At 35.3% G+C, this 288358-nt stretch overlaps 2 protein-coding genes across 2 annotated transcripts; one reads left to right on the top strand and one right to left on the bottom strand.

The window, feature by feature from the left end:
• Nucleotides 1–51329: 51329 nt before the first annotated feature.
• On the bottom strand, nt 51330–70203 carry TMEM167A (transmembrane protein 167A; the record flags this gene model as incomplete). Its single annotated transcript, XM_084232927.1, has 4 exons — nt 51330–51400; nt 56645–56679; nt 59626–59735; nt 70000–70203. The coding sequence occupies 4 exons, from the start codon at nt 70201–70203 to the stop codon at nt 51330–51332; spliced, it is 420 nt and encodes a 139-aa protein (XP_084089053.1).
• A 21390-nt stretch (nt 70204–91593) lies between these two features.
• Nucleotides 91594–268834, top strand: XRCC4 (X-ray repair cross complementing 4; the record flags this gene model as incomplete). The annotated part of the gene is made up of 7 exons (XM_084234298.1): nt 91594–91732; nt 98813–98988; nt 135470–135636; nt 142065–142217; nt 143718–143824; nt 185373–185520; nt 268726–268834. The coding sequence occupies 7 exons, from the start codon at nt 91594–91596 to the stop codon at nt 268832–268834; spliced, it is 999 nt and encodes a 332-aa protein (XP_084090424.1).
• Between the last annotated feature and the right edge of the window lie 19524 nt (nt 268835–288358).

Genomic DNA, 288358 nt, shown 5'->3' with positions numbered 1-288358 from the left:
ATAACACTCATTAACATATACTCACCAAACGAAAGAGCACCAAAATATATCAGACAACTGTTGTCCTCTCTGAAAACAGACATCAGAGAAAACACATACGTAGTGGGAGACTTCAACACACCACTATCAACAATGGATAGATCAACAAGACAAAAAATAAGTAAAGAAACCAAAGCTCTAAATAAGGAACTTGAGCATTTGGGCTTAACAGACATCTATAGAACACTAAACCCCCAAAAAACGGAGTACACATTTTTCTCAAGCGCACACGGATCATTCTCCAGGATCGATCACATACTGGGGCACAAGACAAACATCAACAGATACACCAAGAATGAAATCATACCAACCATCTTTTCTGACCACGAAGGCATCAAACTAGAAATAAATCATAAAAAGAAGGCAAGGAACTATCCTACCTCATGGAGATTAAAAGCCACACTACTGGAAGACCACTGGACTAATGAGGAGATCAAAAATTAAATTAAAATTAAAAATTTTAAAAAAAAATTAAAAAAATTAAAAAAAATTCTTTGAATTGAATGACAAGGAGGACACCAATATCCTAAATGTATGGGATGCAGCAAAAGCAGTAATAAGAGGAAAATATATAGCAATAGAAGCTCACATCAAAAAACAAGAAAGAACTCAAAGAAACAACCTAATCTCGAAGCTCAAAGATCTAGAAAAAGAACAACAAAAAAAACCCCAAAACCAGTAGAAGAAAAGAAATAATAAAAGCCAAAGCAGAAATAAATGAAATTGAAACTAAAAAAACAATCCAAAAGATCAATGAAACCAAGAGCTGGTTCTTTGAAAAAATCAATAAAATAGACAAACCCCTAGCCAGGCTCACAAAGGAAAAAAGGGAGAAAGCACAAATACACAGGATCATAAATGAAAGAGGAGAAATCACAACGGACACAGCAGAAATCAAAAGAATAATCAGTAACTACTATGAACAGTTATATGGAAACAAGTTCAACAATCTAGAGGAGATGGACAAATTCCTATAACTCTACAATCACCCAAAGCTAGATAAAGAAGAAATAGAACACCTAAACAGACCAATTACAAGCAGCGAAATTGAAATGGTAATCAAAAACCTCCCCAGAAACAAAAGCCCAGGACCTGATGGATTTACAAATGAATTCTACCAAAGATTCAGAGACAAATTAGTGCCTATCCTTCACAAACTCTTCCAAAAAATTGAGAAGGAAGGGACAATACCAAACACGTTCTATGAAGCCAATATAACACTAATACCAAAACCGAATAAGGACAACACAAAAAAGGAAAACTATAGGCCAATCTCCCTAATGAACACTGATGCAAAAATCCTCAATAAAATTTTAGCTATCAGAATCCAACAATGTATCCATAAGATAATTCACCACGACCAAGTTGGATTCATTCCAGGGGCACAAGGATGGTTTAACATCCGAAAATCAATCAACGTTATCCAACACATCAACAAAAAGAAATATAAAAACCATATGATAATATCAATAGATGCTGAGAAAGCTTTCGACAAAGTGCAACACCCATTCATGATAAAAGCCCTTGAAATTCTTGGGATACAAGGAACATACCTCAACATCATAAAGGCCATCTATGCCAAGCCAAGAGCCAGTATCATTCTCAATGGTGAAAAGCTGAAAGCAATTCCATTAAGATCTGGAACAAGACAAGGATGTCCACTCTCACCACTGCTTTTCAATATAATACTGGAAGTCCTAGCCAGAGCAATAAGACAAGGGAAAGACATCCAAGTAATCCAAATAGGAAAAGAAGAAGTCAAACTATCACTATTTGCAGATGATATGATAATATACATAGAGAACCCCAAAATCTCCACAGAAAAACTAATTCAACTCATCAATCAATTCAGTAAAGTGGCAGGATACAAAATCAACACGCAAAAGTCAGTAGCCTTCCTATACACAAACAATAAATCTGAAGAAGAAGAAATTAAAAAAACCATCCCTTTTATTATTGAAACAAAAAAAATCAAATATTTGGGAATAAATCTAACAAAAGAGGTAAAGGACCTATACAAAGAAAACTATAAAACACTGTTAAAAGAAATAGAAGAAGACACAAAGAAATGGAAAGACATCCCCTGCTCATGGATTGGAAGAATAAACATTATTAAAATGGCCATCCTACCAAAAGCAATATACAGATTCAATGCTATTCCAATCAAAATTTCAATGTCATTCTTCAAAGAAATAGAACAATTATTGATGAAATTCATATGGAATCACCAAAAACCCCGAATAGCCAAAGCTCTACTGAAAAAAAAAGAAGGAAATGGAGGCATCACACTCCCAGACTTCAAATTATACTACAAAGCCATAATCATCAAAACTCAATGGTATTGGAACAAGAACAGACATACAGACCAATGGAATCAAATAGAAAATCCAGAAATAAACCCACAGATTTATGGTCAACTAATCTTTGACAAAGGAGCAAAGACTATGCATTGGAGCAAAGAAAGTTTGTTCAATAAATGGTGCTGGGAAAACTGGGTCGCTACATGCAAAAGAATGAAGCTTGACCACTACCTCACACCATACACAAAAATCAACTCAAAATGGATTAAAGAACTAGACATAAGACCTGAAACCATAAAATACATAGAAGGAAATATAGGCGAAACACTACGGGATTTGCACATCAAAGACATCTTTTCAGACACATCACCCAAAGCAGTGATAGTGAAGGCAAAGATAAACAGCTGGGACTACATCAAATTAAAGAGCTTCTGCACAGCAAAAGAGACAATAACAAAAACAAAGAGAAACCCCACCAACTGGGAGAACATTTTTGCACCCAACACTAATGATAAAGGACTGATCACAAAAATCTGCAAAGAGCTGATGAGACTCAGCAACAACAAAGAAAATAATCTAGTCAAAAAATGGGCAGAAGAGCTAAAAAGAAGGAAAAGAGGAAATGCAAATGGCCAACAGACATATGAAAAAATGTTCAACATCACTTGTAATCAGGGAAATGCAAATCAAAACTACCATGAGATACCATCTCACACCAGTGAGAATGACACATATTAAAAAAACTAGCAACAACAAATGTTGGCGAGGGTGTGGAGAAAAACGAACTCTTCTGCACTGTTGGTGGGAGTGCAAACTGGTCCAACCACTATGGAGAGCTGTGTGGAGATTTCTGGACCTACTAAACATAGAGCTTCCATATGATCCAGCAATTCCACTCCTAGGTATTTACCCAAAGGACACAGAAACATCAATTCCAAAGAGCACCTGCACCCCTATGTTTATAGCAGCACTGTTTACAATAGCTAAGCTTTGGAAACAACCCAAATGCCCAAAAATAGATGACTGGATCAAGAAGATGTGGTACATATATACCATGGAATATTACTCAGCATTCAAAAAAGATAAACACATGCAATTTGCAGCAACATGGATGGCATTGGAAGGGATCATGCTCAGCAAAATAACCCAAAAAGAAAAAGAAAAATACCGGATGGTCTCACTCATAGCAGGAATCTAGAAAACTTAAATAAGGGACCAGGAAAATGAATATAAGAAAGTGAAAATCAAAATCAACAAAAAACTATGAACCAGAGACACTTTTTGGGGGGCGGGGGCGGGAGGGGAAGGATTGGGGTCAGAATGGGGCGTTTGCAATTGTATGGGGGAATATAAAAATAAAATTTATTATTTAAAAAAAAAAAAGAATCTTAGTTCCTATAGCTAGGTTAATGGCTATGTTAATCCCTTCTACCCCCACCTCCTGTTCTTGGCATTGTTTGAGCCAGGTTTCTAATCTTGTGGCCCCTCCTTTCCAGCTTTTTCTATGCTTATCATCCATCAATAAGTGTTAAATAGCAAAAATAAAGCATATTAAGGGGATATAAATTATTGGATGAATAGACTGCCTCATTGATAAGATGACAATTGTGTGAAGACATACAAGATCTATGGTCATGGGGCGGGGGGGGAAGACCCTCATAGTGATAACAGCAAGTGTCAGGCACCCTGATAGCAAAATTCTTAGAAACTCCTAGTGTCCCTGAGCAATATGACTGCAGCAGAATAAAATAAGGGAGAATAAAGGGAAATAAGAGGGTGGTTAGAAAAGCCAATACAGTTATTCAATGGAGCAGGGAGGATGCCCCCAAGGTGCATTTGGAAGTGAGTAGTGGGTAATTTCTTGGTTGTCAGAAAGACTCCAGGACCTTGCTGGCATTTAGAGGGAACACAGACATCAGAGATCTTACAATCTGCAGGACATTTTTGGACAGTGAAAACTGTTTTGCCCAAAATACCAACATAATCCCCATTAACAGAACCTTTGGAGACATTATATAAACTCTGGATTATATTCTGAATGAGATGAGAAGTTATTAAAGGCCTCAAAGCAGGACAGTGAATGTTGTAACTTATTAAGGCTTACTTTTGCTGTTGTGATGGACGTTATGGACATCAAGGCAGAAGCACAGAGATCAGTTTGAAGCTGTCACAATAATTCATGCAAGAGATGATGATGACTGGACCAGGGTGGTAGGAAGAGATGAGAACTGACTGGTACAAAATAAATACTTAAGATAAAGTCAATATGCACTATTGATGCATTAGCAGTTAAGTGTGAGAGAAAGAGAGGAGTTGAAGATTGACCAGAGATTTTAGGCCTGATCAGTACCTATCATTTGAAAGAATAGAATTGTCATTTGCGGTTGTAATGGAAAACAATTTTGATGGAGAGCAGCAAGATTAGGAAGAAAGACCACATTAGGTAGTCAATTAGGTTGATACAGGAAATCAATATGTAAAAATATGTATTGTATGTGTATATAATTAGGGAGAAAGATAAGAGTTTGACAGAAGAAAATGCATAGCTAGAAAATGCATAGCTAGAAACAGTAAAATATAGAAAGAAATCTAAGAGTCCAAAATGTTAAACATCAGCTATGTCTAGTTTTTCAGTTCATGATGATTTTTACTTCCTATTAAATGTTTTAATTTTGTGAAATGGAAAAATTTTGAATATCTATAAAACTACTTGATAAATCTCTTGCAACAAAGCTCTGATTTGATTGTTCTTCCTAGACTCTCCTCCTACTCTTCTTCTTCAACCGCTTTCTTGTCCTCTAGCAGTGGACTCCCCACTATGGATGCCACTTTCGGGATTTTTAAATCTCAGCCCTACTCCACTGTGGTCATTATAACCAGTTTTGCACGACATTTCCAGACCCCCAGGATTTTCATTCCAAGGAGAAATGGTAGAATTGTTAGCAGCTGGATCCTCTTTGAAAGAGCAAGCCACACTTATTTACTGGAGCTTTTGGGGGATTGTGGGAGGAGAGAACAATTGTCACTCGGGTCCCCTTTCCTGGCAGCCCCTCAAAGGTTACCAAGTGAGAACAGCAGTGCCCAGCTGGCCTGAAAATCCAAAGAGAGAGTGAAATTTAAAACTTGAATTGCCTCTCTCTTCTCATTATGTATTATTTGTCAATCATGGATAAAAAGTGGTTTTGCCCTCCAGCTGCTAGCCCTGGGGTGCATATATCACTCAGTGGTGCCACTTTTTTTTGTGGAACATTGCAAGAAAAATCAATGATTGCACCTTGAAAGGTGGGCTTTTTTCCTTTTTCTTTTTTCATTTTTAACCTAATGGCTTAAACTAAGAGGGTAAATCACTTGGGGGGAGGAGGGACCATGAACTTTGTTCTTATGATGATAGACATCATAGATGTTGAAATAATGCATATTACAAGTTCTTTTAACACATGGAAAGAAAGGTTTTTCTCTTTCCTATTGGACCAAAATGTCTGAAATTTACTGGACTGTTACAGCCCAGTGGGGAAGGGATATTGTATTCCTTTGTGCTGGAATATTGTATTTGTGCAATAAAATGTGCATTATGATTCTGTATGAAATGCAGACCTTTAAAAATAGATTCCTTTTGATGCCCACTTTTCAAACTTACATTACTTTTTTTCAAAACACATTGCTCTCATCATTTGTACATTTTATTCATGTGGCGTAGGAAATGTTCTTTTTTTTAAAAAAGATTTATTTATTTATGCATACAAGAACTGGGGTACATGACAGAGGTGTGGGAGGTGAGAGGATTCACCAGAGGGATGGGAACAGAACAGGCAGATCTACTGAAATACACTGCTAAGGGGAGAAGCATGGCAGACAGGAGAGGTCTGCTGCGCCACGTGGGTATTCCCTTGGCTGGGATCGAACTTGAGCTGCAGTGGCTGCCGATAACTTGATAGTGCCATCTTTAACCCCTGCACCACCAGGGAGGCCCGGCATAAGAAATGTTCTTGCCTTTTCTTTGGAACTTAGTGACTTTTTGAAGTCATTGTCAGATATTTTCTCTATTTCTGGCTCCTTTATACTTGTCCTGGGATTTCAATTCTCCTCATTTTTCTTTTCCAACTTGCGTTGAGATGGTCTTTGCTTCCTAGACATGTATATTGACTTATTTATTGCTAATCCGTGAGTGTTTATGTGGTTGGGCTGCTGGGGATTTATGTTTGTCCTCTTCTTAGTTTACCTCAGTGTCGAATGGAGAAGAAAGGTTCTAGGGCTTTAAAACTAGATCTTGCTTTGAGGGGTGAGTGTATTCACCTCTACCTCTTGTTTTGTTCTACAGTGGGCTGTGTTCTATGACTAGGTTGGCTTCATTTCACTTCCCTCCCCAGCTCCCTGTTGTTCCTTTCTTCTGAGGGTCAGTCTACGAAGTTTGAGCCTCCAGTGGAAAGGGTAATACTGAGATCTCCAGGCTCACACTCTGGAAATAACTTGCCCTTGGCCCAGAGGCAGTGCTGTGTGTCTGCGGGGGGCGCAGGTGTGCCTACTTAACCCTATGGCGCCCGCCATGACCCGCGCTGTGCTGCTCCCGCCCTGGGGCTGCTTCTCTTGGTTTGCCTTCGCAGAGAATTTGTAAGTTCACTCTGAAATCATTTTTTCCGGTTGTAGGGCTTTTTATGGAGTCCAGCTGGGTTCACCTGACTTTTCTTTGCTCTATTCTGGGAGAGGCGAGGGAGGGAGCTGTCAGTGGACACACCGCCCCAATTAAGGGGTTCCCGATTTCCCGGGTTGGAGACTGCGGAGCTCCCACTGCCCCAGGTTGGGCGCAGGCCCACACTGGTTCAGGAAAATTCCTCCAAGGAATTGCACAGTGTCCCGAGTTTCACTCTACATGGCTTGGAAAATGGACCCCTAGCCCAGACACACTTTTCCTGGCGTGCTCCTCCTCTTTGCCTCAGCAGCCGCAAACCTTAGCTCTTAAACTCCCCGGGCATATCCTGGAGCTGTATAGCTGGTTTGAAGCACCTGTATTTTTCTAGGAGCATGTATCTTGTTTTTGTTTTTTTCCCCTAGTTGTTTTCAAGGGAAGGGGTGATGGCGGCCTCTTTGTTAAACCTTGCTGTGGGTGGAGTCTCAGCTGCTTGCATTTTGGTGATGAATTAAAATACTGACAATAACTGATAAACAACAAATAACAGGGCCTTTTGAAGTAAGATAAGACAGTATTTTTTCCATCTCGTTTATATCTTATTTTCTCATAATTCCATCTAGGAATAGAAGTTGATGTTACCTGGAAGGTAAGCTTCCCTTAACCTGCTCTGATTTACATGGAAAGGTGAAGTGAGATTATATCTGTGATGGTATGTTTGGGCAGTAAGTCCAAGAGTTTGGGTCCACCTATTTCTTTAAGCTTGTAATTGACTATCCCTGGGGTAGGCATCCTTCATTAATGTCACATCTACTGTAAATAAAACCACTAAAGGAGACCCTGCAGAAGACACTGGCCAGCTTCTAACTAAAGTGTACAATGCGGTGTATGTTACATGGGTTTCCATCTAAAGGTACAAAAGACTAGGGCAGATTAGTCTGTACCTATGAATAAATGTATGTAGGCTGTCACCTTGGCTGGTTCTGATTTATGCTTAATTCCCTCCACACTCCCAAGAAGTAAATTTTGGGGAACTTCACAGTTCAACCTTCATATCCAAACCTGAAATTCCATAAATTTTGTCTAGAATTCAACTTCAAAATGAGGACACTTCTTTCCAACTACAAGTTACCAACTATTATTGATTATTTGGATCCAGAACCTATTAGGTTTAATTTTGTCTGTTTCTGAATAACTGAATGATATAACAGAATTAAACTTTGAGGACCAGCAAAATAGGATAGATTGGTTGTAGAATAGCCTAAATATCAAAGCGTGTCTCATAAAAGTGTCCTTGGCAACAAGAAAATGTTGTCCATAACACTTCTGTTTTTCTCTTTATCCCTCTCACATTTCCCAATTAACCCATCAATATGAAATGAGAAGTCAGCCAAAATGTTTCCTTTTGCTTGAATTTCTTTGAGTTCCCAGTTTTAGTCTTTCTGGATATAGTTGTTTGCTTTTATTTATTTATTTTTATTTTATTTTACTTTTTTTTTTAGGAAATAGTATTGTATATGATTTAAAGGTATAGATTAACACCTCTCCACCCACCCCCAAAGAACCCATAATTCTTTACTATAGTCCATTGGGCCCCCAACATACTCTGGTTCACAATCCCCAATACTTTCTCCCTCAATTTTTATCATTGGTTTGTTCAGGTTTTCTATTACTTCCTAATTTGACCTGAGAATGTTGTGTTCTTATAAATTTAGTGTATTTCTTCTAGGCTATTCCATTTATAGGCAGAAAGATTTTCACAGTAGTCGCTCATGGTCCTCCTATTTCTGAGATCTGTCGTAACTTCTCTTTGATTTATGAGTTTATTATTAGCATTTTTCCTTTGTGGACCTGGGTAGAAGTTTATATATTTTGTTTATCTTTTAAAAGAACCAGTTTTTGGTTTTATTGATCTTTTGAGCTGCCTTTTTCATTTCTATTTCACTTACTCTCTAATTTTTATTATTACCTGCTTCCTTCTAGTGTATTTTGATTTTACTTGTTCTTTTTTAGTTTTTTAACAAATGAAGATAGTTTATTTTATATCTTTCTGGTTTCTTGATGTAGGCCTACACTGCTATGGAATACCACTTCAGTGCTACTTTCACAGTGTCTCAAGGGTTCTGGTAGCTTGTGTCTTCAATTTTGTTAATGTCCAGGTATATTTTATTTTATTATTTTTTTAAAGATTTATTTATTTATGCATACAAGAACTGGGGTACAGGCCAGAGGTTTGGGGAGTGAGAGGATTCACCAGAGACAGAGCGGGGAACAGAACAGGCACACTGACTGAAATACACTGCTGAGGGGAGCAGCGGGTAAGTCAGGAGTGATCTGCTGCTCCATGTGGGTTGCTCCCTGACCGGGGGGATTGAACTCGTGCTGCAGTGGCTGGTGATAGCTTCATAGTGCTGCCACTTAACCCATTGCGCCACCAGGGAGGCCCTGTCTAGGTATATTTTAATTTAATCTTTGATTTTCTCCTTAACCCAATTATCATTCAGTAGTATGTTGTTTCATCTCAACATAGTTGAGGGTTTTTTATGTGTGTGTGGTCGTTTCTAGTTTGATATCATTGTGATCAGAGAAGATCTCTGATATGATTTCAGTCTTCATAAATGTATTGGAACTTCTTTTGTGACCCAACATTTAACGTATTCTTAAGAATATTCAGCGTGTACTTAAGAAGAATGTACACTCAGCCTTTTAGGGATGCAGTGCTCTGAGAATGTCTATTAAGCCCATATGGTCTAATTCCTCTTTCTCTCTCTCTCTCTCTCTTTTGATAAGAGAAAAAGCCATGTAGAAGTTTAATAGTAGCATCCGTACCTCCTGCATACAAGGGAGAGACCCTACATGACTGAGGAACTCACCCACATTTTGTTAGATGCCATTTTAAATAGCCTAGCTAAGACAAGGGATACTGATAGTTGTTTAATATATTTTGATATACCTTCATTTGGTGCATATACATTGAAGTCTGAGAAGACCTCTTGATGTATTGATCCCTTAATTATTACATAAGGTCCATCCCCTTCTTTTGTTACCTTTTTTGGCTTGAATTCTGTTACCTTTTTTGGCTTTTCTCTCCTATGAATATGACTGTCTCTGCCTTTATATTAAGGTGCCATTTGCTTGTAGGATTATTTCCAAACTTTTGCTTTCAGCTTATGTTTAACTTTGGGACTCAATGTAAACTTTTGGGCTAAAAAGGGAAAGGAGAAGTTAAAAAACGAAAGCAAAACCTAAGACATTTTAAGGCAAACCGCTAAAAATGGTCTCCCAAATTCTACCTGTCTGACCTTGTCTGAGCCTCCTTGAGCTTTAAATTCTCCTCCTGTACATTGTCAACTCAATGAGACAGTCACAAGTGATAATCTGTGTAAACTCAACCACTCTCTCATTAGCTCAGAGAAGATTATAAAAACTGATAGTAGCTCTTGAAAGTTCTTTTGCAAAGCACTCTTTCATTTCCAAAGTAGTTCCCATACTTGATAAGCTCTAAACCTTTGCAGAGGAGATTAGTATCGGGCCAGTGGAGATTTTTAATCACTTTAAAACAAGATAATGTGTTATCTGAGAGGAAATAATCCCCACTGGTAGGCTGTATTATTTATGCAATTTGACACATAGAAATTCTTTTAACAAGTTATTGGTCTATTTAATTTCATAGGCTTTTATTGCTTGACAAGTAAATATCTTTAATTCATGAGTATTCTTTTAATCAAGAACCAACAATTTTATTATTTTTTAAATAAAATTGGTAATTCAGATTCCTAATGGCAGCATATTGATATATTTCCAATTAGAATTCCATGTTTGTAGTCTCAGTCACCTAAAACTATTAACATAAACAAATTCATTCAGTTCTGTTCTTAAAATTTAATATTATCTGGAAGGGGTCTACAGAAAATCATACAGCAACTTACACTTATTCATAAAGAGGTGAAGAAAGGATGATGTTCATTTTAATGAACTTGTAAGATAAGTAATTGCTTGTTCAAAATTCTTAACATTTCCAGACAGTCCTTGTGATTTTTTATGGCATCATACTGTATTTCAAAATATGCAAAAATTTTATTTAGTTATAAAGATAGCTATTCACACCTCTTTCCATAAAATATTTTATTTATTTATTTTTTAAAAGATTTATTTATTTTTATACTAGAACTGGAGTATAGGCCAGAGGCACGGGAGGGTGAGAGGATTCACCAGAAACAAAGCGGGGAGCAGAACAGGCAGATGGACCGAAACACACTGCCTAGGGGAGCAGCAGGCAAGACAGGAGAGGTCTGCTGCGCCATGTGGGTTTCTCCCTGGCCGGCCGGGAATGGAACCCACGCTGTAGAGGCTGTGGACAGCTTCACAGTGCTGCGCTCAACCCACTGAGCCACCGGGGAGGCCCTCCATAAAATATTTTAAATAGAGTCCTCACTAGTATGTTTTCATTAAAAAGGGAAGTTTACCTTCATTTCACAACTTTACCTGGTTAATGAAAAAAAAGGTATAAATAAGATTATAAGGAAAAGACTTTATGATATTTCAGGACATCAAATACCTTTGACAACTTAACAAGCATTGTTCCTGTTGTGCCCAAGATCAGCAGACTCGGCGAGCATAGCCTCCAAGAATCCAAAGACAGCTGATGCAAATGCAAAAGGGAGTTTATTACGGGCTCGAGACCGGGCCCTCGACACGCACCGATGCAACGGCAGAGGTCGAGAGCCCCGAACAGAGGAAGCAGGGGTATCTTATAGGGTCGCAAGTGGCGCGAACTTTGCAAGAAGCTGGCAATTACTCATTGGCTACTACAAAGGCATTTTGGCGCGCGCGGTTAGTTTCAAACTGATTGGACGGTTAGAGATGCTGTCCCATTTATGGATAGCACTGCCCTCATTGGCAGCTGGGGTGGTCTGCTTTTTCGTCACCAAGTGGAGTGAGGGTTGTGACTGCTGAAACTATCTCCAGAATGCGGCTGGACAAGGACTAACATAGCAAGGTGGAGGATATACAAAATGGCGAAACCTCGGCTAAGCTTGGTTCCACAGTTCCTACTGTTACAGGGCAGGGAGAGGGGTAGCCCAAACCCTGCAAACCTGCCTATTCTAAATGGGTTCTGCCATCCACCACATCAACACAAAACATATGTGACTTTAATGGGAAGGAACTTTAATACAATTAGGAAACAAGACAGGAAAGACAAAGAATCTAGTTTCTAAATCAAGCACCCAAAGTTACCCATCCCCTAGTGGGTAAAACTCCATCCAAATGGGAATGGCCCAGAGCAAGGCCCCAAAGCCTGCCACAAGTCTAAAGCATCTTCCAGTGGGGACCCACAGAAAAGGGTCAGAAACAGACAAGCCTGGAAGGAAAAGAGCAAAATCAAATCAAGATAAAAGCTGCCATTGTCACCTCCCCACGGGTCTCACCCACATCTGTGTCACCCAGTCCATGACCAAAAGGCAAGCACAGTTTCTTCACATGTCTCTCCATTCCATGTGCCTCTTCCAGCTCTCTTCCTGGCTCTATCCTGCTTCCTTTCTCAGTCTCCTCTTCAACTTCTCCTCTCCCTGCTGAGCTCCACCCTCCATTTGGGTGGGACAGGGAACCTGGAACCTCCCCCTTTCCTGGGGACCACCCTGTTACACCACTGACTCCCCAGTTGGAAACATTTCTCAATCTGTGAAAGGAAATGAGGCATACAAGCCAAAAGTCATTTAAATCCAATTACATGCAAATTATTGGTAGTGAACTACCAATTATTTTTATTTAGTTATTATAAAGAGAGTTGGTCCCCCCAAAAATCTCTGTTAATCTAGTCTTCTAACTAATTATAATTATAGTTATAATAGCAATTAAATTCCTATAAAGACACTTTAAGTATATTAATATCATATTCTCAATTAAATTACAGTTTTATACCATTAAGCACCAAATGGTGAGAGTACTAACAAGTTCATTTTATTCAGACACTTATTTTACTTTATTTTTACTTATTTTTCTGTAGTTCTCTGGTACTTTAAGTATGATAGAACAAATTCCAATTTCTAAACATAAACTACAATAACCTGCATGTTGCATATCTGAGTTATACTCGTGCAGTGAAATAGGTTCAAAATTCTGATAAGGAAAGCATTCACTCAATATTTTATGTAATTGTTAATTTTCCATTTGGAAACACAAAGTGACATTTCAGTGATGACTTTTATTACAGGTTTCAAGTACTACATTAGTTGATACATGAAAAAAACTAAAAAAATCGACGTTTCTTCTCTACTCTCACTAACTTATAGAAATGCTATGACCAGCTCACAAAAATGCCTCTACATATTCCCTGTTTTGTGAACATCAAAACCTATGAGATACACATGAGACTTTTCCACTAACACTACCATCCTAATTTTACAGATAAAAATTTGAGATTCAGAGAGTCATATTAAGTTCTTCAAAATCATACATTCACTATGCAGAAGACCCAGAGAGCCAAAGGAGGTGGAGGAGGATTTGTTCACAAAGATTAATGAAGCATTATACTCTCAGGTCACTCCAAACCACTCATTCTCTACTTTTTATGTTTTTTTCCAAGAACCCTGACTTGCTATCCATCATCTTTATTTGTTTCTACTCTGCTCATATGGTAACATGTCCTTTGTATATCCTTAATTTATTCCAGTCAGATTTGTATTTTCAATTATCCTTGCATTCAAGTGTTCATATCCTTACACAATTCTTTTTAGTTCACGTCAATAGTCTTATGAATTTTCTTTCCTTTTGAAGTGCCCTGTACCTGAGAGAAATCCACAGAGCAGGAACACAGTTCATCCAGGTCAAAATCATATCTTAGGAAGAAATTGCTTTGTGTACCTTAATGTAATAAGTATTTATTTGATTCCTCATATGATTCTGACAATGACTGAAGAAGTCACTGCCTATTAAGGAAGAACTATAGCGAGCCAATAGATGACTACAATGTACATGGTGTGTACAAGCAACAAGTTAGTGAGCTCCCAGGAAAGCGTAGGTAACACTGGGAGAGTTAGGAAAGGCTAGTAGAGAAAGGGACAATTGAAAAGCTTCTTCAAAATGAAAAGCATTCAGTAAACAAAGAGAGTTGTCCAACTTGATACGACATTTTCAAGCATCTGTCCTATACTGGCCGAATAGAACATGTCCCACAGAGGAGAATTTTCTATTACTTGCTCAGTTTTGCTAAACCTTTCTTCTTGAAACCCAAGTTTTCACCAGTCTGACCTATCTACGAGTATGTATTAGATATATAAAGGAGCCAACCTACCCAACACTCACCCAGATATCGTCTTTCTGCATATTACTAGAACATTCTTGGGTTATACCAGTCAATACAACCCAAAGTATAACATCTTTCTATGATCCATAACAGCTTTAAATATTGCTCAATTAACTTGGCTTCATCCTCCTGGGCAAGGCCTGTAAAAGAGTGGGAAATCAGAATATTTTCCAGGGACAGAACAGTTGAATATGGCTAGAAAATAGGGAGGTTTGGTTATAGAATAGAAAAGTAAAACTAAGAACAACAATAATAAAACCTTGTAAGTATGGCATACTAGCTCTCTGTCAGGAACCATGTGAAGTATGTTTTCACATTATCTAATTTAGTCCTTACTACAATTCTGTGAGATAGATACTGTAACTATCCTTATTTTATAAATGAAGCCATTGAAATTCAGAGAGCTTAAGTAATTCCTGAAAATCATGTAACTGGTAAAGGGACCAGCCAGACTTCCACTGATTCTAGAAACATACTCTTAAAATGTATGCCCTCCAAAAATATGTCAGGTTGTCTTGTGTATCCCACTTTTATGCCTCATTAAAAACTGAACTTAATTCTGATGAGGTGAGTCATTGAATATTTTTAAGCAAGGGTGTTTCATAAATTTTGAAAAATTGTTATTCTGGGGTATAGGATGGATTGAAGACATTGTAGAGAGTTCAAAGACCATCACATGACTCCACTATGAGGTGAGAGCTTGAAATAGTATTGTGGCACTTGCAAATGAGGAGACAAGAAGTATTTGACAAGTAACTCACTGTGTAAGTGGATGAGGAAGGTGAGAGTCCAAAGTCTCTGCCATGACTGGTTATTCATAGCTGCTAACAGTATCAGAAAGAGAACATAAAAGAGAGCATGAGAGAACATACAGAGAAAGAGAACATAAGAGGAACTTAAGAAACAAGACAATGAATTGTGTTATGGTCCACCACCAGACACACTCCCATGATGATCAAACTTATCTCCAGATTGTTCTTCCAAGTCAGTTTTATAGCTGAAATTTAAAAAGTAAAATAAGAAAGAACTAAACTTCTTGGAGATCTATTAAAGAATGTTAAATACTTGAAGACTAAGAATCTGTAGACTACATGTTCTGATGAATCTGGCTTCACATTTCATACTTACTCCATTTTCTAGATTATTTATAGGCACCTCAAAGAGAATCCACTGTTATCTTCCAAATCAGCATCCAGACCTTACAGGAAGGAGCCTACGCAGTAGGTTTTTAATTGAATCTGTATCTAACCATCCAAATATCTTTTTTTTTTTTTAATTCCATGATTCATCAGACCACCAGGTAAAAGGCCCCAGGTCAGCAATCCAGTAGCTAGGGTAAACACAGAAAGGATAAAAACTGCTCTTAAAGTCTCATTTCAAAACATTTTTGTAACTTATTCTTGCTGAACAGAAAGCAAATTAGAGTGGGCCAATTTATTGAGATACCACAAGGCTGAAACAGTTGAGATTCAGCCTAATATGAAAATATGAACTGGCTTTCCATGCTAAGAAAAACAAAATTAGTGACATTTCCTCAGAGCCAAATATTTCATCACATGAACCTCTGTCTTAGTCTAGGTCATATGTCAACAAGAGGGTGGTTTATTTTTTTAAAGCATGTGTCACATGACCCAACTGCATCATCTATAGTACTTTCCTCCAGTAATCCAGACAACCAGAACACCCCTCTCCAACACAAATGTTAAGGCCAAGTCAAATTGGCAGCTGCTCTGTGTTTCTGAATAGGCTGTTGTAATTTAAACGTCTCATTCCATTTGAGTACTAAGGGAGGTGACAAAACCCAGAAGCTAGGAAGTGAGAGTGTTTGTGAGGGTAGCTGAACTATGTGACCCTTATGGTCTGCCCTCCAGTTCTGTCTCTGGAAGTCAATGAGTGTCTTTCAAAAGTGTTAGGTGCTCAGGACAAGCTTCTTGGGAGGTATATTTAAAAGGAAAAGAAAAGTTGGACTTTAAGAAGGTGAATATGATGAAAGGTTTTTCTTTACATCATCTTCCACAGAAAGTGTTTTTTTTTTTTAAACATTTATTTATACAAGCACTGGGCACAGTCAGAAGTGTGGGAGGGTGAGAGAATTCACCAGAGTCAGAGCAGGGAGCAGAGCAGGCAGAAGGACTGAAGCACACTGCTGAGGGGAGCAGCTGGTGGCAGGAGAGGTGTACGGGCCATGTGGGACCCTCCTCCGGTGGCCGGGGAGCAGCCGGGGATTGAACCAGCGCTGCAGAGGCTGCAGGCAGCTTCGCAACCCAGCGCTCAACCTCTGTGCCACAGGGGAGGCCCAAGATGATAAGATTCAATATCATTTCATGCTAAAAATCATCAACAAAGAATAGAAGGAATTAATTCAACATGATAAAAGTTGTTTATTAAAAATCCCAAAGCTAATATCATATGCTCAGTGAAGAACTGAAAATTTTTCAGGAGCAATACAAATATGCTCACTATCACCACTTCTATTCAATGTAGTACCAAAAGTCCTAGCCAGATCAATCAAACAAGGAAGAAAATAAGAAATATCGACGTTGGAAAGAGAAAAATAACTAGGCTTTGCAGATACAGAAAAATCTAAAAACCCCACCAAACAACTAGTTAAACTAATAAAATATTTGTTTATGTTGTAGGATACAAATTCAATATATTAAAAAAATAAATATTTAACTTTGAGGTAAAGGATCTGAAAATTATACTGAACACTACAAAACATCGATGAAAGAAATTGAAGAGGACACTATTAAATGGAAAGATGTCCTGTATTCATGGATTAGAATTAATATTGTTAAAATGTCCATACTATCCAAAATGATATATAGATTGAGTGGTAAAAATTCTAATGAATTTTCACAGAAATAGAAAAATATAACCCCAAAATTCAGTCCTCCCTGGTGGCAAAAGGGGTTAAGATGCAACCTCTGGAGCTATCCACAGCCACTGCAGCATGAGTTTGATCCTAGGAATCAACCCACATGGCACAGCAGACCTCTCCTGACTCACCCACTGCTCCCCTCAGCAGTGTATTTCTGTCAATGTGCCTGTTCTGTTCCCTACTCTGTCTCTGGTGAATCCTCTCACCTCCACACCTCTGGCCTGTACCCCAGTTCTTGTATGCATAAATAAATAAATCTTTAACTCCAAAATTCATATGGAACCACAGAAGATCCTAAATAGACACAACACAACCTGATTATAACACTACCTTCTATAGTAATCAAACAGTATAGAATTTGCATAAAAACATACGTTTTGACCAATAACACAGAATGGAGCTCTCATAAATAAATCATACTGAACTTTGATAGAATTGTCCAGGACACACAACATGGAATGCATAGTCTCTTCAGTAAATGGTGTTGGAAAAAATTAAATTGGATCCTTATTTCATACTGTATTTTTTAATTGAAAATTAGATTAAAGATTTAAATATGAGACGAGAAGCTGTAAAACTGATGAAAGAAAAGAATAAGGTAAATGCTACTTGACACTGACACTGACAATGGTTTTTAAAAAAATGATTCCAAAAGCACAGACTACAGAAACAAAAATAGATAAATAAACCACAAATCTTTTTAGCAGCAAAGGAAACAATCAATGGAGTAAAGAGACAACCAATGGAATTGGAGAAAATATTTTTAAACTATATATCTGATAAGGGTTTAATGTTCAAAATATACAAGGCACAAGGGACATAGACAGCTCAATAGCAAGAGTACAAATACCTGATTAAAAAATAGACAAAAAGACCATGAAGAGACATGAAAAGTTGTTCAGCATCACTAGTTGGGAAAATGAAAATCTAAACCAAAATGAAATACCACTTCACACCTGTTGGAGTGGCTATTATCATAAAAGACAAAAAATTAAAAATAGAACTACCATTTGATCCAGCAGTCCCAATCTGTGTATATATCCAAAGGAAATGAAAGCGATTTCTCAAAGAAATTATCCGTGCTCCCATGTTCATTGCAAAATGATTCACAATAGCTAAGATATAAAAACAACTTATGTATCCATTGATGGATTGATATATACTATATTTAATTTATAATATATATTATGTATTTCAGTCTTAATGAAAGGACAATTTAATATTCATTACATTAAATAGTAGTGTGTATAAAAAATTTCTAGAAATTTTCTAGTTAGTGTGGGCCTCTTATCCAAAAGTTAAGACTGTTATCAAAACTAACATTTATGAAAAGATCATGGTTCGATTAAGAAAGGATTTAAAGGTTATGTATCTGAAATGACATAAGTTCCTGAGTTATAAGGGTAAAATTATCATGGTATAAGGTCATGTGCCATATCTTAACCTTACCATGAACTCTGAATTTATGTTTCAAGTGATATATTGTACCAATTTCACTTTCAAAGGATTTAGAAGTTACTCATATTTAATCATTTATGTTATATATTGAACCAATTTCTCACCCTCTGTGAGAACTGCCTTATAAGTTTTATGAACCTGGAATTCCCCCATAGGCTATTTCTAGTGTCTAAGTGTTCTGCATTTCTCTGATCAGGGTTCTCTATTTCAAACCTTTGAAATACCACACAGCTCCTAGCCACAGGGAGAAGTTTGGATAGGAGTGCCCTTGTCAAATGTACCTAGACGCCCCTTAATAGTTCTGCTCTGTTCTTCTTTCTTTCTGACTCCCAAACTTAGGACTGCTGGAGGGTACTTCATCCCTAGCACAGTTTTGATGTGGAGCACAGCCAGCCAGTCTGAAGGACTGCTCCCAAAATGATGTTTTGAATGAAAGTTAGGAAATCTCAGACCTTCATCCAGGATGCTTATCCAAATGACTGCTGTTTTTATTTGGTGGACTCAGTCTTGGAAGTTTCCCAAGTACTCTGAGGTTGTCTTTGACCATGAGGAGAAAAGCAGGGACTGAAATCCTGCCTCCATTAATCTCAAAGACAGGAAGTTTTCCTAACTAGCAGAGATGACTCAACCACACCAATCTTCTCCTGAATCTTCTGGCCCTTGAATGACTACAGTTTTGGGGTCTTGGTTTTTATTCTTATTTTGGCTTTCTATGTTATAACTGGTTGGTTTGCCCTGGGCTTTGCCTTTCATTGCTTAGATAGAGCTCTTTCAAAAACACGGATTAAAGGGTTATTATCAAAATGGAAAGAACTCTTTAGAAACCTGTGCAGGGTATTTTGTTGCCCTCATCTAATATTCATCCATTCCACTGACTTGGTTAGTACAGTATGATTGCCAGATTTTCAGACTCTACAAAATAGAAATTATATAAATACATTTTATATTTATTCAGTGCTTTCTTGTTTCAAAAAGATTTCTCATATAGTATCTCATTTGATTCTAGGAATGATAGGTGCACATGATAAATGTTTCTCATTTCAGTACCAAAGACAACTTTCGAAAAGTGACCGGTCCAAAAATAAAGCAGCAACTTCACAAAGAAGTGTGTTCTAGGCAATGAAGACTTTTTTTCAAAGATTTATTTATTTCTACAAGAACTGGGGTAAGGTCAGAGGTGCGGGAGGGTGAGAGAATTCATCAGAGACAGAGCAGGGAGCAGAACAGGCAGATGGACCAAAGACACTGCTGAGGGGAGCCGCGGGTAAGGCAGGAGAGGTCTGCCGCTCCATGTGGGTATCTCCCTGGCCGGCAGGGACTTGAACCCGTGCTACAGAGGCTGCAGACAGCTTCACAGCACAGCGCTCATCCCACTGCACCACCGGGGATGCCTCAATGAAGATGTTTGAGTTGACAATAAAAGATCAGCTCTCAGAGATTTTGTAGAAAGATCCTTGGTTTGGATAAAAATTTAGATTAAATGACATAATGAAAAAGAGAGACTGGAGCAAATGCATATTAATTCTAAAATATTTTCTGGGAAGAAAGAACAGTTGAGAACATAGGCTGAAATCTTCTTAAAATCTTTGGCAATATAACGGAACTCCCAAATACAGGTTTAATATAGTGGTCAAGTAAATCGTCATTTTTTTGGATTTGTATCAGAAGTTCAGTAAGAGTCTGAAGTAGTATAGGCTTAAATCACTGTTCTTGAATTACCCCCAAGGATGTGTGATCTACCTTTTGCTACCAAATCAATGAGTAACTGAGGAGTTAATGGGAATAGCTGAAGAGTTAAGTACAAGTGAGAGTAAGATGCATGTGAGACTAAAGATATTGCCCAGTTATAGATAGAGGGGTGGGGGTAGGGAGAGCAGCTAGCTATAGAAAATGCTGGGGTGGCTAAAACGAAGAGAGTAGAATTACTAAACCCATATGGGGCAGGGTTAGAATGAGGTCACTGCCCTATTGAATTAGAAGCAGAAGAATCAAACCAACACCAGAACTGGTTTTCATTAGCACTTCCATAGTTGGAAAGAATACCTCCCGCCTTTACTCCAAGTGCAGCTCCAGGGCAATGTTTTATATTCACTTGGACTAGTTCAGCTTATCCTCAAGATATGATCACTCCACGACTTCTTAGAAATATTTGTTTAATGAATTTGTGGTACCGAGGTAGGTGGACCAAGGGGGACGTAAGAGCAGGGATTCAACAATTAAGTAGCCCAGCGTATAATATTATTCAGAGTGCATGAGCTCCTGTTCTTTTAAAAACAGGAGAAAAGTCATCTTAAATTTCCTTTTTATTGGAAAATTATCAAATTGCTTATTTAAGAGTTAAGTAACAACAGTTGGAAATTATCATAGCTCATTGTAAGTTGAAGGAATACTTTTACACTCTATACCAGGTATTGTGCTTATCACAAGTCTTTAGAAACATGATCTTTCAAAACCTTGCAATCTAGTGGACACATGCATGCACAACTGCAGATTGTCATTTATTTTCTGTTTGACAGTAGTCTTTCATCTTTCAGCTCTCCTTGCAATAACACATTTTCTTTTCTGTTTCATTGATGTGATTTTTTTCAGGTAATATTAAATATATTACAATATTGATATCAATATATTTATATAACATATGTATTATACATTATATAAAAATACACACTATAATACTAAAGTCTAATCACATGCCAAGTTTCATATGTAACTAACGAAAAAGAAATACTGTGAGAAGTCTTAATTTTCCTAATTTGAATACATTTTCTGTCTTATACCTGGATTGCCATTGATAGAGATACCTTAGTAATATTGTTCTAGACTGGAGATTTGAGATGCTTTTCAAATTTTGCCATGTGTATAATGTGTCACTTGGAAAATGTTCAGCATAGTGTATGCTTTGCCTTGTTTCCCAGGGAAGATTGATTATCAGTTACTAATAACACTCTATAAAACATGATGCACCTAGTACTCAAATCTTGCTTTTTTATCATTCTCCAACAAAAGGAACAATGACTCCATGGAGAAAAAGTAGATTCTAGGACTGGGCAAGAAATACACAAGATTACCCTGGAGCATCTCATAGTTCCATAAAGTAAGGAAGTTCTCAGGAACAAAACAAAATAAGAGAACAGAACAAAAAGAGCCCCAAAAGACCACAATGATGGTGGAGTGTCAGAGACACAGGAACCAACTGAAAGTTCTCCCAATGGCCTAGCCAAAGTTGAAATCATTTGAGCAACAAAGTAAATAAAATTATGTTGGATAATAACCAAAGATAAAATAAATATCCACAAATCCAAACTGATGTAAAAAAAATCATGATTGAATAAACATATGAATTAGGGAAAAAGACAAATCTCTCATGTAAAAAGAGTTCTAAATAATTTATGTAGCTATTCTACCCTTAAAGAGATGGAGTGTAATTTTCTACCCTTTTAGATTGACCTATACTTCCTTCCCAAAAGTAGGGAGAGGTCAAAACAGAGTAACTTTTAGTGTATAGAAGCACTGCCTCAGTTAGGTGATTAAGGTTAGTGTCACATTCATACATCATAAAAATAAGACATGATGAAAATGGAATTTTACCTCTGTATTCTTCCTCAAGAAAATTCATAACCCCTGTCCAATCATGAAAACATCAAACATATTCCAACTGAGAGCCAGTCTACCAAATCCCTGACCAGGACTCTAACAAACTGTCAAAGTTATTAAAACCTAGGAAAGAGTGGAACACTCATAGTCACAAGGAACTTAAGGGGACATGATAATTAAATGGAATGTGGTGTCCTGGATTGTATCCTGAAATAGAAAAAAGACATTAGGAAAAAACTAAGGAAATTTGAATAAAACATGGGCTTAATATTAATAATGCAGAATAAGCATTGGTCATTAATTGTGAGAAATATACCATACTAATCTGAGATATTAATATTTGGGGAATCTGGGTATGAGTTACATGGGAGTTATCTGTAGTATCTTCACAATTTTTCTACAAATCTAAAACTACACTGAAATTTATTAAAAGAAATTTAAACATGTGATATTGTCAGTAGTAGAAATTCAGTTATTCACCTTTCAAATACACAGGATGATCCTAGAACATCTCACAGTGCCAGAAAGTGGTTCTTGTGTCTCTGGCACACCACCATCATTGTGGTCTTTTGGGGCTCTTTTTCTTCTGTTCTTTTACTTTGTTTTGTTTTGGAGAATGTGTGAGTTTAGATTCTATTTGACACCAGTCTGGTGCCTGGTAATCACTAAACATTGGAGGAATGGAAGATTATATAGTTCAATGCATCAAAGAGGCACTTTGCTATCATGTTTTTTAAAAACATGCTCATGGTTTAGAGACACTTCAGCTCCTTCAGATCCCTTAGGCATCATGACATGTTCTAGTAAAAAGCAATGGACTCAACCTCCCTTGTCTGTACCCAACTTATTAGCCACAGGTGAGCACTTGAAATGTGACCAGACCAAATTGAGATGTGCTGTAAGTGCAAATTATGAACGGCATTTTAAAGAGTTAGTGTCAACAAAAAGGAAAACAAAACATTTCATTAAGATTTTTTAGGATTCTTTATTTTGAGAAGATATTTTGGATATAGTGGATTAAGTTGAATATATAGCTAAAATTTATTTCACTTGTTTACTTATTAAGACCAGTAGAAAATTTTAAATGACACATGTGACTCACATTACATTTCTGTTGGACAGTGCAAGATGAATGGATCCCAGGAGCCTGGAAGGGTTAATGGCTCTCAAAAGCAAAGCAGGTCCTTCCCAGAAAGTGTCAGATTGTTGTGGGTTTCTGAGTACTTACTAGATTACTAGCAAGGTGCAATTTCTCTGCAATGACTTTTTCCACCTTAAAAAAACACATATAGATGCAAGATATTCTTCATTTTTCTGCCTAATTTCCTTGGAGAGCTACCTTTTGAAAGATTTATTAGTGAAAATTAAAATGTATAAGGAGTATATGCCACTCTATAGAACACTTCTAATACCAGCTTTTTGATGGGTTTGCTTTGAGATGGATATGTAGTTTCATTCAAGTTCCATGTGGAACATTGTATTTGTTAAATTTTTTATATTAAATTATTTATATTGAGATGATACTATTTTATAACACTATATATGTTTTAGGCATATAGATTCACAGCTATTTAAATGTGTGTTACCACACCACACCCACTACCCAAGCACCCATTACCCTACACTATAGTTCACTGGTGCCTCCTCACATTTCTCTCCCCCCAACCCTAACCCCCACCCCGTTAGTCTCAGTTCTACAGTTAGAATTGAAGGATTTTTGTGGATTAGCATTTGTCTGTTTCTTTGCTCTGTTTCTTTATATTCCACATGTGAGTAAAGTCATTTAGTATTTGTCATTTCCTTCTGAAATATTTCACTTAATATAATCCCCTCCAGCTCCATTCAAGTTTTTGCTAAAGGCAAGATTTCATCTTTTTTCTTTAGTAATTGGGTAGAATTCCAGTATATGTGTGTGTGTGTATGCACCATTTTTATCCACTCATCTGTCATAGATTGTTTCCATAATTTAGCTTTTTGTAAACATTGCTACAATGAACATAGGAACATATATTCCTCTAAATTAATGTTTACATTTTTGGGGTAAATACAAAGGAAAAAAATCATATTGAGCATCATATCCAGCTCAATTTTTAATACTTTGAGAAACAGTAATAGTGTTTTCATGGGGACTGGACCACTCCACATTCCTTCCAACAGTTTACAAGGGGTCTTTATTGCTCCACAATCTCAACACTTGTTTTGGTCTTTTATATATGGACCATTCTCATAGGTGAAAGGTGGTAACTACTGTGTTTTTTTATTTGCATTTGCCTGATAGTAAATAACTATAAACATTTTTTTCATGTACCTGTTGATCATTTGTATGTCTTTATTATTACATTGAGAAGAATTAATTTATTGTAGTTTTCTCTTAGCAGACATAAAAACAATGCAGATTGTTTTAACTGACCGCCAAAACTTCTTTCATCCAGAGGGAAACACACTTCGGATAATAAATTCAATGGAAATTTTTAGTGCCCCAAATTATCTATCTATCCAGTGATATAATGATCCTCCCAAAAATTCCTTGAATAAGCTAATAGCCTTCCTGTAAAGAGTAAGCTGTTGAAATTAAGGCTAGTTATTCAAATGATTTTGCTTTGTAGTATATATAGGGTCAGTAGACTATAGATAGCTGTGACAACACTACTCTTCATTCTTTTTTAAAATTGATTAATATGTTTATTTGATTTTCTTTTTATTATTATAATTTTGTCATTACAATTTTACTCCTCCATTTGTCTACATGTTTCATTCACTTTGCACCAAACTACCCATGCCAATGTTCAATCTACTTTCCTTCTCAACTCCTCCTCCTGACTCTGTTTTCCCTCTGGTAATGAACAATTTTTTCATTATGTGCAAGATTTGTTTTTCTTCGATATTACAGGGTATGTTTTCTGGTTGTATTCTATAGATAAGTGAAGTCATCCCATATCTGTCTTTCTCTTTTTGACTTATTTCACTTAGCATAATCATCTCAAAGTCCATGTATTTTATCCCCGAAAGCACTATTACATCTTTTTAAATGGCTATTTACTATTTCATTGAATATATATTCCACAATTTCTTTATCCATTCATCTGTCTATGGTCACTTAGGTTGGTTCCATGATTTGGCAATTGTGTTGCTGTTTTCTATTTATTTAATTATATTTCTTACATCATTCACTTGTTTTCTGAATTTGCTTGTGTCTCATTGATTAACAGTTCTGACTGGTATGTTTTCTTACCTTTCTTTGTTTGCCTTTGCTATAGCAATTTTTGAATTATCTATCTATCTGAAAGGAGACAAAATGTTCCATATCTTTGTGGTTCAATTCTGGAGAGGCACTGTTTTCTTGTGATTTTTTTTTTAATATGTCCAATTTTTTTTTACATTTTTTTTTTTTAATTCGTGGCAGCAACTTAGAGAGTTGGACTACTTTTACTTTTCCCAAAAATGGCACTGTGGTTTTCTTTCTTTTTTTCGTTCATTCATTCATTCATTCATTCATCCATTTATTTATTTATTTATTCATTGCCTTTGCTGGCTTTCACAGGTTGAGACCAAGTCATTGGGGTTCAGGATGGTCTAGAAGGGTCCTGGTGCAATGTGCTGTGCAGAGGGTGAGGTTGGCTCATGTTTGTGACATGGCTTATATCTTTTCTTTCTGGGGTTCCGGATCTGAGATTTTATAGTCTGTGTACTGTCCGTGTGCTTCCTTGTGTCAGTACCAGTCCTGAGGGTGTAGAGTATTGGTACAGTCTGGAGCTCAGTCTCTAATCTCATTACCAGACATTCGTCTTCTGTGTTCCTTGCCTATGTAATGCAGCTCATACTCACATGTCCCCTCAGCCAAGGGTGTGTGTCCCCACACAGTTTAGCTGTCACTTTCCCAGGGCCCCTGGCTGTATTTCCAGCTCTAGACTGCAGTTCCCAGGCATGAAGTGTGACTCAGTTCTCTGTCTCTTCCTTCTTGCTGTCTGTTGGTCTCAATGGCCAAAGGATGTTCCAGTTTGCTGAAGTCAGGGGACTCCCTGTGTGTAGTGTGTCTCTCATTAGTTGTTAGATGATCCTCTTGGCAGCTAAGCAAGGAACCTTTCAATCACCTTCTTGTTCTGATCTTCAGTCTTCTAACTTATCTTTAATTTCTGCCATTTTGATTATAGTGTGCCTTGGTATTCATGTTTGAGGTGGTTTGTTTGTTTTTTTGTTTGTTTGTTTGTTTTTTTGTCTTTTGGAGGGAAGCTCTTTGAGCATCCTAGATCTGAGTGTCTGTTTTCTCCACAGTTTAGGGAAGTTCTCTGATATAATTTCTTAAAATAGGACTTCTCCCTTCCCCACTCCCCATCTCCTTCTGGAACTCTTACATGAATATTGTCCTTGATGCTGCCCCATGTCTTTTATGTTTTTTTCATTCTTTAATATTTTTTTTTGCTGGTCTTTGGGGATGCTTTCCACTAGCCTCTGTTCCAGCTCACTTATTCATTCTTCTTCTATTGAGTCCTTCTATTGCAATTTTTACTTCATATTGCATTGTTTATTTCTGTGATTTCTGTTTGGAACTTTCTCAGTTTTTTTTTCTGTCCTTGCTGTCATTTTGTTTGTCCATTGCTTTCTTAATTTCAGCTAGCATCTTTAAGAATGTTGCTCTGAAATCTTATCTGGTAGTTTTCTTAGTTCTGTTGCATTGGGGATTTTTCCCAGGGTTTTTACTTGATCCATTAGGGTTAATTCCTCTGCCTGGTCATTCTCTTTGGTGCTCTGTGTTTATTTTTCTATGGATTAGGCTAGAAAACTTTCCTTCCCAGTCCTGCTGTAAATGGTTTTGTGTTAGAATTGAAGGTCACAGAGTATTGGCTTAGGGTGTTGGCCTGCATTCTGTGCTTTCTGTACTGTATTTGTTGTAGCTTCATCACCAGTCAGAATGACTCGAGCTCAAGTCAACAAGGTTGGTGGCCCAAGAACCCAGCTCACAGGGTGGGGCAGAAATGTGGGATGTGAGGCATCGGTTGTAGGAGAGTGCCAAGGGAATAAGCCTTCCTGGGTGCTACAGCTTTATGAACTGAAGGCTGGGTCTGCAAGTCAAAGCTGACTCCTAGCAATGGACTCCCCGAAGTCCCAGGCTGCAACTGACCCTTCAGTTACAACCTAGTTGTGATTTCTGCAGCTTTTTTTAGTAAAACTTTTTCCCTGAGGCTCCATTATGAGCAGAGTGACTGGGGACTCTGTGCTTGGATTACTGGCTTCTGCCGTGGGAGGATGCAGTCAGCATAGCATTTGGACCACTGAGAGGCCTGCCATACCCTGAAGCAAAATGGCAGCTATTTCTTGGCATCACTGAAGCTAGCTGCAAGCAATCCTACACCCACTGGCTCCCAGCTGGCTCTGCAGATAGTGTTCTTTCTGGGAGCTGCATGTTCTCCCAGGTACAAACGGCCAGTGAGTCATGGGAAGCCTAAGAATAGGGCAAGGAAATTTGGGTATTTTTCTGGACCACTGAAGCTATTTAAAGCAGTCCCTGTGCTCTGGTTATTAGCCCCTCATCACTTCCATAGTCAGCGTTCTCTCCTGAAGATATGAGACTGCCTAGCTACAGTAGATTAGTGAGCCACTGGAGTTCCTAGGAGCCTGGGCAGGGGAGAACAGTTCCCTCCTCCAGGGCCCTGATTTCATTCCTGGGGATGTTGTGTCTCAACTTTCTTATCATTTCCAGTGGTTATTGTCTCTCTTATCCATGAATATTCAGGTCACCAAGTCTTCCACTCTCATCTAAATGCAGTTGCTTCCATGCAGCTGTTGATCTGTTATGTCCATGGAGGAAGAAAATGCTCCAGAATCTTGTTATTCTGCCATTTTGCTGCCATCTCTGAACAACATGTTTGAAAGCATGAGTATATTCTGAGGCAGCTTCCCTATTACAGCAAACCAGTCAAAAATAGAATGTTAGCGTGTCAGTTGCTTGAACTAGCGAGGCTAGCAGACAACCAGTGTGAACAATTAATAGGCGGTTTTGCTTGTTAATAAGTTTCCTTTTGAGAAATGAGTAGAGAACAGACTTCAACTGGCTGGTGGGGAAAATGTATATTATTATTTTGAGCAAAACTTTTTTTTTTTTAGATTTATTTATTTATTTATATAAGAACCAGGGTACAGGCCAGATATGCAGGAAGGTGAGAGGATTCACCAGAGACAGAGCAGGGAACATAGCAGGCAGACTGATGAAATACGCTGCTGAGGGGAGCAGCAGGTGAGACAGGATAGGTCTGTCATGCCATGTGGGACCCTCACCAGCAGGCCGGGATCGAACTGGCGCTGCAGAGGCTGTGGGTATCTTCACAGCATCGCGCTCAACCGCCTGCGCCAACAGGGGAGGCCTGAGCGAAACTTTTTTTTTTAAATAGTACTTCCTTAAGTACATTATCATGAGAAGAGAGATAAGTCATACAGAATGTTTTAATTTCACATAAGAAACAGTAGCTCTGATGATAAAATTTCTCAATTTTGCTGGTTTGTCCCTGTAAGCAAGATAAACCAATTGGCAATAATTATTGGCATCTCTTCCAAGTAGCTCTTAGAAGGAAATTCTCTAAATAAATAAATGTAAGAACCCCAGAGCAAAAGATTCAGTGTTCAGTTTGTCCCATTCTGGTAAATAGAACTGAGGATGAAATGTAGGGGTGGGACTGTATGAAAAATAATTTTTGTTATAAGAGATATGTTGTGCAATGTCATTTACATTGACATGTAGGAAATTCATTCTAAAATTGTTGGAAATAACCAGGATTAGCAATAAGACACAATAAGCATATGTCTTTTTTTAAAATTCATTTATTTATGCATATAAGACCTGGGATGTAAGCCAGAGATGCAGGAGTGGGGGGTGTGGTGAGAGGATTCACCAGAGAGAGTGTGGGGCAGAACAGGCAGATCTACTGAACTACATTGCTGAGGGGAGCAGCAAGTGAAGCAGGAGAGGTCTGCTGCACCAGGTGAGTCACCTCCCTGGCCAGGGATCGAACTTGTGCTGCAGTGGCTGGTGATAGCTTCATAGTGCTATTTTTAACCGCTGTGCCACCAGGGAGGCCCAATCAGCCCAATCAGTGTCTTAACGTGCTGGAATATTAGAGCACAGACCAAGGGGTACCTTGGGACCCCAACTTGCATGTTCTAAAGGGGTCTTGGCTGTTGGTGCACACAAAAGCAAAGCATACTTAGCATAAGAGACTTTTAAAAGGTTTAGTGTGGGTAGAGAGAGAAGAAAGGATATTTGTTTCCCAATTAAACACCCAAAGTTACCCATCCCCTTATGGGTAAATACCCAGCAAAACAGGGTTGACCACAAACTGGGCCCCTAAAGCCCGAAAGCTTGCCACAGCTCTAAGACACCTTCTGGTGGTGAACCACAGAAAGGAAAAGGGACCAGGCAAGTCCGAAATGGGACCGAAGGAGCAAAATCAAAGTTCAAATCGAGGTCTTGGTTGCCATTGTCAGCCTCCCCACGTGTCTCACCCACATGTCTATTCCAAGTGTCTCCTCCAAGTCCTGCAAGTTCCTGGGGCAAGTCCAAAGTCGATAAGCAAATGGGTCTTTCTCCCACGCATGTCTCCCCAAGTCTACCTGCATTCTGTGTTGCATTCTGTCCAGGCTTTACCTGGATGCTCAGCTCACCCCTCATTAAGTGGGCAGGGGACATGGAACCTCCCCCTTTTATGGAGATACCTATATTACTGGGAGTAGATGCGAAGACAGAGGCACAGAATGCCCAAGTTATTTGCAGTCATATAGTTCTGAGGGCACCCTGGAGTAGGTCTCAGTGACTGTAGGTTCTTTCTCAGAACCTTCCCTGCTTCCTTTTCAGATGCTGTACTCAGCAGATACCCCTGGCTAGTGTACTGGACACTTGATGCCAGGTTCAAATTAAAAAAACAAACAAACAAACAAACAAACACAAAAACAGGGCCTCCCTGGTTGGTGCAGGGGTTAAAGCCTCAGCACTATCAAGTTTTTGCCAGCCACTGTGGCTTAGTTTGATCTCCGGCCAGGGAACTTACTATACATGGGGCAGCAGATGTCTCTTGTCTCGCCTGCTGCTCCCCGCAGCAGTGTATTTCAGTCATTCTGCCTGTTCTGTTCCCCACTCTGTCTCTGGTGAATCCTCTCACTGGCCCCACCCTGTACCTCTGGCCTATACCCCAGTTCTTGTATGCATAAATAAATAAAAATAAATCTTTAAAAAAAAAACTGTTAGTGAAGCACAAGTTGTTTGAGTCTGATTCTTTGTTAAGCAGAAGGAAGAAAAGATGCTTCTCCCCTTTTACCATAGTTTCCCACTGAGAGAATCCTCCCTCAGCATCAAGAAAGTGTTGTCTGAATGGTGTTTCTTTGTCTCAGAAGCTCAATTTGTTCAACTCATATATCTATGCAAAACCCAGAAAGCTTCTAAAGCAGTCACATTATATATATGGTGGGAGTTTACATGTGTTTTTATGCACATGACAAGCAGTAAACGTGTCCATTATGTCCCAGCATCTCTGCAAGACAGACATGCTCACCACTCAGCCCTCCGCAGAGCAGCTCAGTTTGCCCCCTTTATCTCGTCTCTGAAACCCAAGTCCTGGCTTTGGAGCCAGAGGAGAGGCTCCATGTGACGTCAGGCTAGCCCTGCTGTGTGCACTGCTGGAGAAGCACATCGGTAATTATTTAGCACTCAGCAGCTGCAAGAGCAGAGGCCCCTGCCAAGTGCCAGCCTTTGATTCTCCTCTCTACCAAGCAGTAGCCAGTTCATACCCCGGGCTTCCCATCACATTTCAGGGAGAACCAAACTGGTGATGGCCCAGACAGCACAGACACTCAGCCCGTTCACAAGAAACTCCTGTGAACTAGCTGGCACAATTAACAGCATTGAATTGAGCCATTAGCAACTGAGATGATACAGAGACTGATGCATTGAAAGAACTGCAGAGCAAGTGATCAAGTATAAAATTCTAAATAAACACATTATAATAAGCAGAAGGATTAGAAGCACTTGCTTGTAGGCTGGCTACTAAATGAGACCCGATTTTAAATACATGGATAATGGAGCTCAATTGGTTTTCTAATTAAAAAATAAATAAACAATCCCCTATTTCCTGTCAGATCCCAGGGTAGTTCCCTGGAGCCGAAGGGGCATCAATCATTCCAAACAATCCGATCAATGGATTGGAGCATGTGTAGGAGGAATGGTTTGAGAAGCATTGGCTGCCTCAGCAGTGTGTGGAAAGCTCTTCGAATCACCTCTATCCAAAGTAAAATTGCCTTCATATCCACCTTAGTTTTCCACCTCAATCTCATTGAGATCGGATCTGTGGTTTCCACAGCAAGTCCTGTTCACTATGGCATTATTGTGGCATTCTGTTTCTATGGGAAATGGCAGTTCTTATTCCAACAGAGCCCTGGCTTCACTGTGTGGCGATCTGGGTTTGTGCTTGTTGTCAGCCTAAGGGGTTAAAATTCATTTTAAGTAACAGCTTGATGGATGCAATCCTTCTTTTCACTTGCCTCAGGAACAGTCTGGTAATTTGCATTTAAAGTCACAGAACGTATTTGGGGTCCAGAGAAAATTTTATTATAGCAGGCTTTCTAAATTAAAAGCATAGAAAAGAATAAGATGGTCTTTTAATAGACATTGAGGTGGATGGCACATTGCAGAAAAGTTTCTGAGAACTAACACAGGTTAATTTAATTCTGTGATTTAAGATAGTTGACAATGCCATTGCAGTCACCATGTTTTTAAAATCACATGCGCATTTTTTCAAAGAACCTTGAAGCATCCTGTGGTCTTAATCTCTAAGATATCCTAAGGGATGCTTGAGCCAATTAATAAAGAGCCCCTTCTCTTGAAGCATTTGAAAGCCAACATTTGTGATGAACAGGGAACATTGGTTAATCACATATTAAGGATGATTCCTTTGTTCCTGTATAAAAGTGGTTTCTTGCAGACATTCTTATATTTCCATACACAATATTTATCTTCACAAAGCCAAACTAATTTAAACAGCCAATGTGACCTTTAAATAGTATTCTCTTTTTTCTATCTCTTGAAAAACAATTTAAGGGGTCTTACTATATTAGTGGGATTTTCCCTTTTTTTCTAGTCTTCAAAAGAATCTTCTTTCATCTTCTTTTTCTTTCTCTCCAGCTACAAAATGTGCTCATTACGGGTCTATCTGTCAACTACAAAAGGGAGGAGACTTCTTCTGTTTCAGCAGGTATGAATCTCAATAGCTGCTTTCATCTCCAGAGAGTTCACTTCTGCTCTATTTAATAAAACCCAACACTTCAGTTATCAGAGTCATTAGGAGAGCAGGATTGCCTTCATTCATTTTGGTGTCATATATAATTATACCATTTATTTCCCCAATGGGCTCTACACTCTTTCACTACCTATTTTTTTTTTTTTTGTTCTTTCAGATTATTTCTGAAGGGAAGCACTTTGTGAAAAATAAAAACTAAGTAGCAACAAAATAAAAAAGACAAAACAAAAACCACTCTTTCCATAACCGAAGTAGTTCCATTACCATTAGCAGACAATTGGCACAAGTAAGTGCTGGGATCCCATTCATCCTGAAATAATCTCAACCCCTCTGAAAATCGTTGTCATTTTATTCATTATCTTCCCCCTCAATTAATGTGAGCCAAGTTTGCCCTATGGCTCATACAAAAGAAATTTAAGTTTGAGAACTTAAAGGGCTATCAGTTCTCTGGGGCCTGCACACATCACCCATAGAGGTTATAAAATGCATCTTCTTGAAGCAACAGTCAGAAATCCAGTATTATATCAGCTCATGAAAAATCAAATCAATTTATTATTTCTAATCAACTATCCCTTCTTTAACTAAAAAAAAATCTTATGTTTAAATTAATTTTAAGGCAAAATATCCTAAAATTATCAGTGTATGTCCATGGAGAAGTGGATTTCAATGCCAAGGCCACCATATCTTCGTCCCCCAGAGTTCAGTGGGTGAGCAGTCTGTAAGCCATTAGTTGATCCTGGTGTTAATTCTAATGATTTAAAAAGTAAAATCTTATTATTTAAGAATTTCTTAATCAGAAGAAACCTGGAAAACCCACATAATTTGGAAATTTTTAACTTGGAGTTCATAACCTCCAAAATATGTAAGTATACTTGTTGGTAGTTTTATGCATCTCTCTAGGAAGAGAGATGATCCTTAGGTTTTATCAGCTTTCTTATGAGATTTATGACCCAAGAAAATGTAAGAATTAAATCTAGTTCACTATCTAGTTCTGCAATAACTTGTTAAATAATAAGGCTATATTTATTCCTAGTGTTCTAGACTTATCTTTCAATTGGTAATCAATCTACATAGTTAGCATTTTGTGACAGTCTCCACATAGAGTTGTTGGTTCAGTGGATTTAATGATCAGAATCAGAACATTAAGACACAAAACAACATTTTCTCTAGCTTGCCTTTAGTCTCCTAGGTCAATTGCTTGCTTTATTGTAGCCATATAAGTTAACTTGATAATCTTCTTAAGAAATCATTGCTGATTCTTACTAAATCTCTTTTATAGATATAAAATATAGTCAAAAATTAAAATTAATCTTTGTGTATGCTCATAATTTTCCTGTGTATTTTCAAGGTGTGCAGGGCTACGATTTCTAGTCTTTGTGGGCTAAAACTAGAAATGTGAATTTCATTGAGGGGTAAACTGCAAACCTGTAAAGATTATGGATGACATGTGCACCATATGGAAAACATTGTTCAAAATTTAAATTGTACCTTTCAAGTATCTCTCACATCTCAACATGGTTTTGTTTTTCTAATATAAAAAGGTCAAATCACCCGTAGTAGATGTCTTTTGCCTAGTTTGACATCCTGCAGTACCACAATTCCTTTTTGGTTTTGTTTTTTCTTTTTTTTTTTAAATAGAGGCATGTTTTATTTATTTGTTTGTTTTTGTTTATACATGCACTGGGTACAGTCAGATGTGCGGGAGGGTGAGAGAATTCACCAGAGCCAGAGCCGGGAGCAGAGCAGGCAGAAGGACCAAAGTACACTGCTGAGGGGAGCAGCGGGCGGCAGGAGAGTTCTGCGCGCCATGTGGGACCCTCCTCAGGTGGTCAGGGAGCAGCTGGGGATCGAACCGGCACCTCCGAGGCCGCGGGCAGCTTCGCAACCCAGCGCTCAACCGCTGCGCCACCGGGGAGGCCCTGGTTTTGTTTTTTCTATTCCTGCTTTCTCCTGGTGTTACTTCATTCTTCACCTTACTCCTACCTCTCTCACCCACGTATTCTTCCCTTCCTGCTAACCCTTTTCAACCAGAAAAAGAAAAGAAAGCTTTTCATGTTAAAGTAGACTAAACTAAATCATCCTGACAATTATTTGACAAAAGCATGAGTAATTAATTACTGTCTTAATACTAAGGTAAACCCAAAACTTAAAATTTGAAAATTAAAGAAAGAAAAAAATCTTACTTTTTAAATGTATGTTAAAAACAACAAAGACAATGAAATGAATGTCTAGGTGGCCACAAATGGTGGCTGAGTTTCTTTTAGTTGTACTCAAGAAAATGTTCATGTCTGGTTTAGTTGAAACCAGTATTCCTGGCAAGAAGAGAATGGTGTTTTAAACACCTCCTGTTTTACATAAATGTAAACCACTGGTTTCAAAATTGATGATATTTATGTGTCACTTTCTTTTTCCAGTACTGTTATATACTTCCATTAGCCTAGCTTACAGATTTCAGGGGAATATGACTAGAAGAGGCCTGACCCTGGTTTCAAGCCATCTAGGTCCCAACCTGGAGCCACCTAACACTGGAGCCACATACTAACACTGATTAGCACCTAACTCATAAAATCTTGACTTATTTACAAAATGGGGGAGAATAATAGTTTCAACTTCATATTATTGTGAAGTTTTAATATGGCTGTGATGTAAAGTAAAATATTTGACGTATCTTAAGTTTACCATAAATATTACAACTGTTAGTACTATTGTATTATTATTAAGCTCTATACCTTGAGTTCCAGCATCAGAAAACCCTCTATAGTGCTCCCCTCATTGGCGTTGCAATTTCAGATATTTTTTTTGTCTTACTGTTATTCTATACCAGTCATTTTCAAACTTTAGCCTACATCAGGCTAATAACCTGGAAAGCTTAAAAAATGCATAGTTTGCTGGTTTCCAGTCTCATAATGTCTGATTCAAAGGTCTAGGGTAGACCCAAGATTTAGCATTTCTAAGAAGTTTCTAGATGGTAATGATGCTGCTAGTCAGGGGTCAAACTTTGAGCACCAATGTCCTACATCGAGGTTGACAAACTTTTTTTTCTTTTTTTTTTTTAAAGATTTATTTATTTATGCATACAAGAACTAGGGTGTAAGCCAGAGGTGTGGGGCAGGGGGTGGGGGGGGGTGAGATGATTCACCAGAGACAGAGTAGGGAGCAGAACAGGCAGATCTACTGAACTACCCTGCTGAGGGGAGCAGCAGGCAAGGCAGGAGAGGTCTGCTGTGCCATGTGGGTTGCTCCCTGGCCCACATAGAATTTGTGTTGCAGTGGCTGGTGATAGCTTGATAATGCTGTCTTTAACCCCTGTGCCACCAGAGAGGCCCGACAACCTTTTTCTGTAAAGCCCCAGATAGTCAATATCTAAAAGCAGGCCTGGACAATATATGGATAAATGAGTATGACTATATTTTGATCATGGCTAACTTTATGTATGTACACTGACCTTTGAATTTCATTTAATTTTCATGTCATGAAATGTTTTTTGCTATATTTTAATCATTTCGAAATATACAAATCTTTCTCAATTTATAAACCACATAACATTGGGTCATTGGTTGTTAACCTCTATTCTAGGGGACCCAAATTCTCCTCACCTGCCCAGTCTGATACATAGTTATCTACCTTCCTTTCTGGGTCAGCCTGAGCCTTGTAGTTTATTCAGTACCAAAAAATCACACCAGCAGGCTGACTGATTTACTGGTGAGCCTGGCTGCTCTCTGCTGTTGTTCCTAGAAAGTGTTGATCCAATTATCCTAGCTTACTATCTACAGTTTCAGCCTCTCTTAGAGCCTAATTTGGGATATACACAGGAATCAGTTGTTTTTCCAGCATTGATATCTCCCTTCTTCTGGCAAGTGCACATTAATTTTTGTGGGGTAGGAGGGAACTTCACTGGTAGTGGCTCTATGTTTTGGATAAGTTAGGACACTCAGAGCATCTGGTTTCCCCTGGTCATCATCATGGATTTAAAAACAAGTAAAAGAACTCATTCAAGTCAATGAAATGTAAAGGATTTCTTTCTGGATAATTATGGGAAAGGATCTTACCTGCTCTTCACCAGGAATATTCCTTTATTTGACTATGGAACTACATGGTAAGCCAGCAATTCTGGAATTGCTGCAACCATCAATCCCACGATGGAAAAAATAAGGGTGAATCAAAAGCAAAAGTATGGAGGTTAGAGCTTATAAATAAATAACCAGAGTCCTATTCATAGTTCTAAATCATACTTCTAGGTCAAGCTGCACCTGAATCTATTGGATTACTCAAGAATATTCAGTTATTTGAGTCAATAGATTCCCTTTTATAGATAAAGAGATTAAGAGTAATGCTTTCTAGCATGTAAACTAGAAATAATTTTAACAATGAGCTGGTATAATCTGGGTGTTCATGGGAGATGGTGCCACCCATGCACAGAACTTCCTGGGGACAGTGCCCACCATTGGACCCACTGAGGGAGCTCCCTTGTTGTTGCAGATGATGGCAATGTCCATGTAGCACAGAGGACAATCTGTGTTACACAGAGCAATGGTAGGCAGGTTAACGTAAGTTGCCTCTTGAGAGGCTGGTGGTCAGCCCTGGGATCAGTAACTATCGGAATTCTTGATTCCTTGAAAGCTGCCTGCATCTGCTTAGTGACGCTTCCAGGAATGAAGTGGCCAGCAATGGGAGGGGCTCCAGTGGTGGCAGCAAACTTCACTCAGCTCACTGGCCAGTGTTCCTGGATGTTGAAGTAGGTTTCTGGTTCTTGTCTCAGTGAGGAAATAATTCAATGTTGAGATCATTTAGGCAAAAAAGCAAGAGATTTATTGTCAGATAAGGAGGACAGGAAAGTTCTCTGAACAGAGAGGGGTGCCTAGTGGGTAGCTGCTGAGGGGGCAAGAAACAGGGGTTTATATGAGGATAGTGGGCAACAGTTGGGGGTTTGGACTTTGGAGTCTCAGTACTGTCTCTTGTTGAGTGGTTGGGGCTCGTGGGGTTTCCCAGATTACTTGGTCTGTTCTCCCAGAACAAGCTTTGATCTTTTGCTTTGGTATTGGGTGTGTTTTCTGAACAATTGGTTTTTACTAGGTTGGGACACATTGACCTCAATCAACTGCTCCTCATTCAGTTTAGTAAATGGACCTAGGGCACCCTATGCCTGTATCTATCTCACCACCTGTATCTGTCTCCTAACTTCTTCATTCAGTGTGAAACTGATATCCCCCTGCTTTTCAATGGCAGCAATGACATAAGCTGCCAGCATTTTGATGTTTGGTACCATTAAACTGGAGGCAGATAAAAGCTCCAGGGACTGACTGGGTGGCATTAATGATTGACACTTGATGACTTTCAAGAAGTCAGCATGGTGTGTGTGTCTTATCTAGAGAAGTCAATATAACATATGGTTACCAATAGCACAGCAACAGCTGCTTATTTACACAGTTGGGCCTGCCTGTGACTCCCTTTTGCCATACCAGTAGCGATAGAACTGGGCTATGTCTAAGTTGAGCAGAATTTTCCCATGAACGAACCTGGAACTCTCTCTAGCAATAAACTAGGTGGAGCTAATCTTGATATTGGACAGATGCATCTGAATTGAACTTTCCATGGAAAATTGGATCCTCAAAGTCTCCAGGCACTGAGCAGCTAGTGCCTCCTATTATTACCCTAAATAACTAATAGCTTATTTTCTTGGTATCTGAGACAAAAGCATTATTCCCTACATGGTCACTTTCATATCTGGAAAGTGAGCTGGCCTATAAAAAGAAGAATCACTGGGGGCAGATCCCTTTTCTACAGCATAGTCCTATGTATTGGCTGTGTCCCAGCCCAAACGTGCCCCTGTGAAGATGCGGAGGAGATATTTACTCACAGACCAGCTTACCTTTCTGCCTCCATATTCTCACCTTCACTGAGTCATGCCACTTATGTTAACTCTGGACTCTGCCTAATGCATAGCTATGCCCAAACTCACATTTAGGAAGGGTTGCAGAAGTCAAGGATCACAGAATAGATTTGCCTCCCATGGAGGTGTGGAAATAATGATTGCTAAGATTCTGAAGAGAAAAACAAGTGTTTGGCAGTTATTTCCTTCCTTTTTTTTTTTTTTTTTGCTTCTGGGATGTGTGTGTATACAGAGAACTGAACATTTTATAAGTAAGAACGTGACTTTTACTTTGCATATATTTCTTTCCAGTAAATTTTCTGAGATGTGAAGGTGAAAGCATAGCTTATTGATTTGGGAGTCTGTGGAGAGTCAGAGAAAAGGTCTTAAAAGTCTGATCATTGCCATTATACTGGAGAAAAAAATGATGTTTCTTCCTTTTTCCTTGTATATTATCCAAGTCTCCATGTTCATCCCATGATTTTTAATTTCCACATTTCAGATATTGCCAGTTTTTTACTATATACTGAAATTTTGTCAGAGGGAATAGGCACTTTCGATGCATGTTTATTAAATACTTAGCAATTGACCCTCTTCTCTATAGGACCTTTCTTCCCTACTGAAGTAGAAAGGCCCAAACACTTGTTCCACTTATCCTCTGGTGAGCTAGGGCATGCTCATAAGACCTGATCTTTACCAATATTAATTGTTACTGAAATAAATTAAAATATCAGCCGAAATTCTTCACCAACCTATGTCTATGACTTGCTTCCCTTTGACCTTAAACTTGCCATATGCCTTATATTTGCAAATAGAATGCTAGTAGATTTGGTATCACATCACAGAGGTTTGAAATATATTTCTACATTTGGCTTCCTGTCCTGAACTTCTACTATCCTCATGAGAAAAATTGCCAGGTAGTTGCCTAATCCAATAAGAATGGCAGACAAGGAGTTCAAATGGAATCCAACCTGAAGTGTGGATCAGCTAAGCCCAGCTGACCTGCAGACCAATGAGCAAAAATAAATTATTGTTGTATTAAAGCCACTGAATTTTGGAGTGGTTTTATTATGCAGCCCTAGTGGGGCAGCAGTTGAAATATAGTCATCCTTGGACCTTTAAATATATAGCCCAGGATCCATAGGAACATAACAGTGAAGAATTTATTTGGTCCACAAAGAATATGGCATCCAAGGACAAGGGATGGAGTGCCGACAAGGTCCAGTGTTTAGCAGTGATGCTAACTTGGCTGAGGGTCCAGCTGCCCAGCTTAATATGTTTATTTCCTTTCTTGATTTGCTGGCCTTCTGATTTAGTCAATGAGATAACTAATCCTTATGAGATAACTAATATCCTTTCAATTAAGGTAATTTCAGTTTCAGTTGACCTCGTTCTAGATCTGTTATTTGCAAATAAGAGTCCAGTCTGAATCAGCCTTCATTCATCAGAGGTAGAAGATTTGGAAGAGCAGAGAGTGAAATTGGCAATAGTAGAGGAAGCAGAGACATCAGTTCGTGGGTTTGCAAATCTGTGGCAGGGTATGGAGAATTTCTTTAACGTACAGCAGAATTTTCATTTTGTGTCTCAGAAATTTCAACAGTGCCTATTTTAACATAGAGCATGTGAGTAATGGGGTAGATGACTAAGTTATTTTTCAAAAGAAATGATCAAAGTATTTCAATCAGTAAATTATGTTCATCAAGGGTCCTAAAACTAATAAATTGTGCCTCACTGACATTTCTATTCCTTATCTAATTGCTAATAGTTAGATATTCTTTTAATATGCTGAGAACTCTCAGTGAAGGTAGAATAAGTCAGTGAAGTGGGAAAAAAGATTTCAATTATAGCCAAAACTCCAATATAATGGGCTTCTTCAATGAACCACCCATTAATCTGTTTCAGTAATTATCAGGATTATAGTAAAAACATTTTCAAATGCCCAAAGACATGCATAGCCATTGATGTACAGGTTTTCTTACTAAGAATAGTCAACTGCTTTATTTTTCAAAAAACCTCAAAGTATACACAATTGAATGTCAGAATAAATACTAAATTCTCCAGTATTTTAGAAGGTATATAAAGTGAATGGAGATGTTTGTCATTATTGTTTTAAACAAGAATAGCAGGAAATTTATAAGGTTGACCTCTTTGTGCCACAAATGCCTGAGAGATACATTGCATTTCTTTTAAGATAGGGAAAGATTGAATTTCATTACTCAAAAAATAAGCTTATTTATTTAGTATTAATAGTATCATCAACTCAAGGCATTTATTTCTAGAACTTGAATCATACACACTGTTGTATATGTAAGATTTTCATTGACTAGTATATACATTTAAATTTATTATCTTTTGCCTTTACACAAAGCCCTTGGCTGACTTTCTTAATGCATATATGATGGAAATAACTGAGTCTGTTTCTTGTCACTTCTAAATTTAAATGATTTGCTCTTCTTGGTGATTGAAAATGCTTGAAGTCAGGGCATCAGGGTAATTTTAGTCCATTTGTGCTTCTTCAAAGAATTACAAATCTACTTGATAGATGAAAGTTTACTAAGTGGTCACATTCTGGATTTCCAAAGGCAAATAAAGACTGGCCACCAGAGGAGACAGAGCAATTGATTCAAAGATAAAATGCAAAGACCTTCTGTGGTTTCATGGGAATGGGACAGAGGAATAAAATGAGTAAAGCAAGTTACAACAAGAGTCTGATGGTCTGAAAACATCAAGTACAAGGAAAAAAATAGAGTATGAAATTCAGAACTACATACCTGCCATTTATCATATGTTTACCATAAAAATATAGATTTAAATAATAAAAGGGAGAAATCATGTTTGGGGTTTTTTTTTGTACCTCTAGAGAAAATCATTATTAGCCTGTTGGTATGTAATTTTATAGCTCTTTTTCTATAAATGTGTGTGTGCACACACATATCCATACACATAAAGATGAGGTTTTTTTTTTAAAGATGTATTTATTTATGCATACAAGAACTGGGGTGCAGGCCAGAGGTGTGTGTGTGGGGGGTGAGAGGATTCACCAGAGACATAGTGGGGAACAGAACCGGCAGACTGTCTGAAATACACTGCTGAGAGGAGCAATGGGTGAGAGACATCTGCCGCGCCATGTGGGTCACCTCCCTGGCAGGGAATTGAAGTCATGCTGCAGACATTGAGGATAACTTCACAGTGCTGTGCTTAACCCCTTGCATCACCAGGAAGGTCCATAAAGAGGAGTTTTTACATTAAGGGATCACGCTCTGTATTTTGTAACATGACTTAATCACTCAGTACATTGTGTACATCTTTCATGTCAAAAATATACTTCGATATATATTTAATGGCTGCATAAATATTCCATTTTGCAGAATTAGAAATAAATGAATCCTGCCAAAATTTTTCATTGGTACCCCAAAGCTTCCATTATGAAAGTGGAGTTCAAGCCCCAATACACCCTGAATGAGTGAAAAACTGTGGAAACTAAGGCATTAGTAGAATAGATGACTCCTTGACATTGGGATTGTTACATCCAGGATGCTTTGCTCAGCCGGAATGTTCCATAACACACCCAGTCTTAGTTCCTGGGGGTGCTATTATACTTCTCTCAATTTCTGGGTGTCTAATTTGTTTTGCCAGGCTGGGGAACATTTTGTTCAGTGGCCTGCAGTCTTGTGTAGAACTGATTCAAATACAGTACCTCAGCAGCTCATTCCCCTACCAAATGCATGCAGATCCTTCATTGAAGACTTATGGTGGGGAGATCAGGGAGTATTTAAAATGCATTGTGCTCTACTCTAATAAAGGGTGATAAAATATGGGTGTTTTTTAAGGGTATGATTTCAGTTTTTTTTTTTTTTAAGATTTATTTATTTATACAAGCACTGGGTACAGTCAGAGGCACGGAGGGTGAGAGAGAATTCACCAGAGCCAGAGCGGGGAACAGAACAGGCAGACGGACTGAAATACACTGCTGAGGGGAGCAGTGGGTGCGGCAGAAGAGGTCTGCGCACCACGTGGGACCCTCGCTGCAGAGGCTGTGAGCAGCTTTGCAGCCCAGCGCTCAGCCGCTGAGCCACCAGGGGAGGCCCTGATTTCAGTTTTAGGTAGAGATGGGGCAGGGAGATATTTCTAAGTGACCTTGAAGTAATCAAAACCAGCCCTTCCCCCACTCCCCCAAGTGCATCTTATCCTGAACAAAAGATCTGTTCAGGCACAGCTAAGTAGGAACTCAGGGTATCAGTTTGACATAAGAACATGTGTGTTATAAATTAGCCGTAGATGACACTGATGTGATGCTGTCCTAAACATACATATCACTTCTGAAGTGAAAACATTTAAGTGTCTAATAACAGGCTATAGAGTAAATAAATTTGTATCCTCAATTATTTTTAAATGCTATGATAGCAAACATCTTAATCTTAATTTGTGTAAAAAATGTATATGATTTATTGTTAGTGGTAGGGGCAGGAGGCTACAAAACAAAAAGTACTATTTTATTTCCTTTTGTAAATATAAATTGCCTGTGTTTTATCTTTACATTGACACCTTTCTATGAATCATATATGGTAGCTATTTTGAACTGGTAGAATTGCTGAAACGGGTGTGTATGTTATGTGTGTTTGCATTTTCTAATTTTTCTGTAATCCATAGATACACATTTTGTACTGAGAAAAAATTGAAATCATTTGTAGGTACAAGAATAAAGGTGTCATGGAATTTTACCTCCCAATTTTACCTCCTGAAGGGGTTCCTTACACCTTCTCTCAAGCATGTTACCATTCTCTTAAAAGGAACAATAGAGAAAACTAGAAGCATCTCCTGCTCAGTGACTCATGCTGTGCTAGATGATTAGCAGGAAAGGGCAGTCATATTAGTATAATGACTTGGATCAATGTAAGGTCATGGAGACAAAGATAAGGTGGAAAATGACAAGCAATTATAAGTCTCAGTAATTTTCTATATTTTCTCCTCTTCTTCCAAGGTGATTTGAATATTTTCCTTTGCATGGTATCACTAATGGGTGAGTTGATTTTTGCTGATATTTATAGATGACATCAATCTAAGAATTAGGTAAAGGAAGGTGTAAGCAACACACCTTTGGTGAGTGTTTTCTACTGAAGTTGCCACTCTCACAATCACAGAATGTCACTTTTCTGTAACTTTTCAAAAAGACTCAAGTCAGCTCTCATAATTCCTGGCAAGGTGAACTCCTGGGAATGTTTTACACATCCCACTTTGAACCACAGTGGGATTTCCAAGAACACGCTTGGAAAAAACAAATGAGTCTTCACTTTCTAAGAGCTCTTTGTCCATATTTAAGCAACTACTAAGAAATATAAATGACGGCCTGTGTAGAACAACTTGTACTATGATCAATACAGGACAGTCACGAGTTTTCAGAGCTGGAAAGGCTTTTAGAGATCTAACCCTAAACTGAGACACAAGTAGATTTGCTTCAAAGTTCCATATCATAGGGATTGTGGCTCCCTCTCACCACATTCCCACTATATAAATGGAAAAGGAGACGTTTACTTTCTTAGGCAGATGTTCTGATTCCTCATTCATAGTTTCTCATAATGTTTTTTAGCATTTCTGCCATAATTCTGACTTCGGTAGAAGGAAGATGTGGGAGTAGGAAATGTAACATGAGCTCTGACTAGATTTTATGTGGACAGAATACTAAATAGTATGTAATCAATGATATCTGTCCCCTTTAAAAAAATTAGACATAAGAATCTAGCATTTATTGCAGCTTTAAAGCTCATCAGCTTTAGTTCTAAGAACCAATTTTCTAGATTCCCATGACTGATTAAAAGACATATTTGGTTGGAGTAGAAAATGCCTTATAAAGTAAATTAGAGTGGTAATATACTTACATAGAAAGAATTCTTTAGAACAATTAATGATACATGATTCAGATTGTATAAAGTATGCTGATCATACCAATGGCAGCTCACTAGTACCTTTCAGTGACCACTTATTTCCTTGGAACTCCATTGGGTGTGATACTCAGAGTGTCCAAGATCATCTATCATTTTTTTGGACTTCTTCACAGCCCCTCTGCTTCCTGGCTGAGTTATTTATGTAACATTATTCCACATGGGAAAGTCCAGCTGTTAAAGTTTTAGAATCAGGAATAGGAACACATTTTTATTAGATCTTTCATCTTGTCTGCAGTGTTTTTCTTGGTTTAAATAATGATAACAGCATGCTAGCTCCTCCACCATAACTCACTGCCATCTTTGGAGGGGAGAAAGCCCTTGTTGTACTTCTGGGGTTCCAGAATGGGACTTATATCAAAATAAACATGAAAGTGATGTGTGGGATTATAAAATCACCTGGTGAGTTTGAACTTGTACATATAGGGTGGGCACTGCAGAGGTACCAATGATAGAAATAAGTTGCAGATTGATGGGAGCAAGAGGAGATGAGAAAGAAAAGTTTAGGGTATTAGAAAGTTCTGAGTATAGAAAGAAAGTTATGCAAATTTAAACAGAGAAAACCCAGAAGCAGCAGGTTTAGAAGGAAAGATAAATAGCCTTGCTTGGGGTATGTTAAATTTGAGTTGCTGTGAGATCTGGGTGGATCTTAGAGGGCCTGATGATTATATCAACTTGGTTAGGGTGACTTTAATTTCCTAAATTTCCCTCCCTGTAAGATTCCAGTTAGAGTGGACTTGTACAAGAGTCTTGTGTGAAATTTGGAGGGCAGAGGTGAAGTAGCAACCATTTTTACCTCACACATTCTCCCAAATCTGGCGCCTAACCTTATTAGTGTGAGGCAATGATTGGGCCGACAACCACTGTCTTGAGCTTTCTTGGACTTCTAGGCCAGAATGTCTAGTTTCCCAGATGAAACACTGGCTTCTTTTTGCAGGGCATCCACAGCACCAAGAACAGAACAACAACTGATATGGATTTCAGTCCACCCTGACATTTTTAGCCTTCCCTTCCTTTTTGCTCTGTGTATTTTTAGCTCCAACATTTAACACAGAGACAGCAGCCTTAAAGAATACTATACCTGCTCTGTTGTGCAAGGTCAAAGCCTTTTGCGTGAGTCTGTTGGATTTTTCAATGGCCCAAAGCACTACATAATTCTGCCTGTTTTTCCTACCCAATATACACCATTTTTTGTCTCAGTATATTCATCATGCTAGTTTCAGATAGATTTCTTACCCACTTCAAGTCCCATCCTCTTTCCTACTTCTGAGTCTTTGGATATTCTATTCCTTCTGCCTTTTGGTTCAATTTCATTTCGTCTGCAGGTCTTAGCCTAACTGTGCACTGGTCTTCTCTGACTGCTCCATCTAAACCATTTTTTAATTTTGTCCTCTGTCTTACTAGAGGTTGTGTGTGCCTATCTGCATTTTTTTGTCTAGCTGATCTTCATTACAATCTTGTTCCATGATAGCAGGAACTATATTTACTCTGCATTCTATACCCTGACACTAGCACAGTCAGCTCTAAAAGGCTTCTTCTGGGAATGGAATATACAGAGGACCCCTTTTTGTGGAGTAGGAATGCCCCATTTCTTGAGGACATAAAGATTATCCTGAGTTCTCTTCCTATTTTTGTTCTTCATGGCAAGTCAAACTAATTTCCTAGGGATTCAAAAACCAAGTCTATGTTCAATTTCTAAGAGTTAACAGATCCAATTAGACTACTCTGAAGATGCTTATGATATAGACACCTAGTATTGGGAGTTGCCAGTGATATGAATATAATTTTTGCTTATGTGTCAATTTTATTTGATTAGCTTAGAGCCAAGTACAGCAATACATTAGCAGATCTGAATGCTTAGAATATTCAAAATTAAAATTTCACAAAACTCATTCCACTTGATCATCTTGTATTACTTCTACAATTCCCTTAAATTTCATATTAACTTCTTAAACATACTTTGCAAGTTAAAGTATTCTTATTTCCCAAGAATTAAGAGGCCCCATTTTTGAATAGTATTAAAATGTAAGCAAAGAATAAACATAATTTTTATTAAAGTCAAAATGAAGTATCATCTTGTTTTTCAGGAAGCCCAGTAAAATATTGCTGAAAGAGTATTTTCAACTATTTTCCTAACTTTTAATTTCCAAAGGCCAATTCTTTTGGTGTTGGTCTGAGCCTGTAGATCACTTTAAACATTTCAATTCTGCAAATATTTTGCTGCTGGCCTCCTTGAAATCCTTCATGCCTTAAGTGTCATTTAAGTCTAATATCCTTGCACATTATTTTCCCAGTATTTACCCTAGACACAGTACTTCATCACATTTGATACCTTACATATTTCTTCTACAAATAAAACCCAAATAGCAGTAATGTCTAAGTATCTTGCAACTCCTGAATGTTCTCATCCTCTACAAAGTATGTAATGACTTACCCCTATTTCCAATATTTGTTCTCCCCCCACAAATGTCAAGGATATTAATGCAAAACCTCTGAATTCAAAACAGATTTTGCTTTCTGTTAAATTCAGTGGTCTCAAGCTATTTTGAAATTATTTACCCTTAAAGAAATTTAGCAGTTTTCCTTTAGTCTGATTATCAATTGGTAGCTATGATGGAAAAATGGAGGCTTACAATACATCAAAGGAAACAACTGCTTTTCTTTTCATATCTGAATGTTTTTTGAGCAGAAATCAACTAAAAATGTAGTTTCATTTGGCTAAGTAAATTCTTTCTAGTAACTGGGGTAACAAAGGTTTTTTGTGTGTGTTCAGTGCTAGGAAGATAAAACAGTAGAAAGACCCCAAACAAGGCATATAAGCTTTTTCCTTTCAATAAAAGACATAAATTAGCGGAATAATATGACCCTGATGGATACTCTTACAGATTAAGACTTTGGACCAAAAATGAGGCTAGGATGTTTGGGCATTTGAGGGCTGTCAGTTGAGGACAAGATAGAAAATAATTGTCATTCAGAATTAGATGTCAACCATCTTTAGAGGAATTAATGGCTTCACATTTAAATGAAGGTACAAAGAATCAGCAACATAATAGACTGAACAGCTTTGAGATTGAAACAAGAACATGCGCAGCTCCCAAATTTCCATCAGTCATGAATTAAAATGCAGGTACATTTCTTATTCAAAAGGTGCAACTCCAATATATTTTTCAACCCCTAACAGGTCTGTTTTCACTCACTGGATAATAAAACTAGGAGACTCGAGTTCATTTTTAGTTTTATTACACATCACAGACATGTGCACTAACCAGAGAAGAATGATTTCTGAACTCTTAGAAAATCAGAATATATTTCAACTCCCTCCTTTTTTTCCAATGTTGTAGTAGTGAGATTTTGGGATCAGTTTAGGGCATAGTAAAAGAAACCACGGAAGGCAGTGTATAAATGACATAATTATGCAATTTCATTTTGGAAGTTAGTAGCTTCTTGCTGATTGAGGCTAGCAAGATTGTGAAGTATTACAATGCTGTTACTCAGGTATTTGCATTTTGAATTATCTAATGTTTTTGGAATATCAAAGAATGCGGAGAGTAGGGTCTAAGTGTCTTCTATTCATGTTTTGTTTCCTATGACCCAGTAATATCTCAAAGCCTATGAAAAGAACACAAGAGCTTGCTTATTGGAAATCTTTTCTGTGTATCTAAGAAATATAGAAAATGCAGCCACCTCGTCTTCTTGGCAGATGTGCCCTTTAACAATCATGACTGTTTTTGGAATTGATGGAAGTATGAGTTACTAAAGAGTTCCTAAAAACACCTGACTTCATAGGTTAGTCACCTCAGCCTTGTATCCTATACAGAGGAGTCTGGAGAGTATATGATGGTATTCCTGACCCAAAATAAGGTTGGCATGGACATATTCAATCTTATTTACATATAGCCCGAGAGAATTTATTTTTCTTGAAATTTTTGCCAAGCAGGAAGGAACACATATTCAGTTTTAATTTTGAGGTAGGAACTATGTAGAAATGAGAATACAAGAGCCTATAGGATCTGACCTCTGCCCACCTTTCTAGACTTATGTCTTAATACTCCCCAAATTGCACAAACTAGACACAGTCCAAGATACACTGTTATAGCTTTTGCTTATCATTTTTACTTAAATTCAGCATAAGCATTGCTTCTCTGAAAGGAAGTTCCGATTTCTGAGTTGTCACACTTTTATTTTCTTCTAAAACTCTGGCATCATCAATGATAAATGCTATCATATTATACTTAGTATAAATAACTTCACCTCTCTCACCCACTACATTTTGAACTACTGGAGAGAAGAAACTATACTTGTTTTCTGTCTTCAATGATTATAATACACAGTATGCTCTCTATAAATGTTTCTTGAAAAAAATGGTGAAACAGAAATATTCTGTTTACAAGTGCTAGATCTTTTTCACAGAACAAGATAGAGATGTGTTCATTGTGACTTTGCAAACTGGGAGAAGTTCTTCATTTAAACTTCTAAGATAAAACTACACTGATCTGCAAATTATTGAGAGTTGATTACAAATGACATGTTATTATTCCCCCCAGCATGAAAGAGCTATTTTGTATTTGAACATTAGCACATACAGGATAGTGCCTGACACAGCAGCATAGACATTAACAACACATTGGACTTGAATTTAAATTTTTTTAAGCCAGAGATAATGCAGCAGACTATGTGGCCTTTTCACCGAATGTCTTCTAAGGCTGCTGGGAAAGAAAACATATTGCTGCCATTGGCACAGTTGAGTTTGATAAGAAACTAAACATCAGCACGTACATACATACACACAATCCCAGGGGAGATGGAATCAAAGATTCTGGAGCCAGGAAGATTTCAGCAAGTATTTGAACCTAAGCAAATTGTGAACTTCAGTGACCATCATCCTATCCAGCTCTGCAGCAAGACTATATGGCAGTTAATCTGATGCTTAAACTGTCCCTTGACCCTCTTTGGCATCTTACCCCCGACCAAGACCACGAAAGGACTATGACTATTCCATGGACTTAAATCTACCTACACTACTATTTGGGTTAGAGAACAGGATTCAGTGGTAAAGCTTTGAAAAAAAAACATTAAAGAAAATGCTAATTGCTTCTTTTCATAGAATCCTGTTGTTTCCCCCTACCTCCCAAAGAGCTTGTTTCAAAAGATCAGAATGACTATGGTCAAAAATAAGCTGTTTCCCACTCTGTTGAACATTTACAAATAGCAACATTTTTTGTATGTCACCACAAATATTCCAAAGAAATTATTTCCACCTGCTTCCTTTTGAACACCAATCAAAGAAATGTCTTAGAACTGATCTATTCTTTCCTTTTCCATAATAGATTTGAGTTAGCATATAAAAAATTAGTTAACATAGCTTTTAGGAAGTCTTATTGACACGAGTTGGATAACAGATGGTCATTCAGAAACTAGACTCTAAAAGGTGACTTATGCTGCATGTATAAGCTGACAGGGGCCTTATTCAGGGAATACCCTGAAAATCCTAGATGTAATGCAAAGCCCAAGAGACAGTTCAGAGTAGGAATAATTACAACTCAAATTCCTGTCTAGAGCAAAACGTACCACTTTTAATCTGCTGTAAAAAATGTAAAATGAACAAATATATCGATAATCTAGAGCCGCTTTTATCTTTTACAAAAAAGCAGGCAATGTGTAGAAGCTTTTCTTAGATGGTTCTTAGAATTCTATCCAAGCAGTTAAAGTGGTCTTTAAAAATAGGTGGCTTTCAGTTCCTACTATGTTTCTGAAGACAGAGCTACTAACAGACTCACTTTAAATATGCCAAATAATTTTCATTTCTTAAAAAGAAAAAGGGTTTCTTCTTTATACACTCATGAATAGCTGAGAGTATCTAACACTATCTATAATGGTTACTTTTTAGTTAATATTTTAAATTTCTCTTAGCTTTGAAATTTTAAATCAATTTCAGTTGAACCTTAAGAAATGTTAACCATAACTGCTCAATTTTAATATTTATTAAGTCACATTCCCAACATTTCTTTTGACTCAACTGAAAATTACTCAAGTCCTTCCTTTATTATCAGAGTTCAAAAACTTAAGCCATGGTATATGGGTAAACAGATTTGAAAACTGTTTATCATAATCAATTAAATTTCATGCGATTCCAGTTCAGGTGGACATACAAAACATGAACTAGATTTAAAGTGCAATATTAAGAAAACATCACCAAAAAAGTTTGTTTGGGGGCCAATGAAGGTTAAGTGTTTCATTTTTAAAACCTGTCATTAAAAAGAATGAAAAACACTAAGAATGTAATCTTTTTCAGAGAACAGTTAGCTGGTCAAATTTATACTTAAGACATTTATTTATTCATACTTGACCAGAGATGATTCATAGGTTACTATGTGAATTGGTAATTCTAAATTCTTTTGTTAAACATAAACATTTTCCCAATACTACTCTTAAAGTACATCTCATTTATCTTCCTCCTTAAGAACTGTATTGGTTTACTGTAAATAGTTTAAACACCTGCAGTAAAGTAGGAAGTTTGCTAAACGTAGAGGTACTGTGGTTAATGCTCAAAATGGTGTGGCCAGAAAAAAAAAAAGCAAGCATTACATTAAATATGAATGCAATCTTTACCAACATAAATTGAAACTTTTTTCAATAAAAAAACCTAGTCCAAAAAGTCTCATTCTATAAAGATTTATCATTTCCAAATCACAGTGAAAGAAACTTGAGTTATTTACCAATTTTGTTTCTACTATGTGCTCTAAGATACCTTACCAAAAGCTGGTATCTGACACAACAGAATGACATTTGCAGAATGCAATATTGTAGTGACAGTACTGAGGTTGTTACAGACATATTAAACTCTTCTGTATTAAATGGTTACATCCTAATTATTTATATAGAACATTGGTCCAGTAACAAAAAATAGAGACCAGCAGCTGGAAATTTATCTCACTCAGTGTTCCGAGATAAAAGGGTAAACCATTCTTTCCATTATTTTCTGTTGATAAGTCCTTTTATATATTGAAATCTGATCACTATTAAATTCTGGCATTTTGCCAAGCTACTGTATGAAGAGGATGCTGAAGGCCATCACTATACAGCACACTGCTACATAAGGACTCTTCCGTTCACCTGTTGGGAAAAGAAGGGAAATGTTCATGTTGATTAAGTGGCTAACATGGATAAGATAAAGTTAATTACTTATTCTGACAGAAGAGGTACATAAGAGTCATGATAAATTTCTTGACACCTGGGCAAATGCATTTGGGGGCAGAAGGGCGAAACAAAAACTAAATGTAACATAAAAGTATAATATAGAAGGAGTTAAACTATACCATTTCATTTCTAATACAACCCTTTTCATGTATTTAAAAAACTTTCCATGTACCTACCGTTCCTGTGAAACTGTGTCAACTCAGATATTAAAAAATACAACACAGAATATAAGAGAACCAAGATAAACAGTAAACAGTCTCATTCAATGCAATTCATTTTTTTTCTGTAAAAAAGGGGAAAGTTTCACCTATTAAAAAATTCAACAAGGGGGCTCCCCAGTGGCACAGCAGTTGAGTGCTGGGCTGCAGAGCTGCCCGCAGCCTCTGTAGCACCGGTTCGATCCCCAGCCACAGGTGAGGGTCCCACATGGTGCGCAGACCTCTCCTGCTGCACCCACTGCTCCCCTCAGCAGTATACTTTGGTCCTTCTGCCTGTTCTGCTCCCAGCTCTAGTTCTGGTGAATTCTCCCACCCTCCCACGCTTCTCACTGTACCCAGTGCTTGTATAAATAAATAAATAAAAATCTTAAAAAAAAAATTCAACATATCATTTTTAGTCATTTTTTTTCCTAATGGCAGAAATTCATGAGATTTAGAGGAAAAAATAAATATCCATTAACTAAAAAAAAGAGGGTGATCAATAAAAATGCATTTAAAAAATGGACATCAAATAAAACGTTTAATTAAAAAAACAGGAAAAAAGTATTTTCATGATGGGATTTAGTATCTAATCTCTTGTAAGTGTGATTACTCTAGTTTAGAAATGTAGAACTTAATTAAAACCACCACCTTTGTGTAAGTCAATATTCACACATGTTTACTGTTTTGTTTATACTTAGAAAAATTCCGTTGCATGAAATAGAGCTAAAACTGTCTTACAGACAGACAGATCCTATGATTGTGAGTTAAATTCATCTTGTTATTTACTTGTTTCTACAGTAATTGCAAGGATGTACAATTCCACAAAGCACCAGGGTATTTATTTATATGCTCCTTGAGGGTACTTAAAAAAGGAAGAAGGCAGAAGACACATTAATGATGTGTTATTTCCAGCTATAATTCTGGGTATGTACCTGGTGTCCACTATCTGAGATGGCTTGCACTTTACCTCACCTGTGTTTTGCAATGCTGCTTAGTATCAGCTCTTTCCCAGTAACTAAGCTCATTATTTTCCATAGGAAGTTTAGTAACTACCCTGGAAAAGAAATCTTGGTCACCTAATTTATAATTAAAATTCTCAAGGTCACCTTCTTTTTTCAGAGCTTACTCATTGAGCTCAAAGTTATATCTGTAGCAAGCTTAATCTCTATTTGCTCAATGATAACATTCACAGAAGGCATTACACACATACATTGAGTGTTTTACTTAGTATTTTTCTATCCAAAGATATTTAATGGACTGCTACTTTATAGCTAAACAAAAATCTAGAAAGTGAGAGAACAGTGTTTTCATAATACCAGAAAAAAAAAGTATTTTACAACTAAAAAATACCTTGGGTCATCATTTTTAAGCAATGCTCAATTCTTTTGTGATTTAACCACCCCTCTCCCCCCAACCTGGATATCAAACAGAACAAAGCAAAAAAGCAGTTCAGGCATAAATTTCAGGTAGATTTCATAAGCAAGTCTCTCATTCTCATTGTCAAATCCAGTCTTATTAAACACCTAGAAGAAACTGATAGTGTCTTAAATATTCCATCTGCTGGAAATTAATTTTTGAGGAAGTTCTTCTCTTCCTCATCCTCCAACTTACAATGCTGTACTACTTTACATATGGGTTTCATTTTCCTGTTTTTAATTTTCTTAAAAGAGATTGCCATGTGGTAGAGCTAAACATCTTTGGTTGAATTTGAGTAAGAATGTTACTTCTTGTCTGGTCTTTGGTCTGGATAAGTGAATGTGAAACAGTTGCTATAATGTGATATGTAACACGATAAAATAATTTGGCCGGGCCGTTTCCCATTAAAATTGCATCCTTTTTTTGTGGATATATTCTTTGTCAAGATAAGAGAGGAGCATGTGTTTGAGAAAGCCGCCTATCAGCATCAATATTTTCTAAGCCACTTTGCCAAAATGAAAAGCTAATGCTTTCACATAATTGGCAAGAATGAATACTTTAACTGAACCATTTAACCTATGGCTTTCATACAGTGGAGAGAGGAAAGTGGATCTACATGAGCAAGCAAAAAAGAAAAAGCAGTTTGTAAGGATATACATAATATAGACCATACTCTACAAAATCATTAAGAAAGCTCAGTATCCTAGCTCCAGACTTTTTCATATCTTTACCAAAGAATATTATTATTTAAATGCAGTGATATTCTCTCTATTCCCTCAAATTGTTTTGTTGTTGTATAGGTTTATGTCTCTCCTGGCAGTTTACTTGAGGAATTCTTACCACTCTGTTCTTTGATATTATTTCTCTAGGGTGACTCGAATTGCAAGCAGTTTGGTCTATAAATATTTTCATTTACCACTAGCCATTCAGGGTGCTACTCTGTCTCTTCCTCTTTCTCTTTTATTTTTGAGGTGCTTAACATTTCCTGTTATTTCACGGTTTAGAGCTGTTGAGCATGACTAAAAAAGCCAGTTAAGTTTGCACTACAATTCTGTGTAAATCTAGGTGGGTTTTCTCAACTACAGCACTATTGCCATCTTGGGCTAATTTTATTATGAGGGGCTGTCTGAGCATCCGTGGATGTATAACAATGTCCCACAGATGTACCCACTCTAGCTACTAGGTTGTAACAATCAAAAATGTCTCTGGACATTGCCAAATAACCCAATTGATAACCACTTCTCTAGGCTGTATCTGTGTGTTACCAATCTAAGGTCAATATTACTTCCTACAAAAGATTCTCATGCCTATCACCATGAGAATAATGAAAGGCAACAAAGACCACTGAGGAATGACAATTAAACATGTTAAAAGCACAGTGGGTACAGAGAATGTCTGCTTCAGTAGTCAATGTATTAGAATGAGGGCCTTGCAAGAGGTACTGTGAAGCAACTTATGATCAGATTATCATTTTCTACTGGAAGAAACCAAAAGAGCAGGAATCTTATAATGTGATCTGTATGATTCGGAAAGGCCTTCTTTGGTGATAACCTCTACTTTTAATGGTTCTTGCCTATCATTAAGAGTTCAAGGGAAGAAAACTTGCTCACTTGAAATTATTTCAATGGCTAACAACACACAAATCTTAGAAGATTTTTTGAAGAATTTGAAACTCCTATAAATATTTAGTCCTTAGCCAGAGTAGGTTATACCTATGGCTCTCTTCAGCTATATTACATTAATTCTCAGGTCCTTCTTCAGAGGAATTTCTAAATATTACATGAATTATTTATATTTTTTGATTTTAATTTTATTTTTGTTATGGACCATTTCTAAAATTTCTGCATCTCTCAAAAGTGAAAGCCAAAGTAAAATGTAATACTCTCAAGGGAGCATTGTTTATCTGAGGGACATGACTCAAATTCTCCATCCTATCTGGAGAAAAAAGCAGCTGGGAATGTAAACTGGTTTATCCCATATGGAAAACAGTATGGAGACTGATCAAAATGTTAAAAAGAGATCTATCATATATGATCCAGCAATTCCGTTCCTAGGACTCATCCTGAAGAATGTAAAAACACTAACTCTAAGATATATACACTCCTATGTTCACTATAGCACTATATACCATAGTCAAGCTATGTTAACAACTAAGGGTCAAAAGACAAATGAGTGAATTAAGAAGATGTGGCCTAGATATACAAAGGTAATACCATTCACTATAAAAAAAGGATAAACTCTTGACTTTTGTAACAACATGGATGGAGCTAGAGGATTATGATAAGCACAGGAACCCAGAAAGAGAAAGACAAATACTAATTGATGTCACTTATATGTGGAATACAAAGATCAGATAAAGCCAAACCAATAACAAACCCTAGGAATCTGACTTTAGAATTGTGGTTACCTGAAGGGGAGGAAAATCAAAGTAAGGAGGGGGCCTAGTGGACTTTGGGTGCCTTGGTGATGGGTATGGTGAAGTAACATATACCTAGAGGATGTGATCCTATACCTCTAAATCATATAGTGTTGTTAACCAATGTGTTACCACAATTAAAAAAAAAAAATCCCTCATTCTATTTAAAAGGATTAGTTTGGAAATTCAGGCCTTTGTCAGACTAAGTAGACTATTAAATGTAGCACAGTTTTTGTTCATTATGAAAATCCTGCAACATTATTGAAGAAGAAAGTAGTTACATACACATTTAATGTTAGGAGAAGAATATTAAAATCAAACATTTTGGGGGGAGGGGATACCATGTAAATAATTCCAAAGAATATAAATACTCATTTTCAGTCCAAGTGGTATAAGTACTGATGCCCTGAAGTGTTTCTTCAGAACTGATACAGGTATAATCTGTAACCTATTAGATGTAATCTAAAGGTATAATCTATTACTCAAGAGTATCAGTGAATCACAGCAAAAAAAATAATTTTACAGAATTCACTTACTAGTAATTTCAAAGTCCACTATATGTAGGACACTTTACTAAATGTTTTATTCATAGAGAGTTGGGGCAAGCATCTATTACTATCTAACTACAGATACCCTTAAGATATTACTATTCTCATTAGGAAAAATTAGATTACCACATTTACCTTTTCTTTAATCAATGAGAACAAAGCTTGACTATCATCACATGGGTTCAATAGATGAAACAATGTGGTCTAACAGCAACAAACAACATTCTTTGATTTAGCATAAGGCAACAAAATGATTGTATTTAAATGGGTTGCTCAGTCTTTCATTTGATGAGAAAATCATCCTCAGTATCAAAACGGTACACATTATGCAAAATGACATGGTCTACAAGCATGCTTGTATAAAACTACATTTGTCTGTAATCTCATTTTAACCATAAATGCATAGCATTTGATATCTGAATTAAGAATTTTTTCTTGTATTTCCCATCTCTCTGCTAATGAAATATGATGAGGTATCCACTGACTCTAATTTTAAATAGCATACGGAAAAGAGCTACGTGGAACTCTACAGGTGTATAATTTATGACTAAATAAGTGGAGATTACATATAGACACTTACCAATTCTGGCACACTTCCAAAATATGCCCAACAATCTGCAAAGAACAAAAAGAGAAGAAAGTAGCTATTGAATACTGGGAAAGGTAAGTCATTCACTATTATACATACAGTTCATTATAAACTAGCATTTTAACTCTGACATTTTGCTTCAAATGTAAACTTATTTGATGTTGAGCTACCATTTATGTATGAAAGTAGGACACAATAGCGTTATCAACCATCATTGTATAAAAATTGTTACAGGCTGGAATATATATGGTGTAAGGGTAAATAAATGTGAAGAGTAAAAAAATTACACAATGGTTTACTATTGTAAGGATTCATTCAGTCAATTTAAGTGCTTTACCTTCAAAAGCGCACATATTGATTTAAATGAAGAGTAGTTTTAAGAAAATGGTAAATAAACAGTTGGTTTTAGATGAATTTTGAGAGTAAAAAATAAAACTCATATTAAAGAAACTTCCAGAATGTGGCTCTGTATTTAAGTCATAAATTCCAATTATAGCACTTATATAACTGCTGTCATTCAATAAATAGAAACAGAAAAACATGTGTCTATGTTTTCAATATAAATAAAAAAATTATACTGTAGGTACACTTTATAGGCTAACTATATATAGCATGTAAAATAATATTCTGGAAACAAGATTAGAGGGAAGATATCCATTATAATTCTATGAATGATTATGTTATGGTTTAAATACATATCATAGACATCTGACAAAAGAATAAACCAGGAGGCGTATCTGTTGATAATACTCTAATAAGGTCTACGAAAATAGGGCAGAAGACAAAGCAGCAATCTTTTTCAGCAAAGAAGCAAAGACATTAAGTTGTTATTTTCAACAGTGAAGCCATCAAGAACTCATTTTATCCAGTTGGTCTAGACATCTCCACTTAAGCATGGACAACTCACAATAATGAAAGAAATTATCAGTTTCACAAAAATGTCTTACAACATAAGATAAAAATGGCCTGTAAAAATTTTCTTCTGTAGAAAATATTCATGTGTAATCAAAATATAATAGATCTTAACATTTATATAAATAGAAACAAAGATCTAAAAGAGCGTTTCAAACAGTTGACCCTATGAGTTCATACTTTATAGCATAAGAATAGGCATACTATTTCTTTCTTTGGTCTTTTGTGTAGGAGAAATATACTACTACTCAACCTCTACTGTAAGGTTGGTAGCCCTGAGAACTCCTTTTTTTAATGTAGCATGTTATGGATGTACTTCTGCTCCCAAAGGAATTAAGAGCAGACATTTCCACATGCAATCTACTCTTTTTCACAGAAAGCCAAAAAAGTACAAATATTGTATTCTACTACTAAGTGATTATTCTATAATGAAATCCACCACTTAAATATTTTATTAGAGAGACTTTATGCATTATAGTAGACTCTTGAATAAGTTATTTTGTTACAGTACTAATGAGAACAAAACAAATCTGGCCAGTGTTGAATGAATGAAAGAACATTATTTGAGGACCTGGTTTTGTTCAACATTGTTTGGCAGTTTCCCACCTAAGAACCCACCTATGTTGTTAAGGGAGATTTACTATATATGAGAATTCCAAGAAACTGATCAAAGAGATGATTTCCTGGTTTCAACCATATGCATTAACAATAAATTAGTAACTGGGGTTTAAGAGCAAGGGAAGGAGAAAGACAAGTCATTTGAGTATAAAGCCTTCATGCACAAATAAACAACAAAGACTATAAAATTTCAACAAATGAACAAAATATTAAGTTTTGAAAGCTAAGTGAAATACGAAATAAAGGTGGAATGACAAAAAGTGATTTAAGTGGGGCAATGTCATAAAAACTGACAACTAACATCTGTTTTCAGCTTTAGTAGGTTAAAATGACTTGGGCTATAGAGACTATCTGTTTATGGGAATAAGATTACTGATTTTCAGTATTCTAAACTATCCCTTTATGCAATGTTCAAATAACTCTAGGAAATAAAAAAATGGAAAGAAATATTAACAAAAAAAAGATGATTTTGATGTCATATTTGAATAAATGCTCATTATGATGAAACTCAAAGACAATATGGAAAGGAGGAGCAGAAATTATTAGTGTCATGGTGGAATGTCTGCAGCATGGTTTCCTGTAGATTTTTATTAGTGGAAAGGGATAGTTTGACTTTGTAGCATCTGAGTTTGGTCTTTTTTCACCCCCAAACAAAAAAGGTGCTGGGGATAAATATTCCTGTGTGACTCATTCTAGTATTTTATCCTTTTATTTCTTAAAATGATTATGTGATATATAGGATAGAATCAAAAAAGGATTAAGACAATAACATAAAATTTATAAATTAGACAATTAAAGTTTATGTAATTTTTGTCTCATGATTTTTAAAATATATTCTTCTTTTGGGTTGAATAACATGTATTTCTGTATTATGAACCTAGCACTTTAAGTTCAAATTTCGGGGGAATTAGGAGTGGGTGGGCATGGAATTAAAATTAATAAGGCAGTGACATGTTTACTTTTTATTACTGTTTTAAGCAAGTTAAATAAAATTCTCTAAATATGTCTGCTTTAAGATAGACAGGGAGCCTATATAGTTGAAATGGAGAGGGAGGGTCTTTATTATTATTTTGGTGGACACAGTACTTTCAAACTATTTAATGCTTTCAAATTATGATACCCAACTTTACTAATGATACTATAAAAAGGCCAAACAGTGTCTTTGAAGAGATGAAATTGTATTTCTAACCCCAGAGAAACAATCTGTCAAGTTCTTAAGAATATACTTATTTTCCATCTAATATATTCCAGGTTGCTCTGGTATTATTTTTTAACTTAGCAAGATATTGTAAAAACAAGTTTCTGTGTTTTTAAAATCAATGGGAGAAAATAATGCAAAAAGTTATAAAACTAAGTTACACATAGGTATTAAATTATTTAATGTAATTTATATTCACTGTTTGTAAGATAATTTCGGTGATTAGACAGCATTAGTAACATACCCAGTTTTATTTCTGTCCAGGATGCTGGGTGCCAAAGATCGGATATAAGCACAGGTACATATAAGCAGCAAGATTACAGTCAGAAGACTCTGAAAATTGAAAATGGCAGACTAAAAAGAAAAAAAGAAAAATTAGTATCACAAAGAAAACTGCATACATAAAAATTGTGAGATAATTCCAAATTAAGAGTCATACTGTTTTTCTCCATCCAAAAGGCAAAGAGTATGACATGTCTGAGAACACTAAGAACCAGAGTTATAATGAGTTTGACAGTGTACTTTCCATTCTTTGGAATAAGGACTATTAAAAATCAACAAAAATTCTAAGTTCAAGAATTTGAAGGCACAAAAGTCATGAATCCAAAATTGCTGACCAAAGGTCAATATGCAATTAATACAGATGTTTCAGGTGTCCAGCCTGGACTACTGGGCAAGACATGGAGACAACTAGCTTTTCCAGTAGCTGGCTATCTAACATCAATTAAATCAATAATTCTCTTAAGTCTGTTTTATATCTGTAAAACTGAATGGTGAGTAGGGAGATAGATTAAATGTTGGCTAAACCTTTTTATTTCTGAAATTTCTTTAGAATGTTCTAAATTAAATCAATTACGTTTCATACACTGAATAATGGGCTACTAGGTTTTAGTGAAAAGCACTTGTTCACTCACTATTGATTCTTTAACAGTATTCCAAAAAAGTCAACACAGGAATCATTAGAAAGCCCTAAGTTTTTATAGTTAAACACAGGAAATGTTATGAAGTCAAATGCTAGACTTATGCAAAATTCAGCTCAAGTGTCATCTTATCCAAGCAGTTTCCATGAGCTCAATTGCTTTCTCCGTTCTATCTTATTTAGGAATTACCTTTTTATTTTCATAGCAAACTTAGACATTTATTTTAATACTCATCCCTAAAGAGTGGCCACTGTCTTACCAGACTGAATGTCTAACACCTGACTAAATGTCACACACTAGTCTAATAGTTGTTTTTCTATATAATTTCTTTATGGATAGCAAGGATGAACATTTAATTCCCTGGTTTTTAATTAAAGTGGATTTCAGCTTCATGTCTGTGAAACCAAGTGATACATGTAACCTGAAAAAAAGTCAATGATTGCACTCTAAATAAATTCTACATAGAAAACAGTATCTCACTATGATTATCTTTCACAGGTCATAGTTTGAATGTGTAGAGGAATATTAATAAGCAATGTGTTAATAGTCTCATGAAATATAAAGCACAGATTTCCTCCCAGTCAACACAGCTACACATGTATTTAGTATCTATTCTGTCTGAGGTATGAGGCGAGACATGGATTAAAAAAGTACACAGCATCACTCCTTCCCCCCAGGAGTTTGTAGCTAACAGCAATAACTGCTATGCACAGAGCTCATATTCTGTATTCTTCTTTATCCTCATACATTTGATGTAGATGTTATTAATACCCTTATTTTATACATAAGTAACTATGCCAACTGCAGTTGTATAAGAAAAGGACATGTATTTTAAAAACCATATATTAACTTAGGGTAGCATATGTAAAATGACTGAGTTGTGCTGGTAATATAGTCCCCATACAATTCCCACCTCCCTTATTTTGACCCTAATTCCCCCCTCCGCCCCCGCCCATAGTGTGTCTCTGGTTTATAGTTGCTTGTTGATTTTGATTTTTACTTTATTATAATTAGTCTTTTTTCTGGTCCCTTATTTAGGTTTTATAAATTCCTGCTATGAGTGAGACCATCCGGTATTTTTCTTTTTCTTTCTGGCTTATTTCGCTGAGCATGATCCCTTCCAGCGCCATCCATGTTGCTGCAAATTGTATGAGTTTATCTTTTTTGATTGCTGAGTAATATTCCATTGTGTATTTGTATCACATCTTCTTGATAAAGAAAAGTCAGGAAAAGTTTCAAGGGAAAGTAGGAACTGAGTTCTCTAAAAGGCACAAAGAGGTAGGTAAGGTGAAAGATAAAAGAATGATGGAAAACTATCTCCATGGAATGAGAAATTTGCATGTTCAGGGAATAACAAGCAGGCATAATATTAAACAAAGAATTTATGTAGTGAAGTGGTTGGAAAAGAAATTTGCAAAGTAGGTTTATCATTGTCATGATTTTGCAGTGTGTCCATCCTCCCTCCTCATCCCTCCCTCCCTCCCTGTCTTGTTAAGGACACATACATTTACATGATATATCTGGGATTGGTTTCTAAATAATCCAGTGTGTGGGGGTGGGGTGGGGTTGGGGTTGATGAAATACTGATGATGACAGTTCATCACCTTCTTCTTTCTACCTTTTTGAATTTGAATGTTTTTGTAATAAAAAACTTTTTAAAAGCACTTAAAAGTGTGCCTACCTTTAAAGAAGTGGAGTGTATACACACACACATATTTGTATGTGAAACCATTTATAAATGAAAACCATTTACAAGTATGTAATATATGATACATAGACCTCTGTTCCTGGGTTTTATGCTCTAAAATTTAAACAATCTTAGGTGGTAAAATCTTTTAGAAGTAATCTAACTTTGGTCATAAGACTTTTTCAAATGCATAGAAATTAGCCTACCTAAGCACTCCTCTTAATGTGTAGCATCTGTTGTGCCTTGATAGAGAATTTTAGTCTCAGGATTAAAGGAAACAGATGTTCCTGTTCAGTAGAAAAATAATTGGGATTTTCAATAGACATGTTATTAGAGGGAAGGGAGGAAGCTAAGTAAAAGCAAGCATATTCAATCATAAAATGAAGGAAAAGGGTGATAAGGGAAGTAAAATTCATGTACTGTGTTTAACTTTTCCCAGATACTGTAGATTATGAAATCTTTTTCAAGGCACTACATGGTTTTACATATGTGATCTATTTTGACTGCCTGGTGAATTGGCTCAATCTACTGGTCTCAACTCTAGAATCATTTCCGCCAGTCTTCCTTGTCCCCATTCTCCACACTAAGCAGGACCTTTGTATGTGAGTGTGGTATACAGATACCTGCCTATGAACGCACCCATTGACTATACTGTAATCATCTCAACTCTGAGGTCTTACCAATTCTGTGTGCCTGTTAAACAAAATAGTGCACAGTAGTCACTGACAAAAAATGAATAGAAACTTGAAAACGACTGGCAATAAAACATCTTAAATGCAAGATATACTTAGACTCCAAATTAACAATGCATATTACAGAAAAACTGTAGATCAGAATGGTGAATATTTTGTTAACTATTCATAAATGGAAACCTCTGCACACTGCTTTGCATTCTTATTTACTTGCCAATACCTGAAAAGTCTAGAGGGAAGATGCAGATATCCTTATGTTTATGTTAAGGGTCCAGGCCATAGGATAAAATAAGGTTTGAGGAAACTTCTTTTCAGAATCAAAATTTTCTTTCATCACCAGATGAGATTTAGGAAAATTCTATCAAGCAGTCCTGAGGTATCTGAATATGAGATAGTGAATGTTTTTCTGACCTTGCCTAACTTATAAGAAACACATTATCTTCCAAGAGGTCTGGTTGGCTAAGTAGGCAAACTAGTTGTCAGAAAATCTAGAACCTCAATTCTCAAATCTAAAGTTTAATTAACTTTCACTGAGGACACCCTGTGACAGTGTAAGGTAGTTAAAAAGAGGCTAGCTATCCAGTTTGATAAATTTAGTAACTACTGAGCATTAAATAAAGCACAGTGGAAGACCCAAGAAGTCATAAAATACAAGACAACTCATTGCTTTTGGAGGTTCTAGTGAAGACTGTTTTCTTGACTTTCCCTGCTTACTAGAGGGTACCTGCATTCCTTGGCTAGTGACCCATTACTCTGACCTTGATAGTCACCTCTTTTGTCATAGAGACCCTCCTGCTTCCCTCACCCAAGTATCTCTGGGATTCAATTGCCCCTTCTCCCTGTAAGTCAAGATAATCATTCCATTCTAAAATTCTTAAATCACATATGCAAAATCCCTTGGGCCAAGTAAGACAACACATTCACATTTTTTTTTGGGGGGGGGGTAAGGAGATATCAGGGGGAGAGCACTATCTATCACAACTACAAACACTCATTTTTATGGGAGAGATCCAATAGCATTCCTTTGTCTCAGGGCTGTCTGTGGTGGCCTATGATCAGATGGTAATCCTTTTGGTTGTGGAATGCAGCAGTCCTACCTTGACCTTTGAACATTACTTTCAGGGTTGTATTTATTCTTGTAAAAAATGGCAGGGCCTCCCTGGTGGTGCAAGGGGTTAAACACAGCACTACGAAGCTATCCCCAGCCTCTGCAGCATGAGTTCGATCCCTGACCAACCAAGGAGAAGTCCACATGGCCCAGCAGACCTCTCCTGTCTTACCCACTGCTCCCCTCTGCAATGTATTTCAGCCAGTCAGCCTATTCTGCTCCTCACTGTCTCTGGTGAATCCTCTCACCTCCCACACCTCTGGCCTGTACCCCAGTTCTTGTATGCATAAATGAATAAATCTTTAAAAAAAATTTCTCATTCTTTAAAAAAAATTTTAAAAAATGGCAATGGAGAGCTCAAACTATCTTTCTTCAAAGATCTTTTTATTATTCCTCCATGCTCTAGACTGATCACACTACACATCGCTAATCAGAGCTTTTGATGAATTTGTACTAAGTTAATTTATCCAAACCAGAAGGAAATAAACTTGATTAGTCAGTTACTTTGTATATTCTGAAGTAAACTGCGATTTGTTAGAGCTTTTGAAGTAATGAAATCAATTCAGATTTTCACCACTACAGTAAATGAAATAATTTAACAATGGACAGAGATTGGTCAATGCAAAACTCAGCGTCCAAACATAAAACAACTAGCAATGTTAACAGGTCTTTAAAATCCTGTAGTCAAGCCAATTTGAAAAGTTAGGAGTTTTTTCAGATTCAATTTTTAAGAAATTGTAATTTCTTATTTTCAGTCATTCCTGATTAAAAAACCCACTCAAAACATTAGGAATGGCGGGGGAGGGAGAAAATTCAAGCAGTATAGTTAGAAACAATGAGAAAAGCAGAAGAATTAAACATATTAATATGCTCAATAGTGAATGCTTAATGACTGGCTGCTAACTATACTGTATCTACTATGACTTGACTAAGCTTACAGCATTTTCATTAGCCCTGAGTTATCTGAGCTCTATGTAGCTTAATTATTTTAGTATTATCAAAAACAAACTGTTTAATGATTTGTTAAAGGTCTTCTTTATGCATTATACTGTCTCAGGGGTTCAAATGTTGACTAATTTTTCCAGTTTAACTGAAATTTACTTTAAAAAAAAAAACACCCTAAATATCAAAGCTGTGAAGTTTAAAACACCAAGCAGTAACAATTTTACTTGTCTCAACTCTATCTTATACAAAACTAGTCTATTTCTTTCTGGAGGTGGAAGGAAACCTAGAAATGACACTCCTGACCTAACTGTGATAAAAAATATGTAGTATTAGAAAAGTGGGTCAAGCATTTTATCATTTACAAAACTAGGTCAGGTCAGCATTTTTCCAAAACCTTCCACTTGTACATTCATATGTACCACTATTATCTCTTGAAATGGAAACCACGGATATGCAAGGATAAATGTAAGCCTGATATATGTACACACACACACCTATCCCATTATCTAAGATACGAGACTCAAGGTGATGAAAAGATTTCTACTAAAACACAGAAATATTAATCATTTCCTCTGGCATATAATTTATTTATTTTTTATTTATTTATTTTTTTTAGAGGCATGTTTTCTATTTATTATTTGTTTGTTTGTTTTTTGTTTATACATGCACTGGGTACAGTCAGAAGCGCGGGAGGGTGAGAGAATTCACCAGAGCCAGAGCAGGGAGCAGAGCAGGCAGAAGGACCGAAGTACACTGCTGAGGGGAGCAGCGGGTGGCAGGAGAGGTCTGCGCGCCATGTGGGACCCTCCCCCGGTGGCCGGGGAGCAGCCGGGGATCGAACCGGCTCCGCAGAGGCCACGGGCAGCTTCGCAACCCAGCGCTCAACCGCTGCGCCACCAGGGAGGCCCTGGCATATAATTTAAATCTTTGTTGCTTACTATAAGATAGCACTGACTTTGTACCAAACAGACCAAGTTATCTTGGTTTAATCTGAAAGAACTGCTGTTTAGATATTAAGAATATTGTCACCTGTCTCTCACCTGTCTCTCAGCACCAGTGGCGACTAAACATTTATATTGCTTAATGAGGTAATTCAAGTATATAAACTTGTTTTGGATAAATCAGCATCTCTACCTATCAGTTTAGTTTCATTTGTAAAATGAAGGGGCTGGGCTAATAACCACTCTCTCATCAATCCTGTTTCAAAAAGGTAGAGAGCCCTTCTTGACTTGCTTTCCATTACAAAGAAGAATTTTCATGGCTATGAATAAAGCTACAGTTCAGAGAAGCCCTTCACCTGTTTCCCACTGGCAACACTGGTGATTTGCAGTTATTTGCATCTTATTGTTGTGGTACCTCCAGTACATTCACTATATTTGTGCAGCTTAATTTTGGAGCTATATTATGGATACCTCTGATCTAAACAAGAAAGATGTCAGAGGTGTTACTAAGTGAAAGCAATCATAACAAATAATGGACTATAAAAAAAAAAAACAAAAAAACACTAGTTCATGTGTCCTAAGAAATGATTTGACAAGATTTAAGGGCAAAGTGCAAATCCTATCAGAAATAAAAGTACTGTAACAGGGCTTTCCCTGGTTGCGTGGCGGTTGAGCGCTGGGCTGCGAGGCTGCCTGCAGCCTCCGCAGTTCGGGTTCGTTCCCTGTCTGCCAGCGAGGGTCCCACCAAAAAAAAAAAAAAAAAAGGTACTGTAACCATGCATTTGCAAAAGACAAAAACTGATAAAATGTAAAAATGTCTGTATATATGGACTTATATGTGGCATGAACCCTAGTTGTTCATTAGGAATCACTTGAAGCTTTTAAAAACAATCAACCTCTAGAAATTTGGATTCAAATTGATAGTACATCTATTGATTCTCAAAGCTACCTGGAAGTTTTTACTTGCAGTTACAAGCCACTATATCGGCTCCCACATCAAACACCTTATTTAGCCTACTGAAATGGTTAAACTATATGGAAGGAAAAATGTCAGTCTGTATATGAATGCAGACATACCTATCCCATTTACCTAAGATACATGGGTTTATGAGGTCAAAACTACTATTATAATATTGATACTTCACTTTCTATTATAATGCCATTTGTGTTCATAGTACAAAGCAACAGTAACAACAGAATTATCATCTTAACTAACTCCCTCTACCTACAACCATTGAGGCATACAAATCTTGCGTTTATTCTTTAATCTCCTGTGGGATTATTGACATTATTTTAAAGGGTTCAAGATTTGGTAACAGAGCTGTTGTTTAAAATTTAGCTTCATTATTTATAAGCAGTGTGACTGTGGGCAAGACAAGGAATTCTTTTGCACTTGTTTCTATTATCTGGTGTACTGCCTTTGTTCCTAAACTGGTCTCCACATTTTAATCTCCCTGTATTTAAACATACCCGCCACATTGGCTTGCTAAAATATGGCTATTCTCCTTGCTTAAAAGCCTTTACCTTACCTGTAAGCAATTCAACATCATCAAAATACAGAATCCTTGGTATTGAACAAATCCCTTCAAGACTTGGCCTTAATCTTTCTAGTCTCGCATCATTCTACTCTGCTTAACTTCTACTCCTGCCACAGAACCTCCAAGCAGCTAATCAACTTCATTCCCTTTATCTAGCTAAAGAATAGAGAAAGCAGTTCCAGTTCTGGCCAATGACTCCTCTCTAATGCCTACTATTAACATAAGTCAAATGTATTCCTAGTAGTCCCCAGTCAGATTACTTCTTCCTCTGTTTCTAATGTTTTTTACTTGTCCCTGCTTCAAGTTAGGGAATATATTTCATGCCCTTTCTCTGATACTCAGTTTAACTACAATATGTTGGCAATAGCTCCATTTGATCATTAAACGACTGTATTTATTAAGTCAGTTAACACACCAAAAGAGGAAGAAATAAGTCCCTCAGGTTAATAAGCAAGGTAAGGATGGGAACTGGGAATGATTCTGACTTTCTTTGGCTAAGTCTAAAAGTTCATGTTCTTTCCACTATGTATACACTATCTTTTTTATGTCATTTTTTTTCTATCAATTTACTTAACAATCTACCCCACTGGATTGTCAGATACTTGAAGACACTTATGATGTTATACATGACTACATCCCAGACTCTCATTCATCCAAATACTAACTCTAATACTAATTCTGTGACATAAAAGATTTAAAGACCTAGCCTCTACTTGCCCACCTAGAGGGAAAATGCAGACAATGCTCTATTGCTGTTTTATTTGTGTGTGTGTGTGTGTGTGTGTGAGATAAATGTAATGCTAGAGGGATACTGAAGTTATATACATATGGACCAGGGATGCCCAAATTGAATACCTAAAGGGAGCAAAAGAAAACAGAAGAGGCAGGAAAGCAGGGACAGATAAGAATTGAACAATTCATGGATTAGGAGAAAACAATGCTGACACCTGAAGCTCACAGAGAGCAGGAATGAAAAATTAATCACCTGGCCATTGTCCTATCACACATCTGTGAGTGTCATACTATATTTGACAGCAATAAATCACTAAGATACATTTTATCCTCAGTAAGATGTCCTCTATTAACAACAGTGTGAAGATTTCTGGCATTGGGACATCAAACTAAGTTTGAGTTCTGGCTTCACTATTTACTAGGTAAGCTGCCCCAGGCATGTCAATCTCCTAGTGCCTGACACTTCCTTAGCCTGCAAACATCTATTCAGAAGTTTTAAGATTCTGATTTTTGGAACAGTCTGGCACATTACAAAAGCTAATAAATGAAAGCCACTGTTGTTACTTTTGAAAAAAAACAAAACAAAACAGCAAGACAGTTCAAATGTCACCTAAAATATAGTACAATAAATCTGATATAAAGAGGAATATACCTGTGACTTGTAATATTTGTAAACTAATTCACCTTTTTAGGAAGATATGTAATAGTCTCTCTACCCTTTTCAAACTGAAAAAGAAATCTAATTTTCTAAATTAACAGCCTACTGATGACACTCTTTAAGAACAAGTGTATCCATTCAATCATGGTACGTGTGCCAAGAAATTGGAGAGTATCCGTGGCCAGGGAAGGAATAATTTGCCACCTCCTCTATAAGTGGCACACTTCTCCAGGGAAGAGACTGTGACTTATGCCCCCCACTTATTCTCAAAATAGCTGGCACAAAGCTAGCAACACTTAATGAGATTTCCATTAAAAGTCTAAGGTTTTGTGTTGTATGGGATTCTGCAAGACTTCTGGAAACACAAGCTCAGCAAATTTTCACTGTAGAGTTGACTCTTAAGGTTTTAGGGGTCATGGTTGCTTCAGAAACAACAACAATAAGGGCCTCCCTGGTGGCGCAAGGGGTTAAGACACAACCTATGAAGCTGTCCGCAGGCTCTGCAGCACAAGTTCGATCCCCAGCTGGCCAGGGAGCAACCCACATGGCGCAGCAGACCTCTCCTGACTCACCACTACTCCCCTCAGCAGTGTATTTCGGTCAGTCTGCCTGTTCTGTTTCCCATTCTGTGTCTGGTGAATCCTCTCACACACCCCCAGCCACACCTCTGGCCTGTACCCCAGCTCTTGTATGCATAAATAAATCTTTAATTAAGAAAAAATACTATAATAAAAGGCATACAACTTTCCCCCAGAAATATGCTCATAAATGCAACATGTGGCATGTGAATTTTATAAATTCACCATCAGGGACAGGTGTACAGGCCGCTGACACTTATCACAACAAAGGTAAAGTGCTTTCAGACACAGCTTGGGGTATTTTACTATTGCTCCATGTCCTATTATTATTACGTGTCTTCTGCCTATGTTGTCTTTACCTCTTTTTCTCAGCCAGAAGATGTATCTCTTCTGAGGACTTTAGTGACATGTCAAACTTTTCTCTGAGAGAGAAGCAAACTATGAAAAGAATCTGCAATAACACAAAATAACACAAACAATCTTAATAACCTGTGGGGCGGGAAAGCCTAAGGCCAGCACCCCTCCAACAAGTATATTAAGCTCCTAGAAGAGAAACCACTTCTGCAGAGAATTCCAGGCATTCAAATCTTAAGTTTGTAAAGCAGCATCATTAAAGCTGAGAGAATGGCCAAGAGGCTGAAAGGGCCAAAGATTCAATAGGTGAAAATGAAGGAATGGAGTGTGGAATTAAAAACAACAAACATTAGGGTAAGACCCAAGGGAAGACGAAATACAATTGAAAACAAAGAAGAAACTCGAGCTCTAGTCCTCCAAAGGGTCAAAGACCAAAATCTATGCAACCGATCGATTAAGCCAAACCGGACAATTTCTACGAAACAAGTCTGGCCTCTGCGGGAGTAACCGGGCTCCACCACCCTGGGGTCTTTCCTGGGCGCTCAGCCCAGGTAGGGAACTCCCTGGCTGCGAGAGCAGGGGGCCACATGGTCCCGGGCCTGTGCCTCCCCCCGAACCCGTGAAAAAGAAGTTAGTGCCAGAGCCCCCCGGCTCGCGGGTCAGGGCCATCGCTCAACCCTCCAGCCCCACTTTGGGCTCACAGCCCCTGAACATTCCTGCCGCGACCCCACAACCCCTATTCTTACCATAGTGAGGCCGGCGAAGCCCCAGCCACATCACCCTTCCGGGCCCGGGGCGGAAGGAGCGTTCAAGCCCCGCCTTCCCTTCTTGCTCCCTCCCGCCGTCGGTTGGACCTGGCGGAGGACCGCCTCCTGAGCCGCGCGATTCGGGAGCTCCTATAGGCTCTTCTCTGTCGGAAAAGGCGGGGTTAGATGACGTCACGAAGCCCTGCGGAAGTAGATAGTGCTCTCATTGGCTACGAGACATCTTTCTCCGGGAGCGGGCCTTTTGGAGGAGACCGGAAGTGGACTCACTAAGCGGTAGGTCCGGAAGTGGGTGCTTCCCCATTTCAGTAATAGTTGCCTGTAGTTCTCTTCATTTTTTGTTTTCTTACTAATTTTATCCCTTATTATTTCCTTCTAGAATCCGCAGTGCGCGGATTTTTCCCGGCTTCTGTCCCCCTCCCGCAGCCCTGGTAGATTGTAAACTCCTGGGCCTTCCGTTTGTAGACTGTAAGGAGGCACCAGGACTTCCTGGCCTTACCCGCAGGGCCAGCCCCATCCCCCTTTATTTTGCACCTTTCTTTTGGAATGCAAGGCGCTTTTGAAATGCTCTGTAATGGTTGTGGTATTAGCAGTACACTTGGCTTGTGTGGAGTGGGCTGCTTGATCTTTTCTCTAACACCAGCTTGCTTTCTTCCACCCAATCCAGTTTTTTTGGAAACTGTCCATGGGTTTCAAGAGAGTGAAGCATACTAGGCTTTGGTGTCTGGAAAGAACTTTCTGTAGTAACGAGTGCAACCAAAATACTCTGTGTCAATGCAGTTGTCCAGTCCTCTAGAGAAGTAGTCCAATTTCGAGACAAATTACATAGCAACTTTTTCTCGTAATCAGTGTTAGTGTTTAGCTTCCTCTGATTTTAATAAACACATTGATGAGTCTGTTTCCTTTTTTTTGTCTTTTAATATTTTAGATGGAGAAGTAGGCTACTTGACTTACTCAGTTTGCATAGTTATTTGGCATTATTTATGAGTTGGCGGAGAGTTTTTCACTGTGTGAAAAACCCTTCTGCTCAAAATGAGTTAATTTTTTCTAGGGACTGGAAGATTCTTTTCAGGATGTTAGCAATTTCTTTCGATACTTTGACTCAGTGGATAGAGAGAGAAAAAAGGAAGGAAATTCATGAGATACTGATTTATGTCTTACAACGGGCCAAATTATGAGATTCTATATTTAGGTCTACTATATTTAGGTCCACATAGGGATTTGGACATTGGGATTTCTGCTGTGATTACACTGTTCACTACTGCAGGCATAGTTTGCTAAATAACCTTTTTTTTTTTTTTTTTAAAGAAATGAGCTTTTTTTTTTTTTTTTTAAAGATTTATTTATTTATACAAGCACGGGTACAGTGAAAAGTTGCGGGAGGGTGAGAGAATTCACCAGAGCCAGAGGGTAGAGCAGAACAGGCAGACTGACGAAGTACACTGCTGAGGGGAGCAGCGGGCGGCAGGAGAGGTCTGTGGGCCATGTGGGACCGTCCTCCTGTGGCCAGAGATTGAATCAGCGCTGCAGAGGCTGCGGGCAGCTTCGCAACCCAGCGCTCAACCGCTGTGCCACCAGCGAAGCCTGCTAAATAACTTTTGAATCTACTAAATTATCAAGATTTAGCCAAATGTATGGATATAGCAAGCATTTACCAAACGTTTTTCATTGGATCATGAAAGTGCAGCAGAGGAACAAAAGTGGGCTGTTTCTTCCAGTACTAAATGGACATGGGGATAAGAAATGTATAAAAATATAAGGTAGCCTCCTATCAAAAACCTGTATAATGCTTTACATTATACCTTAAAAATCTTGCCATACAATTAAATATGGCTTAGTTATGGAAATTATGTTGCGCAGCTCATCAAGCTTGGCTTCTAACATAGTAAATAGTCTGTAGACATTATTTTATTTCCTTATTTCTTTGTGAAGATGATCTTGATCATTGGGAACACTTCAGGGTGAAACTTCTGTATGAAACTACTTCAGGAAACCTATAAAGGTAGAAATCACCATTTACTATATTTATGGATTATATTAATTTTAATGAGTTCTAAAGTCCCTCTGCTTTAAAATAATGAAGAAAATATACAAATGCTTGCTTGTTCTTTTTAAGATACTAATAGATACTAATAGAAGAATACAAATGGCACAGATGAGCCTGAATATATATATATATGTTTTATTCATGTAATAGCAAAATTAATCTAACATGTGGTAAGATTTGAAGGGAGGTGTTAATTGAGTGACATGGTCATTAAGCACATAAACACTCCGCTCTTGGTTTTAACTGCAAATGATCTAATTTAAGAACATACTATCTTACATTGCTATTTCAAAAGTCTCCTTTCTAGCAGCTCTGCTATGGGTTCTCTTTTCAAACTATCTTAAATCATTTTCTTACTGCAAATAGACTGTGTCATTTGTTTCTCAAAAATTTTTTTCTCTCCTGCATTTGTAGGCTATTGTCAACTTTGGTGTCATAAGTTCCCTAGCATTGTATGTAAAAGTAGTGCATATTTTTCTGTGGAGAGAGTGCACAGGCTTCCTCAGTGTTGTATTAAATGAGTTTAACACAAGTAAATCATCTACGTATTTGCAGAAAGTACTTAATGAGCATTTTGTGCATACTTTCATTTTCACTAAATTATAAACCATTGAGGGGAGACGTTATGATGGTGGGAGATTTACCTGCATGTTTAACCCTCACCAAAAGATTTTGAATTGAATTGGTATTGCTTTTATGCTATCAGAGCACTCTCTCCTGCTTTTTTGTCTTTTCACATTGTATTTACTGTTGATAGTCTTGAAGGTTTTCTTTTATTTATGTGATATTCACAGATATTAAGAGACACTAGTTATACTTTTGCTTTCTGAACCTCAGCCAGCTTCCTTCATCTGAGTTTGAGGTTCCTTGTGTTTCAGTGTTTTTCTCTCCCTTCTCCCTGCCCATTTTTTAATTATTTTCTCTTCAAGGCGCTTTGATTATTTTGTGTGATTTGTGTGCTAGTCTTTTTGTTAGTGCCTGACAGAGGAGTGTCCACGGGTCCCCAAACTTGCATGCTCTAAAACTGGGTTATGCCTTTTGCTTCATAAATACAAAGGTAGTGAGCTCAGTGGGACAGATCTTTAATAGAATTAATATGCATAGGGAAGAAAGAGAAGACTTGATATTAATAGTTTCCTAATAAAACACCTCAATTTACCCATTCCTTTCTGTGCAAATGCCCAACCCATAAGGTCAACCTGAAATGGAGCTTCTGACGCTGTGAGTCACAAGTCCACGGAACCTTCTAGAAACTAACCATAGGAAAATTGTTCTAAAGCAGGCCCTAGATAAAGGAGATATCACATCAAGATAACAACTGCCTTTTTCATTGTCTCTCACCCTCATCTCTTCCATGTGTCTCCTTCCCAGCAGTACCATGGTGCAAGTTGGGCGGCAGAAACAAAGAACACTCTCTATCTCACCTGCTTTCCGTGTTATATATATTCACCTGGCCACTGCTCTGCCTGTAGTTCCCAGTAGCTGGTACAACGTGACCGCATATAAGTAGCAACATGGTACCTTCCTTAACTATTTCACATCCTTTCTCTACTTTCAGCTCCATGTATTGCTCTTTTCTTAATATAAATCCCCTAAGGAATTCTTTGTGCTCTCATTCCCAATTCCTATTTTGTATGCTTTCTTCAGTTTATTCCAAGAGGCCTATTGTGCCTTCCCCAAGATACTCTGATTTGTGTCAGCAGTGATTTCTAGGTGTTGATTATTTTCAATCCTTCATTGTAGTTTATCTGTTGGCAACTGCTGACATATTGTGCATTTTCTTCTTTGTGGTGTGTTTTTTCAATTAATTTCTAGTACATCTCTCTCTTCTTGGTTTTCCTTCTTCCTCATTGGTTGTTCGTCCTGCCTTCCAGATTTCTTATTGTTGAAGTGCTCCATGATTCAAACTTTGGTTTTATTTCCTCTGTATATACTTTCTTGTGATGACAGCAACTCTCAGTGACTTTACCATTTGTATATTGTAGACTCTTACTTCATATTCCTTGTCACCTATCTTCTTGAACTCTAAATTCACATGTCCATTTGTCTATGTCGACATTTCCACTAGTTTATTTAAAGATATCTCAGGCATACGTGTTCCAAATTGAACTCCTCATTCCAAGGAGCATTCTTTCTCATCTCTGTTATCCCAATCTTTCTCATGTCCGTGACAACCACTCTATGTAGCCAGTGGTTCAAAATTAAATATTTGGAGCCCTTAACTCTTTAATTTTTCTTATATTCTGTTAAATCTATCAGCAAATTCTATTACTTTCTCTGTAAAGTACACCTGGAATATATTTTCTTCCTACAATTTCTGCTGTTAGTTTACTGATGATATCTTGCTTGCATGTCTGCTATTAGCCACATAATTTCCTGCTTGGATTACAGGAGGTGTTCTGGTTGGTCTCCCTTCTTTCTCCTTGTCTCGCTATAGTCTATTCTCATAAAACTACTAGAGTGATACCTTTAAAATGCAAGCAAAAGTTATAATGTAAGATTCTAACTACAACTGGGCCTCCCTGGTGGCGCAAGGGGTTGGTTCAGCACTGCACTTTGAGGCAGTCCACAGCCTCTCCAGAACAAGTTTGATCCCTGGCCGGCCAGAGAGAAACCCACATGACGAAGCAGAGCTCTCCTGTCTCACCCACTGCACCCCTCAGCAGTGTATTTCAGTCAGTCTGCCTGTCCTGTTCCCCACTCTGTCTCTGGTGAATCCTCTCACCCCTGCTTCTCTGGCCTGTATCCCAGCTCTTGCACGCATAAGTAAATCTTTAAAAAAAAAAAAAAAAAAAGATTCTAACTGCAACTTGTTATCCTAGATTGGATCCTGGAATAAGACAAAATATATTAGTGGAAAAACAGATAAAATTCAGATAGTTCAGTAGTAATAGTAATGCAGCAATGTTGGTTTCTTCATTTTGATAAATGCACCACAGTAATTTAAGATGTTGATATTAGAGGACACTGGGTGACAGGTATAAACGAACTGTATTCTCTTTGTAACTTCTGTAAATTCATTACTGCTCCAAAATAAAGTGTTTATGTAAAAAGAATGTAACATGACTTCTTTGCTTAAAAACCTTTTATGGCTTCTCATTTGATTCACTGTAAAAGCGAACATCCTTTTATTGGCATGCAAGACTCAAAATGATCTGGTTTTCTGTTACTCTCTAACCTTATCTCTCTTTTTTTAAAAAAGATTTATTTTATTTATACAAGAACCGGGGTACAGGCCAGATGCGTGGGAGTGTGAGAAGATTCACCAGAGACAGAGAGGGGAACAGAACAGGCAGACTGATGAAATATACTGCTGAGGGGAGCAGCGGGCAAGGCAGGAGAGGTCTCCTGCATCAAGTGGGTCACCTCTCTGGCAGGCCAGGGATCGAACTCATTCTGCAGTGACTGGTGATAGCTTGATAGAGCTGTGTCCTTAACCCCTGTGCCACCAGGGAGGCCCCTTGGATATTTGAATTTGTAATCCTTGATTTGCAGTCAGTGTTAAACATTGACTTGTTTTTTGTTTCCATATATCCTGTTATTTCTTGCCTCCAAGCCTTTGCTTATGCAGATTCTTTTGCCTGGAATGACTTTCCTTATCTTTCTTCTTCTGTTCCTCAATCTTTTTCACCCATCCATTTCCCTTTTAAGATTCATATCAGATGTAACTCAAGGATGCCTTCCTTGAATTGTCAGGGGACTTATGTACTGCTTTTCAGAGGAGCTCCCACCTTTCTCTGTGCTTAATAAGCTTGTAAAAATAATTCTCTTTGGGTTTTTCTATCTTACTAGAGAACTGGGAATGCATCCTATTTACCATGGGATATCAAAGCATGGTACATAGGAAGTACTAAATGATTGTTTTAATGCATGATTGGCATGACTAAAGTCACTCAACTATGAAGCAGTAGAATTTTCAGTTCAAGCTGCATCTTCTGAGTATAAAATCAATGCTTTACTTTTGCTGTAGTTTGTTTTTAAGGAAAATAATAGAAGGATAGTCCTTTGTATGTGAGTGGGAGTTACAAATGTGCTTTATAGCCCTTGGTCATTTGCTCCTTGTCATTTGTGAGGCCACCAACACTGATGTGAAAGTGAGTTGTGCTTTTTTCTGAGACACTGGCTAATATCCTAGAACAGGGGGTTATTATAATTAGCAAACTTTTAATGTTGATAAAATTGGACAGTTTTAGAGAGAAAAACACTATTGAGGCTTTTGTTGCCCTAAAGAAGAAATCCCTGCTGGAATTCCATACTGCTCAAGAGGCAGTTGCCACTAGTGCCCATATACATACTGTTAAACTTTTACTTCAGTGCTCTTGGGAAATTCCAGGGCATTTACAAGATATTGTGAAGATTTTCTCCCAATACTATGGAAATTTTTACTTAAAGCTGAATTAACGATGATTAGTTTATTTATATGATACTTGGCACAAAAATTAGGTGACTTAATTTTGCATTTAAAACACTCTTCAATCCTAGAAAATGTGCCAGAGATCCTAACTGCCTTTTATCTTTGGCATTCTGAATTCAAACTGCCCTCTGTATTTCATTATCCTTGGTGCAATCTATATGCCAGTTGATTCTAACTGCCTAATGTTCAGGACTATCAAAATAGGAAGTAAATTTAAAAATTCTGAAAAGACTTCAGTATTAGTAATGTGGTTGAAATGATTAGACTTGGGGTTGATTTAAGTGATAAAGAGCAAGTATTTCTTGGATGACAGTCTTTGCATTTGTGCCTTGTTTCCAGAGCCTTGCTAACCCTGCAGAAGTAACCAAAATGTTGAAATAAGCAAGGAACTTCAGCTGTCGTTTGTATGAGAAGATGCAATAGCTTGTTTGTAATTTTATCTGAACTGTTAATTTTATTTTATTTGAACAATTAAAAATTTTAGTTCTTATGAAAGATCTTGCTCAATTGGAACAGAAGCAAGTGACTGCTAAGAAATAAGTTGCAGCCATTGTTAAAAGAGACTCATCAAAGTTCTGACAGTATAAATATTGACATGCTGAGATATGTCAATATTTACCATAGAATTTGGAAGTTGCCAAGTTCCTGTTTAAGAAATCTGATCCTAGCATTGAGAACAGTATATCAATAAATAAGGAACATGTCCAAATGAACAGCTGCTCAGAGAAAATAGGATAACATCTGTCTAAACTTTGGGATACATAAAAATTTAAATTAAAAAATGTATTAATGTTTCTTTGGTAATTTGTATGTAGATACTTGTACTTTGGTAAATTAATATTGTTCCATATGGGATTTTAACTTATTTTAATGACAGTATGGTTGTAATTTATAACTTCATAATTAATCATTTGTGGTATAATATTCATTTTATATATTGAATAAATTTTTTTGCCTTAATAAATTGTTTGCCTTTGTAGTGTGTTTAGGAACAATCCATTTAAAAAATTGTCCTTATTCAGAAATTGACTTAAGTCATGACTTAGATAATACTTTTGGAAACCAAAAGTTTGTGCTCTGAGAATTTACCAATAGAGAAAATATAAGAAGTTTCTGAAGTTTCAAATGTGATGAGAAAGTCTGACCTGGTTATTATCTCAGAACCAAATCTGTGGATTTAAGAAAGAGTAAAGTTGATATATTTGGTTGAATATCACAGATCACCACTGTTTATTCCCATATGACTGTCAAACAGAGTTCTTAATGCAAAGCAGAGACATTAAAAGCTTTTACAGCAAGTCATTGGACCACATAATCTTATATCTGCTTGACAGACTTATAGACGAAGGTTCGTAAATTTAATATTCTTTGAATGACAATCCTAAATCAATCCTAAAAGAGCATGAAACATGGGTATTGGAACTGGTTCTTCATTGCTTCTCTTTTGTGATAGCCGAGATTGATGCCATTTATGTAGTAATCTAATGCTATACCCCCTTCATAATATTAGGTTCATGCTGTGAAGAATGTCTAAAAAATATCATTGTAGTAATATACTGTCAGAAGTTATATTTATTTTGTTTTTATAAATGGTTTGATAAACATAAATTGTCTATAGGTTCCTAAAAGGTTTATAACATTTCTATCAGTATATTAAAAGAGAGAAAGCAACAACATTTTAAAATTTCAATTGACTGGATCCCTCTTTCAGAAGGAATTTGCAAGTATTTTGAGCTAAGATGTTGAGTTTTTCAGAGAAAACATTAGAATTATTAATTTAAAACTTGGAAAATATATTTTGCCAAGTAACCAAGACTCAAATCTTTGTTTTGAGTAGACATGATTTTTTATTTCTGGATTCATTAAGTCCTTATGCAAAATATTCTCCAGTTGTCTTCTTGAACCACCTGTTACCAGTCATTTATTATGTAGCGATAACAAAGTTGCCCAGTGTTTTCAAAATGTCATATGTTTTCCATTTGATGAGAATGTAAGCATATTAAACTGAAAATGTAGGCTTCCTGTTTGGTGTTGAATGTTATGAGTTTAATATAGTGTTTCCTAACATGTGGTATTTAGACCACTGATGAGATATACATTTTGCTTAAAACTTTTTGCAGGTACTATGAGGTAATTGAGGTTAAGAGAATTCAGTGTGTTTTTTACGGATCTGAAAAGGAAAAGTATAAACTGGAGTTGTTTAAATTGCAGATTAAATGAATTTAGCCACCACTTGAATTAAGGTCACTTAATGACTATGTGCGAAGAACTATTGTAGGTGTTTGGTTAATACTGATTAGGTCAAAATCTATGATTGCATGATTCTAATGATATGACACATGATTGGAAATTTTGAGGATCCTTATTATGATTATTCTTGCTGGTTCTTTACTGTGGTCATTATGTACAATCTCAGAACATACATGTGAAGTGGCTCATATATGGGGTCTTTTGTTATAGTAATTTTTTATGAATTTTGGCTTTAAGAACAAATTATTAATATATAGCAAATAGATACTGAAATAATTTCAGATATTTTTGATTATCAGCAGCTAACTTGATTATAAAATATTTGTCATCTCTAATGTCATTGATAAAATGTTTCACAGCAAAATTCACCAATACATTATGAACCAATGTTCCTGGTGTAATCCTTAAGCAGACAGGAGTTTTTACCAAAATGACAACACTTCTTTACTTAGAATCTAAAATTTTGAATTATAAAATTATATTTAAGACATTTATAAAAGATGCCCTTTTTTCTTTTTTTTTTTTTATACAAAGGTACTCTATAACAAATGAAGTCATCCTGATAGTTAAATAATGCATATTGAAAATTCTTTTCTTTTTACTCATTTTATTATGGATAACTTAAAATATATAAAAGTTGAGAAAATAACAGATTCCTCTGTACCTTCACTTAGCACAATCTATCAATTCATGACCCATCTCATTTTATTTATGTCCTCCCAAATTTTACAGTTCAAAATTATTTTTAAACAAACCCCAGACATTATATCATTTTACTTGTATGCTCTTGTGTTTCTTTGAAGCAAATTGAGAAAACAATAACAATTCTATTTATATATGAACAGAATTAACAATTCCCTAATATTATCAAATACCTAATCTGTCTTAAGATTTCTCAAATTACTTAAATAAATTTTGTTAGTTGATTGAATCATGGCCAAAATAAAGTGAATTTCAATTACTTACGGCTTCTAAGTCTCTTTTAACCTTTATATTCCAAATCTCCCATTTCTTTGGCATTGAGACATTGAAGAAACTGGGTCAGTTGCCCCATAGAGTTTCTCACAATCTCTGTTTAACATGTTCCTCCATCCCTTGTGTTTCCTATAAATTGGTAGTTAGATCCAGAGGTTTGATCAGATTCATGATGGATTATTAAACATAAGTCTATCATAGTATAAGGTAGAGAATTTATTACCTTTACCAAGGAAATCACTGGTTTTAAACAAATACTAGTCATCATCTTAATTCATTATATTATAAGCCAATGGGTTATGAGATCTTTTTTATTATATCTCAAAAAAAATTGTTTGGCTTTAAGACAGAGTTTGTATCAGGAAAAGAAAGGGAAATACTTAAATACCTATATATAATGTCGTTAGTGACCATAATAAGTGAGGTTAGTATTTCCTGTAGATATTTTAAGCTGTGTAAACATTCAAAGAAATACTTTAGAATGTTTCATGAGTTTGTCTCATTAGCAAAAGAAGGAATTTGGGGCTCCTCTGGTGGCACAGCAGTTGAGCGCTGGGCTGCGAAGCTGCCCGCAGCCTCTGCAGCGCCGGTTTGATCTCCGGCGAGGGTCCCACATGGCACGCAGACCTCTCCTGCCGTCCACGCTGCTCCCCTCAGCAGTGTATTTTGTCAGTCTGCCTGTTCTGTTCCCCGCTCTGGTGAATTCTCTCACCCTCCCGCATTTCTGACTGTACCCAGTGCTTGTGAAAATAAATAAATAAATCTTAAAAAAAAAAAAAAGAAGGAATTGACTCTATACTTTGAAAATGCTGTTTTCAGTATAATTGAAAATCTTCAGGTATATGGGGAGAAGGTATAATATCATTATGTAAGGAACTTTGCTGCTTCTACTATTGCTGCTTTTACTATATTGGGTAATATTTAGTTCATGATTTAGGTTTGTATAATACCATGTGATAACTTGACCATAGGTTAGGAGAAGCAATTTAATAGCAGCAGAAATAGAGAACATTTAATGGTAAGAGGTAGCTATAGTTCTGGTGCCTTCACAATTATGTGAGAAAATTCACTGCTGAGTGATTTAGTGGACATAATTTAGCTCAGAACCTCTTCCATTAGGAGGTAGAACTGGCAGTGTTTCTGAGCATGGTTTTCCTCCTTATATTGTCTTTTCTTTTCTTCTTTTTTTTTTTTAATAGAGCTTTTGTTTATTCACCATTTGATGGACATTAACAGTATTTTCACACTTGGCAATACTAAACCCATCTACAGATGCCATCGTTTGGTGAAAATAGTGTCACGGAAGTCCAATCGTATGTGGGTCATGGACAACATGGCATCATTTGAAAAACTGGGTACACAACTCGGAGAGAGGCAACGCAGGCAGGGAAAAGGCCAACTCCGCGGACCATTTGCTACTGTGCAGTAGGCCCCGCTCCCGGGTAAGGCCCGCGATAAGCAGTAGCTGCTTTTTAATTTCCCGCAAGTTTGAGAAATCACTGCTGGCTGCTAGGACCTGCCCCACAGCAGCCCTCACGGCCAAAGGAGCTACAGAGCTGCTCGCAGCCATTTTCCTGTCTCCGCCCTATATTGTCTTTTCTTCAGTGGAAGAATAAGATGACTGATAGCTTAGATTCTTAGAGGCTGATTATAACTGTTTTTTTAAAAGGATTGTTTTTATAAAGATTCATTTATTTATACATACAAGAACTGTGGTATAGGCCAGAGGTATGCGAGTGAGAGGATTCACCAAAGACAGAGTTGGGAGCAGAACAGGCAGATCTACTGAAGTATACTGTTGAGGGGAGCAGCAGATGAGACAGGAGAGGTTTGCTGCTCCATGTGGGTAGCCAGCCGGGGATCTAACTCAATCTGCAGTGGCTGTGGATAGCTTCACAGTGCTGTGTCTTTAACCCCTGTGCCACCGGGGAGGCCCAATCATAATTGCTTTTAAGGCTCCTAGACCTTGAGAAGATGAATAGATTTTTATAGGTACAGATTAGAGGTAGATATTTTAGGAGCCAGAATAGCATCAGCAAAAGGGCAGTAGCAGTGGTAAATGCAGAATTCTCCTATAGGTCTTTAACTTCATTTCCTTTAGAAAGTTTCCCATGACTCTTTCAATCTTGCCGTATTTGATTAGGTTCTCTTATTATCTTTTATCACCTTACCTTTTGCCATAATTTTTAAACCATGTGCTTATTTGATTTTCTTTTCAGGAGATTATGAGTGTTCTGAGGTCAGGATATGTATCAGTTTTACTCACAGGTCTGTGCCAAAACTTAGCATATTAGCTGGCATCTGGCAAGATCTAAATAAATATTTGTGTTTGATTTGCCATATTTAGAAGTCATGCTATTTGTGAGCGACCAGTGACCATCTGGACCTCTTTAGCCAGTGACACCTTGGAAGCATCAGATTTGTCAGAGAAAGATTCCCTATTCCAAGCACTTGGGGACAGAGAAATTGGTTTCAGATTTAGTAGAGGTACTATAACAATAGCTTTAAAAGCTGCACTCAGACTTTTTGCGACATTGTGTTTTCTAACACCAACAACCAGTTCTCCAATTCTCAAGCACCAATTGGATGCCCACCAGTTCAGTTTAACTCAAACACTACCTGGAATTAGTGTTAGTTCCCACAGGTTAAAGGGTGCAGTTCTGTTACAGAGCAGGAAACTATGTTGGGCGCTAAACTGTTATGGAAACTGTTACAGGAAACCACGTTGGGTGCCAAACTGTTACGGAGCAGCCCCGATATAAAACGGGTTGCCTGGCTCTGGGTCCTCACCTGCGCCCTTAAAAGGGACTTATTAATACTCTACTACAGGCGCACACAAAAGGTTAATGAAAGGTTTATTTACAAGGGAAAGGGAAATGAGGAAATGTACAACTCAGGGAGAAAATAGGGAAATAAAGTCTTTAATGCGTCCTACCCGATCCGCCGACCTGGAAACCCAGTGGCACTCTGAGAGCTGGCTGAGTGCTGCGATCTGGTGGAGAGCCAAAAAGGGGAACCCCCCAAAGCCCACATGTCTGGTTTTATAACAAACCTGGCTGTTTAACCCCACCCTCAGTTTCCAGCAACCTTTCCTTTGGTGGTGATGGGATTTGTCTCTCCCAATGTCTTTTGGCTTTGGTTTGGAGTGGGGGTGGAGTCCACAAAGCCTGTATGGAATTAGCTTTAGGACATCCCTTTTCCCCTAACAGTCCCACCAGGTTGCCCTCACTTCAGATGGTAGTCACAAGTCCGGGGCCATCTGTACGTCTCACTAGAATGCTATGAATGGGGAGTTTCCACAATCCCCTCCTCAGGTTTGATAATTTGCTAGAATGGCTCACTGAAATTAGGAAACCACTGTACTTATGCTTTCTGGTATATAGGATACAAATGAGAGACAACCAAATGGAAGCGATGCCTAGAATAAGGTATGGGCGTATGGGTATGGGGGTCAGGGTGTAAAACTCCTGGCTTGGCGTGCTATTCTCTGTGTACACTGATGAATTCCTTAAGTGGGAAGCTCTCCAAATTTGGTTGTTCCAGAGTTAAGAGCTCAATATTTATCTGTGCCCTCCCCTGGCTGTACCCTGAGAATGAGGCCAAAAGTACTAGTTGACTAATCACTTGGTCTTTCTAGTGACCATTTCCATCTTAAGGCTATCTGGAGACCCTAAGTGGTCTTATTAGCATAAACTTTGGTGTGATTGAAAGGGGACTCCTGATGAATAACAAAAGACACTCCTAGCACTCAGGAAATTCCAAGGGTGTTTGGAGCTATGTCTGGGACAAAGACTAAAGATATTTCTTATTATACCACATAGTGTTGTTGTTGTTTTTTTAATGAATCAACATTGAAAGTTAAGTAACTTTTGCATAAAAATAGCGATTTGGAGGTTTGTTGAATAAACAGAATGCAGGCCACCACAAGGCCAATACTTACCCATGCTAACAATCTACACTGAGTAGTGGCTATGTATTTTTATGGTCACTTGTAATTTCCATTTGCCACACTTTCCACTCCTCATACCGTGACTAAATATGGGCTTACACCTGACTTGCATAGTCCCTGCAGTAATTAGGATGTACATACCCTTGCTAGAAAACAGGATTTCATTTAAATTTTAGCAGGTACAAAATTTCAGTATACTTTAAGAATACATCATTTGTTGGGATTCAGAATTAAATCTTTTAGTTATATCGTGAAACCACCTGTCCCTGGAGTTGTCCAAAATATGTTCAGGAATGTGACTAAAAATGACTAGGACCCAGAAATTGTAGGACAAGAAATAAGTATGTAATTATTCATCCTCTTAAGAATGCAAGTCTTCATGAGCAGTTTATGACTTAACTATTATTTGAACCATGTGAAATTGCCAATTTTTGTTGGTTAAGAATTGTTAAATTAAAAAAAAAAAGAATTGTTAAATAGTAGCATCTAATGTGGCTCCTAATATTACTGAGTTAGGTAATGTCACCAGTTGAGTACATGTTTTAGGTGTTTTTTTTTTTTTTCTTTTTTCCAGGATTAACTTTTATTTCTCTTGTATCCTGCTCTTAACCATTCATCCCCTTATTTGCCATTAGACAGGTAAATAAATGTAGTTATAACTCTATGGGGGGGGGGCTCTGTGAATGGGAAGAAAGTGCAGTGCAATTCTGATTTCTTTTCTACAACATAAAATGCTTTTAATTACATCTGAATTCTGTGCAGCACATTTTTCAAGTACTGAACACTAAACAAGCTGTCTTTCATGGCAACACACCCTCATTCTTCTTAAATTAAAATATGAGGCGTGTCAAGATTTCTCAGCTTAAGAAATCATAACTACTGAATTCTTAATGAAAAAAGACTTTCTTTCCACTACTGCTTTATCTGTTCAGTTCTGTTAAGTGTCATTCTCACATGAAACTCTACAGTTAGAGTTGACATGTACTTGTGAACCTATAAAGTTTCCCAAATGAAAACTAAGCTCTCATCCTTTCTGCCAGGGGTGTATATAATCAAGAGTGATGATATAAAGTCAGTCATAGTCTTGGGACTTTGGATCTAAGTTTAAGATAATTTTGGGTATCTAGGTATTAGATTTTATGTGGGAAACATAATTCAGGCATCAGGTCTTTATTGCTTTTTAATTATCACTTTATAGGGTAAGAGAAAAGGAGAGGAAGTGAAATTTAAATGAGTCACTGAAAATAATGATTGTTAATGCTTGTAAAAGATAAGTAGAGGAAACGATTAGTAATGTGATATTTGGAATGCCAGCAGCTGGCATACCACAGTCCTAAGAGGTAATTGAGAGTGGACTATGATCATGACAAAGATGACTTTTTAGATTTATTTGATTGTTCTCATGCATTATTCCTAAAAAATACTAGATTAATTTAGTGTGTTCTTAGAACATCAGCTGTAAGTTACATATATATATATATTTTAAACAGGATTCTACCAACAACCTTAACTCTATTTTACTGTAATTCAGTGTAGCGAAACCCTTCTCTTTTGCTGGAGTTGAGTAGTTTCTAGGACATGGGACTTTCAGTATTAAAATCCGGAAAATATCACATCTACCTGGACAGATCATCACCATACTTTCATTTTCAAAATTGTTAGGATGGAGATCATCCTGTTATGATTAGGAAGCTATTTAATAATCTTGTAAATTCTTTAACCTTAAAGCTTAGAAAATTCTTAAGATATAGTATTTCAGGAAAGCAATCCTAAAGAAGCTTAGTTTGATATTTTAATTCTTTCGGAAAATTAAAGATAAATTGATTTTGTAGTCATTTTGAGTAAAATCTTAATTTACCCTTTAGTCAGATAGAAAACACCAATGAGCCAAGTTGGCATATTATTGATAATGATGAATTAAAAAAATCCTCAGTGTGGCATTTCTGATGAGATAAACATGAATGTTAATGCTTTAAAAATAATAAGCATATAGGAAAATAGCCTTTTATTAGCACTTAGTTTTTCTGAATTGTTGCATATTTGTCTTATCAAATGGAGACATCATTTTCTTACGTAAACCTTCCTTTTTTCTCTAGCAATTATATGTTCCTATCTTTTGAAAATTTGTAATGTGATAGAACATTACAGAAGAGATTTTTCCCCCAAATCTAAGGCTTACAATTTTCGTCGTCTTTTCCTCCTTTAAAAAAATAAAATCAAACAAAATAAGGTAATCAAGAATCTAATTACAGCCTATTAACAGCTTGTGCTGTGTGCTGATCTCTATTTTGAACTCACTTTAGGTATCAGCCTACTTTTCTCAACAAGGGGGCACTTAAGTTAATTGCTTCATTAGAAACATGCATTTAGCCCTTTCTGATCTGTAAGTACAACTCTTTGGCTTAACTGCAGAAGTTTGAACACCTGCAGACCAAGCAGCTTGAAAAGAAGTCATAATTGGTATAAAGGAAAATAAAAGAAGCTCAAGTTCAAAATGGTGTTTATCAATGATACAGTGTTGTCACTAACTTGAGCTGACCTAAGAGAGTTGGCTACTAAACTGCTCCTTATCAGCATCCAAAAGGGCATACAAAATTCTTTGTAAACTAATTTAAAAAGTGTCTTGTTTATTCAGAAGCAACTGTGAATGGTATTTGTTCAGCGCATAGATCACATCAATTGCATACCAGCCAACAACTTATTTCTCTCTAAGAGAGAAGCCAAGTATCAAAGACACAAAGTACTAAAGATAAGCTTCTCAATTCTCAACTGTTCTGGGTTCTCAATAAAGCTACTCATGTACAAATGGGGTGGGACCCAACTGTTTCCACCTGCAGGCTTGTGTTAGCTCCTTGGCTCTGGCTGGGAGAGGTGCTGATACTACTGTGACCTTTAGTGCCCTTAGAAAACAAAACACAGGCTTCCTTATGGCCCTAATCAATCAGTCCCTCTTAAGGGGGTTCCACCCCTTCTTCCTTCAAGCCCTCTAGGGGCAAAAAAAAAAAAAAAAAAAAAAAAAAGCGCAAAGAAGCGCTATGCAAAGAGATCCTTGATTCATTTTCCTAACTCTTGAAAGACATTCCAAGTCATCCTTTTTTTTTTTTTCCTGTTTCTGTGGTTCATCCTTAGATATTTTGTATTTGATATTTAATAGAGTAACCTCAGTATGTAAAAGAATTAAGTACTTTCTAAACTGGTTCAAATGGTTACTTATTAGGAAATTAAGGCTCAGTTGAGATGAAAACAAAACATTTCCGAGGCTACTGAGGCACAAAATACTTAGAGGATAGTGATTTGTCATATTTGACTAATATTTATGATAATTGCTTAAACATGTCTCACAGGTAGTATCCAAACTTACAAATCTTGGGCTTCTGAATATAATAGAACCATTTAGATAAAACCATTTACTTTTTGTGATAAATACCTAGTTAATCAGAAAATTGGAAAATGTTTAAACATGAATATTCAAAGATATTAAAACTAATCTGATCCTTACATGTCTTCTTAATATTAAGGCCTTTTGTATTATTATGTAAGTAGGATGAGTTACTGACATGAATATGGAACAGTGAATTTAAAAATAATTAGTCTCTATAATTAGAAATTTGTTGGTTGTTTCAAATATGGTAAAAATAGCCCTGAAACTAGTTGCTGTTTTAGCATTATTGTAAATGCTGCCATTTCCTTTCACAAAGTTATACTGATGTCCATTGCCATAATTCTTGAGGCACACTTAAAAAGAAATAACCTCTGGATGTACATGTGTTTCTATGTGTTTGTATATAAATTCTGTAGAGGCAAATAATGGCCTTCATAAATTATTTCTATTACTTGATTCTTCACAAAATTGTGGGTTTTGAGTGTATTAAAATTATGAAAACCTCTCTGTGCCTTTTTTATGATGCACAGGCAAATAGTAACACATTGTACAGTGACTTTCAAATTTAAGGATTACAAAGCATGCAATTAATTGACTACATGTTAATTATATTAACTGATCTGAAAGAAAATATTCACAGCGGATAAAGCATTTCAGTGCTAAGCACATCTAGGCAAACTGGACCTCACTATTGGGAAAAAATTTGACAAAATTAAATAAAATTAATTTTTTTACAGTGATTATGAGGAAGTCAAATATACAAATTTACATATTTGAAAGATATTAATATGCCTAATTAATGTGGCTCTGTTTGTTTTATAACTTTGTATTTACTGGGAAGAATAGTTTTCTGAGTAAACAACATGGAAATTAGAATTATTGTTAATTTATCATTTGCTAGGCTCTTATACTCCTAATTTTAGACTTTTTTTCATACATTCTGGACATTTTCTCTGCTACCTTATTTTATAATGGCATAGCAATGACATTCTATAATTAAGCATCCCTCCCAACCCACAGGAGGTAAAGATCTATAAGTAAGTTAGCCTTGTTTTGTGTAAAAATGTTAGGTTACATGTTGCTTTTATTTTCAGTTATTGACATAAATATACTTGATTTATGAGAACATAATAATTTTAAATTGAGAGACCAAATTAAAAATCTGGATTTAAATGTTACTCCTTGTTAAATAATTATTAACCAATTTGTAAATTAATGATAATTAAAATTTTGTTTTGGATTTTTATAGCATGTTTATTGATCATAAATATTTGAAGAATTTTACACCCTTCCTCCAAAGAAAATATTAATGAATTTTTTTGAACTTTTTAAGGTTCATGTAGTAAGATTAATTCTGTGATTAGAGAATAATTTTCTCTGGTTTTTCATTTTTGAAGTTTGTGCTTTGCTTTCTGTTTTAATTTTCTTACAATGTTTATTCTTTGTATATTTGTTAATTTTAGGGTTGATCTTTACTTTTGTTAGCTTCTACAGTTTAAGTGTCTCCTATTAAAGTGTCTGTGGTCAGAGGATATTTCTGTATTAGAAATAAATATAGTTGTTTGTTTTGAACTAAATTGTATGTGTCATAAGACACTCTGGTTAGTTGGAGATCATTCTGGATGAGATTCTAGAATAAATTACCAGAAGAATGACTTTTAAATTCATAGAGTTCTGTTTCTGATCATTAGAAATGAGAGTAAGATCAGTAAGAAAAAGCTTAATTGTCCTTTTTATTTTTTTTTTCAAATAACATTGCTAAGTTGGAAAAATAAGTAGGTTTTGCCAAGGACTTTCCTGATATCCTTGTGACTTAAATGGAGATAGCAGCAGTATACTTACGTAGTTTAACGGTTGATGTCTATGAGACTTGTTTTAATGGCAACTCACAGGGATCTATATTTGAGCTTGTGTTACTCAACATTTTACATGAATGATTTGACTGCTTAGAGGTTAATCATATTTTTTAAATGATGCAGGTGACAGATAATAAGTATGTTGGATCACAGTAGCAATCACTATTCAAGGTAACCTTAAAAAGACAATATAGAATATGAAATTGTATCTATGCCAAAAAAAAGTTGAACCTTTTATAGATATTTAGTCACATAATTTATGATGAAGCTTACACAGCAGTGCAGTTTGAGAAAGGATAGTCTTTAATTAGTAGTACTAAGTCAGTTAGATATCCACATGGGTAAATACACCTTGGCATTTACCTGCCACAATGCACAATAATAAATTCCAGATGGATTGCCAATCTAAATGTATGAGATATAATTATAAAATCTTTAGATAAAAACAGGAAAACATCTTAGTGACCAAAGAGTTCTTAAGTAGGGTGCAAAAAGTACTAACCATCAAATAAAAAGGTCGATAAAATGCAATCCTATTGAAATTAAGAATTTCTTTTCATCCAAAACTATTATTAGAGTAAAAATGTATTAGACTGGAAAAAATTATTCATAATATGTTTACCTGTTAAAGGATTCATATTGAAAATAAAAAAACAAATCAAAAAGAAATAAAGAGCAAATAAGTAAGAATAAAACACTGAATAAAAACAGTAGTGAAATTGAACAGTCCACAACTGGATATTTAAATGTCCAGTAGATATGTGGAAAGTATTCAATGTAATGATACATTAGAAAAATTATGTTGAACTCACAAATATATATATAATACCCACTAAGAAGGCTAAAACTTAAAAAAGATGAGAAATGTTTATATGGTCTTAGAGTAGTTATAACTCTTATATACCAAGTGTGAATTGGTGTAAGCATTTTAGAAAACTTTTGTCTGTATGGTATTAAAACTGAATACATGCATGTCCTCTGACGCAGCAGTTCCACTGATCGGTATATACTGAACAGAAATGCATGGGCATTTGTGATAGTTAAACCTGGAAAATACTCAAAATGCCTATCACTAGTAGAGTGGATATATAAATTATATACATATAATATATATGTATATACAGACTATATCCATTTAATGGAAAACTCTACAGCTATGAGAATGATTTCCAAGTCTAAGAAGCAATGTGGATGTATTTCATAAGCATAATGTGGAGTTTAAAAAATGAACAAAAAATAAAACACTGTATAGTTACATTTACAAAAAAGTATAAAATCTATCAATATGTGAATCTTTGGTAGAATCTTTGGGGATATAGTGACTGGAAGGGAGGAAGTGGGAGAATAAGTTCTGAGTTGCTAATGTCCTGCTTCTAGATCTACACAGTTTAATTTGTTAAATTATAAAATTTACCAAATTATATTTTTGATATATTTACTTTACCCTGTATGTAATAAGTCAGTGCAAAGTTTTAAAAATGCAAAAAAAAAAAATTGTCCTTAGGCTGGGATACCCATCTCAGTTACAGGGTGCTCCTGTCAAACTGGGTACAGAGTGTGAGTCACTGAGCCTGGGAACCCCTTTCTTGGAGACGGCATAACCAGCTTTTGGGTTCTGAGATTTTGTGTCCCTATGCTTTGTGCTTATTCTCCATTTTCACTTCACACCATCTTTTTCCTGACAGAGATGAAGACACTTGATCAAACTTATCCTCTCTAATTAGAATCAAATTCTAGTCCTGAGATCACTCATACTAATTCTTGTGATCATTTGTTTTGTTGTAGAGAAAGAGATTATTGACTCTTGGGGAAAATAAACTCTTCATATTGGTGGAGTTAGTAATATTTATTCAGCTTATAAATTGGGCAAATCATTTGCCATTTATCATTCTCATGGCTGTATAGTTTTCCATTAAATGGATATAGTCTGTATATACATGTATATTATATGTATATAATTTATATATCCAGTCTACTAGTGATAGGCATTTTGAATTTTTTCCAGGTATAACTATCACAAATAGCCATGCATTTCTGTTCAGTATATACCTATCATTGAAACTGCTGAATCAGAGGATATGCATGTGTTCAGTTTTAATACTATGCAGCCAAAAGTTTTCTAAAATGCTTGCACCAATTTACACTTGGTATATAAAAGTTATAACTACTCTATGACCTTATAAAAAATGTGCTTTCATCGTCTGTAAAATTGTGAATCAATATTGAACAGAACTGATTTACTGACTTTGGTGGTTGGTTAACTATTATTATTATTATATGTGTTTTGTTTTATTTATTACCTAAGTCTCTTGGTGCTTTGTGTAGTTGAAAGATCAGTACATAAAACATCACTATTTGATAGTGATTGTTACAATTTCTTACAAAAATATTTATTTTATTCTTCTATAACAGGTCACCAGAAATGGAGAAAAAAGTAAGCAGGATCTGTCTTGCTTCTGAACCTGATATAATTCATTTTCTACAAGTCACTTGGGAGAAAAATCTAGGATCTGGTTTTGTTATTACACTCACTGATGGTCAGTCAGTATGGACTGGGACAGGTAATATTAAAATCAAATTTCTTAAAAGTAAAATTTTGAAAATGTGCTATGCTTTAGTCTTCAATGATATAGCCACTAAATTGTTTCTTTAAAAGATAACTGAGAAAATTTAAAATGCAGCTTTTTCTTGTTATTGCTGTTTAACTATATTTAGATCGCTAATATTTAGTGTTTTTTCCCTATGATTAATAATTAATATCAGGATAGAGAGACATGTGCCTCAACAAACTCTGGTTTCCATTTGTAAGTCAAAGTACTAAAACATGGACTTGATCAGAGTTTTAAAATGATCTCTTTATACAAAACATAAATCATACTTTTTACATGTATCTTTTCATAGGGCTCCAGGGGCATATTAGGAGGCACAGGAAGGTGGTTTGACTGTGCCAAGGGTTTATGTTGGCTTGAGTGATGCTTTTCTTTTACTTCATAGACTTACATTGTTTGAATTATTTTCCAATGACCATGTACTAAATTTGTAACAAAATGAAACAGAACTCATAATCTAAAACTTTGTTATCAGGATTCAAACCCATATGGGCAATTTTGGCTGTTAATTTCTGGAATAGAATTTTGATTTTTTTAATCTTTGGTGACATCTTTTACAAAGACTACTAACCGGGCCCTCCCTGTTGGCCTAGGGGTTAAGTATCAGTGCTACCACTGTGATGGCTCACCCCAACACTTGTGTTTGATCCCAGGCCAGGGAGCTAACCCACATGGCACAGCAGACCTCTCCTGTCTCTCATGTGCTGCTCCCTTCAGCAGTGTATTTCAGTAGGCCCACCTGTTCTGCTTCCTACTCTTTCTCTGGTGAATCCTCTCACTCCCTGCACCTCTGGCCTGCACCCCAGTTCTTCTATGCAAAATAAATAACAATCTTATAATAAAGGAATAATTCTTTAAAAAAAATTACAAAGACTAATAACCCTGAAATCATTTATGGAACATGACAGGTATAAAGTAAATAATCTTGAATTATGTTCTACTCATCTAGAAAAGCTTTTCTGAAATATGTTATTAAAAGATTTTTTAAAACTATTTTGATAGCTATATAGTGGTCATTCTAGAGTTATGAGTGATATTTCAAGTAAATTAATTTTGTCATTTATATACTATTTGAATCTAACTCAACTTTTGAAATATTTCTCTATAATTTTTTATAATCATTATATTATCTTTTAATATAATACATTGTAAAATTTAGAATGTTTCTTGAATGTTATAAAATCAGTTATATAGTATAGTCAAACTGAATATACTTGCATATACTTTTTTATTTGTGGTTTATGATAAAGATTAGGGCATGCTGATATATAGATTATTGTAAAATAAAGAAATTTCAAGGATAATGCTTGCATTACCTGTCACGGTATCTATTTAAACTATACATTTCTATGAAGAGAAATGAATTGTTGGTTGGTTGTTGCAATGTAGGAATGATGGAAAATTTGTCAGGTTAGCTCTATGTTAGTCGCTGAAAGTATACTTAGGTAATAGCATCTCTATTTTAGGGTGAAGGGGCTACATATACCATACACATGCCAATCATCTGAAAGAGACGAGTAGTTCTAATCGCACAGCCCAGGACGCAGGTGCTGGGTGAAGTGGTTGCTTGTGTGTAAGGAATACTGTATTTATAATTTAAGTCTTTCTAATTGACAAATGACTTACTCTATATAATGAAGTTATGGTCAAACAGATGACCTTGAGGTATTTTAATTGTTAAAGAAAAAATTAAACCTAATATAGTCAGTAAACCTCATTCACCAAGGCAAAGAACAATAATTACATGTATAAATTTTTTTATCATAAAGGATCAGGAACAAGAGTACTTTGATTAACTCCTAAATATTAAATTAACTAGAAAGTTGATTTTATGTTTATGGAACATTTTGTTTATGTCATACAAAATGAGGCTATAGTTGTTCTTAATATATTGATATGAATGTTTTTTCATCAGACTAGATCTATTGAAAACAAAGAAGATATTTTGTCAACTACTCTATGAATTATATCTGGATTAGTACCTAGAACATACGTGCTTAATGGATATTCTTTGAAAGAAAGAATAAAAGGATGCCTCAAATATATATAACTAGTTAGGGACAAAGGAACGTGAACCATTTCAGGGTTGGTGTAGTTTTAATGAAAACTCCAGTTTCATATTTATTTATTGTTGGCTTTGATCATAAAAGCATTATGCTCCACAATTTGTTTTGTAGCTAATGAACTTACTCTTAGCAATGTGATTTTAAACTTTTTTCCCCTTTGGTGGATAGTTAACATTTTAGCTTCCTATACTGAGAAAGCTTTCAAAGAAATTTTCCAGTGGGCTGTGTATTTTTATTTCCTTTTCAAAGATACAAAGTTTTAAATCTCTCATAAGTTATATATATTTCATTATCCATTGCTATTTTCTTGTTGAATCTTTAGGGATAAAATATGAAACCAAATAATATAACATGTTTCCTTGTTTATTTGAGGCTTTTTACATAAATATAATTTGGTTTGTCACTTTATAAATAGACAATACTGTGATTAAAACATTGAAACAATTAAATAATTGTAACATGAAAATAAATTTCCTTCCTATACCTCATCCTGTTTTTGGTATAACATTTTGATTGCTGTAGCCTTCAATTTGGATAATTTTTTTTCTTTTCATTTGAGTGAAATTAAAAGGATGTGGGATTCTTTTTAATCTCCCACACATAAAACTCACTGATTTCTTTTCCTTTAGCAATGCTCTATCTAATGAATGTTTTGGAGTCTAATTATCATGTGGTCTGTCATCACTTCAGTATTATAGAGGATTATATGTATCACAGGGTTAAGTCACAAAGTGAGTTAATGATCCATAACTATTATGAGACTTCTTTAAGAATTGCAGTCGGCAGTAAGAAACTTTTATCACCCACCTCGGGAGTAGTTCAAAGTTCCTGGAAGAGTACATTTTATTATGTTTATTGTCAACTAATTATAGCCACTTTGTATTTGTCCTAAACATTGATACTTGGTGACCTATGTGGAGATTATATCATGGAATTAAATGGAAAAGGATCTTTAATAAATAAAAAAATGGGTCCATGATATCATCATGATTCCTAATGAGATAACAAGATTGTATTCTGAGCTCAGCCCCAAACTAATACAAAGTCTTTGGCTATACAAAGTCTTTGGCTCATAGTATGTAAGAATCCAAAGGAAAGAATTTCCTTACTTATGTTTTTATCTGCCTGTAAATCATGTAATTGTGATGCTTTCCTTGGGTCCTGCCTGTCAGAGAACAATTCCTTGGTTTTTGTACATGTTGGCCTGCTCACTATTTTTCTCTCTCTTTCTCTCTTACACATTTCTGCTGTATCCTTGCTAAATTTTATCATTCCATGGCTTTTATTCCTGGTCACTGAACTTTTTGGAGCATCAAATGCTCACAGTCTTGCTTCTTTCAGGTGATCTTAGCATAAAATTAAAAACTGGTGACCAAGTTGTTTTTCCAAGATTAATATTCTAAATAGGACATCAAAATTTCACATTTGCTGTATAGGAAATATTTAAATAAATTAAAAAATATTGGACTTTGGGCCTCCCTGGTGGTGCAGCGGTTAAGCTTTGGGCTGAGAAGCTGCTCACAGCCTCTGCAGCACTGGTTCCATCCCTGGCCACTGGCGAGGGTCTCACATGGCATGCAGACCTCTCCTGCTGCGCCTGCTGCTCCCTTCAGCAGTGTACTTCATTAGTCTGCCTGTTCTGCTCCCTGCTCTAGCTCTGGTGAATTCTCTCTCACCCTTCCGCGTTTCTGACTGTACCCAGTGCTTGTATAAATAAATAAATAAATCTTTAAAAAAAAAAAGTTGGACTTTTCTTTAAATATAGTTTTTAAAGAGGAACTATAGAAAGATAATTTCCCTTTATATTTTCCTATCAAAAATGAAATATTCCATAATAATAATCAACATAACATTCACAGATAGAGTAACAGAACATGCTATCTACTATGTTATATAAGAGGATATTTAAGATGTCATTCTTAAATCAGGCTCTGTAAGCTAGCATTTTTGTCTCTCTGTTTAACTGAAGATCCCTGGGCCTTGGTTAGTGCCTAGCATGTATTAGATGATCATTAAGCACGGTTTAAAATTAATGAATTGAATCAATAAATTCTATAAAATGTTTTGAGACATGTTTCTTTTCTTTTAATGAAATTCATAATAGTTTTCAGGATGTTTCATTAACAAACATGCTTTTTGTGTTTTCTTTAAAGTTTTTCTGTGGTTGCCTTAAAGATGGTTTCTACAGATTTATTTCTTATTTCTCTGTGCAATAATTACTTTCCTTGGATATTTATAACTTCAAACACATAAAATTATTCAAACATATAACATGAGATAATTCCTTAAGTAGGAAGCATTTGCCTTATTTTCCTGTTTTTTCAGAAAAGCCAATAGAACATTTCAGAAATTAAGTAACCTTGATAGGGATGATCATCTTAAATATGTATCTGCTTCAATGAGAGAAAAAATGTGGTAAAATATGTTTGAAGCTGTAAAATCACAGATTATAAGATAATTTTATTCCTACTGCATTGGAAAGGCTGTGTGGAGATTCATATTTTACTATCACAACTTATTATCAAAAATTTATCATGAACAATAATAAAGGGATACATTCCAAGATTCTTCATTGTCATGGGGTTTTCAGACACTTGATAGCACAAAGATCAAAGTTTTGAAAAGTTACATTATAATTTTAGGGATTTTTAAAAAAGATTTATTTATTTATGCATACAAGAACTGGGGCACAGGCTAGAGGTGTGGAGGGTGAGAGGTTTCACCAGAGACAGAGTAGGGAGTAGAAAAGGCAGATCTACTGAAATACACTCCTGAGGGGAGCAGCAGGCGAGTCATGAGAGGTCTGCTGCGCCATGTGGGTCACGTCCCTGGCTGGGAATCTAACTCCTGTTGCAGTGGTTGCAGACAGCTTCATAGTGTTGCGTCTTAACCCATTGAGTCACCAGAGAGGCCCAATTTTAGGGATTCTTTAATTCTGTAATGTTTCATATTAATGTGTTTTTTTTATAATCATGGAAGGAAATAATTTATCCTGTGTCACATAACTCTGCCTCACTTCACAACAAAACAACTGGGAGACATAAGTATGAATCCTAGCTTCACCACTTATTTATTCCATAACCCTAGAGATTACTTGACCCTCTGAACTTCAATTTTATCAATTGTCAAGTGAAATTAATTTCAATATTTCAATGTTATCAGGGCAAAAATAGATAAATATAACCTTGATAGCCAAAAATATAGAACCATATGAGTTTCTCATCATTCTGGTAGCGTGAGTTAACACTGGACATGATCTAACCATTCACATTCTAAACAAATGTTCGTTTAAATCTTTGTAATTTAAAAACAAAAAGACTGCAGCTTTTGAATGTAAGAAAGGGAAAGCCTCAGCTGTCATGTATGTAGAGATATCTGAAAATCAATATGGTTATTGTGAACTGAAGGTTAATTATAGGCTCATGGAATAATCTGAACTAGATCTATGTCTAAATGCCAGTGATAGTAATACTTGAATGGGGTGGAATATTGAGACTCCACGCCTCTGAGAGGCTGTGGCTGAGTTCTCAATTTAAACAAAGGAACCTGGAAGTCTTGTTAATGAAATCATCTCAAAAAACCCCACAAAAATCTACTCTCTGACTTGGAAATGCAGAATAGAATCTGAACAGTCACTAAGGACTATAAGTGAATGAAAATCTTAACAAAAATCAAAACCTGAAAGTTACATATGGGCTGGGGTGGGAGGTTTAAATTTTAATTTTTTTTCAACTGTCAAAAGCAAGTTAAATTTTCTTTCAGTACTTTAGGCAATCCAAGCCTGTAACTTTCATTTAATACCCTCTCTACTCTACAGAGCACTTGGTACTCTGACTAGAGGAGAGCCATGTTCAAACATTACAATGCACGAAAGGAAACAGCCTAATGAGATTATGTAACCAGATAAAAGTAACAGAATTAATACTCCCAGGAACCATGTTTAAAGACCAACAGAAAGAACTTAAATATGGTTAAAGATTTCACTTATTTAAAAGAAGGGTGTTGTAAGAGCAGAATACTATGGAAAAGAAAGAGAAAGAATTAAAAATGTGATTCTTCATATAGAAATATGTATGAGTAAAACATCAGCTTAAAAAATTTAGATAAGAGAATTGAAAGCCATATCTGTAATGTAGTGTATGCCATAGAGGTCACACTTCATATATATTAGTTCCCTTTCCTTTCCTTCTTTATCATCCCCCTTCCTTCATCTACTATTTTTTTCTGTTGGCACATCATAAGATGAAAGTAAACTCCACTTTTTTTTAAAGGATTTATTTATTTATGCATACAGGAACTGGGGTACAGGCGAGAGGTGTGGGAGGTGAGAGGATTCACCAGAGACAGAATGGGGAGCAGAACAGGCAAATCTATTGAAATACACTGCTGAGGGGAGCAGCAGGTGAGACAGGAGAGGTCTGCTGCACCATGTGGGTCACCTCCCTGTCCAGTGATCCAACTCTTGCTGCAGTGACTGGGGATAGCTTCATAGTTTGTGACTTAACCCCTTGCACCACAAGGGAGGCCCCTCTACTTTTACTTTAATTTGACTCCATCCTTGTGAGTGAAAAATAGCTTATAGACTATTTAACTTCTTTAATAGTTGAGACAAAGAGGGCAGATATTGTAAAATACTGAGCTTATTAATCATTATAGGAAATAATTTATCTGGCTATGACCACGAGAGGGTACACAAACTGGTAGTTTCTTTGGTCATTTACATCTGAGAATAGAGAAAGAATGCAAGAGGTCTAATGCTTTTCAAGTGGTAATTGAGACTAAATAAAGAATTTCTGAAAAATTAACTCAGTTAAAACTTCTGATTTGACTTGAAAATGTGTGGTGTGTGAGTTGATTTTATTTTTTTAATTGCTATAATATATGTGATAAATTAGTACCAGCAGGTAAATATGTTCTCATGTTTAGAAATTCATTTTTCATTTCAAAACTTTTATGTTTTCTATAGTTGTTGAATCAGAGATATCCCAAGAAGCTGATGACATGGCAATGGAAAAAGAGAAATATGTTGATGAACTGAGAAAAGCATTGGTGTCAGGTGCAGGCCCAGCCGACAAATACAAGTTTAATTTTTCTAAGGAGTCTTGTCACTTCTCCTTTGAGAAAAACCTGAAGGATGTTTCAGTAAGTAAAACCTTCCATTTTGTTATAAATGTGGTAAACTGTCACAGCACTTGATGAGGAATTATTTAAGTAACTAACCTTTTATTCCCAGAATACCTAGAAATAAAAGTTTGAAAGTACTTGGTTTCAAAGTTGGAAGAATGCTTTGAAGTTACAGTCATTAAATGTAATATTAATGAATCATGAGAAATTTTATTTGGAAAATTTATTTAGATTTTAGTGCTTTAAAAATTAGCATTATAGGGATAATTATATGCTGAGCCATTCTAAAAAAGTAAGGTCAAGTTATTGAAATAAGTTCGGAGAAATACATAAAGAAATAAAATTATCTATTTACCTTTAAATATTTAATAATGATAACATTTTCTTCCTTATTGGAATGTATTAGAAATTAAAAAAAAATGATATTGGTAAGTGTAGTAAGACATACAATTAGGAATTAAGGCACTTTATTATATTGAAATTGATTGAAAGAAGTAACTTAGAACCCAGACTTTCCAAAGCTTGCATGCTTTACAGATGTGAATGTCTGCTCTTCTTCTTCCTCAGTTCCTACATCAGTTCAGATCAAGTGTAGTAAGACATATAATTAAGAATTAAGGCACTTTATTATATTGAAATTGATTGAAAGAAGTAACTTAGAACCCAGACTTTCCAAAGCTTGCGTGCTTTACAGATGTGAATGTCTGCTCTTCCTCTTCCTCAGTTCCTACATCAGTTCAGATCAAGGTAGACAGTTATTTATCAAAAGTGAAATAGTATTTGTATATTTTACCTAAGTTTATGGGATATTTAGTGACTGAACTATTTGTTTTGTGTAAGTGGTTTATTACCAGTTACAAACTCTATATAGTAAAAGGGAAGGAAATTTTTACTATATTTGTGCTGAAAACTAAATTGAATTTAAAAATTCTTTAAGGGAGTAGGATCAAAACTGGGGTTGGAAGGGCCCAAGTGACTATAGTGATGGTACAGGGGTGAATTTGTGGTGGGAATTTTAGAGACTATATCCACGATGAGAAAGCATACATTGTCCAAAAATGAAGAATGATGTAAAAAAAATATAAAATTAAATTAAAAAAATAAAATTTCTTTAATTCAGAATCATTAAAGTTATTTCACCAATTAGAAAAACTTTTAAAGCAAAAAGTTGTATGTTGTATGTTATCCGAAGAATAATGCAGAGAAACTGGATTCAGCAATTATTTCTTTGTTTGTTTAAAAGATTTATTTATTTATTTATTTATTTATTTATTTATTTATTTATATAAGCACTGGGTACAGTCAAAAGCACAGGAGGATGAGAGAATTCACCAGAGCCAGAGCAGGGAACAGAACAGGCAGACTGATAAAATACACTGCTGAGGGGAGCAGCAGGCACGGCTGGAGAGGTCTGTTGTGTCATGTGGGACCCTCGCTGGTGGCGAGGGATCAAACCAGCGCTGTAGAGGCTGCGGGCAGCTTCGCAGCCCAGCGCTCAACCACTGCGCCACCAGGGGAGGACCATTCAGCAATTATTTCTGTTTAGAAGATACATTTTCTTTTTAGCTGCCAATTTACTAAAATTTTAATATGCTGACATCTGAAAAATTGTAAATTAAAATAGGTTAAATAGGAAAGTTTGAACTGGCTACTGAAATTTTGTTATTTATTGCAAATACTCTTTTCTGTGACCCAAGTACAATCAAATGATGTTATATACACATGACTGCTGATTGTGCCTCCTAACATTTTGAAGCAGATTATTGTCAACCTGTCATTACCTATTCAATAAACATTTTTAATTAGGGACTAACGTTCCACGAAGCCAATTTCTGATATCTGTCTGCTTTGTGTATACTGATTCACAATAAATTTAGTTTGTTTGGTACATTTTGGGAACCTAAAAGGCATTTGATATCTTCGACATTGTGAAAGTGGGCTTTGGTACCTTCAGCATAGATGGACTACTTACCATGTCAGACAGTGCATCTGGTTTTGCTGCTTCTTTGAAAAGAGAGCTTCAGGCCTTCATGACCCTTGTGTCTTACAATTGGTTTGGTGTGTGTCAGCATCAAAAACTGTGAAAATAATCTCAAAAGATATTTTACTACTACCCTGAAACTAATCAACTTTGTCAGGGGAAAAATCTTGAGCCACTATCTTTTTAACAGATTTTCTCAAGAAATGTTTATAGAATAAAAGGTCCCCAATAATGCTGAAGTATGTTGGTTTTGTAAAGGGTATGTCTGAAAGCATTCCCTGTCAATTTAAATGCCCGCCTACTTATTTATTCATGTATTTATTTGCTTATAACAAGAAGACAGGCTACTCTTGTAACAGTTTGACAAAGAGGAATTTATTCATGACTTAGCGATAGGTTTTTGGTTATTTGAATGATATAGAACTCACAACTTAAGGTATTGCAGTCAGCCTGAAAATGAAGCAGATGCAACTGAAAATCACAAGTTCATTTGACTAGACTGCTACAGGAATCTGCCAGTGTTTCAGGATGTGCTTCTGCAAACTGAATTTCAGAGTGACAGTATCTTGTAAATTCATCTGCTGGCAAGAAAATAAAGAAAATTGGAAACATGGCATAACTTTTTTTTTAAGGCTAATTATGTTTTCAATGACCTGAAAATTGAAAAGGAGTTTCTTGATGACAGAGATGGTCTGGTTGTTACCAAAAATAACCACCTACTTTTAGAAGAAAATAATTAATACAGATTCAACTAAAAGTATTGTGATAAATTTTGTTGGTTGTTGACATGAGGCTACTGCTCCACAGCAAAGTATATTCCATGAGTTCTAAGTACATGTGCTACTAGATTCTAAGACTCAAGGCTTTTAGGCATTTGTTGTCCTTAATTTCATAAAGTCTTATGTGCCTCATTCTGTGTTGGACATTACTGCATAATTTAAACATTTTGAATATTCACATTATACATGACTTACTTAAAATTTGCACTTACACGAAATTTTCTATTTTTTAAAGGAAACAACTATACTACTTTTTGAATTCAGTAAGACCTGATTTGGGGAGAAACATCGTGTGTTTTATCAGAGTCCAAGAATTGTGAATTTCCAAACTAGTGAAATATTTTAATTGTATAATGTTTATATACTTTTTTTTAAAGGTTTTTAAAATTTATTTATGTATGAAAGAACTAGGGTTTAGGCCAGAGATGCAGGGGATGAGAGGATTCACCAGAGACAGAGTGGGGAACAGAACAGGCAGATTTACTGAAATACACTGCTGAGGGGAGCAGTGGGCTAGACAGGAGAGGTCTGCTGTGCCATGTGGGTTAGCTCCCTGGCTGGGTATCAAACTCTTGCTGCAGTGCCTGGATATAGCTTGTTAGGGCTGAGACTTTAACCCCTGAGCCACCAGGGAGGTCCATGTTTATATACAATTTTTTGAGGAATGAGTCCATAATTTTCATTAATTGCTTTTGAGCTCATAAAACTCAAAAATTAATTTATGCTCTAAATGAATTTTCTTTGTAGACAACAGGTGTTTTTATTTTATCTTGATTCCCATTGAAATAAATGTTGAATGGCCAGCTACACATTAACTTATTTTCCCAGTCAAATCTCTGGAACCCTTCCTGTCCCATCTTACCAGGACTCTTTGGTAGTAGATTGTTTTGGATGGTACCATACTATAGTGTCAGGACTTGGAACTCATTTTCTCTTTACTATAAGTAGTGTTACCCACTCAAGATAGTATTCATTTACTTTGTGTCACAGTTTTCCTTTTGCCTTTCACAGTTCATACTAATTTTGCAGTTTATACTTGTCATGCTAACTATATCTCAATAGTCTTCATTTTCCCTTTTTTCTTTTATAACTTGCTGTTTCTTAAGGAAAAAAATAATCATTGTGAGCCACTGAAAAAGACCGAATTATCTTTAATAAGAATAACCTTAAACTCTGCCTTTAGCTTGTTCTTACCTCTGTTTTCTTATCTACAAGGCTCTGAAGTGATCTCTTAGATTCATTTGAGGTCATGTAACATATTAAAGTTTTATATTCCTAAAAATAGCTCTGTTGGCGAAAGGCTATGAAGTTTGAAAGAAATTAAACATAAATATGAGCACACAAACACATACACTTAAGAACTGGCTATAGATCAGGTCTCTATTAGAATTATAGTAAAGTCCATTTGTATTTTCCTTTATCTATCCTGCTCCCACCATCAATCAGGTATTGACTTGAGATTATTTTGTCTGAAAATTAGACAACTTAAACACAGGGAGATTTTTCACCTTTGTAAAAATCCAAGTAGGCAGTCCCTGGTTAAGGTGATGGCCTTATGATCTTGGGCCCTCAAACTTCTTTAATCATGTGGCTTTATCCATGTTAACAGGTAGTTTTTAATCTCATGGTCTAAGATGGCTACTCTAGCTTCACTGTTACACTCACCCGTAAGGCAAACAGACCAAGTTAAAAGGAAAGTAAAGACCATACGTCTTTTCTTTAAGGCTATCCCCTTACAGTTGTATCCATTACTTTTGCTCATATCCCATTGTTCAGAAGTATATCACATAACTTCACTTAGCTACATGAAAATTTGTGAAATGTGATCTTTCAGCTATCTGCTATGCCCAGAAATTCCCATTAAAACAGGGAATCTTTTTAGACTTTCAGGAAAGATTGAAACATTTAGAAGGGTTCATTTTTACTGTTACAAATGTATTTCTCTAGAATTTTCATTATAAGAATTGTTTTAGTCATATTTTAGCAAAAAATGTTACAGTATGTAGTAAGTTACAGGCTACTCTATGTCTTACTATATGTTGTAACTTTTTTTGTGGAAATGCATTCTATGTTTAAATATTCTCCCAACATTTGTTTAAATTACATTTCTCAGATATATAAGAATGAAGGAAAATAAGTTAGCCAAAGCAGCCAAAGCTGTTTTTTAAAAACAGCAGTCCAAAATCCTGTATTATTGCCATGTGTCCCTGTGGTTTGGAGGACTTTGAATTCAAATGGCTATTTCCAGATGAAATATCAGAATTGTAGCATTTATTATGGTACTCTGCCAAAGACTTTGTCTAAAATAGTAATGACTTTCAGGTTTGTGGGAATATGGGTTGCAAATGTGTTGTTTGAATGCCTGAAAAAGAAATTGTAGTATCCTTTATTTCAGTGATAAAAGTATTTATATACAATTGCCATTTCTATATTAAACACTTTATACTTTCCTGACCATATTGGAATGTGGAAACTAACTTAGTAATGTAAGTGGTACAGAAATCCTACTCATAGTATATTTTTCTTTGTGAAACCATAGAGGAGACTTTAATAATTAATTTAAATATTAGTAATTTTCAGTTATACTGTTTTGTTGTTGAGTACTCATATATTTTTCTTTTTCTTGCTTCATATTGCTGTGCTTTTATTTGAAATGTTTTACTTTTATATAAGGAACATATCAAATTCATTATACTTTAATTTTTTAGTGATTTCAGGATTTTCCAGGAAGGAAATAATAACCATAAAAACTGACAGTAGCATGTAAATACTATGTATAGGAGGACATTTGAGTGTTAGTAATGTTAATATTTGCTTAATATTTTTCCAGTTAATCTATTTTAGCATGTACCTTCACTTCATCACATGACTTTTTGTATTGTCACTGTTTATATGTGAGGAAACAGATGCTGAATGCCTGAGTGAAAGCAGTAGTAAGGTAGGGTAGAATCCAGGCCTCTGATGAGTCCAAAATTATTTTTGTTTAGGTATAATATATGTACAGTAAATGTGACTTTCTAGAGTATACAGTTGCATCACTGAATTTTATCATGCTTTTTTAAAAAAAGGATTTATTTATGCATGCACAAACTAGGGTACAGGCTAGAGGTGTGGGAGATGAGAGGATTCACCAGAGACAGAATGGGAAGCAGAACAAGCATATCTACTGAAATACACTGCTGAGAGGAGCAGTGGGCAAGACAAGAGAGGTCTGCTGCGCCATGTGGCTTAGCAGCCTGGCTGGGGATCGAGCTTGTGCTTCAGTGGCTACAGATAGCTTCATAGTGCTGAGACTTTAACCCCTTGTACCACCAGAGAGGCCTTATCATGCTTTTTTGAAAGTCACTTGACCATATATGTATATAGTGACATCTGGACTCTGTTTTCCATTGATCTGTTTGTCTTTGTGCCAACCCCAACAGTCTTGATTTCTTAAGTTTATCATAAATCTTGGAATCAGGTAGTATAAATTCTGCTTCTAAGAACTTTATTTCTTTTTTTAAGATTTATTTATTTTATGCATACAAGATCTGGGGTACAGGCCAGAGGTGTGGGGGATGAGAGGATCCACCAGAGACAGAATGGGGAACAGAATAGGCAGAGTTGATTGAAATAGACTGCTGAGGGGAGCAGCAGACAAGTCAGGAGAGGTCTGCTGTGCCATGTGGGTATCTCCCTTGCCGAGGATCGAACTCGTGCTGCAGGGGTTACAGATAGCTTCATAGGTTGCATCTTAACCCCTCGACCCCTCGTGCCACCAGGGAGACCCTATTCCTTTTTTTTTTTTAAAGATTTATTTATACAAAAACTGGGATACAGGTCAGAGGCGCGGGAGGGTGAGAGAATTCACCAGAGACAGAGCAGGGAGCAGAACAGGCAGATGGACCGAAATACACTGCTGAGGAGAGCAGCTGGCAAGGCAGGAGAGGTCTGCCATGCCATGTGGGAATCTCCCTGGCAGGACAGGAATAGAACCCGTGCTGCAGAGGCTGCGGACAGCTTCACACCCTGGCACCCAACCCGCTGCGCCACTGGGGAGGTCCCTATTCCTTTTTTTTGAGGTAACATTGAATTACACACTGTATATACTTTAAGATGAACAATTCATACCTATTCAAATGCATATTACTATATCACACCCAACAAATTACCAGTAACCCTTTACTAAAATATATTGAGCCCCTCAATATATTTATTCTGATCCTTTGTTCTGATCCACTCTGCACTTCTGAAAATCTCAGATCTGCAGTCAGAAACCAAACATTTGCTTTGGTTTTTTTTTTGCCATTATCCATATAGTTTTTCTGTTTTCCTTTATTCCTGTTTGGTCACTCGAGCTATATGTAGTTTGAATTTGTTCTACAGGTCAGTTATCTTCTTTTTTTACTTCCCCCCGCCCCACCCCGGCCCTGTGCTTAATTCTGAATAATTTTTATTGCTCCTACACAATCACTAATTGTTTCTTGTGCTGTGTCTAATATGTTAATATGTTAATTCCATTCAGTGTTTCTTCATCTCAGACATTGTGGGTTTTTTTTCTGAATTCATTTTTATTCTTTTAAATAGCTTCCATAACTCTTATTACCTTATTCAGTATTTATTACCATCTTCATTATGTGAAATAGAATTATAATAACTTAATGACCCTTCCTACCAATTCTGAATCTGTATTGTTTCAGGACAGATTTTGATAGATGTTTAATGCTCACTATAAGTTGTTATTCTTTTTCTTTGTATGCCTGTTCATCTTTGATTATATTCCAAACATTGTGAATCTTTTAATTTGATGTTATGTATTTCCTTAATCCTATAAACTTGTGCTTTGTTCTGAGATAGAGAAACATTACTTGGAAACAGTTCTTCGGGTCTTGCTTTTAAAGCTTTCTGAAAGAGAACCAGAACATTTAATTTAGGTCTAATTTACTTCACTATTGCGTTAAAATACTTGTGATTTTCTTACCCAATTCTTACTGTTCTTAAACATGGTAGCAGAAATAATAATTTTGTGAATATAGGTGACATATTTGTTTTATCTATTAATTACATTTTCTGTTCCTTAGCTTCTTAAATTAGATCACAAATTGTGAAAATCTACCCACTTCTAGATTTGTTGCTTTTTTGTCCTTGCTGAAATTTTCAAAACTGACAAGATTCTTCCTCTTTCCCCAGGTAAGATGCATAGCTTTTAAGACAACACTGCTTCATTCTACATACCTAAGACATTAAAGTTCACAAATGGAATTATCAGGGCGCCTGAGCCAAACATTGTGCTAGTCTAGTTACTTTTTAAAGTTTGGGTTTTTTTGTTTTTATTCTCATGACTGTCTAGCATTATTAAAAGTAAGGCACACTCAGAAGCCCTCAAGCATATGCTTCTGATATTACTGCTAAATGAATCTATATTCATTGTCATAAAAGATATTATTTAAACTGTTATAAAATTGTGTCCCTTTGCAAGTTATACTGATCTTACTGTACTATGATTATCATTGATTTAAATGTGTGGATACAATTTTTATAACGTTATCTTGCGAGACTTTTAATATATCTAGAAACTGAAAAATTTGGAGTAGTGTGGCTTTCCTTTGACCTCAGAGAAACCTTGTTAAACAGATATTTGTTATTGTTATGCTGTATACTTTGTCAGATGTAAGTTTACTGGTGAATTCAGAGCTTCCTATTTCCTTGTTGAATTTTTTGGTGTAGTAGCATAACATGCATTGATAAAGTTGGCCACATATAAATGATCTCGTTCAAAACTGGAAGCATCCAAACAAAATAATTGTTTTAAAATACCACTGTAATAATTAAAGACTAATTGGTTTATTTTTATAACTTCTGGAGAGAATGTAATTATTTCTGGCTACAAATGATCCAAAACTAGTCCAATAGTGGCGATGTGCCCATTGTGGCTAGAACCATATGGTGGATTATAGTGACATTTTCCAGATTTGTTATGGTTCTTGGTCAATTATGTTTTGACAACTACCTTTTTTTAACACTTTAATTCTATTCTTATTAATAAATTAATAAATAATAAAAATTAAAAATAGAAGAGAATTTCTGTCCTTTACCCTGAAACCTCTAATATTCAAATTTCACATAGCCACAGTACAGATACTAAGTTCAGGAAATCATCATCAACAAAGTAATCTACAAGTCTTTCTTGCATTTTGATTTTTACGTATAACAGCATCCCATGACGTTTGTATTGTTTGTAATCAATATATGTGTGTTAGGTGTGCTCCTGGAAATCACTACTTGTCAATTCCTAAAAGATTTTCTGTTTTCGGGTTTTTTATGTGCTTTATACTCCATTGTGTGGTTATAGTATATCTTCAGTTACTCTCTTACATATGAGTACTTAAGTAGTTTCCAGTACTTTGCTATTCAAATAATGTAGCCCTGAATTATGTTTCTGTTTAGTGATTATTGAAGGTTTATCATCAGGGTAAATTTCTAAATGTGTGGATGCTAGAAGGTAAGCACATATATTATTTTCTTAGATTCTCAAATTCTCCTCCAGAAAATTTGGGTTAGTTTGCCTTTTCAGCAGCAACTTACCAAAGTGACTAGTTCTCCATGACCTCACCAACAGAATGCAGTGATATACTTTTAATTTTATCTTGTCTGATAGGTATGAAATAGTATCTCATTTTAATTTGCATTTCTGTAATTCTGAGAGAATTTAAACTCCATTTCATGTGCTTAAGTGTTATATTTTTTGTATATTGTCTGTGTATGTCTTTCTCATTTGTTTTATTGGTGTTTGGTCCTTTGTCAGACTAGTGACATTAATCCTGGGTATTTATTTTAAAGTTTTGCGATAAGAATTTTTCTGTAGTGTGCATCTTTGTTGTTGAACTTTTCAAAAACACTAATTTAGAAATAGGTCAGGTCTTAAATATTCTGGATAAATATTCCTGTACGGAAAAAAAAATAATGCTGTTTAAGGGTCTCCGTGATGGCACAAAGGGTTAAGACACAGCACTATGAAGCTATCAGCAGACACTGCAGCACAAGTTCCATCCCCGGCCAGGGGAGGTGACCCACATGGCACAGCAGACCTCTTTTGTCTTGCCCGCTGCTCCCCCAGCAGTGTGTTTCAGTACATCTGCCTGTTCTGTTCCCGACTCTGTCTCTGGTGAATCCTCTCACCCCCTGTATCTCAGGCCTGCACCCCAGCTCTTGTATGCATAAATAAATAAATCTTTAAAAAAATAATGCTGTGACAGAAAATGAATCCAACATTTTGGTCGTCTCTGCATGGTCATTGTTATTCTCGAAATGTTTTTTATATATAATATCCTATGGAATGTGCATTTTTTGGTGCATTGTGGGTGTGCCTTATACTTCAAGAAGTTTCAGTTGCTTTCTTTTTAAATTTTTTTAAACCTACCATTATTTTGGTATATTAAACTCTGTTGTACTTGTAAATGAAATGAAAATATAGAAATATAAAATAGCCACATTACTTAATTTTAAAGGTATTCACTGCTTTATATTGGAAGCCTGCCCATTTGATTAACTTCCTTCTTAAAAAAGATGAATGCTGAAAACAAAATTTCTAACATTGTACCATAGGATTAATATTTACCATTTCTCTTTCTTATTCCTTCTTTTTGATCCAGAATACCATCTGGTATCATTTCCTTTCTTTTTTTAAAGATTTATTTATTCAAGTACTGGGTACAGTCAGAGTCGCAGGAGGATGAGAGAATTCACCAGAGCCAGAGTGGAGAGTAGAACAGGCAGAGTGATGAAGTACACTGCTAAGGGGAGCAGCGGGCAGCAGGAGAGGGCTGCGTGCCGTGGGACCCTCGCCTGGTGACCAGGGATCAAACAGGTGCTGCGGAGACTGTGGGCAGCTTCGCAACCCAGCGCTCAACCGCAGCGCCAGCAGGGAGGCCCCTGGTATCATTTCCTTCTGCCTATAGAAGTTACACCAGCATTTTATGTAGTGTAGGTTTGCTGGTAATGAAGTCTTTTAGTGTTATTTTACCTGAAATTGGCTATAATTTGTCCTCAATGTGGAAGGATTTTTTTGTTTTTAACAAAGGATACTGAATTGACTTTTTTTCTTATTGTTTGTTTCAGGAATTTCAGTATGTTAATTTCCTATTTTCTTATCTCTCTCTTGTTTCTGATAAGAAGTTAACATTCATTTGAATTATTCTCCTTATTTAATGTCTTATCCTGGCTACTCAGTATTTTCTTGTTATCTGGCTTTCAACAATTTGGCCTTGATGTACCCAGGAATGCACTTTTATTTATTTATTTATTTTAAATAATAGAGCTGGGGTGCAGGCCAAAGGTGCAGGGGATGAGAGGATTCACCAGGGAATGGGGAACAGAAGAAGCAGATCTACTGAAATACACTGCTGAGGGGAGCAGTGGGCGGGACAGGCGAGCTCTGCTGCGCCATGTGGGTAGCTCCCTGGCCTGGAATCAAACTCATGCTGCAGTGCTGTGTCTTTAACTCCTGTGCCACACGGGAGGCTCACGACTGTATTCATTTTAAAAATCCTTTCTCTCTCTGTTCTTCAGATTAGAGCACTAATTTTGATCTTCACATTCACTGTCTCAATTAAGTCATTTTTAAAATGTAGTATTTTTTTCATTTCTGATATTTACCTCTAGTTTTTCTTTAGAAATTTAATTTCACTACTGATATTTTCTATCTTTTCATTTATTATGATCATATTTTACTTTCAATCCTTGCTCATGGTTTTATTAGCTAATTAAAATCCTTGTCAGCAAATTCTGGATAGGCTCATGTTAATCCTCATTGATAGCATGCAATGAATCTTTGATATGTTTTTGTATCTTCATTTGTTGTGAACTTCAGATTGTAGCTGGGATATTATGAAGGATGTACTATAGAAAGTGAATTCTGTTAGATTTATTTGAAGAGTATTGATTTTTTTCCCTCTCACTGTTTTCTGACTCAGTTAAATTGACTGTACTCTTAACTTCAAATTCTTTTTTCCCATGTGGTGGGTGTTAATGGAAATTCCAGATGAATTCTTTCAACCTAAAGAAGGTTGCTTAGCACCTGTGTCTATATATTTGATTTGGAGTTTACTAAGAGATGTGGGCAGGACCAAAGCTTCCATTTTCTGGGTCTCTCCTTTACAGAATTCTCTTTCACTTTCTTGCTATGGTCGCCCAGGATGCTGTTGACTGATTCTGCAGAAGAGTAAGTTTTGTTTCTATTTAATTTTAATAGTTCTTCATGGTGGGGATTGGAGTCATTATTCAAGCTAAAAGCAATAACAATGCTCCTGGAATCTTATTCAGTACATTCCCTTTTATCCAGAATTGGTTCCTATATCTTCACTTTCCTGTGAAAGGTCTTTTTTATTATAAATTTTTTTCAGAGTTTATAATTGTTATCTTTGATAGGATTGGTACTGTGGGGACTATTTAACCATGACTGAGAACCGGAGATCTTTACTTAATTTGTGAACACTCCATTCGTTTACATTCTTGTGACCTTTCTTATATTTCAAGAAAAGTATGTTTATATTGTTGAACTTAGTGCTCATTCAGAAGTTGGTGCTCTGGTCTAGTTCCTTAGAATCATTCTTTCTGCTGTCCTAGTTTATGCTTTGTCTAATTAGAAAAATGTCTGTATTTGAAAAGTGGAAAATTTCCAGGGTAAGTGAGCAGCTGGTATTGACACTCAGAGGAGTTTGATGAAATGAAAGTAAGCAAAGTGCCAGTTAGGCTGAACCTCAGGAAAAAGTATCTAATGGTGAGATTTGTGAGACTAAACAATCTGGCAAGAGGACTTTCTCTGAGCTCTTTCAAACTGAATTGGAAAAGTCAGGGGAAAAACAAGTAGTAAGTCCAAAGTCATGTATTCGTAGATGGACAGTTTGCATGATCTCATAATTAGCTTTCCCAGTGGCTGTTTTATTGTTTGGTCATTAGCTAGAAATTCCTTTAGCATTTACATTGTTAATATGAGTATCTGGATTAGAGTGAGAAAATGGATTTCTATAAAAAGTTTATAATTAATGATAAAAATGCTCCTGGAATGGAAGAAATAGTATGATACTCATTTTTATTTTTTTTGTGAAATTCTATAATAGTAGGGACTTCAACTATCTTGTTTATCATTGTCTTACTGACACACCACTTTACTTTTATTCCCAGCTCATTTTGGTAAAAGTACAAAAACAAATGGTAGAAGAATGGTCTTTTCAGCAAATGGTGCTAGAGCGTCCACAGGCAAGAAAATGAATTAAATCTTGTATTTATGCAAAGATTAACTGAAATGAATTACAGATTTAAATTTAAAACATAAGACTATATAACTTTTAAAAAGTTATATAAAAAAAAATCTGTATTTTGGGATCTAGGTATATATAAGTTGTTCTTAAATTTGACATGAAAAGCCCAGTTTGTAAAAGAAAAAATGAATAATAAGGTTTAATAAATTTTAAAACTTGCTTTGCAAAAGAAAAGGATAAAAGACAGGATACAGACTGGAGAAAATATTTGCAAACCACATATTCATTAGAGGACTAGTATATAGAATATAAAAATAACTCAAAATGCAACCATAAAAAAAACAAAGAATTTAATTAGAAAAATGGATAGACGTCATGAATAGTCATTTTACTTTAGAGAACATAAAGGTAGCAAATAAGCATATGAAAATTATTTAGAATCATTAACTATTAGGGAAATATAACACCACAATGAAATATCACTACCCAATTATTAGAATGAGTAAAAAATGGTTTAAAAAAAAAGGGTTGTGAGGCTTTCGGAACACTGTTCACACAGGCTTCACTGGTGGGAGAGCGAATTATCAGTCACTCTGAAAAAAAATTTGACTGATTTTTAGTAATACTAAACATACTCTTACTATGTGACCTAGTAATCACACTTGGATATTTAGCACTGGGAGATGAAAACTTATTTTACTCCCCAAAAATGTTCAAAGAATCTTTACTCTTAGTAGCTCAAAAGTAGAAACAATCCATATATCCTTCAACTGATGAATGGTTGAACAAATTGTGGTACATCTAAAATGGAATACTATTCAACAATAAAAAAAAGAGTGAACTATTCATGCATACAACTACTTGGGTGAATCTCTAGGGCAAATTTGCTAAGTAAAAAAGCCAATATGATTATTTATATAAATGATTTCTGAAATGACAAAATTACAAAGAGAAACAGATTAGTGGTTGCCAGAGGTTGCAGATAGAGCACCATGGTGAACTTGTGGTGATAGAATGTGTTCTTGATTTTATTGATTGCTAAAGGAACTTACATGTGACATAAAATTACACAGAACTTAAAACACACACACACAAATGAATACATGTAAAATTAGAGAAATCTGGGTAAGATAGGTAAATTGTATTAATGTCAGTTTCCAGGTTGTGATATTGTACTAAAGTTTTGCAAGATGTTTCATTTAGGTAACTGGATAAAATCTTCACAGGATCTCTTTGTGTTATTACAACTGTAAGCGAATACACTATTATTGCAACAATAAAAACTTAATAAGAAGAAAATAACGTTGATCTTTCCATAAACATTATTTTAAACTTAAAAGTTGTCTGAAATAAATATATCTGAAGTCCTGTAACAGTTGTGGATACATATACTATTAAATATCCTTTGGTATTAAGTTTGAACTATAGGAGGGAAATCTCTCAGTTGCTTAAAAATTAAAATAAAACCCCTGATTATAAAACATGCAGACATTTTTCTAATTTGAATGTTAAGCTATTAAACTAATAAATTATTAAGAACAATGGAATTCATATTTTTCAACCTTGTATAGTTTGATAACACTTAATTTAGTACTTACTGAGGACTATTGCTTACTTCATTTTTAAATTTCCATAAAATATTAGTTATGAGTGATTCTCTTGGAATCATAAGTAGTTGTGTCAACACCTGAATAACTTGTAGTACTCCTTGAGATCAGTCCTTGGTCTGCAGTGGAAAAGTGCTTTAGCCAGGGAATTTTAATCATGTATGATTTTTGATAATCTCTGCTCCTTGAACCTGTTTTATCAAACCTGATCCTTTTATTCCACATCCAAACACTTGAACTGCCTTGTGTTTTTTTTTTTTCCTTCCCATCAGTTCTAGACTCTTCCATAAGGATGGTACAGTGTCAGCAGAAATGTGCTTATTGAAAATAGTGGTACACATGGAACATTGGTAATCAAATGAGAAAATGTGTGTACTAGTTTTGAGTGAAAAATTTTATTGTTATTAATATAAATCCAACTAAACTAAAATGGCTTCCTTCATGTTTATATTAACTAAAGATTTTATACCTTGCATGGAAATAATTTCTATGCATCAGTTTTTTATAAAAATAATGTAATTATAAAAACTTTTTTTATACATGGTATATTCTATAAACTTTTTTGTAAAGGAGAAGATAATTTATTGTGGATTCAGTTCAGCAATAGCTCTTGTCCTTGATATCACTTTTTTACAGTATATAAGCCAGGAATGATAGGGGAAAAGCCACCTGTGTAATATCATTTTGGCCTCTCATTTTATTTCCTCCAGTTGTGACAGTCAGGAAGTATATAGGTTATCCTGTGAAAATATATTGTCATGTTCATGATATGTACTTTCCATGGAACTTAGAATCTCATTTTGAAACACATTTATTTTTAAAATTAAACTGCACGTTATTGATTCTATTTTAATGTCATGAAGACTTTCGGTATTTTTTTCCATAATGTATTTCTCTGTGTCTCAAATAAATAAATATCTCCTTGTCATTTGAAAATACTTGGCATATTTACCATAATAAATCACCACAAGCTGGGTGACTTAAAATAGAAATTTATTTTCTCACAGTTCTGGAGGCTAGAAGTCCCCAAATCAAGATTTGTCTCTCTATGTAGGCAGGACTGTACTCCCTCCAGAGGCTCTGGGGGAGAATCTGTTTCTTCCCTTTTCTAGCCCCTGCCAGACTTAAAATATTGTGGTCGAGTACAAATAAGGTGAAATTCACGATTTTAACCATTTTGAAGTGTTAAGTTCAGTGGCAGTTAATTATAGTTACTTTGTTGTATTTGCTTTCCTAGCTTGTAGCAAATTATTGCACTCTCTCATCTTCACATCACTCTGTGTATGTGTGTAAGAGAGAGAGAGAGAGAGAGAGAGAGAGAGATTGAGACACTGACTGTCTCAAGATCCTTATCACAAACTCTAGTCATATAAGGTAATAAACTTACAGGTTCCGGGGACAGAGAAGTGAATATATCTTTTTTTTTTTAAATAATACATTCTATAGTGAGAACCATTTTAATACATGAAGCACAATGTTTTTTTTAAATTTTTAAATTTTATATATTTTCACATCAATTTTCATTTTTGCACAATGTATGCATTTTCAGCGTGGTAATAGTCCCCATACAATTCCTACCCCCCTTATTTTGACCCTAATCCCTCATCCCCCTCCCATAGTGTGTCTCTGGTTTATAGTTGCTTGTTGACTTTGATTTTTACTTTATTATAATTAGTCTTTTCCCTGGTCCCTTATTTAGGTTTTCTAAATTCCTGCTATGAGTGAGACCATCCGGTATTTTTCTTTTTCTTTCTGGCTTATTTCACTGAGCATAAACCCTTCCAGCTCCATCCATGTTGCTGCAAATTGCATGAGTTTATCTTTTTTGATTGCTGAGTAATATTCTATTATGTATATGTACCACATCTTCTTGATCCAGTCATCTATTTGGGGGCATTTAGGTTGTTTCCATAGCTTACCTATTGTAAATAGTGCTGCTATAAACATAGGGGTGCAGGTGCCCTTTTGAATTAGTGTTTCTATGTCCTTTGGGTAAATACCTAGGAGTGGAATTGCTGGATCATGTGGAAGCTCCATCTTTAGCAGACTGAGGAATCTCCACATAGCTCTCCATAGTGGTTGGACCAGTTTGCACTCCCACCAGCAATGCAGGAGAGTTCCTTTTTCTCCACTTCCTTGCCAACATTTGTTGTTGCTAGTTTTTTTGATATGTGCATTCTCACTGGTGTAAGATGGTATCTCATGGTAGTTTTGATTTGCATTTCCCTGATTACAAGTGATCTTGAACATTTTTTCATATGCTGTTGGCCATTTGCATTTCCTCTTTGGAGCAGTTTCTTTTTAGCTCTTCTGCCAATTTTTTGATTGGGTTGTTTACTTTGTTTTTGTTGAGTCTCGTCAGCTCTTTGTAGATCTTTGTGATCAGTCCTTTATCATTAGTGTTGTGTGCAAAAATTTTCTCCCAATACGTGGGGTGTCTCTTTATTTTGGTTACTGTCTCTTTTGCTGTACAGAAGCTCTTTAATTTGATGTAGTCCCAGCTGTTTATCTTTTCCTTCACTATCACTGCTTTGGGTGATGTGTCTTTAAAGATGTTACCGAGGTGTATGTCATGTAGTGTTTCACCTATATTTCCTTCTATATATTTTATGGTTTCAGTCTTATGTCTAGTTCTTTAATCCATTTTGAGTTGGTTTTTGTGCATGGTGTAAGTTAGTAGTCAAGCTTCATTCTTTTGCACTTGAGAATTCCATAGGGGCCAGACTAGTGTTTGCAGAGGAACAATTTTGATGAATGTCTTATATTTTCAATTATATTTGGCTTTCAAAAGTCAAAAAAAGATTGGTTGCATTCCCAGAAATATATATCTGTAAATAAATGCTGCATGAAGATCTTATTTTAAAATGAAAAGTTATGTCCCTTACAGTTTGCCTTTCTACAAATTCCAAAGTAAAATAACTAATAGTAATATTGTGAAATTATATTGCTATGTTAACATAATTATTTATGTGTTCTATTTTTAAGCTACCAATTCAGAAACCATTTAAGTAATGCAAGTAATATTTATATGACAGATCAACATTTAAAAATACATGAAAATGACAGTTTTCATTGCCTATGTGAAGCTAGAGGAAAAAAACAGCTAAAATAACAATAGGTTTAGACAAGCTATCTAAAATAACTCTTTAAAATTATTTTTTAAAGTAATTCTTTTAAATTGGGAATTTCTATTGGTTTATCTTGGTACCAAATGAATGCTGAAATTCAAATTATGTACATTTTTAAAAATTTTGTTATGTTAAATTACTATTAGTTCATCATATTTTAATCATGTCCATTCTTTACATTTTTAAATATGATTTTAGGTGCATTTTTATTAGGAAATGTCTAAACTATGATTATCTCTGAGCTGCTTCCTGACAAACTTTAAATCACTGTAGTATATGCAGATCTAAGAAGAATATTAACACACTGGAATTAAATCCATTAGGACAGAGTTAAAAACTTGATTAATAGATATATTTCATGCCAGTTAGTTTCCAATTTACATCATCAAGATCACAGAAAATCAATGCTTCCAAACCCCCTTTATGCTAGTGAATAATATAGGCAAGTGACTATAATGTACGAAGCAAGTAACAGTTTTGTATACTATTTTCTTACATACCCTTATAGCTTCCTACAGGTGATGAAAGCATTATTTTTAAAGTATTTTAATACTCTCTCCCTTAAGAAATTCAAAGTACTTTTCAATGAGTCTGATGAGGAATCCCGAAGAGGTAGGGAAGAGAATCATATTTTAAGTGTATTTCTGGCAGGCAAAATTATGACAAGCTTTTTTTTAAATTTATTAATTTTTTAAGATTTTTCTTGTAGAGCAATTTGGGTTCACAGCAAAATTGAGAGGATGTTATAGAAGCTTCCCATATATCCTCATACATACACTGCCTCTCCCATTATTAACAAATCCCTTTGTCTGATGTATCACAGCCTATGTTGCATACAAAAAGTATTAGGAAGTAATGACTATTTCTTTATCATAATGATTATCTACAAGAGAATGAAAATGTGCTAGTGATAAACCAGCAGTATGAAACAACACATAAAATGTAAAAATCATAAAAAGCAATCAAATTAAGCACTGCCATGTGAAAATGCTATTTCTTAACTGGGCTGTGAGAGTCTTTTTTAAAAAATTAGTTATTTCTTTTGTTTCTTTTATGTATTTTTTACATCATTTTTCATTTTTGTACTAAAAATTAGTTATTTTTTGAGAATTAAAGTATTCTCAGTGATACATTAAAAATACCTGAGAAATATTAGCTTATAAATCAAATTAAGTTTTTTAGTGATATATTTTTAGAACATGAAGCAGTCTATTAAGTGGTTTTTATAGTAGTTTATTTTCAAGTAATTGAATTCCCAAATCTGAATAAAAAAAAGACAAATTTGAGTAAAGAACAGTTAGGGAGAATCTCAAATAAGGGTAATCTTTTAGTTTATCCTCTAGTTGTACAAACTGTTTCATTAATGTTAATTGATACCTCTTCACTCATCACCATTGCCAAAATTGGGAATCAAACTCCATTAATAAAACTATCTTAATAGACATATTTTTATTTTTGTATATCCTGCTGACAAACACAGTAAAGTATTGCATATTTAGATTAAGACAAGGAGGAGACCAAATGTAAAAATTTAGGTCATGGATTATATCAATAGAAACCTGATATTTGTAACTTTAACATCCAAATTGTGAGCTTTCCTAAGGGTCTATGACATGAAATAATCTGTAACTCCATATAGTTAAGAATTTTAATTTTGTGCCACAGATTCTAATATAGGAGTGGTACCTGTTCATCCGCATATAATATGAAGTTTTGCTGTGTACTTGTCACTATAGTAACCTTGAATATTTAAAAATATTATGTCTTTGTGGAGAAATGGTCTGACTTGATAGAAGGAAAATTTTAGTGAATATTGAAAATGCTCATAACTTCTAACAAAATTCATTAGAAACATGTCTCTCAAGAGCAATGTGGCTTTGAAAATGCTAACAAGGTTTTTTTGTAAATGTGCAGAATTCCTAAGGTCTTTGAAAATCTGGCTAGCCTTTGAAAGGCCTTTTGTATGGAATTGTTAAAGAAATACTCAAATAGAGGACATTAATGTTCTTAAAACAAAAACAACATAAACTATTGGTTGTTAAAAGATCTATTTTTTTAAATTACCTGAATTTCTTAGAAATTTTATCTATTAAGAAGAGTGTTATTACCACAAAGCAAGATAGTAATTAAGTTAAAAAATTAAGGTAATATAAATATATCTGATGTAATTAAGCAGATTTTAAAGGAATGTTAAACATAATAAAATGAAAATGATAGGAATAATAAAAAGGAAAGATACTTATAAAAGGATAATCAAAATTCAGATGGTATCAGTAAAGCAATTATATGAATATAAGCATTCCAGTTAAAAGATACATTCTGGGCTCTATAAAATTCAGAATCCAACTTTATGGTATTTATAAGAAACACTAAATAAAACAAGGATCACAAAATTTGGAAAAAGAGAAATACAAATAATAGACAAGTATTAATCAAAATAAACTTTGTGAGGCAATTTTATTATACAAAAGTACACTTTACAACTTCATGTTGCTGGGACTAGGGAAGACCAAATGACTAGGAAGAGATTATATATAGTTTCTGATATATGTATCTATATAAATACAGATACATGTACATATGTTTATATATTAAAAATGTATACGTTTGTGTCTATATACACATGTGTGTGACTATAAATATATGTGTGTATATAGGTAAATACATGCTCACACACATATGTAATTTTGAGACTTGTATTCACCTGACAACAAAACCTCAACATACATAAAACAAAAATGGACTCCATTAAAAGTTGAAATTAAAATATACAAAATCATACTGAGAAAAATTTAAATATCTCTCTCAAAAACCAATGTATAAAACAAATGAGAAAAGACAGCATTTGATCAGTATGGTTTCAACAAGATTCATGGATGCATGGATGGATGGATGATTAAATAGGTGATTGATAGATAATCCCTTTAACAATTAAACAATTTACATGTTTTTCTTTTTTTTTTTAAGATTTATTTATTTATGCATACAAGAGCTGGGTTACAAGCCAGAGATGCAGGGATGAGAGGATTCACCAGAGAAAGAGTGGGGAACAGAACAAGCAGACTGACGAAATACACTGCTGAGGGGAGCAGCAGATGAGACAGGAGAGGTCTGCTGAGCCATGTGGGTTTCACCCTGACCAGCTGGGGATGGAACCCGTGCTGCAGAGGCTGCGGATTGCTTCATGGCGCGGTACTTAACCCCTTGCTCCACCAGGGAGGCCCATGTACATGTTTTTCAAGTGTACTAAAACTTGACAATATTAAACTGCATTCTAGGCCACAAAGGGATTCTTAACCAGAAAATCAATAAACAGTTTAAGTTTTCAGTAATAAGTTAATTACTAGAAGTTGTTTCTCTCACAAGTGTTTCTATATGTAAGAAAATTCATGGGTTAAAGAAGAAACTTTAAAAAGTTTATGAAATATTTGGATTTGAACAGCAGCCAAAACATTACATATCAGAACTTGCAGTTTAAGAATTAGTATAACTTTAAATGCATATTTTAGCAATTATTGAAGATTGATGAGCCAAACTTTTAACTCATACCTTGTGATCTAAGAAATAGTGTGTAAAATAAAGAAAATTCTTGGGGTGATGCTGAAGGGAGATGCAGTATGACTTCAATAAGTTGACTCAGTGCCTGTCCATCTAGCTTCAGTCCTTTGTCAAAGGGCTCAGGGAAAGAATCCCAAGGGGCTGGTGGTTGGGAATGATTATCTGATGTGTTGGATTGTTTTGAGTTAGAGTTGAATTTGCCAAATCTAATTTGTTTTAAATATTTCATTTTAATATAAAATGATTTTTCAATCATTTGATGCTTTTGTTTTTAGAGAATTAAGTTTTAGATTTCTTTTCTAACTTCTTGTAAAATAGTTGTCTTTCATAGTGTATTTGTTCTTTAAAATTGTGAATGACTTATATAATTTTTAACTAAGTTTAAAGGGAAATATTTTGTTCTGTTTAGAATATATATTGATTGGAGAACTAGGAGTACCTTCTTGAAATTAGGCATCTAAATTTTAAATTCTACTTTTTCAGAGATTGATTTTCTTATATTCCTGATTTAGAGTATACTTTCTGTTAATCTAAAGAGAATTTCATAGTTCTCTTTAGAGGAGAGAGTTGGAAGTTGACAACAGAAAGATGAAACACAAAGCAAATGCTGTGCTCATTACTAACATAAAATGAACAAAATGGACACATTACGTCATGGACTTCTCGTTTCTCTCCAGGGACAAAGACTAGGCCAATCTGGGCCATCCTTTTATTAAGTTAGAACAGCTGGAGGCTGACATTTTTCTTCTTTAAATCTAAAATCTCTATATTGTCATGTTGGATCTTACTTGTCTTTTACACATTTGGTCTCCTGTGTTCTTTTTGGCTTAGGATCTTGGTTAGTGTGCAGTATGAATTTGAAAAAAAAAAAATCCTTATTTCAGGATGGAATATTTAAAATAAACAGGCTGTGTGTTTATTACTGTGGAAACCAGACAGTAAGTATGACTGTAAACAGAATGATTTCAAAAGACTGATTAAATGCCAACAGGACTGCAATACTACTATTATTCTCTCATAACTTTCAATACTACCATAATTATTGAAGTATTTTCTGAAATATATAATTTTATGATATATATGTTTATCTTGCCAGCCATGCTTTTTTTTTTTTAAAGAGTTTAAACAGTAGAAATTTAGTCATCTTACTGATGGGAGTGAAAATACATTTTAATAACATTTATTATGTTTAGAACTGTTCCTTCACTTCAACTGAATGTTGCTAAATTTTCAGTTCTTTATTCAAGTGAAAGCAAACATTTTTCATGTTTGTTCTCTATTAATGAAACAGTGACTTTGCATCTTGTAAGCTTGCTGCATCCATCTGTTTTCTACTAGTCTTTTCATGGAACTGTACTCTGAAAATCTAATTGAAACCATCTATTTTTGGTATATAATTTAAAGTTTTACACAACACATCATAGTTTTTTTTTTCCTATTGAATTGAATCATTTTGTTCCTGATACAACATTTGCGTAAAGTTTGATGAAACCAAAGTTCCTATTGAATAAGTTCAATTTGACTTACTCATCATAGTTGTACCATCCTTTTCTTGAAACAATTCCAGTTGTTTCATTTAAAAAAAGTATTCTCTATTTACTAAGTATATTCATTTTCTATTATTGTGTGCCAAATTATTACAAAGTTAGCAGTTTAAAGCTAACTTAGCTCAGCATGTCTATGGCCCAACATAGCATACTTTATATTCAACATCTTATTAAGAGTGAGGTCAGTGTAAGCTGAAATATGTTCTTATTTGGAGCTCCGATTCCTCTCCCAAGCTCATGAGGTTATTAGTAGCCTTTACTTCCCTGGTGGCTATTAGCCAAGGTCTTTCTCAGCTCTCAAAGCCGTTCTTTTGAGCTGTCTCCCCCTTTAAACCCAGCAACAAAGAGTTTTCTTCAAGTTAAATCCCTACTCTTCAAGAAGAACCCAGTCCATTTTAAGGGCTCACTTGGTTTGATCAGACCCACCCGAATCTCTCTTTCTTAAAGTCAGCTATGCTTTATAACCTACCTGGTCATGGCAGTAAATATCTCATTAAATTCACAAATTCTACCTGTATTCTAATGGAGAGAATAATCCAGGTTGTGTATCCTAGTGGGCTGCAGTTGACGGCCACTTTCAAAATCTGCTTCTACTAAGACAATAGAGATTATTAGGTTTATAATTCTTAGTTTCTTTTTTTATCTTAAAAATGTGACTGATTCTTTTCCTTTGTTAGTTTCAGCAGAAGAAAAATCTTTATTCTAAGCTTAAAGTTTGTCCAGTCCTGGCCTTTCCCACTCCTCTATGAATTCACTCTATTAGAATTGCCCTCAGCTTTTTTGTTACATGTTCAGTTTTTCCTGTCTAATTCCTTCACTGCAATTTAAATGTTGCCTTGGGCCTCCCCAGTGGCGCAGCTGTTGAGCACTGGGTTGCGAAGCTGCCCGCAGCCTCTGCAGTGCCGGTTCGATCCCCGGCTGCTCCCCGGCCACCAGAGGAGGGTCCCACATGGCGCGCAGACCTCTCCTGCCGCCCACTGCTCCCCTCAGCAATGTACTTACGTCCTTCTGCCTACAGCACCGGTTCGATCTCCGGCCTCCGGGGGAGGGTCCCACATGGCGCACAGACCTCTCCTGCCGCCCGCTGCTCCCCTCAGCAGTGTATTTTTTCAGTCTGCCTGTTCTGTTCCCTGCTCTGGCTCTGGTGAATTCTCTCACCCTCCCGTGCTTCTGACTGTACCCAGTGCTTGTATAAATAAATAAATAAACCTTTTTTTTAAAAAAAAAGAAAATATTTTAAAAATAAATAAATAAATGTTGCCTTGGTCTCAGTTCATTTCATTCAATGAATCTGCTGTTTTCTACGGCACAGGTTTACAGTACCATTTTATAAGTAAGGACTTTTGCAAACAGCTGATATTTCCATCTCAGGTCCTCCTTCTTCTCATCAACCACCAAACAGACATTTTCAAATGGGAATTTAATCCATTATTCTACTTATAAATCATTGACTTACAAAGTATTGACTTTATACCTCATTGACTTTAGCAGAGGCTAAAATATGCTTATAGGCTTGTTGTGTTTATTCCGTATATGTAGGAAATATTGTAAAAGAGTTGCCAACATTAAAATCATGAGATAAGTCTAAAAATCTAGATTTCTGGTCTCTCTTAAAAACTATGAATCTGAATAATCTGTCCCACAATTTCACAAAATAACTACTACTTCCTTGAGATAGCCCCTGTAGTTAGGAAGTGCTAAGTTTGCTAGCCTGTCAACTTTTCTACTTTACTTACCTGGCCCCTGAACACAGTTGATAATGCAAGCCCTGACTAAGGAATAAAGGCCAAATGCCGTAGCATATCATTCATTGTTTTTCCTAACTTCATCCCAGTCTGCTTTTCAAACCATGTTGTGTTTTAGTTACATGATTACATTTCAGTTTCTCTTGCCCAGATTATGGTTTCCATAAGGACAGGAAGTATGATTTTTTATGCTTTCATTTTGAAGCCCAACACAATTTCTAGCAAATACTAGGAACTCCGTGGAATTGATTTGAATGGTGTTTATTGTAGCTTCATATCAACATATGATTGTATGTGTCCATATTCATGGTTGAGGCAATACAGGCAAAAATATGTATCAGTGGGCCTCCCCGGTGGCGCAGCGGTTGAGCGCTGGGTTGCGAAGCTGCCCGCAGTCTCTGCAGCGCCGGTTGGATCCCCACCACTGGGGCGAGGGTCCCACATGGCACGCAGACCTCTTCTGCCGCCCACTGCTCCCCTCAGCAGTGTATTTCGTCAGTCTGCCTGTTCTGTTCCCCGCTCTGGCGCTGGTGAATTCTCTCACCCTCCTGCGCTTCTGACTGTACCCAGTGCTTGCATAAATAAATAAATAAATCTTTAAAAAAAAAAAGTATCAGCTCTAACAGTATGAAAAAATCTGAAAATAAAAATGAAATCAATAGAGTCATTATGACTTACAAAGTATAATCCATAGTAGTAAAATGGAAATCCTCTAACATAATCATTGTCTTGATCCTTTCATTCTTTCATGGAGTGTGATAATTGGGACCTCCCTCACAGTATTATATCCACTCTTGTAGAGAACATAGAGAAAATAGGACTCTGGTTTTTTTCTTTGGAAGACACTGAAAGGATTTCTGTTTGTTGATATGCATCCATGAAGAAATATTTATAACTTTTCTGAATAAGTTTCCTAACCATTCCTAGTCATTAAAGAGCATTTTAAACTATGGTTTTTAAAGGTATTTTTGAAAATGATGGGTTTGGCTAGTAGAGACTATATATATATATATATATATTCTATAAATTGTATAAATGATTTATAGAATTTCCACTATAGTTCTTTATGATTGGGTTAAAACATGCACAAAGTGTGCATAGGATTATTTTACTATATTAATCTAGAAGGATGAATGTTATAGTGCTCTATGCACTAAAATGATCTTGTAGGGGTTCAGGGATGGCCTTTTATCCATAGATTGTAGTTCTGTTTTTCAGAAATATCATATTGAACTGTTAAAAAATACATCTCTTCAGTATCCTACAAAATATTTTTGCATGAAATTAGAAGTAGCTACTCATGTTAAAAAGAATCATAGATTATAGTTGGCAATGAGAGGGAAATCATATTTAATCCAAGACAGGGTGGTTCCTCTAGGTTACTCACTGATGAGACAGTAACAGTGGAAAAATTTGCATCATTGCTCTTTTTCTTCCTCTCAGTTAATATGTGGAAAAATTCTTTGTTTGACCCTGTTTTTGGTATTGATCTCACACGTACAAAACATTTTGGACTATTCCCTTTTTCAGGGGTAGTTGGTAGTGATGACGTGAATTGTCTACAAGAAATTCTTATTTGTTTTTGTTCCAATAAATATTACACAGTTACTACCTGTGATCACCTCTGGTTTTATTTTTAGATATTGTTCTTTATTTTGTTATTCGTAAGATTCACTTTTCTCATGAGAATAGAAAAACCTGGATAAAAGTAGTTTTATCTTCTTCACGTTTTATTATTCAATTAGCTGTAGGATGACCAGGCCACAGTGGGAGAATTTAGGAATTTAAGTTGCTGCTCCACGAGGTGACAGTAAGTTCTATTAAGACTGAGGTTATAACTGTATTATAGTTTTCCAGAGAAACAGAGCTATCTATACAGCTAACACATGTAATTATATATGCATACAATAGAATATATATGTGGATCTCTTATATCTCTTGTCTTGGTGTCACCTCACACAATTATGAAGGCAGCTTCAGTATCTTCCATTAAGAGGTGAAGGCCTAGGAAACCCAGGTGTGGTTCAAAGGCCTGAGAACCTAGAGCACCAATGACAGGAGATTTATATCCCAGCTCAAGTTAGAAGACAGAGAACAAACTCCAGTTTTCTCTGCCTATTCCTTTTGTTCTATGTTGTCCTGCAAGCGATGGAAGAAGCTCATTAATATTTGGAAGGCTCCTAGGCTTTGCTCAACCTACAAGTTTAAATGCTAACCTCTTCTAGAAACACAGTCACTGACAGACCCAGAAATAATTTTTTTTTAAAAGGTTTATTTTTATTTTTTATACAAGAACTGGGGTACAGGCCAGAGGTGCAGGAGGGTTAGAGGATTAACCAAAGCAGAGCGGGGAGCAGAACAGGCAGACTGACTGAAATACACTGCTGAGGGGAACAGCGGGCAAGGCAGGAGAGGTCTGCCACACCATGTGGATTTCTCCTTGGCCGGCCGGGAATTGAACCCGCACTGCAGAGGCTGTGGATAGTGTCACAGCACTGTTCTCAATCTGCTGCGCCACCAGGGAGGCCCCAGAAATAATGTTTAAACAATGATGTGAGCATTCCTTAATCCCATCATGGTGACACATGAAATTAACTTTCACACTAGCTGTTGCCTGTCTTGATACTGAAAGTCTGATTATGGTTCTGTATTTTGTTATCTTGATTAATATTTCTTGCTGTTACTATTCTCCCCCAAGTGTACTGATACACCATATAATAGTTACTAATTTATAAGTCTCTTTGTGGGTAGAGGCATTGCTTTATTCCTCTTTTTGTACCCTCAGTGCCTACTCTAGTATTTGGTGAAAAATTCCTTGCAAAAGATTGTTTGAAATGAAATTATAAGAATGAAGAATTCTTTGAGATTATTTAGCAGTTTTGTTTTTTGTTTTTTGAATACCACCCATATAATGCTCATGAATTAGTGTTAAATAGGTTAGGTAATATTATTATTCCAAATTTTGAATTTCAGAGATTAAAGTGACAGCATGTTGATAAAGGAGACTTATCTAGACCTTAGTATTTATTTCAAGTATATATTCTTCTGGAATTTACATACTGACAACATGGGTAATATTATAAAAGAAGAGGATTTCAAATTCTAGGGCATTCTTTTAATACATCTTATTTTCATATTTTAGATTGAGTTAAAAAAGATACATAGGAAGAAAGATTTATAAAAAACTCAAAATTATCAATTATCAATATAAATTTAGACTTAGGAAATGGTTAAACCCAATTAATTGTTTTATTTGGCAACCTAAAAATTCAAAGTAGACTTTGAATTTACATTAAATACAGATATTGCTAGGATGTACAGTTGTGAAAAGCGAATATTTTAAATACATGCTAAACAAGTAGGAATTTGCTTTTGAGGTAACTTTTCCAATAGATATTTAACTCTGGAGAAATCTAAATTGTGGAGTCAAGTTTGGTCAGATTTCTGAAAATTATTAGTAGGCTCTCTACACAGATCACCTTTGAGGGTGAAGATGTATTAGGAATATCATACAAATGAGAGTTTTGGTCAAGGGGAAATAAGGACAGAATAGAGAATAGCTTCTTTGGCACCCCATTAATGCCTTCTGTCTACTTCTTAGGAGACTAATGTGCAGTGAACTGGAATATTCACTCTGTCCAATTTAGGAAAGCCACCTAACCTCAGGAGAACTCTTTCTTAGAATCACTACTTCCTTAGTATTTTTAAGGGGACAGCGAATCTATCAATTGCCGTCACTTAACTTTTCGAATTCCTTTGGGAAGAATTTAGGTCTGGTCACTTCACAAGCAGTCAATTATTCCCATATTCAGTCCTTACATAGTTTTCTTTGGCTTATGCATTGATACACTTAGCTATACCTGGGTGGTAAATTTAGTTTATCCAAAGCATGAACTCATAAAAGCTTGTCATGAATTTGTAGAAGTTTACTACACTGTTTAAAAATTAATAAAACCTGTAGATGTTACCTTTCCCAAAAGGGACTTTGTATGTGACAGTCACACTAGCTATCATGACCCTCTTCTTCAATTTATAGCCAATCAATTATTTATGAAATTATAATTCTTAAGGACTCTGTATTTCAGTTTTCTGGTTTATTAAAGGGAATGCCTTTTCTCCCTTAATATATAGTATTTCTAGAAGTTGAGTATAAACCTTTGATCTGGACTTTTGAACCATACAATCAAAGAAAAATTACCTTATAACTGTATTTATGAAGTATTCATTTTGCATCATTCCCCCACCTAAATATGACTTTTCATAATTGTATCTTTCAATATATACTGTATTTTCAGAATGCCATTTTGTTTTCCACTGCTCCCTCATTTTAGTTTTAGGGAATCAGCCCTTCGCAACTCACTGAATGAATCTGTGATTACTACGTTGTCAAAATACAGCTGCTTTAACATTGGACATTTTTGGCAATGGTAAAGTGTTCCCATTTGATATTGCTTCATGAGAAACAATTCACAGAAGTGGAACTACAGTATGCCAAAGCAGTTGATATTTTTTTGGACATAGCTGAAAGTAGGTTTCTGGTTTTAATATTTGCTAACAGCAAGGTGCTAGTCTATGTAACACAGCTTATTTACATAGTTACCACAAAACACTTGGTATTTCATGGAATAATGATGTTTCATTAAAACAGTAATTTTTGTACTGCAACATTTCAACATTTTCGTCTAGCTACATTTCATATGTATTTTGAGCTTTTAAAAGATGAAAATTCATGGTTGTGGTATTATAGTTACACTGTTTCTAAAGTTAACCTATTAACATTGCAGGTCTTATAAAAAACACTTTTTACATTCTATCTGATTCATCTTTCTATAATGTTGATTATATTGTATATATTTATGTTAGGAACTAAAGAAACAATTGCATTATTATTGACTATATTTCACATATTCTTTATATTTGTTTAGTATCAGAATCAGAGGTAAAAATCTGAATGTATTACTTTTAGCCCCAGAGACTTAATGCATTAACCACATAATGCTTGAAACAGTTAAGTACTCAATAAATGTTGCTTATTATTATTAGAAAAATGCTATATTACAATTTAACTTATATCACTTATTGGTTGATAGAATATATTTTCTGAATATTTATATTATTTTGAGGTAATTGACTTCTGCTATAGAAATCTAATACTAATTCTTAATCATTCACATGTAGTCTATTTTTTTGTTCTGAAATCTTTTAGGATCCTTTTTTTCTGTCCCAAATGTTCTGAAATTTAATGAGACTATGTCTTATGAAGATCCTTTTTCAATCCAGCGTGCTAGAATTCCAGTGGGCCTTTCTTTATGTGAAATTTTAAATATTTACTTTTATGCATTTCATTTTCTAATTTCTAAGTTTTTCCTCTTTTGCTTTCTCTTTTGGCTGACTCTGTTATATGGATTTTAATTGATACTGTACTGATCCTATAATTTTCTTACTTTTCCATCTATATATCATAGGTACACACACACACACACTGTGGAGTTTATCTCTGGATTATATCCTTTTACACTCAAACTAGTTTGTTTTGAACTTGTTTTTTTTTAGGATTGAGGTGTGGTCTCTGAGGAATTGTTATGTGAAAGTAGAACTCACACCACTAAGTACTTCTATTTGCTGCCTGCTTTTGTTTATTCCTAGTTCCTTGAAATGCTGTTTTGTTTTTTGTTTCAGAGTTTATAATTGTTATCTCCAGGAGGATTAGTCTAAATACAATTGACTTTGCTATTACCTGAGCTGGAACTATTCCACTGTTAACTTTTTTTTTTTTAAGATTTATTTATTTATACAAGAACTGAGTACAGACCAGATGCGCAGGAGGGTGAGAGGATTCACCAGAGACAGAGCGGGGAACAGAACAGGCAGGCTGACAAAATACATTGCAGAGGGGAGCAGCAGGCGAGACAGGAAAGGTCTGTCGCACCATGCAGGACTCTTGTCAGGCCGGAGGGGATCGAATCCGCGCCGCAGAGGCTGTAGACAGCTTCATAGTGCGGCGCTCAACTGCCTGCACCACCAGGGAGGCCCAGCACTGTTAACTTTTAATTACATTTTCCTTTAAAGAAAATTCAGTTAAATGCATGGTGACCTTTCATAATGTTTTCTACTACTTAGTCTCATCAAAAATATATGCTGATTTTTATACCTTATGGGTAATTTTTCTATTAAGTAATTACTAACCTGGATAAACACCTTGACAGTATTTAGACTAATAGTTTGTTTTTATCTTGTCTCTAGGTAAATGAGGAAGTAAATAAAATAAATATTACTAGTTTTCTTTATAGATATTGTTTAGAAATTTGTTTCCTTGAGACCTGCCATTAAATTGCAATAATTATTTTAAGATTCTTAGTAAATATTTTGAATTAAAAAATGGCATAATTTTTAATCCATAGTTTAAAAAACAATTATTAAACTTTTAATATCTCTATAAAAATAAATTTATAACCCATTCATATATTATTATATTTTATCTTCATTCCATATTTCACCATTTTATTTAAATTAGGGACTTAAAGATACTTGGTATTTCTATTATTTTATCTTTAAATTTTTTAAAAAAGATTTATTTTATTTATTTATTATACAAGAGCTGGGGTGCAGGCCAGAGGTGGAGAAAGGTGTGAGAGTATTTGCTAGGAACAGAGTGGGGAGCAGAGCAGGCAGATCTACTGAGGGGAGCAGTGGGCTAGACAGGAGAGGTCTGCTGTGCCATGTAGGTTACCCCCTGACCTAGAATGGAACTCATGCTGCAGTGCCTTGCTATAGCTTCATAGTGCTGAGACATAATTTCATGCGCCACCAGGGAGGTCCCTGGTATTTCTATTATTTTAAAGGATCTCTAGTTTTGAATTCATTAGCTTATCATAACTGATTTTAAGGATAATGGAGATACAGTTAGCATAGTAACTTGTATGAAATTTTTTTGTTCCCCAAAAGTTTTTAATGTCAGTATAGCTTCTGACTAACGATGCTGTTTCATTAAATAAGTACAGTTCTGTGCCGGTGAGATGGAATGGGGACGTTGGCCTTAAGTTTGTGACTTTTAAATAAATTTTTTTAAAGATTTATTTATACATTCAAGAAACGCAGTGTAGGTAAGAGGTGCGGGGGAGGTGTGAGAGGATTCACTAGAGACAGAGTGGGAGTAGAACAGGCAGATCTACTGAAATACAGAGGGGAGCAGCAGGCAAGACAGGAGAGGTCTGCTCCTCCATGTGTGTAGTTCCCTGGCCAGCTTGTGCTGTATCTTTAACCCCGGCACCACCAGGGAGGCCCCGATTTTCTGACATTTTTAAATGGCAAAAATCAGCATCTTATAAATAAAAAAATTACAAGATTCTACTATTTTAATTTTCCTGAAGAAATAAATATTATAAGTGACCTGAGCAATTGTTACTAAAAGTTGAACTGGTATAAATTCAGAAATAAGTGAGTGATAATATTTCATATTAAATCTTACTAAATTATATATCTTAAATATCCAATATTATGATATTTTATCATATTATAAGTCTTGTTCAGTGTTTGCTTACTCACTGTTTCCATGAAGTCTCAGAAGCTACGCAGCAACAAAAAGCGATCCTAGCCTTAGTGAAATTTTTTCTTCATGGCCACTTTGGAATGCTAGCGTGTTAAAATAATCAAATATTTTTAAAAGACAAATAAAATTCTAACTGACTCACTAAAGTGTAGTTTTTTTTGCACTTAATGTGTCATGTCTTATTCACATTTCTTAATGTGTTATTTCTTATTTAATTTGTAAAATCCTTCATGAGTACCCTTAATTTTTGTTCACAAATCCATAGGATAAATCATTATTTTGAATACAATGCTATAATCACTTGTTCAAGTCTCCTCTACAAAAAATATTAGTATTGGGATTCTAAAGTGGAGATTCTAGAGTCGCCATTTGATTCCATCAATGGATCAAAAATAATGAAAACTAAGATCATATGGACGGTTATATTAATATTTCTATACAGATCATTTGATAGTTTTATCAGCTGTACTGTAAGGAATCTGGTCCAAAAATAAGCAATGAAAAACTTAACCAAAGGACATAAAAATAATTCACAATGAGATGAAATAACATAATCACCTATCATGGAGGAGTTACATTGTGATTCATATCATAAAAAAATTAATTCCTGGGCCTCCCTGGTGGCGCAGGGGTTAAGTCTCAGCACGATCCAGCATGAGTTCAATCCCCTGCCAGGGAGCTAACTCACATGGAGCAGCAGACCTCTCCTGTCTCACCAGATGCTCCCCACAGCAGTGTATTTCAGTCAGCCTGTTCTGTTCCCTACTCTGTCTCTGGTAAAACCTTTCAGTTCCCCCCAGATATACCACCTCTGGTCTATACCCCAGATCTTGTATGCATAAATAAATAAAAGAAATCTTTAAAAAAATTAATTCCTTATAAAATTATTAGAAATTTATTGTAACACATTGCCAATATTTTTTTAGTTGCTGTTTCTTTGTTTATTTTAATTTGTTGAAGTTCACAGTCAAAATTTCTTGGACATTCTTAACCAAAATAAACTATAAAATTTTGAAAAAAGAATTATTAAGAGGAACTTATGTTGATTAATAAAAAAACATTTTATAAAGCTGTGTTAGTTAAAAGTGCATCCTGTGTTCAGAATGATAGAGACTAAATGGAATTAATAGGAAACTCAAGGACATACTTTGGTATACATAAATATGTAGTTTCTAATAATGGTATTTCACATCAATATGAAGAAAATAGATATATGAATAAATAGTGAGGAGAAAATGTTGGTTATGTATTTGGAGATATAGATTTAAAAATGAAAACTTTTGGGAATAGTTCCTTCTTCTGATTTTTAAAGATCTTAAAAGGAAACTTATTACATTAAAATATATGTGCTGTCTATGTAATACTGCCAAGCCAGAAAAATATTTGTAACATTTATGACCGATTATTCATTCACTTATATATTATTATTCATTTAAACATCCTTGTTTATTATTTCCAATATAGGATTTCTCCCCTCAAGTGTGGTCACCATAGTTTTCCCATCACCAAAGTGCCCCCTGTCCTGTACCATACTCTATCTCTTTCCCTTCTCTCTCTCCTTCCCTTTCTTATTCATGTATTTTACAGATTTTTTTTTTGAATCAACCCTGAGCATCAGATATAGATTGGGCACTAGAAGGGAAACATAAACATTTTTGAATAGATGATTTAAGATAATGACAACTATTGTGATGATTATAAAACCTTGTTTATCAATACCTGCACTATTCTTTTTTAGGATTGTGCAGAGGAATCTAGAATGACTGTATGCTAGCCAGGGTTGTCAAGAAAGTGCCTCTACCTCCCTGGTGGCACAGGGGTTAAAAACAGCACTATCAAGCTATCACCAGCCACTGCAGCACGAGTTCCATCCTGGCCAGGTGACCCACATTGCGCAGCAGGACTCTCCTGCCTCGCCCACTGCTCCTGTCAGCATTGTATTTCAGTAGATCTGCCTGTTCTGCTCCCCAGTCTCTCTGGTGAATCCTCTCACTCCCCACAACTCTGTTTTGCACCCCAGTTCTTGTGTGCATAAATAAATGAATCTTAAAAAAAAATAAAAAAGTGCCTCTAGGGAAGTAACACTGAGCATAAACTCAAAGAAGCCATAGAGGTTCAGAGTGAAGAACATTGTAGGAAAATGTTCATAGAGCATGTATTAGTTTCCATTGCTACAGAAACAAAGTACAGCAGTTCCTCAAATAATGCCTTTTGTTCAATGTCATTTTGTTATAATGTTGATAAGACATTGTTTGAAAACCACTTTTGTTACTTGTAGTTTTGCTTATAGTAATAGTTTACAGGAACCTATCAGTGATGTTGAGTACTTAATGTACCTCAACTTAAGTGATTTTCTCATTGCTTTCAGTTTCTAAAGACAGCCAGAATTTCTTTAGAAGACAGCCACATCACTCCATTATTTCCATCATGTCATTGCCTCTGCTCATTTTCATCCTGCCTCACTCTTATAAGAACCCTTGTGATTTCATTGTCCCCCCTCAATAATCCATAATAATAGCTCTATCTCAAAATCCTTGATTTAATCACCTTTACAAAGATTCTTGCCATATAAAGTAGTATTCACAGATCCTGGATATTAGGATGTAGACATCTTTGGGAGAATAGCATTATTTAACCTACCACAGGTCCTGATAGTGCATTCATTTCCAATGGCTACTGTGACAAAGCGCCACAAACTTGGCTTAAAAAAACATAAATTTATCATTATATAGTTCTGAAGGTTAAAGTCCCAACGTGGTCTCACCTAGATAAAATCAGTGTGTGAGCAGGGCTATATTCCTTTGGGAGTTCTACAGGAAAATGCTCTGTTTTGTCCTTTTCAACTTGTGGAGACCACCCACAGTTTTTGGTTCATAGTCTCCTTCCATCTTCAATGCCAGAAACTTGTTTCTCTCTGTTCCTGTCTATAAATTATATGTCTCTCTCTCTAGAGCTGTCTTCTACATCCTCCCCCTCTCCAAATCAATAACTGTGTAAGAAAAGCCTTCCCATTGGTTCTGAACCCATATACTGTGTGAATTTTTAAAAAGATTTATTTATGCATACAAGAACTGGGGTACAGGCCAGAGGTGTGGGGGGTGAAAGGATTCATCAGAGACAGTAGGGAATAGAACAGGTAGACTGACTGAAATACACTGCTGAGGGGAGCAGTGGGTGAGTTGGGAGAGGTCTGCACCATGTGGGTAGCTCCCTGGCCGGGGATTGAACTTGTGCTGCAGTGGCTGTGGACAGCTTCATATGTTGCATCTTAACCCCTTGCACCACCAGCGAGACCCCCCCACAGTGTGATTTTGACATGTAATTATAGCTGAATGAAATTAAGTTAAATCTAAACTTTTTCTCTATTTCTCACAAAGTGAAAGACCCATCATTTACATTTTAAGACAGCAATGGAGTAAACACAATTACTCAAAGTAAAAAGAAACTTCTGAGATTCCCTTACTATGTAAATTTAAGTGTTTTTGGCTCTCAGGGATTCTCTTCTCAGTGACTATGATAAGGATATTTATAACTGTTTCAAGTAATCATTGCTTTTCAGTATCTATCAAATGAGGAATACCTTTCAAAATTTCATAACTATAAAACTGTATTATACTATTTTATTTTAAAGTGCCCCCAATAGAGGAATTAAGATATTGTTATCAGTCTTTGCTTCATGCAAAAGGACTTAAGCTTGACACTTGACATTATTGCTTGTAGTTTATATAAATCATTGGTTTTTATAAGATATGTTTACTGTGTGGTGCCCCAAGTTTAGCTGTTTTTTAAAACCTTACATTTTTCTTAGCTACTATTAAAATTTTACTTTTTCTTCAGAAATAGATTATATCAGTTATTCAATTTTACAACATCAGTGTTCACACAAATTAGTGTAAAATTTTATCTGATTTATGTGGTAAACTTTAGTAAGAAAGAAGGAAGTTTCTCCATTTTTTTTCCCCCCACTGTATATCTGACTGGTAAATGCATTGTATTTGAACCTTATGCTTTTTTTTCCCCCTCAGAGAAAAATATGTATACTTACAACTTGGCTTTTCTTTTCTTTTTTTTTTTAAGATTTATTTTTATTTTTATATAAGAACTGGGGTACAGGCCAGAGATGCTGGAGGGTGAGAGGATTCACCAGAGACAGAGTGGGGAACAGAACAGGCAGACTGACAAAACACACTGCTGAGGGGAGCAGTGGGTGAGACAGGAGAGGTCTGCTGCAGCATGTGGGATTCTTGCTGCCTGGCTGGGATCGAACCCGCGCTGCAGAGGCTTCACAGTGCGTCACTGGAGGCCCCAACTGGGCTTTTCAATCTTGATATTCTTTCAAAGCTAATCATGTTTTCTTTTCATCCTAGTTCAGACTTGGTTCCTTCAACCTAGAGAAAGTTGCAAACCCAGCTGAGGTTATTAGAAAACTTATTTGTGACTGCCTGGACAACATCACAGAAAACCAAGCCAAAAATGAGCACCTGCAGAAAGAAAATGAAAGACTTCTGAGAGATTGGAATGATGTTCAAGTTCGGTGTGTTCACAATGAGTTTGTATTATAAAAACTCTAAATTCTCATTTTGATGTCATAGTTTTAAGTTAATGATTTAAAATCTGTGGACTACCATATATTTAAAATAAGATCTGCCATTAATTATACTTTTATTTAGAATTATTAAACCAAATTATTGGTCACTATTGTACACTATAAGAGCTTGTTAATATTTTTAGTTCATTAGTATTCAGTAACACCAACAAACTTTTAAACAATAAGGAGTTATTGGTAATGAGATTCAGAATCCTTTAATAGTAATCAAAATTTAGAAGTTTGATGTTCATAGAGATGGCAGTTGGTATTTATAAGAATTAATGTAGTTCAATTGATAAGATTAATGATACCAAAAACAAAACTGTAAATATTAGAAAACAATACCAAAATAAGTTAATTTTTTCTTTAACTTCTGTTTTATTTATGTTACTATGAATCAGTGTCAAATATCTGTGCTAAAAAGCATGATTCAGAACAAGTATTTATAGTTTGAGTATTTTCCAATTTTATATACAAAATAAATTAAGGAAGGTATACTGTGGTTGTGATAAGCCGTTATACTTAAAACTCAGAGTATCTTCTAGATAATAGTGAATTTGATCCATAAATTGCCCACAAAAATGGGGGGTGGGTACATGGTACTTGAACAAATTGCTTTAAAATGTCTGCCAGAGGTTGAAAGAGGTATTATCTCATCAGTATTCATCACCACAGCCATAGAAAGGAAAGCAGCAGGGAATAAAGATGAGACAGTGGAGACAAATGCACCCTGTGCCCTAAAGCAGTGTGTGTGAGGGGTGTATATAATATTTGTCCCGCAGATGCTTAATTTGCTATTTCTCAATGATTCAAGAACTGCTTTTTTTTTCCCCCCAAAGATTTATTTATTTATTTATTTATACAAGCACTGGGTACAGTCAGAAGCACGGGAGGGTGAGAGAATTCACCAGAGCTAGAGTGGGAGCAGAACAGGCAGACAGATATGATGGACACTGCTAAGGGGAGCAGCGGGCGCGGCAGGAGAGATCTGCACGCCATGTTGGCCCCTTGCCGGCGGCCAGGGATTGAACCGGCACTGCAGAGGCTGCTGGCAGCTTCTCAGCCCAGCGCTCAACCACTGTGCCACCAGGGAGACCCTCAAGAACTGCTTTTGTGTTATCGTGATTAAACTTTCCTATTTGATCAAAAGCATAGTCATGCATTTTACCACCTGCTTGATTATGCTCCAGCTATTCAGGTTTTTTTTGTAAATACTGGGTCAAACATCTTCAGGCTCTGAAGATATGTGCTACTGTGGTAACTCTCCAAACCGAGAGCAAAGAAAGCCCACCCCAATGAGTTCTAGGCTTTTGATTATGAGTTTAAGATTAGTAGCTTTATTTTCCAACTTTGCTATTCTTTCCTATCAGAGAAAAAAGTGACCATTTTAAGGAGCTGTAAATACAGCAGTCCTTTTTTAAGCATTCCCTTGTCAGTGCCTTTGTAAACTGGAATATGAACAAAGGATTTATACCGCTCCAGATTCCATAAGGCTAGAAATAAGACACAAACATACAGTAAGGTAACCGACAAAATCAGACTTAGAGAATTATTAGCACCTGGGCCATCATTTCAGGCCTAGTAACAATTCATTTTTCTGGGCAGCATCTGATTTCTCGTGTTTCATTATCTATCCATGATCCAGTCATTTCTTCCTGCTCATTGCTTCTGACTATGTATATGTACTAGGGCAGGGTGACACAAAATAGATCCTGTTTATTCAGAATTCCCCTACAAATATATTTGATACATTATATTAATAATATATACCCAGAAATGTGATTAAATTTTCCTTTTCTTTATGGAGATATTTTTGCATATATTTTGTATTTAAAAACATGTCACAATCAGAGTCGGCTCTAAAGGTATTTCCATTTGGGATGACAGTGGGGAATAAACAATATATGATGAGGAATGAGAAATTACAATATGAGTAAAAAGAATGTGTTTTAATATGAAGATTTTTAACAAATCTATTTTCTCTGATTTTAAACTTTTTGTTTAATAATTTTGAACAAGTGACATTACTGGATTAACTTAATTTTGCATAATTAATAGGTAAAGGAGGAAACATTAAAAATATTGTTTATGAATCCTTAGGTTACTAGCTATATTTACTTCACTAGTTTTTCCTACATAATTTCAAATAACAACTCTCAAGTTCCATGTTGCTAAATAGTTCTTTTGTTTGAAGTGAGACATCAAGTTAGAAACTCTCCAGCTTTCTTTCCTCTTAGTTATGGTTATTAAACATAGAATTGGAGGCAGTTTTCAGCAGACTGAATGGGGGTGACACCGAACCATTAGAATAGAAGAAACCTTGAATACTCTTGTACATCATCTCTCTCCTTTCCAATCAGGATTACATTATATCCAGATGAATTCCTATTTTAAAAGACTTCTATAAATATCTTCAAACCCCCTTGGTAGCCCTTATTACAGTTTTTAAACCCATTTCACATTCAGAAAATTTTTCCTCCAGTTATTGGTAATCTGAGTCCTTCATGGTGTAGTCAAAGGCCATTTCCTCTTGTTCTGTCATCAGAAAGGATGAGGAACAGCTGTTCACCATCTTCAGTACTTAAAGGCTTACTTAATCGCTTTACCACTGCTTGCTTTTTAATTTTTTCCCCCAGTATCCTTTGTTCTGTGAATTCTATTCAGATTTTCTTTTGCTGTACAACCTTGACATAGATATAAATGTGGTCAGAGCTGATTGTAAATATGAGAATTACTGTATTGTTTTAAATATCATATATAAACATTTATATTTGGGCCTATTTTGAGTTATCATTTATTTTGTTGTTTTATTTTGGGTGCTATTTCTGCATGAAATTGCCTTGGTTCTGCTCTTTATTGCTGTTGTTTTTTGAAATGTTATTTTGAGATTGTTTGCACACCCAGAAATATTTTAACTTTTCAATATTTTCCTAGATTCAGTTTTTATCCTTTTACTTAAAAAATTATTTTTATAGTTATTTTTTATAGTTATTAATTTATTTTTAAATTTTCTTACATTGTTGTTCATTTTTGTACAATTATTTGATTTTTCTCCCCTCAAGATTAGTCCCCATAATAAAAAAAAAAGTGATTTTTATTTTGTCCAATTCTTAGATATTATGGTCCTGGGTTGCCAATTAAACTTAACATTATTATTATTATCCTAGTCAAATTGAAAACATGAAGCAGCATTTGTCTTTCCTGTTTTATGTTATTTATGGATTCAGCAGATATTGGCTTTGCCTTGGAGATGATTTTTGCATTCATTGTGGTCTAATCTAGTTGTATGTGAATTCTTCTTTAATGTCACTAGTGAATCCCTTGTCTCTTCTCCCACTAAGTAGTTCCACCTACTAATTTCTGTCCAGTTCTTGAGGTGGAGGAAAGTAATATGGCAGGAGACAAATAATATGTAACATCATAATACTATAAAGAAGGATTGTCATTAAAAATGGCAGGTGGATAGTACATAACTCTTAGTGAATATTGAATAAAAGGATAATATCCTCTGAAGTTTATTGAGAAAATAAGAGTAAATTCATATGTTGAGAATGTTCACAATAGTACTCTGTGCCCCAGCCAACCCCCACTTCCCAACATTGTCTATTTTATGTTATCCAGTTTGATGATCAGAAGTTTGGTTGCAGCAAAATCCCAAAGTTTTGCTGAAATGGAGCCAAGTTAACTCACCTGATGCCATTCGTTCTATTAAGTTTGCTTTTCTATCACAGAAACGTTAAAATCTTTAACAATGAAGTTCTGACAGTGTTGTTTAGATAAATATTTTTAGTCAATTTATATATTTTGTTTTGATTCTGTATTCATTTTTTTTTTATAGAGGCATGCTTTATTTATTTGTTTGTTTGTTTGTATGTTTTGTTTATACATGCACTGGGTACAGTCAGAAGCACGGGAGGGTGAGAGAATTCACCAGAGCCAGAGCGGGGAGCAGAGCAGGCAGAAGGACCGAAGTACACTGCTGAAGGGAGCAGCGGGCGGCAGGAGAGGTCTGCGCTCCATGTGGGACCCTCCTCTGGTAGCCGGGGAGCAGCCGGGGGATCGAACCGGCGCCGCAGACGCTGCGGGCAGCTTCGCAACCCAGCGCTCAACCGCTGTGCCACCGGGGAGGCCCCTCTGTATTCATTTTTAATTCATATGTTATACCAAGTGTTATTTTAATAAAGTGTTAGAAATTTGCTTGATAGTTGATAAATATACCTGATCTTTCAGTCAATTATTGACCTGATGTAGATGAAAAGTGCATTTTAATCAGATAAGTTGCCATTTGGTTACTATTCCTAAATTTTATGTAATAACATTATGAAAGATTTTTATTATGCAATTTTATATATTGATTTTTTTCCTTGCATATCTTTAAATTATTTTGAAGTATTTTATTGTTTATGTTAAAAATATTACTGTAAACTGAAGTGCTTGATGTATGTTCTATTCAAAAAATTTTTAATGTGTTACATTAGAAAATAGTATAGGAGGGTCCTTCCCGGTGGCTCAGCGGGTTGAGCGCCGCACTGTGAAGCTGTCCGCATCCTCTGCATGCGAGTTTGATTCCCGGTCGGCCAGGAAGAAACCCACATGGCGAGCAGACCTTTCCTGTCTCGCCTGCCGCTCCCCTCAGCAGTGTCCTTGGTGTCTGCCTGTTCTACTCCCTGCTCTGTTTCTGGTGAATTCTCTCACCCTTCCGCACCTCTGACTCTACCCCAGTTCTTGTATAAATAAAAAAAAATCTGTAGAAAATAGTATAGGAAAGTGAGAATATAATGCTTATATGATAGTTGCTTCAGAAATATAAATACAATGACATATCCCTGATTAAGCCATCAATATTGACAGTTACGTTTAAACTTTAGCCTTGTTTATTTCTCCACTCTATTTGGTGTGTTTCTCAGAAAGCTTAGGTTGATACAAAAAAAAAAAGACTACTATTATATTAATGCTACTTATTACATATTTTTTAAAAATTGAAGATGAAAAATGTTAATTTATAGTGGTAAATAGCTGTTAAATGAGTGAAATATATATTTAGAATTAATAGCTTTCCACTTCCTTGTAAAATGTCCATATTAAATCACTCATGTAATCCATTTGCCTAATAAATAGCTAGTAAACATTTGTTGAATGCCAAGCACTATGTGAAACACAGAGGATAAAGTTGCCAAACACACACATGCTCTCTGCCCTTGTGGAATTCACAGCCTTGGCAATGCCTATGCTGTATGATTGCTGTAACGGGTGCCAGAAAATATAGTACCATATGTGCCTTTCCATCCCGTGAGTGGCCCTAATTTTCTGCAGCTCTAGGTAGGTAGATTGTTGAAAGCGTAAAGGCTTATGCCTCAAAGGTACAGAATTTTGACATTTTTGTTACTACTTATTTCATTGAAATATGTATATGTATATGTAAAAATAAAAATACTAGGATACCTATATAAAACAACCAAAGTATAAATAAATAGCACTGTAAAGATAAAACTAGACATCATTAAAATGTAAAATAATTTATACTTTAGTCTGTAAAATAGAAATTTATACATAGTGTGTGTGTTTACACATACTGATTATATGCAACTTCTTCTGGCTTACTTTCTTCACTTTTTGTATCTGGGAAATTAAAATTAATACAATCCTTTGTTTCTCTTTGAGCATGGTAGGAAGAATGATAAATGATAGAGAATTTTATGTTTTGTCTTATATAGATCTAAAATTGAAGATACATAGTGTTTTTCATTTGCTGTTCCATTAATCTCTCCTTGGAAATTTCAACTTGGATGCTTTTATTCAATACATATGTATGTGTATTGTGTTTGTGTGTTTGTGTGTGTGTGTGTGTGTGTGTGTGCACGGGCATGCAAAAGAGAGAGAGAGAGAGATCCTGAGTTAAAAGGATGTAAGTGGCATAATTGGTTAATTCATGTTCTTTTTATAGAGCAGTTCATAATTTAGTTAGGGCAAATAGATTCAATAAATTGATTAATCACAAAATAAGATCATCATTGCTTTAATAGTATATTAACAAAGCAGACAAAGTACATGCAAAATACAAATTATTCTTTGAAATTTCTACATAAAAATACTCTTTTGGAAATCAAGATATTGTGAATAAGTTCTTAAATTTAGGTATTTAGCTTTTAAAATTTTTTAATCAGCTTGCAGTTTTTCTCCTTAGTTCATTACCTAAATTACCAACATTACCAACCAATGAGTGTTGTTTAGCTCTCCATGTAAAAATTTAAATGAGTACAATGAAAAAATTTTAAAATGTTTTTAATTTTTTTGAAAGGTTTTCTTTAAAATTATTTTCAGTATTAGATTAAACAATATTAATGCCTGATTTAATTTGCTTATTTATATTTTAGATTTGAAAAGTGTGTGAGAGCTAAAGAAGATTTGGAGACTGATCTTTATAAACGGTTTATTCTGGTGCTGAATGAGAAGAAAGCAAAGATAAGAAACTTACATAAATTGTTAAATGAAGCTCAAGAACCAGAAAAGAACATTGATCATGAAAGGTATTTTGACCTTTGTGTTTTTAGGTAGCAGATGCATATAGATGTGGAACTTCTTCCCAAACTTATTAAAAGTTAGGTGCCAACTTTTTAGTAATTTGAGATTGCTTGATAATCTGGGGTTGAATGCTGTTAGACAGGGTTGCAGTGGACTGGCATTTCTCAATATGATCACTCAGTTTGCCCAATTGTCACATCTATACTTAAATCTCAAAATGGCATGAAGTTTATCCAAATATTTAATTCTTATTTATCACTAAGATATGTACTAACTGAAAACTTTAATCTGCAAAACTAGAGTTAGATGCACATTTGTAATCTTGATATTTAAGCAATGGTTAAATTTAGAATCAAGTGGCTCTGAAATTTGATGCAGAGAAGAACAGGGGTATTGGCGGAACTTGCAGGTGGTGAAAGTATTCACCAGAAACAGAGTGGGGAGCAGAACAAACAGATCTACTGAAATACACTGTTGAGGGGAATAGCAGGGAGACTGGAGAGGTCTGCTGCACCATGTGGCTTAGGTCCCTGAATGGGGATGAACTCATGCTGCTGCAGTGGCTGGCAATAACTTGGTAGTGCGGAGACTTAACCCCTGTGCCATGAGGGAGACCCTGATGTATACTTGATTTTTAAGGAAGAATCATATGTAACTTATCACTGGTATAATTTTAGACAATTATAATGCTTTAGGATGTAGTGGATATAACTTTGAGTCTAATGCCCTCAGTGTGAGCATAAACATAGGTTTACAAATCTCATAATTTAAAGAGTAGAGCATTTGATGTCAAATGTTCCTACTTCTGGCACATGAATTTGGGCCAGTCCTTTAAACTGTCTGTCTTATTTTATCTTTATAATAATAAAGATTATGGATTAGAATGAGGTCAAATGAAAGATGTAACTGCTTTGATATCAATAAAATTATGAGTACTCTATAACCTATCAAAGATAATTGGGAAAATAGTATTTTCAGAGTAGAATAATAAGTGATAAGTAACTGATTCAAGAATTAATTTTGGTGAATAATAAATCTAATAAATTTAGATTATTAGATGAAAGAGAAACTTTTTTTAATCGAGCTAACATTGGTTTACAATATTATGCATGATTTAAGGAAATAGGTTCACACCTCATCTTCTGATGTATGTTAATTCACCTACCTACCAACAAAGCACCCATAATCCTTCACCACAGACCACTGGGCTCCCTTCCCCTTTGCTCTCTACTTCCTCCATCCTTTCTCTCTAGTAGCCTCAATTTTGCTGTTATATTTCTAGGGTTTCTTTTGGTTTAGCTTTGTGTGATTCTCTATTTTGGAGAAACTGGTTCTTAAGAGAATTAATATGTAGTCTTTGAAGTGACTTTAACTACATCATACATATTTCAGTATGGATTGTTTATTAGAATCTTTGCAGAAATACTTTCCTTAGCTACCTGTTTGGAAATAATACCTAGCTATTGTTAGGTGTTAGCTAATATTCTACCTTTCTCTGTTTCTAGGGAAACTGCAACATATTCTGAAGTAACTACTGACAGAGATGCAATCTATGATGAAAGTACTGATGAGGAAAATGAAAATCTGCCTGATCCCTCTGTGTTAGTTCCAGGTAAAACATAAACATTTATGTCCTTTGTTGAACATCTCAATTGGGCTTATTACTTTAATGATAATAAATCAGAATGTAAAAGGCTATAAAAATTTTTTTCAAAAATTCTTTAGGAGTTTTTGTCTTAAACTCAAATACTATTGTTAAAAAATTATATTTACTTTTAAATAAAACCGTGCTTTAGCAACAACAAAGCAAGAAAAATACGATTCCTTGTTAAACAGGAATGCATACACAATAAGCAAGATTTGTCTTCAAGATAAGTATTTCTAACTCAGAACAAATTGCCTTTAATATTTGAGATCTGTCTAGCTGGAGTGCTAGATGGGGCCCTGAATGATCCAGAATATTTTAGATAGTCCTGAGGTTGAGGCTCCCTCTTATTATTCAGAAATGATATTGCAATAAGCTGAGGGACAGATAGAAGTTTAAAGTACTTGAGCCTGCAGGTCAGACATCCAACGTGTGTAATCCATGGATGATTTTTCTAGAGTTTTATAAATTTCCTAGAGTCAGGAACCCCTGAAGTTACCTTACTCTTAAATGCTTCTGATATATACCAACTATCCTTTCCATAAATATTTATTTAGCAAATACATTTTGAGTGCTTATTATATACTAGGAACTTTTCTATGTAGTAGAGAGTTACACAGAAAAATTTCTGTTTTCGTGGGATTTAATCTCTAGTCCTGGACACACAATAACAAGATGAATATTAAGTATAAAGAATGTTAGGTCGTGATAAGTGGTAAAGAGAAAAATAAACCAGCAATGGATAATGGAAAATGTGAAAGTAGGAATAAAAATGAGGGTTGTGGTTTTATCCAGGACTACAGAAAAGACCTTGGTGAGAAGGCAACGAGTCTTTCTGTGGGAAGAGCATGCATAACAGAAAAGCAGGTTAAGTAAAAAGACCCTGAGGTGGGAGCTTGCCTGATTTGTTCAGGCAATAGCACAGAGAGCAGAATGGGTAAGGTGGGGAGGTGAAGATGGGGAGAATTAGATGAGACAGAGAGAGACCAGAATATATGTAGGACCTTATAGGCCATTGTAAGGATTTAAACTTTTTCTTGATTTTCTATTGGAAACTTGGAAAATTTTTAAACAATCAAGTCACTTTTTTTTTTTAAAGATTTATTTATTTATTTATACAAACACTGGGTACAATCAGAAGCACAGGAGGGTGAGAGAATTCACCAGAGCCAGAGCAGAGAACAGAACAGGCAGACTGACAAAGTACACTGCTGAGGGGAGCAGCGGGCAGCAGGAGAGGTCTGCACACCATGTGGGACCTTGCTGGCCGGCAGGGGATCAAACAGGCACTGCAGAGGCTGCAGGCAGCTTCACAACCCAGCGCTCAACTGCTGAGCCACCGGGGATGCCCCCAAGTCACATGTTTTAACAAGATTAATCTAGCAATTATGTTGAGAATAGAATACAGAATGATAAATATAGAAGATGCAACAGAAAATTAGTTCAACAGGGAGTGAAGGATGAGAATAACTTAGGCCAGAGTGGTAACAGCAAAGGTAACAGCGGATTGTAGATATGTTTAGAGGCAATAATATTGCTGATCAAGTGAGTGTGGATCATGAAAGAAAGACAGGCACCAAGGATGGTAAGGTTTTTGGACTGAACTGCCAAAGATATGCCATTTACTATGTTTGGGGTACTGAAGGAGGATGGTTAGGAATTCAGTTTTAGGAACATTATTTCTGAGATAGTGAATATGGATTTGGATACACAAGTTTGGAGTTTCTGGAGGGCTTCTTACTGAATATATAAGCGAAGGTGGTAATTAAAGCTGCATGCAATATCAAAAAAGTTAGAAAAGGTCACTCATACAGGGGGTTGTGTAGAGGTCAGGAAGATGACCAACAAAGAAGGTTGAACATGAGGTAAACATGAGAGGGTTAGTTCATCTAGGGGACATCCTACAATGACAAGAAAGAATGTTGAATAAATTTACAGTTATATAGGCATGGAGACATACTGACATTGATTAAATTAGCTGATTGTTTAATCTGATTTGAATTAGATTTGAATTGGATCACAGAGTCACATTAACACACACTCACTTTTGCGTATCAGAGTTAAATTTCCTTTATATGGGGCTATACTTATTTTCCACTAGTGACCCATTTAAAATGAAATCATTCTTAATAATTGAATATAATCAAAAGTTCACAAAGAAAGAGAATCTGTACTCTTTCCAAATTTAAGCACTCACAATTTTTATTAAATACAATGGCCTTTGATTTTGTTCCTTATTCAGAATATCTCACAAACCTTTGAAGTAGAGGAAAATTATTGTTGAAGAGAAAATGTATGGTTAAATATGGGTATATGAGAATGGGGTCTTTTATGTGTTCAGTCTCTTTTAAGCAAAGTTTTAAGTTGTAATTGTACCGCTTTAAGATTGGCAAAATTTCTCTTCTCTTCAAAAATGTTTAGTTTGTTGCATATTTTTCTATATTTTACGTGACATTTTTCCTTTAACTCATATCTTGTTCACTACATACTTTTTTGCATTTGACTTGCTTTCATAAGTTTTTGATGTCAAGAATTAGAGCATTTTGTTAGACATTTTAACTATCCTTTTCTTCCTGCGTCAGGATATGTTCAAGAAATTCAGATTTGTTTCAGATCTAAAATGCATGATATTGAATTAAGAATTAGATTTCCTATCTCTGATGGAAAACATTGTATATAACAGCAAAATGGACCTTATTATAGTTTACCAGATTCCATAATTCATTCTTTCACAGAGGCAAAATATATTCTAAATTCATGGGATATTTATTTTAATCACTACTTTGTTTTCTGGTATTTTATGGATTATTACTATGTTTTTGGGGCAGAGTAATGAGAATTTCTTCCTGAAATTATTCTGCTATCTTAATAATAAATTTCTTGTTCTTAGAGTACAAATAAATATGAATTTATTTTAGATATTGTTGGTTCATGTGTACCTTCCCTATAATAAAAGCAAGAGGAAAGGAAATTGATGGGATTGAATTTAATATATCTGCTCTGTCTTTCAGAAAAGCACTTCCTTAAGTTGTTAAATATATAACTTAATTATAATTTTTGTATTTACATTTTAATAATTAATTATTTCATAATTACTTATTAAAGTCACCTAATTTCCCATAGGTTGTTTACATTATTACTCCATTTCTCCATGATAAAAGAGGTTTAATGAGACCAATAGTACGTCTACAATATTCATTTAAGGAAAAGATCTAGTTATTTTTATACCTATCCAGAAGTAAATTAGGAATATTATAGCTTCCAGAATACTGATAAAATTAGAAATATTTTAGCTTCCAGAATACTGATAAAATTAGAAATATTATAGCTTCCAGAATACTCATAGTGTTTTTTCAATGAATAAGCAAACTATTTCATCACATATTTTGTTTCAAGTTTAAAATTTTCCCCCATTATTAGGAGTATTGAGGAAGTAACATTTATTTTATAATAAATGACAATTGGTCTAATCTAATAGACTATATCATTCTCATATGTACAACACCATATACTATGAAAAATCTTTAAAAATATTTAACAGTTTATTAGCTAAAAGGAGATCCAAGTTATTCTGAAACTTGAACATCACAGTTAATACCACCCCACAATTGCATTTTATATTTTTCTGTAGCAAGATTTACTTTCCCTATGTTGTAGCATATAGGTTATTACAGACTTTATTTCTTAAATTACAACTGCATATGGAAGGCCTATTTTTCAGCTTAAGATTATTCTATATAAAGTAATTGCTGTTGTCTCTATTTATAGCTCAATCCCTGTATTACAGAGGAGGGTGGGTCACTTTCACCCCATTATAGTTGGTGTTAATTCCTGTTGCACTAAAGATTTTTTGATTAGTCTGGTCTTCTCCAAAGTTTTGTTGTTATTTTTTAATTCTGTGAAAAGCTGTTGGGTTATTGTAGCTAGTGAAAATACCCTTCTCTACAAAAACCTTCCTGCTTTGGATAAAAGATAAGGGTAAAACTTGTTGTCCTGGACTTTGGAGAATCTTCAAGTTGAAGTAGGTTCACTGATAACAGAACCTCATCAAAATATATGGAGCTATAAAAGTAATTAGTATAGAATCTGAGTGCCAAAACATCTAGCAGTGTAGACAACTGACTCTTCATTTGCCCCATAAATATCTGATCACCTAAAAATTATTTCATATCAATTTTTGATAATGTAATAACAGAATTATTTAATTTTAAATGTATATGAATAGTCTAAGAACTTCAGCCATTGTTACAAAATATTTCTTGGTTTTAATATCACTCAAAATGTTTGTGAATATTTAGTGGGAAAAAACTGGATTTTTTCATAGATACAGGGTTTTTTTTTAAAGATTTATTTATTTATGCATACAAGAAATGGGGTACAGGCCAGAGGTGTGGGGGGGGAGAGGATTCACCAGAGACAGAGTAGGGAATAGAACAGGCAGATTGAATGAAATACACTGGTGAGGGGAGCAGTGGGTGAGTGAGGAGAGGTCTGCTGCACCATGTGGGTTGCTCACTGGCCAGGAATCAAACTCATACTGTAGTGGCTGCGGATAGCTTCATAGGTTGTGTCTTAACGCCTGTGCCACCAGGGAAGCCCTATAGGATCTATCTTGTATTTTGAAAACTTATGCCTGATTGGCTGCTAATTAGCAATTACAAGAATATTTTTAATTTCTGATTAATTACTTTTAATAATTAATTACTTTTAATTATTTTTAAATAATTTTAATAAACAATATTGAGTTATAATTATTTATTTTAGTAGAAATTGGTATTTTTTTACAATTATACACCAGTTAAATCACCTTACTAAAAGTACAAGTAAGAAATTAGGTAGTAAGTGTTTTACTCTCATAATTTCATATTAACCATACATAACCACTAAAAACAAATAAGATAAGCTTTCTTACCACTTTTCTACCTAACTAGTAGCCTGAGATTTACCACATTAGGTTAATTTGGTCCATCTTAACCAGCAGCAAAATCCCTGTGTAACTGCTATCAATAATTTAGATTTCTCCATAGCTTGTGGGTTTCCTTCAGGAAGTGTGATTATAGAATAGCCTTTTTGAAAATAACTGAATGGCTATGTTAAACAGTTGATGAATACTGATATAGTAGCTTTTAAAAATAGAACAGAATCCAAAATTTCTAAGTGTAAAAGAGCTTGTTACTTTGAACAGTGAATGTCTACTCACAGAGGGGACAACAACATGTACTGCCAAAGAGATTACTCAGAAATTCAGCTTTAGAATCCCAGATTATGCCCTTAATTTTATCCAACTTGTTTATCATAGACACACTTATTTATAAATTCTAAATAAAAAACTTGATTTACTAAAATCTTTCACAAAACTGAAAAAGCAATTTGAGTGTATTTCCTAGTAGTATCATGGACTTTTATACATATAAGCATTGCTACTGAGGAATGACATTATGTACTTCAAAAATCTAGACTGTATTGTGTTTTAGATCTTCTGGTTCACCCATTAGTTTTCAGATGAGGGAATAGAGGCCTCTATTTGAGGTAGTGTATAAACCCTGGAAATTTCCTGGCATTGAGGAAATTGCCATTGATGCAATGAAATCATGAGAAATTATTTTTCTCTTATAGAGGAGAGCTTCTATTTGTTCATAAATTCTGCAGATAGTCAGCATCATCATTTTAAGTCAAGATTCATGATACATAGCTTGTAGAGAAAATTCTAGACCGCACATATTCTATTGAAGTCATCCTCCTGTATATATAATTTTCATTGAGATGTAATTGACATGTAACATTATGTACATTTAAGGGGTAAATGGTTGATTTGATACATTTATAGATTTCAATATGGTTACCTCCATAGCATTAAATATTTATCATTTATTTTTTGTGGTAAGATCAATTAAGGTCTAATCTCTTAGTAACTTTGAAATTTATAATATAGTATTTTTGGCTATAATCACTATGCTTTGCAGTAGATTTCTAGGACTTATCTGCTAGTTGCCAGTTAGTATCCTTCAGCAGCATCTCCTTAATTCCCTCACATACCCCTAAAAACCAATGTTCTTATGAGTTCTACTTTTTTAGGTTCTGCATGTAAGTGATACCTTACAATTTTTGTCTTTACCAGCTATATCTCCCTCTGTATATTAATGGCTGTGATTTTGACTTAGTTTTTATTTACCTGAGAACTCTCAAATGACCAAAGGTTGTTAGCAAATCTGTAATTTCTCTATACCCCACTATCAAAATATAACTTTGATATTATCTCCTAGACATCTGCTTTATATTTATATATTTATATTAAATATAAATATGCTTGTGTTTTATATATTCTTAGACAAAAATAAATTCTGTTAAGGATATTCATCTCTGGCTTTGGATAAATGAGGTTGACAGGTCCTTTCCTCCAAAAGTAACTGTAAATCTAAAACAGGCAAAAAGTAACAGATATTTTAGTGCTCTGGAAAGTCACAAAAGGTAAACAGTACTATGAAAAGAGTGTGTGCTTGAAAATTAAATAAAATTCAGTAAAAACTAGAGCCTGAAATTCTTGCCTATGGCGTCCCCTTTGATGTCCCCCAGTCTTCAGTCCCCCAGCTCAGACTAGTAAGCAAAGTATGTTAGGACCTGAGAGGCTATATGGACTGGCAGCTATTGTGAGTAATCAAAGAGAACTCTGTCAACTGTCAGTGGAAGCTGATATTCACATCTAGCTGTGTTGTTGGTGGAAGTTGGTAGCAGTGGGTTAGTGGGTTGGATCAATGGATTTATTAACCAGAAGTTACATTTCTATCTTCTTACATCAAGCATCTATTACGAAGATTTTGACACCTTGACAGAAGTTGTCCTCTCCATGCTATTTTGATAGCTTAATACATAAATGAGAAAAAAATTATGTGATCACTTACTTAAATAATGTTTTTCTTTCCTATATAACTTCTCAGTCTTTTATATGCTGATGTGTATGTGATAAATGAAGGGTGGAATGTATTACAAAAAATTCTCAAAATTAGAAAATCTTAGGATATTTTCCAGTGGCCATTATTATTCTGGGCAATGTGAGAAATCCTACCTTAGATGGTTTAGATTTTATAGAAATGAAGAGGGAAAAGGGGAATTATCTAAAGAAAACAAATATTTTCCTAGGACAGGCACTGTATATCTCTGTTTTAAGTAGACATACTAAATATGGAGAGAAGTTAATATATAATCAGGTATCATATATTCTCAAAGTATACCATCAACTCAGGGAACTAATATTAAACCATATGACATGCAGTGACTTCCATGAAGATGGTATGTTACCACACCATACCTACCACTAAGGCACCAAAAGTCTTTCATCATATTACCTATGTTTTCTTCTATGTATTTTATAGTTTGAGATCATACTCCCATGTCTTTCATCCATTTTGAATTAACTTTTTTTGTGTAACATAGTCCATCTAGTTTTGTTCTTCTGCATGTGGCTTTCTAGTCTTCCCAAGACCATTTATTAAAGAAACTTTCATTTTCCAATGTGTAATACGGCTCCTTGTAGAATAGCTATTCATAGCTGTGAAGATTTATTTCTGGGTTCTCTGTTCTATTCTGTTGGTCTGTGTATCTGTTTTTTTTTTTTTTCCCCAATCCCATACTGTTTTGATTATTATAGCTTTGTAGTATATCTTAAATTCTGGGAGTATGGTGCCATCATTCTTTCTCTACTCTTTGTCAGGATTGGCTTGGCTATTCAGTGTCTTTTGTGGTTCCATATAGAACCATTTGTTCTATTTCTTTGGAGAATGTCATTAAAACTTTGAAAGGGATTGCATTGAATCTTTATATTGTCTTGAGTAAGGAGACCATTTTATATATTTTTAAAGGAAACTATGTCACAAGAGATTCAGATTCATTGACCTAACAGAAAATTGTTTAAAACAGAAAAGATGGATTATATCTTGTTCAAAGGAAACTGATGCTTAAAATAAGTGAGAAAGTGAGATGAAAAGAAAAAAGTATTCAAGTAGAAACTAAATCACCATTTGTCAGTACATGGCATAAGAGAGAGGTTTGTCTGAAGACCGCACTATTTGGAAAGGTAGCCATAAACTACATGAGATTATTAGACACTGGAAGTGTAGATAGTTTAAATTGAAATGTGCTATAAGTATAACCTGCACATGGATTTCCAAAACAGAAAGAGAATATAGTATGTCTCATTAATAAATTTTTATATTAATGAGCTCTCGAAATAATTATTTTGGATATATTTAAAGTGTATTATTAATATTTTCATCTTTTTTTACTTCTCAAATTTATTTAATAGGAAGTTTAAATTTCTGTCTGTGACTCACACCATCTTTCTCTATGACATGAGATCTATGACTGATCTCTGTGTACTAAAAAGTTCTATCTCAGCCTGATGCTGTGGTTCTATAATAGGTTTTATTATTGTGGAAAAGAAATTGTACTACCAGCTCTTTATGATCTGGTTAATGTCAGATCATGAAATTTTTAGGGGGGTGTTGATGTTCATGGATGTAATTAAGATATTACACTGATTTGGGGGTTCATTATGATAGAATGAACTCAAAAAGCCTGCATCTTTTATAAATTTGTCCTAGGAAAGTGAAGCTAAACATTTGTATTGGCCCTATAAAACTGTAAACCATGACCCAGTTGAGACAAAAGTTGGTATAATGCAGCAACAGCCCCTAAATCAACTGAATGTTTACAGTGTGATACATAGGATTCTTGTCTTTCTGTGATTATGACAAGGGTCTGTGCCACAATGAGCACATCTGGTTCCTTGAGCCAATTCATCAACATTATCTATAAGCCATATTTAAGATTAAAGGGATAGAGAAAGTTACCCATGTTGAGGTTCTGGAATGTTGCCAGCCCACCAGCACAGAGATAATACTTGCTGCAACTTAACTTTGAGGGCCTGGGTATGTGTGAAGAATGAGTATCAGTGGACTTGCCAAGCAAATTCTAAATCCATGATGCAACAAAAGAGGGCAGTTACAAGTGAAGGAACAAAAGAAAGACTCAAAGAGAGAACTTGAGGACCAAATTCAAGCCTGTGGCAAAAATCAGGAATACTGAAAAATGGTAGCTATACACATTTACCTGGTGATGCTCAGAACTTGGTGGGGGGCAGGGGTGGAGAAATGGCTATAATTTGGGGAGTGACTCAACAAAAATTATTCTCAGTTGGGATAATTTTAGCAGCAAGTAAGAAAGACTCAGTTGTAGGTAATAATAAGGAATTAATTATCTCGCATAGAAAGTGTGAAAATAAAGGATTTCCAAGGTTAGATAATTCAGTATCTCCACAATGGCATCAAGAACTTGGTTTCTTTCTATCTTTGTACTTTTGTCTGGCAGGAATTTTTTTCTCATGCATAAAATGCAAAATGACTGTCATTGCTTCAGCATCATATCTATTATCTGTTTACATAGACTTTTTTTCTTCAGGGATCCCTAAATAATTGCCACACACTCTTTCTCCACACTGCCTATTATAAGGGGAATGGTATATTTTCAGTGACTGACTCACCCTAGTCAGGACTTCACCCCTTAGGCTCAGCTGTGGAAATGAACAAAATGGGTTTCTGTAATAAAGAAAGAAGGGATGGTGGAATGACAATTGTGAGATTTGGAAACAAGCAAAATTAAGAATCATCTTCTGAAAACGTTCAGTTTTCCATGATGCTGTGAGAAGCCCTTCATACTTGTTGGCATTGTTGATGATGAAGGAATTTCCCAGGAAAGAAATTATGTAGCTGTATTTTTAAATTGTGTGTTTTACTCTATTATTTAAAAGTGCTTTATTTAATGGTTCTGTGATGATTGAGATAATGCACCCATTTTTATAATGAATTTTGACTTGATCATAATTTTGAAAATATGTGGTAGACTAAACTTTAATTTCATATTGAATTTTCTTATTGTAATATGTCATCTTGATTACAAATTACTTAAATGCAAGAACCAAATACTTTTATACCTTTGAAGTTTCTAAAGTAGACTTTGACTTACACATATGATTTTAAGGAGATAAAATTAATCTCTAATCTAAGCTGATACTTTAAAAGGAAGGAGTATTTTCAAGAACTGCTATAATAAATTCAACAGAGCTAGTTGCTGAAATTTGAGTCCACAACTAGGATTTTAGAAGTTGGCCAGTAATTAATGACCATCCATTCACAATGGGTATCTCAGAGTCACTGTTTCCAAAAACAGTTTTAAAACACTTTTGTTGTTTTGTTTTCATTTGTAACATATAAACCTTGAGGTAAACTTCCTTAATTAAAAGAAAAAAGTTATCTTAATTCTGAGAACTGAGGTGTGGATGCTGATATTTAAGTACAAACTTTACTCACTAGTTCTGGCTACATTCTTTTCCATAAGACCTGTTGTGATATCTTGTTTTCCCTTTATCTTAAACAGGTACAGTCTTCTTTTTTGGTTACAATGTAATTAAAGGCTGTACTCCTTATCATCCCTTGATTTACAGTATGCAAAATTATGTTTCAATGATGGCCAAATATTGGTAATTTTGTGTATTTCGATCTAACATTTAGTTCCTTTGGTGATGAGAAACAGACCACATCAATCTGGAGAGCATTTTCAAAGCCACTTAGCACCATAACTAAGTCCCACCAAAAGGTGATTACAATCAATGGAAACAACACTAGATATTCAACCATACAGTTCTTTTTCCCTCCTCTCCTACTACAATGCTTCGTTGCTTAGCATTGGACATGGATTTTATGGTATTGGAAGGTAACTGGGAATGGTGTTAGAGTATGAATTGTAACTTTAAAAAAATTTGTGTAAGCTAAGCTTCAGACTCTAAAGCATGTGATGGCAAATAATGTAGTGACTATAAGATGTAAACCATTGTGAACTCTTTCTTCAATATATACTCTTAATATATCACCTTGGTGACTCTAAGGTTATTAAAACTAGGATAGAGTGTTGACCGTAGTGTGAGGCCTCTGGGGTGATTCTATTATTATTATTATTAGCTCAAAAGACCAATAATAAACCCTGAGGAAGATGCTATATGCCCTGCTTTAAATGCATGCCCAGTGGTTTTACTCATTAGCTTTACTTACTGAAAAAAAAGGGTTAAAATTGATTACCACCAGGAAGATAAATTTGAACTCAAGAATTCCCGAGAAATGATCTTTTTTCCTTTAAAATTGCAGTGCAGGAAACAAAGTTTATATTATTTTTTAGTTAAAGATGATTTTTAAGACCAAATAAGCTTGGAAGACAGACATAAAAAATTAACAAGTTTCCTTAGCTACAAGTTTTCCAGTTTTTAATACGATAATTGGCCTGTACTTTCTATCTTATTTTATGAGAAATACTGCATGTACCACTTTCCACAGTTCAGCACCTGCATTACTAGAAAGTTAACTTATTTTCAAAAGAACAGATAAGATTATTGAAAATTAAAGTTTATAATAGTCTTTGTTATACATTACTTTTAATGTGTCCTTGTATACTATAATTTCATAGATATTAAATTATATCTTTAATAAACAATGTCTACTAAAATAGAGGTTCTATTCCTTTACATTGTTTTCTTTATTCACTTTTTGAATTTTCTGTTTCATAGAGATGAAATGCAAAATTATGAAATTGGATAATACATTACAAAAGAGAAGATTTAATACTATAATTTAGAGAGATTTTTAAAAATACTAAATGTTTTTAGTTTACATGACAAAACTCATGCCATTTGCTTTATTAAAAAACACAAATTTCAAAGGCTAATTATTAAGACTTTCCTTTTGAAACTGTGAATGCTTATATTCATAATTTTTCTGCTGCAGATCAAGCCTACACGGGCTTTCTTTCCTTGCTGTACTATGGTATAGCTTTCTAAAGTGAAATAAAATTAGACCTCACTACCGAGGATTCACATGAATAATTTCTTCAAGACATGTGTGCAAAGTATTATATACCTGCAATAATTTCCATTACAAAAGAGATCAGGAATAATAATTATTTCTTTTTAAAATGTAATTGCTTTTTAAGTGACATCCTTTCTTTTATACTTTATTTTAAACTCAAAGATAAACAAAACAAACAAAAAATAGCGTCTAATAGTTATATGGAGAGCCTCCTGCAGACGTGCTGTCAGCTGGAAAGCCTTTATTTTCAAAGCCAGGTACTTACAGCTCATGTTTGAAAAACTGTGATTGACAGCTTTATAAATTGGAATAAGAAGTGTGTTCCTTTAAAAAATAAAATAATGGTGCCACCACTTCATTACCATCTTTTCTATTGCTTCCTTTCATATTTATTTAGGAAAAAATTTAAAAATTAAGTATTAATGTGTATTATCTCTTGGAAGGAAAATCTGCCCTTTTTCAAGTCTCCAGTCCTTTGTAGTTCAGAATAAAAGAAACCCTTCTTGCAAGAATTCCTATTTTTTTTTACCTATAGTTGCTTATGTATTTATTCTGTTTAAATATTACATAAATTTTAACAACCCACATGTTTTAGGTGGTACCACATTTTTAACCTACTTCCTTAGTTAAATGCCAGCATCTCATAAGGAGAGGCAGCATGTAGCATATTTTAATTAGAAAGATTTAGCCTGTGATCTGAGAGCTCCTGTCTAATCTTCCCTTTATTATTGTGGATATGGTTACTGTCTCTTACCTCAAAATCACACAGGGACTTTGAAAAGTTTATCAGTAATATGTATGAAAGCATAGTCAGTCTGTATACTATACAGACTATTATTACTGTTATTTTTTTTGTAGGAATCTATGGATTCAAAGAATTCTTTAGATAGTTTTCTTTGTTTCCCATACTCTTTGTGTTCTAAAAGGCAATGGAGGTGATTTAGTGTAGTTAATCCTGCACTGTAGCACAGTGCCTTGCACACAGTAGGATTTTAAGCATTTATTAAGTAGTGAATGAATTCTTGGCAGTATAATTAAATAATATTTGAAATGAACACAATAAATGCAGTTTAAATTAGATTGTTATTTTAATTCATTTACCTGCCATATTGTTTAAACACCATTAGTAAAATGTTGACAATTTCGGAGTTTTATCGTTATTTTCTGGCTTAACATCAGGCCTGCCTCAAAGTTTATTTTAGCATAGTCATATTGCTAAACAAAGCCCAGCAGTTATGACTTTTATTTGGCGTAATTTCCTCCCTATTTCAGAAGGATAAAGTATGGTTTATAATAGTTGTTTTTCTCTAAACTTCATAACACTTATTTAAACATTGTGTTATATCCAAATTAGCCTAAAAGACTCCATTCATTCTCTGTACTTTGGCTGGTGTGCCACTTACTCACAGATTCATTGACTATGATTGATTATAAACTGCCTGAGAGACCCACTTACACAGATTCGTCATTTGTTACAGTTTAAATGAGTCACAATTCCCTCTGCTATTGGACTTTACAACGTGTAATAAGGTGTTTTTTATGACTTTCTCTGAAAAATACACTCCTTTCATCTGTAGGTCAGCCTGGCTTAAATCTGTTTTGCTCGCCACCACCCCAAAGAAAACTTTTATTCCTCATTATTCTTTTTATTCCATAAAACCAAATCCTAGACTATTTTAAAAGCTGTAGTGCCAACTTATGCCTCCATAAAATATTTTCAGCAAAAAAAAAAAAATTACAATATTCTTCATGAGCCTTGTTGCCAAAATCACCTTTTAAATTTTCTGCATTATTAATACATTTAAAATACACAGCAATTGGGCCTCCCCGGTGGCGCAGCGGTTGAGCGCTGTGTTGCGAAGCTGCCCGCAGCCTCTGCAGCGCCGGTTCGATCCCCGGCTGCTCCCCGGCTACCGGAGGAGGGTCCCACATGGTGCGCAGACCTCTCCTGCCGCCTGCTGCTCCCCTCAGCAGTGTACTTCGGTCCTTCTACCTGTTCTGCCACCCGCTCTGGCTCTGGTGAATTCTCTCACCCTCCTGCGCTTCTGACTGTATCCAGTGCTTGTATAAAATAAATAAATAAATCTTAAAATAAAATAAAATACACAGCAAGTGCTACCAGTATAGTTATTTGTATACTTGCTGACTGTGAATTCCATAAGAAGGTGTGGGGGGGAAGAGGGGGGAGAATGGTTTCACAACCTCAGTATAGCCAACATTTTTTTGTCAAATTGAATTGTCCTTGTGTTTTCATAAAAGACCTTTGAAAAATCTTACTAAAGCGTTCTTCACAGAGATCTTTAGTTGAACTGTTACCCCGTGTTAAAAAATCCTGAGCAGGAGCTGTAATTCTCAGGTATTTGGGTGTGAGACGGGACATTAGAGTATTAGCACTTTGTTCTGAAACTGTTTGGGGTAGTGAGCCAAATACATTGACTTTTGTCCAGATCCACCTACATAACCTCTTATTCCCCTGTCAAAACAATAGGATTCTTGTTTGTTTCTGGTCAAAAATAATAATGAGAAAATGAAGTAGGTTTGTTTTTATGCTGCCTTTCTTTGTGTGGGATGCTATGCTTGGTGCTTTACATAATTTAGCTCATTTTATCTTGACCACAATATTTCAACCTTTATAATTTTCAATTCAAGAGGTCATTTGTCCAAGGTTACACAACTAGAAGAGAAATAGCCAAAATTTGAACTAACTTATTACAACATTCATTGCTATTTAATTACCACTCTGTTTTCCAGATTCTTTTGCTATCAATTAATAACTAGATTTTGTTATTTAACAAATCTTAGCGATTTTATATGAATAAACTGATAATATTTAAGGACTATGATGCCAAAAAGCTATTTTGTCATTTTTTTTATATTGGAAAACTAGCAGATTTTTTAACCATCATTTAAAGTTCATTTGGATGGACAGGAAGGATAAATCTGTAAAGAACCTTTCTTCATTAGTGTGATGTCAATATAAAACCTACTTACTCCTCTAAATTTGACTTGGATAACCATGTGTTCTTTTGTCTATCTGTGTAAGAGGCAAATGGAAGTATCCAATTGATTCGTATTTTCTCTGTCAATAATTTCAGAGAGAATAAGAGCCTCCTTTTTACTTCCTCATCCTCAGACACTCTGGAGGTTACTTTTGTTAATAATCAAGGACATCATTTTGAAGCCTCAATTTAGTGTCCTGTAAATTGATCTTTGCTTACTGATTGCCTCATTAGGGGATCCCATTCTTCCTCAAGAGGACAGATCTCTTTTGAATTTATGTATTATCCAGAAGCCTTTACTCCCTAGAATTTCTATTTTTAAAAGATTCAAGCTAGTAACAATAATTACTGAGTGACCTACATCACAGTTATTTATAGCATTGTGGACATCTATGGTGCAGTTGTAGTTCTAACTATACTTCTTTGCATCTCAGTTTTCTTTTCTGTAAGAAGTTTAACCAGCTCTAAAATTTCACATTTTTCTCATGTATCTAATGTGAGGTCAGGGAAAGTCAGTGCACTGTGGTAGAAGGGCCTTTCTAAGTCCCCTTCAACCTTTTGCTATCCCAGTAATTCTGAAAGGAAACACATTAAATGTCTCACTGCTAAAATCACAGCTTTCTTTTCCTTCATCTGATTTCTGGGAAGCCCTGTGGTATTTGATAATTCTGTCCATCAGAAAGAAATCTAGAAATCATCAAGGGTAAATTGAACCATGATTATAAAATCAAATAAGTCTGGGATGGAATATTTCTCTTCTCTGAAAAGTGTATAGTTAGTCTTATTTGTATTGCAAAGAATGGAGGAGGTAGTGAGAAGTTGATTGGGATTATATTAATGGAAACTAAAATAGGTTAAAAGGGCTTTAAGGTTTTAGCCTCTTATTATATATGTTATACTAATTATTATTAAATATGTAAAATTTAATACAGTGCTTCTCACATATTTAGTAAAAATTAGCTACTGCTGGCACTGTTACTACTATTACTATTACTGTTTGTGGTAGTATTATGAAAGTAAGAAAGACCATTCTTAAATGCAATGAAATATTGCTACTTAAACTTTCAAAAAGTGTTTAAAGAAATTGTGCTAGTAATTTTCTTTTTTTTTTTTTTTTTTTTTTTTTTTTTTATAGAGGCATGCTTTATTTATTTGTTTGCTGGTTTGTTTGTTTGTTTGTTTTGTTTATACATGCACTGGGTACAGTCAGAAGCGTGGGAGGGTGAGAGAATTCACCAGAGCCAGAGCGGGGAGCAGAGCAGGCAGTAGGACCGAACTACACTGCTGAGGGGAGCAGCGGGCGGCAGGAGAGGTCTGCACGCCATGTGGGACCCTCCTCCGGTGGCCGGGGAGCAGCCGGGATCGAACTGGCGCCGCAGAGGCCGCGGGCAGCCTCGCAACCCAGCGCTCAACCGCTGCGCCACCGGGGAGGCCCTGTGCTAGTAATTTTCATTTTATAATTCTATATTTTATAAATATTGCTGGAATTTAGTCTCAGTAGAAATTGATAACAGACTTATAGTGGTGGTTGTCAGCAAGTGAGATTTTACCTCTTGAACAAATGCATTTGATTTTGGAAAAGGATCTGTCAGGCTTCAGAAAAAAAATGTGAGTTGTTATGATAAATAGTGGAGCTTCATGCCCCTGAACATTTTCAAAATTTGTGTAGAGCTCTTATTTTCTAAATAATTCTTTTAGCATTTATCTGGGTCAGTAGATGTTGTTAAATCCTCACAATATTCTTTCTTGAGCAACTTCTCTAATTTGCAGTCTGATATTAAATGACACAACAATAAATGGGAAAGAATGAGCTAGAAAAATATAATAAACAATAGTATGTGCTATTTAAAATATGAGAATTATATTTACATAAATGATTTTGCTGATCAATGAGTTAAGCTGATACTTCCTTGACTCAATTGCTTTTCCATAAAACAAGGCAAGCTTACCTTTTGCCTATATGGTTCTCATTTTCATCAGTAACAAGAGAAAAATAAGCCAGTTCATCAGGAAATGCTACAGTTTTTAAGATACAGAATTTTTTATGTAAAAGGAACCAAGGAAAATATAATAATATTAACGTTTCCTTTTTGAAATGGTTAGTTGCTAGGATATCACAAATATAGTTGTTAATGTTCCAAATTTCAGGCAGTTCTTAAGTTGGGTTGTTTCTCTTTAGAAAAGGTGGTTGATTCCTGTTCACATTGGACTACCATTAATAATTAAATGCCTAATTATTCAGTTCTAACAGAATTTTAATATTTGTTGGGAAGAATAATAATACCGAAAGGTAGAAAACTTCAAATTAATTCCTCCAGCATTTATGAAATGTCTATTAAATGTTAGGTCTGATGTCTGTCTCCAGCAATGTCTCATGTATGTTAAATAGTACCTTGTCTCTGACTTTTAAGAATTCATCCTGTATTTGAGGAAAGCAATATATAAATAATTACAACACAAAAGTAGTAATAGCACTATTATAAAAGGTTCTTAGTATATACTAAGTGAATGAGTGACAAATGAATGTTTGAGAGGTTATAGAAAAGGTACTTGAAGGTAAAGAGGAAGGAATAATTCTCCATCTGTGGTTTGCAATTGGTCATGTCTGAATTGTATTTTAGAATTGTATTTTAGTGAATAGGAGAGCTAAAGATTGAGCAGATTGAGAAGGCAGCATATAATATTCCAGTAGAAAAAAAAACAGTGTATGTGAAGGCATAAAGCTATTTTTTAAAAAAAAAAAAAAAGAGAATAGAACATGTTTAAGAGTATGAGAAGTTGTATGTGACTGACTCAGATTAGGAGTGGCAAAATGATGAGAAATAGCTGGATAGAAAGTCTGTGATTAATACACTTTGACATTTTAGAAAGACAACTTTTATTAGAGTATGGAGAATGAACCAGAAAGAGGAAACCCAGAGAAAGAGATGAATTAAAAGGATATTGAGGGGCCTCCCCGGTGGCGCAGCGGTTGGGCGCTGGGTTGCGAAACTGCGCGCGGCCTCTGCGGCGCCGGTTCGATCCCCGGCTGCTCCCCGGCCACCGGAGGAGGGTCCCACATGGCGTGCAGACCTCTCCTGCCGCCCGCTGCTCCCCTCAGCAGTGTACTTCGGTCCTTCTGCCTGCTCTGCTCCCCGCTCTGGCTCTGGTGGATTCTCTCACCCTCCCGCGCTTCTGACTGTACCCAGTGCATGTATAAACAAAACAAACAAACAAACCAGCAAACAAATAAATAAAGCATGCCTCTATAAAAAAAAAAAAAAAAAAAAAAAAAAAAAAAAAAAAGGATATTGAATTAAAACAAGAGAAAATAGTGTCCTCCAGAATAATTAGAAAGGAGAGGCTTAGAGCTATTTGGAGCTAGAATTGACAAGAATTGATATATTCACATTAATGGGAGCATTCTGACTCTTAGGTTTCTGCCTTAAACCAGTAGTAGATGGGAAATCTGGTAAACAAACCTAATGCTTTATCATTTTGGCATATTGAATTTGAGCTTTTGCGGACCTCAGATTAAAAAATATATATGTTCAGTAAATACTGGATAGTCTTACTCAGCAGGAATTTAGAAAATCCAAATAAGGGACCAAGAAAAAGACTAATTATAACAAAGAAAAAATCAAAATCAACAAAAAACTATAAACTAGAGACACACTATGGGGGAAAGGGTGAGAGGAGGGATTAGGGTCAAAATAAGGGGGGTGCAATTGTATGGGAAATATACCAAAATTAAAATGCATACATTGTGCAAAAATGAAAAATGATGTTAGAATATTATAAAATAAAATATATTAAACATAAAAAAAAAAAAAACTGTATACAGAGCTAAGAAGACACACCGGGGTAGATTCTGTGCTTTATGTGTAGATGATGGCTGAAGCTATTACCGGGGAATATCACCAAGATAGCCAGAACCAAGAGATACTGAGAGTTCTAAAACTTATACTCCAGGATACTGTTAGAAGGAACAAAGACTGTTTTGAGAAGTTTCTAAGGTAACCCAAAATAAGTAATACAGGTCTATGAAAAAGTCTTTAATTTACATCTAGTTTATGTCCCACAGAACTTTCAAGGAATGATTCATTCACTGTAATAAAAATTCAGTAATGCAAAGTAAATAAAGAAATTGAACTTTGAGTTGTAAGATTTTGAAATTAATACACTTATTAAATCATTGCACTCATATTGTTATTTATTTTATAATCTAAGACACACATCATTTTTTTTAACTTTTTTGCAGTGAATACAATGTACAGGTGAATTAATTCTGTGGAATAGAATAATACTTTCCCAGTTCCAGTTCACTGATCTTTCTAATTCTCACCTCACAAGAAAATTCTCTTTCAAAAATGCATTATTAGTCTAAGATAAGGTATTCAGCCTTAACTGAGACCCACAGTAAGAATATATTTCACATTTCAAATAAGTAGATATGTTCCTCTGTGTATGTAGATCTGATACAAACATTTTATGAAACACTACTTATTCTTATTGCATCTCATGAACTCTAATTATTCTGGTTACCACCCATTTTATTTATATTATAAATATGTCCCAACCTACAGTGTGAAAAATTCTGCTCTGGACATTATTTAACTGCTTTAATAACAGTGTTTTGCTTCATCAGTGCAATTTGGAGCTAGAAACAAACCTAATGCTTTATCTCCTCACACTGTCTCTTCTTTGAGATAATAAACATATACGATTCTCAGTTATTTTAAAATAATGACAAAAAGTTTCTCTCTTGCTCTGCTTGTTTTGAAAATTATTGAGACTAAGTTTCATGTATCTCCAAATTTTTAATATATATTTAATCAGCAATTCTTCAATCTTCTCATCTCTTTGGCTCTTTTCCCTACACTTATTCCCTTAGCGATTCCATTCCAGATCACTTTCTTTCATAATAGCAATCACATGTAACAATTAATCTTCCAGGTTAAGTGTTTTACAAATACTAATTATATTTAATTTTATATATATTGCAATTGTAGTAATAATTAGTGCCTTTATACAAGTTGTCATTTCCTTTTAGTGGTTGGAAAAATTAAGTCCTAGTCTCTTAGCAAGTTTGATGATTAAAATATAATATTTTATCTATATTCACTATACTGTGCATTAGATCTCTAGGACTGACTTACTTCTCATTTTAAACCTATATCATCTAAACCTGTTATCATCTAGATCTCCATTTATTTATATCATATATATATATATATATATATACACACACACACACATACATATACACACACAGTGTTTCCATGCAGAATCACAGTTGTCATCTTTAAAGACTGAGAGGTCATACTGGAATAATAGGCTAGAATTAGCAATAGCTCGTAAAAGGTGCAGCTACATACTTCTTCAAGAAATAGGAATGATGTTCTAATGAATATTATGTCATCAACTTAGTTTGACAATGATGTGGAGGTTGAGTGACTGCTCCAACAAGAATTAAAATATATTCAAAAGCACATAGCTTTACTAAGGTTGCCATAACAAAATGCATAAATAGGATGGCTTAAAAAAACAGAAATTTATTTTTTTATACTTCTGGAAAGTACAAGTCCAAGACTGAGATGTTCACTGGTTTAGTTTCTCTTGAGGATTGTCTTTTGGCTTATAGATATCTGTCTTTTCCTTATGTCCTCACATAGCTTTGTCTCCATGTGTGTGTGCATCCTTGGTATGTTTTCTTATATTCACTTGTAATGGATTTGCGCCCACTCACATAGCCTCATTTAAACTTTATTGCCTGTTTTCTGGTCCTGTCTCCAAATAGTGTCACACTCTGAGGTGTACTGAGGGTTAGTACTTTAACTTATGAATTTGGGAAGGACACAATTCAGTTCATAGCAAGGAGTTTCTAACCATGAAAAAAAGGCAATCTAGTTCTCATAGTTACCCTGGAAAAGATGGCACATCTATTTAATGAGAATGAGAATTAGCAAAAGAAAAAGAAAGCTATCAGCAGATAGAGTATGAATCCTGAATGCTGGCGGTCAGCAGGGTAAAGAGGGCAATAGATCAGGAAATTGTAAGGACATTTTTTTTTTTTTTAAAGATTTATTTATTTATTTATACAAGCACTGGGCACAGTCAGAAGCACGGGAGGGTGAGAGAATTCACCAGAGCCAGAGCGGGGAGCAGAGCAGGCAGAAGGACCGAAGGACACTGCTGAGGGGAGCAGCGGGCGGCAGGAGAGGTCTGCGCGCCATGTGGGACCCTCGCCTGGTGGCCGGGGATCGAACCGGTGCTGCAGAGAATGCGGGCAGCTTCGCAACCCAGCGCTCAACCACCGCGCCACCAGGGGAGGCCCTGTAAGGACATTTTTATGATGTGAAAAAGGAAGGACAAGACAGGAAGATGTGTTGTTTGTTTTCCTAACTGACCTCAGTATGTACAAGCTAAAAGAGTTGATGGTCAGAGCTCTCAAAGCTTTTGTCCTCCCTGTGTTGTGTCCCTCTCACCGAGAAAGTCTAAATTAATTAATGGAGAATAGTGTATTAGGGATATAAGTAGGTGAAGTTGGGCTGTTCAAGCATATATTTTTTTAATCTATTTTATTTTTTTAATTTAAATTTTATTTTATATTCCCCATACAATTACAATCCCCTTATTTTTACCCCAACCCCTCCTTTCCCCGCCCCCACCCCCCACAGAGTATCTCTGGTTCATAGTTGTTTGTTGATTTTGATATTTTCTTTCTTATGGTTATTCTTTTTCCTGGTCCCTTATTTAAGTTTTCTAGATTCCTGCTATGAGTGAGACCATTTTCTTTCTGGCTTATTTCGCTGAGCATGATCCCTTCCAGCACCATCCATGTTGCTGCAAATTGCATGTGTTTATCATTTTTGAATGCTGAGTAATATTCCATGGTGTATATGTACCACATCTCTTTGATCCAGTCATCTATTTTAGGCATTTGGGTTGTTTCCAAAGCTTAGCTATTGTAAATAGTGCTGCTATAAACATAGGGGTGCAGGTGCTCATATCTTTTTGAAGTATGTGTAAAGTTAAAACCTTTTTGGAATTGAAGAGGTAAAACTAATTTAAAGGTACTATTCTTTCATAATTCTAAGGATTTTAAGATTTTATGATGGTAAGTATAATAGAGAAATGAATGTAAAACTCCTTATCATGAACTTGAAATATTAGTGATTTCTCCCTTATTGTGGATCATATTTTCCTGTTATTTCATATGCTTAGTGATTTTTATTATATACTGGTTACTGTGATTTCTTTTATTGCTGAGTGTCTAGAATCTATTGTCTTCCTTTAAATAGAGTTGAGTTTTGTACTGGAAGGCAGTGAGTGTACTGACAAATAAGCTGGATCTTATTGCCTTTTATTTCAAGTGTAATTAGGATGGTTCAAGACATTTTTAGGGTTGTTACCTGAATATTCAGCTTTCTTATTGTAGTCTTTTTCTTTATCAGTCAAAATTCTATTTTCTCCCAGTATATAGAAAAGCTGGAATTTTTATTTCAGAACTCTGGGCATCAGTAGTTATTTTTTGCCAGAGCTTAGAGTCTTGCTGTGTTCATGTGCAACTTTTATTATTCATCCAAGAGTAAGGTGACCCTTTGTGGGATTCATTTTTGTGCAGTTATCTCTTTTCTTGTAACTACTTTGCAGAATCCAACTATTTCAAACTATAATTTCCATCTTGTTACTTGAGTGAAATCAAAGTGCCCTGCTTGGGTTCCATCTACCTCCCTGTGCTGAGGTCCAGAAAGTGCCACCAGTCAGAAAAACAATGTGATCCTGGCCTCAATCTTGTATTTCCCTTCTTAGAGGAAATAGTCCTACATTAACTTTTGTCCAGTGTTGAAAACCATATTTTTGTGAAAGTCACATTTTTGTGAGTAATTGAAAACATCTTTGACAGGAGTTTTGATAAAATTAAATTCAGCTTTGTAGAACTCTATGTTGTTGTTGAGATTGATTTTATATATTTATGCTAATATTACTATTTAAAATAAGTTAAACATGCCTATATATTAGCAACATATCAAATATAAATCACCCCAGCATGAAACATTAATGTAAACCACTTTATAAAAACCCCATCCTGAGAAAGAGCAGCATGTTAAAATCACTTGTGTTCAGAAAGTGTTCTGCGAATGGTTCTGTTAAAGAAAGTTTGTTTTCTTAACATTTGATGTCCTCGGGTAACAAAATCAACATTCATCTGTATTTAATGAAAATAGATTTAGAAAAAGCAACAGGTGTTTTGGTAATAAAAAACTATTCATGGCTTAAATTGTTAGGGTGCACTGTTTTCTTTATTATAATTACTGAAACAAGAGATTTTGAAATTAATCTGTGCTGTATAGACTTGGAGAAGGGAGTATAGGAAGTGACCTTATTGCTCTTTGGCTATCATGTTTAGTGTACAACCTTACAACCTAAAGTAGTAGATTTTAAGATAATTTATTTTCAAAACAGATAACATGTAACTACCAGAAATCTAGGAATATATTTTTATTGTCATCACAAAAATAACACATTCATAAATATAATGTAAAAGAGAAGTGAGGCATATTTCACTTTAGATAATTGTATAAGAACTTTATCGTGAATGTTAAAATGCACCAGTTTGTTTATATTTCCAGTATTGAAATGTTCACGTGATGTCTGCATTTAAAAGAAATAATCGTTGACCTAAAACATGGATAGAGTGAATAATTGTATGAAAGACATTTTTAAATATTCATTTGATCAGAGAAGAAAGCAACAAATAAATTTTAAATAAAAGTTCCATAAACATTGCCTTCTTGATCTGTCTTTCCTCCCTCTCTCCCGCCCCCTTTCCTCTCCCCTTTCTATTTCTCTCTTCCTCCCTGATCTCTTCCTTTCTTCTTTTACTAAAAAACTGATTTTGCTCAAATATTATAGTTTCTTATTGTAATCTAATAAAATTCAATAAATAGAGGCTAGGTCCCTCATCTTGGTGAGGTAACTAGGGAGGGCTTACAATTTCATCCCTGAGAGATTTTTACATTTTGTTAGTTTATCTAGAAATCCATATTTTCTGTAACTATACAGGTATGATGTCGGGGTGCATTCAGAGCCATCCTCTTGCCCAACTTTGATAGTTAGTGATTAAATTGTTTAGTTTTCCCATTCATACTCTTTCTAGTTCCCTAATTTCAGAACTCAGGGCAATTATTTTACTGTCGTATTATCTGTTTGTTACACTTGTAGGCAAGGTCTAGCTCTTGACAATGTCTTAAATTTAAATCTTCCCTGACTATATTTAATGTTGTTATTATAAAATTTTTGATAACATACAATACGATGCACTCTATATGAAACAGAAAAGCTTAAACTTTATCAAATTTCTAATTTCCTCCTAAACCTTTTAAAAAATATGTGAAGTGTTAAGGAAATTAATTTTTATCTATTTGGCTGTTATTCCATTGTTCCTCCTGGATTATTATCCCTTTATCGGCAGATATTGTGTCTGTTATTTTTTTTAAAAGGTAATTTTACCAGGACAATGTGATTTTCATGATACTAACAGTATATTAGTTTGCTGATAAGGAAGAGTACATTGATCCTAATTCTAGCTCTGCCATTTTCAAGGTTTATAATCTTGTGTACTTAATATCTCTTGAGCAAAAATTCCCTCATTGAATATATATGTAACAGTGATATCTATCTCATAGTACTATTATGATTCAGTAAGTTAATCCAAGTGGAACATATAGAATAATGTCGTAGGTGTTTATTATTTCTAATTATTTTGTCCCTATGCTAAAATGTCTTAAATTATTGCTATTCTCTGTTCTGTGTAAGTATACATCTCATATAGCCCATGTATGAAGAGTAGATATAAATGATAAGCATTTTGCTGTGGTCAGAATGTTTGCATCCCCTGAAATTCATATGTTGAAATCCTAGTGCTCAGTGTGATGGTATATAGAGCTGGGACCTGTGTGACATGATTGGCTCATGAGGGCAGACCCCTGATAAACAGTATTAATAGCCTTCTAAAAGAGCTCAGAAAAGCACTGTTGCCCCTTCCATATATGAGGACACAGCAAGAAGTCAGCAATCTGTAACCAGAAAAGAACCTTCACTGAAACACCTATCAGTCTTCCAGTCTTCAGAATTATGAGAACTGTGTTTATAAGCAACAGCTTATAAAATACCACAAACTTCTCTGTTTGATTAAAAACAAGAATAAGCATTTTATTGAATAATCTCATTAAAATTTAGAAATGTGGCCTTGCAGTGTTGATTTTCTGGTTTTGAAAGTATTTATTTCAGTATGTTTTAATTTAGAATACAAAACATCCTTACATAAAGATCTAGTCTAACCCAATAATCTTTGTGGTTAGGAAATTTAGATCTAGTAAAGTTAATTTTTAAGTCACTCTATGAAGTGACTTACCAAATAGAGAACTTGGTTTTCTAATTAACACCAAGTGTACTTTTTGCTACTCTGTGCTGACAATACAGGCTCTAAAGATGGCAAAAATGTCTTTGCTGTTCAAATAATTGAGTAGAATATATGCCCAATTGTCTCATATAATTAGGATGCTTGAGATGTGGTCTTTTTGCTGCCTGGTAGCTGTTCTATCATTACTTTTCTAGTCAGGATGAAACTCGAGGTATTCCCCTTCCACATACCTGTTTCTGCTTAATCTGTGCCTCTCCTTGAAATCATTCTTACACAACACTCTAGATTAATATTCATCAAATAAAGTCAGCATCAAAGGTGATATCCAAGAGAATACATATAGTCTTTCGTTTGTATTGAATCAGGACCTCAACCAGAGGTTACACAAAAATGTGTTAATTCTGTTCTAAGATTATACCATTAGCTTTTAGCCAAATGATTTATGAAATCCATAAATTCACTCTGCAGTTCAAATTGGTAAAATAAAACAGATGACAACTATTTAGAGAGTAAATTTAAACCACTTTCAGTAGACAACTAGAAAAATAGCATGACCTACGCAAAAAGCGTTACTCCCTGTTGAATTCTCATTGTTGAAGTCCCTGTTTCTGTCACTCTGGTGTTTTCTCTGTCATGTTATTGTCTTAAGCGTCTTTCATGTTTGTTTGTTTGTTTTTTTTTTCTATCGCTGGCCTTAGTTAGGCATAACACTTCTCACATTTATTTAGAGCATTTATAATTTTTTTATTTTCCTATGTATAATATATATTGTTTATACATATAGATCCATTTATTTATCTTTATAACTACACAAACAGTAACACAAGTGCAGACCTTTTTCTGCTTCTGTTCTTTCCCAGCTGTGTTATGATAACTTCCTTTGTGTAACTGTATTTTTTGGCTGAGCTATCTGGTAGCCATTATTTACAAATAATTTACTCCTTTGTAAAAGGTTAGAATATTCTCCAGTAGGGCAGTTTAAATACTGACTCTAATTTATTGTATTAAACTTTGAATTCAGTATTTGCTTTATAATGAATATTATAGTCTTTTTTAAGAAGTTTTTTATGAGTAAACAAGTCAAACTTTTATATTGTTATTTTTAACTTTGTATCTAACTACAAAATGTTTGCTATCATAAATTCTATTTTACGTATAAAGTCTGAAGTATTTTTCTTGGGTCTATTCTTGTTCAACAATATTTTAAGCACCTACAACATAACAGACAACAGGATGGATTATTTCTATAAATTATTTCATTATGAAATAATTATAAAATATGTAGAGGTACATGCAGAATTCACTTCATTGGAAAGACATTTCTGGATAGTTTTCCCTTTTATATAAAATTAGATGCCTAAAAATTACTAGCCTTTTATAGCAACACTTTGTCCATTTTATTACTAAACATCTGTGCCAAAGTTTATTTTATGAATTTTAGGGACAGTGAAGTGTACATGTAACTCTCTGAAGCCAACTATACCATTATATACCCACTACTCATTTCATGATTTACAAACCTTGAGAGATTGGAATCTTTCTAGTAATTTATGAATTATAGTGGAGTGGCATCACATATGTAGTTAACTTGATCTTATCTGTATTTGCTAGGTAAATATAGATTTTATGAAGGAAGAAGAAAATTTCATTTTGGGACATCTGTGCTGATTTGCTCCTATTCCACTTAACAGACTTATGTCCACAAGCAGTGCATATGGTAAATCCTGACAAGATATGTACCAGTGGGAAAAATGTATGAACTTATGTATTAGTAATATTTGAGGTTATTAATAAAGAAATGTAAGCTTTCTATAGGTAGCCAAGCTAGGAAAGAAAAGAAAGAAAAATTGTTCTTTCCTTGTCCAAGAAAGAAAACAAAGAAAAATTAATTGGGAACTTTGGAGGTATCTAAGGAGCCTTCAGATGAACTAATATATCTCCATGGAAGATTAAGATAATGATATTAAACTGGTAGAGCTAGAAAGGTGACTCTTTCTGTATTAATCATAGTTTGGTATCATAAACTGAAAGCCGTGAGTAATTTTCCTTCTGAATACAGTTTCTCTAGGAAATGCTATGGCATTCATTAAACATTAATGCATGTACATTATCATATAATTTTATATACACTGTGTGTTACTGTATATGACGAGAAGTTAAAGAATTTTCAAGGGTAATTTTGATTGTGATAGTTTGCCTAATGAGCTAACATTACAATAAGATTTAATCCCACTGTATTCCTTAGGAGACTCTAAAATAGTTTTTCCCTACTTCATTTTTCTTAATTGTGGCCTCAACCACTCCTTCATACTATAGTAATAGGTGCAGAAAAAGATGATATAGGGGAACAGAGAGGGGACATCTCACCAAGGCTTCTAAAGGTTTCTACACATTGATATCTTTACTGAGCTATCAAGGATGGGTGGGAGTTAACCAGTTGAGTGGTTGGTGGTAGAATACTATTTCTGGAAGGAGATCACATGTGCAAATTCTAGAAGCAGAGAGAGAAAGAATGGTGTAGCAGGCAAAATTCAGACTAAAAGTAACTGAATCCAAAAAAGAAGATGATAGTTATTAAAGTACATTAGGGAGTTTTATCCTTGTCTTCAGAGAAAGGCCATGACTTGATCAGGTTTGCAATTGTAGAAAAGTTCTGGATGTTTTCAATAAATGAATTATAATCTGAATTAATGAATTGTAATGGGCTTTGGCCATTTATGAAAAGCTATAGCAATAATCTAAGCAAGAGATTATGGAAATATTGGGGATGGGGAGAATTATTAGAGAGATTTAAGGACTTTTTTGGAGATGCTGATTGGATGTGCAAGATGATCTTCTGAAAGGCATCAGGACAGCTTCCAATTTGACTCTTGAAATCTTATAGGATAAGTATTATGAAGGCTTTATTCTGAGACTGCACAGTACTAACACAGCATGTTGAAGCTGAGGAGTCAGCACATTGCTGACAATGCTTGCTAACAGTGATTATGAAACTTGCTCAACAAGTCTCATAAATATAAAATCTAATATATAGAATATGTACTTATAATAAGCTAATAAGTTTCCCGATGTTATTATCTTTGTTGAATTGATGCTTACAATATTTTTGTTCTACTTGTGTAATTTTAAGTATTATAACAAGCAAATATTTAGAATATTTGCTTTAAAAATAAAAATTACAAGGATTTATTGAAAAAATGTTTATTAAAATTAATAAATTAAAGGTTGACCAAAATAAAAGAAATATTAAAATGTTTATTAAAATTAATTAATGAAGCACTGTATTATAAAGAAAAGCATGTAGATGTTTGGCAATGAAATTTTGGAAGAAAATCTTTCTCATTTGGGCAAGACATTTAATGCAGTACTTATGTAAAAGTGCTTCACAATGACCTGAAAATCACTTAGATTTTCTCGGCAAATTCAGATAATATATGATAATCATATTTAAAGCATATAAGAGCATGGTATTTATTTTGCTATACTAGCATAACTGTTTGGTCTGATGTCACACCTAATTTTATAAATAAAAGCTTTCACAGAAGTATGTGTTTTGCCCATAGTTACTAAGACAGTGATTAACAAGTCAGGTTTATGCTTCTTTTGAAGTATTTTATTAATTTAATCTTATATTATCTAAGTTATTTGACCATTTGTCACAGAATTTTCCTTAATCCTTCTTGGTAGAAGATTGTATTTGATTTGTAAGCCAATCGGGATAACTTGTCTAGCATTGCAGATCCAGGAACCTCCTTTATGGAAAGCATTCCACAGTGTTCAAAAAGAACTTTTGAAACTTAGCCTCATATTTGCCTCTTTGTAGAACTACTACAAACTGGCTAAGCTATATCAAAGAGACCTTAACTTCACTGTAAAGTGTGCCAAGAAGTACAAATAAATATATCAGAATTATTTCACATTTTTCTAAGATTAAGACATAGTGCAAAATGAAGTGGAATAGCCTATCATTAACTCCCTTACTACATTTGATAAATTCAATCAAGTTCTTCTTCCTACCCCTGTTAATATTCAAAGAGCAAGTTTATTACCTATATTAATGCTTCTCACCTACACAGTTCACCAGATAACTGTACACTACTTCACATTCGACACTTTCATCATGTTTTGCTTTTAGCTTGTTAGTTAACCTAGTGATCTTGATCTAGTTCTAGCAAGTTAACCTAGAGTCATTACAGATAATATGGTGGAAGCACATTATTGAACAAAATAATAATGAACTGCAAGATTTCCTTATCATTACTTTAAAAAGGTTGCAGATTCCATTTGTTTTTGTCTATTTTTTGCATTTATACTAGTTAAATGAAATCCTTTCTAAGTCCTCAAAAAGTCTAGGTTTTATTAAAGGTTGACCAAAATAAAAAAGAGTGAAATTTCAAAAAGCTTTAAATCTCTATGAAGGAAACACTAAAAAATATCTTAAGCTCACAGAGGTCCATACCTGATTCATGTACAACAATGAAAGCTTTATGTTGGCTCAAAACATTTGAAGATGTAGGTCATAGGCAGAGGTGCCTTTCTAAAGCTGGTGAAAGCTAAAAAAAATGTAGTTTTTTTTCCTGAAAACTTATTAACCATTACAACTGCTTTCCAAGGAATGTTTGTTATTTTTAACTACAAGATGATATAAATTGAAGGCCAATGTTGCTCTTTCATAAACTACTTCCCCCCACCAATGTTTTAATTTTTTTATGTTAACTAAACTGGCAGCAGCAGGCATAATCAACTGTGTGGTCTTCAAAATAATTTTAAGCAGCCATTGTTATTAACTCCCTTATTATTAAGAATTTGTGTGAAACAACTGACATTTATTGAGGAGTTAATATTTGTTCAAGACCATGCTGTTTGTCTTATTCTAATAGCAAGTAAAACTTAGCTACTGCCTTCATGGAACTTATAAATATTTTACAAATGTGGTAAAATCCACTAGGAATCTTGTCTCTAGTTCTGCTCTTTACTTGACATATTACAGAAATTCTTAAGTTCCTTGGCTGAGAAAATGTGTATTAACCATAATTTTGATATTATTAAATGAAATAAAAACTTCTATTATTCATTGTATCAGAAACACTTAATATCAAAGGTATTAATGAAATATGTTTATACAAACAAAATCAAATTGAGATTTTTAAAAAAGAATTAAAAGATCTTTTTGGCTGTCTCTTATAGCTTCCTAGAGACAGAAAAAAAATAATAATAAAAAGGGTAAGATAATGCCAAGCTTTTCCAAATCAGAATAGTACAATTTTCACCAAACTGCTATTTGTTATAAATATAGAAAATTCAATCTTCGGTGGCTGTTTTTAATATTTCATCCATTTGTTCATTTCAGAAATGTATACTAAGTATATAAATATTAATTTTATTTCATTTCAATATAAAATATTGAGACAAAAAACAAAATCCCAACCTTAAAATACTATACCAAATAAGACTGAAAGTTTATTTTATTTCATTTTTAAGATTTATTTATTTTTATACAAGAACCGGGGTACAGGCCAGGTGTGCAGAGGGTGAGTGGATTCACCAGAGACAGTGGGGAACAGAACAGGCAGACTGACGAAATACACTGCTGAGGGGAGCAGCGGGCGAGACAGGAGAGGTCTGCTTTGCCATGTGGGATTCTTGCTGGCTGGCCAATGTCGAACCCTCACTGCAGTGGCTGTGGACAGATTCACAGTGCGGCACTCAACCTCCTGCACCACCAGGGAGGCCCAAGTCTGAAAGTTTAAAACACAAATTATTTCTTTCATCAAGAAAAGCACCCAACCAATGACTTGGGCTACATTGTGTCTCTGTAGTTTGTCTTAGTGACTAGTATAATGATAAGCAAAACAACTAATATACTATTGGTCACACCATACTTCAGTAAGCAACATTGTGAAGTGACCTATCTTGAGATAATAAATTTCTTATCTGACCAAACAAGCAAACATTGTTTTCCATCCCCATTCATCAAGCATCCATATTTTCAAATCTGTAATCAGTTGCTACCCATTTTTCACAACTTGAATAACTTCCATAACCATCTTATGGAAAGGTTAAGGATCTAACCTATTAATCAGCAAGCAGCCACCAAATAAACTGATAATGAATACCGCACTTAAAAGTGTGTTTGTGGGCCTCCCTGGTGGTGCAAGCAGTTGAACGGAGCCCTGTGAAGCTGTCTGCAGCCTCTGCAGTGTGGATTCAATCCCAGCGGCGGGAGAGATACCCACATGTCACGGCAGACCTCTCCTGTCTCACCCACTACTCCCCTCAGCAGTGTATTTCAGTCAATCTCCCTGTTCTGTTCCCCACTCTGTCTCTGGTGAATCCTCTCACCCCACACCTCTGGCCTGTGTCCCGGTTCTTGTATAAATAAATAAATCTTTGAAAAAAAATAGAAGTGTATTTGTGTATGCATGTGTGCAAAAGCTTGTGTGCACATGCGCATCTGTGTACATATACTTTTCCAAGTCTGTTTCTTACTGTCTCTCTTTTTTTTTTTTTTTTTTTTTTTTGACCAGCACAACTGAAAGTCAGACTTAATAACAAATGCCTGTTGACGTTGTATAACACAAAAGTCATCTTTGGAAATCTGATATTCTCAATGTCAGAGACAGGGTGGACCACCAAAGATAAAGTACAAACACATTTTAAAAAAAACCCAACAAATTGCACATATTGAATATTGTTATACACCAAGAAAATAGTTCATTTAAAAAAATTCATAGTTTTAATACTAATGAATTTCATTCTTTAAATCCTAAGAATTCAGAAAATATTTGAGTGTTTTCTGTTATCCAGAAGATACCATCTATTCAAACGTTTGTAACTGAGCTGAACAGAACTTATAGCTATTTGCAAGAAAGCTGTAACCTTAAATCATATAAGCAAACATAAAGGAACTAATTTGACAGGTCTAAGCAAGGCACATCTTTCCAAATTTACTTTTTTTTCCCCCAAATTTATCTCTGATACTTCAATTTTTCTTTTTCATTATCAAGTTCTAATTATAATCTGATTTCTTTTTTTTTCTTGTATGGATATTTCTCTCTTGAAATCATAACTGTCAGTATCAGAAGACTTTGAAATAGATTTCTGAAAAGAGAAAATTAAAGCATTAGCTCAATGCAAGAAAACTGACAAGAAATGTTTGGGCTTTAAAATTTATTCTTAAGGATGTTTCAGAGTGAAATAAAGCACCATACCAGAATTGAAGCCATGCAGTCCCTTTTTTGGTAGTTCCTTATATTGCAGCACAGCATTCTTAGTTTGGTCACACTTGTAACAACTTATCTAATATTTATAAGCTCCTTGACAGCAGGGACCTTGTTTTTCTTATTCACAGTTAGTGTAAGACAGACTAGCACAGTCTTTAATACTTAATAATTCCTCAATAGGTATTAGTAGATGAGTTCTGTAGTAAAAACTTATTTTGAATTTATGTAAAGTACAATATACTTCCAGATGAAGTCTAGGGAAAACTTGAATCCGGAGGTCCATAAATAAAGAAGTTGTAACTGGAATAAATAGAATACACACTTAAAAATAAAAGTTAAATCTTCCTATTTCTCGTGTATTATACTATTGGGTAATATGTTGAGGAGATAGTCAATAAGGCATAGCCTCTCATTGTATGGTGCTCATAATCCCAGAGGTAAAGGAGAGTAACAGTGCAAGATAGTATGTATAACATGAGTGGTTCATAAAGAAGCAAGAAATTGGAACTACAAGGGATGACTGAAATGAGTTGGGCTGTGCTTGCAATGGGAGCACGCAGTTAAGCCAATAGCAGAGTGGAGGACCTTCAAAAGAAAAATTAAGAAACAAAGTGAAGGAACCCTGGCGCTCTTGGAGTAGTTTATATACTATAGTAGAAGATTTTTGGCAGGTATGGTTAGAGAAGCAGGTGATGATTGTGGTGGGATTTGGTTTTTGTTTTTGTTTATTCATTCTTAGGTATATTCCTGTTGAGAGAAGTAACCTATTTTTACTAGCCAAACATGAAAACAAAATATTCCATTAAAATGTTAATAAATTTTCCACTAACTAGATTCAAATCTGAATACAATGTGGTTGGTATTTGAATGCCAAAGCTTCACTTCATATTATTAAAGTGTTACAAACTTTGGGAACCCACTGCAAGTTTTTTTGTTCTGATGTGGCAGTTTGCAGATAGTACACATTTTTTTTTCCCACAGTCCAGAGACCATGATCAGAACCTCTTTCATTCACTAATTTAATCTGTGAGCTAACTTGCCATGAATAATATGCCTTAGGACATTTTTGGTTTATTTGATTTGGGTGGGGGGTGGCAGCTGGAGTTGGGAGTGATGGTAATCGCCAATAGAGTTTTGTAGTGTCACACACACTATCTTTCTGTGTGTGAAACTATATATGTCTCATGATGAGGAAAAAAATAGTCATGAGATAATAATGAAAACCTGATAAAACAAATTATAAATTTAATGATTTTTATAATATTGAGGTATAAGTGTTTAATGGTCAGAGACTCAAGTTTTACCAGGTAGTTTAACTCATGGCATTTATACAAATTACTGGCAGTTTAACCAACAGTGTCATTTAGGGAAGCCAGTACTCTGTCACTGTCATGTCTGAACTGCTGCTGCCAAGTTCCTGCGGTTCTTCTGTCAGATCAGAAGATTGTGGCTTTTTTATGGAACCACCTTTCAAAATAACAAGGCTTTTATAAAGATGCCTTGTTTTCTGGATGCAGTGAACTTAATGAGAACTTGAAATTCATCTTATCACTCTGCCAGTCATAGGTTAGCTGTAGTAAGTTAATTGACACTATTTTTATTTTCCTTTTTAAAAATGCCTGAAATTGGATGCCAGACACTGTCATGATAAAGAGTCTGATGATAATATTAAAAACTGAGAATGCTGGGCCTCCCTGGTGGCACAGCGGGTTGAGCGCTATGTTGTGAAGCTGTCCGCAGCCTCTGCAGCACTGGTTCGATTCCCCGCTGGCTAGGGAGAAACCCACATGGTGTGGCAGACCTCTCCTGCCTCGCCTGCTGTGCTCCCCTCAGCAGTGTTTGGTCCGTCTGCCTGTTCTGCTCCTCACTTAGTCTCTGGTGAATTCTCTCACCCCCACCCCACGCCTCTGATCTGTACCCCAGTTCTTATATAAATAAAAGTAAATCCTTAAAAAAAAGCTCTTGAGAATCTTGTAGGTGGAATCTTAGGAAAAAACTCCCCAGTCAATATCAAATTCATTCTCTTCTGCTTGGATTTAAGTTTCCAAATTTATTTAACCTATCTCTGTCTCCTTTTATTTTTTCCCCTTCTTTTCTGTTGCCCAATCCCATTTCTTGCATCTCTCTTGCTCATGAGCTCTTACTCCAACTAGGTCACATTTCTATTCATTGCACATTTCTATTCAGTGAACATTTGTCATTCTTTTCAACTCTGTTCAAGCTCTTCCTCATAGCTGAGTATGTATAACATAGCAAACTTAATGTGAATTGATTTTTTCCCTTAAAACTGGGTTCTCAGGTCTTGAAAGTGAAAACTTGAGTTGTTGCACTTAAAACTATGAAAAGTTATGAACAATGTAGACATTTTGGAAGACTGTGTATTAGACTTCCTCAGATGTAGTTCAAATCCCATCTGTTGTATATAAAACAGCATTGCTTGTTTGGAGACTCCAAATCATTGTTGAAGGGATCCAGTGTCAGAACTGAAATGATATATCCAATATTGCAAGCAAATGGAATGAAAGGACCTACCCAACACTAACAAAGTAGAGGACGGGGTGGAATGGTTTGAAATTTGAAGAATGCTTAAGATCCCATATTTTAATACTTAGGTGGTTGGTGTTAGCAGAGTGCCTCTATTTCCTGGCCTCTGGCATTGCAGAATGAAGAGGAAAAGATAGGCTGAAATGTTTTTTTTTCTTTTGCTAAAGCTATCAAAATTATCAAAACTTTATTTTGAAGTATATGTAAGTATATTAAGAGAATTGATACAATTTAATATACTGTTCTTGCATGTGCAATAGTGAAGGAAAAAATGTTTCCCATGGTTCAAATACAAACCAATAAAGATATATTCTATTTAAGCAGTAATTTTTCTGATATGCTAATCCTTTCTCCCATTGACAGTGTTAAAGAGAGGCTACAGTTTAATTGCCTTTAGTTGCCACAAGAAAGGAATGAAGATGGTATAGTGAAATGACTGGTAACACTAGGTCATATGTGACTTTTAGCCTCTTTGTAGTAAATAATGATAGCCACTAAGAAGTGTGGGGTTAGTAAAATATATATTAAGAGATTAAATTTTACCACACAGCCAGATAACCATTAACCAAATATTTACTAACAAGTAAGTACAGAGTTATTCATGAATCTGCCCTACAAGCTTGAAGAAATTCCAGCTGTCTGTCTTTTTAGGTGTCCTAGTCACTCTCTTATTTAAAAGGTTCACTTTTTGTAAACGTAAGGATTCTTGAGAGAGGAATGGTTGATCTTCCTGGTATCAGGCAACCATAATTATCAACAGTTCTAAATGGACACTAAAGCACTTAAAAATTTAGCAAAAAGCATCATCTCTAAGAATAAATAAACCTTATTAAATTCTTATGTCCTGTTTATAATTTTGTAGGAGAGTATCTTTAAAATAGTTTAGCCAATCTGTGTACTTCCAGTTTCTTTAATTGTACTCATGAGAGCCCATATGCAGTATCATATTTGTTCCGTGCTTTTTCATCAATAGATACACTTTGTGATTACTCAGTGTTACTTAGCAAATTACCAATTATTGATTGATTTAGAGTAACAAACGTACCTCTAGCTGCCCCCCTTGGGAGTATGGTATTAGAATCCCAACAAAGTTCTCCTGGTTTGTGTATTCTTTGCTATCACCACCTGGGTAATAGCTCACTCTGACTATCACATGCATTTAGTCACATAACAATTTAAGGTAAATTCTGGACTTTACAACAAATAATATAACCATTTCACCTATAAAATATCCTTTTGAAAATATTCTCACACTGTTGGTGGTAATGTAGACTGTTCAAGCCCCATGGACAATAAAATAGAGGTTTCTCAAAATATAAAAAATAAATCTATCATACTATACAGCAATTCTACTCCTAGTGATATACCTGAAGAATGCAAAAAACACTAATTCAAAGGGATACATGCATTCCTGTGTTCACTGCAACATTATTTACAATAATCAATCTGTGGAAACAACCTAAGTGCCTAAAGACAAATTGGTGGATTAAGAAGATGTAGTATATATGTAATGGAAAACTACACACTTATCAAAAAAGATGAACTCTTGCTATTTGTGAAAATGTGGTTCAAACTGGAGAGCATTATGCTAAGTGAAATAATTCAGTGAAAAGTAAATAATAATGGCTTCACTCACATGTGGGATATAGAGAAACATGATTCAGACAAAATCAAACCAAAAACAATCCATAGATTTTTTGATTTCTTCTTCGGATTTATTGTTTGTGTATAGGAAGGCTACTGATTTTTGCATGTTGATTTTGTATCCTGCCACTTTACTAAACTGATTGATTAGTTGATTTAGTTTTTCTGTGGAGTTTTCAGGTTTCTCTATGTATCTTATCATATCATCTGCAAATAGTGATAGTTTGATTTATTCTTTTCCTATTTGGATTCCTTGTCTGTCTTTCTCTTGTCATTGCACTGGCTAGGACTTCCAGTATTATATTGAAAAGCAGTGGTGAGAGTGAACATCCTTGTCTTGTTCCAGATCTTAATGGAAATGCTTTCAGCTTTTTGCCATTGATAATGATACTGGCTGTTGGCTTGTCATATATGGCCTTTATGATGTTGAGGTTTGTTCCTTGTATCCCAAGAATTTCAAGGGCTTTTATCATGGATGGGTGTTGTACTTTGTCAAAAGCTTTCTCAGCATCTATTGATATTATCATATGGTTTTTATATTTCTTTGTGTTGATGTGTTGGGTAACTTTGATTTATCTTTGGATGTTGAGTCATCCTTGTGTCCCTGGAATGAATCCTACTTGGTCGTGGTGAATTATCTTATGGATACATTGTTGGATTCTGATAGCTAAAATTTTATTGAGGATTTTTGCATCTGTGTTCATTAGAGAGATTGGCATGTAGTTTTCTTTTTTTGTGTTGTCCTCCTTTGGTTTTGGTATTCGTGTAATGTTGGCTTCATAGAACGTGCTTGGTATTATCCCTTCCTTCTCAATTTTTTGGAAGAGTTTGTGAAAGATAGGCACTAATTCGTTTCTGAATATTTGGTAGAATTCATTTGTAAATCCATCAGGTCCTGGGCTTTTGTTTTTGGGGAGGTTTTTGATTACCACTTCAATTTCGCTGATTGTAATTGGTCTGTTTAGGTGTTCTATTTCTTCTTTATCTAGCTTTGGGTGATTGTAGAGTTGTAGGAATTTGTCCATCTCCTCTAGATTGTTGAACTTGTTTCTATATAGCTGTTCATAGTAGTTTCTGATTATTCTTTTAATTTCTGCTGTGTCCATTGTGATTTCTCCTCTTTCATTTGTGATCCTGTTTATTTGTGCTTTCTCCCATTTTTCCTTTGTGAGCCTGGCTACCGGTTTGTCTATTTTATTTATTTTTTCGAAGAACCAGCTTTTGGTTTCATTGATCTTTCGTATTGTTTTTTAATTTCAATTTCATTTTTCTGCTTTAGTTTTTATTATTTCTTTTCTTCTACTGGTTTTGGGGTTTTTTGTTGTTCTTTTTCTAGTTGTTTAAGCTTTGAGATTAGGTTGTTTCTTTGAATTCTTTCCTGTTTCTTGATGTGAGCCTCTATTGCTATATATTTTCCTCTTATTACTGCTTTTGCTGCATCCCTTACCATCCCTTTTATTATTGAAACAAAAAAATCAAATACTTGGGAATAAATCTAACAAAGGAGGTAAAGGACCTATACAAAGAAAATTGTAAAACACTGTTAAAAGAAATAGAAGACACAAAGAAATGGAAAGACATCCCCTGCTCATGGATTGGAAGAATAAACATTATTAAAAATGGCCGTCCTACCAAAAGCAATATACAGATTCAATGCTATTCCAATAAAAATTTCAATGACATTCTTCAAAGAAATAGAACAATTATTGATGAAATTCATATGGAGCCACCAAAAACCCCGAATAGCCAAAGCTCTCCTGAAAAAAAAAAAAAGGAGGGAATGGAGGCAACACACTCCCAGACTTCAAACTATACTACAAAGCCATAATCATCAAAACTGCCTGGTATTGGAATAAGAACAGACACACAGACCAATGGAATTGAATAGGAAATCCAGAATAAACCCACAGATTTATGGTCAACTAATCTTTGACAAAGGAGCAAAGAATATGCATTGGAGCAAAGAAAGTTTGTTCAATAAATGGTGCTGGGAAAACTGGGTCGCTACACGCAAAAGAATGAAGCTTGACTACTACCTCACACCATGCACAAAAACCAACTCAAAATGGATTAAAGAACTAGACCTAAGACCTGAAACCATAAAATACATAGAAGGAAATATAGGTGAAACACTACATGACATGCACATCAAAGACATCTTTACAGGCACATCACCCAAAGCAGTGATAGTGAAGGCAAAGATAAACAGCTGGGAATACATCAAAGTAAAGAGCTTCTGGGCCTCCCTGGTGGCGCAGTGGTTGAACGCTGGGTTGCGAAGCTGCCCGCAGCCTCTGCAGTGCTAGCTTGATCCCCGGTTGCTCCCCGGCCACTGGAGGAGGGTCCCACATGGCACGCAGACCTCTCCTGCAGCCCGCTGCTCCCCTGAGTAGTGTACTTCGGTCCTTCTGCCTGCATTGCTCCCCACTCTGGCTCTGGTGAATTCTCTCACCCTCCCGTGCTTCTGATTATACCCAGTGCTTGTATAAATAAATAAATAAATCTTAAAAAAAAAAAGAAAGAGCTTCTGCACAGCAAAAGAGACAATAACAAAAAACAAAGAGAACCCCCACCAACTGGGAGAACATTTTGCACACAACACTAATGATGAAGGACTGATCACAAAAATCTACAAAGAGCTGGAGCCTTAACAAAAACAAAGAAAATAAACCAGTCAAAAAATGGGCAGAAGAGCTAAAAAGAAACTTCTCTGAAGAGGAAATGCAAATGGCCAACAGGCATATGAAAAATGTTCACCATGACTTGTAATCAGGGAAATGCAAATCAAAACTACAATGAGATACCATCTTACACCAGTGAGAATGGCACATATTTAAAAAACTAGCAGCAACAAATATTGTCGAGGTTGTGGGGAAAAAGGTACTCTCCTATACTGCTGGTGGGAGAGCAAACTGGTCCAACCACTGTGGAGAACTCTGTGGAGCTTCCTTGACCTACTAAACATAGAGCTTCCATATGATTCAGCAATTCCACTCCTACATATTTACCCAAATGACACAGAAACAGTAATTCCAAAGGGCACCTACACCCCTATGTTTATAGCAGCACTATTTACAATAGCTAAGATATGGAAACAACCCAAATGCCCAAAAATAGATGACTGGATCAAGAAGATGTGGTACATATACACAATGGAATATTACTCAGCAATTAAAGAAGATAAACACATGTAATTTGCAGCAACATGAATGGAGCTAGAAATGATCATGCTCAGCGAAATAAGCCAGAAAGAAAAAGAAAAATACCAGATGGTCTCACTCATAGCAGGAATTTAGAAAACCTAAATAAGAGACCAGGAAAAAGACTAATCAATGCAAAGTAATAATCAAAATCAACAAGCAACTATAAACCAGAGCCACACTACGGGGAGATGGGGGATGATTAGGGAGGAGTGGGGAGAGGAAGAACTAGAGTCAGAATAAGGGGGGAGGTGCAATTGTATGGGGAATATAACCAAAATGAAAATGGATACATTGTACAAAGATGAAAAATGATGTAAGAATTATATAAAATAAAATATTAAAAACACACAATAAAATAAAATAAAAATTAAAACAATCCATAGAAATCTGACTTAAAATTGTGGAGACCAAAGACAGTGGGGCTCAATGAAATATGGTGAAGGGTTAAGTGTGCCTTGTTGGTAACACTTGACTGAAGACATTTTAACCTATATACCCCTATATTATATACAGTATTGTTAGCTGATGTTCCCTCAAATAGATAAATAAAATATATTTGTGTGTGCCAATGTGTATGCCATTATTAGGAGTGGTGAGACAAATAGTAGAACTTTTTGTTTACTATATTTTAAAATTTTTATCTTATATTTTCATTTAGATTCAATTATATTTCTTCATAGATATCCAGCATATTATTAAATGCAGTCTTTCACCACTTTACAAGGCTAGCTACCATTTAAGTTTATTTAAATGTCCTTTAACTCTGACACTTTTGTTAGTTTTGTTCTTAAACAAGCATGTTCTTTGTTGATTGCTTATGTGATTGAGTAAACTTAGGTGAGATCTCAGTTTGTAACAAATCAGAAAACTAGAAGTATCTTCCTTAAATAATGAAAATGGCAAATCCTTCATCTTGAACACCTTTGGAGAAACACCCTTCTCTATTCCCAATACTTTGTTAGGAATTAATAAAAAAAAATGTACAAGAAATCCAGTGGTACTTATGTGTCTTTGTAACATAAACAGCTTTAGAAAGTAAAATACACTTTGAGGATATTTAACTAACACTTGAATAAGGAATAATTTTCCCATTGAGGAGAAATATTTTTTAATTTTCAAAATAATGAAATATAAAGCCAGAGGCTGTGTGATTTGGGAAAGTTACTTAGCCTCTCAGAAGCCTTGATTTCTTCATTAAGTAAAATAATGCTAGTAATAATTCTTCAGCATTATTATTTTTTCTAGGTGATTTAGAGGTGATTTTAGAAGTGATTCTAAGGTACTGATTTCTATTTCTAGTACTGCAACATCGAATTTTACTTATAAAGCATAAAGGGAAGGTTGTTGCCCAAGAAAGACAAAGACCATTTTGATCAAATCATTCTGTGTTTATGATTCCCTTTATCTTATATTGATATAAAAGTATTACACACTAACTTTGGTTATGTTCACCAAATCCACATAATTTTTTAAGGTTTGTTATATTTTAATTTTGTTACTTTATATGGTTGCTAAAGCAGCAAGTTCTTTACTTAAAAATTACATGTGTAATTTTATCAGGTTACATTTTTATGTCACTTTATTTTAGCTACTTTAAGAAGAGATGATTCTATTTTTTCAAGTCCTGATGTCACTGATATTGCACCAAGTAGAAAGAGGAGGCAGCGGATGCAAAAAAATTTTGGGACAGAACCAAAAATGGCTTCTCAGGAACATCAACTTCAAGAAAAGGAAAAGTAAGTAATTTTATTCTTTGCAAAGCAGTGGCATAACATTTCAAAAATCTAATATATAGCTTTAAATTTTTATTTTTGAATTTACGTAAAGCTATTTTTAAGAGAAAAAAACAATAACTTTGAAATTGTGAGATATTTTCTTTGGTATTTGGTTAATTCCTATTAATATTTAAAGCAGAAATACTAAAAATATAGATAAATTGTTTCTCTTGTGGATTTTACAGATTAATTAGAAATGACGTGTAGGATACTAAAAGTATTAGAATCCAACTTGTGTTCACTAAAGTGTTTCAGTCCAATTTACTGCCTTAAAGACCCATATAGCATTCCAATTAGTGTCTTGGTTTGGTTATGCTTGATCTTTTTTCAAGTAAAATGTCTCTTTTTCTTCAACTTTTACTAAATTTTCAAATTATACAGCTTTCTTCTCATTGTTTATTCCTCTTTATATCAAACTATCCTCCTTCAATCTACATTTCAATTTAACATTTAATTAACACAAAGACAATGTGCATTTATAAAGAGTATTATCAGTTGAAGACAAAATGAATATGCAAATCATTTGTAAGTTTGGATATATGTAGGAATGCTCAGGGAACTTATTATTCTCTAAACTTTCATTAATTTGGTAGAGTAATTAAACAGTACATTGTGACATATATTACAAAATGTAATATTTTTTTTTTTCAAAGTGGGGGTCCTGAGGTCCACTGTGGTGATCCACAAAGTCATCCTTTCTTCAATTCTCTATCCATGTGAGGCAGGATTTTCTTCATATATTTCAATTAAAGTAACATGTCAGGGCCTCCCTGGTGGTGCAAGGAGCTAATTCTCAGTACTATGAAGATATCTGCAGTCACTGCAGTGTGAGTTCAATCTCCAGCCAGGGAGCTACCCACATGATGCAGCTGACCTCTCCTGTCTCACCTGTTGCTCTCCTCAGCATGCAATTGAGTAGATTCCCCTGTTCTGCTTATACTCTGTCTCTGTTGAATCCTCTCACCTCCCCCAGCCCCGTATCTCTGGCCTATATCCCAGCTCTTGTATGCATAAATAAATAAATCTTTCTAAAAATATAAATAAAACATGTCAAATGTAGATGCTTATGATATTGTTATTCAATTCAGCCATCAAACAGATGTGCAAAAGTGTAAAACATTGCCTTCACTAGATTTTGGAGGGATATGTGATTTTTCAGAAAGAATATACTGGGTTTATTGTTACTTTAAAATGAATCAATAAGTAGGGCCTCCCCTGGTGGCGCAGCGGTTGAGCACTGGGTTGCGAAGCCGCCCGCAGCCCCTGCAGCACCGGTTCAATCCCCGGCTGCTGGCGAGGGTCCCACATGGCACGCAAACCTCTCCTGCTGCCCGCTGCTCCCCTCAGCAGTGTACTTTGTCAGTCTGCCTGTTCTGTTCCCCACTCTGGCTCTGGTGAATTCTCTCACCTTTCCGTGCTTCTGACTATACCCAGTGCTTGTATAAATAAATAAATAAATCTTAAAAAAAAGAAACCATTAAAAAAAAAGGAATCAATAAGTATACATTGATTTTATCAGTTTTATTTTTAAATATGGCAAATATAGTATATTTAAACAAAAACTAGAGAACTTCAGTAATTTTCAAAATTGTAAAATCCATCAGAGAAGATGTGAGCCTAACCCACTATGCTGTTATAAACTAGTGTTGCCTCAATAAAGAAAAAAATAGTGTAAAGGAGTCCTGAGAGCAAAAAGTCTTAGAATTCTGCTATTGACAATAAGACTTCCAAGACAGGCAGAAACCGTTCAGGAGACTAATAACGCTGGTGGGAGGAAGTTTTGGGGTTTCTTATATAAAAATAAGTACTTCACATTTAACAGTGGAATTGTTCTTATTTGCCTGTCTATAGTTGGGTTTTTATTCTTGCCAAAGTCAACTTGATCTATTTTTTCTTGAAAATACTGCCTATACTATATGTTTGTCACCAGATAGTTTAAGTGAAAACCCAGTGTGCACTCAGCTCTTACTGGTTTGCATTTATCATCTAAATTTGGTCATTAGCTCTTAACCTTCTCTCTTCATTAAGTGTTAATGATCTATTTTGAATAATAAGCCAAAAATATATTTCCAATTTGCAAACATTAGAGTAGCCAAAGTGTTCCTATAGATTAATAAAGAAAAAAAATAAATTATAAGTAGATCAAAATATTGAGAAAAGTCTTTACTTCATTCAGTCAATCTGTAAGCAAATGAATAATAGTATTAGTTAAGTGCCCGACATAATACTGGATGCTGAGGATTCAGGAGAGTACAAAACATACACAGCCCTTGTCTTCATGGACCTTTTTGTCAAATTGTTTTTTGTCTGGTAAAGCTCTTAGGGTCTGAGAAAGAACAAAATATTTGGCTTTATGTTGGAGAACATATTTCCAGGTGGGATGTTGCATGTAATAAGGAATGGAAGGAACAAAGAAGAGTGGAAGTGTGATGAAACTCAGGACTCCCAAGAGCCTCAACCAAGCCCAGTTGTGCAATCCTTGTTAAAAATTCAGCCTTTTCCCATGTGGATTATGGCATTTCTGTTTCTCACATCTACCTTTTTTTTTTTTAAAGATTTATTTATTTATGCATACAAGAGCTGGGGTACAGGCCAGAGATGCACGTGGTGAGAGGGTCCACCAGAGACAGAGTGGGGAACAGAACAAGCAGACTGAAATACACTGCCAAGGGGAGCAGTGGGCGAGACAGGAGAGGTCTGCCTCACCAAGTGGGTTTCTCCCTTGCTGGCTGGGGATGGAATTTCTGCTGCAGAGGCTGCTGATTACATCATAATGCAGTGCTTAACCCTTTGTGCCACCAGGGAAGCCCTCACATCTACCTTTTGATGTACCTTTTTAACTCTTAAGAATTACCAAAATATCAAATTGACCAGAGAACTCTAATATACGGCAATTTTGCATTTTCTTAGATATAATCATTTGAAGTTTTATAAAGCCATTGTACTTAGATTCTGTTTTTCTTTAAGTCAGCTTTCAAACTGCATTATGTTGTGCCATTTTGGAATCCCCATAATAAAACTTTCATTCTTTTGAAACACAGGAAACTAGAAAATTGAAAACACACTGAAACTAGTATAGAGTATTCACAGGGTAATAGCTTAAATTAGCATGTGTTAGCAGTCCTGAGGTGCAAAATTGTTCTGCCATTTAGTCTCTTTTTTTGGTAAATATAATTTTTTTTTTTTTTTTTTTTTCTAGAGAGGACTGATAGTCCTGCTTTACTCTTCTCTCTTTATTTTTTTTTTTATTTTTTTTTTTAGAGGCATGTTTATTTATTTATTATATTTGTTTGTTTGTTTTTTGTTTATACATGCACTGGGTACAGTCAGAAGCGCGGGAGGGTGAGAGAATTCACCAGAGCCAGAGTGGGGAGCAGAGCAGGCAGAAGGACTGAAGTACACTGCTGAGGGGAGCAGCGGGTGGCAGGAGAGGTCTGCGCACCATGTGGGATCCTCCTCCGGTGGCCGGGGAGCAGCCGGGGATCGAACCGGCGCAGCAGAGGCCGCGGGCAGCTTCGCAACCCAGCGCTCAACCGCTGCGCCACCGGGGAGGCCCTGGTAAATATAATTTTTTTAGGGAATGTTCAGGTCTTTGATGATTCCCACTTTTATTAAGATGTTGAAATCCTTGATGATATATAGATAAATATTCATTAAAAAATTAATGTGTGAATAATCCACACAATATGATTGTGCATGGGGAATACCAATCCTATTCTGTCAAATAACATCAACACTAATAGTTATTATTCAACATAACCATATGCTATCTATTTTTGCAATTTACTGTCTTGTATCACTTGAAATTATGATCTGTAGAGTTATTTGGTATGGCTTTTAAATTTCATGTATTAAACAAAGAGTAACAGCTGACAAAGATTACAGAAGTTGTGAAATTACTTTCATATTTATATACTTTATTAACATTATCAGGTAAAATACTGACTGTAAACAAGTACAACTAATATTATTTTCTGTAAATACAGTGGCACAATATGTATCTAAATGAAATAGCAGTAGGGCCTCCCCTGGTGGCACAGTGGTTGAGCGCTGAACAGCGACCTGCAGCCTCTTGCAGAGCTGGTTAGATCCCCCGCCACCAGAGAGGGTCCCACATGGTGCGCAGACCTCTGCACACTCACTGCTCCCCTCAGCAGTGTACTTCGGTCCTTCTGCCTGTTCTGCTCCCCGCTCTGGCTCTGGTGAATTCTCTCACCCTCCCGCGCTTCTGACTGTACCCAGTGCTTGTATAAATAAATAAATTATCCTGGATAATTTAAAAAAAATGAAATAGCAGTATATTTGAACTTTATCAGGCACTTAATTATTTTCAAAAATTTATTGAGGTAATAGTTTACATCATTTACATTTTGAAATTATAGATCTCCATTCTTCAGGTGTTGTTTCCATAGTGCTCTCAACCACTGAAGCACCCATAGATCCTTGGACTGATTCCCCACATTGTTCTCACCTTCCCCCTCACCTCTCCCCCTCTAAATGCCTTGTTTCTATGGTCCTCATTCAAGAATTAGTTTTGAGTTTGGCTCTATCTGATCCGTGGTTTGTTTTCTTTATATGCCACATATAAGTGACACCATCTGGTGTTGGTCTTTCTCCTGATTTATTTCACTTAACATAATCCTAATCCATGAGCAGGAAATATCTTTTCATCTCATTGTGCCGTCTTCTTTTTCTTTTAAAAATATCTTACTGTTCATGACTCTGACCACAGCAGGGTCATTTTCTAAGAGAGTTATAGTAACTGGAAAACATTAGTATAACCTAAGAGGAGACATTCGGCATCATCTCATTTGCAGGGTAAATCTTTAAAATAGTTTGGGCCAAAAGTACAAATAAATACTTCTGTAGTCTTTAGATACTTCTGTGTAGTCTTTGTTTTTGCATGCTAGTGAGTAAAAATATGTAAGTTCACGTATCTCGTGCAAAGCCCACCAGCATATTTTAATCTTCTATGTGATGGAAAACACAGAGTTTTAACACTTTGTCCCAAACAACTTTAAAAATATTAAATTGTAACTTTTCACAGATGTTGCTGCTTGAATTTAGTGAGGAAGTTTTAACTGTGTTTTGAATCTACCTGTAAGTGGTCCTAATAAGTAAGTGTGTCGCTGCAATATTTTAGGTGGATGGTAGTTGACAAGACCACACACAGACACATCCCTTAGATTAAGTTTGTGATTTAATTGGCCAAGCTTACACAATTTTCTATCATTCATGAGGCAACATGTAGTAGGAAAAGACAACATCTTGGAATAGAGAGGACACCTCCTTGGAATAGGATTGTGTATTTCTCAGACATCACTGATAACCATATGTTTAAAGTATGGTTTTCCAGGACCCAGAACAAGCTGAATTCTTTCCTTTTTATAGGAGAGGCTTACAGTATTATCCTGGATAAAATTCCACAATACTTGTACTTTTGTCTAGAGGAAAAATTATACATATGATAGTATACATCATAATTCACTATTGAACAATGTTACAATGTCTATCAAAACTTTTCAGAGTTTTGGAGATGCTACTTTCACAGGAAAACCAGTTACAGTCAAATAGAGTTTAAAGTATTTACTATTAGTAAGATTAGTAAGATTCTTCTTATGCTGATTTATTTTTTGCACCTTCTGATATAATTCTTCTATGTTTCTATTATCAATGTTATAGGTTATAAAAATGAAATTAAACCTAACAGGGAAGGAAAGAGCCCAATATTGTTCCACTTACTTACTTACTTATTTTCTAGGGTAGTTATGTTCACAGCAAAATTGAGCAGAAAGTACAGAGTTCCTGTACACTCCTGTCCCCCCGCCCCACGCACACACAATTTCTTCCACTATCAACATTTCCCACCAAAGTTGTGGGTAACATTTGTTGTAATTGTTGTATCTATATCAACACAATGTTGTCACTCAGCGGTTCTTGTTTTGCATTTGTTTCCTCTTGGTATTGTTTAGCCTATGGATTGGGACTTTTGTATATAATGACAAGTATCTACCAGTGCAGTATCATACAGACTACTCAGAGTAATTTCACTAACTTAACAATGCTATGAATTCCACCAATTCCTCCCTCCCTCCCCTCAACTCCTGACAGCCATTATTCTCTTAACTATCGCAGTCATTTTGTCTTTTTCAGACATACAATAGGTAGCCTTTTAAGATTAGATTCTTTCACTTCAGATGCATGTAAGTTCTGTACATGTCTTTTAATGGCTTGATAGATCATTTATTTCTAGCCATGAACAATCCATTGTCTGGATGTACCAGTTTCTCCAATTGTCTACTGAAGAAATCCATTTATTTTTCAATAGAATGAGGTTCATTTTGTTTTACTTGCTGTCAAAGAAGCACATACTCTTCCCAGAAAAATCAGAAAACACACAGAAACAAAATATTGAGTGGGAAATATATATAATGCCATCACTGGAAAAACCACTGTTAATTCCTCGCTAGCACACTGTATTTGCAGTTTTCTTCTACATTTCATTTGCAAAACAAGGTTCATACCATTTAAGTATATATTATAAACATTTTGCCATTTTAGTAGATGCATTCCTTCAACATCATTTTGTATTCAATTTGGTTTTTATGGCAATTCACATTATGAATTGCCATAAAAACCAATTCCCAGGCCTCCCCGGTGGCGCAGCGGTTGAGCGCTGGGTTGGGAAGCTGCCCGCAGCCTCTGCAGCACCTGTTCAATCCCCAGCCCGGCCGCAGGGCGAGGGTCCCACATGGCGCGCAGACCTCTCCTGCTGCCTGCTGCTCCCCTCAGCAGTATACTTCGTCAGTCTGCCTGTTCGGTTCCCCTCTCTGGCTCTGGTGAATTCTCTCACCCTCCTGCACTTCTGACTGTACCCAGTGCTTGTATAAATAAATAAATAAATCTTAAAAAAAATAATTCCCATACTATACATTTATTCCTTATCCATATCTGTATCATTACAAAGAATGTTGTATGTACTTGTATATAAATTTGCCCACATAGCTCATGTCTTTAGTCTGAACTCCCAAAAGTGGAGTTATTAGATCAGAGGGCATATGTACTTAGTCTTTGTTATCCTCCAGAAGGCTAACAGTTTGTATGTCCACAGGGAGTGTTGGCTTTTTATTCTTCAGAAGAATTGCTTTCCTTTGGCTGTTGCTTTATTAATCACTTAACAAATAATATCTTTCATCACTGTTTAATTTTTGTTTTTTTGTTTTTTTTTAAAGATTTATTTGTTTATGCATACAAGAACTGGGGTACAGGCCAGAGTTGTGGGAAAGGGGTGGTGAGAAGATTCGCTAGAGACAGTGGGGAACAGAGCAGGAAGATCTACTGAAATACACTGCTGAGGGAAGCAGTGGGTGAGACAGGAGAGGTCTGCTGTGCCATGTGGGTCAGCTCCCAGGGCGGGGATCAAACTCATGCTTAGAGCTACTGATAGCTTCAGAGTGCTGTGCTTTAACCCCTTGTGCCACCAAGGAGGACTTTGTTTAATTTTTGTGTTAAATAATTAAAGAATTCTGTTTTTTCTGATATTCATTGATTATTATCATTTCATCGTTATTTAATCTTGATTTACCACCTATGCCTTACCTAAGCTAATTTTCAGTGGAGATCTGTGTCTCCTATTACTTTATAAGATCTCTGTATGCCTGAAAAATCAATCATTCTTTTTCCTAACTTGTCATTTGCCTTTTAATTTTTGTTAAAGACATTATATTATTAATCATTTTAGTAATAATTAATACTTATTAATCATTAGTTAATCTCATCATTAATGATATTTAAAATTCATTAAATGCTTATCTCCTAGACACTGTGCTAAGCCCTTTATATGTATTATCTCATCTAGTGTACCCATTTCTTAGATCAGGAAGGTCAGATCTGGAGATATTAGATATATTTCCCAAAGACCAGTGGCTACATTTGTGATTGAATCTAAGATCATCTTATTCCAAAGACTACATACTTTCTAGATATTTTATTATACAGTTCAAAAATAGCAATAGTAACTGATATTTTATTTCCGTGTGCTCACATTTGTGTTAAGCATTTAAATTTATTGATTTCTATAATTCTCAACTCTCTGATTAAGACTTTATCTATATTCATATTTATTAATAGCTGAATAAAGGGAAATTTCGGTGAGTTCCAACTACTTGTTCAAAGTTTTTATATAACACAATAGAGAGAATTGTAAGCTTTGTGAATGCAAGGATTTGGTTAATAAAACAAAGTCCCCACTTAACTTCATCAAAAGGTTCTTGGAAACTATGACTGTATGGAAAATAACATAATTATGAAACCAATTTTTACACAGGGGAATTGATACAAACAAGAGTTCAGAACTTACAACAGATTTATGTTCACAGAAACACCACCAAACTTCTAAATAAAGACCATCCCCCAAATTCCAATATTAAATAACTTATATTTGCTCATTTTCCAACACATTTAGTTTTCAGGGTTGTGAGTGGCTGGAGCCTATTCCAGCAGTTCAGGGCATGAGGTGAGAACCAACGCTGGGCAGGACTACTTTCCATTGTAGAGTACGTGCGCGTGTGCACACATACACACACATTACACACCCATATTACACACACACACACCTGCTTTAATTCAGACAATTTAGACATGCCAGGGAATCTCATATACACTTCTTAAGGATGTGGGAGGCTTCTGGAATATTTGGAGTAAACCCAGGCCAACATGGAGAGAATGTGCCAACTCCACACAGACAGTGGCCCCAGTGGGAATTGGTTTTTTCCCCTCATCAACATTATATAGCAAAATAACACAACATTGAAAGAAATGACATTATCTGAGGACTCACTGTACCTCCTGCCTGCCTTTCAGTATGGAGGTCAGATGAAATCATGTATATGAGGCACTATCTTAATAGGACTTTCTAGGAATATGATGTACTATTGTTTTTAAAACACTGTTTTCCTTGGGGCTTTTGGCTATATCTGGAATTCCATTTCTGTGAAGGAAACTGTTTATGGAACTTTCAGACAGGAAATATTGCCTTTCTTTATAATTCTTATGGAAACGAGGATTGTTCATACTCTTCTATGTGTCGGCAAATCTTTTCTTCCATTTAACAATCAATAAGATGATGTTGGAGGAAAATGTCACAATTGGAAGACCAGGTTTTTAAAGTAGTTGGTTAATTTGAGGTATATATAATATATATATATATGCAAGTGTTCATGTTTGTATTTTATATTATAATCATTTAAAATTATTTTCCAATATACTAAGTATTTGCTCATTTATCATAATTTAATCATCTGCATTTGACAGTTTAGAAAATGGTAGTGAGTGACTTGGTTCTTTCATAAAGAATCTATTTTCATGTTTATACTTTGAGTTTTAAGAATTGCTGATAATTGCTTTTTTTAATTTAAACCTCAACATTTTTGAAGTGTTGTGTGTGTTTAATTTACACACACAAGAAGATTTTTAGTAACTGAACTTTAAACTTCTTTAGAGTCAAATTAGGGACATGAAGTGTATGTGCAAATGCTGTATATTTACTTTGGTCATGAGTAAACCTCATTTTTTACACAACTTTAATTTTATCATAATGTTTATCTTAGTTGCAAAAGTAAACATAGTGGTGGTTTTAAAATGAGATAGGTTTTTATTAGTTTCACTCTGTGTTTACCTAACTGTTCAGGCTGTGACTCTCACTTTCGTTACTGCATATTTTGATTAATGACTCCCTGGACTTGGTCCAGGATATACTGATTATGGTCAGTACACTTCAAAGATGATTTATTAATTGTGTTTGTGACTCAAAATAATTAAGTAAAGATTGATCATATACATTATAATAGGTGTGCCAGTAGATCAAGAGTTATATTTTATGATAAAGTTTGCCTCGTAGATATTTTTATCTATTCAGAAAGGTCAAAATATTACTTTTTTAAAAAAAAAAAAACATGTTCAATATTAATCACAACTCTGTGGCCTTTGAAAACATGTATGAGAGAATTAGTCTTATAAGGGCATGTATTTTAAGTTCTATTTTAGCATAATTTCAAAATAATGCTTTCAGTGGAGATCACATACATGTTTAAATTATTTCCATGTTTATAACTCACCCTGGGAAATGCCTTACTACAATTTCCTCAAGCATTTGGATTTCAAATTACAGACAGACGAGGATTCTGCTCAAAAAAAAAAAAAATTAATAGGAAACTGTTATAATCTCATCTGTGTTTTTGGTAAAAGGAATTTATCCTGTATTCCATATATATTATTCTTTTATCATATGATAGACTTTTACATAAGATTTCTCTAAATTTTACTTGATAATAGCTACTGTTTCAGGCATTTTAAATACTCTACCGACATAGGACAATGGTAAATATTCATTATACCTGGTCAGAGTAGTTATTAATCAAAGGCAGTGACTCCCTGCTCATAAATTTATAGGTCAATATTGAAAGAAAGATAGGTAATTTTTTTATTATTTGCCTATGATACTCAAAATTTACATTGTAGCAATTAGATTTTATATCTTAAACCATTTGTTATAGATACATGTGTACATATATGTATAGCTGTTAAATAGGTATTTGGTCTATGTTAAAACATCATAAATGAAATAAAATGTTTTACCCCAACAAAACTCAAGGCTGTTTCTAAGCTTTGTCTGAAAATATAAATTAGACATGTCAAAATAAGAAAATATAAACCTCACAACTGAGATGTTGGCAAACAGAATAAAGAAATTAAATATGAGAATAAAGAACAAAAATACTGAAATAAATTAAAAACATGTGCTGAACCAAAAATGAAGAATTTCTTTGTTTTTGGTAAATCATTACTAATAGACAAAGATCACGGACATGCTTTGTTTAAACATCATTATTAAAAAGTACTTCCAGAAAAATTTTAGCACATATACTTTGTTTAATTGAAGGTTATTTATAGTAATTTTCTTTCTAAATAATTCCTGAAAAATATTGTTTATCTTACATCAGTTTTACTCACGTGACTCTTTTTTATTATTAAAGATTTGTTAATGCATACAAGATCTGGGGTACAGGCCAGAGGTGTGGGAGGTGAGAGGATTCACCAGAGACAGAGTAGGGAACAGAACAGGCAGATCAACCGAAATCCACTGCTGAGGGGAGCAGCGGGTGAGTCAGGAGAGGTCTGCTGGGCCATGTGGGTTGCTCCCTGGTTGGGGATTGAACTCCTGCTGCAGTGGCTGCGGATAGCTTCATAGGTTGTGTCTTAACCCCTTGCACCACCAGGGAGGCTCACTCACATGACTTTTTTAAACGTTATTTTTGTGCTAAATGAAAATAAGTCATAAGTATATTGGTTAAGCTCAAAAGTAAATTGAGTATCAGTAATGATTGTTCTGCATACACCAGAAATACAGAATAAAGAGATTGGACCAGGCAGTGTCTTCAGAATATTTGTGTGAAATAAAACAATGAAGGAACATTAATCAGTTGCTTAGTTCCCCTCCCTGCTACCCACTCTATTATCTCTCCTGATAAGCTGTCTTTAATATGTATATGGATAAATGTAATAGATCTAAATGTGCCTATTATGATAGTTAAAAGAACTATGACATTTCAGGGAATAGAGTTGATATTCCATTTGGAGGACTGTGGATTTAGGAGCTGTGAGATCAGAGAAGATTGGCTAGAAGGAAGTTTTACTACCTTTTCAAGTTTTCCTTGAAAACTTTCCTTTTACTTCCTTTTCAAGCAAGTTTTACTTGACTTTTTCAATGGGTTTCCAGAGACATCAACTAAAGAAAGATAACACTGAGAATAATAGTTGACCCAGTGTCCTGACTATCTTTTTTTCCTTTAATAATAGAAACCCCTTTTGTACCCCGTGCATTCCCAAGTTGTTGTTTTTTTTTTTTTAAGATTTATTTATGTATCCAAGAACTGGGTTACAGGCCAGAGATGTGGGAGGGTGAGAGGATTCACCAGAAACAGAGAGGGAAACAGAACAGGCAGACTGACTGAAATGCACTGCTGAGGGGAGCAGCGGGCAAGTCAGGAGAGGTCTGCTTCGCCATGTGGGTTGCTCCCTGGCCAGCCAGGGATCAAACTCATGCTGTAGAGGCTGCGGACTGCTTCATAGTGCAGTGCTTATTAACCCCTTGCACTACCAGGGAGGCTCAGCATCCCCAACTTTTAAAAGGGCACCTTGCAGCCAACCTAGAGATACACTTCCCATCTTCACTGGCAGGAGGGTATGACCACGTGACAAAGTCTGGCCAACAGGATGTGAACAGAAATGAGGAAATGATATGTGCAGTTTGGGGCTCTTGCCCATAAAATGACTGGGTGATACACATTCTGCTGTCTCTTTTATCCATCTTAGCCCATCTTTCACCCAGAATTTAAGGAAAACATCCTAGCAGCATGCAGAGCAATAATAGAGGAAGAATCTTAGATCTTGGGTAATCTCATTGAGCAGTAGACTACCCAACTACCTCTACACTATTGTGTGAGAGAGAAACAAATATCTGATTTGATTGAGCTGTGGTACATTTGAGCCTCTTTGTTATAGAAATTTGAACTGTGCCCTACTTAGAAGAGCTGCCTGTTAGAGGAACAGAGTGCATCAGTGAATCTATAGAGGAAGAGACCGGAAAATAGAGGATTGTGACCATATCATGAGGTGTGGGGATGTGAATATATCTAGTAAAGTGAATGGAACTCCTATTAGAAAGGGACTTAAATGCTAAGCTGATTTATTTGAACTTCTGTTATGAATTCATTGAGAAACTGCTGATGGTTTAGAATCAAAGGATGGTATAAGGAACAATGTGATAGAAGTTTCTCTGGAAGCCACATGTTTTTGTTTTTGTTTTTCAAAGATTTATTTATGCACACAATTGGGGCACAGGCCAGAGATATTAGGGGAGAGGGGTGAGAGGATTCACCAGAGACAGAGTGGGGAACAGAACAGGCAGACTGACTGAAATACACTGCTGAAGGGAGCAGCGGGCAAGCCAGGAGAGTCTGCTGTGCCATGTGGGTTGCTCCCTGGCTGGCTGGGGATCGAACTCATGCTACAGTGACTGCAAACAGCCTCATAGGCTGCATCTCAACCCCCCGCGCCACCAGGGAGGCCCTGGAAGCCACATGTTTATGGAGAGACTGTTTATAGATCAGCAGCAAAGATATGAGGATGTAATCCAGGAAGAGTTCTCTGAAGTAAGGTAGTGATTATAAGTGTGAGTGTGATTGGAAAGGAGAGGAAGGAATGAATTGAGAAACACTTATGGTTGCTGTTCTCTTACTACTAAAGACCTATGAAGCCTCATTTGTTGAAAACACTTTGTTAAACATAGCCTTTATAAAAAAAAAAGTCTGTCTTAATTTAGAACTCAGCCTATCTCGAAAACTGGATAAACAAAACTTGGAGATTATGGGCATTGACATCCCAAAAGATGGGAAAAATTTCCTTTTCTAGGTTGACATAGTTATATAACTAAGTATGTAAATTTTGATTACATTATTAACCTATGTGTGTGTGTGTGTGTATATATATACACATACATATATGCACAAACCTCATTATATATTATATTCATGTTATGTTATTTTACTTTTATTTATTTTTTTCAAACTTAATTTGGCATGTGGGTTAGTATGTTACTCAGTAAGCTATTTTCAATCATGCTTCAAGAAAGTCTGTCACCTAATTACTGGATGGTTTCACACATTTGTGGAATATAAATAACCAAAGAAAACAAATGAGTAAAGCACAACTCAAATAACTCTAATATTCTGTGAAAAATATACCAATTGCCAGAGTTGGGGGGATGAGGGGAAGAGTTAGGGATATGGGTAAATGATAGTGTATTGGCTCTGAAGCTTTGATGGAGGGTGAATGAAGCATGAGCACATGGTGAGGTGTGAATTTGTACTCCCATAGTTATGTAATTATGTAAATGAATGTCAGAGCAATAAAGTTAGACATAAAATATTTTTCAAAAGAAAGGTTATTTTGGACTGTATACTTTAACTGAATTTTTTTTTATATAGCGATTCTTACGAAGTCCAACCTTTTAGACTTTTATTTTGTTCTGAATCTAAGGTTTCTCCTACTTCCAGATATATGATGTTCTCCTTATGGATTGCAGAGAAAACTTTTCTCTGTCACAATCTTTTATGGATATAGTTTTGATTTAACAAAGTGTTTTGGCTTGAACAAGATGTATGACTTTCTAGAAATTTCCAGACTATAGGGAATAAAATAAGTATTGTATTTACAAATGAATTTGGCAAACTAATGAAGTTATGAGATACTAATAAAAAACTGAACAGACATTGATATCTATCAATTTACATATCTATGTGTGTATAAAAATATTTCAAGGAAAACAAAAATAATATTTATTCATTCAGCTTTATTTTTGAATAATCATTACATAGTACCATATAAACATAGGAAATTGAAGACTTTGTTTCATCCGTTTTCAACTTATAAGTGTACAAGGAGGGCAAATGAAAATCTCAGTATTCTTATAAGACTGTTTTTTTAGATTTTATCTGTGTTTATAGAGTCCATCATATAAGCTGTTAGCAGCATATACCGATAATCCCTACAAGAAGAAAATAAATGCAGCATAGGAAAGAAAACTTCACATACAAGCTATCATTAAATGTGGTTATAGGCCTCTGCCTTTTCTCCCCACTTAATATAGTAATGGAAAACCTATTGTGTGATAAGCACTTGCTTGATGCTGGTGCTCCAATACCAAACAAGATAGACCAGGTTCTTCCCCTTAGGGAGGATATGATACAGATGCAAAAACACCAGTAAATAATTGCAAGATAGTGTGATAATGAAGCCAAATGGTTTAATAGTTCCAAGTATATTTGGAATGTCTTACTAAAGTTAATACTTGAGTTGGGCATAAATAACAAAGTAAAAATTATTTTTTAATAACTAAGAAGAGCTACATTATTGACAGTGAGAAACTATATTACATTTCATTCAGTTCAAAAATTAATCTCCAAATGTAGGTATTTAATGTAAATTGATAATTACAAAAAGAAATTTAATTAGCATATTTGACACATGATAGGTATTCTAACCCTTTGCACTCCGAACTATTCTGGACATTGGCTACCAGGCACTCGACGCTACTTTGCGGCGGAAACGTGCATTTACAGACCCTCGTATTATTTAGTATAATTTTGGAACCAAGTAACGTATTATAATGATATTGGACTTATATGAATTGGGTGACATCAAGGAATGTATATTTGCAAAAAAAACAATATTTTATTGTTTATAATTTTGTACAGTATAATAAGTTTTGTAACACTCCCCAATATGCATTGCAGGCTGATTAGTGCATGTTTGACGTGTCTGTATAGAGGTCTATCTGGAGCTCATCTTCACTACTACTTGTGTCATGAGGCTCATTCGTGGTTGGACGCTTTGCCATTGTTCTAATAAAAATATGAATAAATGCATGGGTTGAAAATTTCTAATTGTTATTACTAACTGACAAGATGATATTTACCAAAATAGCTTTCACCAAACAATTTATTCACTAAGAAAAGAATCACTTTTCCGATTTTCTCCTCGTTAGATCTATGTGCACTGCTTGAAGCTTCAAACCAAAATGAGCTCAGCTTTGAAAATCTTTTCCTCCAGATGTAGACTTGTTTATTTGTAATTATATATCTCACTATACAGTGCGCACTATGTTCGAAAACCGACCTTTCTTCTACAAACTCCCCTTATCGCTCTTTTCAAGTGGCGTCGCGAAGTGCTCGGACTGTCGTGAGCACGCATCTCACATTCTCGTCCGACACAAAACCCGCTGACATTTCTTGTGTATATCTTAGTAATTTTGCGATATTTTGATTTAATTTCTTGTGCCATTTCAAGATAAAACTTCAGGGAAACATGCATGTCTCAAAAAGTTACATTGAAATAACTCAATTCCCTGTAATCACTAATAAATTGCAATGTCCCCTGAGAGGGGACATCCAAGTGATATGCTAGAATTCCAATGTCCCCTGAGAGGGGACAGCGGAGTGCAAAGGGCTAATTACCAACTACTAAAATTATAAATGAATCTTATCTATAATGAGTTAAGGGCAGCATTAAGTGGCTATATATCCAAGTAATAACTCTCTCCCTTTTGGTAAATAACACAGTAACAAAACCCTGCAGTCATCAGTCATCTTTAACTTCTCCTTTGCCTCAACTCCACATCCAGTCCATCCTGTCTCACACTTTTTTGCTTTTAGATATCTCTTAGAACCTAATCACTCACTTGGTTATCCAAGTCTACTGCCACTAACCTAGCCTAAGAGGTCATCATCTTTTACCTGGATTGCTGGAACCTGCTCTTTTTGGTCTCCCCATTTCCACTTCTCCATCCTCTAATCAATTCTCCATGTAGTGAACTTTTGAAAACAAGTTTAGATTATATATTTATACTTCTCCCCTTCTCTCTCAACTTCCTACCCCTCCCCTAAAATATTCCATTGGCTTCCCCACAAATTTACATCCAAACTCATCACCATGGGTTTCATGTTCAGAATGACCTTGCCCCTACCTCTAGAAACTGTGATTTATTTATTTGTTTAACAAAGTTTTGGGGACCATAACAGATACAATCTATTCTCACCTACAATTGTTATGTATATGTTTGTAACTGTTTGAGAGTCATCTCAGTGTGCAGACTCCTGCTTCTTATGTGCAGTGCACTCTATCATTCCCTTCTCAAGGAGTTGTTAGGTAAGGCAGATGGGTAAAAAGATAATTTCTACAAATATGATAACTTCAAAATACAGATAGACACAGGCTACATATAGGAAAAGACAGAAGATTTTATTTGGCCCATTTAATCAATTGCTCAGCCAAATACATTACCTTTTGTAGATACTGTTGTACTTTGCTTTTCAGTGAACCCAATGAGATTGTGTTTTTGTTGAAGTCAACTGAAACTTTGAAAACTCTTGTTTTTCCTGTCATTTATATTACTTTAATTAATTTTCTGCTATCTTTTGCATTTTTCTTTAAGCTTTACAATTATTGTAATCCTATCCTATATTTAATGATATGGCATCTTGTTTATAATGATAAGGCATCTAGTTCAATGACTCATTCACTCTGAATTTTTAGGAGTGTCATAGATCACTGACTTACTCATTGAATATTAAATGTATTACTTATTACAGTTCCTTTGGATTCCAAACTGTAAAGGGAATGTCAATGTGGAAATTTAATATAGCAGATTATAATTCTTACTCTTCCTACTATTTAGTTTTTATTTTGCTTAGTTTTTTGAGGTCTTTATTGTGCTAGTATTGAAATAGAATTTATTATCTAAAATATATAACCTTTACATAATGTAACCTTTACATAAATGTTTTGTGATACTAAAAGACTTACTGTTTAAACGAAAGCCCACTTTACTCAGAAATGTCCATCCAATGACCCCAGATCTACCTTCTTTGTCATTTCTGGTAAATCTTCTACTTTGAAGTGGCTCATAAAGAGTGGAGTCATTTACAAGTGCATACAACTTATGCATATTCAACATATATTCTACCGCCTGCTCCACTACCATGAAAAGGGACAGAGAAGAAAAACTGGAAAGGAACAATTTAAATATCCTTGGGCATTCTCATAGATATGTCAAGGAGTGAGTACGAAATGTAAAACATGAACAGCACATTTAACAATAAATCTTTTTCATGTAACATGTCCACTAAACACAAAGAAACTACTTTACATTTCCTCTTCTCAACTGAAAGCAAATAGCCATTTATCCCCAAGTAAAAGGAAAATTGTGTGGTTGATATTGGGCCAGTTGAAATTGGTGTATCATGTTGGGGTATATTTTCCTGAGCATTTTTCAAGATATTTGATTTTCACATTAAGACCTATCTGCAACCCAATCCTTAAGTAATATATAACCCTATTTTGTATGGAAAGCATTTCATCCTCTTTGCTTTTTCTTCCGTAAGCTACAAGACCCTGAGTTTGTCCAGATTTCCCATGTATAATATGGTGTTCACATGGTCAGTCTCTGGACTGGGGTTGATTTTCATTGAATGCATACAGTTAACTAGTGTTTCATTAAAGTTGTGTGTCCCAGGCCTGCTTATATTGCACATGTTGTGTGGTTTATAAAGAGAATAATGGGCACCACACTTCTGTTCATGTGGGGTATTCCCTTGCTGTTGTACCATTTTTTCTTGAAATATCACTCACTTTTAAAAAAATTTTGAAAGATAAACACAGTGGTCCTGAGTTTCCTAAACTCAAGAAATGGTATCTGAGTTTCACCACCACAGATTTTATGCTTCATGGTAACACTTGTACTTCATGTTATTGATTATTGATTAAACTACTTCACTTTTAAAGTAAATAAACTTATTGGAAGAGAAACCATCCATTCCTCTTTTAACTGGAAAGCTGGTAAAATTTAACACAATACAAAGTTATTAAATACAATATTTTTTTATTTGATTTTACCTGAGGACTCTCTCTCACCTATTGCTGATGTTTCCATAGAAAGGTTTGCTCTCCATCAACTTTGAGTGAGTTGTCTTTGGTTTCAGAGTTGTAGTAGTTTTTTGTTGTACATCATTCAGAACTTAGGGTGTACTTGCCTTTTATATAGATATATATCCTAACTCTGGCAGTTGTTATATGAGGTGGGGCAACTTAATCACTCAGAGTCTCAATATTCTAATTTCCAATAGGAATAGTAATTACAACCTCATTAAAATTAATAAGATGACAGATAGAGTGTGCCAGGCATAATAAATGCTCAATGTTGATTATTGCTGCAGCTCTTGCTCTTGCTCATTTTATTTTCCTACCACGGTGTCTAAGTGTCTAGGATTGAATGCAAGTTACCTTCTAAATCAATTATTAGTGATAAAATTATACCGTGAAAGTATTTAATTTATACTTTTTATATTTAATAACTTATCAACCAATAATTTTTGTCGTTAGAATTTCCAGAATAGCTATGAAGTGGCCAAAGATGAATGGAAGTGTTATGTAATGCAATACATGTTTGCTGATACAGTGTATCTTTTGTGTAACCAGAATAATAAGTGTCTTTTTAACACATATTTGCTGAGTACCTGGCATGAACCAAGCACTGATCTAGGCATAGAGGATATATGGTTGTGAGCAAAACAGCTGATGTTACATTGTTCCATGCTGTAGAACATACAAGAAATAAATAAAAAAGACACATCAGGAAATAATCAGGAGATAGGCAGATAATTTTAAAAGAGTAAATGTAAAAGAGAGTGATAGGATGGTTTTATATAGAAGGGTCATGGTGTTCTTCATGAGGAATTGAGGTTTAAAAAGAACCTAAATGACAAGCAAAATCCCTCAAAAGATAAGTAATGCAAAAGCCCTCAGGTGAACTAAATCTGGCATGTCAGAGGAATAGAAAGATGGCCCATGAAGTGGAATAGAGAATTGTGGTTGGTGAAATAAATACAGATCAGGCAGGACTTTGAAGGACATATTCTTTAAATTTTACTTATAGTAGTGGTGGATTTTAAGGAGGGGATAACGTGGTTTGGTGTTTTAAAGATTGCTATTACTGCTGTTTGGGAAGAGGAGGTGAGGAGTTTACTGAAAACAGAGATCAGTTAGGAGGTTTTACAATAATCCATGTGAGTAGTGGCTTAAGCTATTTTGGGAAAGAATAAGGAGTTCTTATATCCTGGGCATGTTTTCATAGTAAGGTTGCCAGGACTTGCTGCACAGTTTGGCTTAGGAGACCAGGGGGAGAGAGAGAAAGAGGAGCACTTCTCGAGAACACAGAGTTCAAACACACGAAAGACTAGATAGAAGCAATTTTGCAGAGCAGAAAAATGAACACTTCTTTAGCTAAGTTAAATTTAAAAATCTTAGCAGACATTAAAGCAGAGAAATCAAGATATATGAAACTGGATTTCCTAAGAAGTAAGGTCTGGAGATAAAGATTTTAGAGTGCTAAACATTTCAGTTTTATGGCTGTTATAGTAAAGTGAGACCCATCAGCGTGGATGGATGTTTATTTTCAGCAATTTTTGAATGATTCCTAGTATGGAACTTTAAACAGCTAATACAGTAAAGGTAAAAGAGATATTAATGTAATGTCAGACTTCCAGGCTTTACTCTCTTATAGATTGTAATATCTATGGAAAAATGAATTCAGTCTATTGTGTATATAATATTTTATTGATTTACTATTGGTGTGCAATACTATATAAGTTTCCAGAATATAGCTTCCTACTTCTATAAGTATATATATTTTACTGTACCCATCACCAAGGTTCCATTGCCTCATTTTTGATAATCTATTTTATGGATTTTACCTACATTTAATATCCAGGTGATTACTTTCTGGACACTCCAACTCATTTGAATAATTTTATAATCTGTTGCTGGCAACTTAAGTATTAAACAACTGGGATATAAGATATATTGAGTATTGGGGGGAAGTTCCAAATGGACATAATTACTTTATTTAAATTATATTTTGAAGTGAGCTGTTATTTTCCTATGTAATCATTGAACCTAAAAAATTTGTTGGGAGCCTTTAAAGTCATAGATTCTGTCACCACTGTGCAGCCAGGTAGAGAAAATAAAGATACATGAAATTTTAATAGAGCAATAATTTAGGTAACTATGGTAGTCATTATTTCTGCCTATCATGTATTTCCAGCTCTTTGTCTTCTGGGCACATGGTACCAGTGAACCACTTAGCTATAGTTGAGTGAGACTATGAGACTAGTTCTTACCAGTGCATTTAGATTAAAAGTGTCATATGCAGTTTCTGAGCCAGAGAACTTTCTTTCCTTATACCAATATTGGTATTTGGCCTGTCATCCCAGGTTCTGGAATGAAGACAATACAGAGTAGAGTTCCCAAGCCACCTGTGATAGACATATGGCACCAGTGAGAAACTAAAGCTTTGTTGTTTCAAGTCACTGAGGTATTGGGTTATATGCTACTACAGTGTGACCTAACCTATTTTGATTGATGTGAATACAGAGATATGTCCACAGACAGCATATTCTCAGCACTTTTACACTATGGTCTAAAAAATAAGGAACCACAAGACAACATTGGTTGAAATTTCAGTACCATTGCCATGAATAATAACACCCTTACTTTTAGCAGAGTAAAGGGTCAGAATAAATCACTGTTTAGCATACTCTATTACAAACTTGCAAACATAAACATATTTCTAAATGTTACAAATTGGAAGCTTTATTTTTCTCAGTACCAGGAGAATTGTATAATAGAAAAACCTTAAGACAACTATAAATTCTTCAGCAATTTTGTAGGCAGATTAATATTTTTAATAAAGAAAAAATAGCCTTTTCAACTTTTTCTTAAGTAGGTAATAAGAGTAGATTTTATTATTCACAGTTATTTAACCGGTGCTCTTTTATAAGCTCGTCTTGTGTCTCAGACAAATGAAGTCCAACTCCCATCCAGAGGGTTAAGGGAGAAAACATTCAATGATTTGACATCACTTCACCCCACCTAATGACTTCACTTTCCATTTGACTTGCTTGTTGTCTGGCTCAGTTATTCATTGAACGAAAATAATGTATTAACCAAGTTAGAGTTGTATCTTCACTTCCACTACGTATGCAGAGATTAACCACAATGCAGATGATCCAGAAACTCATAAATTAAGTAAAATTTACTCATAGCTTTTTAAGGTGGAGTAGAGTAATATATCTTTGTCTATTGTTTAGTTGTCAGCTGGCATATAGTTTGCTAAGTAAAGCATGATTGGAGGAATTTTATTCATGTTAATGTGTATGTGTACTGTTTATCTCCCCATGATTTCACTATGTATACTCCTCCTTAGAGTTTATTTTAGTGTCATGTCTGCTTACACCACACTATTAGTACCTATAGGAAAAAAATCCTGTGTTTCAAGCTAATGTTTCCAAAGAATCTCCCTTGTACCTTTTTAATTACAAATTGAATATTCGACTCAAAAAATACCCTGCAATTTGCATTTTAACTATGTCATTTATAATACTGGATTTAGTTTAGCAGCATTCAAATCTCTCTCCTTCTTTCCTTGTCTATGTCACTGCCTGGGTTAAGTCCCTGTTTCATAGCTCTGTTCCATACATCACACGGCTGCCAGAGTGATCCTTCTAAGATGTTAATAGGTTTCAAGTTTTTAATGAATCCTTGCAGACTGCAAGATAAAACCAAAATCCCTTATGTACAAGGTCTTTCATGAGCTGCCCCTTACCTAACTCTCTAGGCCTGAGGTTATAAACTGGCAAGCCATTAGCAGAGTTCAATTCACATATGAGTTTGGTCTGATTTTCACCAAAAAATGGTACCATTAATTTTTAAATTGAGCAGTCTTTGATTTCTCTTGAAATTAGAAGATTGTTCCGCCATATGGTGGCAACTGACTTTTGTGACTGTTCTCTTCAGAGAGAACATTCACTTTTTATTACCACAGTCATCACCCATGATGTTTCACTCCTTTATGTAACTTCTGGGTATTTGAGTTGACATCCTGCTCTTAGCCTGATAACCAATCATTGGTTCAATGTTCATCTGTTTAGCTCTGAACTATGCCAATTTCTTTAAAATTTTATTCTTATCCTTGCCTGGAATCCCCTCCTGCCTTTTCATTTCTTTAATCTTATGGACCCATTTACCTATTTCAAAGTACAGTAGAACTGTTGCATTCTTCAAAAATGTCATCCAACCTATTCTTCAGTGTACCTGCCCTACCTTATTCTCTTATAGCATCTATCATACTATGTAGTATTTATTTATTTATTGTTTGTATCCTCCACTAGACTGTAAGCTCCTTGGTGACAAAAACAATGTAAATTTGCTTTGTGTCACAAATTTGAGCTCTATTCAGCAGAGAACTTGGCACTTAGTAAGGATATAAGGATATAGTAACTGATTCAATGAAGGAGCCATAGTGGGCTTCAGTATTATCATCTGTGAAATAATGAACATAGGTCAAATGATCTCCAGAAACTCTTCTTATTTGAAAATCTGCTCTATTCATTTTTTTTTCAGTCTGCCATGTGTATCATTTTTTGCAGTCTGGGAATAAATGCTACTTGGAATGCATGTCTACTTGGAGCGCATGTCAACCAAAGTTTAGTTACATACTAAACCAAAACCAAAAGAAATTAAGGCATGTAGTGGTAATACCAAGTAAGAAAAGGGAGCTATCTCCTTTTGGTTGGTCACTTCTATATAGAAGCTGACCACTTGACAGATCATTGTTCAAAGACATCAAAATGCTAATCCATTAGGCATCTGCTGGCATCTAAGAGAAAGGAATTATTGGCACTTCAAAGAGGGCATTTATGTTGTCTTAATTGCAATCTATTTGTCATCATGAGGAATATTAGGAAATATGTCACAGAAAAATATAATCTGATTAAAATGCTATAGTTGAGGTTAGTTACTATTAAAAATGCAGAATAGAAAAATGGAAACCTCTTGCCAATGATAGGGTTTGTGGGAAGATGATCACCAAAGTCAGTGGGCAAGACAATGCATATCTTAAAACCATTTGACCCAGAGATTCCACCTCCAGGATTTATCTTCAAGAAAAAAAGCATGAAAATACACAAAGATCTGAATGTTAAGCTTTATAACTTTAAACTCCTGTTGCTGCAAATGGCATGATGTGAAATATAGAAATATATAATAAATAAATAATATTAAAATTTTTAAAAAGTCATAATTGGTAACAATTTAAATGTCCAGTTCTTCCAAATTATTTAACTCGATAGTTTTAAAATCGTACTTCTAAGAATATAGGATTTCGTAGATGTGTGTTGATAAGCATATCAGAAAAGCCCAGAACTTTCATCACCACCTCAGAGTAATTTCACGTTTACTTACCGTACATACTCACGTTACATGTGAGATTCTTATAAAAATAAAATTTTGAAAACCACTATTGATTCAATGAAGTAATCATTCAATAGTAGTTCTGGAAACGTGTATGTTGACAGCTCAGGTTATATTTGCATAACTATTGGTCATTCTTTTTCTTACTACAATTTGCCTCTATTTTCCACATTATCTCGGAAATATGCGATTGTGTAGGAAATATGTAATAACCTCTGAAATCAGTTAAAAATTGCTTTTTAAAATTTTGCTTCTTTCTAAAGAATTGATAACAGTAAATAGTGTACAAGTCACTGAGAATGTCACAGCATACCATTTTTGACGTTCAACTCATAGGTTTTATAAATCTTCAACACATCATTTTCTCATGAAATATAGTAAGTTACAGAGAACACTGAAGATACAGTCCAGCCCCCCTCATTTTTTATTTAAGAAACTGTAGTTCAGAATGGTCCAGTATAAGAGAAAATATTTGCACATCATACATTTGACAAGGTAGTGATATCAAAGATCTACAAAGAGCTCATACAACTCAACAAAAAGAAACCAAATAACCCAATCAAAAAATGGAAGAAGAGCTAACTAGGCACTTTTCCAAAGAGGACATGGAGTGGTCCAACAGACACATTATGTTCACCATCACCTATGAGGGAAATGTAAATCAAAACCACAGTGAGATGCTCCCTCACACCAGTGAGAATGACCCATATCTAAAAGACCAGAAACAACAAGTGGTGGAATGTAGACTGCTGGTCCAGCCCCTGTGGAAAACAGTATTGCGGTTTCTCAAGACACTGAAAATGAATCTGCCATATGACCCAGTGATTCCACAGGATATAAAAACACTAATTCAAAAGGAAACTTCTACTCCCATATTTATTGCAGCACTGTTTATAATAGCCAAACAACCTAAGTGCCCCAAAACAGATGAGTGGATCCAGAAGATGTGGTATATATAACGAAATTCTATTCAGGGATCAAAGAAGATACACTAACTCACGCCACTTAAGGCAACATGAATCGAGCTGGAAGGGTTTAAGCTAAGCAAAATAAGACAGGAGAAGAAAGACAAATACCGGATGGTGTCACTTAAATGGAATACAAAAGAAACCAGACAAAAGGTCAGACAGAACCAAACTCAAAACTATCCCTTGAAAGTTGACCATAGACAAAATATATCCAAGTGGAGGAGGGGGCAGTGAGAACGTGGACTACGGGTGCTTTGGTGGTGGGTGCCCTATAATCAGCCACTTCACCTGGGGTGAAGTCAGGGGGGAGATCCTGTACTTCCAAAATACTGCCTATGATGTAAACCAATGATACTTCAATATATTTTTTTTCAAGTTCAGTATATTAATGCTAGATCCAGGAGCCTGTGATCTGATTTCATGTGTTTTTTTCCCTACTATTCTCCCAATTTGTAAAATGGATAGTCATATCATTGTGTTATTTCTTGCTTTTTCCTATACAAGAAAACTATTTTTTTAAGTGCTGGTAGTCTAAATTTCTCTATTTAGAAAAATTGGCACAACTTAGGACATGAAGACAAGTGCCTCAAGCTGTCATATGACTCATTGTTCTGATTTACACAATTAGAATTTTATAATTTTATAATTTTATTATCTATTTTATCCTTAAATGTGTATGTTCAGTTAGATTTATAATTTTGAGTTGAACTAAATTGATCTCAAATAAGTCTTACAGTTTGCTTTCATTTTTGGCATCTGAAAGGTAGACATTAGATACATGTTCCATCTGCCCCACCTTCCTTCTCAGACATGAATGTGCTTAGGAAGCTCTCTGTCCTACTTGTATTTCAGGATCTTAACTCATCTCTGAGTTATCTTGCTATGATGACATTGACACCCCCTCCCCAAATGTAATTGCTTTTTGTATTTTTTTTCTTACATATGTGTGTATATGTAAGTACATTCCCATGGATCTTTTTTGTTTTAATGTTGTAAAGTTGAAACTGGGTAGCCAGCTGAACTTGAGAGTATGAAGTAATGTATTGCAAATAAAGAAAAACTGGAAAGTTAGATGCATCAGTCATTCCCCTAAACCCCCTATCACAAAAAATAAGTGAACAATTCCTTATGAAGAACAATCAGAACAATTACATGGAGGTTTTTATTAATATTTAAGATGAACTTGAAATAATTTGTTATTAATGACCCTATTAATGAAAAAAACCTGGAAATGAAGGCTTTGTAGGGCATTCTTTTTTAACCATTCCCCCCAAAGAATTTTAATGTCTTAATTGACTTGAAATACAAACCTCTCAGGCTTATATGACATAAAGAACATTTTGTTTAAAAGAATTGTAACTGATACTGAAATCATTTGTGTAGTTGTTTTACTAAAATAATTCCTTTGAACACATGTAATAGATTTGGGGTACATTTTTAAATGTCAGTTTTGCAACCTCTTTTCTGATTTAGTCATTCTAATTGTTTTAACATATTAGGACTGCTGTTCATTTACTCTAGGAAGGCAGCATACAAGCTCACAGATATCAAAATAGAATCAGATTTGTAACCAATCAATTTAATAACTTGAACTTACCTGCAAATACTTTTTCTCATGATAAAACCTTTCACATACCATAATGTTGCCAGTGAAGGACTCAAAACTAGAATAGACTGTGCCATGGCTAAAAATTTCAATATTGAAATAATCTTATAATATATCTTAGTTAAAATTTTGAGTTAAATACCTATGGTATATACTTCTAGCATAGTAGCAATACCTGCTTTTCCCCCACATATTTTAGAAATGATATTTGTATATAAAACTATACAGTTTTTAAAATACCTACACTCTATTTTAAAATGATAAAGACAGCATTTTAGGTGAGTAGGTAGAGTGAAATGGGGATGATGAGACCTATGTCACAAGATTATTGTAAAGATGGACAGACTCTTTGAAGTGTAATGGTAGAAACATAGTAGGTGCTAAATAAATGATGATATGAACAAATTTTACTTAACAATCAGGAAGCAGACAGGCTCACTTGGAAAACTACAAGTTAGGGTGGAAGGCAGGAAATTTTTATAGGATAAAGAATAAGGAAACAAGGAAGAAAAAAGGAAACAGAAACTAAGTGAATGACCACTAAAACAAGTTTGTCCTGGTGAGGAGGTCTAGAATTGACTTGATATTTGAGGATAACTATCTTGTGCTTATAAGCACAAGAAAGTTATCTAAGTTTCCGTTTCCTGACAGCACCGCAGGCAGGAACAGCTCACTCTTGGGCCTAGAAATTTATTTCAACAATTCATTTAGCTTTTACACAAACCCTGTGAGAGAGGGAGGAGTAATATTAATCAAAAATGAGAATAAGGTTATAGATATACCCACAATTTCTTGGCTTTGCACAGTCTAGACCCTGCTGTGTACCCAGCATTCATTTTCACTAATGTTTTAACCACTATAAATGAATATGTGTACCTAGAATTTCTAGCAGATTAATATTAAGCAAGTTGCAAAATTGTACACATTATAAAGGTATCTAGTAAAAAGCAGAACAGAAAATACCAAATAACTTCTATTACTACATAAAAGTTCTGAAAGATTTCCTATAAAGTGTTAATAATGGCTACTACTGATGCAGTTAGAGGATGGAATTAGGGCGGGAATGAGTCTCAAAGTACATTTTTAGCCTCCTATGAAGTGCTGTCTAAATAAATTTATGTATGACTTGTGGAATTAAAAATAATTTTTAAAAACTTTAAAGAATGTATGAGTAAGTTCTGGGAGTTCTGGACTATACCAGGATAAAGGGATGGAGAGATTAATGAAGGAATCACTGCTTTTTTGTGAATAAGAGCAGACTGTTACCTCTATGAAATATTTTTCAAAGCTTATTTTTATATACTGGTTGACAGGAAAACAGGATTGAAAGTAAGTATCTTTTCAGATTCACTCTAATTTGCTCATAATTTTGGGAAATATTCAGCAATCAGAGAAAAATTGGCTGTGGTACTATATTGTGCAACAAATTAATACCAATCAAAGGAGAGGGGTTGTTTGTTTCATTACAATAGCCTTAGTAAATTAAAAGTAATAAATTTAGTTGAAAATCATGAGCATGTTCTTACAGTTCTGCATTGTATAATTTTTTTTTTTCTGGTCCTGTTGGTTAATTCCTTTGGACTTTGTTTAGAGGGGCTCAAGCATGAGCTTGATTCCCTCCACTTTCACTCCACCCTTCTGGAATGCAGGGTCTGATTTACAAAGACTGAAAACATGACTTTTAACAGGAGCTTGTTATTCCTCCTTAAAAAGCTTGTTTGAATCAGAAGTGGGATTAATCTGCGATATCCCCTGCCCTTGGCGTGTGTTCCTTTGGAAATCCCAGACGATCCAGCCCTTAATTCCTGGTTAGTAAGATAATATCCATAAGTGGGTGAGGTTCTGGAGATGGAATTATTTGACACAACACATCTCTGACTGAAATCTAAATGTGACTCTTGGGACCACTGGACTATGAATTGGTCTGTCTGTGTGAATTTCAGTTTTCTTTCTCAACTAATCAGCCTCTTCTTTGAAATGTCTAAAAGAAGCTCCCTATTACAGTCCTTTGACTCACATATTTGCTTTTCTGTCTGACAGATTGTCACCTTTATTTTATGCCTAGAACAACCAAGTAGTTCTCACAGTCCCTTCAAGGCTCTCTAAAGTGGTTCTCCAAGATGTACTCTTTATAATTCAGGAAACCCTCTTTTTTTTTCAATATTTTATATAAAATTCTTACATCATTTTTCATTTTTGCACAATGTATGCATTTTCATTTTGGTTATATTCCCCATACAATTGCACCTCCCTTATTTTGACCCTAATCCTTCCTCCCTCCACCCCCGTAGTATGTCTCTGGTTTATAGTTGCTTGTTGGTTTTGATTTTTGCTTTGTATTAATTAGCCTTTTTCCTGGTCCCTTATTTAGGTTTTCTAGATTCCTGCTATGAGTGAGACCATTCATTATTTTTCTTTTTCTTTCTGACTTATTTTGCTGAGCATGATCCCTTCTAGCTCCATCCATGTTGCTGCAAACTGCATGTGTTTATCTTTTTGATTGCTGAGTAATATTCCATTGTGTATATGTACCACATCTTCTTGATCCAGTCATCTATTTTTGGGCCTTTGGGTTGAGGAAACTCTTTATTTTGTATTAATGATTATAGTGGTAGTATAATAACAGCAGCCACCATTTATTTAGCATCTACTATGATTCCACCATTATACTACGTAGATTCTGTCTTGTCTTTACAATAACCTTGTGAATTAAGTCTCATCCCTGTTTCATACATAACACATAAAGAAATGGAGAAAAAGGGTACTTTCCCATGCTAGCTTTTCAAGGATGCATGGAAAAGTAAAGCTTTCAAATCAGGACTTAACAATATCCCCCAAAATAAGCTTGCCAAAAAAAATAAATCTCACTTTTTAGTGGAAACAAACAATGAGGTTCCACTGAACACATACATTGCTGTCAAAATCTGTTCTGCAAAGCATCACAGTTTTTTGTTAATTTTGATGTTTGGTCTAAATTAAACAGATCTGAGTTATGGTTTTGAAAGATAGTTACTATTATATTTCTTAGCATTTTCCTTCTTCAAAGACTACATTAAATGCTATTTTTCAGATGTTTAACCTATTCTGATTATTCTCACATGCAAGTGACTCTTCTCTCCTAAAAGTGGTTCTGAAAAACTCTGCAGCACCAGCCTCTGGCTTTCAGTAATTAAAACAATGCCAACACATAGACACTGGTTTGGAAAAATGGAATGAGTTATATCATATCTTGGTTAAAGAACAGTTAACAACACATACTTAAGTAGTACAAGCTATTACCTCCTAACTGTTTTGACCTAGGCAAATAATTTCATATCACTAAACTTTATTTTCCTCCTCTGTTAAAGGCATAATGAGAGGCATGGAAGCCTGCCTTGCTCTATGCATCTCTTCCACCTTCTCCTGAATTAAATCTTAATAATAAACCATTAATGCACTAAAAAAAAAAAAGAGAGAGAGAGATAATGAGAGGTCTTAGCTGATAGCTTTGGATCACTGGTTTTCTTTTATTTTAATGTTGAATTAGATAATCTGTGTAACACATAATAATTTGCATGTTCCATGGTAAGATGTTTATTATTCATGTAGTTTTTATTTGAAAATAACTATTATAAATGTATAGTTATGTGGCACAGTAACTTAACAACTTGACACTGTAAAATTTCATTCATATAGATCATAAAGTATTGTAGGTTTTGGTAAAAGTTTGTCTTTCATTCTTAGCTATATTGCAAATGAATAGTAATGTAGTATATATCTTGAAGCCCTTATAAAAAGTCTTCCTCAGAATTTTCTTAATTGGCAGTAAAAATTAAGAGCAGGATTGAGATTTTCATCATGTTAAAATATATTTTCCTATTGCTTATTAGATCAGATGAGAACAAATGATTATTAAAAATCATTATTCCAGTAACATGAACCATCTCCTTGGTCCTTGAATGCTAGAGACTGAAGCATTGTGTCACTGATGTGACTGAGAAGCTTAAAGCAGATAAAAGCAGAGAGCTTAGTGTCAGCAGGATTCTCCATAGAAGCAGAACTAATAAGAGGTGTTTGTGTGTGCCCATTACATGTGCATGCATACACATATATGTATATAGTATATGTGCATGTATTTGTGTGTATATATCATATGTGTATAGGTTATTATATATGATTTATTGTAAGAAAGATGTTCACACAGTTGTGGAGACTGCCAGAACTGGAATATGTATGGAAAGTAGGCTGGAAACTCAAGTAGAAGTTAATGCTGCTATCTTAAGGAGAATTTCTTCTCTGAGAAACCTCAGTTTTTGTTATAAGACCTTCAACTCACTGGATTAGGCCCACACATGTTATCCAGGGAGGCTCCTTTACTGAAAGACAGCTAGTTGCAAATGTTAACTACATCAGCAGAATACCTTAACAGCAACATCTTGATTATTGTTTGATAAAATAACAAGGTACTCTAGCCTAGCCATTTTTGAATCATTAAGCTAATAATCACAAGCTGGAAACAGAATGAGAAAATTGCGAAGGAATGTTGAAAGAGCTGTGCAATAGAAGGTCATTGGGATAATGCACACAACTAAAGATGAGCACCTAAAGTCATTGAAGATCAAATGGAAATCTTAGGATACATACAAATAGTGTGAAATATATGGAGTTGGCAGTGTTTGATCACCAGTTGGACAAATAATGCAACCAGCAATAGAAAGCTGCCACCAAAAATAAATAAGCCAACAGTGTTCTTGGCAGGTCTATGCAGGATTAAAATTTATTACTATGTTACATATCTAGGATTTTTAAGGCTTACTGACAGGAAAAAATAATGCATATCTTTGATGACTTTTCCCCACCTTTGTTCCGTTGTCCTCTTTTACCCTGTCTTCAGAGTTCAAAAAAAAGTATTTTTAAATAGGAGATTGGAAAAGGTGCACATCCATATTGTAAACATCTGTCAGTAGACTTGACATTCTGCCTATTCTTAAAGTTTTAGGGAAAATGTGATTAGAGAGAGAGAGAGAGAGAGAGAGAGAGAGAGATTTTCAGTGCAAAATTGTTGGCTAGAGCGTATTCAATTGACAAAGAAGTCTGTTTTCAAAATATATAAGGGAGGGAAAAAAAAAGAAAAAAAGTAAGCATTGTTTAAAAATGAACAATGATGTAAAATATATAAAATAATAAATTTCTAAAAATATACAACCTAAGCTCCTAGAGTAACAATGATAAAGTTGAGATTTCTTTATGCTTTAATCCACATATTTTCATCTGAAGGGCTGCAAAATAAAGCAGTTAAATTTTATTAATCTTGATATTTGATTATTTCATCCCTTTACAATAATATTTTATAATGCAGTTTTCTTTGTACACATTATAAGTGACTCAGAAATGAAGGGCAGACTAGTATCTAGAAATCTAATGTCAATGAGCTCGTGCTACAATCTCATCTATATAATATTCAAGACTGTGGATTGCCATCACTGTTTTGATAATCTGGATTATGTTAAATCCCTCACCAAAATGTTTGATTTTCTTTTTGAACATATTTTACATATGTGTTTTTTATATTTGTTTGAGAAAGTCTATTTCTTATTCAATTTTGAAGGATAATTTCATTGTATTTAGTTGTTTAGGTTTCTTCACATTTAAATATTTCATTCCACTCTCTTCTTTTTGCATGGTTTCTGATGAGAAATCCACTGTCATTCTTGATTTATTTCTCCATAGATAAAATATTTTATCCTTCTTGTTTCCTTTAAGATTGTCTTTGTCTAGTTTTCTGTTATTTAAATATGACATGCCTAAGGTGTATGTTGCTGTTTGTTTGGGTTTTTTTTTCTGATATTTATTATTCTCTGACTCTCCTAGATAGGTGACTTAAATCTATCATAAATTTCAAAAAAATCCTCAGACATTATTATTTCAAATATTTCTCTTGTTACACCCTCCTTTTTTCTCCCTCTGGTACTCCAATTATCCATATGTTATATCTATTGAAATTGTTCCATAATTTTTGGATATTCTGTTCCATTTTCCTTTTAATGCTTTGTATTTCAGATCAGGTAGGTTCTATTCACCAATTTTCAATCTCATTTACTTTTTTTCCCTTGGCTGTGTCCATTGATGAGCCTGTCAAATGTACTCTTCATTTCTGGTAAAGTGCTTTAGACTTCTGGCATGTCCTTTTTGTCCTTTCTTGTAGTTTCCATCTCTGCTCTCATCTGTTCTTGCAAATTATCTACTTTTTCCATTAGTGGCCCTAACAAATTAATCACAATCAAATTCTTTTTGTGATGATTTTAACATCTACTTCATATCTGAGTCTGGTTCTGATACATGCGTTTTCTCTTAAAACTTTTTTTTCTTTGCTGTCTGGCACAGTTTATAAATTTTTGCTTGAATGTTAGACATGCTGTACTGAGTAACAGAAACTGAAGAGACCTTTAATATAAGGATTTATTCTCCCTAGGAGGTATGCTGTGTTTGGTGTTTATTGTAGTTGTGGATATTAGAAGCTTCAAATTTACCTGGTGTACTTATTTTTGTCTCCCCAAGTTCTCTTTGGACTTACTTGAGTATTGCTGTTCAAAGCAAATCTGTATCTTCCAGCTCTTTCAACTTTAATCCACTGTTGATTTACTAAGCCCTGTTAGTGCAATGTCATAACGTGGTAGAGAAACATTCTGTATTTTTTATGATTAAATCTGTCTTTTAGCAGGTCTGTGTCATGTGACTATGACTTTCACAAATGTTTCTCCAGTATTATAGCTTTTTTCCCCCTTCAGTAAGATAAAAAGCATCGAGGGGCAGGGACAAAGGTATAAGAAATATTCTTACATCAGGTAGTGAAGAAACGCCCCCACCCCCTGCCCAAATCTGTCTCCAGCAGAACAATAATTTATTATGAAGAGGTTCTAAATATATTTCCAGTGATGACACCCTCCCCCTGCCAGAATTTAGAAATTTCTCTTGCATCTATACCATGAGAATGTGGCAGGATTCTTGGAGGTAAAATATAGAAAGGGTAGAGATTCCCAAAAACTGTGTCCCTATAATTTTCTCACTGAAAGCCATATAAAGTTAGAACAATGAAAATCTTAAATACATTTTTCTGTCTAAAATAGTAATGTTTTCCTGACATAAAACTTTATCATTGAACTTATATGTAAGCTGGATGGATGGATACTTATGTAGAATAGTTGTTGAATCAGCAGAACATAACATCTTCCTTCAGACTTTATCTTGTGCCACAATATTGTGGTTGATTTCTTTAGGTTAAGATTGCCACACCTATTTTTTTTAATTTATATGCACCTGATTAGTTACCAACTCTTGTCTGTCAATTATATGGATTAATTTCTTTGACAAATTTGGAAGCACTCTGTGTTAAGACATTTTATTTGGATTAGATAGAAAGAGAAAGAAACTGAACCGTAGAGCACTGCCAGTTACGTAGGTTGGTAAGTAGATAGGTAGATAGGTAGGTAGGTAGATAAATAGGAAGAAAAGATTATGTGTGTGTGTGTGTGTGTGTGTGTAATTATACATTTATATTAATTTATTACTATATATGTTGCATGTATATGTTTACATGAAATATATACATATGTGTATACACATGTGTTTTGTAGATTAAGCAAGCAACATGCAGGACTTCAGGACATCCTATGAATAAGATTTAGATATAAAGAAAGGTAAAGCAAAATTGGTGACATTTATAGGAAAAAAAGAATTCCCTAATTTCTCATTGAATGTCATTCAGAATTTATGCTTTAAATGGTAAACTGTCTGGCAAATAGCAGGTCCCTTAGTTAAATACTTTTGGGCAACTTTGCAGGCCTGCCACCCTTGCATGAGATCCACATCTGCAATTCAGCTTTATTGAACCGGTATTTCCCAAATGATTTTGAATTTAGAACACCTTTTACTAGAGTGTCTGATGAAATTTTGGAAGAGTTGCCCAGAGCAGTTTCTGATTACAATTATTACTATTTATAGTAAGTATCTCCCAGAATAATTGGAATTGAATAAATGTTTTTCTACTGAAGAATTAAGTGTTTTGTGGTATTCATTACCCACAAACTTAATCTCCAAAATCTAATTGAAGCAAATCTTTAAATATGCATTTGACTTTCCCAGTGTTTGTTTTATATTAATGAAATCACATTATTTTATTTCATGTAAATTATATTTTGAATAGTACCATATTTCCAAAAGTAATGCAATGATTTAATTAAATTTTTGTAGATAAAATTAATTTATAGCTCCATTCCACACAACAATACTATTTTTTCTCATTCTTTCAGGTTAGTTAATTTTCCAACCAAATGCACAGGCAACATTTATTTTCTTTCCCATTTTGGGGGGCTTTATTTTTGAGCAATAGCATATTAATTAAATTGTTTTTTTCATAATTCACAGTAGAATCAAATACACAGTTGATTTTAACTTTTATATTCTAATCTATGTAACAAAAATGTTTTTTGTATTTCTCTTAATTCACAGGAAAAGAAAATTTAAGTCTTTATTTTGCTGTATATTTAATGACAGGATAATGTGATCTTTTCAAACTATAATATAGAGTAATCTGGGTAAAATTAGTTTCAATTGTCATAAACAATAGAATTGCAATGGGATTTGTTATAGACCCTTTTCTTGCTCAATGTAATTTTATTTAACAATTATGATTTAAAATGTAAATGAGGATGTGGAACTCCAAATTTGTCAACTGACTAAGCTGTTCTTTCCATGGTTACATTCCCAAGCCACCACACTAGTGACTTTGTGTCTCTATTCAAGGACCCAGTAGAACATATCGCTTCCTCTCTGTTCCTTGTCACCAGTACAACATTCGTCTTATGATAATGTTCTCTTCCTACCACTGATGCTTGATTTTATACAGTAAGAGGTTTGGGGGGAGCACTATTTAGTGCTATGATGAAATCCTTGGTTGCACTGAGGTTAAAGTAAAAAGTCAGTAGATTAGTGATTCTTCCCTGGAACTCTATAACATCATTTCTCAAAGTTTCTTATGTTGAACATTACTACCTCAGGAGGTTAATAAATGTTGAAAGGAAAATGAGAGAAGACTTTGTAAAATCTCCAAGTACAGAAAGCAATGGATTGAGTAAAAGTAATGACTTGTCTGCTTCTGAAATATTTAATATCCTAATGTTCATCATGGACTCTCAAGAGAAACATATACTATGTAGTACTTCCAAGAATTATTTGACCTTAGAATCATTTTTTAATCAATCATCATGCATTAGTATGAAACAGTTTTTAGAAAACACTGTCCTAATATTTCAAAGTGAAAAAACATGATATACATATAGAATAATTTATCTTATATTTCTATCATTAAAAAGTTATGCTTAAAAAGATCCCATAAGAGGGGCCTCCCCGGTGGTGCAGCTAGTTGAGCGCAGCGCTATGAAGCTGTCCGCAGCCCCTGAAGCACGGATTTGATTCCCGACCGGCCAGGGAGATACCCACATTGTGCAGCTGACCTCTCCTGTCTTGCCAGCTGCTCCCCTCATCAGTGTGTTTCACCAGTGAGTCCACTTGTTCTGCTCCCCACTCTGTCTCTGGTGAATCCTCTCACCCTCCCATGCCTCTGGCCTGTATCCCAGTTCTTATATAAATAAAAATAAATCTTTTTAAAAAAAAGAACCCATAAGAGAAGACACACACACTCCTGTCATAGAACTTGCATATAAGGAGAGTGACTTTATAAAAAGTTAACGAACATGAAAAATAGTTATACACTGTGATATATGGTAAAGAGGAAACAAACAGAAAATTAAGTGGGCAGAATGGCTTCCAGGAAGGAATATTTATATTGCATATGAACAGAATGAGCTAGTTTTGGGGAAGTAAAGAAAAAAGAACAACATATGCAAAGGCTCCAAAGGTGGAGAAATATGGCTTGGTTGAGGAGAGAAATATAGGGAGAGTGTGAGGCGGGAGGGAGAGAAAGAACTGAAAGTAGTAAGTTACCATTTGTAAAGCCTAGAGGCCATTATAAAGAAGTTTGGATTTTATTTTTATTTGCTTTGAGAAGCTTTTGCAAGGCTTTAAACTCTGATTTTTGTCATTTGATTTACATTGTGAGATCATTTTTTCTACTTAGTGGTAGGTTGGTTGAAAGTGGGCAAGACTGGAACTCTGAAAAACCAGTTAGGAGACTTGTATTCTAGGTGAGAGATGAAAGGGATAATGTGTTGTCAGACTGAATATAGAATTTGATGTTTTCCAGTGAAAGATAAAGAGAAGTAGCAAGTAAGAATGACCATAATCCCTTTTCTTCTGCTGCTCTCTTTTCCAAATATCAGTACCAGCGATACCTAGTATTGCTCTGTGCCAAAATATAAATTATATAAATTACAAAATCTCTCTTGAGTTTGACTTTATTTGATGTAATGTTTGGAAGATTTCCAAAATGATTGGCAGAGGCAATGTGTAAAACCCCTTGGAGCCACATTTTCCTCCTTGTCTATTGTATTCATCTCATTCTGACACTAATTTATATCAGCACACACTCACTTTGAATGAAACTCATTTGCTTTTACCCTAATTATGACACTCTTGTACAGGGCATGCTAATGAAAATTAAATTGGTACTATGAGAAATAACTTTTTTGGAAAGGATATGCCAACATTGCTATCTCCACAGTGGTTCTTCTTATTACTATCATTTATATTGGCCAGATGTTATCTCATCTAAATTTAAAACATACTTCATATCACTTACAGGCTTTGAGTCCACCACTTAAAAAAAAAAAAGCTAAATTATGGGAGAACGTCTTCCATATAAAATGTTTATAATATATAGAAGTATTATGCAGATTAAATTTAACTTCATTCAGCTTTAAATTACATGCACTTTGCCTGATCTTAGAGGAAAACCTTTCGGTTTTTTACCATTAAGTATGATGGGAGCTGGTGAGGGAGTGAAGGAAAAGGAACCATCATACACTGTTGGTGGTAATGTAGACTGATCCAGCTCCCATGGAAAACAGTATAGAGGTTTCTCAAAATATTAAAAATAGATCTACCATATTATCTAGCAATTCCACTCCTACATATCTACTTGAAGAATGCAAAAACACTAATTGCAGGAATATACACACGCCTGTGTTTATTTGAAGCATAGTGATTTTAAACAAAGAATGGAATGGCATGATTAGATGTTTTAGAAAGACAATTCTGGCAGCAAGGTAGAGAATGACTTAGAGAAAGGGAACGCTGGAAGGAAGGAAGAAGATGCATCAGGCAGGAAGAAATCACAATAGATCAGATGACCAAAAAAAAAAAAGAGAGAGAGCCTGAAGAATGTGTGAAAGGACATTATCTTCACCAATATTCATGTTTCTATTTAACAATTTCAGTCTACCAGAAATAAGAGGACTAACAGAAACTAGGCCTATTAAATGTATAGCTGTAATTTATATATTCTTTGATGAATAACTAAGGATGCTAAAGCATGTAATTTTTCCATTCCTTAAAAATAGACATTGTAAGAGTAAATCTTTAAGGCAAATATTGCAATAACTTTTAAGAAGAGTAAACTGAGTTACTGTGTTTGTTTGCATAATTCTTATGAAATATATATTTTAATTACATTTATTTATGAAATTATAATTATGTAGTTTAGATACTTATATATTCTATTTATCATATATGGTCTATATCTTAGTCTCTTTAAAACATTCCACAATCTCACTCTTTAATACTAGTGTTTAGTAATCCTCATAGGTATTTCTTCACAATCACTAAAAGCAAAAACATTGTCTACTTCTGTTTTATGCTGTTACTAATTGCAGGAATATACATCATTTATGATGTTACTAATTGCAGGAATATACATAAAGTAGTAGTACATATTGGTGTATATAAGTAGTACATGTTGGTGTAAAGTAGTAGTTACATATTGGTGTATTAACTTAGAAAATCTTAGAAAACTCAAGAGAAAATCTTCCTAAGCATAATTTTGAGGAAATTTAGTCTATAATTGTAAATGAGGCAAATACTAAACAAAACTCTCCATTTTCTTTCTATTGTTTGTAGGACCCTTTAATGCATCATTGCTTATGTCTCTCCTTACATAGCAAAAGTTTGCTATTATCTCCGTTTTGAAGTTTAAGAGATTGAAGTTTAGAGGGGTTAAAAAACTGGAGCAAGTTCATAAAGCAATTAAGTGGCAGAGTTCAGATTACGTATTTTATGAATTCATTTCTTTGAAGTTTGTTAAAAATTCTCTTATGACATTATATACCATCACTGTGTGCTGTGAAAATTGTATCTGCAGTTATTGAGTGAAATACTCTTATGTTTTTTCAGTAGGTCAACTTGTTCATCTTTTGATTAAAATACTTTATGAATATCTATTTTCCTCTGATTATTCTACGAAGAGATTTATCAAAATCTACTGTTATAACATTTCTGTCTAAATCTCCTTGTAGCTTTCCTTCTGAGGCTATAAGATAAAATAGCATTATAATGAAGAATGGAATCTTGTATTATTATAAAATGATTCATATCTAGTAATGCTTATATCAAAATAAAAGATACTAATATAGTCATGAGTTTTCTTTTAATGGGAACATACCTGATTTGTGTATGTATGTATTTGTATGTATATATATGTATATATTTATATACTTCTCCATCCTTGTTACTCTCTACTTTAACTTAACTTAACCTAAGAAAGTATAAGTTCAATCAAGCATCCTTTTGCTCTATCAGACAATATGATTTAAAGACCAATTCCTTTGATTCCTTTAAGTTGCTTTAGTTGCAAATATCTTATCAATTTCTATGATATTTTGTGTATTTGAGGATAATTTGTCTTTTTAAATGAGATATTCTTGTTGTTGTATGTAGTTTGTTTGAAATTCACCTACATATTTAAAACTCACTTTTTTTTCTTGCATTTTAGATTTACTATCTGAGATTATTTTTCATCTATATGAAACACATTCTAAAGAATTTCTTTTAATGAAGCTCTACTTGAGGCAAATTTTCTTAATTTCTAATGGGTTGAAAATATCTTTATTTAACCTTTTTTTTTCTTGAAAAAATCTACTGGAACTAGAATTCTGAGTTAGCAGTTATGTTCCCTCTTAAAGATATGATTTCCTGGAAGTTTAGAGCTTGCTCACAGCCTCACCATCGCTTCTTGGGAGGTAACTTGCCTTTTCTGACTGTTGACATAGCCTTTCTATCTTTGTGTTTATCTTTAGATGTTCACTGTGTCTATCCATGTATAGATTTCTTTCTGGTTATTGTGGTTTGTGTCTTTTGAGGATAAAGACTTGACTTTCAACTGTTCTGAACATTTTTCAGCTATTATTTTGTCAGTTATATCTTTCACCCCATTTTCTCTGTCTCTTGCTTTGGAGCTCATTCCTGTTAGGCTTAAGATAGACTCAACTGCTTTCCATGTCTTAGCCTCTCTTTGATGTCCTATTTCTTAGGCTTTCTATGCTGAACTCTGCATAATTCCTTCTGGCTCATCTTTCTGTTTACTAATGCTTTATTGAGGTATAAGATACTAATCTGTGTTATGTTTGACCATTGAGTTTTGAATTTCAAATACTGTACTTTCTTTATCTCTAGAAATTGTTTATGGTTCTGATTCAAATCTGAATTGTCATTCTTTATAATTTCCTATAATCATTCTTAAGAGGATCTTTTATTCCTTGAAATATAATATTTTCATTTTATTTCTGGTAGTTTTAATGTCTGAAATATTCACAACCAATTTCTGTTATATTCATTTCTACTATACCTTATCATTTACTCATGATACTCATTTTTCTTGGAAAATTGCTTGCAGCAATTTTGTGAGGTCTAGTATAAAGATTTTTCCCTAAAAAATACATTTCTTTTTTTCTGTCAACTCAGGACTCTAATGGTCTTATAATACTTTACAATGCATGGTTTGAGTTTTTATTGTTTTTCAGCTTTATTGAGGTATAATTGACATAAAATTTTGGTATAACTTCATGATGATTTGATATATGTTGTAAAAGGGTTCCCATAATTTGGTTAATTAACACATCCATCAATGAAAGTTGTTTTTTTTGTTTTAACCACTCAACTCATGTTAATTTAAGCTGCAGATAGACCTAGTCTGGTTATAGTGACTCTGTGACATCCCATCTCTATGGGATACCCTCCACTTTTGGCAAACCCTAGACTTCATCCCTGTCCACCTTGCTGCACAACTCTGAGAAAACTGCAGCGTAAGTTCACTAAGTTCCAGTAAATGTCCGCGGGTACAAAAAGACTTCAGTGGCTTCACAAAACTTCTCTAGGGTCCTGACTTCCTTTGTATTTTTATCTAATAATTTCTATAGTACTTTATCAGCTTTTCAGTACTATTAAGAAAAAAATGTACTATATATGTATACCTGGCATACACAGACTCTCCAGCATTTTTATTGTTTTTAAGTAAGATAATATTTAGACATCTAGCCTTTCAAATATTGGAGGGGGGAACATTGAACCTCATAAGCTAAAATTTAGCAAGATTTGTACTAAAAGTATAAAGTAGAGTAACTTTATGGATAAAGTTAATCAAATAGCTAAAAAATAGCTTTGTGACACACAAATTTCATCTTTAGTATAAAACAAATTATGGAAGACCTAATTCAAGGAGAAATAGCTCATAGGATTCTTGAGATGATTAAAAAAAATATAACACCAACACAAAAATAATAACAGCTAATGCTACTCAAGACTTTAATATTAAAAGTGATTTACATGCATTTAATCCTTCCACTTATTTTATGGGTTAGTTCATAATTGTATCCCTGTTCTATATATGAGGACACTAAGACACAGAGAGTCACAGATAATAAGTGGTATAAAAGAGAGCCAAATTTGAGTAATAAGAGTCTAAAATCCATGCTCAACACTGTATTGCTGCCCTAGCAACAAGCAAGTAAAGGATATTTTTACTTATGCATAGATAAATGTTTCAAATATCTCTTAATATAGATAAAATTACAGTAAAATATGCATTTGTAAAAATAGCTGCTACATAGTGTATATGTCATAAGTGTTGGTGATTAAATATTTTTATTATAAAAATTCTTATAATTATGGAAGCATAATAATAAAGTAGGAGGAAAATAAGCAACAACAATAATTTACAGTACTTCCAAACTGTAGAAGAGGTAAATCTCTTTTATGTGAATGAATTAGAATATCCACTGTAACTTGTGAAAGTCAAGTGTAATCTACCAAAAAAAAAACTATTAATAATACAATAGAAAGTTTTAATTAGAGTGACAAAGAAAACCACATAGCCTACTTATATTTATTCTATATGGAATGAACTCTGAGGATAAAGAATTTGAGGTAATAATTCAAACAACTATAATTTCAAGTTCCAAAAAGGAGTTACAAATATAATTAAGAGGAACTTTGATAATATTTCAGATGGTGCATGGTGTATAAGTAAACAATCTAAAATATAATAAACCTAATTACTTTGAATGCAAAGTCAGCCTTTGATTAACTGGTGTAATTAGAGTGAAGAGTAGATAAAAAGGGAAACACAGATTATCCAGAATTGTGGTTAAAACAAAACTATAAAACTAATAAGAATATAACACAAAGTAAATGTATTAATAATTTAATCTGGCAGAATACTTTCCACAGCTATTTTCTAAAAGTGTATTATTATTTTACCCTTGTAACAGTCTTAGGAAATATGCAGGATATATTTCAATATTTTTATTTTTTTAAAGATTTATGCATACAAGAGCTGGGGTACAGCCCAGACATAGAGGGGGACAGAGGATTCACCAGAGACAGAGCCAGGAACAGAACAGGCAGACTGACTGAAGTACACTGCTGAGGGGAGCAGCAGGCAAGACAGGAGAGGTCTGCTGCGCCATATCGATATCTCCATGGCTGGCCTGGGATCAAATTCCTGCTGCAAAGGGTGGGGATTTCTTCATAGTGTGGTGCTTAATCCCTTGCACCACCAGGCCCATATTTTAATATTTTTAAATAATATTTTTTATTGAGTTAACATTGGTTTACATCATTGTTTCCAATTTAGAAGTGTAGGATCCCCTGCAGTTGTTGTTGCCATAGACAGCTGCCCCCAAAGGGCCCAGAGTCTACCACCACGGTCCCTTGGCACGCCCTCTCTTTTTTGTTCTCTCTCCTCTCCTCCTCCCCCTCCTCCTGTTTGCTTCCATTTTGTATTCAGTTTTCAAGGGTTAGCTTTTTGGCTTTAGTTTGGCTTTAAATGACTTTTTTCTTTGTTTATCTGTATTCCACATATCAGTGACACCATCCGGTATTTGTCTTTCTCCTCCTTCTGACTAATTTCACTTAGCATAATCCCTTCCAGATGCATGCCATTTGCCACAAATGGCATAAGTTTATCTTTTTTAACAGCTGAGTAGCATTCCACTATATGTGTATACCACAACTTCTTGATCCACTCCTCTATTTTTGGAGCATTTAGGTTGTTTCCCTATCTTGGCTATTGTAAATAGTGCTACAACGAACACAGAAATTCCAGTTTCCCTACAAATTAGTGGGTTTTTGTATTCTTATGGTAGATATCTGGAAGTAGAATTGCTGGATCATATGGCAGGTCCATTTGTAATCTTTTGAGTTTTCTCTGCTTGTCTTTATCTGACTTTTAATTTAGTTACTTTATATTCTACATATTAATAACACTATCCAGTATTTATCTTTCTGACTTATTTTGCTTAGCATCTATTGATGTAATCATATAGGTTTTTTTAATCCTTCTGTTTGTTGATGTTCTGAATTATGCTGTTTGACATGGTATATCGTACTTTTAATGCATTGCTGGATTTTGTTTGCTAGGATTTTATTTAGGATTTTGTGTCTGTGTTCATTGGAGAGATGGATCTGTATTTTTCTTTTTGTGCTTTCTTTGTTTGGTTGTGGTATTTTATACCTAAGCATTCCAGTGAATTTTCTACTGAAAATTACAGATTTTTAGTGAACAGAAACATCATGGTCCTCCTCAGGTGTTGTGATGATACCTATACAGGTTAGTGCACAATCTGTGTGTGTGTGCATGTGCACATACATATACACATGTATATTACTTATGTATGTACATATATATATACATACAATAAATAATAAGGACCAAGAAAAAGTGAAATCAGTCATTATTAAAAAACCATATATTTTGTTATCACATTAAAAATTATTCAAGGTTAATCAATCTTTTATATATTCATCCTTTTCAGACATGAAAATTAAAATCACAGATTATTGTTGTATTCCCATGTTAAACTTTCTAGTTACATTTTAGCAGGGCTAAGTTTAATAAAAACCTTCATTTAATCAGGTAAATCTCTTATGATTGTGGACTTTTCTCTCATGATTGACTTTTTAGTGCAAGTGAATAATATTTTATGATAATGAGAATACTTTTATAATCAATTAGTGTCTGTATCATAGAAATGGAGTGGTACAATTCTGAACCATTGTTATTTGGTATTTTGAGTATTTTGGGATTTTTCACAATAAGTAAGCAACACATGTCCTTGATGGATGGAGAATAGATGATGTGAGCAAAGACACATCAGCAGTAACCCTCTCTCACTCAGCGAGAGTACTGATTAAGCCAGGGAATCTGTATCACAGCAGCTTGGAACAGTGCCTCTGTCAGAGCTGCTGGAAACCCTGACTCATCTCACTGTGGTTTCTTTTCTTCTCTCATAAAGCACAAAATAGAGAACAGAGAAGAAAATACAAAGAAAAAAGAGGGAAAAGAAGGAAGCAAAATTTTGTAACTCTTTAAAATATTTCAGTGTTCAACGTTTTGGTCAAACCTTATTTCTGTGGGTGTCAGGAGTCACTTGAATTTGGGATTTAAGACTTTTACTTATCCAGCAGACCACTTGCTTTCATTCTGTGTCCCACACCGCCCACCCCCCACCACCACCCCGGCCCTGATCCCACCCTTACCAGATACTGAAAAGGTGTTTAACACTTTTTCCCAAAGTATTTTAGACCAGAATACTTTTTCACTAATAGTATATTTATAATCCTACACAATTCTATGTGATTTTTTTCACTTCATTAATTCAAACTAGTAAGGTGTATTAATTAGTTCTGAAAAATAATTATACATTGTTTCTGTTCATTGTGTAGGGATGGGGACAAGGGAAAAGTTATAGAGAATAAGTAATATCCTTATAGCAATTCACAAACAGTTCTAAAAGATTACATGCTAATCCAACACTAAGAGTCTACATACTTTCCCTAATGTAGCTCCCAAATATATTTGTAATTTAACTGAGGGATGAACAAATCACAAAATCTAGCCTTTTGAGGTGAAATAAGATATGTGTTTTAAGATATCTATGAAGAGTATGGTTTTTAATTATTTTAAGAAAACCATTAGCAAAGTGTCATAGACCAGGTGGAGAGCCTACTCAGTCTTGACTATCAGAAAATTTTATAATGAAGTTGCAACAAGCTGTGTTTATGAGTGATGGAAGCAAGGCAGAAACCCAACAGAGAGTGACAGATTCTGAAGCACAGAATAGGAAATCACAAAATATATGTAAGAAGCAGAAATCAGTTATTTTGAGGTTAAATATAGACCATCGTGGAAAGTTGAAAGAAAGCACTGTGAAAGTAAAGTCAAAGCCAGGAAACATTTTGTGATTATGTGTACACCCTTCAGTACATGTACAAACTGTAAAAGATTGGCTATATATAGCCATATGGAATTCCAGATAGAAAATTCCAGATCAAAAGCTTAAACACTAAGTGAACCTCATATTTTAACTTTTGTGAAGAAACCTGTTGTAAACAATGCAGCATACTTTCTGTCTTACTGAAACATATCAGATATTCCTTTTCCCCTACTGTGTTTTATGAAGCCCTAACAATGTGTCAAGTATTTTTAGGACCAATGGATATAGTGGTAAATGAGAAAGTCTCCCTTCAACTGTTCCTCATTCCTAGAGGAGTCCAACATTTTACTCTTTCTTTGTTATATGTTTTCTACAAGATTTCATTTGAAGAAAGAATCCCACCAATAAACTAAAATTTAAGTTCATTCAGAGTTTCCTGCATAATCATATTACTAAGATTGACTCATAGTAAGCAGTCCATTTTTCATGGAAAGATGGATTGGATAGAATCATCTAGTATATGGATAGAAGTAATAGTAGATGGTATGAGATATTTGAATAAAAAAAGAGTATTGTGGGTGAATAAGGTTAATATCACATAGTATATAGATTCAGGCATTTACAAAATCATTTTCTGTTTTATCTTAGAAAGGTCATTTTTTTCTTAGAAAAATGTCCTCCACATTTTTTTTATTTTGAATATAATTAATTTATATATATTTTATTTTTTGTCAGTTTGATTTCTTTTTTTAATAAATTTTATTTTTATATTCCCCATACAATTGCAACCCCCTTATTTTGACACCAATCCCTCCCCTCCCTGACCCCACCCCTCATAGAGTGTTTCTGGTTCATAGTTGTTTGTTGATTTTGATTTTCACTTTCTCATAGTTATTCATTTTCCTGGTCGTCCTCCACATTTTTTAACATAATTTGTGTCCTTAAGTTAAAAACTCCCTTTTAAAATATTCACTGTTTACATTCTAAGAAAGTGTAAGTACTTTTAGTACTTGATATGTTCTTCCCCTAGTAGAATATTCCGAAATGCATATATACTAAACTTAAAATAGCAGTAAATTCTATTTGTGATTTTTAAATGAAATGTTTCAAACTAGCATTTTCTCCTTGTATAACCCATAAGTCTTCATTAAAATTTAGACTGCATAGTCATTATATCTTTAATTTACTCTTAGTTCATAAGTACTGCCGTTATCTAATATTTTTATCCTAATACTCAAATTTGATTTGAGTTTTCCATAATCCTGTGTGAGGGAATTCATGATATGAGAACCATATTCTTTTATTGCAGAGTAAGAGGGAAATCCTTAGAGAATATTAGCTGTAGAAAATATAATTTACAATTTTGGGAAAGCTATTCATGGCAATCATATTAACAGAAATTTAAACATCAAAACAAATTTTCAATGGATTCTGTTAAATTTCATTCAATATTTAAAGGCATGTGACTTGCATATGCTCTTTGAAACATATTTTGGGATCTTGTCTCAAATGGATTAAAGATTTTTTTTAAAAAGGAGCTTTTGTATACTATCCACTGTCATCTCTCTGCAATCAGGATGACTGTTCTAAATTAAAAAATGAATATTAATTCACAGCATATTAGTAGGCATTCCAAAACCAGTTTTTATGTTTTAAGTAAAAATACAGTCTCAACATAAAAAGTAGATATATTCTTTCCTTTAGGCTTAGTGGCACAAATTTTCTTTTGGTATATTTAAGAATGACTAATGATGAACTATCTGTGAATATGAAATAGAATATCTCCAGAAGCTTGCATTCCTACTAGGGATAAAAGTTGTGGTCATATGTGAAAATAACTGTACATAATCATAAATCTATTCTGCAGGATCCCCAAAATTCCATTAACTGAAATGAAGTAGGTAGATTGTAGACAGAAGGAAGGATTTCTCTTTCTCACAGTAATTAGTGGGGAGGAAAGAGAAGACCATTCCACCTAGATGAGCAAGATGAATAAAGACAAGGAAGTTGTGGTCTATCCAGTATGTTTGGTCACTTGTGAGGCTTGTTTCATGTCAGCATGGGGTTCATCTGGAGAGCAATGGGAGTGAGAGCTAAACTAGAAGAATGGACTAGCTTTGGGGAAGTAATTAAGAAAAATGTCTTCCTGGCAGCTCTAAAAGTTTCATTATTTCTTATCATATGTTCATGTTATGCTGTAGTCAGAATAACGCCTCCTCCCACTCACCAAAGATGTCAACTTACTGGAACCTGTGGATACATCATCTCTTATGTGACTTGTGAAGAGCAGGGGATAGTGTGGTAGGCTGAATGATGGGCCCCAAAGTTAAACAGTTACTAATTCCTGGAACCTGTGAATGTTGGCTTACATGGCAAATGAATTTCAAAATTGTGATTAAGAATAATAAGATGCAAAAATTATCCACAGTTATCCAGATAAGCCCTAAAAGCAATTACAAGCTTCTTTATTGAAAGGAGGAAAATTACTATTTCAAGCAGAAGAGAGAGAGACTGTATGATGGAAACAGAGTCAGAGAAAAAGATACCAAGCATGAATATACAGGAAAAGGACATGAACCAAGAAATGCAAGAAATGTGGCTGCAGACAGGAGAAGGCATAGATATATATTTACTTTAGAACCCCTGGAGGGATAGCCCAGCCAATACCTTAATTTGAGCCCCATAAGTCTAATTTCAGACTTATGACCTGTGTAAGCCACCATGTTTTTCATAATTTAGCCACAGAAAATTAATATACATAAAGCATTGTGTTCATAAAATGACTGAAAAACCTGATCCTGGGATGGGCTCTAGTGGGTCTCTAAGAATAATCACATCCAGCTACCATTACAGCACAGTCATAACTCTTACTCCAGTTGTCAGGAAGCTCTTCTACATGACAGCCTCAAAATTGGTGAATGGCCATGGGTACATATTTTCTGGTCAACACCTCTACCACAAGTGCCTCTTGACGCACAGAAAGCTGAAGACTGGTCATGACAATCTGCTAAAGAAAAGTCTCCTATTCTCTAGCAAGACTTTTCTTGTTTGAGTGATGGAGTGGGATAGTAAAATGAGTCAAGAAAGTATCATTTGCCCCATTACATGTTATATACAACTCTGTATTTTTACAGAGGTGACTGGGAAATACAAATTTTAGCTTTCCAGCTTCTACAGAGGTAAAAAGTTATCCTAAAGAGAAAGTAAAATAAGAGACGAACAGATAAATCCACAGAATTCATCATAAAGGATTTGAGGTTACTTATATAAGCACTCTAGGCTTCATCATTCCCCATATCTTTATATAATTACTTTCTAAAGATTGTGAGTTAATAAACTAAGTCCATTAATACAGCAAATAGGTAGAACACTTATTATGTGGGGAGTATCATATAAGGTCAAGATGGGAAGATATTAAAGAAAGGAAAGACTTGACCCCTGCTCTTACAAGTATCATATGATACTTGCATATGATTAATACAGGGTGAATTATGTTTCCAAGTTCAGAGTGATTTAAAAAAATAAGTTAGAAAGAAATGAATTCAGTCAATCTTTATGTAAGGGGAGAGTTTGTAAAAGAGACTTCTTTGAGAAGAGTAAGAAATGTGTTTTGAGATGGTGGAGGGTATAGCTTATCTGTAGTTTGGAGGCAGGAGGAAGTATCTATGATTCCAGTTAGATGAGACATGTATCAGTGTGGAGAATTTATGGGAATGAAAGTGGTAAGATTGATATAGTTGCCAAATAGCCAACGGGTTCAAATTGAGGAACTGATTTTTCTTAGTGAAATTATTATGACTAAGTAAGATTATTGGAATAGCTTTGAGAAAGGAAGTTAGGAAACAGAATACTTGCAAAATTCATTTCAGAATTTCGAGATGGCAACCAAAGGGCAAAAGGCAAAACTCTTACATCAACAGCTGATGAGGTTTGACTGAAAAAAGATCATGCCACACATAAACTAATAGCCCTTTTTTTGTCTTTTTAAAGTAAAAGTGTTAAATGAGACGGCTTTTAAAAGCGTACAGAAAAGTATGAAATAAAACCAAAACCTCTCTCATATTCCCCCATCTCTGCATTTTCGAATTAAAGGTTGTTGCTGTTGAATGTTTTTTCTGTATCCTTTTGGAAAGCATTTCATTGACATAAAGACCACATACTAATGTATATAGTCTCCCTTTTGATTATCAAGTACCTCGTAACACTGTAGACTTTTCCTTTAGTAAATAACAGGGAAAGAAAATCATTTGCATATATATGTGTGTGTGTGTGAAATGGGTATGTATAATAGTTTGGGTTCTCTATAATCTAAATGAAAAGACATAAAATGGTTACAGCCCCAAATTTAAGTGATGTATTAGATAATAGCAGCTTTCAATAGACAAGTGTTCTTCCAATATTAAGTAAACAATAGTTTTGGACATTGTGATAACATTGTGATATCAGTTTCATTTAATTTTTTCAGAATTGCAAAATTTGCCACAAATTTTATCAAATATTTTAGAATAATATAGCAGAGCCCAAGAAAAGTTGACAAGTACTATTAGAGCCTTTGTATTTCCCCCTGAAAACATTTATTAATATAGAAAAACTTAGATTGAATGATTTTAATAACCTTGTATGTTCTATTAAGCCAGAGCAAGTATTTACTAATAAAGTTAATATGTTAACTTTCTTATTTTTCAAATTGTTGTTATGCTTTGGAGAATAACAGTGTGCCATCATACAAACAACTTAATAGCTCACAAAATAAAGCACATAGGCAAGTTAGCTATTTACCTCAAGGTCAAGGGTATAGAGTACTTATTTCATAGTATTAACTAAAATTATAGAATATAGATAGGAATATAATGCAATTGCAAAGATGTAGTGTCTCTGAATACTGGATCTATTAAGACATTTATCATCCATGATCAAGATGCAAAGAAGTTGCAATATGTTATTTAATCTCTGGGAGAAAAAATTTATTTCTATGAGTAGTGAATATTTCATTATCTTGTATCTATGATTTTAAATACAACAACCCTTTTAAAGATACTAATTACAAATATGTGAATTTTTAATTGGAAAAATGAGCTTGTATTGGTAAGTTATTTCTTATCTCTGTGCTTCTACATTTAAGTTACTCTAACAAATTATATGTAAATTATACTGGCTGGAGCATTTCTTTCTTATTAAATATCTGCATAATTCTTAGCTCTTATTAGATATTGAATACAAACCAAATTATAAAACAAATTCAGTAATTCATTATGGATCACCACTAAAAACTTTACTGTTTTAACCTGCTAAAACCTCTAGTCATTTTTTTCAATACTAAATTCTACCATGAACTCACAATTTTGCATGACTTTATATGCATCTAAAGACCTCAATGAACTTATATACATATTTGCCTATTCAACAATTGTGTAGCACAAATTCTGTGCCAATATGCTGAAGATTGAGAGTAGCAACATGAACAAGATTATCTCTACATCACTGAGTGTGACTTATTGAATAATTCCTACCCTTCCCTCCCATCCCCCCAAGATGTTCACATCCTTATCTCTGGAACTTGTATCATCACATATGACAAAGATTTTGTAGATATGATCAAGTTAAGGATCTTGAGATTATCCTGGGATTATGCTTGGGTATAGAATGAGCCCAATTACCAGTATCCTTGTAAGATTAATGCCAAGTGAGATTTGACACAGACAGAAGAGGAGTAGGCAATGTGACTGTGAAAGCGGAGATAGGAGTAGTGTGCCTCCAAACCAGGGAAAACTAACAGAAACATGGAACAGATTCTCCCCCAGTAGATGTGGAGGGAGCACAGTTCTGCCAGCCCTGACTGTTTTTGAACATTTGGACTTCAGAACTGTGAGAGAATAAATGTGTGTTGTTTCCAACCACCAATTTGTAGTGATTTTTTTACAGCAGTCATAGGACATGAATATAATGAGATAGTCAACATTTACTGAAAATGACAAACACCAGAGTTAATGAGTATGATGCAGTGAATGCCCTGCTGGTGGTATGCAGGAGAGGGAGTGAGAGGATGGGGTAGACCATTAACTCTGCATATCAAATTCTGTAAACTACTTAGAAGATTTGAGCTGTGGCTTGGGGTAAATGTAAGACTTGCCAAGCAAGAAAGAGGAATGCAAACATGAAGAAACAAATGAAGTATGGTGAGTTTTATAATACAAACCTGTATTTTGAGAAGCACATTTTATTTCAGGATATATTAAGCTCTAAAATTTTTAAATTTTTAATTGGTCATATTTATCAAAGAAGAGTGTGAGGCTATGATGTGTTCTTGAAAAGAATATCATATACCCTATTAAAAAGATAAAGTAATATTCCAGTATTACAGAAATATAGAATAATTATAATTTCAAGGCATGGTCTATAGCTGAGGGTTTTAGAGAAATTTTTACATGGAAATTTTGATTAAAGCATCTCAATGGTTTAATCAGCTGGAGATAGAGATCATTTTTTCTGGTTATACAAATATTTAACAGTTCTTCCAATTGTAGTGAAAATAAGACAATAATTTTAATAAAAATATTTCTCGTCTCTTCTTCCATTTTATTTGGATTAATAAGAATTTTGCCTAGTAGTTTTTGGCAAAGTAAAATATAGATCTTTTCTCTGTGCTCTCTTACCACAATTAAATAGTAGAAGTAATGAAGATAACTGAACAAAACATCTGATACTATATAGGAACCCCTAGAAATGCTGCAGACTTTACAGAATTTGGATGAGTTATGAAATTTATTTTCAAAGTTTCTTTAAGCATTTGAGAATTACAAAGAGAAGATGTTATAAATCAAATGGAGATTGACTACAGTATGCATCAAGTACTAGTAATTTGGCAGTGAGAACAAAGAGGGAAAGACAAATCAATTATAATATAAAGGACAGTTCGATTATCCAGAGATGACAAGAAAAGAAAAAAGGCAGCTGTTGATTTTAGTTCTTTTCTCAGAGCTAAGAAAATGGATTAGCTGATCACTAGATACTGGGACTTTCATTCCCACACCCTTCACAGCTTGAGGTATTATCACACTTTTCAATTTTGTGGGGAAAGAGGCCACATACTGACACTTTCTAAGACACTAGGGGATAAAATTGTTAAATGATCTTTTAACCATATTTATGAAGCATCCTGTGGGAGTTCCACACTTGCTCTCTTCCCCAGAAACTCGGCTCACCTCAGAGCCATGGAACTTACATCCCTTCCTCATACCTTCCTGGCCTCTGTCCTGAACACTTGATAAATTGAACCCTATCAACACCCCAGTTAAAAATAGGTTTGCAAACTCAGCCAGTCAGGTAGGTTTTACTTCACATACTATTTTGGCAGAGGGTTTTCTGTGATAATTGCCTTCAGTTGTCTGAAAAGCTTTGCTATTAAAGCAAATGAACAAAGAACTGAAATGGAGATAAGAATTTATTTAGATAGTTGACAATTGGTTTTTTAATCAATCACCTAAGACAGGTTTCCTATCGATAAAATTTTAAATATATTTTATTCATAAACACAAATAACTTTATTTAAATGATAGATGGTATATATTTAGGAAATTCATTATTCTTGTGAGCATAGATTCAACTTTTACCTTTATTCATTACTTGGGATACTATAAAAATAATCAGAATAATAGCATAATGGTACGACAGCCTATAGAAACAATATATATGTTAATATTAACTTTTTTTTAATTAGGGTAACATTGCTTTACAACAGTGTATAAATTCCAGGAGCACACGTCACTCCTGGAGAAATATATATACACCACACTATATCATCGCCAAGTATCCAATTTGACCAATTCCTTCTACCCCCATCCCCCTACTCCTCTAGTAATCAGCTTTCTCTTGTTAGCACCTATGGGTTTGTTTTTATTTTGCTTTGTTTGTTTGCCTTGTTTATTTGTATTCCACATGTGAGTGAAATCATTTAATATCTTTCTCTTTCTGACACTTCACTGAATATAATCCCTCAAAGCCTGTCCATGTTACACAATTAGCAAAATTTTGCCAATTTTTATATCTGAAGAGTATAACACTGGGAATATGCAACATCTTCTTTATCTGTACTTAGGTTTTTTCCATATACTGGCTGATAAGTATCACAATACACATAGTAGTGCATATATCTTTTTGATTAGTGTTTTCACGTTTTTCAAATAGATACCTAGAAGTGGTAGGTAAGTGTTTTCATGTTTTTCAAATAGATAACCTAGAAGTGGCTGAATCATGTGATAGTTCTATTTGTTATATTTTGAGGCCACTCCATACTGTTTTGCACACTGGCTACACAAATATACGTTCCCACCAACAGTGGACAAGGGTTCCTATTTTTCCACACTCATCAGCACTTGTATCTTGTCTTTCTGATAAAGACTGTTCTCACAAGTGTAAGGTGATATTTCAGTCCATGGCTTTGATTTGTATTTTCCTAATAATAAATGATGAACACTTTTTGATGTACCTGTTGGACATCTTTATGTCTTTTTAGAGAAGTGTCAACTCAGACCCCCTGCCCATATTTTTATCCAGCTGTATGGTTCTTGTTGTTGAGTTGTATGAGTTCTTATATATTTTGGATATCCCTTGTTGGATGTATGAGTTGCAAATATCTTCTCCCAAACAATAGGTTGCCTTTTCCTTTTTTTGTGGTGGTTTCCTTCTCTGTATAGAAGCTATTTAGTTTGAGGTATACCCATTGGTTTGATTTTTGTTTTCCTAGCTGTTGGAGCAAAGAATCTCTAAGGTCAGTGTCAATGATGTTGATGGGTTTATCACCCATGTCTTGTTCTATGCATTTTATTGTTTCAGGTCTTACAGCCAAGTCCTTCAAACATTTTGAATTAATTTTGTGTAGAAAAATTTATTTTAAATATTTTACAATTTCTACTAATTTTACTGCAAAATGAAAGTTTTGACTATCCTACAATATATTAATCTTTAATTTTGTAATCAAATATCCAAATATGTTACATATATTGGTAATATCAATTTACAGGAAGGTACACAGTTTTCCCCCTGCTATCTAAAAGTAGAACATTATTTTCTGGTATTATTGGGGAGGTTCTTTTTTAGGTCTGGGAACACTCAAAAATTGTTCAATATGAATTAATGATAACTGCCTTCCTTCCCATATCTAAAAAATAACCTATGAAATAATACCAAACAGAAACATTCTACTTTTGAATATTTGGGAAACCTATACTTTTCTAAGAATTTTCTAAGAATTTTCATAAATTATGTTCACTGGCTACTCTTTTCATGGAAAGTACAGCCCTATTCTGTCTCAGTCTCTTCAGTGTTAGCTTAAGTCTGAAAACTAGACATTCCAAATTATTCGGTCTGCCAGTCTCAAGACAACAAATTACTTTTGTTTGTCACCATTTGACAATAATAAGGGAACAAAACTGAAAAGTAACTTCGAGTTTAATCAGCCAACATACCAATGTGAATTTTATGAGAGTCATAATTGTACTTTTGATACTGTGTTAATTTACTTCAGATTTCAACACATCTTATTCTTGCCCCAGTCTAATAGAAATGAGAAGTAATAGAATATATCCGTCAGTGTTTTTTTTTTCCCCAAATACATAACATGAAGTTGGCTTTTGCTATTTCTATAGGTTTTCTTTGTGCAGTTAGAAGAAAGAAAATACAGTTATTATTATTCAGGAGAAAAAAAAACATATTCGCTGGTAATTGGCAATAAGATTTTGCCTGGTTTGGGACATATTTGATATTAGGTATTCATCTTAGGAGAGTAAATATGTTGAATGACTCTATACAAAACACCTATATTGCATCATCAAAATTCGAAACAAACCCACTCTGTAAAAGCAGACTAAAAATCATTTGAAAATAGTTTTATTGGAAACTTGGAAGATTGGTTTGAGTCTCATGTAGTCATGTAGGATGGAGTCTCTCCACAGGTAAAATAGAAGCCCTGAAGTGACTCTTTAGCATTCCTTCCTAGAACAATGTAGTATACAACAGCCTTTTTTTGACATGAAGACATTTCCTATTCTACTCCCTACTACAACCTCTTTCCAAAGTCAACAGTCCTCTTTTGCCACGTGGCTAGAAATGTTTATGCCTCATAATTAAAACTAAAATATAGTTGTATTTTAGAAATTATAGCTTAACCTGCTTTTAGCCAGATCTTTTTTTATTTCTAAACAGGCAGTTTTTTCCTCCAAATTCCATTTTTATGTTGCTATTCTTTATAATAAATCTGCCTCCAGGTTTTAATCATAAATGAAGGAAATTAAGTACGTCTTTTATCCAAGAATGAGCCATTTCACATTTAATTTTTTTTAAAGATTTATTTATTTATTTATACAAGCACTGGGTACAGTCAGAAGTGCGGGAGGGTGAGAGAATTCACCAGAGCCAGAGCAGGGAACCGAACAGGCAGACTAACAAAATACACTGCTGAGGGGAGCAGCGGGCAGCCGGAGAGGTGTGTGCGCCATGTGGGACCCTCCCCGGGAGGTCGGAGATCGAACTGGTGCCGCAGAGGCTGCAGGCAGCTTCGCAACCCACTGCTCAACCGCTGTGCCAACAGGGAGGCCCACACATTTAATATTTTTATGGGAAATTATCATTTGAATCTATAGTCTACTAACATCATATTTTTCACTTTTCCATCTTAAACTACTGTATGGTTTATTTCTTGAAGTTTTTCTGTTGATCAGATACTTTTGTGATTGCAAGAGTTTTTAGTACTGCTGTACAGGTACATTTTATTTGGTCTTATAACAAAGTAATTCTTGCCAGAGAGTAGCTTATAATCTGTTTCCTGAAGAGTGGAAAAAGAAATAGAATATCTAAAGAAGGATATTAAGCACACCATGAAAGTTTGACAGTAGTAAGCCCCTTTCTTAAGTGTTTCCCTCCATTCCCAGTGGATTAGTAATGAACTCTTATTGCTGTTTCATAATTAACAATATGCTGTATATTTAGGCGACTAGATTTTAAAAATAAATAGTGACATAACTCTGTATGTTTATCAGAGACAAAAGCTCATTGTGAATACAGCTTGAAAATGCTCCTTCAGTAGAAAGATTGCTACCTATTTTTTGTTTGTTTGACTTATTGACATTTAATTAACATAAATTAAAATTCAGAATTGTACATATATAGTTCTATGAATTTTGGCAAGCATACAATTAGGCTAAAAAATAGTTCCATCGTCCCCCAAAATTTCTTCATGCCTGTTTGTAGTCCATTCACTCTTCCCACACCTACCATTGACTGGTCTGTCTGAATAGTTTTGCATTTTCCAAAATATAGAAACTCATACAGTATATTGATATTTTGAACCTGACTGCTTTCATGTAGCTAAATATCCTTGAAATTCTTCCATGTAGAATTATATCAGCATTTTACTGTGTTTAGTGAGTTTTATTCCATGTGTGGATCTATCATGTTTGTTTCACTATACACATTATTGATTCCTTTCACCATTAACAACAATAATAATTTTATTACTATAAAACTTTATTACCTTAAAGTACTTACTGTGTGCCAGGTACTATAGTAGACGTTACACATAACTTAAATAATTTAATGCTGCACATCACAACATAGTATTTTTCAACAACAGACGTTAGGTTTGAATCCCATCTCACTCCACTTAACTCGGTTTTTGTCCTTGGGCAAGTTACTTACATTCTTCAGTTTACACAGCTGGAAAAAGAAGATGATAACAATGCTACCTCAGTGTTATAGTGAATAATAAATTGGGTAATACCTGTAAGTATTTATAAAAGTGTCTAACTCTTACTGTTCAGTTAATGTAAGTTGTATTTATATACATGTATATGTATATAACTTATATATATATATATGTACTTTTGAACAATCACATAAAGTATGATTCATATCCCCAATTTAAAGAGGAGATGGGTTGAGAAATGTCTGGACTTTGTCAGAGTCACATGATCCCTAAAGTAACAGATCCAAGATTTTAACCCAACTTATTATCTCCAGACTTGATTCTTTTCCCATCACAAGACACAATTTATTATGAAATTAAAATACAAACTCAATATAAACAGTTGGGACTACATGAAACTATAAAGCTTCTGCACGGCAGAAGAAACCATCACTAAAATAAAATGGCTGATATCCAAGATCTACAAAGAGCTCATACAGCTCAACAAAAAGAAAACAAGTAACCCAATCAAAAAAATGGACAGAAGAACTAAATAGGCACTTCCTCAAAGAAGACATATAGGTGGCCAGCAGGCACATGGGAAATATTCAACATTTTTACTCTCAGGGAAATGCAAGTCAAAACCACAGAACATACCACCTCACACCTGTGAGTATGGCCTATATCAAAAAGACCAAAAACAAGTGTTGGAGAGAAAGTAAAGAAAAGCTAAACCTCTTACATTATTGGTGAGAATGTAGACTGGTCCAGCTCTTATGGAAAACAGTATAGAGGTTTCTGACAATATTAAAAATGGTTCTGCCATATAAGCCAGCAATTCCACTGCTTGGTATGTATCTGAAGCATACAAAAACACTAATTTGAACAATAACATACACTCATTCAACATAAAAAAATTTAAAAATTCTACAGAGAGCTATCATTCAACGTCATCTTAGTAAAAATTTAAAGTTCTGCACTACCTAGTGTTGGAAAAGAATTGATCAACAGGAGCACTTTTATATACTGCTATTGGAAGTGAAAATTAGTCCAGACACTTTGGAAAAGTAATCTGGCATCAGTTTAGAAAAAAGTTAAACATCAAATAAAATGTGACTCATAAATTCACATCATAGTCATAGTACCAAAGAGAAATTCTAGCCTATGTTCTCTCAAACTTTTGTATAAAAATATTCATGGCAATAATGTTTCTATATATGTGTATACATATATATAATCATATACATAGAAGTCACAATATAATATACAGTATAAAATGAATGAGGTGGATGTATCATAGTTACTTAATCTTGAATGAAAGAAAGCTAGCCATCATTTGATTTCATTTCCATAAGCTCAAAAATACAACCACATTTATTTAGTATATTCCTTAACAGTATGTATGTGTGTAATAAAACATTTATTTTTAAGGCAAAGGAATGATTTACACACAATGTGTTATACCTCTGTGGGACAGCAATGGGAACAGGTTGGAGAAGGAGTGTGTTGGATATAACCATATATTTGTTGGTGGTAGCTTTGCAGGAGTTTAGTTTATTATTTTGCTTTATAACCCATATGTATGTATGTGTTTTATGTTTGTTGCATGTATCAAATATAGTGTAAACCTGTTTTTAAATTATTGAAACCACTGAGGAGTGATTTAAGATCTTAACAGGTTAAGATCTTCCCTTTTAATGCTGGTAAGAAAAGACTGGCAAGAGTGGGAAAGACAGCAAATGACCCTTCCAAGACATGTTTGATTGCGCGTTTAAACAATAAACAAAAGAAACCATAGGGATAAGCCCTTAAAATATTGATAATACTCAATATTGGATTCCAAAAGCCTAAGTTATTGAAGAATACTTAAAATTTTTCCTGCCTCAGCCCTAAAAGTACAGTAGGGCTAGTGCCATACCATGCTCTAGACACCCTTGATGCTTTATGCCTCCTGGTATTGTTTCCTCACCAAAATGTTCCATAGAAGTAGACTTGGTGTACTGATTTTCTTTATTTGAAGAGTGTCTTTGAAGCAGAAAATTAACCTCCTCAGAGAATGCTTTGCTACTAACTAAAGAATTCCACTTCTATTTGTCAAGCAGCGCTTGGACACATGTAGAAAACAAGCAAATCGATTATGTAAGTAGGTAGACAGCTTTATGAAACACAGACCAGTGACCCTTGGAGCTCAGAGAATCAGTGTTGTAAAATGTAGATGCTTCCTGACAGCTTTTACATGTGTTTTGTTTATCTGCAGTGAATTAACATAGGTTGAGTCAACATTTAAGCTATAGGCAGAAGAGAACATCCGTAATAGTTGAATTCTGAGGTCATTGAGGTATTGTAAGTGAATGTTTACCTTAACAGTCATTAATTAGCTATATAAAAGTTATGTGACCATTAAACATTTTGTTCTCTATTGAAGTAAAATCCTTCAAAAAGGAGAGGATTTAATATAAACTTTATTGGTACAATCTTTACTAACAAGACCCAGGACTAGACATCTGTCCTAAAGATATTTGACTGAACACATACAATCATCACTTACCTCGCCACAAGGATAATATAGCAGTGCAGCAGAAGAGTTTATATTTGAACATCTCAAAGTACCCATTTTTGTATTTTCCACTACTTCAGAATGGATAGTACCATATGGCTTCCACATAAGTAGACCTGTTACTAATAAACTGGGATTGATGTGTAATTACATTTTCAGTGATTCATCTGTGAAACACCCTGGGTTATTTTACATGGAAGCATATGGTTCACATGTGTACAGTGGTTTTCTGTGGTGATTGACATCTGTATTCTTCTAATAAAGTCCCAGTTGCACAGATGTGAGCTGTTGCCTTCTTTTTATACAGACAAATCCTACATTTGAAAAAATCCTTACCTGGACCATGAATATGAACATTTCAATCACACACACACACGCACACACACACACATACACACAATGTCCACTGTGCCTGGAACATAACATAAATATTTCATGCTACATATTTCAGTTGTTAAACAGATGTATGTAGACACCTTTATCTCTTTTTATGTTTGTTTATATCGCCACATCTGTTCTAGATTATAAACTCAAATAAGGCAGTGACCATGTCAATTTAATATTATGCAGACAATATCCAATAAAGCATAATTCACTTTCAGTACTTTGCAAAGTATGTGTCAATCAAGATGATGATGTTAATGACTTGAAGGGAAAAAATAGAGTTTATAATCTGATTGTAAACACCTTTTTACTTCAACAAGTATTTGTTGTAAAATGGCCCTGTTTTCAATTTTACATATTGTAGGTAACAAATTGAGCTATATGGTTTTGAGCAGAAATAGTTTAATTTAGAATAATTCTCTAGTGATGAATGATATGAGATTTTAAAGAGGCAAAGTTCAAGGCAAGTTTCATGATGGATATAGCATTTTAACTTTAACATAGGTTAAACATGAGAATAGGAGAAACTTGTGCACATTAACAATGAAGAACAAAGGAAAGATGAATTAGTTAAAAGCATGGAGGAGGCACACAGATCTGGGTCCAAGGCCTGTCTTGGCCAGTTATAAACTGAGTAATTGGGGAGTCAGTTAAATATCTAAGGATTTGTTTTCTTATTTGGAAAGTGGACTATAATGGTTATTGTGACAAATACATGATGAAGTAGCTTAACACTGTATCTGGCGTAAGGAAAACATTTAATAAAGTTAGTTTTTACTCTCAGTCATATATTAGTGACTTTGAATACACTTTCAACAGAATTCTGAATAATTGAATTTTAAAAAAAGCACATGGAGGGCAGTTGTAGGCTATGTCTGAAGATCTAAAACTTCTAGTTGGAATGCTCATGTGCATAAAAAAAAAAAAAAAAGCAAGGTCCTCTCTTAAAATATCATCCTTTTCCTTGTTAAATTATTTTCTTCATTTCTACAACTGGCAGAGTATAATCATGTATATTTAAATTAAAATAGCAATATCACTGTGAATAAAACCCTTCCACTATATCGATTACCTTTGCTTTTTAGTTCTATTATTCATCCTCCTCTAAATATTAGACTGGGAAGTATTGTTGACTCTGATTCTTAACTGAGTCCTGTGAAAAACTCCCATTTGTGTTATTTCCAATTTAATAATAAGCATTTGATTCATATATCAGAAAGAGAAATTGGTCCACACCTTAACAAGCAGACAAAAGCAGATATCTCCTATAATAGGTCATATGATCTACCCTCACTTCACCAAGAACATGAACAAAAATAGCAGTCAATGTGTAATATTTATGAAGTGCACCTCTGAAATAGCCATACTTTTTATGACTAGAAAGAGGGGGCTATCTTCAAAGAGAAATCTAAAGATTTTCAGTTTTGTAATATCAAGTATTTTTCTGAATACTCTTACTTCCCCAAGTTTTATTTTATTTTCCCCAGATTTATGTGGACAGTCATTGTCTTTGTTTTTCCACTAATGTTTTATCTCTGAGGAGCTCTTTAATCTTCCTATGGTAAAAATCATTTCAAAATAGAACTTTCCTTTCAAATTATTTTAATTTCAAGGAAGTTAAAAAGAAAACTTGCATTAAAAAAAAAAAAAGAGGGCCTCCCCGGTGGCGCAGCGGTTGAGCGCTGGGTTGCGAAGCTGCGCGCGGCCTCTGCGACGCCAGTTCGATCCCCGGCTGCTCCCCGGCCACCGGAGGAGGGTCCCACGTGGCGCGCAGACCTCTCCTGCCGCCCGCTGCTCCCCTCAGCAGTGTACTTCGGTCCTTCTGCCTGCTCTGCTCCCCGCTCTGGCTCTGGTGAATTCTCTCACCCTCCCTCCCGCACTTCTGACTGTACCCAGTGCGTGTATAAACAAAACAAACAAACCAGCAAACAAATAAATAAAGCATGCCTCTATTAAAAAAAAATAATAAAAAAAAAGAAGTGGATTTCTTTTAAAAAAAAAAAAAAAAAGAAAGAAAACTTGCTAGAGACTTGGTTGTAATTTGTACTTCTCTAGGTATCCCAAGACAAAGAACTTTCAGAAACCATAGTGTTATGGCCAACTGAAAAGTTAGACCTGTTGCCTTAAGAACATTACCTAGGAGTATATTCAAAAATATCCATTGAAATGTGATTTAAAACAAGCATTTAAATTGCTTATAATTGTTACTGTGATTCAAGAAGCATATTTTCAGATACCTCGATGTAGTGTAATTCTATGAGAGAAATATGGTACTAAGTGCTTTAATAGACTTTATATGTATATAGTGTGTGTGTTTTAATAGGTAAATGAACAGAGGTGATCCTTGTTTTAGTCTGTCTGTTTTTCTGAAGTTTTTGAAGGCTTTGCAGTAAGCATTACTACTTTATATACCAACAGAAATAAATACATTTTGTTGTTACTTACATCCACTGGGATCTATGTACTATTCAGAATTTCTGTACTTGAGACCTAGTCTTTTAAAAATGTAATTTGTTGTTTCTTTTTAAATGTTTATTTCAAGTAGCAACTGTCTTACCTAAGCTACCTATTTGATTATGATTTAACACTCACAATAAGTTAAGGAGAGGAAATAATACAAAAATTTAGATTTATAACTTGGGATGGAACCTAAAAGCTACAGTAGTCTCTTTGAACGTGACAATACAGTAATTGAATTTTAGACCGAAAAAGGGCATTCAGATGTGAAAATGGCCTTTTAATCTCAACCCACCTAAATGCTGGATATTTGGATTGAGTTTGTCTAGACTTCAAATAAGGTCTATCATTATTTTATTTATTTATTTTATTTATTTTTTTTTTACATCATTGTTCATTTTTAAACAATATTTGCTTCCCCCGCCACTTCAGGTGTAGTCCCCATAGAATTTCCTTCACCAATGCCCCCGTGCACCATCACCTCAGTCCCCTGTGCTCCTCCTTCCCTCCAAGCCCTCTCCCTCCTCCTCTCCTGCAGGATGTCTCTGATTTATAATTGTCTGTTTTTGTTTCATTGTATTTTGTATTTTTTTACACTGATGTCTTATTTGGTTCCCCTATATTCCTCCTATTTTAATAAAATTCCCCCAAAAAACTTGATCCTTACATACTCAGTGGTCTGATCTAGCAATAATGTCCATTTTCTTTATTAGAAAAGTTGCTTAAGGAAAAAAAGGTATTATGAATAAGAATAAATATCTCTTCGAGAATTATGGGAATTATGGGAAATGACATGTAATACTCACCAAATAGCATTTTATGTGTAATATGATAATTTTATGCATGTATATACAAATATGAATAAGTATAAGGAAAGATGTGTTCCCAGCATCTAGATTTGCAACTTAAAATATGTTTTAACCTTATAAATTGATACTTTGAACATATTCATGATATCATGTTATATTTAATTATTTATATTTTTGCTGAACTATATATTGAGAATTTTAAAGACTAGAATTACGTTTTATTTATTTATCTCAGATGCTAGTACCATGCCTGACAGTGGGAAAATATTAGTTGAAATAAGGAATGTATGAAAAACAGGTTATTATAATTGTGCTGACTGTTTTAATAATTACTACTTTACAATAGCTCATTTCTTTTAGACATTAGTATATAATCTAGTTATTTATAACATTTCCAGGAAAATGTCCTGAATTTAAATTTAAAAACAACTCATGCAAACCTCCTTTTTTTGGTAAGCTATACACATTCAACCATGGCTCCTGCCATTTGGAAACTAACATTCTTACAAATTGAATTTTCAGTTGCTCCTTCTACTCACTTTCACATTTCTTCGTTATAGAAAACTATCCAGTGACAAAATAGGAAATATCAACCATCTTTTTTCTTTTATAATATAACAAATGGACCTATTTTTAGTGAAAACAGTAAGTGTGCTCTATAGACAGCAATTTTAAAGAGTTCAGAAATAAGTTTTTCTGTTTATCCATCCAAAGAGGCCCACTAACATTTTGAGAAGAATTTGGAGGTTATATATATTTTAAAGGAAATTATAATCAGCCTATAGAATCTAGCTGAATATTTTCCATGCATGTTTATAGCCTGTTCAATTTTCATGGTTGTCTTTTGGGACTGCATGTGAATTTATGGATGACAGCTTTCCTAATTCCAAACAAGTGTTAGAATTTCTTGGTTCAACATTTTAATTTCTGTTTATGGTTTCTGATTTTTGAAATATGATTCCCCTTCTTGATTGGTCATTGATTGTGAGGTTGATGGTAGTAATTCCCTGTTGCTAATAGAGGTCACATTTCTTCTCTGAATAAAGATGCAGAGACCTGAAGATTTTATTTCATCTTTGATTTTTACTTGTAATATTAAGCAAAGTATACTTGCTTGCTTTTCCTTGTTGTTTCTCAAATGTCACATAGAAGAGGTTTAAAATAACTAATATACTAGTCCTTTAATAAAACATTTATTGAAACTTAGAAGATCCAACTGACTAGAATCTTCTAGTAGTTATGTCCTTAGGGTGTCATAAGTTTGAAGTTGACTAGCATTTGCCAACTAATTTTTAGCCATAGGATTGAAAGACCATTCACTTAACCACAGCTATCCCTTAGCAAATATTCCATTAAAGTGGGGTATAATGAAACTAATGGTATTTGTGAGAAATTGTAAGCATATGAATTTATAAACATCCAATACAACTTGAAAAATTAAGTAATTTAAGTTTACTTTATAATGGAAATGAAATGAGCTAATAGCCAGCAATAGTTGTCAGAAATTAAAATTTCCAAGTTGAACCATAAAGTTTAAATTTATTTTATGTGATAGTATTTCTTAAGAGCCTATGATGTTTGTCTTCTGATCTGGAATGGGTTTTTTTCCTTTGTACATTATATATACAACTACCCCATATGCCTTTTTTCACTCTCAACTCTAAGAGAAAAAAAAAAAGACAAACACCCTTCACAAGAAACTTTTAGTCAATTTCTTCAACAAACATGCACTTCTTTATTCTAGGAATTGTGCCAAATTCTGGATGAAACAATGGTTCTAAATTATACTGCCTAGGCTTAGGTTGCTTGTAAGTAGCAAAGATGTGCAGAATTAAATTCTGATTGATACAGTTTCCAGTGATTTGCTTCCCGGGAATGTGGGTGGGCTTTTAACTCATTTATAAATTGTAGAATGCAAGGAAAAAGTGATGATCTTTGATTTCTAAAAACAAGGTTAGAAAAAGCAACTTTGTGCTACAACTCTAGGCTTTCATGTAAGAAGGCTTACCACTCAAGGCCACCACATTATGAGGAAACCAAGTCACTGTAGACTTTCCAATAGCCAGTCCTAGATGACCCACCAGATAATAGTTGATGAGTTTTCAGATGATTCCAGTGCCCAACTCTCTTGTCATTCTCAGTTGCTAGTATTTCCAGAAAAGACCCTTACACCAGGAACAAAGAGAAGTCATCCCCACTATGCCCAGTTACGGAAGGTGTGAACACAATAAAATGGTCATTGTTTTATTCCATTAAGTTTGGGTTGGTTCATTACACTGCAGTGGTTACTGGAACTAAGATGTACTTGACTTAGGATGTACTATGGGAGAGTGGGAGATAATGTCCCTGCCAAAGAGAGTATGAAAGGCTTCCTAGCAGTGGTGTTTTCCGAACTTGACTTTTTTTTTTTTTTTTTTTATAAATTTTATTGTTATATTCCCCATACAATTGCAGCCCCCCATTCTGACCCCAATCCCTCCCCTCCCGCCCCCGCCCCCCTAAAAGTGTCTCTGGTTCATAGTTTTTTGTTGATTTTGATTTTCACTTTCTTATAGTTATTCATTTTCCTGGTCCCTTATTTAAGTTTTCTAGATTCCTGCTATGAGTGAGACCATCCGGTATTTTTCTTTTTCTTTTTGGCTTATTTCGCTGAGCATGATCCCTTCCAGCGCCATCCATGTTGCAGCAAATTGCATGTGTTTATCTTTTTTGAATGCTGAGTAATATTCCATGGTATATATGTACCACATCTTCTTGATCCAGTCATCTATTTTTGGGCATTTGGGTTGTTTCCAAAGCTTAGCTATTGTAAACAGTGCTGCTATAAACATAGGGGTGCAGGTGTTCTTTGGAATTGATGTTTCTGTGTCCTTTGGGTAAATACCTAGGAGTGGAATTGCTGGGTCATATGGAAGCTCTATGTTTAGTAGGTCCAGAAATCTCCACACAGCTTTCCACAGTGGTTGGACCAGTTTGCACTCCCACCAACAGTGCAGAAGAGTTCCTTTTTCTCCACACCCTCGCCAACATTTGTTGTTGCTAGTTTTTTTAATATGTGCCATTCTCACTGGTGTAAGATGGTATCTCATGGTAGTTTTGATTTGCATTTCCCTGATGACAAGTGATGTTGAACATTTTTTCATATGCCTGTTGGCCATTTGCATTTCCTCTTCAGAGAAGTTTCTTTTAAGCTCTTCTGCCCATTTTTTGACTGGATTATTTTCTTTGTTGTTGTTGAGTCTCATCAGCTCTTTGCAGATTTTTGTGATCAGTCCTTTATCATTAGTGTTGGGTGCAAAAATGTTCTCCCAGTTGGTGGGGTTTCTCTTTGTTTTTGTTATTGTCTCTTTTGCTGTGCAAAAGCTCTTTAATTTGATATAGTCCCAGCTGTTTATCTTTGCCTTCACTATCACTGCTTTGGGTGATGTGTCTGTAAAGATGTCTTTGATGTGCAAATCACGTAGTGTTTCGCCTATATTTCCTTCTATATATTTTATGGTTTCAGGTCTTATGTCTAGTTCTTTAATCCATTTTGAGTTGATTTTTGTGTATGGTGTGAGGTGGTGGTCAAGCTTCATTCTTTTGCATGTAGCGACCCAGTTTTCCCAGCACCATTTATTGAACAAACTTTCTTTGCTCCAATGCATATTCTTTGCTCCTTTGTCAAAGATTAGTTGACCATAAATCTGTGGGTTTATTTCTGGATTTTCTATTCGATTCCATTGGTCTGTATGTCTGTTCTTGTTCCAATACCATGCAGTTTTGATGATTATGGCTTTGTAGTATAGTTTGAAGTCTGGGAGTGTGATGCCTCCATTCCCTTCTTTTTTTTTCAGGAGAGCTTTGGCTATTTGGGGTTTTTTGTGATTCCATATGAATTTCATCAATAATTGTTCTATTTCTTTGAAGAATGACATTGAAATTTTGATTGGAATAGCATTGAATCTGTATATTGCTTTTGGAAGGATGGCCATTTTAATAATGTTTATTCTTCCAATCCATGAGCAGGGGATGTCTCTCCATTTCTTTGTATCTTCTTCTATTTCTTTTAACAGTGTTTTATAGTTTTCTTTGTATAGGTCCTTTACCTCTTTTGTTAGATTTATTCCCAAATATTTGATTTTTTTTGTTTCAATAACAAAAGGGATGGTCTTTTTGATTTCTTCTTCTTCAGATTTATTGTTTGTGTATAGGAAGGCTACTGACTTTTGCGTGTTGATTTTGTATCCTGCCACTTTACTGAACTGATTGATGAGTTGAATTAGCTTTTCTGTGGAGTTTTTGGGGTTCTCTATGTATAATATCATATCGTCTGCAAATAGTGATAGTTTGACTTCTTCTTTTCCTATTTGGATTCCTTGGATGTCTTTCTCTTGTCTTATTGCCCTGGCTAGGACTTCCAGTATTATATTGAAAAGCAATGGTGAGAGTGGACATCCTTGTCTTGTTCCAGATCTTAATGGAATTGCTTTCAGCTTTTCACCATTGAGAATGATACTGGCTGTTGGCTTGTCATAGATGGCCTTTATGATGTTGAGGTATGTTCCTTGTATCCCAAGAATTTCAAGGGCTTTTATCATGAATGGGTGTTGCACTTTGTCGAAAGCTTTCTCAGCATCTATTGATATTATCATATGGTTTTTATATTTCTTTTTGTTGATGTGTTGGATAACGTTGATTGATTTTCGGATGTTAAACCATCCTTGTGCCCCTGGAATGAATCCAACTTGGTCGTGGAGAATTATCTTATGGATACATTGTTGGATTCTGATAGCTAAAATTTTATTGAGGATTTTTGCATCAGTGTTCATTAGGGAGATTGGCCTGTAGTTTTCCTTTTTTGTGTTGTCCTTGTTCGGTTTTGGTATTAGTGTAATGTTGGCTTCATAGAACGTGTTTGGTATTGTCCCTTCCTTCTCAATTTTTTGGAAGAGTTTGTGAAGGATAGGCACTAATTCGTCTCTGAATGTTTGGTAGAATTCATTTGTAAATCCATCAGGTCCTGGGCTTTTGTTTTTGGGGAGGTTTTTGATTACCATTTCAATTTCGCTAATTGTAATTGGTCTGTTTAGGTGTTCTATTTCTTCTTTATCTAGCTTTGGGTGATTGTAGAGTTGTAGGAATTTGTCCATCTCCTCTAGATTGTTAAACTTGTTTCCATATAACTGTTCATAGTAGTTACTGATTATTCTTTTGATTTCTGCTGTGTCCGTTGTGATTTCTCCTCTTTCATTGATGATCCTGTTTATTTGTGCTTTCTCCCTTTTTTCCTTTGTGAGCCTGGCTAGGGGTTTGTCTATTTTATTGATTTTTTCAAAGAACCAGCTCTTGGTTTCATTGATCTTTTGGATTGTTTTTTTAGTTTCAATTTCATTTATTTCTGCTTTGGTTTTTATTATTTCTTTTCTTCTACTGGTTTTGGGGTTTTTTTGTTGTTCTTTTTCTAGATCTTTGAGCTTCGAGATTAGGTTGTTTCTTTGCGTTCTTTCTTGTTTCTTGATGTGAGCTTCTATTGCTATATATTTTCCTCTTATTACTGCTTTTGCTGCATCCCATACATTTAGGATATTGGTGTCCTCCTTGTTCAATTCAAAAAATTTTTTAATTTCTTCTTTGATCTCCTCATTAGTCCAATGGTCTTCCAGTAGTGTGGTTTTTAATCTCCATGAGGTAGGAAAGTTCCTTGCCTTCTTTTTATGGTTTATTTCTAGTTTGATGCCTTCATGGTCAGAAAAGATGGTTGATATGATTTCAATCTTGGTGTATCTGTTGATGTTTGTCTTGTGCCCCAGTATGTGATCGATCCTGGAGAATGATCCGTGTGCGCTTGAGAAAAATGTGTACTCCGTTTTTTTGGGGTTTAGTGTTCTATAGATGTCTGTTAAGCCCAATTGCTCTAGGTCTTTATTTAGAGCTTTGGTTTCTTTACTTATTTTTTGTCTTGTTGATCTATCCATTGTTGATAGTGGTGTGTTGAAGTCTCCCACTACGTATGTGTTTTCTCTGATGTCTGTTTTCAGAGAGGACAACAGTTGTCTGATATATTTTGGTGCTCCTTCGTTTGGTGAGTATATGTTAATGAGTGTTATTTCTTCTTGAAGTATTGTCCCCTTGATCATAATGTAGTGACCATTGGGGTCTCTTTTTATCTTTTTGAGTTTGAAATCTGTTTTATCTGATATAAGTATAGCTGTTCCTGCTTTCTTTTTTGGTCCATTTGCTTGTAGGATTGTTTTCCATCCTTTAACTTTGAGCCTATTTTTATCTTTTGTAGCTAAATGTGTTTCCTGGAGACAGCAAAAGGTTGGGTTTTGTTTCTTAATCCAGGCTGCAACTCTGTGTCTTTTTATTGAAGAGTTTAGTCCATTTACATTTAGAGTTAATATTGATATGTTAACATCTATATTTGCCATTGTGTTTGTCTTTCCTTTGATTTTATTTATTTATTCTTTTAATAACTTTTTTTTTTTTTGGCCTTCTTTCATTGTTATTCGTCGCTCTGAGGTTCTGGCTTTAGGACTCCTTGTAATATTTTTTGGAGTGGGGGTTTAGTTGCAATGAAATTCCGGAGTTTCTGTATGTCTGGGAAGGTCCATATTCTTTCTTCAAAGAGGAAGGAGAGCTTTGCGGGATAGAGTATTCTTGGTTGGCATCTGTTTTCTTGGAGTCTGTTGACTATGTCCCTCCACTCTCTCCTTGCCCGTAGTGTTTCTTCAGAGAAGTCTGATGTCAGCCTGATTGGTTTTCCTTTGAATGTTATCTGTTTCTTCCCTCTTGCCAGCTTCATTATTTTTTCCTTGTCCTGGATTCTTGGGAGCTTTACTATTATGTGTCTTGCTGTATTTTTCCTTTCGTCGTGGAAGTTTGGTGTTCTTCTTGCTTCTTGTATATCAATTTTCAGCTCCTTCTTCACATTTGGGAAGTTCTCTTCAATTATCTCTTTGAATATTTTCTCTGTTCCTACATCTCTCTCCTCTCCTTCTGGTATTCCTATAACTCTTATATTTCCTTTCCTCATGGAGTCAGATAGTTCCCGAAGTCTTTCTTCGTTCTTTTTCCTTCGTACTTCTCTTTCCTTTTCTGTTTTGGTTCTTTTTATTTCTGTGTCTTCAAGATTACTTATTCGTTCTTCCATTTCATCTATTCTGCTTTCATTGCTTTTCCCAGAATTCTTTAGTTCTTCCATTAATTCTTTGATCTCCTGCATTTCTTTTACTTCCCTCTTTAGGGACTCAATTTCTTTCTTCTGACCATTGTTTTCCCTCTCTAGGGACTCAATTGCATTCTTCTGATCGTTGATTATTTTTCCCTTATCATTGTTTTCCTTTATGACTTCTGTCAGTTTTTTAATCACGGCAATTTTAAATTCTCTTTCTGGAAGGCTCAGAAATTCTTCCAAGTTATTGTCGTTGCAATCTGGGGGCTGGCTTTCTTTTTGTGGTGTGCTTTTTCTCTGGAGAGTTGCTAGGTTGCGTGTGGTTCTTCTCCTCCCTACTGTCTGTTTTCTAATTTGCCGTATGCGTTGGGACACTGTGTTGTTGGGACTTGCCGGCATCTTGGGTGGGCTTCTCTGTTCCCCTCTGGTTCTTCCAGGAGTCATCTGTCAGTTTCAATCAGCCTTTACTGGAGAAAGGTCCCTGTTCTAAAATGCCGATGTGGGGACACACTCCCCTGTGCGCCTGGTCTGCCCCGGCGGTGGGTTCCTGCTCCCCTCTGGGCTTGGACTGCAGGCCAGAGGGGGTCTGGCGTGGGCGAACTTTCCCCGCTCACCTCTGGCTCCTGAGGAAGCCTTCTGCAGGTAGTCTTTACTGAAGAAATGTCCCTGTTCTAAAATGGTGATGTGGGACACACTCCCTGCGCTTCTGGTCTCAGGCACACTCTTCTGCACGCCTGGTCTGCCCCGGCTGTGGGTGCTCGCTCTCCCTGTGGGCTCAGACTACTTGTTCAGAAGGGGCCCGGTGTGGGCTAACTCCCCAGCTGGCCACTAGCTCCTTCAGTAGCCTGTGCTGGGGTCAAGTTGCTAGGTGGCACCAGAGATCTCTCCTAGAGCCCTTGGGGAGCTGATTTTCCACCCCGTGGGACAGGGAGCAGAGCAGGGATGGTAGGGTACACCTCAACGGCTTTGGGGTGCTGTGTCTGCCTTGTGCCCCACCGTCGTGGGGAACCCACGCCCCTAATTTCGTGCCCCGGGTCTCAGTTCCAAAGCCCTCAGTTCCAGGACGCGGGCTGTAGCCCAGATCAGTGGCGCGGGAATGGCGCCTTTTGAATCCCGCTCCCCTGCCTGGGCGCCTTGTTCCTGCTCACTCAGGGAGGGCCTCCGCTGTCTCCCCGCAAGCCTAGGTCGCAGGCGCGGGGACCTGGGCAGCTGCAATCCGAGCACCGCTTTCGCGCAAGCTTACCGGGCGGCCGGGGCTGTGTGCTGGTGCTGGTCTCCTCCTGGTGGGCGGGGCTCTCTTTAATGGCGCCTGGAGCTCACCTCCGCGGCGGATCCTGCAGGGTTCGCCTCAGCTCCAGTTCACGGGGTGTGGTGGCTGAAATAGTTCCTTTCCACTCACAGTCCCGCTTGCTGCATCCGTTTTTCTTGTTGGGCGTTTTGGTTTGTTGTTTCCCTCGTCTCTGCCGGTCGGAGAGTGCCGCCTCTGTGGGCGGGGGAGGGGAGCAGGGTTCTGCGCTTCCCTCCCTTCTCGTCCTCTTTTATGGCCACTTTCTTCTTCGGGCAGTTTGCTGGAGTGGTCCGTTTATCTTCCGTGTCCCAGTTCTCACTGGGACCTGCCGCTTTTCCTCCCTATTAACTTTTTTTAATGGGAGATCTTACTCGCAGCGTCTCCTCGCCGCCATGTTGCTCCGCCCCCCTCCCGAACTTGACTTTTAATAATGAGTAGGAATCTGCTAAGTAGAGATGAGAGGAGAGAGTCTCATGCTGAGGGAACTGTGTATAGAAGTATGGCAACTAAAACGCTGTCTCGCCTGCTGCTACCCTTAGCAGTGTGTTTCAGTCTGTCTGCGTGTTCTGTTTCCCTCTCTCTCTCTGGTGAATCCTTCCCCCACCCCCGCACCTCTGTCCTGTACCCCAGTGGTTGTATGCATAAATAAATAAATCTTTAAAAAAATGATGTGTTTGGTGGATGAGAAATTTGGTATGGAAAAGCCTTTGACAGCAGAATGATCAACCTGAAAATAGATGTCATGCAATGATTTCTTTCTTTGGTTACTCCAAAGGAGTTGTAGCTGTAGCCCTATAGCACTGGGCAGTAACAATCAGGTTTAGAAAGGTAACTAATTAGCAGCTATTAGAAGATGGGCTAAAGGAGAAAGAAATGAAAGGAAAGGCAGAAAGATAATTATGAAGTTCAGATGACAAATGATCAAGGTTAAGATACATTGCTGCCTTATAGTGGCAAAACAAGATCAGTTAGGTAATAATGGTTTGGACTGTTAATCAGTTCTTTACTGAGTTTGTATGTTCACGGCTTTATGATAGAGTCAGTCCTGCATTTTGGCTTATTGAACAAACACATTTACAAAACATTGATTTCATTAAGTTTGTTAATGCTACCTCAATGACATGTAAAAGCTCCCTTCACCATGAATTTTGCAGTTATGATTAAATCATACCATTTTGATATTTTTCTTTAACTATTTAATGCAGTGGAACATTGAAAGAAATGAGACCACATTGTATTAGTTAATGAGTGCACTAATTGTGCTATTTGCCATACATATTCTGCTTCCTCAATATATGCATTAGTTCAGTATAAAAATCTTGAAATAAATAGTAATTTATACAATCATAAAGATTTCACAATAAGAATATATATGTATATATAGCACACTTAGTAAATATAGTTATATAAACATAACATACAAGGTCATAAATGACTTTCTGGGTAGATTGCTTCACATATTTTTAGTGGGATAAAAAGTTGAGTAGTGACATTTGAACTTTAGGGGGTATCATAATACCAGCCATAAAATGGGGTTTTCCAGGGCAAAAAGGTAAGCAAAGTCTTTCTCCTCCAGTCATTCTTGAGCATATAGACCACATGCTACATGGCTTGTGCAGCCTTATCTACATAGTGTATTGCTGCCCGTTGTGAGATAAAGACTTGTTGTAAAAACATTCTGTCACCACTAAAATTTGGATTTACTTAACAGTTTTTTTAATCAACTTTTTAATTCAAAAATAAAAAGCCACAGAACCTTGTAGATCATTTCCATCTGCCTTCTTCCAATGCTAACCCCTTCCTGGTTAGTTTCTTTAAGGTAGACAGAAGCGTTCCCAGAAATTGGGCAGGGACTCTCTTTTGTTCACTCATAATAACAAGTTGAATTAATATATGGTATAAAAAAGATGGTTTCTAAGTTGGTTCATTTTATGTAGCAAATCTGTAATAGTCATTTTATGTAAAAATTGGTGATTTTACAAAATTGTCTTCTCTATAAAGTCAGGCTGCAGGGCCTCCCTGGTGGTGCAGGGGATAATGTCTCAGTGTTATCAAGCTATCACCAGCCACTGCAGCATGAGTTCAATCCCTGGCCAGGGAGGTGACCCACATGGCGCAGCAGACCTCTCCTGTCTCGCCTGCTACTCCCCTCAGCAGTGTATTTCAGTGGATCCTCCTGTTCTGTTCCCCACTCTGTCTCTGGTGAATCCTCTCACCCCCCGCACCTCTGGTCTACACCCCTGCTCTTGTATAGATAAATAAATATATCTTTAAAAAATACAAAATAAAAAAAATAAAGTCAGGCTGCAGAATCATCCTTAGTCATCCATTCCATGAAAAGTATTCAGTAAGAGGGGCATCCCTGGTGGCGTAAGGGGTTAAGTACCGCACTATGAAGCAATCCGCAGCCTCTGAAGCATGAGTAAGATTTGTGGCAGACTGATATTCAGCAATTCAAAAGGAAAGATGATCCAACCACAGCACAAGATGCTGCTTTGTGAGTGGAAGAACTAGAGAGAAAAAAGAAAAAACAACCTAACTGATGAATCATGTACTAAAATCAGTTAGATGATGTTTAAAATTTTAAGAAAAAGAAAAAAGAGAAGAGTGCAGAGAACGATCCAAGCAAAACTGAGTATTTGCTTACCAGGAAAGCATATGTATTTATTTGCAGACAAAATTAAAATTCCCAGTGAAAAATTTCACCAGTTTTTTTCCTGAAGAGAAAGAGGTAGATGTTTTTAGGTATTAGAAAGGAGACTTACTGGTACTGCTAGTTATGGATCAAAAAAGAGGTACTGAAGAGGACAGAATGAATCCATCCATCACTACACAATTGTTTAAATCAAGTCCCATTGTTTATTGGTCCAGAAAAATCCAGCAATCAGGTTCAGTTTGGATATGATGTTCTGGGTCACTCAAAGTGCATGATCAGGACACACTTAGAATTTGCAGGTGGAGTGCAAAATGAAAACACACAGCCCTTTTGTTCAAAGTTAAAATTTTAAGACAGTAACAGCAGAGCACTAAACCATGGATGAGAGCCTTCTAACCTTGTGGCCCTCTGTGACTATAAACAGGTCACACACCATGAGGATAGCATTGTGCTTCTTCAGATGCCTGCTTTTTAGAACTATTACATGGTACTGTTTTGTGAGGCCCTGGACTAGGGCTACTCTAAGTATATATCTAGGAGAACTCAAAGGTTCAGTGTTTGCTTGCATTAGTCTCTACTCCATGGGAAGCAATTAATAAACAGTGGGTGGGTGGATGGGTGGGTAATGGATAGTTGTTGCCAGCCTGAGTCAATGATTCTGGTTCAATTAATCTCTAGATAAGAAGATGCAATATCCTTTCTTTTGAGCTTCAGGTCATAGTGTGAAGAGCTAGCAGATGCATCTCTGGCCAACATGAAGGTTTCTTCTAGCTCTGATCTTACTCAACCTTTTATTCTATTCAGTTATCCTGAAACTGATCAAGGCCAATAGAATAAAATAGCGATTAAACCCTAAAAATAGTAAAACTGGAGTGGCAGACAGAATAATGCCCCTTAAATGTGTCCATATCTTAATTCCTGGAACCTGAGAATATGTTCAATCACATGGAAAAGGGAAATTAAAGTTGCTAATCAGCTGAGCTAAAAATAACTAAATTGTACTGGATTATCTGGGTAGATCCAGTATATCACAGAGCACTGTAGGTGGGAGAAATGTAAAAGAAGACTTAGAGAAAGATGTGATGAAGGAAGCAAGGTCAGAGTGATGTGATGGTCAGGAGTGCCTGTTTCATTGCTGACCTTGATGATGGAGGGGATGGCTGACTACAGACTAGAAAAGTCAGGAAACAGATGCTCCACCGGAGTGTCCAGTTCTGCCAACATCTTGATTTTAGCATAGTGAGATCTAGGTCAAACTGTAAGATAATGAACTTAGGTTGTTTTAAGCCACTACGATACGGTAATTTGTTACAGCAGTAGCAGGAAACGAAGACAGCTGGTTCCACATTCCAGTCCCCCCTGAATTCCAGGGCTGATAATATTGTCTGTGCATGTTCTTTTTCTCTCTTCTCTTGGTATCCAGAAATGGAGTTCTGTCTTCTTTTTTGGTGTTTTATTTTCCTTCATTGAACCAGTATATTTGGGGGTTTAGACTTCTGAATGTTACATTCTCAGGGAAGCAAGTAGGGCGGCCTGTTGCAGAGAATGCCAGTTTCTTGGGATGTTAATAATTGAAATATGTTAAGAACCAGTGTTTCTGCTGCTAGATTCATTTGTATAATCCAAGTTAATGAACTTCTTTATTTTTAAAGCATTTTAAAAATATTATAAATATAAATGTATATATATATATATATATATATATATATATGGTTTTCAGTACAATTAAGACTTTGATATAGATTGCATTGACTGTATATTGCTTTGGGAAATATGACCAGTTTAACAATGTTAATTCTTCTAACCCATGAGCAGGGAGTATCTCTCCATTCTTCCATTTCCTCTTCTATTTCTTGCTAGCAATTTTTTATCTTTAAGCATTTTGGATACGTTATTCCATTCTCTCCTTGTTTGTTTGGTATCTTCAGAGAAGTCTGATATACATCCCATGGCTGTACCTCTATACATTATCTAAATAAAGTACAGTAAGAATCACAAAATCTCCCAATCTATTACTATGAAATTTCTACATAAATTTCATCATTCTTGTGATATATTTATCTTAGTGGTTGATTTTGAATATTGATTTATTTAGAATTAGCATGCTTTCCTAACACCTTTAAAGTACTTTTGAACATTAAATGTATTCACTCTGCATTACTCTATTTTTTGTTTCATTCAAAATTGCTTATTTGAAAAGCATATTCCCATTTTTGATACACTTAAGCCTCAAAGTAATATTTGTCAGAAAAAGATATCTGTAGAATCTAATTGAAAATAACACAATTTCTTTTATTTGCCATTTTGGTTGTCAGAAGGATAATATCAACTTCTCTTCTTTCATTTTCGCAGGCCAATGTAATGCCAGTTAGGCCTACTGAATTCTGGACAGTGTTCAACACTTGTTTTAATAAATCCCCATGACTGCAGACTATTAATTTATTTAGGAGTCACTTTTGTTTTTTATAAGGTCAACTAGAAATTTGTCATTACTGTTCCCATTTATTCTAAGATCAATTTTTTTATATACTAAAATTTATTTTGAAAATACATGGTAACTTTGGTGATACCAAATATTTAAACAAATAATTTTTAAACTTTTCTATCTAAAAGATATTTCTATATGTGAGTTTATTCCAAATGTGCTAGCTAGATACTAGTATTATTTAGGAGTAGCAAGTATCTGATTCTTTGATTTGGCTGGTTTTTAATGGTCATTTTGATGAAAGTTTGATTTGATATATCATAAAAAGCATGAAATATTTAGCTTTATTATTACAAAATAGCTTATGATGAAGCCAATGCTCAGATCTGATTCACCTTAAATATATTGTCTTTACCTCATCTCTTATCTTCATCCCTCATCCTACATAAACTTATTCCAATTCCAGGGGATTAATGCCAAGGAAGTTGGTAGTAAAATATAATGATAGCATAATCAATAGCTAGATAGCCAGGAAGGAATTTACCATTTTGCATGATTTTTATGGTGACTATTATAGTCCAAGATTTAAGATTTTCTCCTTCCCGAAAGAAAACATTGCCTGTTCTTTTTGTCTGTGAGAAATCACAAACATACTAACATTTAAGGTTATTCTTCTCCACTCCAGATAATCCACAATCGGTGAAAAAATTTTAGCTAATGTATGTTTACAGATTTAGCAGTCTGTCATACACAAAGCCACCATTTGGGTGTCAAATGAAAGCAGCACAAGCTGTGTGTATACTAACTCAAGTTGGTGCATGGCTTCGTGACACCATTCTTCCTAGGTCTCCTATCTCTTGAATCATTCCTTTTTAATCTCCTTTTGCTCATTTTTTCTCTCTCTTTCTAGCTATCCCTATTGAATATTCTCCAGGAGTCCATACTAATCTTTTTTTTCCTAGTAGACTCTGGGTTATCTCTTTTATTCATTTGCCTTTATGGCTGGTGAGATGGTAGTGACTGCTCTATCTGTAAAGATAACCAGACATCTTTCCTGAGCTGTACATCTATATAATCATGTACCTACTCAAGATCTATATCCATTTAGATATTCTGAGGCACTTCACACTCACTCATTTTGTATAAAATGAAATCTTTATGGCTGTTACTAAATCTGCCCCACTGTATCACAAACTTCACAATAGCCACAGTAAAACCCATAAATCTATGAGTATTATCATAGAAGAACACAGAAGATCTAGGACTATTATATATATACATAAATTCACTGACACCACACACACACCATTGTCAATGACTAATATTGCATAGTTATGCAAGTTTTTCAAATTTGTGTTCCAGCTTTGAACTGTGTATATTCTTTTGTGCCTTGCTCTTTTGCTCAATATTATAGTTGAAATTCAGACATCTGTGTAGCTATATCATCATCCATTGTGTGAAAATTCTAAAATGTATTTGCTCATTTTCCTGTGAAAAAACATTTGAGCTGTTTTTAGTTTTCACTATTACCAATAATATGTCTATACACATTTATATATGTATCTCCTGACACACATATGCAAATGTTCCTCTAGGATATGTACCTATGGGTGGAATTCCTCAGTTATAGGTATATACAATTTAATATACTTTGGCAGTTGTTGCTAAATTGTTATCCAAAATTATTTCAAATGCTTATCCTTCATTCATCTTGTTAATTTATCTTGTTACTTCATGTCCTCCACAATCTTTGATGTCATTGGACATTTTAATTTTTACTAATTTGGTGTAAGATATTTCATAGTGATTTTCATTTTTATTTCTTTGGTTACTAATTTTATCTAGCTTATTTTTATATACTGATTTACCCCAGGTGTTCCCTTTTTGTAAAAATTCCTTAGCCTTTTGCATACATATTTTTAATTATGCTGAGTCTTCTTAACTGTTTTAAGTAATTCTTTGGCTGGTAATCCATTGTCAGTACCATATGTTACAGTGTTTCCTCCGAGTTTGTGACCTAACATTTCATTCTTTAAGGTGTTTATTGATGAATGGAAATATTTACTGTTATTGTAATTGAACTTACCAATCTTATCTTCATGGATTCACTTTTGCCTTTTGAAGGAAAAAAAAAAAACTTCCCTGAAATCATAAAGGCAATCTGCTTTATTTTCTTCTAAATGCTTTAAAGGTTGGTGTTTTGTTTTTAAATGTTCACTTCTCCAGAAATTGATTTTCTGTGTTTTGTGCAAGTGGAGATATAGTTAGGCCACATAACAATTTATTTTTAAGTTTGGATTTCAAACTTTCAAATGAGTATGATTTTTCAAGTCACAGGGATATCAATCATTATACATTTTCCTCTCAGTTTGCTCAAATTGGTATCTTGATATGTTTCAGAAATATTATTCTCAAAGTATGTTACAAATTCAAATAATTCATTCTGAACAACACTAGAGCTTCTCATTTGAATGAGAAAAGATTATTCCAGCTGTGGCAATAGCATTTTAAACTTGACTGAGAAAATATCTTGGAAAAAATTCTTTTAAAAGATGTTGATAATTTTATTCCCAGAAATTTAAAGGAGAAATCAATGATTGATTCTAACATTTTAGTTTTCGAGAAACTATCTCAGGTGAGATTTTCTTTTGACAAATCTAACTTTTGATGTACACTACTCATTGTTAATTACATGGTAGTACACTATTCAGTGTTAATTACATGGTGGTAGTGTAATTTTAATTCAAGTTGTTATTTTTTGTGTGTATGTGATATAATGCAGTGTGCAATCAAGCTAATAGAACTCTGCAATTATATTATTGAGAGCATAAGTCATCTTTTAGTAAGGCTGTCATCATCTAGAGAAGTTTCATTTCATTCCCTTTATTGAAAAAGTCCTTATGCTTAAGTTTTTAACTACAAGACAATTTCTTATTGTGTCATTAACCTTTCTTCCTTAATCATGTTGTTCATTTATGCCACAGATTTTTATTGAAAACCTGTATTTTGCAAAATAGTCTGTGTTCAACTATTTTAGCATAACTCTCAAAATTCAGAGATTGAAAGAACTTCAGAATCATTGATAGTAACCCTAACTTTGCACAAATAAAATTAAGAAACTAAGGTTCAGAAAGAATTAATCCCCTGAACAAAATCTCAGTTGACAGAGCAGAAATCAAGATCTCCTAACACTGTATTCACTGTTCCTCCTGTTAAATCATGATGTCCATAAAACTATCTGAAAATGCACCTGAATCCTAAATAGTGATCTAATGCTTATAGAAATTCCTAAGGTGATAAAGCACTTTGTGAACAAATTATCTTACATAGACCTTGTTTCAGTGAACTTACAAGAATTTTAGGACGAAAAGACATATTTGGAAAAAAATAGAGTACTGAAAAGTGTATTTAATAGCTTCCTAAGGAAGGAATCATGTGCTGTCTTTGTATTTGTTTTATTTCCCTAACACAGTGAACTATTTGTAGTACATACTTAACAAATATTGATCAGATGACTAAAACAATATATTGAAATATAAGATGCAAGCATTAGTGACAATAGAAAACAAAAATCAACCTGAATGTGGAAATTTTTAAAAGAGCCTTTATGGGAGATTTAGAACTTAAAGTGAACCTTAACCAATGTTGGGAATTTTACTGGACTAAGAGGAACTTGAAGTTTCATACAACCTGTAAGGTCACTTTCTATTAAGACTTTAGATACAGGTTTTCTAGTTACTTGTTTGAAAACATGAATTCTAAATATGAATTATTTGGAATAAGCATATTTGTGAGAAAATAATAGGATAAAATGCTAAGATATATGTATAAAGATATATTAGTTGTGTTGTTTATAAAAAGTGTGGAAAAATAAACCAACTCAGATATAGATCAGTGAATTAACGGTTAGAGTATTCAAATTAAAATTAATGATGGGTATAGATCTATATTTTTCTTTTTTTTTTTAATAGAGGCATGTTTTTATTTATTTATTTGTTTGTTTGTTTTGTTTATACATGCACTGGGTACAGTCAGAAGCGCGGGAGGGTGAGAGAATTCACCGGAGCCAGAGCGGGGAGCAGAGCAGGCAGAGGGACCGAAATACACTGCTGAGGGGAGCAGCGGGCGGCAGGAGAGGTCTGCGCGCCATGTGGGACCCTCCTCCGGTGGCCGGGGAGCAGCCGGGGATTGAACCAGCGCCGCAGAGGCCGCGGGCAGCTTCGCAACCGAACGCTCAACCGCTGCGCCACTGGGGAGGCCCTAGATCTATATTTTTCAAGATATAGGTATTACTGAGATATAAAATAGAAGCATCATGCTGTAAAATTATATGGGGAAAATTATTCCATTTTGTAAAAAACTATAAAAGTACAAATAATGTAAATTCAGATAATAGTTGTTTTTATATTCTGGTTTTCAGAATTTATAAGAAGTCTTAGAATAAGCATGTATTACTTTAATAATGGTTTAAACTTAGGGGGGGTTGCTCTTAAATTTACTCTTAAATTACTCTTTTCACTTACCCTAGATGGGAAAGAACAATGATCTCCACTTATTGAACCATTTTTATTGAGCACCTATTATATACTAGTCATTAAGAACAAAACGAAAATCTACTTCTTAAGCACCTCATGACTTTAGGAGATGAGAATCATAAATGGAGTGCCAAGAATTAATTTTCTTAGACTTACAACTTCAGAAGTCTTTTGTCTTGTGATTCTTTTTAAAACTAAATAAAAAGCATTTCTGTAAGATAAAACAAATGAATAGGTCTCTCTATTCTGATTGTAAAGTATCTAGACTATCAACAAAAGTACAGAGGTTTTTCCATGTCTGACTTTTTCATTAAAATCATTCAATTCTCAATTTTGCCTTGAAGGAGAAAAAGCAACTCCAAAACATTTAGGGTCTCAGAAAAATGTTGAATGTGTTTTGAATTGACATTGAAAACTTATAAATGTAACAATTATCCTTTTGTTCCATATGCTATCATTTTCTCCTATTGGAATATATTGTTAGATGTTTAATTACATGTTGCAATAATTAGGTCATTTTTATTGTTAATTTTAACATCGAAGCCCCTAGAAGGTAGTACTTGTCATCTTCACAATGCATTAATGCCTAGCACCTTGGCATTCCTGTGAGGCTAATGTTGTCTGAACTTGGTTTACTCAGGATAAGACAGAACATGTCTCACATCTAGTGACAGCCAACCATGGTTCATTGTATGCATATGCTCAGGAAGCCAAGGACCCTGTGATAGATTCATTTTTAATAATAAAACTAAGTGTAGGTTTTTTTAAATACTCGTAATCTAGACACATACCTGATGTTTGTTTTGTTTTGTTTTTTAAATTAAAGGAGATATTCACAGGAATATATTCAAAGGAGAGCTTCTGTGTAGTTTATGTACTTTTAGCAGCTAATAATGATATTTTCCAAATATTTTGTGGGAATTCACAAGCATTTTTTTTACATTCCCTCTTTTAATCTTGGTCATCTCTGAGGCAGAATGATGATCTTGGTGTTAAAGGTGAGAGAGTAGAATTCCAGTTAGGTTTAGATGGCGCACTTAAAGTCACGTAGGAAATAGTCAGATTCAAATCTATATGCTCTGATGTCAAGTCCCATTCTCTTAAGGCTATTCCCAGCTGCTGTAACTCCTCCTCTGCCTTTGATGCTGGAAGTATGGCAGTGCTCCTGATTATTACTGGGTTACTCAATCTAATCATCAATGTCTCTAAAGCTACCTCTCTTTGTCGATATTAAGCTTGTTTAATTTAGGCTCCATAGAGAAACACTGACAAGGTTTATACAAGGGTATAAACATATGTTCCTAAGCTGTATTTCTGATTGAGCTCAGTTACCCTCCAGTTCACCCTTTCCAAGACCAATCAATAGTCAGCGATCTTCCTTTTTATCCTAGGACTCAAAGAAAACATTTACATAAATATAGAGCCAGTCTGTAAGTGGAGTAAATGCAGCACTGAAATTGAATAAAATTTCATTTGCTAAATGAAGATATATAGATTCAGTGGATGAATATGAACCAACAGCATTTCATCAACTACCAAAATGTCAAGTCAGATAGCCACTAAAGGACATTAATGTAATCATAATTTTCTGCTTTTGAGATTAAAAAGCTTATTAATAGGTGAAATTTAAGGGAAATGGGAGCATTAACAAAATGGCTTGAGGACACTTCTGTGTCTTCACATAAAAATACTGAGGTCATATGAGATGTTTTATTTCTTGACCTTAATTATGAGTGGTGTGGTAGGCCCTTGATTTTTTTGTTAGCTTTAAAATAGAAATAGATTAATCCTAAAGCAGTTAAAGAAATTAAGTTCTCTTGATCTCTTTTTTTATTAAGAACTGGGGTACAGGCCAGAGGTGTGGGGGACAAGGACTCACCAGAGATGGAGTAGAGAACAGAACAGGCAGATTGACTGAAATACACTGCTCTTGATCTCTTTCTTTATGTTAATGCAGCATAGGTAATAAATCTCTAAAATTCTGAAAACAGGATTAACTTTTTTTTACTTAAGTATCTCCTAATTTTCTTTTACTCCATATGGAATTTTTAAATAAAATTATCTTGATTTTCTTTTTTACTCTAGGGTTGATCCTCCACTACCTGAAACATTGAAAACGCACAGCTCAGCTGAAAACATGTCTTTAGAAACTCTAAGAAACACCAGTACAGAAGACCTCTTTGATGAGATTTAACTGTCTTGAAAATATACTTTGATGTTCACTGGACTGTGTTTTCTATTCTTTCTTTAAACTGAAAAAGCAAATGTTCAAGTCAGCAGCAGCTATTACTGCACCTTACAATTTAATTACATATACACTGACTTGAAACCATTGTGTAAAATGGATTACATATGTATATGAAGATATGATTTGATGACAGTGGTACATTATTCTAAACTATTCATTCAGCCTGCCTATAATTACATAAAATCTCAGACTTTTTGTTGCAAAGGACACATCTTAATCAGTTCACACATATTATAGGTGGTAGTTGTCTAACATCCTGTCTGGGAAGATTTTGGAAATAGGACAAAGAAAATGTTCTTTTTTAGTCATATTCTGAACAATGAATGAGGTTTAAGCAGTTTAATTAGGGGAATGGTATATAAAATCTATTTCTAGTTTGTACACAAACATCCTGAAAATCTGATGATAAAATTTTGATGCTTTAAGTGAAGAGTTTGTGTGCTTATTAAAATGTATTTATTTTTTCTTTTTCCTTTTTCCTTTGCTATAGTAACAGGTCTTTGCAAAGTATTTATTATTGTAAACATAGTGCCCTTTGTGTCAAAAGGCATATTTTTCAGAATTATCGATAAAATGTTTATCTTGCATATGCAAATGCCCTTCTTGAAGATGAGGGCCTTGTCATATTTGCTTAGATATCATCAATAACATGTGGCACCGTTTTTCTTAATATTCACCATTTCTACTTCCTAACCTCTAACACTTCTCTCCAGTTAAACATCCATTTCCTCCATGCTGCTCAGAGTTAACAATGACCACCATGTTTCAAAGGCCAATCATTCCTCCATTCCCAGTCCTCATTTTTCTAAGCCTCTCAGCAACTTTTGTCAGTCACTTCTTAGTAAACATTTTCTTCACTTGACATTTGGAATCACATGTGCTCTATGTATTCCTCTTTCTTTCTGGTCACTTATTTTTCAGGTGTATTAACTGAGTCCTTCTCTTTTGCCTAATAGTTAAATATTTGAGTAACTCCAACCTCCTCCTTTCATGCCCACATTGTCTTCTTGGGTTATCTGTGGCTTTAAATACTACCTCCATACTAATAAGTCCAAAATGAGTTCTCTTTTTATAGTCAACTATATATATAAATGATGTGTATAAAATATACAAATATATTAAAATATACCAAATACATTAAAATTAGAATATATTAAAATTCTACTCAGCCACATAGGAATTTTGATTATATATGTCTAGATGTATTTACATTTATCATTAATTTATCACAAAGGAGGCCTTTACACTTTTTGAAAAAGTATTTCTTTGTGTCAAATTTGGATACATCTTGGCTTTTTTTTTTCCAAATCAGGATGAGTACGTCAATCTGCTTTTACCTTTATTTGATTATTTCAGTACATCCAAAGCAGAAGTTTGATTATATTCCAGTAACCATTTGTTGCCAGTTTTCCCCACCTAACAAAATTGTACTACCACTTTCCAGTTGTTTCAAGCCAAAAAAGTGAACATCCTCTAATTCTTATCCCCAAAATACTACTTGACTGTATCTACTTCTTTTTCTATTATCACGGCCTCCTGCCTGGTCTCTTCTTGATGTCCTACCCCTCACCGATACACCCAAACTAAATTTTTAGATCGGTAGTAAGTCATTTCACTGCCTGGATTAAAACCCTCCAATAGTAATCCATCTGAATAAATATCTACTTACCAAACCTATAAGCCTGGCATTATCTGGCCCCTTCCTCTCCCCTGATCTCCTGCCCCTTTCTCTTTACATGCTTTGCCCCTTACTATCCCTCAGATAGGCCAGGTCACATTTTCACATCATTGGTTTCTTTCCACATTTCAGATCTAGAATCCAATGTAACCTCTTCAGAGGTGATTTCTGTGAAATAGTTAATTTCAAAGTTCTGTATAGGGCCTCCCAGTGGCGCAAGGTGTAGGGATACAGCACTGTGAGGCAAAACACAGCCACTGCAGCACGAGTTCGATTCCTGCCAGGGAGGTGACCCATATGGCACAGCAGACCTCTCCCATCTCGCCCACTTCTCCCCTCAACAGTGTATTTCAGTAGATCTGCCTGTTCTGCTCCCCACTCTGTGGTGAATCCTCTCACCATCCCCAACCCCCCCATCTCTGTCCTGCACCCCAGCTCTTATATGCATAAATACATAAATCTTTAAAAAAAAAAACAAAATTCTGTATATGCATGGTTGTTCTGTCCTATTGCAATGTTTTCTTCACTGTGCATGTCACTGTCTGGAATCTTCTCTCTCCTTCCCTTGCTTTCTCCCTTACTCCCTTCTTCTCTCTCTGCCTGCCAATAGAAAGCAAGCCATCATAGCAGAGGCATAGCCATCTGCTTTGCCTCTTTCTTCTAGTATTTAGAATAGGGCTGGAGTCACAGACACTTAGTGTTTGTCTATTAAATAAATGCATGTTTTTCACATAGTAGGCATTCAGATGTTTTCTTTGTTATTAACTGAAAAGGAAGCTGATTAAAAGTTAAATTTAGCCAGATGGTTTAATAAAAGAAATAATTATTCAGAAAGTTCAATCATCTTTTGTGATTAATTACAAATTTTACAGTGTATCTGTATATATAGAGCTTCACGTACACATAGGCTTGACTACAGAAAGAAAACAAAAAAGAAATTACACATTATTATTTTATATGAGAAAAGGATTTGCCGAAGTCAATGGGATAATAAAATATTTTAAGTAGAAATTTTATTGCATTTTAATTTCTCTAGTGTGTATATTTAATGAAAATACAAACATAAAATATAAAAATAATAATTAAATATAAAATTCCATTTAGCCACATTAGAAATTCATTATGATAATGAACTTGGTATAATCCAAGATTTACTTAAGATGTCTCGGGGATTTTGTATATAAAGTTAAAAAATCTCTAATTTTATCTCATCTGAATAGACCACAAATAACCCAAATTAGTATATTGTGTGTGTATAATACTATGTTATGTACATACACTATATGTATATCTGTGTATGTGTGTGTGTTTACATGTATTTTTTTAAGTGAAAAATAAGAAAACAGTATGTTGGATGTTGACTATTAACTTACTAGTACTTTGAGAGGAATGTAAGTAAAGTTTTTCCCAAGTAACAATAACAACAGGGCCTATGAAATTCATAATATTTCAAAAATGTCTTTGTATTTTTCCAGGAAAGTAGATCTTTTCAACCTTTGCTATTGATGCATTTGGTCAGAAGAGAACATAATAAACCTGTAATCATGATTTCCTTCCTTATGTCTAATACAGAGAAACCAAAGGGATGATTTTATATTTCTTGCGCTGAGTGAATAACTATTGATTTATTTTGATCTCCAGATTGTCTTTCCCACCATGATTTTTCCTCATGTTTTTCTGTTGTCTATGCTCCAAAACAGGTTGTCTGAGAAAGAACACTGAAATGCAAGGCAGAAGAATTGAGTTATAGTGACTTTTTAGACCTTACTGCCTTCACCTTTAGAACAAGGAGATTGCATTTCTTCAGATTTTTTCAGCTTAAAATTTATAATTCTTGCCCCTGGCATCAGGTGATATGGCTTAGGCCTCATTAGGGAAGTTCATGAAGGAAAAAGTCCCATCTCAGGAAGAGATGTCTTTATTATGTAGTTTTAAAAGGTCAGAATACTGCTTTAGAAAAATTTTCTTTCTTAGCAGCCTATAAATCAAATTCATAAAAAACTGGACCTTGTGTTTTTGAGCCAAGCAGCTCTTTATTAGGTAAGGTTGATTCAATAAATGTTTATTTATTAAATAAATTAAATTCTAGTGGAGAATTTAAGGATAAAACCATTCATTCACCAAATATTTGTGAAGCATTTGTACCAGTCTCTGCTCTGGGCACTAGGTACAGCAGTGACTCTCACAGGTGTTTTGTGCTCTGTTAATAAAATTATATTCTACTAAATGAAATTTGGAACCTCCTCTCAAAGGAAGGGAGACTTGATATTGGGGCTCAAGACTAATAAACTGTAATATCAAATAGTGGTCGGATAAGTGGCACAAAAAATAAAAGTTATAGTGAGATCCATTTAAGATAAAAGATACAGTTGGGAGGTTAGGGTAAATTGGTAGAGTTTGGGTAGAGGGTTTGAGGTTTAAATTGATAGAGGAGATTGCAGAATGTGGGGGTTTATGGCTAGTGCCCGCATTTGTAATTTTAAATCATCAGAATGAAGAAGACAGGTTAGCAAAAGAGCAATAAATACCAAAGGACCCTAAACTTTTAAGGGGTACATACTCTAAAAGGAGCTACCCATCTATGCACAAGGCAAGCAAAGCACAGTCTTAGTGTGCATAGAGAGAAAAGAGAAGAAAGGATATTCTCAATAAAACTGAAAATTACCCATCCTCTAGTGGGCAGATGCCCAGCTAAACAGGTTAGCCCAGAGCAGGGCCTCTGAAGCCCAAAATCTTGCCACAAGTCTAAGGCACCTTCTGGGCAAAAGCAAGAAAAGGGTAATGCAGGTCTGGGCTATAAAGATCAAAATGAAAGCACAAATCAAAATAAACAGCAGTCCTTGTCTCTGGCAAGGGCGGCCTTCTTTCATGTCTGTCATGGCCCAGGTCTCTTCCAAGTGTCTGTACATGTCTCTTTCCATGTATTACCTTCCAAGTTTCCTCAAGTCCCTAGGTGCAAGTCAAAGCCGGAGAAATAAGAATTCCCAGCCCCTTGCCTTCTGTGTTATATAGCTTCACCTGACCACTCAGCCCTGCCCTACCACTCCAGCAGCTGCCCTGCTCAGGAAGTCTGGTTCATGGCACAAACAGACATGTAGTCCAAGGTAACTGCGTATAAGTGGGGTGGGGAAACTGGCACCTCCCCTTCACAGGCTATATCTGTAACAGTTAGGAGGAGGAATGTTGGCCAGGGTTGTTTGGGAGAGTGACACTCAGCTGTGTAATAGACATTATAAGAACTGAGCTCCCAGCTTCGAAATGGCACTTGAGAAAGTATGGACTGTAGAAAACTTTAGGCCATGGCGCCTTCCTGGGCATCTGGGAATGGGAAAGGGAGACTAGTCAAAAGACCCCTTGGTTGGTATTGCCCAGCTGAGTAACCAACCCTCTTTCTTTTGTGTCTCATTATTGCAGTCAGTAGTATTAATAGAGTCGTACAGTAAAATGAAATATTGAGCATCTAAATTCAGGAAACCCCTCATGAATTTATAAATCAGGAAATAAAAAATAGGTAATTAACACATTTTGTAAGGGAGAATGATAAATTCACAAAGGAACTATTCATGCATACATTTGTAGCTATTGTTTGGATTAAAAAGTCCCACGGCTGATCTGACAACTACTAATAAGTGTTTTTCAGGAGGGCAGATTTCATTTGCAAGTATTCTAGGAGCTAACCTGAAATGTTTTTTCTATATTTTAATAACAGGGAAAGGGTACCTTAAAAAATACATGCATTAAAAAAGGGCAGAGAAAAATACATTCAACGAGCATTTTGTGGTGCCTTCCTAACTGATAATCCACCATTTCCTATCCTGACTCCCAATTTTTTCTCACCCACTAAACCTAAAATTCCCTCTAATCTACCTTCTGCTCATTTTGTCTCTTGCTATTATCCATGCATCTTCTCATTTACCAACTACTGTTCTTGCTTTCTGATTTTCCTCTCCTATTTGAGTAAAATTCAATATAAATTGTATAATACATATATTGATTTTACTTCCCTCTGGGGAGGCCCTTCATTATAAGCTCTCATCTCTGGACCATGGGAAGAATGCACTTCTTGAGTGAGAGACTCTTTGTCCCTTTGACTCTTGATGCTACAAGAATGGAGAGAGAGATTAGAACCTATACCCTTCTTGATTCTGGATAGTCTTTTAAGGACAGGAGCATTTCTAGCAGTTACTGTACCAGTAAATCAAATATAGAGTAATCCTAAATCACGTCCTTTTTACATAGAGCCAGTCTCTGATTTAATTGCTGTCTTAGAAATAGCACAGGTAGTCAAAGTGGATTAGACAATTTTTTTTTAAATAATAAATTTTATTTTTATATTCCCCATACAAGTGCACCCCCCCATTCTGACCCCAATTCCTCCCCTCCCACCCCTATGAGTGAGACCATCCAGTATTTTTCTTTTTCTTTTTGGCTTATTTCGCTGAGCATGATCCCTTCCAGCGCCATCCATGTTGCTGCAAATTGCATGTGTTTATCTTTTTTGAATGCTGAGTAATATTCCATGGTAAATATGTACCACATCTTCTTGATCCAGTCATCTATTTTTGGGCATTTGGGCTGTTTCCAAAGCTTAGCTATTGTAAATAGTGCTGCTATACACATAGGGGTGCAGGTGTTCTTTGGAATGGATGTTTCTGTGTCCTTTGGGTAAATACCTAGGAGTGGAATTGCTGGATCATATGGAAGCTCTAGGTTTAGTAGGTCCAGAAATCTCCACACAGCTCTCCATAGTGGTTGGACCAGTTTGCACTCCCACCAGCAGTGCAGAAGAGTTCCTTTTTCTCCACATCCTCGCCAACATTTGTTGTTGCTAGTTTTTTTAATATGTGCCATTCTCACTGGTGTAAGATGGTATCTCATGGTAGTTTTGATTTGCATTTCCCTGATTACAAGTGATGTTGAACATTTTTTCATATGCCTGTTGGCCATTTGCATTTCCTCTTCAGAGCAACTCAAAATGGATTAAAGAACTAGACATAAGACCTGAAACCACAAAATACATAGAAGGAAATATAGGTGAAACACTACGTGATTTGCACATCAAAGACATCTTTACAGACACATCACCCAAAGCAGTGATAGTGAAGGCGAAGATAAACAGCTGGGACTACATCAAATTAAAGAGCTTCTGTACAGCAAAAGAGACAATAACAAAAACAAAGAGAAACCCCACCAACTGGGAGAACATTTTTGCACACAACACTAATGATAAAGGACTGATCACAAAAATCTGCAAAGAGCTGATGAGACTCAGCAACAACAAAGAAAATAACCCAGTCAAAAAATGGGCAGAAGAGCTAAAAAGAAACTTTTCTTTTTTTTTTAATAAATTTTATTTTTATATTCCCCATACAATTGCAGCCCCCCCATTCTGACCCCAATCCCTCCCCTCCCGCCCCCGCCCCCCTAAAAGTGTCTCTGGTTCGTAGTTTTTTGTTGATTTTGATTTTCACTTTCTTATAGTTATTCATTTTCCTGGTCCCTTATTTAAGTTTTCTAGATTCCTGCTATGAGTGAGACCATCTGGTATTTTTCTTTTTCTTTTTGGCTTATTTCGCTGAGCATGATCCCTTCCAGCGCCATCCATGTTGCTGCAAATTGCATGTGTTTATCTTTTTTGAATGCTGAGTAATATTCCATGGTATATATGTACCACATCTTCTTGATCCAGTCATCTATTTTTGGGCATTTGGGTTGTTTCCAAAGCTTAGCTATTGTAAACAGTGCTGCTATACACATAGGGGTGCAGGTGTTCTTTGGAATGGATGTTTCTGTGTCCTTTGGGTAAATACCTAGGAGTGGAATTGCTGGATCATATGGAAGCTCTATGTTTAGTAGGTCCACAAATCTCCACACAGCTCTCCACAGTGGTTGGACCAGTTTGCACTCCCACCAACAGTGCAGAAGAGTTCCTAAAAAGAAACTTTTCTGAAGAGGATTAGACAATTTTTATGGAACCTGCTCACACAAGATTCTAGGAATCTGCCTTACTCTGCATTCTTCCAAAATCTGAGCCTGAAACAAGGGCTTGTTTACGGACAATTTATTTGGAAATGTGATTCCAGGGATCAGGAGTGCCAACAGAAGGTATAAAATAGGAAAGAAAGGAAAAAAAGCTAGTGCCAGGATACATTGTAGATGACATATGTTCCACCCACTAGGATCTTCTGAGGCAACTTCTGCAGGATATGTCAGGTCCTGTAAGTATATACAGAGGTTAAAATGAAACACATTCATTCATGGTTACTTTTTCCTATCAGTCGAGGGTAGAACAGAAGCACTTGCTCTGTTCCCAGATACTCGTGTTCTCCCTTTGTAAGTACACAACAGGTTCCTGCAGGGACCCACACTTCAGAGTCACAGACACCCCCAGGTAGGAGACTAGGAGAACATAGGTGCCAATTTTACCTACTTGAGTAGACCAAAGTCTGCCTGGAAATTATATTTAGGGAATTTGTGAAATTTTCCTGAGCTTATTAAGGTAGGGCCCAGAGAACTATTATGGTGCACAAGGGGTGTCCATGTTTTATGCCACATGACCTGTTCTACTTCCCGTCACCAGCCATGGCTGATAAAACAAGGGGAAGAAGTGTGACCCCATGGACTGGCTGAACTGGGGTTCTCTGAAAAAGTCCATCTTTAAGTTAGGAGAGAAAGTTGATTAGTAGAAAAAGAAGACAGCACATTCTCACAGAGAAACAAGTCCATGTGACCCTTGGAACCAATGCGGAGAACAGACAGAGCTGAGAGCAACCTTAGATACTTATGTTATTCAGAACCAGTTCCAATAAATGTTCATCCTTTTAAAAAAATTTAAAGTAATTATACTAAATTAAAAATCAAAATCAACAGGCAACTATAAATCAGAGACATTCTGCAGGGGAGGAAGAGGGAGAAGGATCAAAACAGGTGGGAAGAGCACAAGGGACAATGGTGATGGGACACGGGTGAACTAGTCATGGGAATTCCATGGGGACTACACCTGAGAGGAGAAAGCAAACATTTCACAGAAAGGAAGAATGATGTAAAATATATATTTTTAAAAAATTGATGCTCCATTTTCAGAGATCTTCTCAATGGACTGGTTCTTTTAAACAAAAAATCAGCTAATAGGGAAATCAAATATATTCTTCAGAGAAGATTTCAATTAATCATTATTTTCAATTACCATGTTGTTACTAGCTAACACTACCATTAAATCTATTTCAAGAACACTTGACTCTTGATTGTTATAGACAAACTTTTGAATATGATGGGAAAGGAAAACAGCTTTTATAATTAAAATTTATACAATTCTTCTAATATAAATTTTAAAATTCATTAAAATGCCATTACATACAACTAAGGTCTATGTACATTAAATGTGTCTGCAGATCGTTATGAATTTCAGTGACAGTGTGAAATGTTTGTGATCTTTGGCAACATAGGATAGTACTATAAATCTTTTTTAAGAATGAATTTTAAGTGTGAAATGAGATCTCCAAAGTTGCCACTTCGGTAGAATGATATGTATATTAATCCTTTAAAGGGTACAAAGAACATAATTTTTGCTTGTTCTTATGACACAGTCAAATGACTACTTTCAAGTTTTTTATGTGATGAGAAGTTCTCTCTGTCATGTTTTTCTCATTTATCACATGGTTGAATACTTGATGAGTTTCCTAGATCCTGCCTTATGATGATGGGAGAAGCATGCTTAAAGGCAGTGGATTTTTTTTATTATAGTTTTCCGTCATTTATGGAATTTGTAAAATTTTCCAGGGCCTCTATTGAATAATACTGGAAACAATCTACCCAAACCCTTTTAAAAATTTAATAGAGTATATCTCTCTGAGGAACTAAGTTTACATAGAAATAAGTAGACTACCATGGAAGATTAAATTATTATAAGTAAATGTTTTCTCCCAATACCACTGCTACATTGGCATACTTTTGGTTAATAGAATGTGGATAAAACAATGTGCCTGTTTTGAACCTGGGTGTTAAGCATCATTCATCATCACCTACATGGGCCTGCCCCTTACTGAACTTCTGATCTCTGCCATAAGAATAACATGGCCTAGGTAACTTTTGCCCCTCCTGCCCAGAGCTGAAATGAGCCCAGTCTGAAAGCTGGAGCCAGGCCCATGATCCTGAAACCTTTAAAAGTGTCAGCCAAGTGTGCTCCAGATAAAGTGGAGTCAACCAAGCTGATCCGTGAGCATGACTGTAATCGCTTGCTACTCAAAACCACTAAGATTTGGGGTGGTTTGTTTTACCATGGTATCTTGACAATAATTTACTGCTATGGATACTCATATAGAATAATAAAGAGAAATTTTTACAATATTTGTATTAGCTTTTAGCACATACAGGGGACAAAAATCTGATGTCTTCTCACTGAAACCTGGTAATAGCATAAATAGGAACTAGAAATTTGATTTTTGGGGGACCAGATTCTTTTACTCTGTATCTGCCACCTGTTAATTGTGTGGCTGGACAGCATATTTATTTCTCCTGAACTTGAGTTTCCTCTTACATAGCATAGGAACAAATAATATGATACAGATAAGGCACTTAGAACAGCACCTGCACCTACGGAACAGTAATTGAAGCATTCCTGGAAGTACATGATGGGTCAGCACAGTGAGGTAAAACCAGCTCATATTATCAACTAAGTTGACCTATTCTTTGAAGTTCATTAGCTCAAGTTTCCTATCTCTAGACCTTTTTAAAGTCTGATGCTTCTCCCAAGATTTTTGTGAATTCCTTGGGATTTATTTCCCTGGTCACTTCTGCTCTGAATTCCTGCTCCCACTGGGCTCTGAGTCTCACTTATATTTTCAGATTTTCTTCTTTCCCAGCTCCAGGCCATCCCAGCCACAGAACTAACCTCCTATTTTTTGATTTCCGTGACAAAGATGCTCAGAAACTTCTGCGTGTAGCAAGATTTTGAAAGTTTGAGTCCGAAAGAGACTGTCTACCTCAAAGATAATGAGCAATTTATATCTGATTTTAGTATGACATCATTGCTTAAAGTCTCCCAGCTTCCCTCCTGCATGAATTTCCCACTAGCAAAATGTCTCCATGAGCTCCAAGCTTGTTCACCTTCCCTCTCACCTGCCTCCTTAACTCTCCTTTCTGCTCTTCCTCAACTCCTGTAATTTTGTCATGCAGTGTCACTTAACTATCTATTTTGATCATCCCTTCTTTAAATCAAATAGTCATCTATTGTGCTTCATAAAACATATTTTTTCCCTAGGGCTACATGTTAAAATAATACTTTTTATCCCCCACCATGCAATGAACATATTAAAAGCATGCCATGACTTTTTAGGCAGAGTAAGAACCTGATTGGGGCCTCCCTGGTGGCGCAGCGGTTGAGCGCTGGGTTGCGAAGCTGCCCGCAGCCTCAGCGGCACCGGTTCAATCCCCGGCTGCTCCCCGGCCACCGGAGGAGGGTCCCACATGGTGCGCAGACCTCTCCTGCCACCCGCTGCTCCCCTCAGCAGTGTACTTCGGTCCTTCTGCCTGCTCTGTTCTCCGCTCTGGCTCTGGTGAATTCTCTCACCCTCCCGTGCTTCTGACTGTACCCAGTGCATGTATAAACAAAACAAACAAACAAACAAATAAATAAATAAACATGCCTCTATAAAAAAAAAAAAAATTTATTATAAAAAATTAAAAAAATTAAAAAAAAAAAAAAAAAAAAAAGAACCTGATTGAAGGTATTGACCTATCTAAAAAAGAATAATGTCACCATCAGAAGGGAAAGGGGATTTACTATTGACGTGTAAAACATGAAGAACCCCAGAGGAAAACATTGTAAATATCTGTCCAGGTGCTATTTAGGAAAGAGGGAAAATCTATCCTAAAGCTTTAAATATGTCTATGTATCCACACATTCATTCATTTATTCATATTGTCCCCCAGAAAATAAAATGGAAATTTTTCTATTTTGGTCAGAAATGGTTATCTTTCTTGCTTTATGATTTGGAGTCTCAAAGTGTGGTTATGTCTGGTTTGGCGATAGATTTTAACATTCAATAATTCATCATCCAAAGACTCTATTTAACAATCGTATGATCTATAAGATTTATGGTATTTGAGGAAAGTGAGAGAGAGAACGAGTACAGCAGTTCTTGAAAGGCATCCTCTTGTGTCAAGTCTTTCTTTCAAGATGTTTCATTATAATATTGAGGAAAAAGAACTCAATTCCTGGCCAAGACCACCTTCTGCACGGAATTTGCAGGCTCACTCCACGTCTGTGGGATTTTTCCAGGTACTCTGGTTTTTTCCCACATCTCAAAGATGTGCACATGGTCCCAGTCTGAGTAAGAGTGGGTATGGGCGTACCCTACAATGGGTCCCGGTCCCCGTGCCTGGTCCCTATCCAGGCATGGGTCCCTCTTGTGCCTTGTGCTGGAACTGGAATAAGAGAACTGGAAAATGAATGCATGAAAATAATTATTGTTTAATATTAAAATGAAATATTGTCCTTTCTCAGGGTCATGTCTATCTTTCTTTGATCTTCCCATAGAAAAATCTTCCCATAGCCCTGATATATACACAATATCAGTATCTTTTATAATTGCCTAAAATCAGCAAAATGTTAAGTTTTTCAGTGATGGTAATCCAATGTGTGATTTCACTTTCACAATCCTTTTTTTATCTGTAATCTTACAGTGATTAAGAATTTGAAATTTGGGGGCCTCCCCGATGGTGCAGTGGGTTGACCTCAGTGCTTAAAGCTGTCTGCAGCATCTGCAGTGCAGGTTCGATTCCTGGCCAGCCAGGGAGATACCCACATGCATGGCAGACCTCTCCTGTCTCGCCTGCTGTTCCCTTCAGCAATGTATTTTGGTCTGACTGCCTGTTCTGCTCCCCTTTCTGTCTCTGGTGAATTCTCTCACCTTCCCACACCTCTGGCCAGTACCCCATTATTGTATGAACAATCTTTAAAAAAGGGAATTTGAAATTTGGGTAGGTACAAGAAGAGAAGATCTTCAGCTTATACAAAGTTCTCAACTGTTTGACCTCCCTGGTGGCCTGGTGGTTAAGTATCAGTACTACCACCATGGTGGCTCTCCCATCAGCAAAGCAGTGTCCTGAGCTCTATCTGGCTAGGGAACTAACCCACATGGCCACCAGAACTCTTCTGTTTTGCCCGCTGCTCTCCATAGCAGTGTATATCAGTGGATCTGCCTGTTCTGCTCTGCACTCTGTATATGGTGAGGCCTCTCACTCCCTGAACCTCTGGCCTACACCCCAGTTCTTCTACGCAAAAAACAAATTAAAAAAAAATCTTACAATAAGGGAATAATTCATTAGAAAAAAAAGTTCTCAACTGTTGCTAGAAGAGCACAAGTCTGTGTGTTTGTGTGCACGTGTGTGTGCATGTGTGCATGTGTGTGTGTGTTATTCATTTATCAAACGTTTCCTATCTGGAAAATTGTCAGTCTACTTCACACCAAGAAATATACACAGATTGAACTCCCCTAATCTTTGGAAGCTGAGAGACTCCTGATGGAGTGACATGACCCAGTCCATGACAAAGAGTCCTTTCTATTGCCTGGCCAAAGCCTCTCTAGTGCTTTGGTACAAGCAAAGTGGTTTCATCATTTCCTTTAGGAATGCTTTCAGGATTTCTTTATGCCTCTTGTGGAATTAGCCTCCTTTCCTGAACTTTCCCAGCCCTGCTTCAACGTTGCCATTTCCTTCAGAATGCTGCTTACAAACACCTTTGGAGGAATTGTCAGGGTCATCATTCATTCACTTCTTGCACTGTGCAGTTGGGAACAATATTCTTCCCTAAGGCTTCAGCAGTTTGTGCAAAGTTACTAGTTCTGGATCCAAACATGCGCAGGGCGGGAAGGGAGTGGAGCCATTCAATGAACATGAAATAACATCGAGCATCATGAATGAGAGCCTTCCACCTGAGAAGAGACACTGTGAACTCACTTTATTCCCTGGCATTTTGATTCCAGGACAGTTAAGAGGACAGGGTATTCTTTTATTGATTTATTTAGTTTTTTACCAAATATAAAGTGTCAGCAATAACTTTTTAAAAATCAAGTTATATTTTGTTTTCAGATTTCAACAGAAAAGCTGAGCCACAGCTTTTCCTTTTCTAGCAGACACGCATACTTGCACTGTCGCGCCACAGACTGCAGTGCGCAAGAGCATTAGGAAGTACTTGATGCATCTCACTGCTCTATTTTGCAGTAGCTCAACTTTATAAGAATATAAAATATCTTTCATGAGTCAATCTCACAGTGCACTTGGAAATAATTAGGTTTTCTATCACTTCCCTTCATTTCTTTATCACAGAAACATTTGTAAACAGGCGCTCTGTGAACACGGTTCAATCACAGCAGAAGATCGCTGAGAACATCTTAAATATAAAAGCAACTAATATCTCTGGAGCCCTGACCCAGGTGCCAGCGTCTCCCTCCACTCAGGAGCTTCTACCAGTTCTAACACAGCAGTCCAGCAAGCTCTCCCTAGGAAGAAAGGTGAGGTTTAGTCCTAATTTTATTCATTTAATTAAAGAACAGCTGAAAATCCTGTCTTGCATTTTCAACACATGGTTCCAATTAGTGCAACAGTGCAGGACCCTGAATTTGATAAAAGCACTGAGTGCACCTTTGGTGCCTGTACAATGTACTCTTTCATTTTACAAGGTGGCTGAAATGCAGTTCCAAATATCTTTTTTTTTTTTTTAAGTTAACAAAAACCCAGGGTGTAAACTTAGAAAAAGGTGGAGAGAGGCAAACACAATTTTGTTTGAATTGCCTGGTGGTGATTTTTAGTCTATATGCAGAAGGAGGCTTATTTGGTAAAATCTGTCCCAGGCATTTATAGGCTTGTGTGAGAAAACCATTATAGGGTATGAGACTTGAGCTCAGAGGCCATTAGGTGGGTGATCCATCACCTCAGAAAAATACCACTTACTGTACTTTAAATTTGCTTCAGGAGACCAATCTGCTAAAAAAGCCATGTTTAAAATCCCATTCAAATAAATTGTTTCAGACTCTGCTATAACGGATAGGACATTTGCCTTCAGTGGGACTCTTTCTGGCAACTTCTGCGAGTTCCTAAGTTTTTATATAAGAAAGTAAAGCTCGTGTACCAAAATGTGGAATTAGATGTGGAAATGCCCAATTTGTGTCATCACATCTCACCTCCTGCCAAGATAAAGGGAACTAATAAGAATAAAGAGTAAAATATTTTATGACTGCAGATATGGTGTGTGTTCCATGTTTGTCCCAGGAACAGTAGACTGATTTTCCATTTCAGGTCATGGGAAAGCATGATGTCTTCAGTCCCCAGAGGGAGAGGCACTCACACTGCTGTAGGCTTCTGCTCTGCATGAAGGTTAAAAACAAACCTCTTGTTCCCAGCTTTTAATTTCAGGGCTACCACTCCACAGTTGACCCATAATTCACCAATTAGGTACAATAGGTATAATTCTGTACCTATCCAGAATAAATGTTGTGTGCTCGGCTCACTGCCAATTACATTATTCTGAAATGTCCAAAAGTGCCAAGGTAAGAACAAAAACTTGATTAGAATCCAACTGAGTAAATGGATTCCTTATAACTAACGCCACCTCAAGAAAAATTAACAACTGACATGGTCTTGCTGATGGTTTTGGTGATGGAGATGGTATCATAGATCAAGCATGTGTATCTTCCCTTCATTCTCATAACTATAAATCAGGATTTTCCAATTTCCTAGAAAGAACTCAAAATGACAACTGAGTGCAACTCCACAGACCTATACACCTTACAGAAACCACGCCTAGTGTATGCCTACTACCATTGGTGTCGTCATCAGGTCACTTAGAAGAGACTGTCATCTTCCATAATTCACTTGAACAGTGCCCCTAACTCTCACTGTGAGCTGACTTAATGATACATAGGTGATCTCTACATCATTAATGAACAATTCTAGATTTAGAATATCTCTGCATCTCCAAATTATGGTACCACATAAATCGTATTATAGGTTTATTTCCCATTCTCTCTCGAAATCCCCTCCAGTACACATCATCTCTACCACCCCATCAAAAAGGTTGTATTAAGGTCACAAAGGATGTCTATGTTGCTAAATTTAATGGTCATCCCAAATCCTCATTTTAGTCAAAGTGCAACATAGATAACTTCAAACATTTAGTCTCTGGCTCATTGTTCTTTCTCGCTCAGTTTTGGGGGGGTTATTTGCATAGAAGAACTGGGGTGTAGGGCATAGGTGCAGAGATGAGAGAATTCACCAGAGACAGAGTGGGGAGCAGAACAGGCAGATTTACTGAAATACACTGCTGAGGGGAGCAGTGGGTGAGACAGGGGAGGTCTGCTGCACCATATGTGGGTAACCTCCCTGGCCTGGGATTGAACTTAGGCCATAGCAGCGAAAGTGCTGAGACTTAACCCCTCAGCCACCAGGGAAGGCTCTGTTCTTTCTCAGTTCTCACCCTATTTCAATAGCTCTCTTCTGTACTCTCAGACCACCCTCTCAGACATCATCCACAGGAGCAATGAAGACATACCTCCTAAAGGCCAAATTGTGGAGTTCAGGGTCCTTTTACACAGCCCCTTTGAGCTTCTCCCAGCAGGTCCAGGGCTTGGTAGAGAAGAAGTGGGCTGAAAACTGGTGACAGCAGTGTGAGGATGTGAATAAGGACTATTTATATTTTAAAAGAAAAAATACTGTTCAGATTGTGACATATTATATATTTGTTATTGGCTGACTCTTCTCACGAGGTATAGATGACATTGGACAAGGGACTTAGCCTGTTTTGTTCTCTACAATCTACTTGGCTAGAGTAGTACTGGGTACACAGTAGATGCTCAATAGATATATTTTAATTAATAATTTAATCTGTGTGATGATAACTATTGAATAAAACATAGAAGAGTTTGTTGATTGGGCTCACTAAAATTTTAGTAAATTTAGTAGAACATAACTTTTACTAAATTATATTATCAGACCATTTTAGCATTGATAATGTTCAAGCTTTATACATTTGTGTGCAGATCATAGGTTGAAGCCCCATCAGTGTAAGGTTAAAAAGTAAATCACTAGCTTTACTATAGTTTTTGGTTTCTAAAGTATATATCATGCTGTTTTGTTTTGTTTTTAAAGATTTATTTGTTTACTTATACAAGCACTGGGTACAGTCAGAAGTGTGGGAGGGTGAGAGAATTCACCAGAGCCAGAGCGGGGAACAGAACAGGCAGAGTGACGAAATACACTGCTGAGGGGAGCAGCGGGCGCAGCAGGAGAGGTCTGCATGCCATGTGGGACCCTCGCTGGCGGCCGGGGATCAAACTGGTGCTGCAGAGGCTGCAGGCATCTTCTCAGCCCAGCGCTTAACCACTGTACCACCCGGGGAGGCCTATATCATGCTGTTTTGATATACATTGCAGGCATACATTGTGAAATGATTACCACAATCAAAATAATTAAGGTCCATTATCTCCCATAGTCGTCATTTTTTGTGCTTGTGTGGTAAGAACACCTTGAGATCTATAATCTTAGCAAATTTCAAGTATACAGTGCATATTGTTAGCCACAATTCACCCTTCAGTTTATTAGGCTTCTTGAACATAGTCATTTTATAACTGGAAAAGTGTACCTTTTGATCATTATCTCCACACTGCTCTCCCCCTTGTCCATTTATAGCCACAGTTCTAGTCTCTGTTACCATGATTTTGACAATTTTAAAAATTTTATTAAATTGTCTCTTTTTTTTTTTATTGAGGCAATGTTGGTTTACAACACTGTATATGATGTAGAGGTACAGACTCACACCTGCTCCAATGTACACTCCATGCCCACCACCAAACATCCTTAATCCTCCACCACAGTCCTTAGTCAGCCTCACCTTTGTTTCTCCTTTGGTAGCTCCAATTCTACATTCAGGTTTCTAAGTTAGTTTTGGTTTAGGTTTCCCTGACTTTTTTTTTAAATATTCCACACATAAGAGATATCATGCAATATTTATCTTTCTGTGTCTGGCTTATTTCACGTAGCCTGATGTCTACCAGGCTTATCCATATTGTTGCAAATAGAAGAACTTCCTTCTTTTTAATAACTGAATAGTATTCTATTATGCATGCATATATATTATATATATATTTATGTATCTCTTAATAACAGATAAGTTCTGAGAAGTATGGAGTATATCATTGGGAAATGTCATAATTATAAAAACATTCTAGGGTGTAATTACATAAACCTAAATCATATAGCAATATTGGGACTGTTGGCACCACCATCTTATATGATCCATCATTATTTATCATTTCAGCCAGATATCTTCTTCAGAACTTTGGTCTCTGCTCCTTCCGTGGGCCATGGCTTACTCCTTCATCTCCCTAGTAACGGATTTCCCTAAGATACTGTTGCCCTACCACATTGCTCCAAAACAAAACTGGGCATCAAGCCTTCTCTTGATTTCCCAGAGTACAGGAGAGACTAGGCTATCACTTTAAATAAGTCCTAAGCATCTCTCCAAGTATCTACATGTCACTAAATCCAAAGATCATTTCACTATCTTAATCTTATCCACACTGAAAATCTGATTATGTGAAGATTTTAAAAGTTAGGAATAACGCAAGAGAAGTATACCACACTGATTTAATTTGCAGTAGCCAGTGGGTTAGGGAGTCACGAGTATTGTGTGGGCCATTGTGCAAGAACCAGTTCACCCCACATGCCGTTAGCACACACAAGCATGGGCCTCTCCTTGGGAGTCTTCTCTGTGCTTTCCCTCCCAGTCCAACCAGCATAAGGGCCTAAGGGAAACAGAAGTCCCACCTTTCATCCTAAAGCCTGCTTCCTGCCAGAATGATCTGCTTCTTTCCAGGATGATTGTGATGGAAGGAAAGCCCCAAATCTTGCCTCAGAGTCCACCTTATACTATAAACTTCATCAGGCAAAAGGCTCAATATCAGTATATTCCACCAAAACTGGGGTTATTGAATCACTGATTATACCACCTTCAGTGCATTCTAGTCTAAACTCTACAAAGCCCAGGCAATACCCTTTCATAAAACGTCAAATTCAGATATACCCAACATGTTTGTAATCATCAGATTCTCTGATACTAAGATCTTGACATATGGGAACAATAACACTTAAACTTTACACACACAGACACCACCACGGCATCCTCTGAGAGGGTATCCCTCACAATAAACAGTAATATGCTATTGTAAAACAGCAGAAGACCATAGACAGAAAAAGAGAAGCTTTTTTTCCTGGACTCCTTCCTCCATCCCAAAAAGTATCTGCAGAGAAAGTGAACACTTACATCACATATGATTTACATGACTAAATGGAGGACCCATCCTCTTGGCTCAGAGTGTCGTAATCCAGGTTACTGTTTCTGCCTTAAGAACAGAGAATATTTGCTTTCCTTATTGTTCAGAACTGAAAGGCATATTAGATTGATCTTTCCAGAATTTAAAAACTGACTGGTTTGATCTCACTTTTTTGATATAAAAAACCACCAGCAGCTTCAAAATGGCAGTTTCCTCAGCTTTCACCTTCTGGTGTACAAAACATTGACAGACAGCCTCATGCAAGAAATCCCAGTGCATGCGATTTGCTGAGTGTTTGTGGTTTAAACACTCTACTTCCCTATAATCTGGGCTTCCTTCATCTATTAGATGATACGAATGCTTTGATTCTAAAAGTTTTTCATGCCATACGATAAATTCTTACAACATCTTTTCTGGATTGTGAAATGATAGCCATCTCTAGAATAAAGACAGTAATATTTTTCT

The sequence above is a fragment of the Talpa europaea genome, assembly GCF_964194135.1.
Source record: "Talpa europaea genome assembly, chromosome: 5".
Classification (NCBI taxonomy): domain Eukaryota; kingdom Metazoa; phylum Chordata; class Mammalia; order Eulipotyphla; family Talpidae; genus Talpa; species Talpa europaea.
The sequence above is the reverse complement of the archived record's forward strand: the minus strand, read 5'-3'. Positions and strand labels throughout refer to the sequence as shown.